Here is a 288,358-nt window from a genome sequence, read left to right on the forward strand (position 1 = left end):
TTGCATTTTCTTTGTGGCCCCAGGATCAGGGAAACACGCGTGAATTAAAACGCTGATTTGAAGTGATGGTTGATGGTACTTCTGTTTTGTTTGTTTACTTTAGTTTCTTACATTTCCTCCAGGAAGGTCAGAGCAAGAGGTCAGTGTTCTTTAAGGACGTCTCAGCAGCACGACTCCTCCTACACAGGTCATTGTTGAGGAATTTGTGTATATCTTCACACATTTCTGTATATGCCACTATATACCTTATTGTGAATATATAGTGTATATTACATTCTATCTGTACACCATTAAGAGAAGAGTGCCTATCTCATTCCACAGATACTCCCTTCTCTCTCTAAGCAGTACCAAGGTCAGGTTATAGATAAAGGACCAACCAACAGAACATTGTAGTGTCTAAGTTGAGGGACTTTCATCTCCAACTCAGATGCTCTAGACAAAGACACCAACTTCAACTCTCAACAACCTCAACTCTTTTGTGTATTCTACCATTGGAAAGACATGAGGACACAATGTGGTTTAGGAATGAATACTTAGACTTAATTATCCAAAAGGATGTGAAGGAAGGAAGGAAGGAAGTTGCTCATGTTACTGTGTTAGTGTTTGTATATTGTTTCTCCTTCTGGTTTCCTTTAAGCATCAAGTCTACATTAAACTATTCTGCATAAGACATCAGCTGCTGCCTGAGTTCTCCTTTCACCAGCTTCCAGAAAACTTCCCTAACAGTCGTCACTTCAAGCACAGCTGCTGCGCTGCCCTGCAGACATGCTGTGTACCGGGTAAACACTTTCTGTGTGGACAGAGCATTGGGGAATACTGATCCTTGTTATTTGTGATCTCCAATCAGGGTAATATACACTTGTGTCGATTGAAGCACTGATACAGAGCATTTTCAGATGATGACACAAAAACGCCAGACAGTATTTCAAATGACACCTGAGTGATTCACACAAGTACAAAGCAGTAATTTCACCTTGACCTCAGACGGCAGTGAGCTCTTCAAGCATTCAATCACAAGCACCACTACTGTGACAAATGAATATAACATGCAATCAGCCTGTGCAACATTTGTACTTTTCCCTATATGTTATTATGCTTATTAATCTCAGTGTTAAAGCCACATTCCCATGGATAAGAGGCCACAACACATGCATAATACTGCCAATTCTGCTGAACAGACGATTTTCTGAGATCCTCTTCACTTCCTGATCACCGTCAATAAACAGTCCCTTGGAAAAAAAAGGAAAGCTGGTGTCTGTGGCCGTCAAAGGACTGGAATAAACATGACCAAACATTTCAATTGGTCTTAAATGATTACCTGCCTGTTCTGCTCTTAGTCTAAAAATGGAAGCAGAGACCATATCCAGAATTTAGCGAGAATCACTGAAAAGTCGGCTTCAAGCAGTTGTCAGTCATTGTGCGTTCATGTGATTTGGGGGCATAGCTTTGACTAGAGGTCTGATGGGAGGATTTGGGATGCATCAATCAATCAATCTTTCAAAGTGAAGCCTGCTCTTGCAAACATTTCCAGGATTTTGTCTTTGGCTGGAGTCGCCTTGAAAATATCTTTTTACCAGTGACTGAACACTGGAGGACGGCGTATACTTTGTTTACATCACATGACTACTTTCCGTGTACTTCAGCTACTTCAAGCCATTTCCCTCCCAAATTAGTAATTTAGGCTACACGCCTACCATAACTCCAAAGTGCACGCTGCCACCTACTGTTGTAGTTATTTCGGTTTACTTGCAGTCCCTACTTAAACCCCATTAACTTAGCTTTACTTCACTATATTAGAATAAAATATGGCAGAGATAATGTTCAGATGTTGTGCTATGGGTTGCTTCAACTGCATGATTTCAGGGGGATATTCACTCTGAATGTGCAAATGTTTTTTCAGCAGAAATTATGTTTTTAATTCAACAGTGCCTTAAAATGTGAGCCTCACTCTGTGAAGGAACAACAAATTGGTTCATTCAGTTCACGAAAAGAAATGATCGATGAACATTGCTCTTTTTGTGCATCCATGCAACACTGCCTCTTTGAAAGCCTCTGTTCTATGGGTTTGCACAAAGCTAAGCAGCACAATGAGTATTTAGAGATGAACCCGTTGGTTGGTCCATTAGGGGACGAGGTTAAATCAAAGAAAAAAGAAGACATGAGTGTTTCTTTAATCCAGAAGCTGAGCACAGCCATTTCTTTCAAAAGTGTATTTCACGAAATGACTTCTGCAAAGCTATAGAAATGCTTCCAGTACATTATCAAAGTGAGCGCCACCCTGTAGATGAGTTTCAACCTGAGGTCACCGCCACTCATTTGACCTTTGAACTCAATTCTGCCCCATGCTATTCTCCAGAGACCTGACTGGACAGGTTGAACCATGTGTATGCTTCTCCTGTCAATGAATTACTCCACACATTCGCCGCTCCTGTATTCAAAACTGACTGCACCAGTGGATTTTAACTGAACACTACATAACTCACAGTGTCCAGCTCCCCAGAGTCTGTCAGCTGTGTCAGGAGGGATGATTTACAGGCTTTCAGCATTAGGCCACTTGTGAAATCATCAATACGGTGACACACCAACAAAATTACTTTTACTGTTAATTAATGATCTACACTTTGTGAATTTAGTGTTGGATAACTTTTGAAATGCCACTGTAACTGGAACATTTTAGAAAAATTATTTAAACAATTTGTATTGTTTAGGTTCATTGGCATAGTTTTCATGAAATGTAGCTAATTTTCATCATCTTAAAGTATTTTTGTGTCGCACTATAAAAGAAGCAACGAGATGCAATGCAACAAAAAGCATTCAAACTTCTGTGTGAAATAAACTATCTCGAGGGAGTGTTTTCCTGTGCTGTGAGGTCAGAGGAAAGAAGTGGAAGTCAGTATAATAGGCTTAACACAATTCTAACACACTGTAAATTGATTTATCAATAAAAAACATTTTTTTTATTATCTGGCAAAGTCAAAACATTTGAGTTGTTTTCAGCTTTTAAGTTATTAGGATACTCACACACAACTCACATTCAGAAATTCCTCCACAGGTGCCCCCTGGGAACAATAGCTGCTGCTGATATCCACCAACATGCCTGAAACTCTTGACTGTATGAACTTTTATCAAAGAATTGACAGACTGAATAAGTGGAATGAACTCAGTTCTGATCCGCGACAATCATTATTCTGCTGGTGAGATTGGACAAAGCAGCTAAACTCTTCACTCACATTCATATTCCCATTGATCCCCACACACACACACACACACACAACCCCCCTTTCCTCTATTGACTTTGTCTTGTGCCCTTAAAACGACTTTAATTACTCCGTATAAACAGAACATTTGGTTTTATGACGATGTAATAATTTATTGTGGGTCATATGAGGTAATAATAATAATAATAACTTTTTTATAGTGCCTTTCAAGGGACCCATGGACGCTTTACATATTTAAGGGACAAAGATTAGGAAGTGAACAGATGTTGGAGTGACTTTTTTGGGGACAGATTGCATTAAATCAGGTCATATGCAGATTTTAGTGTACTGTAGTTTTAAGAGTAGTTTTACAGGAAACCATAGATGATGTACCACAACTAAATACTTTTATAAATCAAATATTTAAACTCATTGACATACATTTGCATTATTAGGCATAAACTGAATGGTAGAAAATAGCAATTTTATCAATTTATTAATAGTTTGATCAATTTTGAACTCATTGGTGCATTGGTGGTTAATCAAGCACTTTTTTAAGGATGTGGAAGGAGTTAACATCGGGAAAAGGTGCGATCACACTGAATACAAATTGCTGATCGAGAGTGTGCATTTGGTGCAAATGAGGGTGAGATAGAAAGATAGAAGTGGGGCTAAGTGACAAAAACCTTTGAATCCTTATAAGTTGTGACATCTGTCAGATCAGTCAGTGTTTACCTACCCAGCAAGCAACTACAGCAAACATGAGTTTTTTGTAACCCCTATTTATTCGAGGTAGTTTAACTGATCAGTAAATATCTGTGACTCAGTGTGTGCTGATATAATGTCTGGATGGTGCCACATCCAAAGCCTCACAACATGTCTATCAGCAAAACCAGCCTTTGGGTGACCTCCTGAGCAACCCCCGCTCACTGGCTGCTGATCAACACCAACTCACCTTGCTTCCCTGTAACCCTCAGTTGGTGTCGCGCTTCATTCGCCAGTTGACCAAGCATGAAATGATCATTGGGTTCCAAACTGTTGGATCTGGTATTCTGCTGAGCCCCTGGGCTGGCAGGCTGCTTTTGACTAGTGGCATAAATCAGGTGAGGGGAGTGGAGTGGAAGGGGACTATTATCCAGATGCCATTTATTTTTAGACGGGGAAGGAGATGGATGGAGAAGAGATGAGATAGAGATGGGGACCTATTCATACAAAAACAGAGAGGGATTTAGTGGAAGGAAGGAGAGAGAAACTGAGATGAAAAGAAAGAAACATGTAGGAGGCTCAATGGCTGAATGACCCTTTGCACAGCTCATTGGTCAGAGAGAACAACCTTGGCAACCTTGGTGCAGCTCAGGAAAAGCTATCCATATATGTGGCCCTTCACAAGCCGCATTAGCTACCTTATCCTGCTACCCTGCTGCATTACAGGCCTGCAGTCCAAATGCATCAGCAGGCCCGGCCGCCCACATCATCCACCCGAGACAAATGCCTCGATCGATACCGTCATAGTACTGCCACGGAAATGGCTGCTCTCCATCATGAGCAAAGACAGTTTCATAACACACGTACCATACAGAGCATGACTTGAACTGCTTTTAACTGTGTAGTATTCTTGGTGTGATTGTTGTATTTTAGAATATTTCGTCTAAAAAATCAAAGATTCTTGCAGTAGATTTTAGACGTTTCTTATAATTGTAGTCAGTCAGACTGTAGTCCCTTTTCCACTGTTCAAAAAACCCAATATAGCCCACTAACACCTGGCTTTCATGTGCAATAGCAATGGATACAAGCAGCATTTACGTGATGAAAACACGACACTCGAAAGGGATCGATCACCAAAATAAAACCCCACGTCTACCTGCTAATTTCAGTGTGAAAGAGGTGCATGACTTCATTGCCTCATCCACTGTAGAGATCTGGGAAACCATTCATTCATTTGAGCAGCACAAGTTACTGATCCTCTAATTTTATAACCGCAGAAAATAGCTCCAAGGTTTATCCATTGCAGCTCTGTATGGATGTATTTGTGGCCACTTTGTATATGGCACCTTGCTTTATGCATGTCGGGCTCAATATTACCAATTTTTAAAAAGCATTATGAAAACATTAATAAGAGAATGAATCCAATAATGTATATTATTTATAGAAATGTCATTCATTCATATAAACATGTAAAAGTCCCAAAATAAAGAAACTATACAACCCTACAAGATGTAACACAATTACTAACCATCACAGACTTATTGGTTACATTAAAACTTAAATGAGTCTGTGACTGTGATGTCAATGAAGTCCGGTTCTTCACTCTAAATTTGACCTTCATATAATTAGCTTTCCTTCATGCAACACAGAGCTGTGGCATCAGTTGTTTCTTGCTTAGCCAGGCTGTCTGGCACAGCATCAGGTGCTATAACAGAGCAGGTGCAGGTGTCTCAGAGCTGTGATTGTGTTGTGGAAAAGGTATTTCCTCTCCCTGGTTGTCTCAGACATGTGCAGCTACTCTCAGAGTAGCTGCACATCTCCATGCTCGCCTGATTAAAATAGAAATGCAGTTGTATTTTTTGCCTGGTTGACGTAGTTCCTGACGTAGCTCTTCTTAATGATTTTCACAAAGAGCACTTAAACTAATCAACCAAAAGACTAATGGGCCTATTTATCAGTTAAAGAGTGAGGTAAAAACAAATCTATTGTAAAGTTCCATTATTTACTCTTAGCTAATAACAATGGCACTGTAAATCTGTTTGAATATTTTGCACATGATTTAAATATTCTTAAGTGATCACATATTAGTGCTTTTATCACAGTAATTTACTCAGAGATGTTTGGCTCCAGCAGTGGATCTGTCAGTGAGTTCCAGGAGCCAAACCAGCCAAGAGCAGCGTCCTTAATATACAGAGCACGCCCTCAGAATCAGCGACAGATCATTTGTCACTTTTTTATGCTGTGGGAATCCTGTTGTGTAGTTTGTCCTGTTGCTGAGGTATGTTTCATTCCGATTGTAATGTTTTCTTCATTTGATTTTGTCTTTTTCATTTGTCACTTTATTTTGACTGACTGGTTTGGAGTAGTGTGCAGAAGCCGAAGCAGAGATCTTGAAGGAATATGTTCAACATCAAGTTTGCAGACAAAATACAAAGAAGTGGTAGTAATTGATTAGTTCACAAATCATTTTCCTTTTTCAGACATAAAATGTGCACTTAAATTGTTATTTCTTTTTTCTTTTCTGCCTGAATAAACTTTCCATCCATTTTATTCTTGTACGTGGGCAAATTGTATGAAATGAATGTCATAAAAAAACTGTCCTTTTTTTAAAAAGTGAATTGGAAATAGGAGTTATGAAATAGTTTACAACAAGGCTCAAACCATACTAGTTTAAAAAACAGAGTCAGTAGAGAAAGAGGAGTAGATCTGTGGTAGAAAATGTTGTTGACAGGAGGAGGAATTAAAAGAGAAGAGGGAGCTTTCTGGTGAAAAGCTCAAATATGTTTGTAGAGCATGATTCCATTTGTTGCTAAGACTGTTGGACCTCTCTGTACTGTAGATACCTCAAACCCTACACACTATATTTTGATCCCAGTGACACTGTGTTCAGCGATATGTTTTGGATTGTGATTGTTATTGGACTTGAGTCAAGATGTAATATAAATAGGAACTTTCCTGCCTCGATTTTGCCACGGGCCATGCACTGCCTGTTCTGGCATGAATAAAACATGCTTCCACATCAGCCCCTGCTTCCCAAAAATATACAAAATACTGGTAAGTTGGAGGATTCTGTGGAGGTTGAAAAAGAAGCTGTAAATTGTTGCTTGGAAACCTGCTGTCCATTCACTTCACATTTTAGAAGAATGATGAACAAATTCGAAGTATTCAATAGTTGAACCTGTGTTTCTCTCCGCCAGGATAAAATATATATAAAGAACACATCTTTGATTCAGAGATGAAGCAGAATATTTGTGTGTGACCAGAGGAAAGGGTTTGCATCGTAATGTTCTGTGTCAAGGTGCAGCTCACTGTACATTTATGTTCTTTTTTTTTTTGGTGGAGCTGTTTTCTTCTTTTCTGTGCACTCATGTTTTATTCACTCCCCTCTCCGAGCAGCCAGCAGCAGGGGCTGTGAATGGGCTTCATGGCACCTGATGTGCTCAGCTCGGGGAATCTCTTTGTGTCAGACCTTTCTCGTAACATAGCATTGCACAATATTATTTTCCATTTTTGGAATTTCAGACAAATTCGATTTTTTGATTCTTCATGAGCTGAAATAATATCCAACTGGCCCTCACAATGCCTGCCAATGTACCCATGAGCCAAAAGCCTATTGATTGAGTGTAGGAAAGAAAGAGGGTCATATAGAAGCCTGAGTGCAGAGATAAGTGCATGAAGACGTCCTCACCCTTTTTCAAATTTTTGTGGTTGCAGCCTTATGCTACAATAAAATAAACTGTGTCTTCAGTAAATACCTCATAAGGGAAGTTTTTTTGGCTAATTTATCAAAAATATTGATCTAAGCATTCAGACCATTTACTCAGTACTTGAGTGAATGGTACTCAGTTGAAGCTCCTGTTTTGCAGCCATTACAGCCTCCAGCCATTATGACACATCGTGATTTTCGTGTTTTAGTCTGGACTGAGTGATTCCTCTCCACAGATCCTCCCCAGCTCGGTGACCAGGCCACTTTCAGGTCTCTTGAGATCTTTGACTCAAGTCTCTGTTGTGTCCCTCAGGGACATGCACAGTGTTGTACTTAAGCCACTCTAGCGTTGTGTTAGTTGTTTACATTTTCATGCTTCAAGGTGATCTTTTGGCCCCGTCTGATTTCCTATGCCTCTCAACCAGGTTTGCACAAAGGATATCACTGCACTTTGCTCCCTTCAGCTTCCCCTCCATCCTGACCAGTCTGCATTGTGAATTACTATAATAAAGCAAATTACTTTAACCTAATTTACATTGGGATTTTATCTTACTGCAATAATTTTGATAGTGGAGCTGCTCTGGATACATGCTTGTATAAACTGCTTATGGATGTTGAATCACATTTTCCATATAGGCGTGACATAAGAGAACTATGAGCCATGTGATGTTTTTCAGGGCCTCGCATCTATGGAAAATCTGTGCAACAGTTACTGCAACAATCCTCAGTGGGTCACAGTGTCCTCACAGGAAGCCCACAGCGTGCTTTATGCATGTCATTAAGTCTTGCATTGTGCACGTTGCTCCAGCAGATAAAGCTGCTCTTTATGTCTGCAGAGAAACATTTATGTTTATGGTGGTAGAGTCACTTAGAGAGTAACAGAGGCAGGAGGACAGTGAATGGAAGACAATGGGAGGAGATTTGACAGAGAGCATCATCTGAATGTCATCTGACTGAGCTAATATTGACCTAGCTGTGGATTTAGATGAGCTTGTGTCTCGGTTAGTCTCGTCACAGCTCTTTGGACGTCTGGGGTATGCCCTTCACCCTCCAACTACAAGTTATCTCCATCTGTCCTACACACACAGAGACAGTCATGCTATTTGCCCTTGCTATGGCCATCGTCAGTGGTGTGTGTCAGATATCTGAGCTTATTGACTCCCACTGGGTTCCCCATCGCCATCCGGCCTCTGAGTCGTGTGAGAGAAAGCAGAGAGGACAGAGTAATCAATTAGTCGTGACTCAAAGGCACTGCCCTCCTTAGAGGCTGTGTGTGTGTGTGTGTGTGTGTGTGTGTGTGTGTGTGTGTGTGTGTGTGTGTGTGTGTGTGCGTGCGTGCGTGCGTGCATGTGCGTGCATGTGCGTGTGTGTGAGAGAAATTCTTAGATTGTTCAGAGGCAGACGAAAGGCTGATTGTGTCCCATCTGCAAATGTCCAAAATGTCTCTCGAGTGGTGAGTTTTCTCGTGTTTCTTATTGTATTGAGAGTTTGCAGATTGTATCATCTGTTGGATGTTATAAATGTGGTGTGATTGATCAACTGCTCTGTTTGATTGAAATACACTTGAACAAGCTTTGAACATCATGTCTGGGAGGCATGTGACAGACTCAACTTCAAAGCTCACACTTGAAGTTGGATAAAAATTGATTTCTTACTGAACAGCCACAACAAAGCCACTTTAGCTCTGAGTGGGCAGAACGACTCTCTTAACAAGTACCAGTATCAATTCAACACAAACAACAATTGTCAATGCAGCTCTGATTATGTAGAAGAGCTCTTTCCAGGCTCAAACATTGACGTGAAGAACTGCATCAGAAACTCAACATACAAGGCTGCAAATATGCAGGGGCAATACAGGGGTTCACTGCCTGGCTGTTGAAGGAAGCCCCAAGCCAAGTCCATGTGTGGTGCTATGCCCATGTTCTAAACCTGGCTATGGCGGGAACTACAGGCGTCGTGACAGCAGCAGCATCATTGTTAACGACAGCAGGATTTATTCAGGACTCATAACAGAGAAGGAATGTTTGGGATGGTGTCAGTCAGGACCCCCAACGCTGTAGGATTTCACTGATTGGTGAAACAAGATGGTTGGGTGCTGCACTGAGGAAGATCTTTCGATCGTTCCCCGGGCCAGATGACACTCATGCATACCACAAAATCGACTTGGCCTCCAAATTACTGTTGACCCTCTCCTGCACACAAGTGGCATGTAAAAGAAGTTTCTCCACACTGAAGTTCATCAAGCATCGTCTCAGGAGCAAACTGTGGCTGGATAATTCGGAGGCCTTCTATGCTGATGGAAACGAGAAAAGAACCGAATGAACCTGGACTCCGACCGTGTGATCGACGCGGTTGCAGAGAAAAGCAAACACCTCCATCGCCTGCTAACCACATAAAGGTAGGACAGATTTTTTGCGCGTATTATTACAGATACTGTGGCTGACTGCAGCTGTGTATTCATGGTTGGTGGAGCTGTTGAAACATGCAGTCTGCAGCTGCACAGTGCTCTTCACGTAAGAAGGCACCGTAACATAATCATCAAATATTTGGGATTCACAGCACAGTTCAGGACCCTGGACAGCGCAGATGCTTCACAGCCTGAGCTGTTCACTGTCCATGGTCCTGAACTGTACCGGTCGGTGGTGCTCTGCAACAGAACACAGGTGAACTGAGCTGCTGCCGCCGCTCCTGTTGACATGTGTTTGATAGAGATTAGATATTTGCAAGCAGACTCTACTGGTTACATCTGATCCCACACCCTTTAACTGCTGTTGAACATGGTCCCTGGCTGGGGGCAGGTGGTTGTGATGTCCGTTTGCTGAGTGTTCAGCCATTGTTGCATTAATACACAAAGTTATAATACACACTCTGAGCAGAGCTACATTTTCAAGGCAGACAGTGCTATCATTCCAAGTTGCTAGTTAGCATGCAGCAGTAGCAAAACTTACAAGCAGCACCTTTAAAGACATCACTAAACCCGCTGAATCCGTTTTTTTTGTCATTATGGCAGATGCTGAGACCCTAATCCACATTTCTGTATCATCCAGACTGGATTACTGTAAAGTTTGGGGTTTTGATGCCCTTCCATGGGATGGCCGTGACTCAGGAGGTAAAGTAGGTCATTGAGCTGGTCGGTGCTTCGTCTCTTAGCTCTTCAAGTCTGTGTCCAATTGTCCTTCATGTACAAGACCTCAACTTGCCCCTGATCACCGTGTGTGAGTGAATGATTGATATAAGCTATATATGCTATATATAGAAGTGTATGAAGTGTGTGTGTGAATGGGTGAATGTGACCTGTAGTGTAAAGTGCTTTGAGTGGTACTTAAGAGTAGAAAAGCACTTTATAAATGTGGCCCTTTTACCATTTGCCGTGTTCTGAAACTGAAAATCTTAAAAAGGTTTTGATAAAGTGAATGGAGTTTCCATTCATTGGCTTCTTATCATGTCAGATCACATTGGAAGGTGTTTATAATGACGTGCAAAATCCTAAAGGTCCTAAGGTTTGCCCCTTCATATCTGTCCCATCTGCTCCGACCATGTATCCAGTGCTATGCTCTAAGGGTTGTCTCGTGTTCGCTGTAGCTGCTCCAAAGCTACGGAACAGTCTGACGACTCGTGTTCCTCTTGGATTATAAGGGTCCTTAAGATCTATCTTTCTATCCACATTATGGCCTTTTAGTTTTATTCTAGTCTTTTTCATTTATTCTTGTATTTCAGGCTGTGTCTTCTTTTATTGTACAACACCTTGGTCAATTGTTTTTAAATGTGCTATATACTTTAACTTGACACTTCACAAGAGCTCCTGTCTGATCCCAGGCCTTTTGTTATCATGCCCCCTGCCCTGGAACAATGGAACTGCTGACACCAGTTTGTCCGACTCTGTTGAGTCATCCAAACTTAAAACTCAACTCCATTTTCTTCTGTTGACTTGTATTTCTCTACAAATCCATTAAATCTAGTCAGCTACCTTCAATATAGTCCATGTTGACAATAATATTGTTATCTTGATTGTCCATACTGTTGATCTAAATTATTGCTCTATTCTATATCTTTAATATATGTTGCATGTCAATGTAAATGCTGGCAGGCTCATCCAGTTGTGTACAGCTGGGTAGGCACAACTGTAGAAGCCTTCAATTGTCATTTGACAGGTAAAACTATAAAATGTGTCTATATATTCTGGGATGTATTATAAAGGGTTAACCCTCTGGACTTAGTATTTTTTAGTTTTCAGTCATATGCTTTTCACTCGTTTTTTATCATTTGCTTATTCTCATTAATGATTCAGCACCCATGTATTGCTTTCTCTGAAAAAGGTTAAATATGTCTATATGGGAGCTCACACAATCAGCTGCAATTGGTGTAAATGTGAGAGGAAAAAGGTCTCTCCCTGCCACTAGATGAGTAAGTGATGATATGCTTTTTATTGCAATCTGATCTACCTGTGATTGAGTGGAGTCCATGTCCACCATTATGTTGGGGTTTTTCTTTTCCCATCAGCGGGTGTCCTTGAAAATGTCTCTCAGCACTGCCAGAGATGAATTGGCTCCCAAAGACAACACATTGCAGACTGATGAGGTCCTCAGTAAATTGTGGGGGAGTCACCGTTGCAGAAGAGTAAAGAGAAGTTGTGACTTGTGTAAAGATTGCGATTCCTGCTGGAATTAATACGGTAAAGTGAAGGCTCCTCCTACCTGTGCAATCAAAGACAGTTGACTCCCAGCAGTCATTGTGGCTGCTCCTGTGGACCCCCACAGGAACTTAGCCTTGCTTAGCTCAAAGAACAAATTGTGCCTTTACATTCTCCTTGGAAGGTCCAGTTGCCTGAGTTGTGAAATTGTTGTTCAGACTTCCAACAGGAATTACACTTTAAATAGCGATATTTATTTTATAAAGCTATACAGATTTATATATAGCTATGTGGTATGCAGACATAACTCGTTTTTACAAACAATGCTGGGCTTTGGGATAGTTTTGAGATGGTGGCCACATTTCCTCCTGCAGGATCTAAAGATAGGGTTGGTAATCCTGGAAAAACAGGCAGGCTACGCTTTAAATTATGCAGCTAAAACATCCCACCAGCCCTCTTGTCAAAGATACAATTTTGGAGCAAAACATTTCAGTTCAGTTCATATTGTTCAGAAGAGCTACCCACGACTTCTGTTACCAGCTCATTTGGAAGATTTTGAGATTTTGAGTAATCGTATAAAAACTAAAATAAATAGATTAGCTGACTTTCATGACATGTTTTGTTCTCATAGTGCAGCAGCCTCTGTGTGAATGAGTTTCCACGTCAGCATCATAAGTTGTTGACCTTGCAGCTGCTTGAAAATAGCTCAACAGCCACCCACTGTGAAAGCAGCAATTTTTGGATATTCCCCAGATACGGTGTCATAATCAATTACCAGAGAACACTTGTCCTGCACTGTCAAATCGCTGCTGCCACATTGACAGCCTTGACTACCAGCACCAAAAATAATTTTTATCACATCTTTGCCCCCCCACCCTCCAAATACTGCTTTTTTTGGAATGGCTCCATCCTCAGGGAGCAGACAGTGTCATTTAAACAATGTGTAATCACACTGGCCATTACTTGTCTGCGTGTGACGTCCTCAGTTTTCCCGAATCCAACATAATTGTACCTCTGTATTCCCTGAAAGTCAAGTGAATGTAATGATTGAATAACAGCAGTAAATCTAAATCCATTTTATACCTCCACATTTCTACACTCAGAGCAGTTTAACACACACAAATGATGTTATTTTAGTAACTTTTGGCTTCTTTAATGAAGTAATAAGTCATTGTGGCTTTCAAGGCAGAGTATCTGACAGTGCCATCTATCAATGCATATAGTTCAGCCATGAAATAAAATGTGTGTGTGTGTGTGTGTGAGAGAAAGAGAGAGAGAGACAGAGTCATCTCTCACATCTATAGATGCTATCTCAGACTGTGTTGTGAACAGCTGTACATTTATAGAAGAGGGTTCATTTGGTGTCAAGAAGAGTGGTCATAATAATATAGAGCATGTCAGTAAAAAGGTTTGTGAGTCACAAGGGTACGTGCTGCCGTTTCCGATCAGAAATGATCTACACATGTATCTGTTGACTGCACACTTTATATGAAGTTAACACTATAACTGGTATTATTTTTTAATAACTCTATAATTTTACTTCTAGGTCCTTAAATGTTTGCACTGTATGACTGGCTAACATTATTCCATATGAACCTTCGTGGCTGGATTAGCGTTTTCTATCCTACATGATGACTGAAGCAGGGTGATCAGCTGCTGGTCGTCGACCTTAATATCTCTTATTTTGTGTTTGTCTGCATTATCGTGTGTGTGCACATGTCATCTTATCACTGGGGTTCAGCAAGAACCAGTGCAGCTGTCGATCCTCTGAACAAATAGGACCATGTGTGTGTTTCTGTATGTGTGTGTGCACGTGCCATGTCATGATTAAATACAAACTTTGTTAACCCAAAAAATATTTTTTTAGCAATTGTGTTAATTGTAGTTGTTAATTTGAACTAAATAATTCATTTGTGTAACCATTTTATCAATATATATAACTTATTTAGTTGGCCTGACACGTGTGCATGTGTGTTGTTGCAGTTAATCCTCTGGTTATCAGTTATTAGTGACTTTCCTCTGTTGCTGATCTCTTTTCTCTCTCCTCTTCCTTTTTTTTATTTCATTTCTCTCCCTCTCTTCTCACTCCTCTTTGCCAGTTATAATAATATGAACCAATAGCTCACACTGACTCACCACCTACTCACTTGTTGTTGGACAGCACATACCTCAGAGATAAGCTTGTATCTTCTCTCGCTGTCTTTTTCTAATGAAGTACAGTGTAGGTGTTAAACAATGACACTTAGGACTGCATGTTCCGTATAAGAACTCAAGGGTGCATGGTTTTAAGTGTAGATTCACCACAAGCATGGATGGATTATTATTCTTTTAATTGTATTGATCGGTGTTAGCATGTAAGAACAATGTGTTTTTGCTGCAGTCTTAACATAATACAACAACTAGCTCTATTTGAATTGCAAACCAAAATAAAAAAAGCCAGCTAAGTGCTTAGACTAAATAAGAGAACATGACTGGAATAATAAGAAAAGGAAGATATACAGCACATAAAACAAATAACACCAACACAGTCATTCTGATTATAGTGGAGAAAAGAATAATTCAATTAAAATGCTTGAAAATGTCTTGGGCACTGCATAAAAAATCTTAATAGCTCAAAATTAGAAACACAACCAGCAACAAACATATTTGAGCTTTGACAAAGTAACTTCAGTTTAGTTATGTTTACTACAAGGATACTCGAAGAGCCCATATCTCCACTAAGGCTAATGCTCTAAGCCACAGTTTCATAACGGAGATATCTGTAACTTAATGTTTTGCATTGTCTCGCTGTGTGCAGCAGTATTTGTTCTGAGCTCGCTTGCAAAATCATGCACTCATACTATCTTCCATGAAGTTTTTACCATCCACGCAGCCAGACCTCCTAAATTCAGCTGCAGTTCTCCCACATAGGAACTTCTCTGTCACTCTTCAGTCTGTGCACCTGTCACTTGGAATCTGTTGCATGTGAGAGCAACCTTCATGCACATGCACCCCCTGCTACCGCCATAGATGGAATACATTTTGTGAGAAGGATTCTTCCAGGGCCACGTCCCATCCCTCCCCAAGATTTCATGGAAAGGGTTTTAGTAGTTTTTGCATTATCTTTCAAACTAGGAGATGAAAACAGAAGCTCTTAGGAAAATGTGTTATTCATGATATTGGATCCACATGAACTTTTACTTGACTTCCCTTCATATCAGCATCATCTATAGGGGACATTTTGTGTGGAACAAATGTTTTGAGTTTTTTTTGTGCTTTTCATCAATATGCAGTCAGAGACAGAGAAGTCGGTTTCATCCTCAGCTGTGTTGCTTCGTTATTGCTTTTGAACAGGGGAATAAAAAGTCCTCGGTTTCTGTTATTGTGCATAATTTTAATGACATTTTCATCCCAACCTCAGTACTTATCTCTGTCCCTCTGTCTATTATCACACAAACAATTACACTGACCCTCTATTCCAGCGTGGTGCTGCCCTCTGTCAGCTGCCAACTCTGTCCAAACGGAGAGACCCGTGTCTGAACAGCGCCATATTGATTCTCATCAAGCCTCTGTCTGTGCAAAGAGCTCTTAGCTCACTCAGACACAGGGAGGAAATGAGAAGAATCAACAGAAAACTTTGGCAAAAGTTGTCAGATAAAACAGAACTTTTGTGACAGCATTTTAAATTGCCCTTTAAAATAGTTTTGTTAAAGTAAAGAGATAAATGTTTCCTGCATTATAAAGGTGAATCATAAGCAATTAAAAGTCGCTTTATTACTATTTAAAAGATCCTGCAGACATAGCTAAGATAAAATATTTTAATGGCTCATTATTAGAATTGAAATAAGAAAATTCAAAGCCTCATTTCTGAATGAGTATGGAAAGTCATTTTTGCTCTATCTAGAATTTCCATCACTGCCCCCCCCCCCCTTTCTGTATTCATGCATTCCTCCGCTCCACATGGCCTACTTACCACTGCTGGTGAAGAGCCTCATTAGTGAAATTAGACATGATTAGTTCCCCATCCAGTTCTTTCATCAAAGCAGCCTCCCTTCAATTTGGACAAATTTCATTTCCACTCCGCGGAAAAGTTCCTGACAATTTCACCATCTGTGCTCGGTGCAGCTCCGGCAATCAAGGCCGCCTCCTCTGCACCGGCGGAACAGGAAAGAGGCAGTAAACAGACACTACAACTCCAACTGAGAGAGCGGGACGGAGCAGGGAAAGCAGACAAGACACTCAGTGAGGGAGATGTTAGTCCCACATCTTCGTATTTGAACATTTCTGATGAAATGATTGCTGACATACAAGTAGAATGTTATTGGTGTCAGATGTCAGGAAAACAACATGGCACAGTGGGGCAGTTTTTAAAAGTTATCAGTTGTACATACTTCTATCTATATAATTTTAACCAAATTTTCATACTATCTGCAAAATAAATTCTAATTCTAAACTAGAGGATCAAAGTGCTTTGACATAATGTATGTTGTTATATGGTGCTAAACAAATGCATTGGAGTGATTGACTCCTGTGCTTTTCTGCAGTGGTTCAGGACTGTCACACAGGATTCTTGTGCAGCGCGGTGCAATGCAACACAGCACATGCACTCATATAGGCCAGAGAGAAGATGGAGGCAGAGGGAACCAGTTGATGATCACAGCAGGCCAGGAAGAGTAGTGATGTTAATCTAACTGGTGTGAATAATAACAATAATAATAATTCATTTAATGCATATGGTTCTTTTCACTGCATGAAATGCAGCTCAAGGTTTTTTGAGATAAAACAGAACAGAAGCTTAAAAACAGAACAATTTGAACCGTGAAACCAAATCATTCCAGAAAAGAAAATGAGAATGGCGCTAGAGCTTTTTCTTATATCACATAAATTATAAATATAATATAAAGTCTCTTAAAGACAAGAAAGAGGTTTTTGCGACAGGCAGCTTCCCCTTCTATTTTAAAAGCAGATTCTTACTGCATCAGTTATCTTACTTGTTTTCTGTGAGGGGAAGTAAATAAATGAGAAATGATATCGTGGATGTAACTGTGTAGCAATTTGAATAAACATTGACTCACAACAACATTTATGTTAGACGCAGTCTGTTCTCATCAACATTGTTAATATTGTTATTTTGTTGATGTGCTCTGCTACACACAACATCTATTACACTTCTATCCATCCTGGGAGAGGAGCCCTCAAATGTCTCTCTCTCTGAGGTTTCTATACGTTAATAGGTTTTTTGGTAGTTTTTCTTCACTCTTGTTGAGGGTCAAGGACAGAGGATGAGACAAGTTGTGATCTTTAGATATGGGCTCTACAAATACAATTTGATGAATTGTTTTTTCTTCCACTCTGACCTGCACATAGCTTACTCAATATTTTTAAGCATTGCTTCTCGTGGTCAGGAAATATTTTTCAGTTGAACAAATCACCAATTGCTACCATGCAGTTTTGCTCTGTATTTTCCTTCACCTTTGTCGTTTTTATCAGCACTATGCCAGGGTGAGAAGTGTTATGTACATTACTACCTACTACTGAAAATGCATCCAGGATGATGCAGAGACTATCTCAGACCAAATTCAGAGTTCATAAGAGGAATTTCTCACCAGGCGTTGGATTCCACATGAAATTCATTGAAAGAATTTCTCAGTTTAAATAAGATTTGCAGAATTTCTCTCTCGGGGTGAAATGTAATCCTGTGCTTAAAAACTTGATTTTACCCAGAGCAACCTCAAGATTGGAACAAAAGTTAAGAGCGTAATACTGTTTTCTTCTGCATGGATTTCATTTATTTTCAACAACCCATATGTTTGAGGTGTGAATTAAAAGTTTGTTCGCTCCCCTGACCACATCACCCCTGTTCTCCAGAATCTCCACTGGCTCCCCATCCCACAGCGTAGCCAATACGAAGTCCTGCTCCTCACTCATAAAGCCCTCCATGACCAGGCCCCCTCCTACCTCACCGACCTACTCCACCACCACACTCCATCCCGTCAGCTCCACTCCACTGATGCTAACCTCCTGTCTCATCCTCTAAGGACCAAGCACCAGACCTGGTGGGACAGAGCCTTCTCCATAGCTGCCCCTCCCTCTGGAACTCTCTCCCCAAACACATCAGAGACTGCACCAATCTTACAATGTTCAAATCACAACTCACCTCTTCATTACTTTACATGAATTTCATCTAGCTGACGCTTTTATCCAAAGCAACTTACAATAAGTGCATCAACCATGAGGGTTTCAGAACTGCTTTTAATGTGTGATGCATGTTGTGTGTTCTATGTGGATTTTTATGTTCGTAAAGTGTCTCTGAGTACTTCGAAAAGCTCTCTATAAATCAATTGTATTGTTATTACTAGAATATCTCTTCTGCGGAGACATTTTGAATGGGTGCCTTGTGCTCGATCAGAGAGACACATTTTCAGCATTTAGAAAAGCTGCATTTTGATAACATGATCCAGGTTGGTGACAGAGAGAGATAGAAAAACTGCGGCAGTTTAAGAGGAAGGAGATAGACCCTGGCGGCACCCATTATGATATACCACTATTGTTGTTGTGCAAACAAAGATGGTGTTGGAAAATATGATGGAAATATACTTGTTGCATTAATTTGAAGAACATTTTCATCTGCTTATCGTTGCACACAACTCACACACAACAAAGTCTGTTCTCAGTGCACTTTGTAGCATTTCACTTTCATTGATACACCAACTTTTTCACCTCAGCCCAGCATAAATAAATAATTTCTCAATTTCTTCTGATTGGTAGCTGCACACAGCTCTGGAACACAAATCTATTTTTATTTCCATTATCGCCCTCTGATAGGATTGTTGCCACTTCAAGTGAGCACTGTTGTTGCTCTACTTTCCCCAGTATTTTATCTATGTGGTGGCTGCAGCTCCTGAAAACACAAACAAGTCTCTGCACATTGCTTCACCAAAATCTGACGTGGTAGAAGTGTATCATGTGTAAAAAAACAATATGTCAGTTGATAGTTGAAACTCCTGATCTGTCTGTATTTTCAGCCATTTATCTATAAGTATGTGTTTACAGATCTGTCTACACATTTACAGATATCTATGCTCTAAATACATATTTTCAAATCCAATTACACACACCCTTGGATTCTGAATACACATTTGAATGTTTTTCTACATTTGTGCAAATTCGATGACACACACAGGTTCTAAGTACAGACTTGAAGATTTCTTTTTTTATACATATGCAAATCTGTTTCAAGACACATGCACAGACGTTGTAAAGACAAATTTGCAGATCCCTGTACACGTTCACAAATCTGATTCTACACTGAGACGGACTGAGACACATTTGTCAATACTTTTGCCACAATAATGGTCCCATAATTATCAGTCTTTGTCAGCATAGCATAAATGTAGCATTCATATTGATTACAAAAGAATCCATGAGAAATACAAACTAGAAATGCATGCAGTTAATAGACTTTTTTTTAAATGTTTAGTAAGATTCCATCCATCAGTTTTCAGCTGCATGCTGTGTTTACTCTCTCACCAGAAGTGGAAGAATCCAAAAGCATAGGAACCCAAAGTGTTCCGTATGTGGGCTATTGCAGAGGGGTGTCTCTATTACTATGGTTGACATGCTATTTTAATAGCTGGAATAATGTGAAGCCTAGAATATTTCTTTCAAAGTTTGTACTTTGTTTGTTTTAACCACAATTTCACCTTTGCGCAACTCCGCTTTGCAACAGCAGTGAAATAATGCCTCCTGTTCCCAAGGTCAAAACTTCCATCTCCACTTGGTTCTTTTATGCATAAACTGAAAAGGTGCATACAATGGATGTAAACACTCGTAGTAACTATAGCCAGACAGCAGAATGAGACACAAGAAAGAAACTATGCCTGAATAGCAATGTATAGCCAATGTCCATTCTCTACGGAGACATGCATTGCACTTGTTGAACAAGTTAGCAAACAGAGACGAGTTTCCTATATACAAATAACCAAGGATGTGGACCCTCCAGTGTGGTAGAGAACAAACCTCCACTATATTATATTGACTTATTTTTTTTAGATTGTTTACCCGAACCACACAGCATCTCTGTGAGACATGTGTCAGCTCTGGCAGCTCATCGGATACATATCCCAGTGAGACTTTCAAACAATTAGTAGAACGTTTGTAATTTGCTTCCTATCTGGATATCTCTTTGCTCTGGTCAAACTCAACTGGCCATAACAACTTCAGTGCCAGCACAAATGTTGTGATCGTGCCTGAGGCAGAAATGATTTGGCCGGGCTGTTCATTCTTCCCCTGATACTGAGGGCAAAATATCTACCTGTCATCCAAGTTTACAGCCACAGTATCTGTCTAAGGGGTTTTGATACCGATCATCTCTGAGGTGAGCCACCCTCCGGGTCTAAATGTTTTCAATAGAGGACACAGGGCTCCCCACTGCACAGGGGTTATTGTAGTTGAAGGGGACGTGACTTATTTTGCTTATTTTTAAAGTCCTTCAAAGTACAGTTTTTACTATTCACCTACTCACACACACATTCAGACAGTGCATCTATATGCAACACTCTCTCTATGAGAAGGAACACTTTGGGGTTCAATATCTTGCCGAAGGACACTTCAACCTGCGGACTAGGGAAGACTGGGATCGAACAGCCGACCCATGCCTGGTTTGAACCTGAAACTGGTAAGATGACATCTTTCAAGATACCAACATACAGACAGACAGAGGTTTCTGGAACTACTAGATATATGCTATTGTTATATTTATGTTTTTTGTCCATCTGCACCTGCCACCACAAGTGTCATGCGACCTCTATCTTTGGTGGGACAGAGTTTTCTGTTCAGGATTCTTCGAGGAGTTTGTCTCCTCCCTCCCTCCTCGTCTCTAGTAGACCTAACCCTGACCTGAGTCCAGACCACATGGGCATTGTTTGACTTCCCTTAAACCCTGTTGTTCTTGATCCAGTCCAGTTGATTGATCCATTTCTTTAAGATGTTCTCATTTCTTTTCTTCAAGGTCCTGTTAAGGATTTACCATTTTTTGTTTTCCTCGCAGCCTCACTTGACTGTGAAGGGTGATGCAGATAATATCTAGATGCTTTTGACCATGGGTTGTTTATATTGCCTGTTCCAATTTGTCAAGCTTTTGTCTGTAGGATGGAGAAACTCTCTTTGCAATGTAACAGTCTATATAATCAAGCAGGAGAGGTTTCCTAGTTTCACAATGAGATTGGTTCAATACTTCAGATCCAGAAAGAGTGAAACTCCGGCGAGCATGGTTCTCTATGCACTTATACAAGTCGTTCTGCTTTATTCATCGAATATGAAATGTTATTCTTGTAAAATGACGGATTTACTCATGTAACAATACACCTTTATTATTTAAGTCTCAGAGATATATTTTTCTTCAACATGGCTGTAATACTCCATCGTGTCCTACAAACATACTTACCAGAGCAGTTAATTTGTACGGAGATGTACGTTATTCTTGAAAGCCTCATTGCTCCAGTCGTGACTAGATTGTTTTATGCAGGTTTTTGTTTTTTTGAATAGCAGCCTACATCACTGTACATTTTACAGTCGTTGTCTCAGAATGAAGAATGGAAGAATTCACTCCCTCTCTCTGGCACCAGAGAGAGAAACCGAGTGAAACCAAGTGTGTGGCAAACAATTTCAATTTATGAATGCAAATCACGATCCTCTCTGTGCTCTTATCTCTGCAGTGTGTCTGTCTGTGTGTCACATACACAGTATGTTAGTGTTTGTATATTTTATTCATCAAGTTGATGTTGGTCATGCTGGCACACACACGCGCATGCACGCACACAGACACACACACACACACACACACACATATGCATGAATGCACACAGACTCACACAATTCTGCGCATCAGCCTGCAGTGTGTGTGAGCTGTTTGTCATTTCTCCATCTGCAGCTAAAAAGGAGATGGAATCTGCACTGCTGATGAGTTTAATGATTTCATCCAGAACAGCCACCAGGTCAGGCCTCCAGCGCACACACACACACACACACACACACACACACACACACACACACACACACTGTGGCTTTGACAATATGATGTATTACAGCAATGGGGAAACACAAATAGGCCCAGATGCAATCGAATACCCACACATATTCTCATTCACACTCACTCAGTCACCCACTGTACACACATTCATACAGACACAACTTTCATACCACTACGGGCCCATTTCAGTGAGAACAGCAGCATAACAGCATGAGACCAAACTATTATACACTGTTACGATTGCATCATTCACTATCAGAGTGGGACTTTGTATGCACCCACACAGCAAAATTTGCATTTCCAGCAGAAATAATCACATTAAAAAAAAACACCTCTATAATCTAAATGTCACAAAGTCATTCATGCCTCACAATCTCCATCTTATTCATCAGCTCTGTGAAAACCAGCCAGCAGTTACTCTGTATAACATGCATGCAGGTGTTCAGCACAATATCAGCGCAATATAATACAAAATAATTTATATGACAAAATCTTCCGCAATTTGGCAACACCTGCTCTGAAAATACACACAACACAACCAAATACAGGAATATCATTCAAATGGTTGCAATACGTTCAATTTGATTTTTACTTTACTGCTGAAGATGGTAATTTGATTGTGTATGTATGCAGCTCTTATTACAGTATAGCTCAGATTACAAAACTAGGAGGAGGATAGTAAATCACAAAAAACGACGAAAGTGAAAATGATACCACCTTTCACTGTCTTTGATGTAAAGAGAGTAAATGCAGAGGATTAGGTAAAGCTATGGATGAATGCATAAGAATGCAGTACCTCTGGGAACTGTGCACCAACACAGTAGATGGCTGGTGATACACATTGATGGTGGTTGCCAACCGCCGATAAACTGAACAAAGAAGAAGAATGAATTCATGGGGAAATGATCATAATTGATGGTGCAGCTCTGCTGGATTTAGTCAGTTAACTTGCTTGTTGTGGTGAATTGAAAAGGGATAAGGAAGTAATGTGGACAGGGAAGCTCTGTTATTCTCCTTGCACTCATTGCAACCAATCAGCTTCCATCCTTCTGTGCTGCCTGACCTTTCACTGGGGCTGGGCGATATGACTTGGAATCAATCCCGATTATTCCAAACTTTTGCAGTACTGTTTCGGTCAACAGGAGACTCTGCTCCTCTGATGTAGTCTAATCGCTCACACGTAGAACTGCTCTTTATAAAAACCTGCTGAATTCATAATTATGTGTTCATGGATAAACAGGTGACTTCTTATGCAACAATGATGTTAGAATTCTGCACTGAGTCATAATAGTGCATGGCACGTAGCAGAAGCCTGGTTAGAGGTCATAAATGCAGGTTTCGATACATCTCCGGTTAATTGCTCAGACCCACCTTCAACCTACCTTCTCTCTATGACTAGACATGCAACAGCCTATCACCTGGACCACACTGGATGCGTGAGTGTGTGTCGCGGAACATCTTTTCTTTCATTTCGGCGTCCATGGTATCAGGTTAGAGCCGGAAGACTGAAAATGGAACTGGTGTTATAGGAGCCACATCATGTTATGGGACCTGGGTGTAAAAGGCTGATGCCCTCTGGTTACAGCAGTTTGATCTCAAGCAGTATTACTTTGCATAAGTTTTCCATAATTTGTACTAACACCATCATTTGGATCTTTAGTAGACCTTGTTGAGTGTACATCACAGAAAGCCTCCAGGTGGACAGCTTAAATTGAAGATAAAAATAATGTTTTTTTGTCAAGCACATCTTTACAATGTGCACTTTCCTTTTGTGTAGTTTCCATTCATCTCTTTATCAGGAAGCCTCTCCTTACAAGAGACTATCTATTCTTTATTAAGTGTCTTGCTCCTGACTTAGCCGTAGATTTATGACGCTGTGAGCCCAGCAAAGGTTATCCACTCTACGATCGCTCAGTCCTCCTCCTCCTCCTCTTCCTCTTCCTCCCTGCATCGGCTCCCCCATCAAATGACCTTCACCCTGACAGATTGTTTCAGCTGCATGATCAACACCAGCCACAATGACTCACCTCCACCAGAGTGACGAAGGAGGGGAAGGGGTGGTGGTTTTTTAATGACACAGGGAGAAAAAAAGAGGGGAAGGGTGAGTGTGAGAGATAAGATGATAGGGGAGACAGGTATATGGGAGGAAAGGGAAAGCTTTTTCCATTAATGCTGCTGCACTCGTCACCATCAGGGAGGACGGGGAGAAATCCTCCTAGGAAACCCCCAGTCAATTAATTAACAACTTCCTGCATGTGGAAGATGTTGGTGTGTGGAGGGAGGAGAGGAGTACCAGCAGAGGGGGAGAGGCCTCTGGGACATGACGCAAATGAAAAAAGCACTGTGAAGAGATTAGCTTAGCTCAGCATAACAGTTAGCCAGGCTGTGTCCTAAATAAATAAAGAAAAGTCTCCTAAAGCATTAAAGCCTATTCATGAACCTGAACTTTCACACCATATCTAACATGGAAACTCACATGGTAGCTGGAGATTATCTTAATCTTTACATTTATCTTTGTGTACAATTGAAAATCAGAAAAAATATGTGTTAATTCATGAGCCTTTAAGTTAAATTTGTTCCATTGTCTATTTTTGTATTTAGTTTTTTTTAGATGTAAGGAACAGACTAGCTAAAATAAGATATTACTCCTTTTAGCTTAGCTTTACCTTTAGATTTTAGCGCACTCTAAACCGTCTAGCTTACTATCACAAAGTGCATTAAATTAATTTGTTGCCAAAGACTGTTTCTGTCATTCTTTGTAATTTGTGTGCTTGTGTTTCTGGTCATTTTGGACTTAACCAGTTATTTGATGCTGGAGGAAACAGGACAAAACATAATGATTGACAGCCGAGACTGGCTGCCAATTAGCTGTGCTCGTGTATCTGCAGGCCCTAGATACCATGGCCCCTCTCCACAATTTCTCCTGCACAGACTTACGCTGACTCCAAATGATTTTACCAGAGCAAGACGGCAGCGCCTGTATCTGGGATATTTTGGCTTCATTTATGTGCAGTGGGAGGAAGTGGAGATGCATCCTCCCTCCTTATTTATGGTTTATTGCTTTTCCTCAGTGCTCCAATCTAATTGACTCTTGTATACACATCTGTCTTTTATTGTGTAATATTGAGAACAAGAAAAATATAAAATGTGACCAACCTTACTTCTTAATAAACAAATGTTCCTAAAAGAAATAACCAACCTCTGCCACATGCCCTGTCTGTGAACTCTGGCTACATTTTGAACTTTCTTCACACTCTCAACACAGTACAGCAGTGGAGGGGCCTTCATACATTTTAATGGTGGCATTCCCTGCTTGGATTATGGCTGATTTCAGTGCTTGATGCTTAGGGCTAAAGAGAAGTAATGTTTCAGGGAATAAAGTCTTTCGGAAAGGCAGCTAAAGGTGGAACTGGAGGGAGTATGGGAGAGAGAAAAGGATGAGAGGAGCAGGTGGAGGGGAGGTTACAGGTGAAAGAGTGGAGCAGGTGATGGGGTGGAGATAGGAGACTGCTGGAAGACATGGAAGGAAGGAAGAGAAATCCCTTATAGCCTGGAGGGCTGTACATTTTCAGGAATGCCATGTCAGCACGGTGGCAAATCGTTTGTGACAAGTGCCGGTGATTAACGACGTTAGGAATGACTGCTCCAGCATCAGTTAACATGGCCATATTTTTTGACGAAGACTGCTTTACTGTGCATTTTAGAGGCAATCAGAATTCCTGTGCACGGACACGGGCACATTGTATGTCCGGCCCTAACACAAGTGTTATTTATGTGCTTCTGGATGATCTGTGTTGTAGATCAAATGTGGTGGATACAAGCATGCAGTGGCAGGAACAAGACTCAAATCCCTCCAGGTGGTTATTCTGCAGAAGGCCTGTCGTGCATCAGAAATGTTTGTATCCAGCATGTGGTTTCTTGCCCGTTGTCACTCTTTTTAAAGTTAAAGTGCAAAGTATAAGTACTGTGTGTTAAGTATAACCTTTCACTATTGTTGCTTTTAGAACTTATTAGGTTTTATAGGTATAGCCCTTCTAAGTGGCCATTGTATTTTTTTTGTTTCGTTATTATATTGTTAGTATTTTATAGCTTCTCTCTGCTAACAGCTGTTGTGCAGTTCAATTCTGCATTTAACAACATTACAGCTGTTAACGTGTAGGAGATGAGCAGTTACTCGAGCAATGTGTCACAATATCCCTTGTCCAGCGGGACACGTATGTCTTCCTGTTTACACCAGCACACGCGTAACCTAGTGTGCATGAGTGGTCACATGATATGCATTTTCAGCCTCGTTGGTATGGACTGGGATTAAAACAAAGGGAGCCAAAACGCTGTGTGGACAGAGATGGTTTTTGTTTTTGAAACACTGTTTTCAGGTGTGCGTGTGTATAAGTGTGAAAGTTAGGTTCACTTGAAACCTGAATTAAACTTGCATTACTAATAGTAAATCATATGAAGATCCACATCCGGATTCTGGCAAAGTTCAGAGTGGAGGAAAAAAAGAGAAGTGCAGGGATGATTGGGACTGAGCCATCAGGGCTCTTAGGTTTTTACTCAGCGCCTAAGAAGCTTAGGGCAGCAAAATCAGGGTGATCGCTGACATCCCCTCACAATAAACATCTCTGCAGACAAGCTTTTACATAATTAATTTGTACTTCACTTTGATTGGATTTGTGTGCTTTATATGACATTATCATCATATTTATTGGTGCTGCAGCAGGCGCTATTGTTTTGCTTCAGCTGTACAATGTCTCCATACAGTAGCTTGTAGCAGAAGAAAATAAATAATAATTTCCGAACCCTAAGTGGCATTCCATTGTTTTACAGAAAGCCGAGAGGAAGTGACACCAGCATAGCTTCTGTATGCTGCAGCTTGTATTATCTCAGCTCAGCCTGTCAGAAGGCACTTGATAATGTCGCATATGAATGAAATAGCATTAAATTAAAGTTCCATATGCATAAATGTGCCCAAAACACCATGCACATTACCTTAAAAACATAAAGAGAGGAAGCCAATACAATAATTACATACATGTGTCAAATAAACACAGTATATGAGATGTTAACTTCAGTGATCCAGTATCAAGTTCTTGAATTCTACCATTCTACAATGTTTCGCTGTCCTAGTAAAATAAGAATGTGCTACTTGTTTAGAGGTATTTGAAGGAAGGTCACAGAAAGGGGGGTGAGTTTAGCGCACCCTGTACATTCTTATATACACCTAGTTTGTTTTTTCAAGTTATTGGTTTATGCCACTTCCTGTACTTGCTTGGTTCAGCCATTTTTGTAGAGAAGTAAGATAGGTTATTTTCTTTAGATTTTATTTTCATAAATAGTTGGTAGTCGGGCCTCCTTTTGTTTTATAATTTTATTTGTCTGGCACAACCCCATGATCCCCTCCACCTACACAGTTTGGGAAGCTTTTGATATCAGTTGCAGCTGAAACATGAAACATTTCACTTTCACTCTGACTTCCCAAATGTTTTTGATTGTCATGTTATTGTCCCCAACTATCCCCTGACCCAACCAGGGGGACATAAGTGAATGTTTTTTTGTCCCAGTATGACGCTGGTGACCAGTACAGGGTGTACCCCACCTCTCTCCCAATGTCAACTGGGAGTGGCCTCAACAGGAATTCAAGATTTAACAATCTTCCACTACTGTAAATTCTCCCATTTAGAAATGTAAAAATGGGTTGTGCATCTCTAATAATCATATGATATAACAGCAGCAGAGCTAAACTTGTGCAGTCGCCTGGAGGATAAAGGTTTTGAATTATTGCTGTGGCTGAACTCCCTTCACTGACTGGGGAACTGTGGGTCAGTGTTGTGTGTGGGTTTATTCCCTCTAGGCCACTTATGAGGCTTTGACAAAGCCACTGAGCCCTCATCCTCCAAAACACCTTTAACTCCCACATCAAGACGACAACAAAATCACCCTGTTATCATCTTTAAACTGCGGCAAGAGACATGACCAAACTAGAATAGCACATAGTAGAGCACATATCTCCACCAAGGCCCGACAGTCCTTCCCTTAAGCTGCATCAAATTTAGAAAACTGTTCACTAAACAGGCCTGATTTTCATCAAGATCCATGATTCCCTGGGAAAGTGGAAAAAAAAAAAACTTTCCACCCCATAATCCATATCTACACCAATATTGAATGGGTTCTTCCATGATGTAAACCACATCCTTTGTACAGATAGGTGTGTTCATTACTCATAGACTAAACTACTGTAAATGTCTTTTTCCAGGCTTCCACGCAGATTTTGCACATAAAGTCGTAATGTTATAAGAATAAAATTGTAAATTCACAAGAACAAAGTTGTAACTTTGCAAGAATAAAGTTGTAATATGATGAGAATAAAGTTGCCATTTTAGGCTGCATGTCATTTTACAGGGGGGATATCAGAAGATCAGCCTGTTGCCTGAGTCAAAATAAGGCTTAATAGTTTGGCTCACATTAGCAGAAGTATCATGACTTTGAAAAGATTGCTTAAGTAACTGAGATTATTCTGAAGAGAGAACCATTCAGACGAGAAGGACGTTGCCTCTTTTGTGGAGGAAGAAATGTTGGTAGTGGTTGACTGTATATTGTTGGTTACATCTGCAAGGTATTTATATGGCTTGTGCCCTTTTTGTTCTTGTAAAATTACAAATTTAGTCTCATAAAATTACAAAATCTTTTTCATAATATTAGGACACAATTTGTTTCTTCAACATGGCCCTGACATGGCCCAAACCCTCAATCAGCTAATTATATACTTAGCTTCTTTCTGAAATATTTCTCTGTATTTAACAGATCTATTTTGTCAAAGTTTTATTCTCCCTTATGTTTCTCAATTATTGGGGCACCCTTAGGAACCAAGAGTGTCTGTATGAACCAAGGTTGATTTAGTAAGCAACGGAGGAAGGTTAAATATCTAAAAACATCTTTGTGAGAATGCACTAGTCTCAGAGGAAGATGTCATAAGCCATTTCAAAACTCCAGAAAATCTCTTTACAATGGGGTCTGGACTTTATCTGGATTTTCTCTTTCACACACAAAGAACATAGTGGGAGATAGCATTGTCTTTTCAAGTTGAGATCTTCGCCAGCATCTTCTACATGTATGGCTCCTCCTTTTCATCCTGAGATACTTGTATTCTTTTTTTCCCTAAAGATGATGTCCTGCTGTATTCTCACACCAGCTCATTTGGACATCTTTACTTGGAGGCTGGCAGGAGAATGTCCTGTGTCTGCAGTTACTGACTAGGACACTTCCATTCTCACATGCAGCCCCTCCAGATAATATCAAAGTGCAATTCCTATGTCATATGTCCTATGTCCAACCTCCTGCATGCTCTAACCAAGCCCTGCCCCTGGCCTGAATGTTCCAGAAACATTCCCATTGTTGGGAACCCTTCTGGCTCGGGCATCTCTTGCTGCATTCTTTCATGTGTGAAAGGCAAATCAAGGATAAATCAGGGCCCAATTTTCCAAACATTTTCCATGGTCTGTGTCTGAAAAACATCCAAAGTGTACGTGTTTAGCACCTCACTAGCATCGCTTATTTTGTTGGCCTAGCTTTTCTTATTTGTAATTGGACAATGACGTGTAGATATTTGCACTTTGTTTTTGGGGGGGGACAATCTGCAAACCCCTCATCCATCGTCACTCGTCTGAATGGATCAGCCACTGAGCAGGTCCCCACTGCCAATTAAAGAGGACTGACTGACAGATGGGAGTGTGCCATATAACGGGTCGACATACTGACAGACGGAGACAATTCATGACGCGCGTGTCTGTGAGTGTCAGCACAACTGTGACAGGATGAGGTGACAGGCCCTCCTTTCAGGGACTACCAGTGCGACTGCTCGTAACCTCCAAAGAACAGATGGAGAGGACAATCGGCAATTGGGGAACATGAGATATGTATTTTATCAAGTTGAAAATCCTCTGCGCCTGTACTGTATCTGCTACCTGCATTTCCCTACCCTCATAAGGACATTGCTCAGTGCCTTCTCCTCCCCCTGCAGGCACATCGATGTGATGCGAGCGTGTCGGTGAAGCTTAGAGGCCATAAAGATGCTAACTCTGCAGAGGGTGTTCTCCATCCCCCACAAAACAGCGGTCGACTTCCATCATCTACCTCCTGTTTTTCTCTCTACTCCCTACTCTGCTGCTCTGTCTCTGTGGATTAAAAGCCCTTTTCATGTAGGTGAGTGGGGGAAAACCCCAGAAGGGTATCTCTGGCTCTCACTCTCTCCTATATGCAACTTTAAATCGGAGGTTGTTACATACTGCAAATTTATAAAACATGCTTCCTCTAGAGCAAGCACTACTGAATGTTTCCTTCATTAATTATTAACATCATGCATGTGAGTGTCCAGATTTATTTCTGTATTTCTTCAGAATGAAAACCAGGAAAAGGACATATTGTGAGTTGTGATAAACATGGTCATCTAAACACCACATTATAATCAAATCTGACTTGTGACTGCTGATGGATTTTTCTTCATTTTTGCATGACATCCACTACAAACTATATTTAGAAGCCTCGTGTTCATATTACAGTCATATGTTATAGCAGAACATTTTGAGTGTAACAGTTAAAGAGTTCCAATCACACCTGTTTTACTGCTGTGATACAAACATGGCCCAGGTAACAGTGGGCAGGAACAGACATGTCTGCAAAATCAAAGTGGGAAACGATCGCTCAAAGAATTTTCTCCTGCAGAAGATGACTCCACTGTGGGTGCACGAGTGGCTTTGTGACACTTTTTATTACGGTGATTGCACATTGTTGCAAATGTTGTAGAAGTGCTAAATTTGCCTATTTTCTAATGACTGTGTTGTTTATTAAGTCCTTAACTGGTTTGGTTATTCTCTAGTCTGTCTGTGAAGATTCTCAGTCATCCAGGTCACGATATTTTCAGAAGTTGGACATGATTGTGCTTCCACAAGCAAGTTGCCAGTTGCCTACGAACACTTACAAATTAATAAATTAATTGTTCATTAATCGTAATCGAGGTAAAAGTTTGAAATAATCCTGATTTTGATTTGAAGTCAAATCGCACAGCCATACTACAAACTAAGCTCTGTAAAAGAAACTTAAACATATCTGAATAACATTTACTGAACAACTGATGCTACTGTGTTTGTATTTTCTATTTACTTTGTTCAAAGATGTGCTTGTGCTTAGATTTGCACAGCTTGCACTCAGATATTTTGTTGTTTGGAAAGATTTTCTTCACTCCAGCTTCAGCTCTTCTGCTTGCGCTCACGCTGCTTAAGCATCAAAGATGACATAAGCAAACTTTTAGCTGCATATACATTTCTTTTATATTCACATATATAAATAATAAGTATCAATCATTTATCTTCTGTGACTAAAGGTTTTATAACAAACCAGAGTAAAATTATGGCTCCATGATTTAAAAATGAATCCCAGCACAAAAGCTTACAAAGCAGTTACCTAGAATGTCTGTGTACATTTTGTACTGGAGAAATTAAAAGGAAAACATCTTTAACTATTGAAAAATGGAAAAAAGCGTATTTGTGTAAATCAAGTGAAAAATAAATTCTGAGGATAGCCACTGAAAAAATTGCTCATTGGTCCTAAATGGGTTTTTTTGGATTGTGGACAGGAGACTATAGGTAATTACTTTCGTCTGTGAGAGCACAGCGTGATTGCCAGTTAATGACAGCCAATCTGGGTTAAGTGGGCTTACTATGAACAGTAAAGTATCATTAGGGTCTAGTCTGTGGGGACCTGTGGAGTACAAGCCAAATCAATCAGTGACATCCACTACCCAACCCGCAATTAGCGATCCCAGTAGATATTTTTTTGCTGAGTCAAATTAATAGGCAGATGGAAAAAAAACCTTCTTATTAAGATTTCTGGAGAATGACTCGCCCGAGGAGATGCTAAATTTAGCTAAAACTGGTTAAAGACGTCTTACTGAAGATGAATGGTCAATTGAGGACAAGCTACAGTGAATAAGAGCATGATTTCAGTGACAAAGGCCTGTTTCTGTTCTTGACATAGTAATGAAGTATGTGTCTATATGGATTTTAAAAAGTATTAACTGTATCAGTCAACCCATAGAGCAATATGACAGTACCTGCTATGCACACCATGCAGCGCTGCACTGGATTCAGCAGGATGAGATGTGCTGTCATGCAGGAGGAAGGGCACAGTCATCGCCTGTCACTGTTCCCAAAAGTTATTGATGGAGCAGAGACAGAAATAGAAACAAGGCTTTATGTGAAGGTATTTTTGGGATAGGAGTGACACTTTGATATTCTTTGTACCGACCGTGAGCTATTTTCAGGAAGCCAGACGTGTGTTCTTTTAATTTCCTCATAAAAAGAGATGTTTTGTCTATGAACGGTAATAAAGAAGAAATGTTCAACACAAGACAACAAAGTCTGTATAGTTGAACATAGAAATCTTAATTGGTACAATTTAGAATATAGGACTAGATGGTGAATATCCCTTGTAGGTCTTCAATTTGAAACATGGTGGATATTACAAGTAAGTGGAAGCTCTAAATTACCTGCTGGTTTTTTTTTACATATTAAATCCAAGCAAACAATGACATTTTACACTCTAATGTCTCATAATAAAGTTTGTGGATTACAGTTTGACTTTAGCCAGCACACAACTTGGACTTTTTCAGTCCTATGAGCATACATGCCATCATTTGTTTACTCCTACAGCACAGCCTGAGGCCATTTTCTGTTCTTCAACGTTTGTTATTGCAGCTATTCTACAACGGCCTGTTACTGCTACATTTATAGAGTTTTGTTTATGCAGTACAGCTTACAAGGAAAGGTACTTAAAAGGAATCCAACCCATTCTTCTTCTGTGGGAAATATAATTGTTAATTGTGACAAAAAAAATACTAATCTCCATAGTAACACACTTGTTAAATCCCCCTAACTCTTGTGAGCCCACACTCTAGAATTATTATACAGATCTCAAAATATTAAGTTTTTAATATTATGACAAATAAATTACAGAACAAAAGATCATTAGATGCCTGAACTGAAAGTGATTTTCTTCAGCTCTGAAATCTCAGGTTTTTTTTAATGTTTTTATTTTTACAGTGCAGTTGATAACCTAATTTTTGCAAGAGACCGGAGTCATGAAAAATGTATGTACACTCTGACAACATCAAGTTCCATTTCAAAAAAAGAAGCTATTATGTAACACAATTCTGCGATCAGGTTGCCACTGGTGACCCTCTCCACGGTGACCACAGATTTGGGTTTCAGAAGGGAACCACTTGGCATCCGATCTGAGGCTGAATTTAATGTGGTCATTATGTGGCCTTTAATGAAGTCCTTCCAGAGCAGAGGATTTACTGTTCTGAGAGGAGATAATAATGGCGTTTTTTCTGACTCAGGAAATCTTTAAAGCATGTGTGTTGCCGTAAAGTGTACGTACAGATGTGAGATAGCATGAGATATCATAATATATCATATATCATGGTTTGAAATTGAATGGCTGCATTTAAAGTGAGCTTCACTCAAAGGGTAAAGTATTAAATATAAAAGCAGCTTTAAAATATCCTCTGCTCCATTCCTGTCTCTCCATGGCATTGAATAGACTGTGCCAACCATGAATATCAATGTTTGGTGTTAGATAAACGACTTTTGTAAAAGGCTACTTTAACTCAACTGATAGCGTGCCACAAAAGAAGTCTGTTTATCTAAAGTCCTCAGGAACAGGGACCCTTGTGCCAGTTAAAGCATGAGGTTTTGGAACACAGAAATATTTGAAATTTCAAATAATTATGAACGATCATTTCAAAAAAGGTTAAGAGTGGTGAATCTCTGCGGCCGTCTAATGAACAGGATGCAAGTTTAGTCATTCTAATCAGCAGGTACATTGATACTGAGCCTGACAACCACAGGGAACAAGTAAGAAGGAATAACGCTGCTGCATCTTTTGCTCAGGAGGTTTGGTTGGCAGATAGGTGAATGAAGTCGAACTGATGCCAAGTTGTTATTGTGTTGCAGAGGTAGTGACGGTGCATGCCCTACTTTTTATGCTATTTCCCTGTTGTTTCTGTAATTGTTGCTGCTTGTACAGTCAGACTCTCCAGCACTTACACAGTGAGAGTCGTAGTTCACATGCAGGACTCTTTGATGGCCTCCCTTTTACACAGACTAAGGGGCTTCACTGATGATTTCTTTAGTATACAAATGGCATTTACTGTGTAACAAGCACGGGACAATCCTAATCCTGGGCTGTAATGGATTTTTCAGTGATGAGATGTTCACTAAAAAAGATTTTAGACCAGGACGATGTTTAATCCTACTCGAGAAGTGGCAAGCTGCTTCATGAGTGGACCGGAAGGCTGAATGCTCACACCTAATATTGAATACAAAAATCTTAAAGGTTTCCATTTAGTGAGTGGAATTAAGGATTCATAAAAACAAAACATATTGAACCAATAGAAGTCTCTCTACAATATGGAATGTTGGATTAATCTGAATATCGCAGTTACAATCTGAGAGTTGGGAGTTTACCTGTGATGAAACCATGGACGAAACCCCTTTTTAGAATAGTAATTAGTCAACTAACAAAAAAAAACACTTTTTATAATATAATATAATGAAAATCAATGAGGCCGTGCACCACTCAATGACATTCTATCCTTATGTTAGACTAGGAAGTTGACATCATCAGAAATGTTGGCATACATGCATTTTGCATCTTGTCAGTCATCACAGTGGACGAATAACATCTGCTGTAAGGCGGTGGTAATAAAACACAGGATTTAATTTGTTGAGGAGGGGTCTTATCAGTACAAACCATTTGAAATCCAAGTTGGTGCCTGATTTCTTCCTTTGTCCCCTGACTAACAGTTTGCTTACTGCTGCCACTGGTGGTCTGAAAGGCGTTGATCATAACTGAATTGATGAATTGTTCTTGGTACTGGCTGCTGAAGCTTTGGTACCTCTGTAACTGCACTAAGAAAGAGATATCTCAAGGTCAGAGCAAACTGCCAAAAACCTTTGTCCAGAAGACAGGCCTTCAAATAGATGTCTTTAAAATAATGTATAATAGTTTCACCATGACAATAACAAATAAAAGTCGGGGAGCTGTGTCACAAATAGCAATGGATAATTACAAGTAGGCCAGCATCCATTTATAACAATATACTTGATTAACAGAAGTGTTAATGGCAGAGGTCACAGAGTGTGAGAGGGTTTTTGTTACCTCTGGGACCTTTTCTAGCATAAACTCTTAACTTGTCAGCACCAGTAAACCTCATGGGGACCAAAGCCTGGTCCTAATGAGGCAAAACATCATGTCTGAGGTCCTGGTTAAAGTCAGGGCCAAGATTTGAACTGTGGTTTGGTTAAGGTTACGGTTGGACATGCATTGGTCGTGGTTAAAGTTACGGATAAGATGTGAATTGTGGTTAGGTTAAGGTTGGTGTTAGGCATATACTGGGAATGGCTAAGGTTAGGGATAAGGTTTTGCTCTGTGCATAAATATTGATGCAGCTGACTATCTCAATAATCTTTTCCACGATAGTGTATGGATAGTCCCTAATGAGCTGGAATGGAGAATTGTAAGGTTTTGCACAATTTGTCAGCTGAGTTATCAGTATTATGAGATTTAGAAATTAGACTTTCAAGGTGGTCGCTACACAAGTTGTATTTTCAGCTCTATTTTTCACATTTTCATCAAAACTGTATTTATCAATCTATGCAGCGTATTGCTATACATGGTAACATGTATTGTATTCTAATATTGTGACATATCAGAACGTGACCCATGTACTGTGACCCATATTGTATATGTGTATCAGTCCTTGCCAAATAAGGATGGCTGTGCACATTTGTGTTTGTGTGTGTGTGTGTGTGTGTGTCCGTCCTTTCACAGATCAGTGAGAAGCCAACATACGCGTGTGCTCCAGTCACATGTCTGGCCTGTATGAACCACTCACCAAGGTGGGTTTTCCCCATTCATGATGCCAGCACTGACTCATTCCTGCGAGTGCTTGTGGTCCAGCAGCAGCAGCCACCTGCAGAAACACTTCACAACTCTCATGTTGCCTGTTGCCTCCACTGATCCTAAAATAACCAGGCACCCCCTCCCACATACACACACACACACACACACACACACATCCCCCTCCATCCAGCATTCAGCCTCCTCTCAGACCCCCGCACACATGGTTACAGTTAAGTACATAAATCAGGCGCGTTGAGAGCTGTGGAGCCGGCAGACAGCGGAGTGTGAGCGCACATGCACATCACACCGCCACATACGGCTCGTCGCTGCGGCTGCAGCCGGTGCAGCGAGGGAAGGGGACGCGCGGCTTTCTCCGGCACATGGAGGCGAAATGGCCTGAGACCAGACACGGAGGACTCGTCTCGATCGGCCGCTGCACGATGATCTTCTGACTGTCTGCCTTGTCCTTGTGTGTGTGTGAGTGTGTGTGTGTGTGTGTGTGAGTGTGAGTGTGCGTGCGTGTGAGTGTGCGTGTGTGTCCGTCTTGCTCGCGGATTGCTGCAGTGCTGTTTTTCCAGGTGTTGAGGTGCGTGCGTGCGTGTGAGTGTGTGTGCGTGCGTGCGTGTTTGTGTGCATGGTGCTGATGTTGTAGCCTCGTGTAATTCTCTTACGAATTGGACTAAAGCCGGGGAACGGAGTCTGATGTCACATGTGCTTCATCGGAGGAAACGGGGCATCTGCAAGCTGGATTTTGTGGAGGATGCTGCGGCAAGTGATCCACAGAGGGCTCAAGGCTTCGTTCTACTGGCTGGGCTTATTCGTTAGCAGGCACCCCGTGTTCTTCCTCACCGTCCCCGCGGTCCTCACCATCATTTTCGGATCTACCGTGCTCAGCCGATTCAAGCCGGAGACGGACCTGGAGGTGCTGGTCGCCCCGACGCACAGCCTCGCCAAGATCGAGCGCAGTCTCGCCAACAGCCTGTTCCCGATCGACCAGTCGAAGCACAAGCTATACTCGGATTTGCACACCCCGGGCAGATATGGCAGGCTGATCCTGCTCGCCAAGTCCGGGGCAAACATCCTGGAGCTGGCCGACCAGGTCCTGCAGGTCCACAAGCAGGTCCTGGATTTACGCGTCAATTACAAGGGGTTCAATTACACGTTCGCGCACCTCTGCGTCCTGAGCCACAGGGACAAGCGCTGCCTGCTGGATGATATCATCACCATCTTCGAAGACATCAGGCAGGCTGTGCTGTCCAACAGCACTTTCCACAAGGTGCCCGTGAGCTACCCGAACACCACACTAAAGGTGAGGTTTTATTGGGCACTGCAGCTCCTCTTTACATGCATGACAGCCAGGCCTGTGTGTGTGTGTGTGTGTGTGGTTACCCTGCACCCACCCCCCCACCGTGTCGGTGACAGTGCAGCACCAGTCACCATGTGAATTGCAGTGCTGGCCCTTGGAGCTTAATTTTTCTGAATGAACACAGTGTTGGCTCAGGCTGTGGGGCTGTGCGCGGCTACATGCAGCAGGCAGTGAGGGAACCCTCCACACAGACAGCCGGTGTGCAGTTCTCAGCCTCCCTCCTTGGTGCAGGTGAATTGATTGGCTGCATACAGCCCCTGACTGCTGTGCTCTGCTCCTCCACACACACTCCCTCTCCTTCTCTCTCACACACACACACACATGCATAGGGATATCCTCTCTTTTTTTTGATGCAGTGTCTCCCTCTGGCTTTTTCCTGCCTGCACATGCTTTATAATGACAAGGCTACAGCAGCTGCTAGACTCAGGTATCCTGCTGGCCTGTATCTTCCTCTCTGCTGCCGTGTGGGCTCTGACTGCACACATGCACGCTTCTGACATAGCAATATGCGGCGTGCAGGTGCTCATTCAGTAGCCAAATACACAGATGCATAATGTGTAGATGTGCACTGCAGATTTTAGTCTGATGTGGTGTTAGTGAGCATGTGCGTAGCTTTGAAAGTGGAAACACACAATTTAACTCAATAAACGACTAGTGTTTCCAAGTGGTACTGCTTTCAAAAAAGACTATCGCAACATGGCGTTGGCTATCATCCCGGGTTGTTGTCCAAAACAAGACACAACCAAAAAAAAGTTGTGATTTGAACAAGACATTGGAAATTTGTAATGCCAGCTGAATGACTGGTTTGAACCCTCGATGTCTTCGCAGGCAGCAAAGTCCAAATGCTAGAGGGACACCACATTGGTGGGACAGTGGACCTCCAGTCTCTTTAATGCTTGGCTCGCTGTACGTTTAGGTGGCAGCGGGCTCCACAGTCAGTTACTTTGGTTTCCCAATGTCCGCCACCTCCATGACCTGGAGAATGCCAGTTTAAAACAAAAGCACTATCCTCCTCCTGTTTTAGTTGCCCATTAGCAGATGCACACATTTTGTGCTGTAAATCAAGTCTTCATTTTCCAGGGAAATTACGATACAAAGTATGACAACCAGACTTATCGGGAGCCATTTGAAATGCAGATTGTTCAATTCATTATGCAATCAACATTTACTTTATTATGAAGTTAAAGCAAAAAAAAAAAAAGATGGTTGATTTGAATAAATTAGATACATTTTTACATTTATATACATCCAATTTCATCATCCCCAAACCACATGCCAAGTGCAGTGTGAAGGTTCTAGGTTCAATTTGCACTATTTACATGGTGTGTGCTTTCCTTGAAGGAAGGATGAATTAAAAATGGGACACTGAGAAGCACTGACTCCACTCTACTGTACAGCTGTGACAAAATATAGTGGGATACAGACAGTCACTTGCCACTCTTCTCTTTTTTCTCGTAATGTCGGCTCAAACTGTCACAAGCACACATCCAGTGTATGACAGGCCTGGTCTCCAGCACGGCAGGTTGTAACTTCCATTGAGCCACAGCCGTACGGTCTACCCATGCAGCATCAGTGTCCGAGTGGAGCACGGAGGCCATTCATCATCCTCTTGCCTTTTTTTTCTTCTATAAAAAGTTGACATTTACGAGATACACAGTCTCATAGAGGCATTGTCGACAATCGTTTTTTATGTCTTTGCTTCTGCTGCGGGTTCTAATACACTTACATCTGCACATGTAAAATGATTGACAGAGAGTTTAATATAAAAGAAACATGTGTCTTTACTACTAAAGAACACAGCAATGACAATGAGTAACTACTCCATCACATACACATCTCATATCCCATCTCAATCATGATCATGAGAGTGTGGTCGTTTACAGTATGCAGTAATAACTCTTTTTTTAAATGACTCATTTTCACCTGTAAATATCTCACATTGTCATCTTGCCTTCAGATTTGTAAAGCATCGTTACACCTGAAAATACAACAGGGTGCATTTTTCTCACCTTCACATTATCTAATCCAGACACCACTGCTGCTGCCCCAGTGCAGCTGAGTGTCCCTCCACCTCTTATTGTCTAAATTACAAATGGAAAGCATTGCAGGGGCGAGTCATTCCCTGTGCACACTGTAATCAATGCCATTTAATAATGACGTCATTATGATGCCATTGGGAAATGGCAGTGGGACATTAGTGAGGACAGTATTCTACCATATTGTCATTAATAATTTTTAGATCTATAGAAGCTTGAGGTTGTGTCTTTAGTCCTTTAGGATGCAAAGACACCTTAAAATGCAATTTATTCATTCATTTTTAGACTTCATTGTGATTTCTTTTTTAACGTCATTTATCACATGACATCATCCATCCATCCATTATCCTTGTGGCTTATCTGTCGTCGGGGGGAGTTTAAGCCAATCTAAGCTGACATTAGTTAAGAGGCGGGGTAAAACCTGGACAGGTCAGTAGTGTATCACAGGACTTATAGAGCCAGACAAATATTCACACTCTCATTCGCACCTTTGACGTCTCATGATGGAGAATAGTTTTCTGTTTGATGTGAGATTTCGATTGTTTTGTAACCACAGTTTGTGTTGACCTTGACCTTTAGTCAACCTGCTCCTAAAGCTTGTGGAAATCTGTCCATACAGTGTTTTCAATGCTTCAACCAAATGAAGATCAGCTCCGTTGTATTTGAGACAGAAGCGTAAGAATTTCTTTTTAATATCAGTTGATATCGACTGATATCACAATGTAGATTAAGCTGGCATTTATGTTCACTTTAAATTGGATACAACTAGTATTTTACATTTTAAATCTATCAAATGACAATTTGGAAACCCTGTGTAAAAGGGGCTGTTTTATTAACATGGATTCTCCTCTTCTCAGCATTGCAGCAGCCTTATAGTGAGTTTCAGCTCTTTGTTTAACCGTCCCTTCCGTAGGTTGTTTAGGTTCACTGCCACCAGTGAAAAAGCAGTTTCAGGCTGCTGGTGCTATAAATTTGTTTTAACCCCTTAAAAACTAGCTGCACCATGTTCCCATGTTCCATATACTGGAGGCATGAATGTGTAAACTATCTGGCTGCTTGGAGAGTGCATCCTTCACCAAAACTAACGCTCTCTCACCAAGTTAAAGAAAGTGAAAAATAAAAGTGCCTGGATCCATCGGTCTATCTGGATGTGCTGCAGAAGTTATTGGGTGCTTTCTTAGGTCATACCTCACTCTGCCACAACATTTCATGGAAATCTGTGAACTATATTTTGAGTAATCCTGCTGACAAACAGATAAACATACATACAAACTCAATGAAAACTATGATATGTCAAAGCTGTGCACCAAACTAGATTATGCTTCCCCCAAATGAGCTAAAACAGATGTGTTTCTTGTGATGTTACCGATTATCGGCACATAGTTCTTCGACTGTCAAATCTTCTCATCAAAGAAACGTGTTACCCATGCTAACTTGTGCCTGCTGGATGTAAAACAATGTAGAAGTTTTCTTTGTCATTACACAAAATGTATGCACACGGGCACAGGCACATTACCAGCAGGTTCTCTGCAACATGAAGGATGTTTAATTCTCTCTTGAAGGCTGCTGTGACCTCTTTCCTCTCCAGCTCTCCTCACTCTGTATCAGGCTCGCTGCACTCTCCATGTTCCTGAATCCTCTTTCTCTCCGTCGGCCTGTCTGACAAGCTGTCTGGGCTAATTCATTTGCCTGACTTCTTATACCTCATCCTCTTTGAAGTCACAACCGGGGTTTATTTCTGTGCCTGCTTTACAGACGTAGAAGAAAGTCCTACTTTTTGCTGAGCTGAACTTCTGCTCTGTTCCCAGGAGAAAATTCTTAAAATATATTTGCTTTGTTTTGCCCTGTCTGCTGTATTTCCAGATTTGTAATCTTTTAAAGCTGTCAGGTGTCGCAAGAATAAAAATAGATTAAAGAATGATATGCAAATATACAGCAAATGGAGGTAAATGAATTAACTATAGCCAATCAGGACTTACAAATAAAACATGCAGTGGTTCAATAGTAAGCATTGTCGCCTCACAACTAGAAGGTTCCTGGTTTGAACAGGATTTTCTGAATGTTCTCACCATGTCTGTACTTTCCCCCCCAGTCCAAACACATGCAGATATTTGGAAACACACAGCAAGAAAGCTCTGGTTTCTGAGTCCTGCTTTGGCAGGAGGTTTTCTGTGTGGAGTTTATGTGTTTGTGTTAGTTTCCTCCGAGTACTCCGAGTACTCCGACTTCAGATGAGAATGTAGTTGTAGTAGTTGTTTTGTTGCCCTCATCCAAAGCAAACCATCATTTGTTACAATTTCAGCCACAGACAAAGCCATTACCTTTAAAGGGGGGGAAATAACACACTAGATTGTTTTTCTACTTTAGGGACTTTGACCTTCTGAAGTCCCTCGGCATCCTCCGATAAGAGTAACTTTACTAACATTTTAACACCTCACATCTATTGATTGCAAATGAAACATGTTATGAGTTGTTCTATTCCCTGGTGGTGAAGGTTAAGGTGTATTTCATTGTTGATAACAAAAATACACAGTATCATTTCCAATTTCCAAGTCTGCTCTACCTGATATCCTGATTTCTTCTCATATTATACTGGTCTGGTTGACTAATGCCCTCTCCACACTAATGCAGATATTTTTCAAAATTGACCTTTTCCTCAGTTTTCCTCTCGTCCACACAAATGTCATTTTAAGTAATTAAAGCAGAGATTGTTTTAAAGGTAATGGAGTGGTTTCTGTTCATCAGTGTGTACATTTTGTTAAACATTGAGATTACAGTGCACTTTGTGAATGCACACTACTCTTACTGTTGAGCATGTGTCAGACTAAATAACAATTGCGGCCGTATACAGGTTTCTCTATGTTTGGTCAGCATTTGGGTCTCATTACAAGTTAGGAGCTACATTTAGAATCGCTGCAGCACATTACCAGCATTAAAGCGTTTGCCTCGCTCAATAGTTCTTGGACCACAGCTATTTGAAGGTTCATTTTATTGCCACTTACTGGCCCAGCATGTTTGTTTAAGCATTTGTAGTTGTGTCTGTGTTGTTGTGTCTTTATCTGGACAAAGATATTTTGTTTTACAAAGGTTGTGTGGACAGAGATTTTTGTGTAGACTCCGGAGCAACAGTAATTGGACATTCCGGGACCGAACCTGTCAATCAGACAGGACTGCAATTTTGCTTCACCTCTTTATTCAATATGATTAATGTACTGATGTTGACAGATTACAGGACGAGTGTCATCAATGTCATTGTTCAAAAATCAGGTGGCAGTAGCAGTAACTTGGAGCACCCCATGTTTTTCACGATCATTTTAGAAAAAGGCAAATTCCAAAGTTCCTATTTCTGTTAGTTGAGTTATGACAACAGCTACATCAGTTTTATTCATAGGAATGACTTCCAACAAGAACAACACCCGTATCCCCTTTGCAAAGAAAAAAGATGATAAGATATTTACATGACAGGTGTCAAATAACATAACAGGTTTAAAACATATATGTAAAGCAAAGTTCCACTTTTACAATGTCATGTTAATTAAGCGATAACTTGATGTAAGAAAGCACAACAAATAATAGCATTGGCTGCACTGGACCTTCACAGTGGAGTGGTCTGGTAGTCAAAATTGATTTATTTAAAAACACAGATGTGCCATTTCTGAATTAGATTTATTCTAACACCAATAATACTGTGTCAGACAAGCACAAGATCCTGGATCCATTCATAAGAGGTCGGTGAAATAGAGTGCCGGATTAAATTAAGTTATTGAATAGTTCGGGTCATGTGCTGCATGGCAATGTCAAGCTAAGGTCAATGTTTGTTTTCTGTTTAATAAATCATAAAACTGAAGGTGAGAGCAGCAGTGGTGTGAAGCTGCAGGAAAACCGCTGATATGCAGAGCATGGTCCATGGCACTTAAAATCCTGCAGGAGAGCTGATGTGATTCGAGGGTGGGAGAGGAGACGAGGCATGAGAACCGGCTGATGAGGTTACGTATGTGTGTGTGTCAATAACTGGCTCGCCTCAGGGTGCATTTGGGAACTCTGCAATAAAAAACAATCAATAGTGTCCTCAGATGTCTCCTCAAACTAGATTAAAACCCCCAATTAAGTATTTTCATTATTAAGTGCTTTAAAAGATAGGAGGTCTGGGTGATAAGGTTGAAATCAATACTCGGATAGTTACTTGAATGAATTTTCTCAGGTTGTCATTGGGTCATAAATTTGACTTTTCTTGTACTTATATTCCTTCAGCCTCAGCTTTACTGTATGTGTTTTGCTTTTTACGTCCACCAAGGTGTTTTTAGTGCTGTTTGTTTGGCTGACACTTTGGCTGACAACATTTTGGAGCAGAAGAGATCCAGGAATTTTCTTTCACCTACTTTCACAATATCAGATAATGTGTTTATTTTTTAACATTTTTGTGAATTTCAAGCAAAAATGCAGAGGCTTTTATAAAAAAAAGAAAAAAAAATACTGCTTCCTGTATTTTGAATCCACTTGGCGAAGGTCAGGGTCAGTGACAGAAATGGTGGGCAGTTTGGAAGACAAGCTTTGTGACCAGGTCCGGACATCCTTATGATGTGTCATTGACATCGTGCAGTGACAAATCGCCTGGTCAAATAGGATCAGTGTCCATTTTGCCCGGAAGTGACCGAAGGATCGGTCTAAGTCAAAGATCATTGTGCCGAGTGCTCTACAATGTTAAGTCCAAGTTCTGTGGTGGGCTTTCAGTAACATGTGAAGTACCTAAGCAAGTACGTTAACAATAATGTCCGCGATGCAGCCGGTTGCAAAATATCTATGAGTGTTTGCAATGAAGTGCTGCTTGTTTAAATTTATGGGAACTGTCGGGTCTTGGTGGATGTATGTACTCCACTGAGAGCCATTCCAGTTCACAGATATAGGCATGCTAATGTGCTAAATTAAGATGGGGATTGTGGAAAACAAACTTACTCACAGAGGCTACACTTATGCTGTGTTTGGAATTGTCCAAACTCCTTTTTGAAAAAGTGCAATGGAACGCCTCTCAAAGTCAGAATCCCGACCTGAAAAATCTATCTACCCCGACTTCACAGAGAAGCAGTTGTCTGACGTCACACAACAATGACGGCACTGATGGAGACGCAGATACTGTAGCGCTGAGGCCCGTCTACCCTCAGTTGGACTCTTGTTTCCTCTTTTTTCGAGACTGAGTGACAGTGCATGTGTGTTATCTCCCTCTTAGGTATTGGAATGTGTTTCCAAGTTTAAAAATGTTGTAAAACAATAATGGAGAGCTCCTTAAGAAAAGGCTGTTAATATAAAACAATATCAATTTGGTAGCCCTTGTAAAAGTAAAAGTATATCAGCATTCGTGAATTGATGGGTTTCTCTAATTTTTAATTTGTCAGAAAAGCCTGGAAGCACCTCTCCCACTATACTCACATCCATCTTTTGTCAGGAAGCTCAAGAGGTGTCACATCACCCCTTTTCACATATCATTCAGCTCCTCAGAGATATCGCACTAACACACACACACACACACACACTTACACACACACACACACACACACACGCTTTTGTGTGGTGGCAAATCCCCACCTACTCCCACTCTGTCACTTTGTCGCTAACACACACACACAGCAGCACTGAGAATAATATTTTGTCTTTCCAAAGGCTCGAAGAAGAACAAGAGGAAACAACTAACCTCGAGCACTTTCAAAAGCGTAACTGAACAGACATTTTTCGGATGATTTGTAAATTGTTGCATGATTCCCCATGTTACAGCTGGTCACATGTATGTATGTGTTCCCGCCCTTTGCACATACGGATACAAACGTTTATAGATTAGTGCATTGTGGGTATTGAAATTTGATATCAGCTTTATGCAATTACATAATTGAAATGAGAGCTAAAGCTTTCTAAGTTCCCTTCGCAATTAAAAAGTGATTACAATACATACACACACTTGTACACTGTCATGAAGCAACACAATTGAAATATCACTTTATATGTTCTATAATATATCAGAGGTAGTCAGTTGGAAGGTTTTCAGACTACAACCTGGCTGTTGACCTATAGACAGGAACACTTAAGTACCTTGAAGGTAACTGATTTATCCTGCTGCCCACATCAAGCCCAAGCAGAGTACTGAATCCATTTTTTTCTGTCAATGTAGTAAATTACCTCCAGAAACTGAAGCAAACAATTACAGGATTTATCCAGAAGCATGAGATTCATATCGAGCTCCCTGCTGTGAAACAGCATTCTGTGGCTGTTTGACTGTGGCTGGATTATTATGTTCATAAGATATTATCTGCAATAAGCTGCAAATTAAAGTTGACATTGTTACAACAACAAAACATTGTCATGTAGGGGTTTGAATTCGCTGTACAATGTTGTGTGTGACTGCATGTGTGTGTGTGTTCATGATTGCATTTGCACATTCGTCATTAATCATGAAGTTGAGTTTTTGAATGTGTGTCACACTTTGGTGGTCACTATTAGTGACAATAAAGAACTAATGCTGCACATAGATTGTAGAGGAGTTAACACATCTTTCCCACTGATGACTCAAATATATTGTATATAACCCCTTGAATCAGTACCAGCCTGTAGTCTGATGTCATATTCAGTATTTATATATACAGTATATATATATATATATATATATACTGTATATATATAGGGTTGAATCTGTGCTCCGTAAATCAAACCATTTAAAAGTGAACTGCAAGAGCATATCTGCAAAATCCAGTAGCAGTATAGAATTAAAATAAAAATATATGAGTTTTGTTTTATCAGAGCTAATGTCAGATATCTCTCCATCCCCTGCAGGATGGCCGTGTGTCTTTCATCGGCCACCAGCTGGGCGGCGTGTCCTATTCACCCAACAGCCGGGACCAGCAGGTCAAGTTTGCCCGTGCAGTTCAAATCACCTACTACCTCCGCAACCACGGACCCGTGGTGCAGGATGCCATTGCAGAGCGCTGGGAGAATGAGTTTGGTGCCCTGGTCAGCCGGCTGTCCACGGCCGAGGCACCCCACGCTTCCGACAAACTCCACATCCAGTCGCTCACCTCCTTCAGCTTGTGGCGGGACTTCCACCAGACTGGCGTGCTGGCAAAGGGGGAGGTGCTGGTCAGCCTGGTGCTGGTGCTCCTGGCCGCCACCATCTCCAGCTCCATGAGGGACTGCCTGAGGGGGAAGCCGTTCCTGGGCCTCCTGGGTGTGCTGACCATCTGCATCGCCAATGTGACGGCCGCAGGGATCTTCTTTATATCAGACGGGAAGTTCAACTCCACGCTGCTGGGGATCCCGTTCTTTGCCATGGGTGAGTGGAAGCATGCAGTGTGACTGAGACAGACTCTGTCTTGTATCTGTGTGTGTGAGTGTGTGTGTGGTTAGTTAAGGGGCTTATCGGGGTTTGACACTCACAGACGGTTGATTGGGGAAGGGATTAGCAGTATTGTGTTGGGCTTTTCCTTGGAGGGGATCCAGAGCGTTCATTGTTGTTGGTATATGGCATGTGTGTTTAAGTGTGTGTCAGCAGAGGAGGTTGTGCAGCACATTCTGTACTTAAGCAGTTTTACATATTTGTACGTATACTTTGCATCAAGGACATGGTCCCTCAGTTTCAGGTTTTTCATTATTTCACTGAGCCTCAGGTGATATTATCTTCTCAACCAATGAGGAGCAACACAAAACTCACAATCCCGGAACGTCTGTTAATCAAATTATGGAAGACACAAAGATTGATTGCATTTTTCATTTGAAATTTGTAGTAGGGGGTGTCAGTGAACCATGGTATGCAGAGGTAGAATTTATTTGCAGTGGATGCTGTAAGTAAGGCAAGTTGGATCATAATAAACATAGAGCTGATGAAACATTCCCAAATCCTCAAACTTAATGGCTCTGAATAATCCCCCTGGTGTTAGAATGAGGAAAAGAGTTTTTGAGGATGACTCTGATGTAAATCAAGACTTTACAGTATGATGTAATGGACAGTATGTTCAAACCTCTCTGATAGCATCAGGGCTCTATGCACAACCTTAGAAATACAGTGGCCATGTCATGAAGTCCTCCATTCCAAACAAAGGAGATGGACATTTTTTTTTTACCCTATTTCATTAGTGGACTGTGCAGTATTTTGCAAATATTTTAATGTGCAGAAAACATGGTCCCTCAGATTGAAAATTCAAGGTCATGGGATCAAATCACTATTATTCACTTTAAGCTGGGGTGGAACACGTATTTATATTGTTATATAGCAACAGATCTGAGAGAAAACTAGACTAACCCTAACCCTGCACTTCGTCAAAGTCAGACAAAGGATGTCTCCATCCTTGAGCTAATCTTGCCACATGGCCCGTGAACGGAGACTTTAACCAATCACTGGGCAGTTCAGGGAGCGCTGCGTCCGACGTCCCCTCAAGGAAAAGCCTGTCCTGAATCATTGGCAGTAAATCCTTAAGGAAAGGTTGCTGTTTCAGCATCGGCAACAACTGCCAAAGCAACCTGCAAAAAAGATGAATGAATCATCAAAAAAGATGCCAAAATAAAGTCGGACGATAAACATAATAAGTTATATGTGGGACATCTGTCGCGTGTGAGTATGGCACCCATGCGTCTGCTAATCTGATGGAAGGGGCTCAGGTCACAATGCCTTCTTGCTAAAACATCAGTATTGAACATTCTGCGGTATGAGACTTAACAATCAACCATTTTTCCAGCGATCCCACCGACTGCAGCCTTAATAAAAACACTATATACATGCACACTGCAGTAAAGTGGAATATATCACAATTTTTCATCTCATTCTGTCCATTATTTATTGTCTCCTTCTCTTCCCCTTTCCTGTCTCTCTTTACGTCTTCAGCTTTACTAAATACACAGTATATCTTGTCTCTCCTCCCATTGCATTCCTAAGGTCACTGGATCCCCTGGGCTCAGGTATGGCTCTGCTGCGGGCCAGCAGACATAACTGAAGTTTAAGTAATGCTCAGAAGCAGGAGGCTGGATCCACTCCCTGTGACCTATAAAGGCAGTGGAGGGGAGGAAAGGAGAGGAGAGGGCGATAAAGGTGCCGTGCTGAGAGAGGATAAGAAGGAAAGTCAAGGAGAAAAGAGCAAAGAGCAAAGAAAAAAACTGCATGCGATAGATTGAAAAAGAGAGGAGGGCGTAGAGCAAGAGGCAGGGAACAGACCCAGACAGAGGTAGAGGCAGAAAGTCACATCCAGAAGGAGGAGGTGGAGAAGGGCAAGGAGATGCAGAGGACTTGATTAAGTCTGTAATTTCATGTGACAGGACCTTAGAGGCAGCAGATGTCCACCCTCCTCTTGGGAGGTCCCGACTGAGACACACCCCATCACTTTATCAACGCCACATCAGGGCAGACTCTGAGGATGGAAATGGATACAGATGCCCGATCTGTCAGTGAGGCGCCCCCTGTTGAGAGGTCATCACTGTTCAAAGCTGTCTCTGGATGTTTTAATTCAAATAGCGACTTGTAGTTTGAATTACTGATTGGATTTGAAGTTCATGAAAATTGACATTGAGCCTGGGCAGCTGTCATCATCAGTTTCTAATGTTTGTGTACCTTTTAACATCCTGGCTTTAATGTGTTTTAAAACCAGGATGATGTTATTGTGTTACTGCAGCCTTTTAGAGTCGAGGCTGTCAGGAAATTCATACGACAGAGTAATAGGACCACAATAAAAAACTGAGAGTAAGATTTGACAATTTAGTTGTAATATAACAAGAATTAAGTGGTAAATTTAGGAGAATAGTCGTAATTTATAATATAGAGGGAAAAAATCGCAATATTATGAGGATAGAGTCATAATATTACGGGAAAAGAGTTGTATATATTGTAAAGTCACAATATAAGGGGAATTAAAATCACAATCTTAGGCTTTGTGTGATGTGTGAGGGTGAACATCAGAGGATCAGCCCTTCGTTTGCTTTAAAATGAGCAATGTGGAGCACAGTTGAGTTATACTTTAGTAGAGGTCTCACAAATATCAAAACACTAATACAACTCTGCAATGTTATTTTCAGCTAATGAGCTAGCCTGCAGCTGCTGGCCACATGCTAACAAAGATCTTTGCAGAAGCTGAGGTACCCAGACACTTCTGAGCCTCAGTCTGCACAGTCCCATGATTCATTTATGGCGCTGATATACACCATAGACCTAATTATCTGATCTGAATATAGTCCCATGGCTTCTTAGTTTGTTCTTGTGCCCTTCATCTCCTCTGTGGAGACAACAGAAACACTTGGGATCACAGTGTACTGTTTAAAACCCCCTTGTATTGAATTGTTAGTACCACAGAATCTGAAATTATACTGATGGTGCAGGTTTTCCATGTCGACACAAATGGCCATTTCACAGCTTTTTGCCACAGTTTATTTTAATGCCACAGCAAAAGTGCTACAAAACAGTGCTCGTAGAATTCTTCTTTATTCTCTGACAGTCCTATGTTTCTCTCAGACTGCATTTAAGGGGAATGTAATGAATTTGTGGACTTGGGCAGTTTCAATGTCTGCTCAAAGCAGGGCAGTTACAGAATAGTTACGATACCATAACATGAGCCTGTTTTATTGTAGGATTCTCCTTTTAGTGCGTCAGGGGCTAAGTGTGAGAGATTTAGAGATTTAGCTGTATCTTCACAACCAGGAAGGTGGTATTAAGGGACTAGGTGAAGTATGTTGTCAGCGACGTGAACACCTTGGAATTTAAAGCTGGCTTTTAGACTAAGTGTTTGAAAAGACCAAGGCTCAGAGCTCCATTTTCAAGACACTTAACCCCCTCCATTATAATGCATCAGGCACTACAAGAAATAATACACATAATTTTCAATCAAGATGCCATAATAAAAATATATATCATATTGTATTTGCTACTATATTCTTCTGTATTTTACTTGACTTTACAATGGGACATACCTCCCCATACATATGACACACAAACATATGAGAGTGGATGTCAATAGACTTTCATGACAGTATATTTCAGAAGCACGGATCATAAAAATATGTATTGGTCCCTGCAGTACACTTGACACCATCACACTGAGGTAGAAAAGGTGTAGAACAACCAAAACCATCCATCCCTAAAGCTCTCCATCTATCAGGCCTGTGTGGTGAGGTGGCCAGATGAAGGCAACGTCTGAGAGACAGCTCACCGCCCAATAGGTGTGTGTGTCGGTGCTTTTAATGCTGAAAAACTCTTCTGTTTGACAGCAGGGAAGTTAAACTCAGACATAAATGGCACATGTGTGTGTTGAGACACCGCTCAGCACTGTGAGGTATAGTGTTTACAGCATCATGCTGCTGGGAAGCTTTTCTCAGAAGTCAGGACTGGAACACTGTTCAGGATTTAGAACCCTGAGAAAAAAAACAACCTGTCAAGACCCTTGGTATAATAACAGTCAGGTCTAGTACCCTGGGTAACATTTAAAATGTTCTAATACCAATATGATACCAGAGTCTCCGTGGTGGATACTAGATTTTTGGATATTAGTATACCTAATTTTGCTAAAACAAATCAGAAAATAAGATTCACAAGGTGCTTTACGGTGCCTAAGTCCAGTAAAGTGCGTAGAGAGACAGAATCACATGAATGCCTGTTTAAACAGGTATGTTCTTACCTGGAGTTTGAATGAGTTCACCGATTCAGTAAAAGATGTACGTACAGCAATGGTACCATTGCTGCTATTGTCTCAAAAGCCCAGTCACAACAAGGGTGGAGTACATCTGTCAGATATGTAGGGGCCTGATGGTGAACTGAATTCCATTCAGTGTAATGGGACCATCTGTTTGACCTAGTAAGAAGTCTGGCTGTGGCATTTTGGATTGCTCAGATGACTGAGGTCTGATTTGCTTAATGAGGAGAAAAGAGCACAGCGGTAGTTAATACAGAAGAAATTAAATTGTGAAATAGCAACTTTGAATCGGTATGTGAACGTATAGGTCTCCATTTCCTAATAAGTATATATAATATTCCTAAGACAGAAGAAGCACGATTTAGATAGCTGCATTATGTGTGTGTATAGTATAACCCCTAAATTATGTAGACTAGAGCGGGAGGCTGAGGAAAGAAAGGGACGACGTAATCTAGGGCAACAACAGGAACTATCATCTTATCTGTGTTTAGTTGTAAAGAGTTTGCGGTGGTCTAACCTTTGAGAGCTGAAGCTTAGACAACCTAAATGTCCCTCTAGGCATGATTGAGAATTTTAGTTGGATGTCATTTGGTCTTAAGATTTGGTCTTATGATCTCACTCAAGGGCAGCACATACAGTGACCCCGGAACTGAACCGTGTGGGACACCACATGGCAGTGGAGAGGATCCAGACACAAAGTCTCCATGAGAAACATTGAAGCTTACCCCAGTAAGATGAAACCCGGTCTAAATAAGTTACAATTTAAATCGAGAATTATCTGATAGAGAAAACGACGACAGATGCATTGTAATTCACTTCAGTCACTTCAATGTCAAACAACAAACAAAATGATCTTTGCACATTTGTGTCACACTTTGATGGTATCCAAATATTCAAGAGAGAAATTTCCTCCCTCCAAACTTGATTTGGCTTGTCAAATGTAAAGCTGCATCATGGTTTCCCTTTATCTCTCACATCCTAGTAGAACTAATTCATTATTCCCTCTGAACGATCCAGCTGATGTCATCTTTGGCCTTTGAATCATGTAGCGGAAGAAAACCCGGCACTGGGCAGGTACCGCCACGTGTCGGCGAACCTTTGTTTAATATGGAGCAGCTTCCTCTCCTGCCTTTCTCCCCTGCGTCTATCTGCCGTGTCATCTTTCGAGCTGGCCAATTACTGCTGAGCTGAGCTTGTCACTTTGTTCTCTCTCTGGATATGTGACGGCTGTTAGAAGTGCGAAAACAGGCAGGCAGAGGAAAGAAAGCAGAGGAGGACTCATGAAACATACATGCTGTGTCTCCACAGAGGAAGTGATGCCTCTGCCAGTCAGTGACAGGTCGAATCAGCTCAGGTATCTTGACCTTCCCAATCTGTATTTTATTTACTCAACGCAACATGAAGCTACAGTACATCCTACAGGGACATGATGGAACTCTGTAGTGCAGAGGTGTAATCCTTTTTTTTTCACCTCAGCCATATTTGACTCGCACTGAGAACATAAATTCGCTTGAATGGCTGCCTTGCACGAAGTGTGTGCAGGTGTTTCTATTTTATTTTTTGGCAGAAAGTCAAATAACAAATGCCTTTGCTCACAGCAGCATCAAGGTTATGTGCTATGGACGCAAAGTGATATCACCATCCAAGATAGTGGTGATGTGAAATACATAAGAACTCGTAAGAGGGTAAATTGGCATTTCTGTGCTGCTGCTTTTGTTATATATTTTCCAACACAAACACCAAGAGTGATATTTCTTCAATAAGCTGCTATTGGCCTCAGCTTTATTCACATTATATGTTATTATATGGTGTTACATGTGCAAAAATAAGAAAAAAATCACACACATTTTGCTGTGAAACCTTGCTTGTCAGATATTTGGTGGTAGGTAAATGATGTTATTAAGTTAAAAAGCACCATCGGGTGAAAAGCAATAATCATTAAACTTTCTCAGTGTATTCAGCAGCTGAATTGAGCTGTGATACATTTTGGATATTAGTTTTTTTATCTCCCCAGTTCCCAGGACTGTTTTTGCTTGAGGCTCTCCATCAAATTTTTAGCAAATATCATCTGATTACTGATGATTTATGACACTTCTTGTCTCTTTTATTAAAGCAGACAATATTTCCATGCTATTTCTATAAATAATACTTTTATGTTCCAATATGTCAGTCAGTCTGGAAAATGGATTGGTATATTTATCCAAATGGAAGTTAACGTGAAAAATATGTAGCTCTTTGTTGGCTTAATTATCATATTCAAGTCAGATCTCTGGTGGAGGTTTGTGTGGTTAATAGAGGAAGCAAACTCTCTGCCGCCTCAGTCTGAACCTGTGATGCTCCCGTCAGTGAGTGACTCTTTCTGAACATCGATATTTTTTACACACTGACGTTTTTTTAAATCTGTGTGGTGCAGAATAGATGGTGACACTCAACGTTTCATGCACAGTGACCATCACTGCCGACGGCGGAAAAGCCTTCCGGGAATTCCTGCCAGTTTCACAAAGCAGCATTTGGAGAGTGATGATCGATCCAGGGATGTTATTGCCGTGAGTGGCTCTGGGAGGATGGAGGTATGACAGCTTCAGGGTCGTTATTTAGGGCATCAGGGAGGAATAATAAACCAGGAACATTAATTAATATAGCTCCATAATGACATATGGTACCAAATGGTAAAAAATACAATGATAAAGAGAAAGTGATCAGAATATCCTTGAACATGAAGACAGATTTTATGATGGGCCCAACAATTATTTCAGATTTTATTCCTAGTGTGATGTCATAATTATATAATCAGTGTTCACTATCCTGAGTCCACTCTTTAATTGAAGACTGAAATGGGAACTAGGCTACAATGAAACTGCTTTTACCATTTACAGTCTGTTCTTAATTTACTGCTCCTCTCTGTGTCTCTATATCATTCACGCTGAGCACTGCCAACCAAATCGAGCCAAACCGAGCACCCCGCCATCTCCTCAGGCTCCCAAACAAGTTTACTAAGCTTTCTGAGTTCACACGTGTTCGATGACGCTGTTTGTGTGTGTGAGTGCATGTGTGGGTGTGTGTGTGTTGTGCTTGTGCGAGTGCGAGAGAGACAAGGAGGGGAAGAGAACGAGCAGGACGGGCTGATGAAAGAGAGAAGTGAGCAGTGGAGTTGGTGTGTGTGTGTGCGTGTGTGTGTGTGTGTGTGTGTGTCCATTCCCCTCAAGTTATGACACTATCATACAGAAGCTACAAAATGTGGTTATGGGAATCAACTGCTTTTATTAATAATGAAAAACGTGATTACTGTCAACAGTTCTATCTTTGGTCAAATAAATAATTATACCTGTATTGCTCAGCATTCTTTTTACATTTACAATTGGAATAAAATGTGCTCTGATCCTTTTGAGTCTCGTATGAAACACATGATAGCGTTGCTGTTATGCAGGACCTTTTGGAGCTCACTTTGATAGCACTATATTCCCCAACTTCTGTACCTTAGATGTCTTCAGACAAAGTGCAGTGTGTGCTGCTCAGGCTCTGGCTCCAGCAGCAGCTACACAACCACGCAGAGCAACACATGATAATCTGTTTACAGCCTCATTTGTCAACCTGTTTGCATCACAGGCAAGTCATTTGTATTCCCCACCGCCACATTACTGCCACCAACCTTGATGTAGTTGACTGAACCATGGTGTTTCAGTGTGTGCTTGTCTGAAGGTTTACTCCCATACTTCATACCTCATACCTAATGATAATGGGGAGAGGACTCATAATCAGTTGTTTTGGGATGTGTGAGATTTACAATAACTATAAAAGACTGTGTTAGTCCAGTGTTTTCTGTGTGTGTGAGATTCAGGTCTTACTCATGTGGTCGGGACCTACATCTGTTTACACACTCACATTATGGGGACTTGTCTTCCTTATGGGGACACAAATTAAGTCCCCATAAGTTAACGTAAATTTTAAGATGAAGACAGGTTTAAAGGTTAGGTTTAGAGTTAGGCAATATGGTTAACGTTAGAGTGAGTCTCCAGGAAATCAATGTAAGTAAATGTAACGTCCTCAGAAGTCATGGAGACATGACTGTGTGTGTGAGTGGCAGAGAGAGAGTAGATTTTTACAGTACATGTGTCATATGTGGCTCCTCCTTAGTATTGATCTTCACATTACTGTCAGAGTTCCCCGGTCAAGAAACAGCTGACCTACACACACGTATGGTAAAACCGATAAAAAATTACTTGAGTACATGCCTGGATGCAGCATTGAGCTAATGCTGCTCATGCTAATGCATTTACTTTTAAACCGCAGCATAAATTATTAAAGTTTAATTATTTTGAATGTATTGATTTACCAGTATGCAGTATAAATGTGACAGAAATCGAATCAACACCACAAGTATCCGATGAGATGCCTCCAAGTGTGACATATGAAATTGACTTTAATCAGGCGGCTGTATAATTATTCTCTAATGTGTGACGGGGAAGTAATGGACACAATGGATCTGACACCACTGTGGCCGATTGGTCTCAGATCTGCATCACAGGGGACCAGCACTCTCATGTTTTTAAAGAGAAATGATTATACACAGTGATTGACAGACCAATAAAGGGGATGTAGCTGTCACACATAAAGATAGAACCTAGAATATTTGTCCATTCATATTTATGACAATGCTCATAAGGTGTTAGATATTTGACCCAAATTTTAACTATGGATGGAATTATTATGTAAATCTCCAAAAGGTGATATACTGGTGAATAGAGATCATCAGCTTGCTTACAGAAGTAAAAATCCCATTCAATTTCTGAACGCTTGCGAGTGTAGTCTTACCACAATTAAAGAGATTACAAAACGATGTTATATGATTTGGTAGAAGCCACAAGTCTGTATGATGTTTCATTCATTACCCACAATCCGCAGGTGTAATTCCGATGTCTCTGACTGGTTACGTGTGCTGTTGCCATAGAAATATTTACCACAACTGCAAAAATAAGGTCAGCTACGATCGGATTGTTCAGCGTTACATTATGTTAATCACAGAGCAAAATGAGGAGAACAGTCCAAAGGTTGAAAATCACCACAACAAGGTTAAATTTAGGAAGCACACTGGAAGTCGTGAAAGAGATCATTCGTGACGGTTTATCCGATGAGTCGCTCCTTCACTCTTAAAATAATTATGCACATAGTCTTTTAGCTTTTTTCAAATATTTAGTTTTAGCTCTGAATCAAATGATTAATGACACAATTCATCTCGTAGCTGGTTGACGTGGTTACAGTCTAAAGACCTTTTTCAGGATTTTCTGAGCCGCTATAAAAGTAGTCAGTCACTGTTGTGCTGTATTGTTTAGAATTATAATTTTTTTGTTTTACACTTTCCATGAGTTTAATAATCAATATATATTTTTGATTGTGTAAAAATATATTTAGAACAAGCCACACTTCCCCCCACATGTCACCGTCTCATTAGATTTGGCATTTGTGTCAGTGTGTGAATATTGACAAGGGAGAATATGAGCGTCACTGTTACTGATGAGAGTCAGTGAGCAGGTGTGGTGGAGGCTAATCCATTTTTAATGGAACAGTCAGCAGGAGGTGCCGGGTTTTGAGAAGACCCCTCTAAACAGCACTAAATACACATCAATGAGTCGTGAGGTCTTGAATTTTCAATGGGCCGACAGAACTTTAGTAAACACTGCTTCATCCCCAGTGGCTATATGTGGGTCTGTTGTGGTATTTTAGTTTCGCTGCGTGTCACTAAATTGCTAGTGTAGTGGTGTCACATCAAAGGTGAGATTGTGACAGCGATGTTTTTCTCTTATGTTGTTTCAGAGTGGTGTAGATGGCTGCAGGTTTTTCCTGCGACAGGAAAATTTAGAATCAGAGAGCTGTTTGATTTTTGGGGTGGCTGTGTGTAATGACAAATGTTCCCTGTGCTCTGTGTGGTGTGACATCTGCCCATTGACAGTAACACTCAGAAAATGAATAGCCTTCAGTGAATTCATCTTCAGTTTAAAAGTCAGAATTCAGTCCAAACCCCAAATATCACAACTGCAACAAAATGTTACACAACAAAAAGAGATGCTTATTTTACCTTATATTGATTTAACTCTCAGGAAACACGGGAATCTGATTCTATACAATAATAATAATAATAACCTTCATTTATATGGTGCTGTTCAAACCCAGTTACAAGGTGCTTCACAAAATAAAATATAATTGCAAAGTTAGCTAATATTAGAAAGGCCAAATCATACTGCAATAAAACAAAATAGATAAGAGAACAACCATGAAACATTAAAATAAAAATATTTAAAAAACTATATATAAATGCCATTCTACACAGATGAACCGCTTTTTGAATTGAGTCACTGATTCTGCTGATGTGATGTTGAGGGGGCGTTTGTTCCATTGTGTTGGAGCTTAAACCATAACAACATGACCCCCTTTGATAAAGCCTGGATCGTGAGACTTTTAACAGCATTTGATTTTCTGTTCTCAGGGGTGTTGGAGCAGAGTCCGGGGATACAAAGCAAAGTAAAAACTGAGTATAAACAGATCAATGAACAGATCAATGTCTGATCAAATGAAAGACTTGGGATTTTTGACATTGCTACGTTTAAGATTAGCTGTGAGCTTGAAAAAGTCCACATAACTGGCATCAGTAGTTATATAGTAATAGAATATAGGAATCATAAATGTAACCAACTAATTTTTTCATTTTCTTCCATCGCTTTCCATACATACACCGGATTTTGCACATTTCTCAAGCTTTTTTGTCATATGCTAAAAAAATGTGTGTTCCAGTCAGGTGTTAAATGCTACTTCTATTTCTATTTTAACACTATTTATTTTAGCTATTTTAAGCGTAATATGATATGAAATGATATGATACACAGATGCAGGGAGGTAATTCACCTATAAACAACAATAACTCATGCAGCTAAGTCGGCACATCACATCTCAACAACAGAGAAGCAAAAACCAGGAATCCGTGAACACGAGGACACACACAGCACATGTTCAAAACATAAAGACAGTTTACTGCAGAGCAACAGCAGCAACATACTGTGGAGGTTTTCCTGCAGAGCGAGAGGACTTAAAAATGCATACGGTGAATTTGCTGTTTCACACCTGGAGGTGCTTCCAGAGAATCTGTTTCAAAGCTTGCCAGCCTCCTGCTCAAAATGCAGGATAATGATGCCACTGAACTGCAGGGGAAATGTGAGTGTAAGTGTGCATTGTAGCATCTCCGGCTGAATGATGGTGTGACTCTTTTACTGATGGTTCCCAACGCTTTCTGACCAACTCCAAACATGCCGTGAACAGTGTGAACACACCGTAAGAGCTAGGAGGAAAACAGACAAATGTTACTTCCCTTAATATCCTCATAAAGAACTGCAGCTTTTAGATTTTCCTTTACAAAGCTTAACATGAATTATTAAATCCCTATCACTATGATATAGCTATTTATCTTAACAACATAACAAACTCTTGATAGAGAGCTGCATGTAGGAGAATTATATGAAATTATGTTTCCCCTTATAAACCACATCATATTTTCATACACATGATGAAAAATGATTAGTGTGAATAATACACAGTCTCATCATAAGGATGCTTTGGCCCATATATTGTAAAATTATACACAAGCATGTGGAAATGAGCGACCATTTATAACCACGTGTAACATAGCCAAGGCTAATTGCACATTTACAAGCTGGCATTACGGCGAGTAAAGCTCCCACACAGCAATGTTGTGAGCTGACACACACGCACACTGCAGTTGTCCTTAAACTTGCAAACTGCAAAAGTAGGATTTTGATTTACTCTTTATTAACCACAATAAGGAACAAAATATCTACAAACCTTGTGCTTTTATCAGCCAGGTGCTAAACAAACAAAGAGTATGATTTCTCATTCAATGGCGAGGCACGTCTTCCAGTTTATCAAGTGTATTTCTATTTACAGACATTACCTTTTTAAAATAAAAGTGTATTGTTCCTCCCGTAGTCAATGGCACTTCAAAATAACAGAAGATCTGTTGAGACAAAATCAACACAGACTTTTGAAGATATTTATAAAATGCGTTCGCATGAAAACCAACATAATTTTTAGGTCATTTTCATGCATTAAAAATTATTAAAAGCAGAGGAACCTGTATAAAATGTTTTGCTTGTGATACATATTTCAATTGTACAGGGTTTATTAGGTCGCTCTCTCTGTTGTGACAAGATTCTATTTGATACCAAATAATTTAAATCCACAAATGTCATTTAAATGTCCAGTGTGTAAGATTTAGGTGAAAGGGAACTATTGGCAGAAATTTAATGTAGAATAATCCTCATGATGTTTTCACTAGTTCGTTTCATCTAAATTGTATGAATTGTATTTTTCTTTACCCCAGAAAAGGTCCTTTATATTTAAATACTTTATATTTACATCGAGGGGACCCTCTCTGCGGAGGCTGCCATGTTTTTTACATTAGTCCAGACTGAACAAACTAAACACCTTTTGAGTTTTATGACAATTAAAGGCTACCACAGGTTCTTTTTCATTTTTGCAAGGAGAGGGTGAGGTGAGGGGTGTTCAGCTGCAACATGAAACTTCTACACTAGATATCACAAAATTCTATACACTGTACCTTTAAGTGAAATGACGAGTGGAAATTTCATCTCAAAGGCTCAAAACAGTTTGTCTTCATGTAGGAGCCCATTGGTCAAAGTAAGAAACGTAGGTAATTTGAAGCGATGGAGGAATGAATCCCTGATTCTTTGCCTGAGAGTAAGTTTGTTAATCTCACCCTGCAGTCTGGGTGACGATACTGTTCTTCAGTACTCATCACTTCTCTCCGTAATCCCCTGCAGCAGGGTTAAACTCACCTCCACTAAAATCTGTGTATGAGCTAACAGCTGCAGCTGCACAGCAACTACAGGTAGCACTGCAGAAATATGCTTTTGAAATGAAGAGTTAGATTGAAGAAATGTTCTATATGGTTGTTATAAAAAAAGAGTGTTATCATCCAAGTATTGACCAGGACGTGAAGATTGTTTTTGGGCTTCCCCTGTGTTCGTCTTCACTTTCATTCCCCCTCATCTCTTTTTATCGAATTTGTGCGATGAGATGTGCTCCTTGCAATATTGGCTCCTTTGTCATCACCACTTGTGTGATGAGCCAGAATGGTTAACCGTCATCCTGATTGGAGGATTCCACAGTGGGTGGGAGTGGTTGACCTGACATCTTGCCTCATGATGGATGTAATTCAGGGGTCCACATAAGTTTAAGAGCAGCATTTTAGTTTAATGACTCAGTGGCTTTTTGGTGTGGGCCAGGAGAGGAGGGGAGGACATGTGCAGCCCAGAGCTTTTATTTTAGAAAATAGTCTGCAGGACAGCCAGTGACAAACTGCCCTTATAAAATCCATTCAGGCCTGTACCTGCATCTTGCAGGTGCTTGAGCTACAGAGCCTCTTGCCTCTTCATCTTTCTGTTCTGAGCTACAGCTTCTCCCTGTCTTTACCCATCCCTGTGTCCTGACACGCTGCTGCTGCAGTGGCTGGCAGACAGCACAGGCTACCCCCCATTAAACAGGAGGGGATCAGGTGATTCAGTAGCTGAAGCTTGGTGTGGTGCTTTGCAGCTGCGCTCTTGATACACAAGTTCAACAATGTTGTAGGTAAAGATTGGCAAAGTTATCACCAGCTATACTTGGATTCATGGTTTGAGAATTGCCAGTATAGAACCAGTATGTCCAGCATTTCAGAAATACTGAGGTCTTAACTTTAAGTGTCTGCTGAGGCTCAAATTAAGCATATGGAGCCTGATGGAGATAAAAACACACACAATGTCATTTGACTGATATGCTTAGTGAAATAAAACAAGACTGCAGTACTTCATTGACCTGGGCATCACATTTCAGCTCAGAATAAAAAGAGATAACACCTAGATTGTATCCTTTCATTTACCCAGAGCACCCAGGCATTAGACTGTATTTATGTTAACAGTGCAGGTACCAGGGGAAGGAGTAATTACAGGGATTTTTGGTTTAGAGTCATTCAAGTGGACCTTCAGCACTTCAGCGATGTAAGACACAGCAGAGTACTGAACCACTCACTAAACCCCACCCCTGTCTCTCTTGAGCCTGTCCAATCAAACACAGTATAATGTCCACAAATGTAACATCAGCAGATTTACCATTTAAAATTTATAGTAGTTTTTGAATGTCAAACATGTCAGTAGATTTTTTTAGATGATTTTTTTTTCTCGGATGTAGCTTGTTAATAATAAAACGTTGGTTTTGATCAGTTGACAATCGGTTGTATATCATTTTCATCACAATGGCAGTGGAGAGGCGCAGCATGCAGATAGAGGATAACAAGTAAACGAAGATGATACTTGAGGGACGCCACTAAAAAGAACAGCATTAGAGAAGGTTTTCAACTGAAGTCACAAGAACAACTGAATTCAAGTAATAAGAGGTTTAACTTACTAACATTATAAATTATGTCTAAAAACAAGCAAGAAAAAACCTGCAGGCATCACCTTGTTGTCCTAAACAGCAGAAAACAGCTTGAAAAGTTGAAAAAGATTCATATCTTTTTTTCAGGTTGACACTACAGTAGCCAGCTGTTATTGTCCCCCAATTCTCCATTCATTGCACATAGCTGTTCACAGATATTGACTTGCTTCACTGCAGCTTTTAAAACCTGCAGTGTCAGAGGAAAGCAAGGGAGGTGAAAGGAGTCAGACTTGTTCATTTGTTATCTGTATGCATGTGTTTGTGTGTGGGTGAAGAAGACGAGAGCTACAGCAAATGAGAGTCTGGTCTCCCCTGCAGACTCATTGTTGCGGCTATAAAGTTCTAAGATGGTAGTCATGCTCTGTGTGTGCGAGACACTGGTTTAGTGTTATCACAGCAATAATGGAGACTGGTGGGAATGCAGCAGTCTCTCGCTCAGCCTCAGTTGCTGTGTTACAGGCGTCTGTCAAACTTGGGCTGTTCAGTTTTGCATCTATCAGCATTCAGACATTGAGAGAACTCTCGGTTTCGTCCAAAGATGATTAGCATTGAGCTTCAGTCATGCTCCCAGCCATGTGCGGCTCTCCCTCCCACCGTTTGACTTACCCATTAAGGCTCCTGCAGTGTTCAGGCTCTCCTTCTTCCTCTGTCCTCTGGATAGGGTTTCACCAGCAGTTTGTAAAGCAATCTCTTAGTTTGAATGTATCCTACAGTTTTAGTGACAAGAGTGAGCAGGAAACAGTGTCAGTGTTAGTGCCCGATTTTGATTTAGCTTCAGTATTTTGGACAGAAACTGAAACATGAGAGAGAAAGAAAACATCAGATAATATTGCAGCGGTATTTCACTATATAATTCAACGATTATTTGGATGATAAATGAATCTGTCAATTATTTATTTGATTATTAATCGGATAGAAAAACAAAAGCCAACTTATGCAATGCTGCTTTTGTGTGTATTACAGACATCTGCTACTTTATTATGATGATATTCCAGATTCAGATATCTACTAGTTATAATTCAAGTTCATGATACATTCTGACAACCTCAAACTTAATTTAAGGTATCTTAAAGCTGAGCCACAGTGTGTGCCGTGTAAATAACAGACCTGACTAATCAATGACTAAATTAGTTGCCACCTATTTTTAGAATCAATTAATTATTGCAGCCCTAATTTCTATCAGCTTCCTTCTGATAACCAAGTGACAGCCACAACCATGTTTTATCCCCTGTACATTAACGTACCTTTTTTTATCAATGTTTTCATTCTACTTGCACGTTTTGTCCCAGACGTTTGTGCTGCTGCTTCCTGTCTAATTCTAATTAATTAAAAACTATTAATCTAAGGTGAAAATACTTAAAATGCTTGAAGACATACACTGAACTGCAGATATCCTCCAGATATTCCCTGGAGTGGCTGTATGTGTGAATGTCAATGTCCAACTGAGACACTGCAAGTTGCAGTTACCAGCAGTGTAACAGGTCAATCTGCCATATCAGCATCTGAACAAGAGATATTCTGAGCTCTTGCTTTTGGTTAGTTCACCCTACAGTTAAATGGTGTAAATATTAAATAACACATAACCACAAAATACATTTTATGGTGAGGCCTGTGTGAAGTAAGTGATGCATAAATCTCCACTTGAACTAAAGACCTGCACATAAGTTTGGACTCAGTTGTAGGCTGAACAAGTAGATTCATTAAAATATTTGTTCTAGGATTCTAAATATGAGGAGTCACTGCTTTCCGTTTTAAATGAATGGAAATGTGTGTGTTTTTGTTCGGGAAAATAGGTTGAATACCATATTTGAAGATGGAAATTGTATCTGTTAATCATGAAAATGCTCAGGTCGTCCCAGTGGACTACCGGTTGGGACACATGCTATGGGCTGTGGCATCACACACACACACACACACACACCTATACAAATACACACATGTCAGAATCCTTCTTCAGAGATAAGAACCAGGGACACTTAACCAGATGGGCTCATTGCTATTATCCACCTCCACCTGCCAGCAATCAATCACTCTAATGAATCTGCAAGCTTTTCCAATCATGTCTGGAAAATAACATGCTGTTTGGTAACTAGTGAAGGGAAACACACGCGTACGCCCCTGATGTAACGCTGGTGTGAATTCCCTCTCACTCCACACCCTCTAAACCAACTGACACTAACTAATTGACTTGCAGAACAGCTTAATAAAACTAAAAGCAGAAAGAGCCATCTAGCCGACTCATTACATTGGCCTAATCCTTTATAGGTAATTAACTTTTTTCCCCTTTCTGTCAAACAAAGGGAAATTTATAATACCGTCAATCCCCTCTTACTTCCCTGTCCACCTACAGTGCTCTAACTGAAAGGAATATTTTAAAGCTGATGTCCACAGAGAAACAACCGCCCAATCCATCTTTCACTCTTACTGAAATATTTACGTAGCTGAGGAACATTAAATGAATTGTAGTGTTCAGAAATGTATAAGACAATCTCCCCCACCCCCACCCTCCACCTCAAATGTATGTTACTCATTCTTGTCACACAAAAAATTGTTAAGCAGCCTTGCCAGTGCTCTGGAATCAGAGGATTTCCTTACATGTTTGCTGGGACTGCTGACACTGTGATACCAGCTGGTTCACTAAAAACACCCTCAAATATATAAAAATCATATGTGACATGTATTAAAGTTGGAACTGTGAAGAGCCACTGGTTCTAGAAGTACTTTGCCCCACTGCAAATCCTTTTCTCCTCTCCCTTCATGACGTTCACCCTCCCTGGCAGTGAAACAATCTGTTTAAAATTTTCATGCAAAACCCATGAGCCCTGGCTGCAGTGGATGTGCAGAGGAAGTCTGACAGAGGCATGAATCAAGAGTGTATTAAAAATATAATGAGTTGTTGCAGTTTGGGCCAAAACACAACACCATAGGGGCCAAAGACAGCAACACCTCTGCAGAACTCATCCCAGAATCGATCATTTATTCAGTTTAATTCATCAAGTTTTTCTCACTGGTACTGGCACATGTAACAGAATTTTTAAGCTAGTAATATTCAATGCTCGACTTCAAAGGAGGAAAAACACAGCTGCACTGGCCTCTGTGAGTTGAAAGTTACTTGCCTGTTGAACCGCACCAGGCTTCACAGCTTCATGTTCTGACCACATCCACCTGGGACGCAAAGCTGCTCTCACCAAATTACTGCTGCACGGGGTTCATCGTCACTGGTTGATGTGAGCTGGATAATTACGCTTGAGCTTCTCAGGCATAAAGTTTGGAAGATGTCGGCACAGTGGGGTTCATACTTTCTTTTGGGGTTTCCGCTGCACGCTGGAGGCAGGATGTAACATTTATATTCCACTGCAGAGATCAAGTGCCTTGTCTTTGTAAACTGACATCTTGTTTGGTGTCTAATATGTGTGTTGCACCCCTGTTGTTTATTTACGCTGATATATTTGTATTATTTTAGTTTTTCTCTGTTTTGTTTCCGACGTTTGCCAGAAACGTCATCAACACACCCATTGCTTTGAGTCCTCAGGAGAATCGCTTAATGAACCCACTCATTATCTAGACCTTTTTACCAGGGAGCTGGCAGGAGAAACTCCAGAAAAAGTCCACCGCAACTGACTCAGACATTTGTGTTCTCAAGTTCAGCCCCTCTGAATAATTGCAAGATATCATGTTCAGCATTCAGTGCATGTCTGACAGCACCTTTGGTTTAATTAGTCTTAAAGGTCAGTAGTTGGGTGATTTATACTGAAATTCCCCATAACAGTCAGAGTTTACTTCTCCACTTCTACCATTACCAGATGCATTTCTTACACGAATGTTTTAAGCGATCTAATTGCTATTATTTATTTTGTATTTATTTTATGAACTCAACTATTTCAAAAGTAACCAGGGGAGTTTCATGTCCTCCTTTGAAATGCATTAATTGTCTGTTGTCTTAAACTGTCTCTGCAGAAAATGAACAGGACTTCTCGAAACTAGGGTGTCTGAAATAATTCTTTATAATCTTGACACACAAATCCTTACTGGTTCAATTTCTATGAGAAAACATACATTTAAGGCCACAGATAATCACAACATCAGCAATGTGTCTGTGTCTGATTCATTATGCAGTGACATCGGCAATTTTCTCTTCATGAAAACTATCCCATCATACAAACATTCAATATTTCCAGACTGGGCCTTTTTTTTTTACGTACTAAATGTTAACACATCTCTCTCTCTTGTTCTCTTCCAGGCCATGGAACCAAAGGAGTGTTCGAGCTGCTAGCAGGCTGGAGGAGAACGAGGGAAAACCTCCCCTTCAAGGAGCGTGTGGCGGATGCTTTTGCTGATGTGATGGTGTGCTACACCATGACCAGCTCACTCTACATCATCACCTTTGGCATGGGAGCTAGCCCTTTTACCAACATCGAGTCTGTGAAAATTTTCTGTCAGAGCATGTGCGTAGCCATACTGGTCAACTACTTCTACGTCTTCTCGTTCTATGGCTCCTGCCTGGTGTTTGCTGGCCAGCTGGAGCAGAACCGCTACCACAGTGTTTTCTGTTGTAAAATCCCCTCAGTGGAGTATCTGGACCGCCAGCCCACATGGTTCAAAACTATGATGAGTGACGGCCATGACCTGTCCACGCACCACGACAGCGTACCCTACCAGAATCACTTCATCCAGCACTTCCTGCGAGAGCACTACACAGAGTGGATAACCAATACTTATGTGAAACCCTTTGTGGTCATTCTCTATCTCATCTACGCATCTTTCTCATTCATGGGATGTTTACAAATTAGTGATGGATCAAATATTGTCAACCTGCTGGCAAGTAACTCTCCGAGTGTCTCGTATGCTCTAACTCAGCAGAAATACTTTAGCAACTACAGCCCTGTGATCGGGTTTTATATTTACGAGCCCATCGAGTACTGGAACTCCACGGTGCAGGAGCACCTGAAGACTCTTAGTCACGGCTTTAACAAGATCTCCTGGATGGACAACTTTTTCCACTACCTGCGGGTGGTGAATGTGAGTGCGTCAACTAAGAGCGACTTCATCACCATCCTTAAAGGCTCCTTCCTGCGCAGCCCGGAATACCAGCACTTCACTGAGGACATCATATTCTCAAAGAACCGTGAGACTGACGAGTACGATATAATCGCCTCACGGATGTACCTGGTGGCGCGGACAACTGAGAAGAAGCGTGAGGAGGTGGTGGAGCTTCTGGAAAAGCTCCGTCCATTGATGCTTATCAACAGCATCAAGTTCATTGCCTTCAATCCCACGTTTGTGTTCATGGACCGTTACAGCTCTTCTGTCATCTCCCCCATCCTGACCTCAGGCTTCAGTGTGCTCACCATCCTCATCCTCACTTTCTTCCTGGTCATCAACCCCTTAGGGAACTTCTGGCTCATCCTCACAGTTACGTCTGTGGAACTGGGCGTCTTGGGTTTGATGACCCTTTGGAACGTCGGCATGGACAGCATCTCAATCCTGTGCCTTATTTATACCCTCAACTTCGCCATGGATCACTGTGCACCACACCTGTACACTTTTGTGCTGGCCACCGAGCACACTAGGACGCAGTGTATCAAGTTGGCACTGGAGGAGCACGGGGCTGCCATCCTGCAGAACACATCCTGCTTCGTGATCGGGATCATGCCCCTGGTGTTTGTGCCTTCCAATCTGACCTACACACTGTTCAAGTGCTCCCTCCTCACTGCAGGCTGCACTGTGCTGCACTGCTTCGTCATCCTGCCGGTCTTCCTGACCTTCTTCCCACCATCGAAAAAGAGACACAAGAAAAAGAAACGGGCCAAGCGGAAAGAGCGGGAGAGGGAGAGAGAGCGGGAAAGGGAGAGGGAAAGAGAAAGGGAGGAGATAGAGTGCATTGAAGTCAGGGAGAATCCTGATCATGTGACAAACGTCTGAGTAGTTTGTTATTTTAGCAGTGCATATCAGTGGGTCAGTTATTGGTTAAGGAGAGGTGTTCTCCAACTGTGAGGTGCCTCTACAGGTGCAGGGGAGCTTGATATGTCCCCTGAGGAGTGGACACCCGTCACTCCCAACCAATAGCAGCTAAGCTGGCCAGGGTAGAGCGCAGCCCCACTGGTCGGTCATTCAGTCCTTCAGTCTGGACAGTGCAACATGCTCATGGTTCTAAAGCTCTTTCCCAACTATTTGGTATAAAACACGAGTTAGTTGCCAGAACCTATGCTTGCTAAGTCTGTAGGTACATTCTAAACATACAGTGTGGTAGTCTATTATAGCAATAGCAATTCTAAGTTCATCTCCTGCAGCCCTTATCTCAAAGACAGTGAGTGAGGAGCAAAGCAGTCTGTAAAAGGAAAAGTTGGTGTAAAGTGCTTAGGGTGAAAATACACAAGTGCACATATTGAAAGTGGGCAGACGACGACTGTGATCGCACCTCACTCCTCACACCTCGGTAACAGCAAAAAGAAACAAAAGAAAATTCTGTGGAAAGAGAGAAACTGTGGACCTGGAAGCACACTGCATGCTTTTCTGTAACATGAAAACAAGCTGAACCAGGCAGATGGCATACACTGTGTCCATTGTGAAGAATTTATCTTTCACATTGCATCAAGTGAATAGTACTGTCAAGGTAATGAGGCAAATATGTCTGCTTTATTCCAGCAGTCATCTAAGGTATCAGACAATGGCAAAATATACCGCAGTGGGCTGCAGTATATGAGGTGAAAGTGATGTGTAACTATTTGGCAGCAGTATTTGAAAAGGCAGTAAACCTGAGGAGTTATATAAGAGTACTTGGGTAAATCCTAAACTGCTTCTGCAGATGACTAAAACCAAAAGTGAAGAGTGTCTTCAAGACTGGAAATACATCCCAGCAGATTGATTACAATGGAACATTTTTGTGAGGGTATGAATGTGTTTGTGATCCACTTACAAAAGCTCACTGGCATGGTACTGGTAATTGGAAGGTCCAAATGTGATTCATTACTAGCAGTGGTGCCAAATGGTGTACAGAAACTTTTGTCCGACTGATTTCTATAAAAAACAAACAAAGAAACAACGAAAAAGATGAGCTTTGTCCCGGCTAATTTAAATGATTGCTATTCAGTGTTGTTTGGGTTTGTGAAGCAGATTACGAAACAGGCTTTTAATTAAGCAGTGAGGCACTTTTTGTAAAGAACTCTGTCTTTGAATAGCGAGACAAATCAAAAGGAAAGAGCTGATGTGAAACTAGTAGGAAAATTCAATTCAAAAATCACAATAACATTTTAATAATACAAATTACTAAAAGTCCAGCCCTGCAACATAACCTTTCCTTAACATTTGCTTTTTTTAATTTAATATTTGATTTTCAGCCCTCAATAAGTAATAAATTATATTTTTACGCAGTCGATGGATCAAAGTGTGAAATGTAAGGTGTTGATCATCACCTGGCACTTCAGTTCCCCTCAAGCTGTGCAGACCTTTTTAGCATCTTTCAGCTCATTGTTTTTGGTTGTACAACCCACGACATGACTGTTTTGGTTCACTTCAACCACTTTCATCCACCTGGTTTGCAGCAGCGGGCAGTATTAGCCCGTGAAAAAGCTTTATCAATTTATCAACTCTACAAAATACCCTGCTTATTATACAGTCTTGGAATTCTAAACTGGCTGCTGATTCTCTGTGGGGTAAACAGTATAATCTGTGTCTGTCAAAGTCCGATAGGAATCTGTGATGCAGTCAAAAACCAAACACACTCAAGGTCAGCAGGCCCAGCTGATAGCGGCCTGAGACTGACCTCTGGCAGGCAGATCTTAGCTGGTGGCATGTGATAGAGAGGCCTCCTGTGAGCAGATGAGGCTGATTGCCAACCTGTCAATAATGTCTTAGGACACTGACTGTTCTTACAGGGCTGTCATTGAGGGGACACTGCTGTCTTTTCTCTGGGCTGCTACCAAGAAAGAGAACGTCTCTCAGCTAATCAGGCAGCTGGAAGGAGGATAGAATATTCATGCTGTACCACATGTCAGTGAGGGGTATCTGCTGTTTAACAACGACCTAATGCATTCATATAGCAAATAACTAGATATAAAAATGACTGATAAACCTTCTTATTTGGAAAGAAATCAGTAAAATAATGAGAAATAAAGGTTAAAAGAATAATTTCCTGTTATTGCGAAGTAAGACAGTAAAGTGTTGAATTGTCAAGAACTTTATCTTTCATCAGACGATGCCCTACTTAGTATTAAGGCGTTTATGGCAAGCTACTTCCTGAAGCAGCTGCAGTGAGCGTCACGTTATGTAAAAGCCATGTCATGTATGTATAGCAAAAAGGCATGAAATCTTTGAAAAATGGGAAAGAAATGCAGATCTTAAATAATTTACCTCCCGAAAATAGACTGTTTGCATGGCACTGTATTGTATGTATGTATGCATGTATTTAATTTTTCTGTACGAAGTCTGCATTTTTATTTTTTTTTCAGTTTTGGCTCCGCTGTGGTGACTTAAGTTTGTCGTCTCGATGGATATTCTGTAACACCATGTGCTGCAAAAGAACAAAATGAGTCATATCTGTTCCAAAACAAAAGCCAGAGGATATTTCATCTGTAAAATATCTGTAAATTATTCTTTTCTATATTTTCTAAAAAATATATATATACTATAGAAAGATTTTTAATGACAGAATTTTCTTAAAAAAATAAAAAGGGAAAAAAGTTGAACACAGTAGGCCAGTAACAAACAGTGGAATGTTACCAGTATAGATCTTATTCCTTGCAAACTACAGTGTCAGTGTTTGTTGATGATTCACATTTTTATGTGGGAAGCTGTTGCCACCATTTTATTGTTTGTTTGTGTGTCTTGACTCCTTTATAACCTCTACTTGGCCCTCACATTTAAGGATATTACTCAGTACTCAACAGCCCTTTTGTAAACAACACAACGGCCCATCAGGCTTTGTAATGATAATTTTTAACGAAAAAAAAAAACACATTAGAAATTTACATATAGACAGAATGTCCAGTTTATATCCTGAATTAAATTCATTACACTTTGCTGTATGGCAGATCAAGCTTAGCAACTAAGATATCAATATTAAGCATCACGTCAGGAGCATCATTCCGATATGGGCGTCTTCCTCCTCATCGCTGGCTACAAAGCTATTGCCTAGCAACACTTGCCACTTTTCAGCTACTTTAAAATTAGCATAATTTCCAATACTCGCCTGTCTGATTAGGCTGCTGTGTATTTGATATCATAAGAAATGAAAAGAAGTGACTAGAAGTGATTCTTCTACAGCAACGTAGTAGAAGAACCAACAGGTTATTGAAAGAGCATGTAATACTAATAATACATACTATGTATTATTTTTTACCAATGGAAATGAAAACTCGGGTTTAAGGATGAGCATGCCATTATTCAATATTTTATTATTATTGTCAACAAATCCCCTGAAAAGACCAAAACCAACAGTTTGTCTGTTTCTCAATATCTTCGACTTCCCCAGCCAAAGCCTACTGGTTCTCATATTCTTGTTTCATTTATGATTTAAATCCCATTTATCATTAAAAAGGCTAAAATAATAAACAGTTGAGTACTGTAATTATTTAACAAACTGGAGACATGTGACGAATGAATGTTGATATACCTTTGGTGTTTTGCCAGCAGGATGGTATAAATATACATGGCATTTATTCAGACAGTGCCATGGCAACTGAAAATGTGGATTGTGGTTGGTTTAAAAGTGTGAACACATTTGTTTCTAAATGATGCACCAGGATGAACCTGTCCGTGAAGAAAGCAACATTTGAGCCTCAGCAAAAAAAAGTCTTAGAACTCAGATTGTTTGTGTAACCAACGACAAATAGTTTTCGATATGAACCATACACAGACCTCAAGTATGGAAAAGGAGAATTTTATGCAAATAGAAGGACTTTGTTACTGTGATCATCAGAGCACATGACTGAGCCATAACAAATTTGTGTCTAGAAACTTTGCACATTCACAGAAAAAATGTATAAATTATTGGGGGTAAAGAAGATTTTGGGGGGGGGGTTTCCCTAACTTTATTTAAAATCAGATTTGACTGGTGACCATTGCTGTTGAGGCGTTTTCCCTATTCTTTTAGATAAAGACCCTGTCCTCTTAGCCTGGGGTGTTTTCAAGGCAGCTGCTAAGAGGCCAGAGTTTCTACCTTTTGTTCATGTTGTGTGTAAAACTAGGTTTTTATGTTCACGTTGAACTATGTTCTCCTTGTTTCTTTCTCGCTCCCCATCCTTGACATAATAGACAAGACTTTTTTTTGTCCTCTGACCTCTGTTATCTTATGGGGCAACTGCAACAGGACAGTGTCTTTTGCACAAATAAAAGACTAAAATTGTTATTCTGGGTCTTGGAAAATACCACACAACTGATAACTTTTGTTTTACTATAAGTAGCATATTGAGTTGCCATGGTGTAAGTATACTTTATGAAATTTATGTGTGCATTCATGATTGTAACGATGGGCCGTGCCACATGATGGAATGTTCAACTTGTCAGGTATTATCACTTAAATAAAGTTCCTATGCTGTATGCCGATGGTAATGAAGAGATGTAGTCCAGTGCAACAGAGTGACACATTGATGTGTTTGAATAGGTTTAGGACAACAGTGGAGATCTGTGGCACAGAGGAATAAGATTTGTATTTGCAGTGGTCAATGGACTGATGGCTTTGGTCTTGGGATTTGTAGACAATAACACCATTGACAGCTTCATTCTTAACATCTGGACTACTGTATAATTACTTTTGATGAGGCTCCAGACGCAGTAGCCAGCATGCATTCTGCAGAGTACATATTGCTTTACTCACATTTATACATCGTCTACTACATTACTATGTAAAAATTAACTTTCATCCATAAATACAGCATTTCTTTCTTCAAAGTTAGATAAAGGTGACTGTGTCAAATCTATTGAAGTAATGCACATTTTCTACAGCTTTAAAAATCCTTATATCCTGCTGGGTTATGCAGCTTTCTGTTCTTTATGGTCACATCTCATCACATGAGTGATACTGTAACATTACACTAGATATGTCCACGTGATAAATAGGCTTTGAATGGGGTGTTAAATGAGGTTACCTTAAAATGCTGTTTATTGAGTAAAATGCATGATAATCAAAAAGGAGACGCAGAATTAAAATAGTAATATAAATAAATATGAATGAAAAAGTGCTGGTATTTCAAAAGTTTCAGTCGGCACATAGGTGAGTGTACTATATGTCTCATGGAGTGCTTTCCATGCACTAGGACATTTTCAGTTTCTACAACCAACAGCACAAAGTTTCCACGAAACAGGGCAATAAAATTATGCAATCACCGCTTGTGGAATAATTGACTGTACATGGTAAATTTGTTTCAACCACAGCCTCAGAGAACAAATTAATGTTTTAGTGTAAATCTTCTATCTTGTGTGTCAAGCCACAGAAGTAAGCTCATGTACCCTCATTCATCAAGCCTGTTATTTGATGGCATCTAGGTCAGCATTTTTCATGACCTTTACAACAGTGCAGAGGGCAACAAGCTCAATAGGGAAAGGGTTATTCTGGTAACCTTAGTCCATCTATCTATCCATCTGTCTAATGATTTCCTTATGTCATTAATTCAAAAATACTAACATATATAGCGATGCCTTGAATTGTTAAAATGCTGTTTCTGTGCTACACTTTCACCATCCTCACCGTCTTTCTATGCCTGATGGGAATTTTCTGACCCAAATATCTGGAACATGGATAGCAGACCCAACTGACAGTACAATTAGTTGTTCGTTTGTGAATATGCATTTGGAGGATTCTAATAAGTTTGTCTTAGCCTTGTATACTATGTCTTCAAGGAGATTCCACCTAATTAAAGAAAGTACATGTGCATTGTGGTTTCTTTGGATGGTCCACTCAGTTTTATCAGATTAGTCAGCTCAGGCAAATTGCGAATGAATGCATTTGTAGGTCAAGATCCCTGACAAACATGAAATAATGTTTGTCAAGATCCATGACTATGGGATGTATTGTTTCTGCAGGTTTTCTACTACTAGACTCATTTACTATTAGTTCTGTGTAAATCAAGTATTTTCAAACTAATAACATGACTGAATGATGGTTGTCCCTCCCTGTTTGAGTCGGAGTATACGGACAAAGAGCTCAAAAATAAAGACCAAACAAGTGGTGGTGATAGCCAGACCCACAACAATGACCCAGATATAACAATTTAAGCATTTTATTGGTGAAAATATAACTTTTAGATGACTAATCACGGACTGTCACAGGCATATAACCAGGAGGATTGCCTTACATATGATTTCCAATATTTCATTACATATGTTTGTCACATTGCAACTAAGATGAAAGTGTAACTTATAGTACCTGGTGCAGGAGAGATAGCTATGAAGAGATGACACTGTTGATTGTCTGCATGATGTACGTGAGAGGATGTGTACTTTGTGTACTCTGAGTACTTTGAATTTGAGGGTAAGAAATCTCTCGTCTAGCTGTTCATCTTGTAAGAATCATATGAAGTTGTTCTTCTGCTCTGAAACTGAGAGAAGATCATTTATGTTTGTCTCCAGAAATTGTGGTTTACACACACAATACTCATAATAATAATAATAATAATACACAATACTATGTAAAAATTCCTGCTCTGCTTTATGTCGTCTGGTATTTTTGGTAGCCTTCGGAGGAGGCTGCAGAGCTTGAACTCTGTTTTGGTAATCTATGCCTCTTACAAAACATCCGGAAGATGTAACCTCATTTGACTGACTGTGACAGAGTGAGTGGGGGAAAATAGAGTGAGGCAGGGATGAGGGAAACGTAAGAAGGAGGAAGAGAGATAGAAGAAGGATTCCAGCAAGAGAGGCGGTAAGCCCTCGTTTGAATTTGAAGATTTCAGCAGCAGGAATGATGGGAAGTTTTCAGGGGGGAAGGGAGTTGTCACATGAATGCAGGCTGGCTGTGAGAAATGTTCACGTTAAGTGCTTTACTGATGCAATGAGTCTTATTGGCTCAGTTTGCTTACCTCACATGTAGAAAGTTGGTTTGTTGTGACTATGCAGATTTGGAGAAAAGTGAGATTTTACCTAAATTATCAAGAGAATTACCTCAGTATTATGTCAGACTTATTTAATTACATATTTCAATTGGGCTACTCCAGCATGTTAGTATCACACTGCCATAAAGTTGGTGGACATGAGACGACCAGGTAAAATAAAAGGTCAAGGTTAAGAGACAAACCTCTGTCCCCTCTTCACATTCAATCTGTATGAGCAAGGGGGCAATTACGAATTAAAACATTCACATCCAGTAGTGTTGGCTTCACATGAAGCTCAACTTTATTATTCCACACAAGATATTTCTGTTTATGTTTATTTCAAGTTAGATAATTATTTTTCATAATTCCTTTAATGTTCATTTTTGTGTAGGTATATGACAATGAAATAGCCTTTTACATGAAAAAATACACCCACGGCAAATAGAAAAAGACATGACATTATAAATTCTTGTACGAGAAAATAATATAACAGTGCTCAACATATACATATACAAATCATACATGTTAGTAACATTTCAGCAAGTAAATGCAATATAATTAAGTATAACAAGGTAAGTGTCTCACAGACAACCTGCATGAGGCGTTTAGGGTCCTGCACGGGTCCTGGGACAGATCCTGCTTTCCTTTGAAATATGTCACGCTCCAAAAACACTTGGTCCGTACCGACACAGGATCTCTGCTCAAATTTAAGTTTCCAAATAACTACAGGGTTTTGTTTTTTTTGTTTTTAATGTTGCCTCTGTGATTTACTACATAATTACAGTTTAGCAGCACTCCCCATGATAAGTTCACTGAACTCAGTGTGCTGGAGTGCCCTTTGAAAGCTCAATAAATGAGTTCACAGTGTGTTTTTCTTTCAGGCTGTAGAGAAGGTGGGGACACTGATATGTGATATACTGATACTGTGTGTGTGTGTGTGAGCTCCATATTGCATGACAATGGAAGTTTTACTGTACACAGCAGCATCATAGTGTTTTTCTTTTACTTCCTGACAGACACTGGCAGCATTAGCTCCTGCTGTCGTGTTGAGCTCTGTTGCAGCATTATTGCGCCAAGCTGCCTTGGCCGGGGATATTTTTGGCTCCCACCTTGTCTTAATCCCGTCGTGATTCTCCGATGGATTATTCATGCTTCCTCTCCTCCCCTCTCCCCACCTCCTCCCTTTCTCGCCATCTTTCTTATTCCTCATTTTACACCACCAGATCCCCCCCGACCACCTTCCTTCCACCACCAGTCTTCCCCTTGATATGGAGGTATCTTTATTACTGTGCCTGCGTGGTACAAGGCTTTAAGTGTCTGTTGCCATGCTGGGGATCACGCCTATAATTTATTCATTTATATAATGTATCTGCTGTTCTCCACATACCCTCCAAATATATAAATAAATAAATACTAAATCAATAATCCTGTTAACACCGCAGCCGAGCTTTTAATGTATCCCTCTACTCTCTCCCCTTCATTTAAATTGCTTTTGCTCATAACCCGTTGACGTAGTCTGAATCCCCTGCTGAGTTCTGCTGTGATAATTACTGCCTGAGAATTCTCTGCTTTGCTCTTGTTTTCCCTCTCTGCTAAGAACATAAAGACTTTCCACGATGAATACAGTTGATGATATAGTTTATGAGTATATATTTCAGTGGAGGTGAATACGAGAGAGAGCGGAGAGTGAGAGTTGCTAACAAATGATGAAATGATGTTAGAAAGATGATGGCCGTGCGCTGGGTGGGAAAAATGTTCAGGCACATTTGGTCCTCTGGGTAACTCCAGTTCTAATTCTATAACTTATCTTATCTTTATAAATTAAAATAAAGGATATTGCAACTTCCTGACCTTGACATGCACCAGGTCCAATTAAAAGTTGACATTAGGTCAACACTATGCCAGCTAAATCTGAAAATACATCATTTACTTTCCATTTTGTCCACACTCAAGTTTCACTCACTATACAAGAATAACTGAGATGTATTTTAATTATTTTAACAATGTTTTTCTCCATGTTGCTTGTGTTGCTACATTGATTCTGGGCACTGCTTAAACATGGATGACCTGCACTTAGTATTGTGCCTAAATGCATCTTGTGTAGAAACAAAAAACTGAAGCAGCTCCTTAGACCTTCAATTCAAATGAATCATCCTCTGGCAAAGTAAACAAATACCACTACTACTATCCACTAAATACTGCTCAAGATTGGATGAGTGTAGCTTTCAAAACAGTTGGCATATTGTGTACATTAACACTATGAGAATGTTGGTTGCGTGTGAAGTTGCTTCACTGAATTAAAGAGATGAGAGGTGCCATGCTTCTCTTCTTGGTATATAAATGATCTGCAATTCTGTCCACGATTGTTTGAAGTTAATCATCAAGTAAAAATGCCAAACTTTTTCCAGTCCAGTCCTGTTGTTGGTAAAGATTTAATGCTTCTCCTTTCTTTTGCAATATTACATTTTAACGATGACTTGTATAACAGGAAGACTGTGTCCCAAACCCCACTATGTCACACACCTACAACTCTTCAGCTATTTATAAGAAGAACCACTGGGTATTCTCTGTATGGAAATCAGTGGCATAGAGACAAAAGGCTCATTTATATGCCCAACAGACGGAGCCTAGTGTCCATACTCATTTGTAAATGTCTTCTCAAGGCATAAGGGTCCGGACTAAACAGACAACACGGCAGTACCACCAGAAATCATGGGGGAGAGTGGAGCCAATAGTTAAAGAGACGACCATAGGACACAAGGAAGACATTTCCTGTTGTTCATTCACCTTGTACAGTGACAAAGAGCTGTTTCTGCCTATAAGAGACACATGATCATAGCCTCTTTCACTGTTTTATTAATTATCCACTACCTCTCAGTGGATGATTGATTGATTCGCAGTTTTATTCATGGGTTAGCGGACAATAAGACACTAGAATCCATCGGACAACATGTTAAAGTGAAAAAGCACTTATTTTTAACATGGTCCCAAGATGTCAAGACAACAAGTGTAAAAACATTTTTTTACAAGAACTAATCTAAAAACAAAATCATCATGAAACCCTCATAGGCACCATTAAATCCTAGAAGAAGAAACAGTAAATACAATGTAATGCATAGTACAGATGTCTTGGTAAACAGCCATGTCAACATAAAGGATGTATGAAAGTACGTGGGCAGTGATAGTTCGATTTTTTTAAATGGATATATCTCTAATCGTACGTTCAGGGATAATAAATGAGCCTTAAGTCAGTGGTGTACTGGATATTGGACATACCGGGACAGATCCCGACCCTGTCTGTCTCTTTATGGACCATATCTGGGTGCCTGCTGTTCTGAGTGCTTGTGTGTGTTCTGGTACTGGGATCACTTTACATAGTGTACATATGTAATTAAGCTTTGCTGACCTGACCGGAGTACCCACTATTACTGCTACTCATTTCATAACATTTCTAATACTTGACAGAGTTATTCATTAAGGAAATATCAGTTGTTTAATTAATCATGAAAATAGTAGGTGCAGCCCCAAAAAAGTGTTTGTCACTATCACGTTTTTAAAGTAAATTATTGGCACAAAAACGTTAGTAGAAAAACAAGTTATGAGAGACATTTAATGTCCTTCTAGGCCGTGTTAAATAAGATATGGTGATATTTATCAATACACAGATTCCTATCTGAATTAATCAAAAGTATTCAAATGCTGTCAAGAAATGTAAGTGTGGATGTAACCTCCAATGCAGCTGCATGAATCTGTTACAACACAGACACGGAACATGCACTGGCTCTTTTGTAGTTTCTGATACACTGAAACAAACACACATTATCCAACAGAATTATATATAAAAGCAAATTCATCATCTCAGCTTGTGGAATATAAACACAAACCTTTATGGCAGCAGCACATGAACAGTCTTTCATAGTTAGAGTGCTCTCTCTCAGAGTAGTGATGAAAGATGGATGATAGAAAACAGAAACAGCAAAGGAAAAAAAAAGCAGAAGGAACAGAATGAAATCACCAGGGTAAAATATAATCCTGAATCCTTTTTTGGAAAAGCTTTTCACAGTGAGGGCTTGAGCAGCCGACCGCATCATCTGCCCAATTTTTCCAATTGTGGCTCTGACTGGCAAAACAAAATGCTCTGAATGTACATGCGGAAGAATTTTGCACAGAGTTTGATCCCAGGCTTGTGTACTGTACATTACTCTGTTGCTGCCAGAAGCTGATGAGAGCAGCCAGAACTAGAACCACAGTGAGTTGATGGTTTATGGGTATGTCTCAGTTTCAGTTTATTAGGAGATATTTGCTTTTGAATGCTCTGAATATTTAAAATTTCGTCTTTTTTCTACTGCCTGCTGTGTTGAAACTATACATTATATGCATATGGTCAATCATTTTATACTTGACAGAAAAAAAACTTGGTTTTCATTAAAAGAGCTTTTGTCTATGTATTTCTTATGACTGATGTTGTTTTGTTGTCTATCTCAGGACTTTGCACATCAGCAGCGATGCGAATAAACAGCACAATAAAGTCAATAATTTAGAAGGGAACTGAGTTTGATACGATTTGTTGACTGTATTACAAGGAAAACAGAGATTGAATCAGCACCAACGATTCAGCCTATTACTTTAATCTCAACATCACAAGGAAATAAAGTTTGTCGTCTCAGGATAAATGAAGACTGGCAACAACTGCTCTCGACGTCCTTATTCAAAAAATGTAATTTGTCTGAGTGTTGTGTGGCAAATGAACCGACAGCTGCTGTGGTGCTGCTCCTTGACTAATGGAATACAACGGTGGTATTACTGGTCAGTGTAGAGGTTTGAGACTGTGAGCGTTGGACAGTGCTAACATGCAAAGGTAAGCAAAGCTTCACACCATGAATCAGAGTTAGAGGCATTCACAGTATCAGCCTGGGTAAAAAACATGCTAATGTGGTAACATATAATGATGTACAGTGTACACTTTGTGTCTATGAATACAGAGGCCTGCTTTCCCTTTGTCCGACTCCCGAGGTATTTCCGAGTCCTGAGTTTTTTTGTCCTGGTTAAAAAGTGTTTTACCCTATAACTCTGGTTAAGCTTCATGAAGCACGTTTTTGCCAGGACAAGCAAAAAACGAAAATTGAAGTTAATACTTCAATTAAAATGATGATTATAAATCAAAATCTGAGTGAAACCTCAATTATCAGTAACTTGTCTGATTTGTCCCATTGAAACTGGTTGAACACTTTCATAATCTGTTAACCTTGAAACTGGGAGTATTTAGATCATTTGTCTGAGTGACAGTACTTTTACATCACAATGTAAATATAATCAAACACAACTTCTGCATTCAAAATGTTTTTTAGGTTAAATAGCATTAAACATTAATGATCCAAAGTAAAGAGGCAGAGGATAAAGAGGTTCTCCTCCTGAGGATTATTATTGATGATTATTATATTTTACAGTAACATTGTCCCCTACAGAAACAAGTAGTGGGTGTACATGGGTGCGGATACTACAGCAATTGGAAGTAGGGGAGTATGAGTGAGGAACAAGTAGAGAATAAGTACTAGATAAGTGGAGCTATGAGAATACAGTAGTGTTGCTCTATATGCCTGTGGTATCTCTCTGACCTGAGGTCTCCTGAAAACACAGCAGCTAATGATTTTCTCCTTGAGAGGAAAAGAGGAAATTCATTTCTCTGGACCCTGTAGGTGCTGTAGGAATTTCAGAGAAAGAGCAATTGCACCACCTAGAGCACAAATTCGTTTTCAGCCCGGGAGCCTCGTGCTTCAGACCAGCTGCAAATTTCACAATTGCTGCGTGTGTGTGTTATTTAAATGTGTTGGATAATTCTGGGAAGTATACTTCTATCAATCTCTCCCTCTCTCTCTCTTTCTGTGTATATATACACACACTGTATATACAGTATATATATATATATATATATATATTTTTTTTTAAATATTAATATACTTATACAAGCAGGTGTCATTTGACCCCTTGTTCAGAGAGAGCAAAGTTTGACTGCTGCAGCATCGTTGGTATAAAACATAATTTGAAATAGGTCACCACCAAGACCATTGCATTAGTAATATATATATATATATATATATATATATACATATATATTTGTGTGCATGTAAAAGTAACAACTTAATTTTACTCTAGTAGAAAACTTTATGCGGTACTTTTACTTTGTCTATTTGTCTATCTGTGTATTTATTCATTTCTGCTTCAGTAAAATAAAATACTTCCACATGTCAAACTGATCATATCGATCCTCTGCAGTCGTGACGGCTGGTCTATGTTGTTCATACATGTTACCACTAGAGGGCAGTGCACTCTATGATAAAAGAAAACTGTCGCCACACATGTTTTATAAGGTTGTTTTGTGATCATGTCTAAAATGTTGTGTCTCTGTGGGATTAAAACTATGACTGATGTCTATGTCGTTCTGTGTTGACACCTTTTCTGTCTTATTACACTTTTACATTTTACATTACACGCTTTGTCATTTCTTTTGACATGTTTCATTCTAAGAGATTTGTATATAAAAAACAACCCTTCTTTATTTGACATTAACTGTTGAGCTGATTGTTGTTTGCGTGTCTCGGATCATTTGTTTCATTGTATTTGTCTAATTTAAATATATGAACTGGAATACCTCTTTTGATTTTTACCCTGTCTCTCTCCAGTCTGTGTTGGACGTAGAGGATTCATATTTCCTTCAGAGCTAATAGTCCTCAGAGCTCTGATTTGAACCAGTAGTACCAGTCACTGTGAACGTCAGTCAGGGGAGTGTTGGATTTGATCGTGAAGAGCCACAGCGGGGGGGACGTGGTTGATGAGAAAAAGGTGTTCAGTGTGTCCTTCAGAATCTCTCAGAAGCTTGTACAACAAGAGGCTGTGTTTGACTAGATTTGTTTAAGACACATACATCACTACAGTACAACAGTAAAATAAATAAAGTTCCCTCAAGTTTTTACTGAATCCACACACAGCCCTTACCTACAAGGTACATGGTTTTAATTAAATAATTTAATTAAATGCAATCACCAACAGCCACACTGTAAAGCTGTAGTAGAATTCTGGCTCCTGTGCAAAGTCTAATAAAAGCTGTCAAATAGAGTGTGGTGCGAGCTGTACTAAAGGGTGCATGACAGAGGGGGGTTGGGGTGGGGTAAAAAAGGGGGTCAACCAATCTTTTATTTAACCCTGTGAGAAAGCACGTTATGTCAGAGGAAGCTGAACTGCTGGAGGTGTTGGTTGAACATTTGACATTTTGGTTTCAGACCACAGTCATGCGGTGCAGCGGATCCCATTTTTAAATATATTGCTGTGAAAGTACTCTAACACAGTAACATGTTTAGTCAGTTCATTTTTAGTGCAGATGAAGTCCTGCTTTCAAACGCCTCCTTAGGTTTAAGCACACAAGTAAAGCAGACTGTTAATATTTGTCAATGTTTCATAGGATTTTGCTGTTTTGATGTGAAGCGCAGTGTGTAACATGTTTGTATGAAAAGAGCATTTTCAGTTTAATGTGACTCGGTGGCATCGATTTTTCTTTTTGGTCTTATTAACACGATACAGTTTGACAGAGAATTAGGACCATGATGAAGAAAATACAAGAATAAAGTCATAATTTTACAAGAATAAAGTCATAATTTGAGGCTGCACATCATTGCAGGGGAATATAAGAAGATCTTGGTAATTAGGAATGTGGAGCATTTCGTTACATTATACTTTATTTTTTCACAAATAACCTTTTAACTTTTTTCTCATCAGCACATCATTATCACAAGGACTTTGCGTAAGAAACTGTCTGTTCTGAAGAAAGAACCACCGATTTGGATGAAATTGCCTCTTCTGTGCATGTTTGCTAGTGGTCGACTGATTGTTGGTTATAGATCTGTGTGATATTTGAAGAGGTTTCATAGTTTCACAATGAGATTGGTTTCGTAGTAAGTGGAATAGAAGAGATTTGCATTGCTGCTTATTTCCTCACAATATTAAAAGGTTATTCTCAATATATCAAAAAAAACAAACATATAATTTGATAATATATGTATTTTAAATGTAAAATCATTATTATCTATGTTATAAGTAACAAGTAACTTAAGTGGTTAAAATAATGTAAAATTAACTGAAATACTATATTTTCTCATAACTTGTGTCACTTACAATGATACAAGCAAATTGTTGAATAGAATAAGATTAAAATGAAAATGTTATATGAACACAATAGATCAATTTAATTCAAAATGTAATTCATTCATGTTTTCAATGTTTGAAGTGGGTCAACTTGTTCAGTGCACTCCTCCCTCCGATCTGAATAACTACAGAGGATCATCTGATCATGAACAGCACTGGGATACACAGTGTGTGAGTTGGTCTGAATCCGAGATGCTCATGTTTTTTACGGCCCTGTTCAGACTTTCAGTGTTCATTCATCATATCAAGTGACTGTAATCCTTGTAATCCCATAATTCAATTCTGCTTGTATATAGATGATTGTCAGATGATTCGACGCTGCAGCCGGACACGTCTTACTCACAATCTGCTGTGAAGGAAAATTCACATGCTGCTTGGTTCATTTCAGGCAACACGAGGAAACCGTGAGACTCCCCACTGACCTTCAACACTGGCTCATTCTGGTGTGTTGTTTTTTTTCTTGTTTAATAAAGGCTTAAATTCTCTGCTCAGGGTTACAGAGGGACACTCTAAAGCTTGACCTATTTCCTGTAACACAATCTTCATTTTCCAAAGAGCTTGTTAGTTATTTGCGTCACGAGGGCTGATTGCAATGAGATAATTCAATTTAAATAGCCTGTCATTCTTTACACGAGTCTCCAGGTGCTACTTAAAAGTCCAGTGTGTAAGAATTAAGGATCTATTGGCAGAAAAAAAATAATTTAAAATAATCTTAGTGATGTTTTCTCTAGTGGGTTTCATCTAAACTTTACAAATTCTTTCTTTACCCTAGATATACTTAATTACTTTATATCCACACCAGGAGGGGGTCCTCTCTAATCAGGCCGCCATGTTTTTTACATTAGTCCAAACTGGACAAACTTAACATTTTTAAGTTTTATGACAAGTGAAGCTAACACAGGTTCTCTTTCATGATTCGGAGAGGGAGGGTGAGACGAGGGATATTCAGCTGCAACGTTCAACTCCACCACTAGATGTCACTAAATTCTACACAGTGAAACTTTAATCAAGTCCAGGCGATTCTTGTACTCACAGTTTGTAAGCAAATTCATAATAAAAGCAGATTGTTGTTTTGTTGTATGTGAATTCTTCTTTTTTGCTCTGTCTAATGGCGGGTGGCAACCAACGTCTAGGTGCATGACCCCCATATGGTCTCAAATTCTCAAATTGTGAATTCTCTCATTGTGAGCATTTAGTGGCATCTAGAGGTGAAGTTGCATGTTGCAGCTGTATACCCCTCATCTCACCCTCCCCTTCCCAACATGAAATAGAACCTGTGGCAAACTTCAGTTATCATGAAAACGCCATTCTCTCCTCCCGTTCTTTCCCGGAGTGGGCCGAGTAATCCCACAGTGATCTACAAATGAAGGAGGAGATCTTGGCTGGCATAGCAGAGCACTGATTACAGAGAGAAGGCTCCTGGTTTGGCCCTGGGTCTTTCTGTGTGGAGTTTGCATGCTCTCCCCATGTTTGCTTGGTTTTCTTCGGGTGCTCTGGTTTCCCACAAACCAAAGACATGCAGATTGTGGTTGATTTGACTGGACACCCTAAAGTGGACATAGAATCTTTGATTCTAGTTTAAAATTTAAAGAAAAAAACCCACCCCCTTCTCATCCTCTATCTAAGACCTCTATCATTACTGTTTGTTGCAGACATAAACTACTTTCAGACCTGAAACGACCTCCAGATATCCTGCAGAGGTTCTGTGGACTTTCTCTGTCTGTCCTCCTTCTATAAAGTCCACCTGCAAGTCCTGGACATTTGGTTCACATGTACACTGGAGTTCAGTGCAAGTCTGAAAGCATCTTATGTTGGCCCTGTGATACACTGGTGACCTGCACGGTGTACCCGACTCTCGTCCAATGTCAACTTAGGGTTGCAGGGGGAGCTGGAGCTAATCCCAGAGAGGATGAGTGGTATGGATAACAGATGGATGGATCAAATGTTCACAAGTAGCCTGGATTAGAATTGTGGGGTGTGGGCGGTCATACAGAGATATTGCAAGTGAAAACAAATACAAATCGTTTATACTGTGGCAGAAAATGTGTGTTGGAAACTGAGGAAATAGATTTTCACTAGACATCAGATATCACCCTAAATACGGATGCTGCTAAATGAATATGTTTGGATTGAAAAGTTAGGATTATTTGACGATTAAAGTTGATCAATCAAAGGGATGAAAGCAGTGATGCAGGGTGGAGAAAAACACATTTCAATCACACATGTGCACATTTTTGTTTATTTGAACCTTCATTGAAGAACATGACAAAACCTGTATATGTTTTGAACACTAAACAGGTGATAAAATACTACAGTCAGTGTGCAACATGTGGTACTTACAAGTAGTGATACACATCTCAATTTTCGCACAGTCTCATTGATGCATGTGATGTTTTTGCACAAACATGTTTTTTTTCTGCACAAGAATTAAAAAAAGACAAATCCAGGTGGAAAAGAACATTATTTTTGGATACAAAGACACATTAGGATACTGCATGACAAAGGGAAATATAGATTATTGCACCAGTGTATCTTATGAAGACAAAAAGATTTAAGATTTCCCATACACATACATATTCTGTATCTTTCCTTCTCCACATCATTATTCCAAACATTGGCGATACAGAACTAATTCTTCTTCCACAAAAGATTGTTGTACATATTGGCATTTCTCATGTTGTATTCAATGGATTCATCCAAAAGCAAATATTAAAACTAAAGGGTTAATCATAACCAGGCTGTCTGCGATAATCATAGAGAGTTTGCTCTGAGTTCAGCTTTCTAACTGGAAACTCCAAAAAGGTCATTTTTCATATTCACATGGATCTGAGAATCATCACACAAACACTCGATTTAAGGAGAACACTGAGGCTCACTGTGAGTTGATTCTGTTGGAGCAAAAATATTTGGTTTTCACCAAATCATGTGTCACAATATTAAACTGTAGGAGGATTTGTCTCGGTTTAGTCACATGAAAAAAAAAACTCCACTTATCAGCTTTATAATTCTGTGCTCACATCCTTTCCCAGGCAGTTTCACATAAATCCCCAACTACTGTGACCACCCGGTGACTTCAGCAACCTCCTGATGACGTCAAGGCAAGAAGAAGAGGTTAAATTAGGAGTCTATCAAATACAGAGCAGCAGATTCAGCTGCACATTTGAAATAGGTGCAAACAGTTTATTGTTGTTTTAATGTCAGTGTATTAACGGATTATAGTTAACTGAAGTCTTGACTAATAGACAAATAGTTTGAATCGATGCGAAATGATGTTAGTAAATTAAGTTCTTTTTTATATATATATATAAATATTTATTTATTTCAAAACCTAAGTTACAAAGTGCTTTGGAAGAGAGGATAAAAGCTTGAAATAAAATAATAAAGGAAAGATTAAAACAGGAGACAGAGCACGGCAAAAACACAAAAAGTGTAGTCAATAAGAGCAACAGACTGTTCAGAGCCTGGGACCCAGGACAACAGGATCCAGACCCCTCTCGTTTTAGCATTGAGGGAAGGTGGAACTAGCAGGTCTCACTCAGGTGACCAGCGGTATTTCTTCATTGTACAGTGTAATTCATAGATAGGTTAGTGAGATCAAGGTGCATTTTTTAAAAGGGTTGACCGGAGGCAAATTTAAAGGACCATAGCCTGACAAGAGCTAGAAAGTTCAAACAATTTACAACATTAATTAGATGAGAAAACAAAGATGGAAAACAAAAGTAGTTTCATTTTAAATCATGAAGACAAATTTTAGAACAAAAGCAACCCCTATACATTCCTCAACTAACTAGAACCGGACCAAAAACTAACAGCCAAGACCTGAGATTCATTTGATGCCAAACAAGGACATCTTTGTAGTCTCCACCACATCTCACTTCAGGATTTCTAATATTGTTTCTATGAAAAATTAAGGCTTTAATCTCTGCTTATGATAATTACACCAAACTTTTTCCTATGAACTGAGAGCAAACTCGTCCCAGCCTCTAGTTCTTTGTGCATAAACATCAGATACATCAGTCCAGATTCACAGTAAACAGGACAGTGTACTTTCCTGGAAAACTATACATCAGTTTGTTGACATTGGCCTCGTACAGACCTGACTGAAATGACACCAATAATACAGGAAATCCATGTGATCAATCTGCACATACATAATCACCGCCAAAATATTCAGATGTAAGCAGCAAGTCAAGCGGGTGTGAGCAATAGAGAGGGTTTGGAACAACAAAGCAATACAGAGCTGGTGCAGGATGGCTGGTGCAGCACTGTTATACAGGGGGACAAAGGACAGAGATTACTAGGAGACACGCAAACGACTTTGACTTACAAAGACAATTCCCTGTGGCCACAACACAAAAACATCTTTACAGTGTAATGTAAGTACTTTCTGTGCACATTATTCAGAAATATAATCATTCTTTTCAAAAATATATTAGACTGTACAAGTGTTAATACTTTGGGGAAAAACGTGTTCAGAGGTGCTGAATTTTGATCTCGACAGGTTTGATTTTTCCCTTAATCATACAGACACTGTGGATAACCGATCAATCTGTAGTTCTATTGTTATTCTATCATCAAGATTGTCCATCTAATGATGCACACACTTGTGCATCATGTGCATTGCCCTGAGATTGACTGTCGTTTGTGTCGTGAACCAAATGTGCCTGATTTTTGAGAAGCTTGGGTCGTTCGGCAACAATCAGCAAAGACAGTATTGGTTATGTCGCTGTTTGAAATTTTATATATTATGGAATTTTTTCAAAATAATTATTGACATTAACGGTTCAAGATTCTCTGAAACCACTTTTGTTCCACTCAGACAAATCTGTATATATATACAAACCAACAAACCACTCACAGAAGACTCGCTTGCAAAAGCAGGTTTTGCATATTTTATAAAATTGCTTTAGAAATGTCCAGACGGACAATGGAAAGGAATGGATGTCACGCGTGAGAGTGCTTCATAAAGCTACGCAATCAAGCCAAAGCTCAGCTGCTGATGTGATTCTTAAATCACTGTGGGTAATCAGACACACAGGAAGGGGCGGTGTCAACAGTGGAGTTGGGCAGCAGGAGGATAAACAATCACATTTAAAGGCACCATTTAAAGGAACCATGTACACATTTGATTCACATGTGACAAATTATTGTTGTTCACAAAAGACTATTGATTACTTTGGTAGTATTCCTAAGGTGGTACAGAAGAGGAGGAGACATTTATAACCAGAGGTGGCTCGTACAACGACTTTGTTACTGTACTTAAGTGGATTTTTCAGGTATCTGTACTTTACTTGAGTATTTATTTTCCTTGACGACTTGTTTGTACGCTGCGTAAAAGACATAACACAGAGTGGAATTCAGTGGACCTCACTAAACCATCCAATCTATGGTAGTGACAGGCGATGCGTACAAGTCGAAGGGACTTAATCAAGGCCAGCACATTCCCCATTCATGTATTCCCTGTAAAAATGGATCCAGGTGCTCATGCAGGACCTCAGTTCAGTTCAGTCTTCAAAACTCTGTGTCTAGAGATTTTTTCCCTCTGTACCAGCTCTGTGCAGGTGGTAAACAAAAGTGGAAAACTATTCGATTTTCTTTGCCTTTATAGTTGTGCTGAGTTATCAAAAACACATTGTGTATCATTGACGTTAAAAATTCATTTTACTATTACTTACATACTTTTCAGATTCTGTACTTTCTTACTTTTACTTGAGTAAAGGAGAAGTATCTGTACTTCTACTTAAGAAAACAATGTGAGTACTTTTGCCACCTCTGTTTATAACAATACAAATTACACAACGCAAGTGATGGGACGATACAGTGTGTGAATCTGGTGAATAAATTTAGACTTGAATAAGTGGCACTGAAGAGTTGCTGGAAAATCCACAGTGCGGAGTCTTACTGGGGTTGCAGTCATAATAGAAGCCAGTCAGGTGTTTAAGACAGTAGGACATGTCCAAACACTTAGAGCTCTGCAGGCGCTGAAGTCTGAGTGCGGACTCAGACAGAGGAAAAACAAAAGAGGATCGATGAGGCGTGTTTACAAAAAGCCAAGCAAGGTATACGACTTTCAGCAGCAAGTAGAGCATCACCTCTTTAGTAAAATCCATATTTATGAGGAAATGCAAGAGCCTGCAAGTGATGTTACTGAAGTGTGGTTGGGTTTGAAATAGAATAACCTGTGAATTCGCTGTTAGAATTACCAAGAAAAGCAAGAATCTGAAATACAATTTGCAATCAGACATGATTTGGAATAGATACTGCAAACATTTCAATGTTTTCAGGGGAAGCGCTGCACTTTGCTGATTTGACTGATTACTTTGACATTGTCTAACACTGTATTTTGAGGCAGGACCAAATACAAAAACAGTCATTTTTATGTTTTCTGCCGATTTCATCAAAACAAATCTGTTGCTGTGCTGTCACATACCCCTAAAGTACGCAGATACATGACTGTGGAAGTAGGTGCAGTTTTTCATTTTGCAAATTCCGGAATAATCTGTCCCTATAATAAGCCTGATTCATACGTTCTTGGCCATATTTGTTTATGTTCCAAAGTAAAGCTGGGTGATGTTAATGTAATCTTTTTGTGTGGAATTAACACAATATCTATACATTCACATTTTATTTCATTCATATTCAATATTTCATAATATTGATGCAAAAATCCTTGTTCAATAACTCATTTGATTGATTGTGTTTTACCAACTAACAAAGCAAAACCTTCTGAGCAGAACGGCCAAAAGTTATGTTGAGACTGAACAATTCTGCACATAAGGATTTACATCTGATGCATAAGTCAAGTCTAATGTAGGTTCAATGTATGTTACTGCCACTGGATGCTTGAATTTCCTTCAGGATCAATAAAGTTTCTATCTATCTATATTCAGTATCCTCTAGGTTGCTCTGGGTGTTAGCTGGTTGCTGAGGTCTGGGTGGTGGATGGGAGGACAGGATGTCTGCTTTCCAGAGTTTCAGACATAGTTAGCTTCATTCCAGATAACTCAACTGTTGAACTTTCTGAGTGAGTCTTTGTTTCAGTAGAGAAACAACCCCAAAACCAGTTCATTGCACTGAAAACATTCAAATTAGTACTGCATGGGGCAGGGACTTCAGGGATTCATTTGCATGAGACAGAAATGCAAGATGCAAGTCTATGAAGTCTTTAGGAGACACTCACGTCAATGTCAAGACCTGCAATTCAATGGTCACGTAATGGATGATGTCAGTAGGTCAAGTTTTGCTGGCTAAATTAATTAACTTGTTTGCTTGAACTGCAGGAGATGGTGGCGCTTACACAACACCCCATTTGTTTTCTGACATTATCAAATTAAATTTCAAATGAGTTCATCCATTTGCCAGCAGAAGATTGGGACTGTGCAGTCATATAAGTTAGGTATCGGTAACCTCTCCATCACTCCCTTGTGTTGCTGCTGTTCTCCCTTTCCTTGTTTCTTGTGTGTTCCTGGTCTGTGTCTGTGTCTGTGTGGGCGTGTGTATACTGGGTCCGACCTTCCATATTGGCATAATAGTGGATTTAAAACGAGGCTATTGGAAATAAAATCAACATTTTTCTCAGACACATTGTAAAATTCCAAATTAAAACTATATGACACTTAAATTATGACAAATCAATTTACCATTCAATGAAAAATGTAATTCAGTGTGGCCTTTGAGATTTCTGAACTTGGAGCTTACAGGAGATTGTGAGATCCAAGCTTATGAATTTGAGGGGGGTGCTCTTATGGATTCTTCTCTGAAACACGACCCCTTTTGAAGGCAGCATTAAGCAGTCCACCTGGATTTGTCCCAGTAGTCCTGATAAACTATCCGACTATGGCTACACCCCATTCGATATACTGTTCGCTGTATGTGAAACTGCTCTTACTGCATATTGAATGGTTGGCACTAAAGTGCACTTATTGCAAGTGTTAACCCTCGACTTGTTTACGTTACTAGTGAATGCTCATCTAAAGAATAAACAAGAAGGGGCACTTGCAGAGCGAATACCTCCACCAAGGTTGAAATTGTCACTTTATCATTTATTGTATAAGAAAATAGCGTTTTAGAACCACCTGTTTATGTGGATCCACAACATTTAATAGATTCTACCTTGGGTGATGCTCCACCTGCCACAAAATTTCAAGGAAATCCCGCTGACAGACAGACAGACAGGAAAACTACAATGAAAACTTAACTTCCTCCGTAAAGGTAAAAAGCTATACCATGTTAATGCAATGTCAAAGTCTTATTCACACTGATTCTAATCGCTAATCGTCTCCTTGTGCAGATTAACAGCTGATGAGATTTAGTGTATTTTGACATACACTTGATGAGCACTTTATTAAGACCACTATATGTACCAAGGGGTCCAAATATGATTTATGTGCCAATAAATCATTTCTCACACCATCCGCAGCAGCAGCTGTGAAGAGATATTCCTGATGTGGTCTTCTTCTGTTGTCCTCTGGTCTTCCTTCCTTCCACACGTTTGCTCCAAGAAGTTTTTTTGCTCACCACAGTTGGAAGGAGCTTGGTTATCTTTCCTTTCAGCTCCAGTCATTCTCCTCATTGACAATATGTTTCCATCAGCAGATCTGCTGCTCACTGGATTTTTTTTTCTGAGTAAACTCAAGAAACAGAAAAGCTCAGGAGATCAGCAGATGCAGAAATACTCATACCAGCTTGAAATCACATTTTCCTCCACATTCCGATGTTAGATATGGACATTAGCTGATGATCCTGACCTGAATCGTTGCTCTTTGATTGGACAATTGCACAGGCAAGCAGGTGTTCCTACTAAAGTGCTCATGAGTATATATCCACTGTATGCAAGGTGTAAGTGTACAAAAGACAACAGCCTGTACAAACAGTAAAAATACCAATGTATGCCTGATGGTTGCACTCAAACCCAATTTGATATGGCTCACATCAAGTTGATTTGTGTTTTCTTTCAATTTTAATTTGTGGTTCCATTTAAGAAACATATATGTAAGATTACAATTTTAAACCATATATCTATATATATCTATATATATAGATATATATACTCTCTTTGCAAGGTTTGGATTCACAAAAATTCCATGACTGATTGGAAAGTTCTTAATTTCAAAAACCTGAGTCAAGCCGTATTCTGAGAACAACACTGTAGTCAGTCGGCCAGTAGCACTTCTTTTTCTTTTTTCAAAGTATAACTGACAGTGTATCTGAAAAAAAAAAAAACAGAGTCAAAGAGTTCACACCACATGTCACTTATATGTTGTTGTGACTGAAAATGACAACACAGCTCCACACATGAAGGAGAACCTTGTGGGAAAGATGTGTTTCCAAGTAGGAGTAGGTAGGGAACTGTGGTAAGCATATGTAAATCCAGCTTCAGCGTAAAAACAAGCAGCAAGACTGAGGGTGAACAGTTGATGACGTCATAGCAGAGGTCAGGCAGCACGTGACTGGGTAAGTGCAGGAAACAAGGCAAACTGTCCAACGTAGATGAGGTAAGGAGGTCACACAGTCTAAAGCGTCTGTCTCACATCTCAATGTGAGCTTCTTTGGCTGGTGCTGTGTTCTTTAACGAGCCAGAGATGGTGCAGAACCTGCAGGGAACATGAAAACAGCAGGAATTAAAGGGACACGTTTTATGGAGTTAGTTGTAGAGTTGGGATTCAGCCTGTGGACGCCTCACTAGAGCAGCAACAGTAGAGCCCAGCATTGTCCACATTCATCCTACACATACTGCTGTATCTGCAGTTTGTTTACTTCAAGCCACGACTACCTTTCATTTCATCTTTCAGCTGCAACAAAGGCTCTGCATGTTATTTGGTTTATAAAGAATTAAACCACAACGGGGTCAATAACTATTATACTACAAAAAAGTTAAAATTTAGTTTAGACCCAGGGGATTCGCGATTTAATTTAGTCATAGTACATTTTTCATGGATGCTTCTGACAGCTGCAGTTCATCCTAACAGGAAATATAATTCTATTCACACATTTTTTCACATCATCATTCTTCACAGGGTCATTTTCAGTGCTAGACATGTCATAATGAGTGTCTCAGCATGTATGTCTCAACAGGAAGCAAAGTGTTTACATTGAGAAAGCAGCTCAACATACAGTGACAAACTATGACTGCCGCCAAGCATTCCTCTTAAACAATCAAATGTCAAAGGTTGACAGAAGTAACCTTAAATGAATGTTAACAGAATTAAGACCTACAGACACTAATTTAAGAAATCAGCCCAGCTGAACAGTAACAACAACAGATAACATGAGCCTTAGCTCGACTACGTTATCACACAGATTATAAAGTATTACTAATGTTACAATCCTTGTTCTGATCACCAACTCAGACTTATGTGAAGAACAAGTAGCTATGCCTGGCTTCTCTTTGATTCTCCATGTAATGCTACAAAATTAACATAAAGTATCAGATGTTTGCTAACAATATGGAGAACTGCAGGTAACAAAACTGGTTTCTTTATTGTACGACGTATGAAATCCTGGCTGTCTAAATTAGTTTAGGACTATTATTGGTTCACTGTACTTTCCAGATGGAAATACTCAGCCATGAAGTTGGCTGCTTAATTTGCTAAAGATGTCTATTATTCATATAAAAACCATATGGACACACAAATAATAGATAGATAGATCGATAGATGGAGAGATAGATCGATAGATGGATGGATGGATGGATGGATGGATGGATGGATAGATATGTTAAACAGTTGATTTTCATTAGATGGAATCTTCATTCTTATCTTTAGGGAGCATTTGTGGCCATACACGATAGCTACACTGCTGTGAATAAACCAGTGAAGAAGAATTTACATAACTCCAGTGCTCTGCTTGTCAATGAGCTTCGGCAATGAATAATCATCAATAAAGATGAAAAATGACAATCCTCTTTACCTTGACTTTCTAAAATGCCTGCGTTTCTTCAGGGCCATACAGCAGGAAGATTTTGCGCAGGAGTTTTTCAGGTCCGCAACCTGGTAGATGATGGGGTTGTACATGGCGGAGGACTTGGCCAGCAAAGTGGGAATGACGGACACAGGGATGGGCACTGAGTCCGGGTCACCAAACGCAGACACCACGGACACGATTGCATAAGGAATCCAGGCTATCAAGAAGCCTGCACAGATCAGCATTGCCACCTGGGAGAGGATACAAAGCAGTATTCATGTCACAAAGTTGACTTAACATGATTCCTGTACAAGCAGTACTTTCTTCCACTTCCTCGCCTAGATGACATGCTTTATTTGTCTTCTTTTTTTCCACTCACCCCACCCCCAGCCTCTTACCCACCTTTGTAAGTTTCATCTCAAGGTTGTGACTGTTTTTGATGCGGGCGTCAAAGTGCGAGATCTCCTTTGCTGAAGACTTGACCTTGAAGATGATCATGACGTAGGAGAAGACAATAATGACAGTGGGGAGGATGAGGCAGAAGAACAGGATGGTGATGACGAAGCTCTGGCCGGACACAGAGGCCTGTGCAAGCCACCAGTCCAGCGTGCAGGACGTCCCGAAGGGCTCAGGGGCGTAGTTTCCCCAGCCGACCAGTGGCATGGTGGCCCAAAATGAGGCATACGCCCACACAAATGCCAGGCACAGGAAGGTATGGTGGCGTTTGAGCCATGTGCCTGAGAGTGAAAGAAAACAGAGAACGGATGATGGGCTTAAACAGAAATGTAACCTTAATTCTCTCACTCCTAATAAAGTGCTCAGTGACCATATATGCAAGTCCATATATTTATTTAAATTTAAAAGCCAACCCATACAAACGTGGAAAATTTTTGAGAAATACATGTCTTCATGGAACATGTTTGAGACCCTTGTAAAGGAGATCCCGACTGACGTACCGTAGCTGAGATGGCAGATTTTGAGATACCGGTCCAGGCTGACCACGGTCATCGTGATGAGGCTGCCACAACCAAAGAAGAAGCCCGCCCAGCCGTAGAACTGACAGCCCTCCCAGCCGAACAACCAGCGGTGGGAGAAACTAGACACAATGAAAAAGGGCTTTCCCGTCACTGCAGGGACAAAGAAGGAGAAAGAGGGAGATGAGGAGGGAGGGCGTAAATGACAATGGGGGTGAAATAGAAATAGGAGGGAGGAAGAGAATGAGTGGCAAGATGAGGAGGAAGAAGGAGAGAGAATGGAAGAGATGGGTTAAATAGTAGAGCGGGGTTGCAGAAAAGAGAGGAAATGGTACACAAGAAGACAGGGGTTCAAATTAACATTGGTGTGACAAGAACCACATACACACTTACACACATGAATTATTAGTTAGTAACTACATTAAATCAACTTTTACTCATCCATCAGCAATAATTATTGATTATGAAATAGAGACAAACACCTAAAGTCTTCTCCTCTACCTCTCACCATCTGCATTGCCTCAATGTCTCCACCATGTATTACACAGATTATCAGTGTTTTGTAATGTTTAGGCCTTTGGTAAAAAAGTTGGTGTTACGTCTAAATGATGTTTGTTATTGTGACATCCATCTATTGTCAGTTACAAGGGTCATTTAGTCCAAATACAGAATGGTGAAAAATAAATGAAACAAGATTTTAAATGAAGAAAATCAGATTTTCAGACTTTCCCGTCTACGGCAAATTCTAAAGTTCACTGACAAAACACGTATTGTATAATGCTGGAGGAATCTGAATGCTGATCCAATCAGACTTTCAAACATATCAAAATTGAACAACAGTCATTCTAATTCTGCTCACATGTGCAGCAGACAGATGTCATAAGTTAATGCATTAATAGGTGAAGCATTAATAATTATCAAATGAGATGCTTCTTGTGATTCAGCGACACACTTCTATTTAATACGGAAATAAAAAGTAAATTCTGTTCTTCATTTTGGATTGGATAAAATCTCTATTTTTTTACTTGAGTAAGCATTAGTTTACATGGTCACACAAAATTATAAAAAAAAACTTTTCAGTACCATTTGCCTGTTTCATATGTGATATATACTCTGCATCAAAACCTATATCTGCATCTACAATAATAGACAAGAAAAAAACTTGGTCAGTATATTGTGGTGCTGATTACAAAAGCCTCTTTCTCTTATTTTAGACTGAAAAGATAAATAGCATAAATGCATGTGACAGCTCTTGTGACAACAGCCGACTGGAGCACCTCTAATGAGAAAGGCGGTCGTAACCTCCTACAGCACAGAACAGAGTAACAGCAGAGAGAGGAAAGACTGTTGATAGGAAAGCAAAGCTGCAGTTGCTGTTGTGGTCTGCTGTTCTCTCCTTAAAATAGGACTCTGCGCCTTGACTCGCATGTTTACGAGACCAATTCCCAACACGTCAATTGATTCTGTTGCCTTCATTTGGCTGATTTGTTTCAATGAAACATTTTTTTAACAAAACATTTGTTGTCTAACGTGAGTACAAATACCGAAACTTTGTTTTCCATGTGTTTCTGAAAAAACGGGACTCAGTTTCAGCTCTAAATCAGTAGAACTTACATTACATACTGATAATGAATCAAATTTGTGAAATTTATTTTGCAATCAACACAAATAACTGGCTCTAACAGTCTCAATTCTTGTGGTAAAGTTTCTGTTTTCATGCAATATGCCCCAAAGGTGGAAATACCCCCCAAGAACAACAAGGCTTAATGAGCTCACCACAAGGCCCCTGTGGGCTGTCATTCTGGAGCGCAAGAGAGGCCAAGAGCCATGTGGCATGCCAAGCCTGAGCAGCACAAAAGAGATAAACATCAAAACCTCTGGAGGCAAGATTGCATGAGACATGATGAGCCAAATGGTTTCTTGGAATCATTGAAAACCCAGTGGGGCATGTACCAGTGATTGCTCACATGTTGGGAGGTTTAATCAAGTTTACACATTCTGAGTCACAATAACGGCACAGAAACTTTCAGCCCTGGAGATCAAGTAACTGTTTTGTTTGGCCTGAGGCTCATCCAGCTTGGTAACAGTGACCATCGCTGTCATTAGTCTCCAAACTCCCGTTGAAGACATAAATGGAGAATATGAGTTGATGTTTGGATCAACTTTATTTGGTAGTGGTGAACTTTAATCAGCTGCAGCTTTTGTAAACTACGCTACTAAAAAACAAACTAAAGATGTGGATAGATATCAGAGAAAGGAAAACTTTAAACATTCCTCTTTACTTCAGCCTTTAACTCCATCTTTTTTATTTCATTTGATCTATTTTTCTTTCAAATTTCCTTTTCTTTTAAACATGATTTGTATTAATATTGTATGTAAAGCACTTTGAGCTGCTTGTATGAAAGGTGCAATACAAATCAAGCTCATTATTATATTACTGGTGGTTTTGTGTGATGCTTCGTGAGCAACAACAACAGCATGTGGTTGCAGTAACAGGCATACAAAGGCTACAATAAGGTGCATGTAGGTGACTGAGCAACCTTATATGATTTTCTCTATCCCCTGACTTACCTGTTATGTCAATCCCACTTGTATTTAGTATATATTATACATAATATATTATATATTAACAAACATCCAAATAAATTATGAAGAATACGCAAATGAACCAGCAGATTTATAATTTTAAGGTTAAGAACTATTTCATATGTCTAAGGAGACTTGAAGCACTAACAGCAATGTACTGAAAGAGGCATGGAATGTGCAATACACCCACACACGTACAGCTTTATATTGACTGCAGTCCAGGTAAAGAAATGCTGAGGACTGTCACATAACTGTTGCCTTGACCTTGACACACAGTCAGTGCTGTGAAAAGCTATTCCCCTCTTCATCAAACTCATTTTAATATTGGACAAAGATAACCCAAGTAAATGATGATTGAATTTAGTAAAGGTAAAAATCTCTCCAACCACTGAGAGAGCTATTATCTGAAAACGGAGAAAACTAATAAAAAACACACAACCCACCGTTGATCAAAAAGAACAAAAAGGCTTGTCTCGCATTTGCCCAAAACATCTTCACTGCTCCCAAGATTTCTGGGATGACATTTTGTGGACTGATCTGAGTCATGACTGTGAGCGTCTCGTCTCATGTTGGACCGAGCACAAAATGATGACGAGTCATTTTTCATGATGTTTAATTGAGTCTCATAAACTCTGGAATCAAACAGACACTGGGTTACTTCATGTATTGATCAGGTCCTGATAACTAGTGATGAGAGTTTATTAGTTAAAGTGAGAGCAGCTCAGAGAGGAGGAGGAAACAGAATTAACTAGTGATGAGAGTTTATTAGTTAAAGTGAGAGCAGCTCAGAGAGGAGGAGGAAACAGAATTAACTAGTGATGAGTGTTTATTAGTTAAAGTGAGAGCAGGTCAGAGAGGAGGAGGAAACAGAATTAACTAGTGATGAGTGTTTATTAGTTAAAGTGAGAGTAGGTCAGAGAGGAGGAGGAAACAGAATTAACTAGTGATGAGTGTTTATTAGTTAAAGTGAGAGTAGGTCAGAGAGGAGGAGGAAACAGAATTAACTAGTGATGAGTGTTTATTAGTTAAAGTGAGAGCAGCTCAGAGAGGAGGAGGAAACAGAAACTCCAGCTCGATACAAACCAACTGCAGCTTCAGCTCTGATCATGAAGCAGCTGTGACCAGAGAGAAACTGTGTTTCACTGTTTCCACTGTTCTTCAACTAAGTCTCTGATCTGCTGCTTCATGAACGAGCTCTGATCTCACTGTGTGTCGCTCTGACTGAGTGAGTGGGTGAGGGAGGCAGTGGCCTGTGTGTGTGTGTGTGTGCTGTCTGGGAGCACACACAACTAGCATAGGGACACAGAAATACAGAAATAGATAAATGTGGAAATAAATTTAAGACATTTATTTATTTATTTCCTTATTTATTGATGCATTTATTTATTTATGTATTTATTTATTTATACATGTATTTATTTACACTTATGTCATTTTTGGTCCTCCATATTCAGGACCTTGATGAATTGCCATCATTCATGGAACCCTGAGTTCTACTCTGCAGCATCTCCTACCTCTTAACATTCCTGCAGGAGAATGCTCGTCTATCCGATCGTGACCCTAAGCTCAAGTGCATTTGAGTCATGCAGCAGGTCTATGATCAGAATCACACACGCATGTACTCTAAAGAAATGGAGCAGCCTCCAAATTCTTCATTCCAAGCGCATTGCTGTGGCAGGACCTAACACGGGCAGTTCATGCTCGAAAACCATTCAATAGCCAAATGAACACAATCCTGCAAAGAATAGTGGGCCAAAACTCCTCCAAAGTAAAAGACTTGTTACCAACAAATCGAAAACGTTCAATTGCAGCCATCCAGGCTGGAAGAACTAGTTACTAGGTTTTGGGGGGCAATTGCTTTCCGTGATTTGGGAACTCTGTCAGAAGCTGCTAGATCTAAGAGGTCATAATGGTCGATACAGAGAGCAAAGGAATAATCAGCTTCTCACTGGAGGAGGGGATGGCCTTTTGCAATCTCACTTTAAATATTTTTGCCTGGTGGTGGCAAATGGAGAATTGTCACTTTCAATCCAATAGTAAGATTATTATTAATCCTCTTGGAGCCATCAGTATTCATAGTGGGTTTCATTAAAATGAACCCGATATTTTCGAAGATTCATCTTGTAATGGACAAAAGTGGAAGTGATGACCAGGTGGTATTGTTTACTGTGGTGGTCACGACGTGAGACCTATAAATGTCCACACTGGATTTTATTGTCAGTGGATGTCAAAAAGGATTTGCTCCGAACCACAGTGACAGAAAAACAATCAACCAGCTGATTGACGTCATCAGTGTTACGTCCTGCAGAGCAGACTAATGTCAATAATGGAGAATATTCATGATGATAATGTGTTTGGGCTCTTTTGATCTGGAGAGTGTCTGGTCTGGATTGCTCTGTGCGCGTAAGAGCAGGACAAGGTTATTCTCAGCTATCTTACTTTTATTGAATCTGATTTGAATTGGCAACATGATTTGAAACATTTTAATCCACTTTTAGACAGCTTATGATGCGACTTTAGTTAAGTACATTATCATCTTCATGATGATCAGAGAGAGCACTTTGTTTCCTGTTGAACAATAATAAAAGGCTTTACGAGAGAACAGGTCAACCAGAGGAGGATGAGTGAGGATTATAACACTGAGGATAACAAGTATTATGCAAGGTAAAAAAGAAAATACTACCAGTTTCAATGACGCAGTTTCTATTAAAGGTTCAGTGTGTAGAAATTTGTGATATCTAGTGTTGAAGTTGCATGTTGCAGCGTAACACCCCTCACCTCACCCTCTCCTTCCAAACATGAAAAAGAACCTGTGGTAGACTTCAGTTGTAATAAAAACTCAAAAGGTGTTTAGTTTGTTCAGTCTGGACTAATGTAAAAAAACATGGCGGCCTCCGTAGAGAGGGTCCCCTCCATGTAAATATAAATATTTAAATATAAAGGACCTTTTCTGGGGTAAAGAAAAATACAATTCATACAGTTTAGATGAAACGAACTAGTGAAAACATCATGAGGATTATTCTACATTAAATTTCTGCCAATAGTTCCCTTTCACCTAAATCTTACACACTGGAGCTTTAAATGAAACATATTTTTGTAAATATCTAAAATTACAAAATTATATTTTCCATAGTTTTACAAAATGTGTGGCTTTATTTTGTAACTCAGTCTTCACAGTACATTCAGCTCTAACTAGCACTTAATACTATTTGTCTGTGTCCCCCAAGCAACATGAACTAGTAACAACAATTCTATTGTTACAAAGGGCACTTTGCAATTCGTTCCATTTTAAAGTGCACGGTATATATCGTGTCAAGATTAGTGTGTACATATGGAATAGTTACATTTATGTATGTATTTATGTAAGATATAAATGAGAGGAGATGGATTAGCAAACCAAACCAATTTAGATAATGGAGAATGATTATTGAAGGGAAGAAATTGTTGGGCGAGTTAGATTTTATAATGTACAAGTGTAGACCTCATTTAAATACCACAATTGAATATTTTTAAACTATTGACAGAATGAGGAAGATTGTAACGCAGAAGACATATATAGCTGATGAAAATGTTTTTTAAAACAGCACAGCATGATTCACACTTTAGCACATGCGTATGCTATTATTCAACTGGTGAATGGTCCATTTTAGAATAAAACTCTTCACTCATTCAGCGAACACCGATGTCATCATTCACATCACAAGGCATGAGAAGAGAGCGTGCTTGTTCAATAACATTCATTGTGAGCCAGGTCTACTGCTTAAGTAGTTGCAGGAGAAGCACATGGTCTGGTAGCCTATGACTGTGTTTGCACAGAGCGGGGCATACACAGGTCAGCGTCCCACACTGTGGTTCACCAACACCAGAGTACACACAGACCAGATGTTTACATGATCTTGAAAGATCTCCGCTCTCTGTCCCACATCATATTGGAAAAAGAGGAAAAGAACAGACTGACCAATTGTCTCATTACTTGGGTTATCATTACTGGGTCCTACACAGGCAGCATCGCACAGCATCACAAGTGCACTGAAACTAAATTGAATTTCTGTATTTTATCTCATTTGATCTGCCCTCTGCTGAGTTGGACACTTCTATACTGACATGTACTCATTTGCTAAGAGTACATTGAAATCCGCGATTACTGGCTGATTTGTTGTGATGCTGTGATTCTGTGTAATGGCCTTAGAGCAACAACCGATGAATAAGGAATGATCGGCTTTATACAAGCTAGTGTCATGCTGACTTACATATGTTCAAACAATATGTTTGCTGTTTCTCAAAAGTGCACAGTATGATTACTGAAGTGAATGGATCCTTCTTTCTTTGCTTATTAAACTGACTTTGCTTTATTACTGTTTACATGTGTGGTTTATGTATAAGTGTGAATGTTTTACTTAACTTGCATTCTATTTTTCATGCATTGCATGTCAGCTATTTCAGGATTCTGTTAAGCAATGGATACAATTTTCAGAGCCAAGTTTACTTTAGCTCAATAAACAGCAACAAAACAAATGTTTGCTGCGACATTAAGAATTTATTAGATTAGATTAAACATTATTCAACAGTTTTCACTGGGTGAAGAGCATTCACCATGAATTTCCTTTTTAGTAGCTGTAGGAAAATTGTGTTTATCCATAATGTGACAGTATCCAGTGATGACCAAGGACAATCTCAAAATCTAAATGTCAAAGCTTTCTTGAGGGTAGATGTGTGAACTTACAAACAAGTCAGGTCAGAAACACATCAGTTTGCAAACGTTATTGAGGGAGAAAGAAAATGCGGAATTATAATGGATGCCAGGCCAGTGAATCACAGCCAGCAAGTCTTTGAAAAACACGAGGACGACATTTTGAGATGCAGTGCTAAACTATGAATACTATGAATAAGTGAAATAGAAAAAAACTATATTTATATATACATTTTTACAGTAAAAACACAGAAGTAAAGAAGATATGAATTTATTTCTCAACAGTATTGACAAACCACAATTTAGTAGAGACCAAATCAACATAGCTGATTACTAAGTAACACAAGAGGAACTTTCCCACTGCCCTCAAGACATCCCACTAACACCAAATGATTTAACTTCTCAAAAGACTCAACCAGACTTTTAGGTTCCTGCCACATCTCTCAACATAAATATAAAAAGCCCATAGAATAGGAAAAAAGTTACTGCATTCATAATCCATCAAGCTCAGACTGGTTTAATCAAAGAACACGTCTACATTTACATTCCAAGCTAAATCTAAATTTAAAGGGAGCTAAGGGGAGATATGATGAATGGATGCATGATTTGTCTCTCTCTGTCATGTCTCCTGTGTGTTTGGTCTTCTTTTAAATAAGAGAGTTTTTGATTACAAGTATGGATTGTGTTTTGCTTACGGTTGGATTCATGTTTTAAGTTTTGCTCCCTGTGTCCCTCTCCTGTGTCCCACTCTGTTCCTTTCTGTCCCTCTCCTGTGTCCCACTCTGTTCCTTTCTGTCCCTCTCCTGTGTCCCATTCTGTTTCACCCTGTGCCTCACCCTGTGCCTCACCCTGTGCGTCCCTCTGTGTGCTCATCTGTTTCTTGTTTTATTTTGTAGTCTCTGCTTCTTGTGAGGTTTCCCCCTGGACTTCCTGCCCTCGTCACGCTCACCTGTTTGTCCTGTGTCCTTGTCAGTGTGTATTTAAGTCTTTGTGCTCTCTTGGTCTTTGTCAGTTCGTTGTTGTGAGATGCCGTTCCATGTCCCTGCGTCGTTTCACCACCCGTTGTTGTTTCCAGTAAGTCTCTAGTGTTTCCTTGTGTCTCCCCTGTTTTTGAGCATTTTTGGGTTGCCGTTATTTTGGATTTTGTTTGTTTGCCTACCTTATTCATTGAAGGACACTTTTTGCTGAAAACCTTTTGTCCTGCCGTTTGGGTCCACCTGCTCCCTTACCCTCTCCCCACAGAAAGCTACACTCTCAATGGTTAATCACTTGTAAATCATTGACAGCCATCGTTCCCCTCAACAGTAACAACAGGATGAAAAAACTTCCAGCACGTTCAAGGGATATGATCATACAGAATATGCAACAAGCTGTTGTACCATGACTTAATATCTCATCAGTTCCACCTTTGAATGATGTGTGAGACTGACACAGCAAAATGAACGAGAACAATAAAGACATAAAAATAACCAATGACCATAAATGTGATGAATCCGTGTTTTTGTTTTTCATTTCTGCAGAGTTCTTTTAGCTAGGTGGTGACAAAAAATCATTTTTCAGGTGTTTTTTGCAGTTACCAAAAAGCTTAGCTATAAAAATACATTTATAAAAACACTCCTAATCTGATTTTTTTCATCATACAATCTAAATCACATTGTACAAATGTGCCATTTATATTTGACAATGAAATAATGCTGTGTTGTGCTTATAGCTTGTATTACAGTACCTGAAATGCCAAAGTCGAAAATGGCGAGATTAACAGTCATGAGCTCAGGAGGCTTTAACTTGGTCTTGCGTTTGATGGTCATATAAATGACGTAGCCATTCCCTGTTGCCGACAATATTCCTGCAAGAGAGAAAGAAGTTTAAAGAAATCCCATTTACACTTCTGAGACATCGTATGCAATTGCCTCTATTGTTTTGCATTATGGAGACGAACAGACAGAGATGATCTCGATTTATTAATAGGACAAGCAACAATGTTTTTGTCTTTCAAAATCTGCCTGTGGGAGTGTTGCTTAGTGCAAGTTGGTGCTCGTGTCAATGTCAGAACCTCTGAGACTGTTGGCAAATGTGTTTTAAAAATGTATCTCTTGTAACCTTAAAAACAGACTAGTACATTAAACTGTACGAAAATATGGTGTAGCTACACCATCTGGCCACCCCTAACCCTTTCCTTGAACACTTCAAACCTAAAATGTTAATATTAATAACCACCCATGATAATTATTAATAATAGTATATCTATTAATAATCAAACCTACTTCTACAAGTGCTACAGAGCTTTGTAGGTGTTTGTGTATTTCTCTCCCATCTGACTTACAAACTTCTGGATATCATCTCGGCTTCAGGGATACATGTCTCTCCAGCAGAGCAAACAATCAGGGAAGCTTAATTATCACAGTAATTGCTACAAATAAATAAAAAAACACATGTCGTTCTAACTTACTTTCTATACTTCTGTCTGTCTCCTTCCACACAACAATTCAACATGAACATGAGCTTGTTTTTCTACAGCCACAACACGCACTCTCTCGATAGGACAATTAGCTTGGTGCGACACAAGTATTCATTTAATGAGTAAATTGTGGCTCAGGTCTGCTCCAAAGATCTCAATGACAATGGCAATTGGCTCAAAGGCCTAAAGCTCGCAATTTGTAGCCATGGAAATCTTCCCCATCACTGTACCTCTCAGTGTATCTTGTTTTCCCACATGAATGCAGCATTAAGGCTGAGAGTAAATTAACACATGAAAGATAAGTAACCAGTGTTTCCTCTAGCGTTGAATCTATTAGGGGCTTATATCCGAGAATTTGTCTTGTGATTGTGCTTATCATTGTTTGTGTGTGTGTCAATATGTCTACACAAGTGTGACTCAAATGTACTATTTAAGTCAGTGTGAAATTTAATCCATTGAACGGTAAACTTTTATTCTAGGTCTATTCTTTGCAAACAATCCCGCAATGCATTGCGTCACCTTTCACAGACAATAAACATAGCTGTGCACAACTACACCCTGCCTACGATTTCAAGGATTAATTTCAGACACAGCCCAGTAACTGTGTTTAAAAGGCCACATGAGTCTTCCTCCGTTGACTGTTGTTTGTGCATCTAAGACGACCAGACGGGGACTGAGGCGCTGAGGACTAGTTGAGCGTGACTGACAGCTTACATGAAATCACATATTTAAAAGAGAGCCAGCGGAAAACAATGAAAAACGATGTGGAAAACATGGTGGAGATGTGGTGCTCATCTTTTCTTATGTACTAATTTGAGGAATGATTCATACTCCTATTAGTTTTGCCCTTTGGCTGATTTACTTTTTATTGCTCTTAAATTCAGCCACAACATGAAAACATTTAATGTTATTTTTCCTAGAAATCCTTTTCCACTGTTTTTTAAAGAGATGGTGTGATTAAAAACAGCAGGCAGAGACGGGACGGAACATATTAATTCTGCTTGTGATCTTACGTGGCAAACAAACGTGCACTACCTTCACTTGTAGTGAGATGTTTAACTGGACTATAAATAAGCCTTGTTCCACTTTTCAATATGAGAGAAATTACATCTTAATCGTTGAAATTATCCCTGAGCAGTTGTCGTAGCTGAAGACATGTACAGGAGGTGAACCTGGTTGAACTTCCAATAAGGACTGAGTGTCTGTACACTCGAAGGAACACTGCAGCCAAAATGAATAGTTGTCTGTCGTGGGGATTGGGGTGAGAGGTGTCTGAAATAACTCCACAATGTTACAATTGGAAGAATTTTCGATTATTGTCAGAAGGCAGTGGTGTTTGATCTTTATCAAATGCAAATAAACCTCGATAATCAGCCGCTTTTCTTGCTTTGTCGACAGAACCACCATGAATGAAACATGACAAGTAAAAGCTTAAGGGTAATCCATTCACGTCAGGCAGTAACATATTCATGCCATGAAAAGGGGATTGAAATAAGAAAAAAGGTCCTGACATTTCCAGCACACAAGAGACTATAGGTTATAATGAGGGAGAGAAACGAGGGGGGGGGGGGGGGGGGGGATTTCCACCGATCTCGACCCCATTGTGCATCCACACTGTTGTAATGATGCACAGCAGCCACCATCTAAAGGCCTGAGATAGCCGCTTCACAGATTCTCATGTGTGCAAACTGTTACATTTACTGAGGCTGAACAATGAGAGCAGAAAGCAGCATCGTGACAAGACTAACATTTCAATTCATTTTGATCCGCCGTGTCTTTCAGTACACTGACTACATAATTCTAATGTGGACTGACACAGTGAATCTGACAGGGTTTTCCCCATCATTAAACACTAAAGTGAAAAATTGTACTTAAACCGACCAACTTTACATTGTTTAACATGTGTAACACGTCATGATTATGCAACCATGTGAGAGAGTGCATGTTTTAGTCTTTACCCTTAAAGGAATAAATCAACTCTCTGTGTGTAATTTACAAATACACAGAGTTTTCTGCTTTAGCTTATCCTTTCTTTTTAGTTCTTTACTGCTGCTTTGACACACACTCAAAAACAACATAGCAACAATGGCACACAGGGTTAAAGGTTCAGTGTGCAGAATTTAGTGGTGAAGTTGCATGATGCAGCTGACTATCCCTCACCTCACCCTCGACTTCCAATTTGAAAGAGAACCTGTGGCAGCCTTCATTTACTATAAAAACTCAAAAAGGTGTTTAGTTTATCCAGTCTGGATGTAAATATAAAGTATTAAAAGCCAATAGATCCCTTTCACCTAAATATTACACACTGAACCTTTAACAATCAGCTATTACTGATTCTGAGCTTGTCGTTGACTTTAAGTTTAAATATGGCATTTTTTCTAAATAATGGAACACATTAGCTAAATCCATTTTATAAAGGGAATGCACTGCAAAGCTTAGTAGATTAAATCAAGGTTAGCAATTAGCTGTCCAGGAGCTAAAAGGAAAGTGGATATTCGGCTTGTGATGGACTGGAAGAGTGAAAAGGAAATTCTATGTGAATAATGCTATGGCATAGCAAAAAGGCTTTAAAGCTTACACATTAGCCACATCCAAAAAGGGACTGCTCTAAAAAGCTTACATGTTGTCTACTATAGTAGAATTCAGAGCGCTTAATAATTGCACCTTTAAAGGAGGAAAATGGAGTTACCACCTCATGGTTACGTGCCTCTTCTAACCAGTAAAGTTATTGTTTCCATACGTCTGTCAAGACATATATAACAAATGTAGTGAAGACTTTCGAGGCATTTATTGAGTGACAAATGGAGCCTTCACTTAGAGACTATTTTTACACAATAGTACAGAGGTCTGATAGAACACTGTGTCACATGGTGGGACAGCTATAACCTGAAGCTCAATATCTGCAAAACCATTGAGCTAGTGATGGACTACCAGAGGAACAATAGGCTCCCTGTCCTGTATATCAGCCTGGGAGAGGAACTAAAGAGTGTGGAATCCTATAGGCCCAATCAATAAAAAGCACATTGAGGCATATTTTTGATTTGTGATTTAAGTAATTAAATGTATTCAATTTGTTAAGCTTGGTTCTTTTTGTTCTGCTGTATGTCTAGTTTATTACTGTGCAAGTTCATGGACATAAGCAAACATAAGTCAAATTCCTTGTATATTTTCACATATTAGGCCATACAAGTTAATACTGACGGAACACAGACGTATAGCTATGACAGAAAACAATAGTTCATATATTGATTTTGCTGCTACATTACAAACAACTCCAACCTGGCAGCACAAGAATGGTACAGTCACTTTCAAGATGGATGATAAGTGTTAAAATGTTACATTTAGTAAGAATCTCCCCTCATGTTCCTGAGGTCTGGCATTGAATGATGGACAGAGAAGTGTCTGCAGTGCTGTGTGATATACTGAAGTTGAGCTTTGACCTTTTGGATGTAAAATTACATCACTTCATTATTTTTATCTCATTAGATATTTGTTTTAAGTTTATCACAATCTGCTTATGAGTTATGCCCCAAAAAGTTTTTGGAGCTCACAGCAGGCCCAGAGCGGCCCTGAGTCACAGTGAACTCTGACCCTTGAACTAAAGGGTACAAGTGTTTCATTGTCTAAGAGAACGTTTCTGCCAAATCTGAGGAAACTCCCTCAAGTGATTCATGAGATATCGCGTCCATAAACATGGGACAGGCGTACACGCGGACAACATAATGCCTCCAGCCATGGCTTTGGCCGACACAGGTTCATAAAAATCTAATTTCCTTCCAGCATACTGGTAATGTTTTGAAAGTCAATGAAGAATGTGTTAAATGTCCCACTCTGTGGAATGTAAACACTGATAGTGGAGAGGCAATAGATGGCCTTACCTGACGCTATGAAGGAATTTAGGAGTTTTTTCTTTTAAAACATTGACTTACAGACAGTCCTGCTATACTGAGGGACCGTGTGCCTCATATAGAGCAAGTTTCCACAAGTAAACTCCTGATGATCGCGTGTACACAAAAACAACATTCCAAATTGTGCTCGCTCCAAATAAGCTTTTTTGACAGTTTGCTATATGTCAGTCATGTTATAGCAGCTGATGAACACTAAAGGGATCTATTGGCAGAAATTGAGTTTTCATGTTTTCATTAGTGTGTTTCATCTAGGGGTATTCAGCTGCAGCATGCAGCTTCACCACTAGATTTCACTAAATTCTAAACTGAACCTTTAAGTCTTGAGGACATTTAAATGAGCTTGATCATGCATGAGACCAGAACAAGATTACAGATGGGCTGTGGCTCAGGAGGTAAAGCAGGTCGTCTGCTGATCGGAAGATTGGTGGTTGGATACCTTGCTTGTCCCGTTCAAATGCCAAAGTGTCCTTGGGCAAGACAAATGAACTCCAAACTGCCCCTGACGGCTGTGCTGGCAGTGAATGAATTAGATGCATGACTGAAAGACAAAGAGCTAGATACAGAAGCACTTTGTGAATGAGGGAATGTCAACTGTATTCTGAAATGCTTTGAGTTGTCAAAGAGACTATCAAAGCACTATATAAATGCATTTACCATTTATCTCTCCTATTGATCTATGCAATCTATTGATGCAGGTACATTTTTATCTGGGAGCTTACAAAAATAAGCACAGTGAGTACGAGAATCTGTTCACTGAGCAGCTCAATCTGTTCTCACAGATTTCTAAGTAAAATAAACTGTGGCCTTGGGTTAACAACAATTAACCTTTCAGTCATAAACTTGCTGTCCTGTCAGCTGTTTCCCATTCGGCCTGTTTGATCTACACAAATGTCTTTTTCTCTTCTAAATAAACCTGATCCATTCCAATTATTTATGGGGACAGTTGAAGTAAAAGGGCAAATTTAATGAATGAATAACACAATGAGTGTATTGTACATCTTCTCAGTTCCATGCACTTATATGATGCACTGTATCAGGAAAAAAATAGCAGGGAGAAGCTGTCAGCCAAGACAGGTCAGTAGGAGTATTTTCACATGGGGCCATGAGGAAATAGAATCATAAAAATGGAAAAAAACGCACAGGGAATTTGAAAAGATAGAAAATGACTTGACATGCTGTCTGCCTGCATATCAAGTGGCGCTCCTCCGACTTATCTGCAGATAGCGTGTTTTGTATAGAGGCTAAAGCCTGACGCACTAATGGAGTAGTGATCAGCTGATCCTTTGCAGCCATCAATCATGTACGCCTCCTGATCTATATATATAGATCAGATATAATCCACTTTCATTCACTTCACTATTGTTGCTGCTGCTTAGAGCTGCTTGCTTAGAGCTGCTGCAGCCACCATCTGGACATCTGGAGATGTGCTAAGCTGTGATGTGATGAGAAACCAATCCTTTACAGCCTTGCACCTTTTTTGCAAAGGGGAAAATGCAGATTATTTTTAGAAACATCAATGATGATCAAGCTAATGATCAAACGAACGTGGGCTTTCATCCACTATAGTTCTGTGACTTTTGGAAGTTGAGAGCATTGAGATTAACAGCTGGAGGGACTCATTCTCCAGTCAGGTGCCTCCAATTCCCGGCAGAAGAAGAGATGATGGCAATAGAACAATAAAAAGAGGTCAAGACCATGCAGAAGATGTGATGTGATGCAAAATTGAGAAGTGAAAACATACATTGAGGTGGATTAGTGAAAGCAGATTAACACAATCATGTCATCCTGCATTATTCATTAAGTTGCAACAGAGAAAATCAAATAATTATTGCCATACGCTTTGTTATATTTCAGAAAATAGCAGAACCGACTGTTCGTTTGTCGCACAACAATCTTTATTTTCTCTATTTTCTCACAAAAGCTGAAATACAAAAGGGTGACTTTATAGAACCTACTGTTTGAAGCACAGGTTATAATGTGCTTCCACACACTTGGGGGAAGGATGTGTTATGGATTAGGGAAAAGCCCACTCTAAAGTTTGGAGCTGATCCGTATCAGGGGGCGGATCTGTGAATTTTCTTTAATGTGGGGAGATCTGGCATTTTGCAACATTTTCATTGATTTGTATATATATATATAAATAATAATTCATGAATCTTAATGATGAAAATCAGACAAGTTTAGTGGACAGATATTAAGAGTGGGAGCAATTTTGGTGCGTAGCCAAATAGAGTTCCAACTCTGGTGAATTCAAATGTAGTTTCAGCAGGGGACTGTTGGGCCTTGGCCAAGCTATGTTCTCAACTGAGTGCTATTTTAGTTTGCTATTTCATCAAAACTCTTGCCTTGGAAAAATCTCCCCTCACACTCTTTCCTACTGAAGGAGAAGGTCATTTCTTGAAAAACATTGTATTGGGAAAAAGACGGGGTCTTCTTATCTTTTAATACCTGTCCTTGTCTGCTTCACCCTCATGTGTCTCGTCTGTGTCCAATCATTTCTACCTCCCTTGTTTAGAATCTGTTCCCCCAAGTCTTGTATATCTGTCAGCTGTCTGTTTAGTTTATACCGGTAAGGCTTCCTATTCATGTTCTGCTGTTAATTCTGTAATAAGTGACGGCTGATGTGATCAATGTGATTATCACCGCACTGACAAAGAAACGAGGGGCATGGAAAGTAGAGGTGATACCAGTGGAGCTGAACTGAAAGCTGAAAGTGCTTAATCCTGTGATTGCTTGCGTTAAATACATTTACATTCAACCGCCAGTGTGTACTGTGTGTGTCAACAGAGCTCCATTCAGCCCACTGACAGATAAAAGCCTTCCTGTGAGTGTTTGCATAGGTTCTGTCTTTCCACAGACCAACGCGCAGATTAGAATGTTCTTGTCAGGCCTTTGATTTAATGAAGCCTCTTCAGGATTATCTTGTTCCTTACAGGCATTTCATGTGAGAGGCAGCGTGTGTTGTTACATCCTGTTTTTGTTTTGGACTTCCTTCATCCCTCCTTTTCCTTAGTTTGATCATCTGATTGACAGGCACCTCGTGGGCTGAGGTTATATTCTGTATATAGGCCCTTTGTTCAGCTGTCTGTCTCTACTCTGCTGCAGTGACACTGTGGTGTCTGGTTACCAAGCAATTATTCAATGGTTTATTTCAATAAACATTCATGGAGTAATAGTCTTTCTTGGTCTTATGTCCATTATTTTTCTCAGTGTCTGAGCCAGCCGTAGCGAAGGATTCATCTACAGAGCAAATTGTATCATACTTTTATAATGATAAAATGGGACTGCAGGTTCTTTAATACAATAAAACAATTACAACTGATACTGAGATAAGCTGGAGAAGATAGTTCTCATGTAGCTGCTCAACCTGAGGGTAATTTATATTTCAGTTAAGAAACCATAAGTGTATCAAATGTTTTACCCCTACGATAAAAGTGTAAAAAGTCATATAGATCATGTTACAAATGGTCTGGAAAGCTCACCCTGTCTTATCTTAATGTTGGCCAGCCATCCATGTGACAGACTGTAATGCAATGCTATTACATTTTAAAGAAGCATGACGCGTTTTGCATTCCTCTCCCACTCTTCAAATAAAAGAGACAGTAGCAAATGGTATAATGTAGATTAATCTGGGTTGTAGGAACCACTAACCCACACACTAGCACTGAGAAATATGTAAAGCATGTATATGAGAGAACCAAAGGAACATGGTGCATGTGGGATATGCATCCAACCAAAAGGCTGTATAGGAAATACTCTTTTAAAATACAGTTTTATGTCTTTGGCCAAAACCACAGTAACTTTTCTGTGTCACCAGCTGCTTAAACAGTTCAAAACCTTGAAAAGGAAAAGTTTTGGAGGGAAAAATGTATAAAATCCACAAGGGAGGCTAGAGACTGTCCAGTGTGACACTGTCGACCCAAAGATCTCACACGAGCTGGGAAAAATCTGCCTGGCAGGAATCCAGTTTTTCTACTTCAGCTTCTCTCTTCTCATTGAATGATGTGTGACTAACAAGAGATCTTTGATTGCGAGTTTATAGATTTCTGATCATTAATTAAACAGTAATGACAACAGGGATTACATTCCAACACTCATATCCATACTTTGGTTATCAAATAAATGGTAAGCTAATTTTCTTTAAAATAAAAACACATCAAAGTCTGATATGGCTAATCTGGTAAATTAAACACCAAACATAACACAAATATAAGTAGTCAATTTGAATGCATCTATTCTAATAGTATCAATGAATGGCTGCAACCTGTAACCACCATTTTTGCATTATGTACATATAGGTCCAGTGGTCCCACAGGTATGTGATGTATTCAAATTGATTGGATAACACCTCTGAGGCCTGTGCAATTATCCCTCCATTATATTAAGGTCAGGTACCAAGAGACACCTGTAAAGTCTCCAGAAGGATTTTAATACCAGGAAAAGTCAGTAATTTGATTATTGATTTTATTTATTTACACATCTTTTCATTGTATTTTTTCTTAAGAATCATTTGAAGGCAGGACTTATACTGGTGTAATATATGTACATTGTGCTATCGATGTACTTGTTTATATTGAATGTCTGTGGACTTATTTCACAAGTGATTTGAGCTGTACATCTTCCAGTACCCTGCCACCGAACATGTTAGTTCACTGAAATGAGTGGCTTCCATGGCCATCAATTAGCTGCACATATACCACTGTGTCTGCGAGAGTATTTTACAACAGCCAACTGTCATTTCTCTATACTGGGTTCAGCTTCTACCTGTTTACATCAGTGTCAGACAGGTTCAGGCTTCACCAGTTTCTTTTTGGTGTGACCATGTATTTAATATTCAGATTTCAGACGCAAGAAGATCTGTGTGTGCAAACAACTGCACTGCTAAAGACAAAACACCGTGCACAGCAATGTGTGGACCAATCATCCGATATCACATATCAGCACTTAGTCCATGCCAAAGACCCCTATTATCCCTATTATTTTTTCTTTAACTTCCCGAAAACATTGACATAAAGCCTGATTGCAGCAATGAAGAGAATATGTAATTATCATTGATGCAGAAATAAAGAGCATTTTTCCCAATAAGACACTGACCTATGATGCAGATGTAAAAAGCTGCAATGATATCCGCCTCTCTGGAGAGCTTCGAAGCGAAAGGGTCACCACGCAGCAGATGATGGGAGGCGTATGAGGGCCACGTCTCGTTCTCCATCACTGCCATCGGTGGGGAGTGTCCTGTGAAATGGAGCAAAGGTCTCAAACAGTTCCTCAAAAATTGAAAACAATTCACACACTCATACAAGTCTCAAATAAACAGGACACATAATAAATCCATCTTTTCATGCAATGCGTGGAATGCAAAATTATTCATCCATTTGTGCCATATTTCATGAGCCAGTACCCAGCGACACATTTCACAAACCTGCATGCTCTACATCATAAAGTCCGCCCCCCCCCCCCCCACCAACCCAAGCCAGCAATCAGGAACAGATGTCACAGGTGTCAACAGGAGATTGCCTTACGCCACTCAATCAAGAGAAGGGACAGCGACAGCACATTTTGCAGCTTTCCTGACTGATAAGATGATGAAGTGTAAGAATATGTTCTCAGGTCAGAGTGTGACTCAGTTGTGCAGGTTCAAGAAAACAGACGAAACGCAGACTGTTTGTAGTAACCTGCTGTGACACATCAAAATGTGTTGGTCCAATCATGGGCAGAGCATGTGTTGGCACAGTGAGCTGGGTCTTTACATTAAAACTGCAGTAGACAATACAGTAAAGAGCTGCTGCCATTAACTCTGTCTCTCCACTTTGATACTAAAGGAAACACTATGTTACTTTCTCTGAGTTGCAGTGGCTGCAGCTGCAAGTGGTAATTATTCTGTTGGACTTTGAGTCTGAGCAGTTGCAAAAAAAAGCTCGGATTGCACAGTGCCACGCACTGAACTATAACAAGGCAAAACAGAAGATATTCAACTGAAGATCAATCAATGAATCAATCAAATGTTGTATAGCCCATACTCACAAATCACAATGTGTCTCATACGGCTTTAACAAGGTGTGACATCCTCCACACTTAACCCTCAACCAGAGTGAGGAAAAACTGTATCGTTACAGCACGTTAAGATACACGATAAAAGACAAACGCTGTTTTATAAGTAGTTTTAACTTATCTACAGTTTGACAATTCCATCTGTTTAAGCCGCTGATTATCAGCTTGCAATTTCAGCAGAAGATGGTATCGCTCAGCCCAGTTATATAGTGCAACAACAAATATCCAGAATGGAAATGAAAGAGTAACAATCAGTCCTATTACAAGTTGATGTAACTAAGTGATTTGAAATAGCTGCATAATGTTGCTTTAATAGTAAACTCAACTCACAAGCAAATCTGCATATAGTCAGATAGGTATGTTGGACTTTCAGCCTTGTTCAGCTAAATAAATAAAAAGATGATATCCTTTACTTACTTAATACGTTACTCTGTTGAATCACTGGATGTTACTCTCCAGACTTTTGGGAGAACATTTTTAAATTACAAATTTAAAGACCTGAAACACTGTTTTTATGAGAATAACAATTTAATCTGTAACAGAGTTCACTTTTATTTTTCAATTTATTTAAAATTATTCCTTCCTATACCACTTCTCCTCTTGAGGATCATGGGGGGAGCTGAGGCGAATCATTTGAAATGAATCATGTCAAATTATTGTTTCATTTAACTATCTTAAACAATTTATAAATGTGCTTAGATGTTTTAAAACAGATTTCTGCAGAGTACTGATGATTCTCTGAAGGTTTGATGCTAGGAGTTGCACTTCAAATTAGTCATGTGACCATGTAATATTAACTGATGCAGATCTTTAAAAAGGAGTCGTGTTGGGAATCATCCATCAGGGCAGCCTGTATTGATGTTTATGTCAGCCAGAGATTAGCTTTAGGAAAATACTGGGCCCTGATTGTTTTATTGATCAATATAGGTCACAAGCCTGAGGCCACTAATAACATATGTGGATTATTTCAATAAGGAGACCCATGAATAATGGTAAAAACAGTAAATCAAGAGTGTGAAAAGAAAACCATCACATTTTCGTTAGACCATCACATTTTCTATAAACTCTGGTGGATGCAAGTGCAGGATCGAGCTGCTTTGTTCCTTACTAATGATTCTGTGTAAGGAAGCCCCCTCCCCAGGTCAGCACTGAACAGTTAAAACAAATAACTGCAGCAGATGAGGAAGAAACACATGAAAAGCAGCTGACTGACACTTTTAAAGGTACAAATGCTTTGGATTAAAAAAACAAAGTACTGTTTAGCATATTACCCAGTACAGTATTATCTCTATATACTACATGTTATACAATGAAAAATTGCTGAAATTCCAGGTGCATTGTAGAGACAATGTTACATGATAGTAGAGGAATCAGCAGAGAGGGTGTAGTGAAGCAATGAGGGCTGTTTAAACTGCTCTCTGATGGAAAGTGTGTGGTGTAAAGAATGCGTGGGTGGGTTTGGGGCCCTCAAGCTGATTGTGCAGCTCAATTGAAGCTAATGGTTTGATTGAATTAATCAATTCTGAGGCATTTACACACACGGCTGTGGCTTTTTATTCATCATTTTAAACCATGATGGCCCGTACAGCCCACTTGTGATTGGATCTCATTTGCAATTCTCTTTGATACCAGAACTCGTTTTTTGAAGCCAGTTGTGATATTTGATTTAGAGATTCAAAGAATCAGGCAATGATGCAGCGCTTCTGCTTCTGAATACTTACACCCTGTTCACACCGAGCATTACATCTTTCCTGGGTGGTTAAAAATTAGTCAGCATGGCATACATGTCTAAACACACCCAAATGTGTTTTCAAAGTGTTCTGAGATCTGATCACAAAAACCAGATCTGGAGGTGGTCTGGGATGTGGCCACATCTGTTTGCTATGGGAATGCAACTGACATATGAAGGACCGTCTACTCAGCTGACGTCCCTAACGCACATGTCCCTATGTGGATTTCTTTTTGGCCATAATATCAACACTGATCACCACATAATGACCACATTTTCTTAAAGGTACAGTGTGTAGAATTTAATGATATCGAGTGTTGAAGTTGCATGTTGCAGCTGAACACCCCTCACCTCACCCTCTCCTTCCAAACATGAAAAAGAACCTGTGGTAGCTTCAGTTGTCATAAAAACTCAAAAGGTGTTTAGTTTACGATATAGATGAAACGAACTACTTAAACCATAATGAGAATTATTCCACATTACATTTCTGCCAATAGATCCCTTTCACCTAAATCTTACACACTGGACCTTTAGCATTGGTGTTAACACATTCAGGATGCATTGTATTCCATTTTTTGTATTGCGACCGAAATTGATACTGAGCGAAACATTTTACGGTTGAACAATCTCCTCGTGTGATTGGAATCTCCGGTGGACAAACTATAAAGTAGATATAGTATTTCCCAAACATTTCTGTGCTTTACTTAGCCCACGTGTATATTGATATTATCAGCTGTAAGATAATAGCATAACAAATATTTGCCTGGATGATTTACTGGCTCTGCCTCAGCAGCTGTGTTGCTGGACAGAAAATTATAATATACATGTGGTGAATGTCAGAGTGGTTGCGGTTATAGAGAAGTCTTGGTCATGGTTTAAAAAAAGACAAAGCTAATAATTGGTCCGTGTCCATAGAGACGCTTCCGATGAGCTGGACGCACACGAAAGCAAAGGCACTGACATCGGTGCCAAGGACCACACAATTTACACCGGAGGGTGTGTGTGACACATGCTTCAAAATGAATGAGGAGGATGCACAGGTAACAGGATAGGCTGTATGGTAGAAATATGCTCTAAAATTGAATTCCATGTATCCTCCCAAATTACAATATGCCGCCCACGGGACGCTTTGCTCTGGGTAGCACTACCTGAAGTGTGTTTTGGTCTTTGCTCAAATAACACATTGTTTGCTCTAAATCTTCTGTTTCTTTTGGACCCCCACATTACTGAAACAGCTGTTGAAACAGAATTGGCTCTGATTGGTGGCTATAGCTCCAAAGTGTTTGAAAACTAGGTGAGTGAAGCATGTTTGCACCTCTATTACTTTTGGGTCGTAAATCTGATTCTCATTCTGACTTTTTGGTTGGAACTTTTCTCAGAGTTAAAACAAATATATATTGAAAGTAAAAGTTACCTCTGTATTTTGGGTTTATTATTTTGGAGCTTGTGCACAACACATTTGTTTACCCCAAAATGTTTTTAGCTACACTGCCTTAAAATTGGGGGCTAAACAGAACAAAGAACAATGTATGTGAGTTTTTCATAAACGTTCAAAAACAATGTGTGCTTTTCTACATTGATCACAATATTGAATCTGAACTTTAAATTAGTCTTGGCCCCAACAATGAATTCAGTATCTAGGTTTGTCCCCTGAGAAATATTCAAATCAAGTGATGGAATGCACAGCTTGCATCCATGGCAACAGAGGAACTCATCAAAGTCACATCCATGTAATGAGCTATTTTTGTAAACATACCACGATTGGTCAGCCAGGTTACTGGGGGTGCTGTTCTGATTAGGACCTGCTCAACCAGCCATGCAACACATTTGTCACCACCCACTTCAATGCTCCCTGCTTAGAAACAGTTTGCTCCATCAGCCTGACAATAACAAAACCTATTCAGAGCATGAAAAAACAAAGTACAAAAAATACAAAATACACAGCTTCTACAGACTTTTATATTAGTGCCTGGTTAGCCACCATGCCATCCTCCAATGACAAACGTTACCATAGCACCTGTAAATTATAGACAGCAATACTACAGACGAATTATTTTCTAGGGGATCTAAACATATATTGCCCATATTCACAGCTTGTCCTTATTGTGAATGGAGTATTTAATCAATTGTAAATGTTAATTAATTTATTTCTACCTTCTATGATTAGTCCAGGGATGAAACTGAACCTTGACTGAAGGAGAAGTAAATCATTGTGATGATGTATTCCGAGGAGTAGCATGACTGTTGCCTGTTGAGATTCCTTTTTGTTTTATTCCACAATCATGCACACACAGCACTACATGCAGCATGGGGGGAAATTTGACCTCTGCATTTAACCCATCCTTGTGCACACAGCACACACAGAACACAATACACACAGTGTGGCAGTGAGAAGCCATGAAGGTGCCCGGGCAGCAGATGTTGGGAGTAGGGTGCCTCGCTCAGTCTTCCTGTAGTCCAGCAGATCAAGGTCCGGTCCATCCTACAGTCCAGGTATTTTTGGGCCACCCGACGGTCCTGGTATGTTTTTCAGTCCATGGACTTTAACCAGTGACCTTCAGTCTTATGTGCAAACCACTAGTCCACCGCATTTATCAGACATAATATATAAATGTATTTCACGCTCACTTTTATCAGGCGCAGACCACAGCCCTGGAATCGACTGGCACGTCAGACGCAGACAGATCCAGGGATGCACTGCCCAGCTTAGTGACCGAGACAACATTACAGTTATCTGGAGAGGAGCGGACACGTTTACCTGACTACTCTTCCCACAGCTCAGCCTCATGGTGTTTTCTCTTTCTTTCTTCGACAGTTCAGCTTCATACTCCCTTCAACGATGTAAACATCGATAACCTTGCCCAATTTGCAGGACCTTCAAACCCTACGTAATGGACATTAAGATCCACAGAGCTCTGGTTACAACATCTGACTTAACACAGTCGGGAGAAGTGTTGCGTAAGCATGCTCCTGTTTTTCTGCAACAGCAAAATGCAGTGCTCATGAAGGAGGTACAAGCAAATACTGCTTTAATCAAATAAACTCACTCTAATCAAGGTTTTATATTAAAAAGGGATAACATGACTACTTGTGTGCTAAAGAGGTCACTAATACATTGATTTTGTGACATTGTGAGAATCATAGAGTCTTATCCTGCACTCTGTAGTCCCCCCCCCCAGTCTGGCAGAGCTTTACAGTTAATATAAGTTAGAGCTAATAGAACACACTTGCTCACTTTATGTTCAAGCAAGTGTTATTATATGTTATAAATCCAGCCAACAAAGTATTTAAAAAAGCTGACAGAGTTAACAGGAGAATGTATCTTGGACTAAAACGACTTCAAATAAATGCTAATGTTGCTCTCTGTCTGCTGCGTGTCGACTTAAAAGCTGATAAGATGTCAGTGTTGTGACCAGAAATCAATTATTACAGAGTCATGTTTGTGGGCAGCTAACAAGTGAAAAGCCAATAATTAGTCTTTTAGCTCTTAATTTGGTGTTTAACTGCTAAAAATCCATCCATGTTCACCAGGTAATTACTTAATCTGTCTTTGGTGATGGTATGGTTTTAGCAGAATGAGGCTAAGAGAGCTCGATAGAGGAGAGGGGAAGTGAAGATTTGGATGAGTTCTTTATTGATTCGAACAGTGTCATCAGTGATCTGACATTCTTTGTCTAAAATTGATGGCTGTATGAATACATATAATTATGAATTATGTTTTATTCTATCTCACACGATCTATTCTTTATCCAGAAGGCCCATTAGAAAATCTCTTTCTATCACGATGGATAAGAGTTATTTAATCTAAGCTTTGAGCATAAATGACAGGACCATTATAAATGGAGGGAACTAAAATTAATGATGTAGATTTTAAAAACTTTGTTGAAGCTTCCAATTCGTTCAAAACCTACTTCAACAAAGTTTCCAACAGGATCTACTTTCTGCCTCGCCATTTAATACATATCAGCCAGTGACCTTAGGCGCCACACAATGAGTCCTCATTGTCATGGAGAAGCTTTGCAGGCTGTTGTCTGTTTAGCACAAACCTTAAGCGTATGATTTGTGATATTCGCTGCTCAGGGTGAGGTGTCAAAGCAACATTTGTAAATCACAGTACAGGAGGTTATTGTGTGACACTGAAATACAACACAATTCTTTGCCACCGGGCCCATAGCTGCTTATTGGTTATTAGTCATGGTTATGTCAGTGTGTTCCCCCTGTATAACTGAGCATTGCATAACAGCTTATGTATGGCATTTCTTTCCTGTCTTAACTCAAGAGCATGGTCTTTAATTTTGAGAGCATCATTCATTTCACGCTCAGTTATTGATATGCTTTCCCCCAAACCCTGCCCTCTATCTCACATTGCCCCTGTTATGCCCCTGGGCTCATTTCCTCTGCTCCTGCTCAAAAGTGTTGGTGCTCACTCAGATACGATTGCTGCCTAAATGTTCTAAGCTCTAGTGTGAGTCATCTGTGTGCTCACAGACTTCTGCTCCAGCTCTTGGAATTTTTTGAAAAGACCCTGTCGACAGTTACATCCTTAATTGTCCTTGATCATCCAAGCCAAGGCATATACAAGGTTTTTACTTGTATATCTATCTATATATAGATATAGATATAAGTGTTTTGCAATATTTCAATGTTTTTCCCTTGCTTCCAGGCCAAAATTGTTGAGAATAAAAATTACCTGCAAATGGATGGGCTTCATTTATCCATTACAACAGCAGGTCTTGAAAAATATATATAATGCAATGATTGCTGCAGGGAGAGCGCTGTTAGTGCCAGTAGGTAATTATCCATCTGTCTCTCTTTTTTCAGGAAAGGCCGTGAAAGGAACAATTTCTTTTTGATACAACACTACATTACAGAGCATCAAAAAGAAGGAGTTCTTCGCTCCACAGGCGTCAAAAATGTTGTGTTTACAATAAAAGCTATTTCTACTGACTGTGGACCAATTGTTACCAGCTACTGATTTCCACTCCGCAATCCTTGTTATGTCTTCCTCACCAGCATTCTGAGGGACAATGCCATCAACCTTCAAGTTATCCTTCTCAGGGACTCAGCCTATGTGGCTGTCAGTGTCATGATGTGCCTCCAGTCAGAGTCAGACTCCTGATTGATATCCAGAGATCTTCTATGTTGTCCTCCTGATTGTCTCTGAGGAGGTCTTGCCTTCATCCCTGCTGTTGCAAACGCCCTCCAAAATGGTTCTGCCTGCCTTTGCCCCATCCATCGTCCCGTGCAGAAAGGTTAGGTTTAAGTCTCCTTCTCTGAGATCTCCTGCTCTGTCTCTGCCCTGCCCTCAGGTCATCTATCAAAGGTCTTCTTCTCCAGCCCTGTTCTGACCCCTGGCCACTTGCCCGAGTTCTTCATCTCACCCCCTGCCCAGTCCTCTTTTTGTCCCTCTGTGATCCTCTGATCATTTCCTCTGCTCCCTGTCAACCGGGGACATTTGCATTTAGATGCACTTTGTTTTCACCAGCAGAAATAGCTTCTCAACTCTTTACAATGACCTGGTTGTCCTCTTAGTGGTCATACAATGTGATCTATGTCACAAGTATCAAGGAACACAATGTACTCATGCAAAACCTAATAAATATTTGTGACTTTCTGAAGCAAACACAATAGACATTCACAGTACTGGTATAAAAAGTGAATCATTGGATTTAACTAAACTTTTTCATCTGCAGGAACCCCAAACAAGTACTTCAGGTAGCTTGTGATCAGACATGCACAACTTCCAGTGGGAACTGTGGACCATTCTACAGTGCTGCTTCTGCTCAAACATATTTCCAGCATGTCTGGAATGAACAGCTCTCTTGAAGTCATTCCACAAAGGGATGAAATTGAATTTATTTTAATATGTGGTGCCCTTTTTTTATCCCATATATATTATCACATGTTCCAAACCATTGCTTCAAAAAAACACAAAGAGAGCTGTAAGTGAAAATCCTGATTGGTTCAGCAAGAGTAACAAAGGGAATGGACTCGACAGACAGATAATTATTCAGATATACTGTATCTATGTGGAAATGAGATCAATTATCATGGTTGATAACATCTCAATGTGGTGTGGGGTAATTCTTGACCTGAAATGGTGGCTTGGACCAGACGCAGGGCCAACGTCTAACAGTTAGGAGCAGGAATGCATGCATTCACACACACACACACACACACACACACACACACACACACACACACACACACACACACACACACACACACACATACACAGAGAGAGAGAGAAGGAGAGAGCACTGCCTACAACACTCCATCAAACATCTAAAGCAGAGCTGTGTTTCTGGTTCCTGCATACACAGACAGGTCCAAGAATACAAAGTGTTCATACATCAAAAAGAATACTACATATACATGATATATTTAGTGTTATATGTTGGGAATGTCTGGATTGTCTGTGGAGAACTGCAACGAACGAAGCAGCACTTAAATCAGGGCAAATAGATGAATAATCATAGTTAAACAGAAATGAACAGAAATAAGCAGACAAAGGAAGAGATATGAATATATAACATCTAGGAGCTCCCTCCGTTGTCGTTTTGTTTGTCTTTCACTTCGTAGTAAAAGATGATTCTATAACTGCACACGAAGAAATCTTTCATCCGTGTTACACAAATCTGCAACACCAGAGTTAAAGCTTAAGGATTAAAATGCATATTTGATCTCTCCTCACACTCTCTGTTTGATTATTGTGGCGAGACAGCAAACGTGATTGAGAAAAATGCTGATAAAAAAAAACAGTGATAAGATGTGGTGATAAAAAAAAACAAGAAAGGTGAAGCTAATGGACAGATTCTGCGAGAAGTGTGATTAAAATCAACAGAAGAGTCTCATGACACCTCAGCTCGAGGCTTATTTGTGTGAGAAAAAAGGAAAATAGGGTAACTAGTAACAAATAATGACGTGGTTTTATATGTCGATAAAGTAGAGTAGAGTAGTAGAGATATAATTATCTTCTCTACACCCATTTTTACCAGCGTCTGTAAAGTATTTATACTCAACTGTATGTAACTCTTGCCAAAGCTTTTGGGGGTCTTGGGCAAAGTTTTACCAAATTCATAACTTTTTAACTTTAGCTTATATCTGTCTGTACGGTGGAATGTGATGGAATGTTTATATCAAGACATTAAACACAGTTGAAGACAATCTGCTACAGTGCTGTTTCCCCGATCTCAACAGTCCTGGTTCACAATGCTACTGCTGTCCCAGGGCCGTAGCTAAATGTGAGGATATTGAGGTTATACTGTTGATATATTTTTTTAAGAACTGGATCCTTTTATCTGGAAGAGGTTTATATGCAATTAAATGTGTATGTAATGTTATAGCACTTTTTAGTTTGGCTTTTTGAAGCAAAATGTACTTACTTGGTTCTTATTGTTCTGGGTTTGTTCCCTCATGGTTGATGCACTTATTGTAAGTTGCTTTGGATAAAAGCGTCAGCTAAATGAAATGTAATGTAAACTTAATATTTCTGTAATGGGATGAATTTTCTCAGTCAGAGGTAAGAGTGGCAGTGTGGAGAGGGCTTTAAAACCAATCAAATGGTTTAGATCTTCAGCTCAGTGATTACAATTTAATGACAATAATATTTAACAGTTAAATGAATTTATAAAATGAAGTATCCAAACATTGTAGGACCTTTTACAAAAGGTTTTCACAGGGTGGTTAGCCTTAAATGATCTGAGGTTATCTAACTTTGGCTTCTTCAAAGCAGATCAGTCAGTTGTTGTAAAACAGTCAGTCAGTCCATTGCTTGAAAGCCCTCCATTAGTGTTAAATGACTCCGATGATACTTTGGGACGAGAGAAACTGTGCTGTGGTTGGAATCACCGAGCAGCCTCTCACTACTGCATGAAATGTCCTTGGAATAACACAGATGGCTTGGTCAAGGGTTTTATCACTATTGGTAGCTGTAGAAATGTCTTCTTTATACCTTGACAATGTTTTCTTCAAGCTGACATGGTTGAAATCTCCAAACACAAAAGCTATAGACTCCGGGTGAGAGTTCTCAACAATCTCCATGATGAGGTCAGAGAGCTCAATCATAGCCCGGGCTTGAGGAAAGATCTATGTAGCGATCCGGATGAAAGCCAATCCCCTAGGTTCATAAAATGCATGTCTGCATCTGATGGGTCTCACGTTCAGGAGAGCATGACTGTGACAATTCTAAATGTCGGTTTTACCAGTAGAGTAGTTTATCCCGGCATTCAGCCAGGTCCTCGTCAAGCACATAGTGAAACAGTAAGGGTATTCTTTCCTTAAAGCAATTAAGAGGCCAGCTCATCCAGTTTATTGACTAAAAAAATTTAAGTTGGAGCAGTGTGCAGTTTCTACGCGGTCACTGCCTCACCAGGAGACTGACTCTTGTCCCCTGGGTGGCTGTGGCTGAGGGGTCGTCCTCCAACCAGAAGGTTGGCGGTTCAGTCTTCTCCATCTGCATGCTGAAGTGTCCTTGAGCAAGATACTGAACCCCTAAATGTCCCCTCATAGATGATGTTGAATCCACTAGCTGTAAGTTGCATTGGATAATAGCATCAGCCAAATGTAATATAATGTCCCCCTGTTCCTGGGCCTCAGTGGCAGCACGTGAAGGATCGCTGCAGCTGCAACACAGACTTTTGTAGCTTTGATTTAAAGTCCAGCATTCTCATATGAATCTGAAGAAGGTCCAAGAGGTCCTATTTTATCAAGCAGGCTTTCCACACTCAACACATGCAGAGTGTGCAACACCATGTTGCCATAGTACAGCATCATCTTGAAATTGATTATTATTAACACTGAAGTCCTTAAGAAGGAATTAGACTGATGAAACTCCATTGAGAAATTAAGCATTTAAATTATTATCATGAGCAACCGTATTAGCTCTGCAACCGCCAGCTTTGACCCCCAGTCACCACAACGTGCCAAATAAAATTGACTGCCATCCATTTCTCCATTTTATTTACCGCATATGCAAATAATACTGAGGTTCAATATGTACATACGCTCTTCACTCTGATAAAATAATCAGTGTTCACATTCCACAGCGTTAAGCAATCATTTTAGAGTTTTCGTTTTCCATATATATTGCTGCCGTGGAATCAACATATCTCTACTCACAAACATTTTCCTCATTCTCTATTTATAATTCCTTGACAATTTCTCTATGCCAGAGCAGTGAATAGCTTAATGACTGTAAACACAGGGTGCGTTCAAATAGTCCATTTTACTTAGGAACCTAAGATGAGTGAAGGGTCCCTGAAGTATTTCAGCAGCCAACATTATGAGAGCTGTTCAAATTCTGTTCAAAGATGTCATCCCATTATCCATAGCAGCAGTGATATTTAAAGCAACACAACCACGTCGTGAGGTCCAGCTCCTCTGCAGCTGGACCTCACGACCCCGGCTTCATCCCCTGATCGCTATGCAGTGCAGACTCTGGGTCCAAATCTGCAACATTGCAGCGCTCATATCCGGGATATTTTAGCTTCAATATTGGAGAGTGGAAGGAAGTGGAGCTGCATCCTCCATCTTTAAACACAGTGTGTGGTTCTGATGCATGTATTTCCCATTTGATTTTTCTTATATCCAAACTGTGATGATATGTAACATTTCATAATCCAGGGAAAGTGTGTTCAATCCAACTCCTTCAGTTTTAAGCACATTTACAAGGAAAATTAACTATTCAAACTGAAGTGACTGTGATTGTGGTGCAGTATCTGATCCCTTAAATGATTATTTGTCAGAACTTTCCAAAAACAAACCAACTTCTCCCTCACATGACTGCAGACAGTGAAAATAAAACAACCTCAACTCATGGCTTGCTTTGCTCACCAAGTTCAGCAGTGCAAGCGGCTGACACACCTCTCACACTCATTTGAAATGGACAAACCACATCTTTTTAGCTTCTTTGCATCTTTCCTAATGCAAAATTCAAGGATTCCCACTTGCTCTCCTTCTAAATAAGAAATGACAGGTCAAAATGAGACACCGTGTCGCACTCTATCTTGTCAGGAAATCCTCCTCAGGAGGTTAAATGCTGTCACAGGGAGCTCCAGAGGCATAATGGTGAATTTTAGTGCCATCACACTGTCATGGTAATTAGCTGGAGAACTGGAAAACATTATGTGTTCTTTCTGTTTTCCACTACTTCCTACTAACACTCCTCTACATTTGATGAAAATATTACACTTTTTACTTCACTACATTTATAGAACATCTGGGATTTTTCAAACAAAACATGATCATCTGCTAAATGGCCTTAGAATCAAATCCTTTTACTTTGCAATTGAGCAATTAAAAAAGTTTATTTAAGAAAATTATTTGAAATGAAATCTGGTTGAAGAAACGGTTACTTTTGCTGCACTCCATTTTTCTACTTCCCCCTCCATGATTACATTATACATCTATAAAATCAATTAGCGTTAAGGTCATTGGTACTTTAGTAAATACCATTATCAATATATATTAAAGTATGTCCGTCAGAATCAATTTCAAACCTGCAGGCTAAACAGTATATTGTCAGCCTGGGCCTTTTTAAACAGAAAAGTGCAAGTCATAAATCATCTATTGGACTGAGGAGGTGAGACGAGGACTGAGGTGTGCTAAGGTAATTCATTAACTTAATATATTATAATTTGCTTAGTAATATCTCATGAAAGAATTCAAATGTAGTCGAAATACTGTAGCAGGATTAAGGTTGTTCCAAATACCAGATTTGGGGGTTTGAAGCTTTAATGAGAATTACCAGCAAATGCTTTAAATCTACATTTTTTTCATGCACACTGCCTTTTATTGCCTGGTGTTCAACTGTAACGTCTTTTTTATTAGATTAACCTGGGATAAACTATACTGAGATAAACTATACAGGGACAAAAAGATAGTTTATATTGCCTTAAAATGTGTTTTTTTAAATGTTTTATGAGTCTGCTGCAGAAAATGGCAAATGACTTGTGTTCTAACTCACAGAGACCACAGATGCAAGTGAAACCACTGGAGGCTGTGGCTGAGGGGTAGAGCGGTCGTCCTCCAACCAGAAGGTCAGCAGTTTAATCCCCAGTCTTCCCCATCTGCCTGCTGAAGTGTCCTTGGGCAAGATGCTGAATCCCAAATTGCTCCTCATAGAACAAGAAGTGCAGCTCATAGATGCACTGTATGAATGTGTGTGTGAATGGGTGAATTGCAAACTGTAGTGTAAAGAGCTTTGAGTTGTCATCAAGACCAGAAAAGCTTTTTATAAATAGAAACCATTTACCTCCCCAAATAAATCAAAATGATTTCTGGAGGCTTGAGCTATCAATTTATAAAAGAGAGTTTAAGAGGGAGTCAGACTTGGCTTGTTGAGCGTCACTCAGGATAACATACTGTACTCCGACATTTAGTGTATACAAAACACAGCCCATAAAAGATACAAGCTCGACAGAGAAATTGGAACTGTGGTAATTTCTGCATTTTTGATTTGTCTATCAAAACCTTTTAAAAAGGTACATAATGGGTTAGACTTGAAATAATTATCAAAACAAGAGGAGGAGAAAGTGCACATTTAAAGGGAAATTGTCTTTGTTTTGATGTGAAGTTGTATTAATTAAAATGATCAGTTTTACACAAAAAGCAGTGGGACCACAAGCAGGAAAGCAAACACTGAAAAAATCAGACACACGCACGCATGCAAATATTGTTAGAATCGCACCTTATACCTGTGCAATCAGATATGAATGAATATTATTTTTCTGGAGAATATGCGAAAGCAAAGTTGCTGCAGCATTTATTCAACCCAATATACCTTGTTTTGATGGTTTGAGGGTTTTTTTTTTTTTGTCTAATATATCTTTTAGAATAAAACAGCATTAAATTCAAAAGTCATTTAAAGGAAATCACACGCAGTTGTTTGACTTGAAGTGATTTCATTTGCCAAAAAAAAAAAAAAAAAAGCAGTAAAGAAATAGATAATGAAGCCACAACATCCAGCTCCAGTTCAAGGGGATCGCTTGAAACAAATACAGGAAATAAGCGCATGAGAATAAAGTTGTGAAGCTTCACTCACCCTCTGATCAGCGGACATCAGTCATGGTGAACACAGTTTAATTCCCACAGAGAAAACAGCTCCAGGGTCAGAAGGAGACGAAACAAACGATGTGACTCGGTGGGTCAGAATATTCCAGCGGTGCCTCCGCTCCAGCTGTGCGCCGCTGTGGACGCAGTGGACTCTCCGGGCTCCGGGCCTCTCTCCTCCCTGACAGCCGCATCCAGCCTCTGGTCGCCGCTCCGGTCATCACTCCGTTATATACGAGCGATGGGCGGATCGATCCGTTTCTCCTCTGGGATCGATCCTCGCATTGAAAAGGGTCAGTATCTGAAGTCAGTCATTCGGAGTGAATGTGCGGTTCGTCACCCGCAGAGACCAACAGCAGAAAGTAACCACGCCATGAAAGTAACCACGCCGAATTAAACCCAGTTTGATTGGATCTATTTCTTCTTCCGCAGGTCGCAGCTCACATGGAAGCGTCAGTAAACAACGGTCTCAGCCCCCCTCATTCATAAATCTGTCGTTTCATTCAAATTGATTCATTGATTCTCATTGATTGAAGAAACATGGCAAATAAATAAAATGATAAGGTCAAGAAGTAACTAATGAAATAGATCACTTCACATACAATCACTGATTTGTTTCTTCATTTTTTAATTATCTTTCAAAGCTCAGGACCTTGAAATGGCTGCTTCATGGTCAAATAATCACATTTGAGGACATACTTTACAATATCTACTTATCTGCACAAATGCAGCAGCCAGTGATTTTCACTGAAACAAACAGCAGTTCTCAAACAGGCCCTGATGGTCTCTGGACAGTTTCCTGAAGGGCTTGTACGTAAGGACACAAAATGTCAAAGTCGGTTATTAGGGACGTGTTCTTGACCTTTTCGTCCCAGCCCTCCTGGGGAAATGTCCGCAAAAAAAGTGAGCCCGCGTGAGAATACAGCTGGATATTGTTTGGAGAATTCACCATGAGCGAGTTGATGATGTTTCTAACAGATGCAAAACTACATAACACAAGGATGCAAAAAGAATATAGATACCTCATGATGAAGACGATGTGCCTTACATGAAGGACAACGACATTTGAGAGCTTTCAGGGATAAGTGCTGATGCCAGTGTCAACAAAAATAGAATTTCTGCAGGCGGCTTTATGTGTCATGCCTGCCTTCTGCGCCATCCTCACTTGAACGTCTCTTTACTAGGTTCGACTCTCATATTGAAAAGGTCAATATTTGAAGTCAGTCATTTTGGGGTAAATGTGTTGTTTTATTACCGACAGGGCCACAGCAGAAAGCAACGCATTTGAGTTGAATTGAGTTGAGTTGTCTCTCTCATCATGTCACATCAATTTATGAAATATTTCTCATTTGAGTAAGCTTTTTTCTAAGCCCACGATGGTGAAATGGTTTCTGTATATTTTATTGAGATGTCTGCGTATTTTATATATATGCAGAAGAAAAGTAAAAGCAAAAGCAAAATTGGTGCCACATGGATTTTTTATTAACGGAGTCTCGCATGTTTTGACTGACATCTTTACACAGTGTTTCAAAATATAGATATTGCGTTTTCAAAGCTGCTTAAACCTGCACTGAACTCGAGACAAGAGCAGCTGCATGAGAAAAGGCAAATGTCCAAATTAGCTGCTGCAGATAACACTTTGCCCACAGGAAAATACAACAGGATACCGATGCCATGAGCGAGTGGGTGCGTTGATTATGTTTTAACACACAATGTTAAACAGCCCATAACAAATCAGGATTAAAAAATTAAGTGACACACACAAGATACAGACGATGATGTCAACTTGGGAAGACGATGAGATTCAAGAGCTTTTGGAGACACTGGTGTCAACGTGTCTGATCGGACAATCTCCTGCTCGCTTCTTCATTCGTCAAAGAATTTTCTGAAAGTCATGCCAGAATGTTTTATTTATTCTGTTGCAGGGATGTAAAGAGCTTGACACCATCTTTGCAGATATCCTCTTCTTGAATCTCAAATATGCAGACATCACACCCTACAGCATATTATTAATATTCTCATTCCAGAGGGAGCGATGCACCAGTTTACGTCACCACTTTGGCGGTAATCTCATGAGGAAGAAGGTGCCATCAGGAGTGTGACAACTTGCTCTATCGGTAATAATGCTTTGCAGTGATGTACAAGAAAAGCAGACGAAGAGAGTCTTGATGAGAAAAAGGTTGGGGAGACGTCGTCAATACAGTCTGTTCTTCAGCGAGAGCTGGAGGTGATATTTTACACCATCTCTCACACTGCAGGATGATCTGGGCGGAACATCCACACCAACCAAGGTTCCAGACAGGATTTCTCTAAGATTCTTGAGAGGATTCGATCGTAGTGGAAAGCGCCACCAACCTTTTGAAAAACCCAAGCAAGAGTCAAGTCAAACAGTCGAGTGAGTCTGTGGATGAAGAGTCACAAAAACAGACAAGAACTGAAAACAAATCCCAAACTCAGGCATTACAAGAGGCTTCTGCCTGCGACCCCACATATGAGTAACAAGTGTATGATTACATTAACCCTCACTGGTCCTATTCAGACCAGGCATCAACATCGATCTCAGGTAATCTGATTACAAATGGACAGCTTGATGTACATGTGTCAACACACGACACACCGAGGACTCATTTAAGACCCAACCACTCAGATTTAGCAGCGTAAGCACAAATGTAACCATGCAACTTAAGGACAGCCTACTCAGCTGATGCCCTCTGACCTGCTACAGTCTCAGAATTGATCTTTTTTTCCACTGCAGAATATTAGGGTTTCATTGAGTTAAGAAAAATAGTAGTATTTCGTAGTAGGAGGTTATAATATTACGTGAATAAAGTTGTCATTGATAAGAAACCCATAATATTACAAGAATAAAGTTTTATTCTCGTTATATTACTGCTTTATTCTTGAGATCGCTCCACCACAATATCAACACAGTTTCCCCAGTGTTGACTTTCTCCTTTATTTAAGAGATTGGTGAAATCTTATTTCCTTATACAGCTGCAGATAGCTAATTTATATTTGCTGTACCCCTACTGTCCACTCTCTCACTTTCTTTCTCTCAATCTCTGTTGCTCTCTCTCTTCATCTCTCTCTCTCTCACACACACACACACACACACACACACACAACCCAAACCCTGGCATAATGTATTCCCTTACTTTAACCCTAACTTAAACCTTGTTCTAACCCTAAAATTAAGTATTCATCTTTAAACAGTCCATTAAAAAAAGTAAGGAATAGTCCAAATATCCTCACTCTGTAAGGTCTATGTTTAAAATGGTCCTCACAAAGGGATAAGTACACACGCAGAAGTTTGGGAAAGATTAAGTGGTTAAATCCCGTGTCCATACAGAACAACAATACATAACCAATGTACAGCACATACATAGAAATCAGCCTCTGGCAGAGTCAAACATTTAATGGTGGATTTAAATTGAATGTTGTTTTCAGCCGTCGCTGAACTTTCCTCTGACTCCTTCTTTGCCTGTTTCCTTTCAACACCACTCTCCCTCTGCCTCCATGTTTCTTTTGGGGTCCACGAAAAAATGTGCTCCACACTTTATCTGCCCTCCTGCATTTCTTTCCCACATTCTCGGACAGAGAGCAAGCCATTGATCATTTTCCCCCAAGCCTAAGGGGTTGTAAATATTTGGGTTTCCTTTGCTTTTGCTATTTGTACTGATGTTCTCTGGTGTAGTGCCTCTCAATGCAGTTTTAGATTTTACAGTTTGAACTCCCAGTTAAATAACTTTCAATTATCTAAGGGACACACTTGTTACTGGTTAATCTAATTGTTGCTATATGCAAACTGCTTGACTGCTATGGGCAATAATGGCTGACTGTTCAGAACTATAATTATAATTAGGAGATAATTATTTTCAAGGACAGGTCGGGATGCGTTTAGGGGACATCTGCTTCTGGACTGGCTCTGGTTCCTCCTCCGAGGTGGACTGCTTCACTCAGAACATGTGAAATGTGGTTCTAACTCTATTTGCAAGCTGTTTGACTTTCCCACTCAGCCCTGGTAGAACTCAGAGCACGATACGCAATGATTGGTAATGGAAGAAGGACTTTAAAGGGATAGTTCACAGAAAAATGAAAATTCACTAATTATCTTCTTACCACTGTGGAGATGGAGGGGTGGGTTTTCTCTGTTGTTCTATTACGTTTGAAAAAGTGGTCACCAAACTTCAATTGTATTGGATTTGGCTGCAGCACTGTTTACCCCTGAGACTCCAAAAGTGTTTTGTGGACTCAAACACTTTTCACCCACCCCTCCATCGGCATAGTGGTGAGTGGATAATGGACTGATTAAAGGGATGGCGGACTGACACACTCTCTGGGTCTTCACTCCACAAGTCCATCCAGAAGTAAACACATAAGACCCCGGGACGTAGAACATGATTCTACTTCCAGGCAATATTCTGGTGAATTAGCATCCCCTACTTTTAGTTTCTTAGTAATAAGAAACCTTTAGTCGTTATTACATACACGTTACAAAATATTTTTTTCCATTGTTTAGTTCCAAACAGTATACCTCTCTCTCATGGCATGAGTCCCTTTTCCTTCTAAAGGTGCGAGTAACTGGGAGCAGCTGACAGAAGTGTTTTACCCCATGAGTTCACAGGAGATGTGGTGCATCATGGTTGGAAGCTTTTGGCTCCATGCACCACCACTATCCCTTCTGCACACTTTACTTACTCCAGCCCGCTTTAACACCTTTAATGGATCCTTTCGGAGGTTCAGTCTTAGGTCAGCTCCCCGTCTGTGCATTTTTTTTTTTTACAGATCTGTGAACTGTGAGGGAGAGCACCTCTTCATTTGGAACATAGATCACATGCCAGATGAAGGCCTCATTCGAACTCCAGCCATCCTTGTGATTGAAATCTCAGAAAAAAAGGTGTTGGCAGTTGAAGTTGAGACATATTCACAGAACATCCTCTGACAAAAGCTGAATAAAGATTATAGGAGTTTTAAAATCATGATGGAGTTCCAATTTGGGCGGAACCACATTAGGTTTTTTTTTTTTTTGTACTGACTACTGCTAGTGGTGCTGTATGCACGGGCATATGGGATATGGGCACTAAAATAATCTAGTGTCGTAACAGTGCAGATAAATGGCTTGCATTTATATAGAGCCTTTCTAGTCTTGACCACTTAAAGAGCTTTACACTACATTTTGCCATTCACCTTATAACACACACACACAGTCACACAGCGCATCTTTTTGCTGCACTTTTAGTTCTATGAAGGGCAGTTCAGGGTTCAGCATCTTGCCCAAGATGCAGATGGGGAAGACTGGGGATTGAACTGCCAACCTTCTTGGTTGGAGGACGACCGCTCTACCCCTCAGCCACAGCCATAGTCCTGTACATTGTATAATGAACCCAAAGTAAAAGAGGCTGATAGTGACTGAAAACAGTTGTGTCACACTTCTCTCGGAGTTGGAATGAAATCCAGTCCATCATATGTCCTAGTGCATCACAAACACACATCTGTGCAGCCATACCCCTCCTCCACTCCTACTGTATTTATTTTTTTTCTCTCTACATCAGTTAGTCACATCAGCAAACTGTACCTGTCTAATCAACACCGTGGCTCCAACAGCAGCTCAGACTGGAACCACCTGTGTACCTTCATGTTGCACTTCACCACTTTGTCAAAAGAAACAGGGTTTAAATTAGAGGGTTTGCATGAATCCATATGGCCTGCAGCTGGCAGTGACTATAGATGGGGAAAAGTGTGCACACATATCTCACACATTCTATATGTGATGCTATACTTGTTTTAATCATGCGTTGGGAAGCTGCATGCTGAAATCCAAAGATGTAGAGCATCAATAAGATTCATTCACAATAAGATTCTCTGTGGGCAATGGGGCGCCATTACGGCTCAGGTGACACTACATATCTACCTGGAGGATTGTGACGTCAGCTAGGTGACATGAAAACACTCTGAGCTCCAGCCTGTTCGGTTACCGAGCTGCAGCAGGTTTACTGTCCATATACTGTGTTTAATACTAGGTCACTTTTGAATTTTATTAAATATTTTACGAGTGGCAGAGGTAATACCTCACTTCCTGCTGCACCCAGCTGCTCCACCTCTCACCTGAAAAATGCAGAGGATCTGATGCTGTGGTGAACGCCTCTGTGCAGAGAACCTCCTGCTGTGTTGTGCATCTGTGAAAAGAAGATTCTGGGTAAACTCCGTAACCAATTCTCCAGATTTTATCCGGTCATGTCAGAAAAACGATTTTAGTTTGAAGGTTCAGTCTTTCTCTGTATTTACTGACCTTTTTACTGAGTTATATGTAATACTTTAATCATTTAATGAGTGTTGAAGTGATGGTAAACATGGACACAAAAACACTTTCATCCACACAAAGGTCTTGTGGGTAATCCCTGAGTGAATAGAAATGTCCTGTAATAAGGAAATTCCGGTTGCGTAATTTTCAAGCTTTAGGTACACCACTTCTCAGAGTGAAGACAAAAGCAGCTTATGATCATGTGATGAGGTGAAGGCCGATGCACTCACATGATGAACCGGATACCCTGCTGGCTTTAAAGAAATCACCCTGACTGTTCCAGCGGCCCATAAGATGGAAATTAAATATCATCCATTCAAATATGGTGCCACGAATTAAGGGAACAGATATGGCTTGCATCATAATAAGCGTTACATATTCAGTGAGTATGTCATCAGGGTATGTGCCCGCTCCATCCCTGTTATTGACAGCATGCAGCTGAGCTCTATCTATCTGGGTACTTACCCACGGCTAAGGAAGCCAGATACAAGCAACACTGCTGTCGCTGATCATTTGATCTACACAGCTACATCACCTCTGTTCTACTTCTTCACAACTTCATCGAGAGAAAGTGGACCCCCTCATGTTAATGATGGCACAAAGTGACGTTCCCGATGAGCTGTCGAAGTAAAGCCCAGTTTAATCCCTGTTTTTTGATTTTGCAAATATTTTTTATTTATTATTTTCCATTTAGAATGCAGATTCTGATAATCTGATTAAAATAAAATGGAGTGAACACACATTTGCTGCATTGCTTTCAATCCAAATTAGAAACTGTCTCAATCCATGATAATCTTGTTGATTGCATTCACATGCTAACCATGACATGACCCCACTATTTGCTTACTAACATGTGACACATGGTGCTTCATGCTTCATAGCATGACGACACGAGGGCATCATTCAGCTGAATGTTCATTGTCAGCTCCAGGCCCATGCGTCCACTCTCAGATTTTGCGCTTGACTGAAAACATCAAAGGAGATCAGTCTTTTGTTTCTTGCCACTGATCTCGCAGCTGCACAGTAGGTTTCAGGTTCCCAGCAGGTATTGGCCGTCGTCTCACACACTAATTTCTTATCTTCCCGGGGAGCGGCAGCTTTATACATGGGGAAGTGCTTCTGAATTATCTGCAGCATCCGAGCTCAGATTCTTTTTCTCACCGTTCCCGTCTGAAACATTTCACATAGATTATATGCATGGCATTGTAGGCAAAACAAGCTGGCTATATGACACAGTATTGCACAGAGAACTCGGTGTTCGAAATTACACAAGTTATGTTTAAAACAAACCTATTAACTCTTTGACAGGACCTCTTTGCGCCAAAGATAGCACGGTGCATGTATTATACATTATTTGCACTTTAGGTGTGAAAAAATAAGACCAAACAACATGATACTGTCAGAGCAGATGCTGAGTACAAATGTGTGTGTTCGGGTGTGACAAAGAGAGAACAAAATATTTTTTATGCTGAATCAGCGGAAAGCCACATAATGTTTCTCTTATGATGCTGTCTTACACAAGGAGTGGGAGTAAATACCGTCCACACCGTTTCGAAAACATGCAGCAACTGTTAGCTGCTATAAATGTTGAGTGTAATCGATTATGGTTGCCATAATTAGTTTTTCACATTTTTTTAATGCAAAAGTGTGGAGTTTATTTTAAATCAAAGTAATCTCAGATCTAAGATCACATCCCTGCAGTGAAGGGTGAAAATACTGGCAATCTTTCTTACTTCACACAGAATGCATGCACATGATCTGTGAATTTTTGACAGGGGATGTTACACCCAGGCCTCCAAAGGAGCTAAGATTTGTTAAGGGGTTTTGGTGTATAGAACATTCCAAAAACATTGGGGGAAAAAGCAGATGTAAAATGTTCACCAGTTTATTTGTCAGGAAGTCATGTGCTCTCACATGGTTTCACCAGAGAAGGACTTCATTCCACATGCACAGCTATAAATTGTACTACTTTTAAAATGAATGAAGGATCAAATGACTACATATTGTACACACAAGATTCCCTGGACAGCGATACTGCAAACATAACTTCAAATGAATGATAATGTTCTTTATTGATATGAATAATTATTATTCCCATTGTGCAAAAATGAAACCAAAATATCACAGATGTGGGTGCTGTCGTTTTGCACATGGGTGCTATCATTTGGAGCCAGTATCTGTGCAGGAGTGATTGTGGCATGGAGCCGCAATCACACGATTCAGAAAATACACGCATTCAACCATGGCTGTGGCTGAGGGGTAGAGTGGCTGTCTTCCAACCAGCAGGTCTACAGTTCAATTCCCTGTCTTCCCCATCTGCATGCCAAAGAGTCAAGATGTATCCAAAGTGTCAAGATGAAAACTGTACTGTAAAGCACTTTGAGTGAGCATCGTGGGTTCCTCTGCAGCAAGTGTCAGTTGTTAGGCTACATCGTATAATTTCTTTTTTCATCCAAATGTTGGATCCTAATGTAAAATCCCACCTAAATGTCTGTTTTCATTCATACTCATCACACATGACTGTGTTAATCACTGCAAGTTGTTTAACTCATCAAGAAACCAGTGAAAATGAATTCCATATAATATGTTTTACCATTGACGTTATGCATGACCGTATTGTATTAATGCTGATTTTATCCCCTGAAGGTGCTACATCATGTGGGATCTAGTATAAATATTTATAGAACAGTGTGGGGCATAGATGAGTATAGAGCCGGCAGTTCCATCACATATCCCTTGTTCCCACATAGATACACTGTATGAATGTGTGTGTGTGTGTGTGTGTGTGTGTGTGTGTGTGTGTGTGTGTGTGTGTGTATGAATTAATGAATATAAAACTTTGCTGTGAAGCACTCTGAGTGGTCATCAGGACTAAAAAAGTGTTATATAAATACAGACCATTTACCATTGAACAATAATCAAACAATGCATTTTAATTTTGCTTTTTTATTTAAGCGAATGTCTGAACTCAAGGACAAAGTCATTCAAGTGGATCTCAGATGGATTATCTGTTCACTCCATGTTTCTGTCTGTGCGGTGATCGCCCGAGGGATAGCTCAATCAGATCATGAATACTGTCACTTATTCTGGGAAGTACTGTGATGATCCAAGAGACTCCATCTATAGAAATCTTTAAGGGTGCTAATGGGGGAAGATATGTTGAAGTGTCCTGGCTCCCAGCAAAACAAGTTTGTTATGCAAGTCCAAACACCACAGTGCCATTTAATAGCTGTGGGCAGTAGTGTTTTACAGTGATCTGAAAACTCTTCTATAACATAAGCCTATTCACATAACTGTAAGCAAGACATCAAAATGAGCTTCACTTTATCAAATAAAGTAAAATATGTTGTGGTTTATAGGGCTGTTTAGCTTAATCAAATTTTCTGTTTATTCCCTTTTTCTTTTTCTTATTAATATATAATAATCCCTACCTACTTGGAGATGATATGTGGACTGTTATATAGTGTTTTGCTAATCTCATCAACCACTCAGAGTAGTATACCTTCAACCATTCACTCACACATTAATACAGCCCTACTATATACTGGAATTCCTCTACCATGCACTGCCAGCACTGCCATCGGGGATCATCTAACCCCCTGGTTAGTGGATGACCTGCTCTGCCCCCAGATCCACATATTATTGTAATTCACTTTACTGATAAAGAAAAGTTTAATAAAGCTTCAATATTGAATTGTGACATTTTTGCCTCCCTTCCAGGCATACAATTGAACAAGTTGAACAATGTCCCGGCAGTGAAGGCTGTCCCTCCACGAGATGATTTTAAGCTTGATTTTAATATCGAGGGTTGGATTTTTATTCGGTGGGGTGGCTTGCCTTGCCTTGGGCAAGATACTGAACCCTGAATTTCCCCTAAAAGGCTAGAGAGTACAGACCATTTACCATTCTTAACTTTGTAACTCACAGCACCCAGATTGTAAGGGTAAATGGCTGCTTGTCTGAGATGTCGTCATCTACAGGGTCTCCTCAGGGGTGTCCCTTTCACGTCTCCTTTATATTCTTTATACTGACGACTGTCGTAGCCGGCAGGATAACAGACACATTTTATAATTTGCAGATGACTCGGCCAGTGTGAGTGATGGTAGTCCTGTTGTTGATATTTGTTCTCTGGTGTGATAATGTATTTCTGAAACTCAGTGTGGCAAAGACAACAAATATTGTCATCGACCCTCCGCTCCTCAGAGGCAGGTGGTAGAAACATACTAGAACCTTGAAAGTGTGATAGACGACAGGTTAAAGGTTCAGTGTGTAGTATTTAGTGACATCTAGTGGTGGAGGGTTACATGTTGCAGCTGAATACCCCTCAAGCAAGAGAGAACCTGTGGTGAACTTCAGTTGTCACAAAAACTCAAAAGGTGTTTAGATTGTCCAGTTTGGGCTACTGTAAAAAACATGACTGCCTCTGTAGAGAGGACCCCCTCCCAATGTAAATATAAAGGGCTTGGTCTAAGGGTAAATACATCAACAGTTCATACAATTTAGATGATTAAATCCTAGTGAAAACATCAGTAGGATTTTTTTATATTCAATTTCTGCCAATAGATCCCTTTCACCTAAATCTTACACACTGAACCTTTACATTTCAATGCCAATGCAGGGGAGCATTGTAAAAAAAAAAAAAGGCCATCAACCTTTTTCTACTTTTACAAACAGGCAAAGTTTAATGTAGATATAAGTCTCACTCTGTATCTCATAATCCTATATCGTCTATTTCAACTATCTCTGCAATCTGTTGAGTTTAAATTCCAAAAAAGCCTTTTCAAAAATATATATATATATTTTCAGTCAGTTCTCACCTCTGAGCTCCAGTTTCTACCTTCTGGCTCCTGGTTTAGATTCCAGCCTGCATGAAGCAACAGACACTCATTCATTCCCACTGCCATTTCTTCTCTGAACTCTGAGGGGGCAGATGGCAGAGATGGCATTCTTGTTGTTTTAAAAAGAAAAAATTTTCATATCTTATTTAGTTTTTATTATTGTAGTTTTTATTGAATTTATTCAACAATATTGTATTTATCCAACAATGCTAAGGTCAACTTGGGGACACTATTCTGTGACATTCTGAGTCTACCTAGGTTAAGGTAAACAGTAGTCACACACAATCATACACAATCGCTCCATACACATCATTACAGTAGAAAATACAGAAAAAGAGCACTAAGAAGTCCTGTTAGTCCTTTGTTAAAGTATTGAAATATATATATATATATTTATATGGCCATGCAGCGGGTGCATAATAGCATCATCCTCTCCCAGATGAGGCTGGTAGGCGAACTGTAGAGGGTCCAGCAATGATTTCACCTGTGATCTGAGGTGGGCCAGGATACAGGTACAGGTTAGGGCCTTGCTTTATGAAACCACTCCAGCTGTCTCCTCATCTGGCCAGTTGTCACAGACAGGTGGGGGAGGTGGAAGGTGTTAACACTTTCAGTGGAGGAGCAGCACTTTGAAGGTGGGGGGAACAATGCTCTCACTACTGTCTGCATGGCTCATTGAAACAAAGAGGGTGGAAAATAGCAGTAAAACTAGGAAAACTGTTTTAAAACAACACGTAGCCATTGTCACTAAGCCCCAGGTCTTGTTGACCATACTAAGGTTGCCAAACCAACAGATCATCGCATGAGTTAAAATCGACTGAATAAATATGAATCAAATATTATTCCCCTCCCCTTTTATCTATTCTGTGTCTGTGTTTCAATTCAGGGGCTGCATCCTTCAAAGGCTGGATTTGAATGAGACGGTCCAAATTCAAAGGCTGCTACATTCTGATTAGTGGATGTCCACGCTGTACCTCTTGAACCACAGACACATTTAGTTTTCCTGTCTGTTGACATGCACATGTCTGGAAATGACAATGAAGCTGCACTTAAACATAAGCACTTAATTATCGAATAAGATGTAGAGTCCACAGCTATGCCAGTAGCTCAGTGCGGTAAGTACAGAAGTGCGTTGAGCTAATTGAATGCAGCAATGACAATGGTAGCATGTTGATGTTAAACTTCAGTTTGTGTGTCTCACACTGGAAATGCAAAAAAGGCCTTCCACAGATGAACAGGGGGCGTTAACCTATTCAAATATGAATGTCATGACATAAAGATGTCCGAGACATAGGTGATGTTTACCATATGTGCCATCTTAGTTTAGTGTGTTAACATTTTATCATTTGCTAATTATAGCACAAAATGCAGCAGAGGCGGATTGTAGTGTCATTTTTTTCAACATCTATTCGGTCACAAGGCGGAATAAACAAATGGACATGAGGACAGTTTTATGCCAAACCCGTCCACTAGGTTTTGAGGCTTCTCACAGAACAAATGAATACTTGTCAGAGAATCGCAATTGGAATTGTTAGAATCTTGGGGAATCGTTCATGTCTGTATAATAGCTTTGACATTTTTCAGTTTAGACCAAAGCAGGACTATTGTGACTTGTTGTAAAGTTATAAACACAAAAGGAAAAAGAAGATTGTTCCACCTTTATGCCAGCAGCAGATGTAGACAAACAGCTGGCTCTGTTTAAAAGGGAGATGTGGCTTCCTGGGATAAAACCTGACAATCACAAACACTCGCGGTAATATGTTTGGTTTGGTTCAGTGCAATCAGGCAGAGGCACAAAGGGTTTTCTTCAGAGCAATATGACAGTTTCTTTGTACAAAGGTCAGCGGGAAACTCAATTGCACTGAGGTGCTGTGGGGGAATACACCGCTGAGGTTTGTGTCAAGGTTGTGAGTTTGACTGTGATTAGAGGAAAAAGGTGCCTGTCAAGGACAAGCAAATGTGAAATGGCAGCTCAGGTGGGGGGATGACTCTGGCTGGAGGAGGTATTGTATTTGTTCAAATCAGCAAAACCCCTTCCAGCATCACATAATGACTTTGCCTAACCTTGAAAAATCTAAGTGGTTCTGGAAAACCAGCAGGAGAGGCAATCGTTTTGACCTTTACAAAAATAAAACTGTCTACTCTGCCGTAACGAGTTTTTGTTACTCAAAATTCAGTGATGCAAATACAAACGCAAATCACATTTGAAGGAGTTTGGTCCTTGGTTACTCCAGACTTCAGCAGACCAATGCAGCTGTCCCCCGATTCATGGACACACAAAAAACCACATCAGCCAATCAGCATTTCCTGCTCCAGCTCAGGGACAAAAATAAATGGTTGTATTGTAAACTATGTGTGCACCATTAAGACATAAACATAGCTCACAAGTAACTGTTCCTCAGTGACTAATTCGTTTTTTAATCTTTTTTGTAAACTCTTTCTTTACTCTTTTTTGAAAGAAGAAACTGTACATTATTCCTCATTTACAAATATAGGGTAGAAATATGATAAAAGTTCAGTTGCCCATGGCGACCTCGTAGTTGTATTTTTATTCCCATACAATGTTTAGGTTTAAAGACTGTTTAGTTTGAATGAGGAGCCGCTGTTCCTGATTTGTGAAATAACACAGCGCAAGAACATTTAGTTTGCACACAGTGCTTGAGGCTTGGTAAATGACATTTGTGTTTACATCCAAATATACTTAGTGAAAAGAATACACACAACGCACAACACACACACCATCGTCCTCTCCACGTGTTTGGGGAAAACCAGTGGCTGCAGAACACAGGAGAGTAAACTGGCTCTGTCAGGGCTTCTGGTTGACACTTGCCCCGTCCCCATCACCCCCATGAAGTCACTTGATATTACTCACATGACGTCCATGCTAACCTGTAGTAGAAGTCCTCCTGACTAGATTTTGTTTAGAACAGGAAATAAACAGACTGAAGTTTAGGTGTCCCACATTACCCAATGTCCCAGATGACCTGAATTTACCCAGTTTACATAGTTATACTGATGCTTACACCTCTGCAGAAAAGGGTTGCCTTCATACACAGTAGATACTGAGATTATTCGCATAGACCCTGTAGCTGAAGAGATCTTCTATTCACGATCTATACCTGTTTTCTTTTGGCCGTTGTGAGGGGTGGTTGGAGCCAATCTGACAACAAGCATCACCAGAGAGAAACACCCATTCACACTCACACCTACGCCCACTTTATTATCATATAATAATAATAACTTTGTGTGTATAACATGGGCTTCACAAAAATCAAAGGATAAGGTATTCAATTCATTAAGATCAAGCCCCTAAACTTTATAGAGAAACCCAACAGTTCCCAACACTTTCGCAAGTGTGGAGAGAAAAAACTCCCTTATCAACTGGAGGGCCACCTGCTTCATGGGGTTGGGGTGAGCGGAGAAGAATGGGGAAGAGAGGAGAGGTGGGGAGACCAAGAACAGTTGTGTAACCATCGCATTTAAGCTGGCAGACTGGTTGTTATAATGAAAATAATAATAATCTCCAGTTGTACCTTAGCGTCATCAGGTGTTCCAGAAAACACTTGTTTTTTATAATACAAAATATGTTGGAGGTTAAGATTACTGCTTATATTATTCTCAGAGTCTAACTGTGGGACTTTATATAATGATACTGAAGACAAATTAAAGTCTCTCACTGACCTTTCACAGCCATTATAATAATAGGCTCCCTCCATACAAGTCACATTACCTGGTGTGCATCCATCATGGAATTTCATTCAGTCTGAGTCTGCTGCTGTCTCTGTGACAGTGTAATTATCCCATGTTAAATTGCTGTGAATGGAATAATTGTATTGTTAAGAGCTTTGAGTGGTCACCAAGACAAAAAAAGCTAAATATAAATATAGACCATTAGCCATTTAAAGGTTCAGTGTGTAGAATCTAGTGTTGAAGTTGCATGTTGCAGCTGAACACCCCTCACCTCACCCTCTCCTTCCAAACATGAAAAAGAAACTGTGGTGAACTTCAGTTTTCATAAAAACTCAAAAGGTGTTTAGTTTGTCCAGTTTGGACGACAGTAAAAAACATGGCAGCCTCCGTAGAGAGGACCAGCTATCGATGTAAATATAAAGTATTTAAATATAAAGGGCTCATTAAGAGTAAAGAAAACAACAATTGGTTCAATTTAGATGAAACACAGTTGTGAAAACATCACCAGGATTAATTTCTGCCAATTTGTTAAATTATTTATTCAAGTATTGCTGTACGTTATATTAAAGAGTAGCTTTAATTTAAACAAATGCAATAAAACAAACCAAACAAACTATATTTGTCTTTAACTGACTTCTCTGCATGAGTCTCTCCCATATCAGCACCTGCGTTTCACAGTTACTTTGTGTAAAATAAACGTTTACACAGGAATCCTGACTTTACTGTTCTCACCACTTCGACTGATAAAACCCAAATCCTCCTGCAGCAGAGAAAACAAGGTACGTATAGATTTTACAGTCCATTTTAGTATGAACTCAAATTCCTTCATGTTATCCCTTTATCCAGTGACAGAGAAGGCAAAGTCCTAACATCACAACTTTAACCACTTCAACCTGGACAATTTTCCTCTTGCGTGTGCACATATATAGCGCTGGTAACCCTCCGGATAAAGCACTTCTCACTTTCAAGTGAGCGTCCTGCGTCCTCCTGAGTGAGATGGGATCTGGCGTATGGTTTGATCTGTGCAGAAGTGCAGGCTGCCGCTGCTCTAGCACGCTAACAAACTGTAAATGAGAAAAGGTCAGGCAGAAGTGAATCCCTGCGCTGACTTTACCAGATAAATGAGAGCTCTCAGGTGGCAGTGTCAGCCTGAACAGGATACGTGAAGCACAATGTTGCTGCCTTGTGCTGCTCCTTTAGGCAATGTTGTCAGGAGGTGCAACAGGAACCAGCACTTGTTTGTGCTGCTACAGGCCGTGACTGCTGCGGGAACTCCCATGATGCACTGAGCACTTCGTATTCTCTCTCTCTGCCTTGTATGTATTTATATCACACTGCTTCATGTCATTAACTTTGTGTTTTTTATCTCCCGCAGTCTGTTGTTTCCGTCTCTCTCTCTCTGGGGCCAGAGCTGCAGGATCCAGATGTGACTCTACTCAAAAATGATTATTATTTATAATATCCTTTAACACCTTTAAGTACCATTGCTATAATTGGAATTGCAATACTTCCTTTTTTTTCTTGGTGAGTCATCTCTCCGGAGTTGGGTTGATCTATTGGAGGTTTCTCCCTGTTGATGTTTTAGTTTCTTTTCCCACTGGACTGTTTTTCAAATGTAAAAAACAAGAAGCCTTCTGTGTGGTAAATTTGTTTTGAAGCTGCTCTCAGCTCAGCTCAGCCCCGGGTGGCAAAATGTGGACAAAACCAAAAGAAGCTGAGTCAAGCAATCAAACGATACTGATAAGAGGGTAATAACAAAGTGAGAGCGAGTTAACAGAATGGAAGCGGGAGAAAGGAGATATGATGTTAATTTGAGGCCTGTGGTCTTTTGTTTGACTTTGATTATATCCCATTTTTAAAAATGAAAACAGAAAACAACAAAACAAAGATGACCTGACGTCCACAGGATCCAGTATTTTCTCATTTACGACCTCTAGAGACGCAGAAAGAGATGATGTACTGAGCCATTTCGGTTTTCTGGAAAATTCAGTTTCATATTTTCATTGGTCCTGCAAAACGTTGGTGACCTGTATTAACAGAGACGAATGAAAGAGGTACAGAAAATGAACAGCTGAACTGGGCAGGTGCATGGCCAACTATCCCAAAACTGAATATAAAGATGGACTACAAGACAGTTAAAAGTGAAGCCAACAACATGGACCAACGTAGTGCTCATGTTACTGTTATGTTCGGTTTTAATTGGTTATTTAATTCTCGATACTGCGGCTCCACTATCACTGCTTCACTGACTCTGGCATCAAAAGCTCAAAATGTAACTGAATCAACAATTCTTTGCCTTCACTTATGGACAGAGGGAGGAAGAGGAGTGCAGTCAGATTTTGGATGAGATCAATATCTTGGAGCAGGATCATAATGAGAGTGTGATGAGCAAAATCAAACGGACAAAGATAAATGTATTTATATAATCACTTCCTCTTGTTCGAACAGACCAGGTGCATGTATGCACACAACCAGCGGGTTAGACAGACAGAAGTCAGATACGATAATAGATGGAACACGTCATCCATGCGTAATTTAAAAACTGTGAGGCGCTGCACTTCCTCAGAAACTCATTCTCTCCTCTGGTCGATTTTCCACTCGATATTTCCAAGAACGCATTTTTAGGAATCCAAGCATGAACAAGCCTCAAGGCTGTTGTGAGGCTGTGAAAACTTTGTAGAATGATGCACACACAAAAAAAAAGAAGGAAAAGACAGTCTGAGTCAGTAAATAAAGACGATATTTATTCTTTTTTTTGGAAAGATTCTCAGCTCATGCAAGGATACAGCTCTTGTAAACAAAATCACTTGAAAATATGTTATAAATGTGCACAGATTTCTTTTCTTGGTGTCAAACTCTGGAATGTACAATATGTGGAAGTTAAGCTGCATTACAGATATTACACAAAAAGCTGTCACCCAAACCCCCCTGGGTGCCTCGTTCCCCCACATTGTAATTATTTCATTGCCCGGCCATGATGCTGGAGAGTTTTGTTTGTTTTACATCAGGCATCCTCTCACTGCGGGGGTGCTGTATCATTAAGGGCAGAAAGACAACTTGGTCAATGCGCTCTGCAGTCCAGCACTTCATGGACACTGTTACTTTTGTGGGCAGAAACACACATATACACACACACACACACACACAGGACACATTAAACCAAAGCCTGAGGATGATTTAAAAGTAAAGTAACGCTTCTTTAAGACCTCTGCGATGTATCTGTGAGAATACAAAATAAAAAAAGCACTAAGGATAAAGAGTATGAGTATTGGCGATGACAGAACATTAAACTTGGAACAGGAAGCTGCTGTCAATATTTTGACCAGTGTTCAGAGCTATCACATCCCTCCAATCCACGCTGAGGCCAGAGGAGACAACTCAAAAAGCATGTCCACACCAAGGGATAAGCTGGTTATCGTCAGCACAGAGCCGCACACTAAGAGCTCAGGGCTACAGGTCTGATGTTACTGAGGGCAGCTCGCACCCTACACCGTGTTAGTTCCACCCGCACCGCGCTGCACACTTCTGCAACCCTGAACCACCGTGCTAGCAGCGGTTAGGAGTCCAGATATCTCAGAATTAAAAGAGCAACTAGCGTCCTGAAGACAACAGTTCTGTCCTGAAAGAGAAAACAAAGTATACAGCAAGAAACCAGCCACGTTTTATTTTCTGTTTAAGAGCTGCGACTGCCGGCGAGTCCACCGTGCAAACAGCTCAACATACACCAAATATATGATTCGTAACAGCAGGACCAAATACATGACTTACAAATGCATTCACTTTTAACTGTATAAGAACCTCAGGGCATAGGTTGGTCCCAACTGTATATATATCATGTTTTATATATATATATTTAAAAATGTATTGCTGTTGCTAGACATCATTTTGCTGGAATGATGTAGAAGTGTGCTCCAGGGTGATTGAGTGCACTGTGACATCACTGTGCAGTGTGGCTGAATATCTGTATCAAACCTCGTGGGAATGCATCCCACAAAATGGATGACAAATTAAAGGAAAAACCTGAAGAACGAGTGGAGAGATAGAGGATGATAACACATCCATACTGCTGCATTTGTTTAAAAATGGGATCCACAATCTGTCCACATGTTCGGTTTAATCCCTGTCCATTCTAACACGCCTGAAAACGCATATCACGTGACAACTCACGTACACTGGGTATGCAGGAAGTTAGTAGGAAGCATTTGCATGTTAGTTGAAGAAAAAAATGGTAAAAAGTAAAATCATGGCTTTGCAGAATTTAATCTGCACAACTATTCGCAAAGACAACAGGATCAGTAAGGCCTTTGTAATTGATGATCCAGGTTGTGTTCTACAGTGGTAGCCGAGGCTAATGCCATTCTGCTGGAATGGGGTCATGTGATAGGAGTTTGACAAATTAGGGAAAAGAGCCAATCAGCAAGTGATTGTGAGTGTCAACGTCATCGTTTCCAAACATTTTCCAACTTCTCAGTTTCAGCAGCTCTGACACTCTGGAGTAGTGTGGACACCAGGTGTAACTTGAGCAGAGTGGATGTGTGGTAGTATGGATGGGACACCTATGGACATTTTGGTTTGGTTTCCGTTACAAAGCGCTCTCCAGACAGTTACAGACGGAGAATCAATGGACTGAAGCTATTCTGGTGGCCCAACCCTTCACTAAGACACATTATCTTGGTTTCTCCTTTAATTTGTCAACCTTCTGCATATTTTTCCATCGAAGCAGTGACCTGTCCAATCAACAGACGGACAAACTCATAGTGATGGCCGATGCTATAGCTGTGATGCTAGTGTTGCTAAAAAAGACATTTGGCAGACACACAGATTGCGTCGTTGTGATTGTTTTAAAAGTCTGCCGAGATCATTTTTAAATTATTTGATACAATCACATTTTAAAAAACGACAGTGGAGCTCTAATAAACATTTCTTCTCTAATAGAGTTAAGAGAGTGTGAGTTTTTTTTTTTTAAATGTTATTTCTACACTTCCAGTTGAACTTGTGTACAGGCATGTTCAATGATTACAGGACATCTGATGAGTGCTGTGCAGGCTAATACAAAACACAGAGAGACGAGGCTCCTCTCAGATCATTTCACTGCGAGTCAAAGGAGAAAGGGAGGATAAACGCCAGATTAAAAACACAGAGGCGGCCTTTTTCAAAAACTGGCCATGTGTGAATGATAGAACTCCTTCGTGATTGTGTGTGTGTGTGTGTGTGTGTGTATCTGCATCACCTGCAGACTGTGTGGCTGAAGCTCTGAGAACATGAAACGAATGCAACCCTCATAAAGATAGAAGAGACCAGCCTAGAAGAGGTCCTCTATATAGCATTTGACTAGACACGTCAGTAGACTTAAAAAATATAGATATACAATATCATCATGCTGCAGACATTCCAGACACCATCGTGGAAAATGTAAGCTCCCATTATAAACACTTAATAGAATTTACTTTTTTTTATCAGGCACAGTAGTGTTACCCTGGATAGGAATGCTAGAAAACATATAAAAGACAAAGAGAATCGAACACAGCGCTGTCTCTGAAGCACAGCAGCCGTGGAGGCTACTGCTGTCAGGCGCTGCACGAGAAAGAAAAAAAAAAAATCATTTATCGTGAGGATGCGAGGTTGTTAACTGAAATTAATTATTTTCTCACATTTTATAATCAAAAAATTTGTGCATCATAAAAAAAAATGAAGAGAAAGAAAATTAGGCGAGGAAAACAAACGCCCCCTGCTTTATACAAAGTCAGTAGTACTGAGAGTGAAGCTCCTCCCTGAGGAGTTCGAGGAACATCGGAGTAAAAGGGAGAGAAAATGTGACCAGAAGAAAATAAAAAAAGTCCAGCGCATGTAGTTTGCAGTAAGGCCTCAGTTTTCATGTGTTGGCAAAAGAAAAAAAAGAAAAGAAAAAGAGAAACATATACATCTGGAACATAATTACATCTAGCTTGAAAAAAAAAATGATATGTGCAAAATGTAAATCTTACAAATATGGGGCGAGTTTATTATTGTAGATCACTGAAAAGAGATTGTGCTCCAGGTGGCCGATCTGATTCTCCACCCTCTCTCCGTCCGTCCCTCACCGCCTTCCTGCTCTCTGGTTGGTCGACAGGCCAGCAGCTGGCCTTGATGCACGCTGGTGATTGCGGCGCGAGCTTCACGTCGAGTGGACGGTTCGCTTGAGTTTTTCTATCTCCATCTGTGGGTACACAAACGCACAACACAGACTGTCAGAAAGCAGATTCGCAAATTAAATCTGCACTGTGCTGTATCTGTCAGAGCAGGTTGAGCTCATGATTTAGAGACACCGTCCAAAGCTGTGAAACACACAGGTGGAGGTGCTCCCGCTGCGGACGGGATTTGTTTAGTGGTGAGGATTAAGAGGAGGAAATTATAACGAAGCTACATCCTGGAGGAAAACCTGAGCTGAGCAGCAAAGTATCTTCAAACAGAACTGAAACAATATTCAGAAGGCTGAGGACAAGACTTTCAAAAGTCACTAACGGACCCTAATGTGTTTATTATTACCACCCTGTAGAGTGGTTATGTCTTTAGTCCCGTTTTTAAATTCATATTGAAATGAAGCCATCATTTTCTCTGGAACATCATAACTGCCAGAATCATCCGACTGATGAGCAGTGAGGACAAATTAACACTTCACCGGGTTTGCTGGCCAAAAAAAAAACTTTTACAAGATTGCTCTGACACCAATTTGACACCAGAATAAGTGGGTATACACAGGGTTTATTTTTGACGCAGGTAAACCTGCTGCAAAAAGGCAATTTATTTCTCTCCCATTGCCAGCAGACGTGTTTGGTTTCTTCTTTTCCCTTGGTGCACCATGTTCAATGTAACCAACGCACTGAAAACTGAGGTGCTGTATTGTCAAATTAGTACGTTCACCCGGGGGTCACTTTTCCATCACTGCATATCGAAGCCAGAGCAGATTAAAAAGTAATCTGACATGGAAGTGAATGCTGATTGTATCAATTCCCATTGTCGATATGTCAGGGTGTAAATTCTTTTTTTTTGACCAGTGCAAAAAGAGCTACAGAGACAAAGCTGTAACCTCATTCTGAAAGAGAACTAATGAAGACAGATGTTGCTGCTGAGGATCAAGGTTTCAGAGTCGTAGCTGATATGGAAAATTACGAAAACAAACACTGATGGACACCACAACATAAGCCCAGTTTTTCTCTCTTGGCTTGGAATGTGACTAGAATCTCTCTCAGTTGAGCTTGTATGACCAAGTTGTTTTGGCCAGAACCAGCTTCGGGTATCATCATTATCACCACTACCATCTGACATCAGATGCCAAAAACAATACGTTGCAGGCATCACATTACAGAGGTTATTTAAATAATCATATTCAATATGGAAGGATGTTATAAAAACTGAAGCAGCAACTTGTTAGGCAAAAGGTTCCACACCCATACTATATAAATGATGATAGATACTGACTCGGGAAGTTGTCGGAAAAAAAATAACTCTATTGAAGGACACACCCTGCTATATAACCCTCATATTGATTACACTATCTGAAGTCACACGTGCAAGCTGTAGGAGTTGAGTTCCATTAAATGCTATAACTACCCCCCCCTCTTCTATGTGCCTTAACAAAAGACTGGAGCTGAATGTGTCTTTGCACGTTGCATCACACATTCTGTGCTTCACCCAGCAACAGACCAGGAGCAGAGTACCAAAGTAAGCGATATGGTAATTTCCCTATATCTTTTTTGTTTTTTTTACTGGTTTGTAATCTCTTACTATACACTGAACACACGAAGGTAGAAGTTAATCGTAAGAGGTTTAAACAAATCTATGATCTTTATGTTTGTGTGTGGAGCACTCCACAGGCGTTCTGTCCTCCTGTGATGGAATTCATATCGCTGCCATGCTGCTGTCTCACCGGAGCTGGCTTATACTGGCTGGTTGGTTCATCTCAGTGGAGATAAAACACCCCATCTTTCCTAAAATGCATTTTACAAATAATATTAATATATTATCTATTAATATATTTTGAATGAACTAACTAAATTATACCACCTTAAAGGTACAGTGTGTAGAATTTAGTGATATCTAGTGTTGAAATTGTATTTTGCAGCTGAACACCCCTCACCTCACCCTCTCCTTCCAAGGGGGGGGGGGGGGGGGGGGGGGGGGGGGGGGGGGGGGGTGCTATGGTGCAGCTCCAATACAATTGAACTATCCCTTCAAATGTTACTAGGCATGGTCGACAACAGAGTATCGAAGCAGGCAACAGAAACAAGTCGCACCCCCTGATGATGTAATTGTAACTGTTGGTTCATTTATGAAAGAACAAAAGCTAATAGTTTCTTATTGGTAGATATATAACGAACTCAACAGAGTTTGTTATATATCTGTTGTGTTATGGAATGTATGAAAAAAACATGAAGGAGTTGGGGTATTGGATATGGAAAAAACGTGCTTTGTGTAGTGTATTGAGTATCTCAGTCCAAACCAAGAAACACGTGGCCTGAGGTTCCCAAAGCAGTGGACGAGCATAATGTGCTTCCAGCAAATTCATTTCCTTAAACAAGGCGATGGCAGAGTTAAATTTGCACTCAGGGACAGAGGAAACAGTATCCTCCTGTATTTTATTAAAATGTTATAGCTGTGCTCACAAGGTGAAGCTTTCTTCAATGACCTTTATGGCATTTTTGTTTGTGCATCATTTCTCGTGATCACCCAAATTGTTAAAGGAAATTATGAAATATATATATATATAATATATATATATAAGTGGAGGATATATTCCTGTGTGGCGGTTTTAAATAAATATACACACATCTGATTTCCTACAGCACGTCTTGCAAACTACATTTGTTTAGACAGACCATAAACTGGCCATCACAGCCTCTTACTGCTGTTGGGCGGCCATTAAAAGTCAATACTGTATGTACCTGTTGGTGCATGCGTTGCAGTATATGTGCGCATGCATGTCCATGTGCTTGTTTGGGTCCTTGTGTGTGCAAAACAGCATCGATATTTGGCTAAACTAATGAGAGTAATGCATGTAGACAGCCCAGTGTGCATTCCTATTGAGATCAATGTTACCTGCAGGTTCACACGCTTTATCCTCTCCTCCTCCAGCTCTCGTCGCAGCTCCCCTATCTCTTTCCTGGAAATAAAGACACACGTACAGACTCATTAGTATGCACTGCTGCAGCATATATGAAAGGCTCAAATGTTTGTGTTGCAACTATTGTCTGTTCTTTGAAGATGGAGAAAAAAAGAAGGTACATTTTACATCTGTGGGAAAATGTTTCCTAGAACATGAAACAAACCTTTAATGCTAAAACACTGCGAGCTAAATGTCCTTCAACAAAACCAAATGGCAATTGTCAGCATGAAAAAGCAGCTCAGCATGAAACCTTGTATCACTGTAAAACGGTCACAATGATTCATGCTCAGATCTTTATATAGTATATTCTGATATATAATTACAGAATAGTATAAAGTAACTAGCGTCACTATGATGTGAGTAATGGAGGAAATATGGCTCAGAAGAAACTGCTTTAGGCAATACAAATACATAGAATTTAAAAGTAGCACTAGGGTGACTGTTGATGAGTTTCGCATTAATGTGAACAGAAACTCCTAAAAATAATTAATGTCACACCTTAAACAGACGCTAAAATTTGTCCCACCATTCTCAAACAATCTGTCAAGTATAAATGGATCAACGGGGGCTGGGGACTGAAATCTGGTGCCTGTTCCTACACAGCTGAATTTTGGTGCAGTTAGCATTACACCTAAGCTGAAAGCTACCACAAACGCGAGTCGACATGGCAACAAAACGCCTACAGCTAAACATTCAAGCGTGTGGCTGTTGTTCCGTTGAAAAGATTTGAACACCAGGACGTGCAGGACATTTTTGAAAATGAACTGAGTAAAGGGAGAACACCGCAGACTTAGTCAGGCAGATACATTTGGAAGGATTCACCGTTTGACAATTTGTGTACTTCAAATAGCGTGTGAACCGAAATTAGTCATTTGTCTCTTAACATGAATGGGAACTATGACACACTGAACTGTGAAGTTTAAGCAATTAAGCAATCAATTTGCTTGGGTGGTGTGAATTTTTATCGTTCTGGCACCATTTAGGCCCCATGAAATATTGATTCAGCACCAGTATTGGAAAAACTCCAAACGATACACAACCCAACATATGTCCACAAGCTCAGATCCTTTCACCAACACATTCACTTCTCTATTTCCTCTTCACTGCAACATATTCAAACTCTGTTCTCATGCACATCGCGTCTCATTACATTTGCTGGGTTTTGAGCAGCTCCACGGACATCAGCAGCTCCTTCATCTGGCTCCTCAGCTCGTCCAGCTGAGAGCTCGGCTCCTCAGGCTCATGCCGGCCTCGGCTGCTATGAGAGATGCTGTTGGAGCTCGGTGGTGCCACTGCGGGGCTCGGCTTGGCATCGGTGCTCGGCTTGACCTCGATGCTGGCCGTGGTGGGCTTTTGAAGAGATGTTGACTGGGATATGGTGTTTGTGGAAGGCTGTGTAGATAAAAAAAAAAAAGAGACAGAAGTAGACAGCTATAGATGTGGAGGTGTATTGTGCTGACACGCTCTAAACTCTTGAGAATCTAAAAAATGATCCAGAGGTGCTGCATGTGAGAACACAAATGTCTCACATTCTACTGGGTTTCTCCTGTTAGCCCTAAATACTAATGCCTGATTGAGCAATGTAAGAAGACAGCAGGAGATCGTCCAGAGGACTTACTCTGGAAACAAAAAATCTGAGGATAACAAATACACATAAAAGACCCCGACAGACATGTCAACCAGGAAAGATGATGAAATTTGAGAGCATCTGAAAATGTGAATATACGTCACGTCCTGCCTCATGTCTGAAAACAGCTTCGGTGGGGATGAAGACAAATTATTTCGAAGCACATGCTGTTCTTTTGTTTACAAATCTGGTGACATTTTGTGCAGGGGCCTGTCATCCTTGAAGATATCACTTCCCTCAGGACAAATGCTCACGGTAGAATGAAGGAGCCAGAATAGTGACAATTGATTTGCAGCGACCTTTTCTGCTCAGGGGAAAATTTCACAACAGCATCACAGAGCCACTGGAGCCTTTCAGTTTGGCTTTGGTACTCTGGTCTTACCTGTGCCTGTAGTTTTTGAGTTACTGAACTCTTAAACGTGTATTTATCTTTGTAATGAAGCGTTAGTGCACTGATATTTCTGCTAAATCGCTCTCTACTAACAGGCCTGTTGATATCCTACACGATGATGCTGATGTTCTAGAAATAAATAAATAGTATTTTTAAAGAAACAACTCAACAGCTTTTATGGAGTTTTAAGCTGCTTTCAGACATGCAATAAACTCCGGATAATCCTCTGACATTCTCCGGAGGGGCTGTATATGGGAACGCAAATGTCTTTCTCTATTTTTTCAGCCAGCCCCCAAGTAAAAATGTCCGAATGAGCCACAGCAGAAGATCGTCCACAGGATTCACCGCAAGCGAATGTGATCACTGCAGCAGAATTAAATGGATACACCATGCACCACCTCTCATCTGAACGCTCTGTCTGAGTGGAGAATCTCCTGCTGCACTGTTCATGCATGAAGGTCTGGTTTGGTATTCAAAAACAGCTTTACTTAGTCGTTGTTTTAGTGGATTTTTGTCAGTACCTGTCTGTATCTTGTTGTTAACTACCCTATTTTGCCTTTGGGACCAATACAGTTGGATTGAATTGGATTTTTGATTGTTGTTTGTTAGCCACAGCAGGCATTCATGTAGGAACATAAAAAGGGGTTAAATGGCTTCGCCGCAGAATATTTTTCTTTTTATCTCGATCACTTCAGTTCCAAAATCCAGTGGTTGCAGCGACTCCTGCCCAGGGGGCTCACATACTTTCTCTCTTCCTTCACCTTCACTGATGAAAATGTTATGAGGGTCAGAATCCCATTGTCAAAAGATACAAGGGCAAAGGGGAAATAGTCCATTGCCTGTAAATTCACCTCTGGTAGTCTGAGCTGTAGGGAAATGAGAGCTCCAAACCAGGCTTTACTTTGACTGCTCTGTCTGCCTCTGTGTGTGTGTGTGTGTGTGTTTGTGTGTGTGTCTTGTTAACAGTAGGGCGGTCAAGATGCTGGGTACCCCCAACTGAACAGTCAGGTCTAATTAGTCTCGGTAAACCATGACCAATCCAGACTATAGATAGCATCTGAGGCAATTAATGAAGTGCTGAACTGGAAGACTGAACTACAGGTGGTTGTTTCCATCGACCTCACCCCATGCTGTCCTCCATCACAAACACATAAACATATACCCACACTGCAGACAGCTCCTTTCACGTGCATATTAACTGGCTTGTGTTTGTGTGTGAGAGGGTCTGCGGGTATTAAACCTTTTATATTTTTCATCTTTTTGATATAACTTTAGTATCTGTTTACATTACACAGGGGAATTAATAGGCTGAAATCCCACAATTCACTCAATAACATATAAATACATATATTTAAACAGTATGCACTTTGGTTTTACACTTCCTCTGATTCTCTGATTTTGAGCTGATATCAACATTCTCCACTTCCACAAAATCCTCTAAATCCACCTCCATACAATCATTCACCTTTTCTCTACAGATTCTTAATGAAACTCCAATGCAATGCTTGATTTCCCACTTATCTTTGACTTGAGGCTAATTAGATTTTTTCCAGCCTTAAGTTTTATTTTGATTCCTTTTGTTCTTTTTCATCTATCTATCTTTATAAAAGGATTGTAAAGAAGAGATTTATCGAAAGAGTTTAAAATCTGCTAAAGATCAACATGTAAATCACTATTTCCTTTCTACCAAGGCTGCCACAGTTAATCTTGGTCAACAAGGAATTTAAAGGCTGCAACCTTTCTTTACTCAGGGGGCTCACATACTCTGCTGTGAACGTTTTACTAAATCAATTTATTTGATGACCAACTACAGATTTTTAGACACATCGTTGCAGCTCTTCAGAGGCGACTCCTTAAGTGGTAATGGGGGTAATGAGGGAGGCGGTGGTTGTGCTTCATCACATGTCAGACGGAAGCCTTTGCATGTAGACTCTGTTCAGGCTTTGTATTAACAACTGAGGTATTAGATAACAAGTCAACAGCTTGAATGCGTATCCTGTGGCCACTTGAGATCAGATCTCAAGGAAGGAACTTACTAAAAGTTACTCTTTTATTCTTGATTATTATTTAGTCATGATAATATGGGGTTCTAACCTGTGTACTTTAAAAAGTATTGCTGGATATTGTAATAATATTATTTTGTGTACAATGGATGTTAGAATGTTGTAATCAAGAGTTTCCCCTCTCTCTATAACAAATGGACACCAGTGTGCAATGTTTCAAGCATCAACCAACAGTTTTAACATTTTAACCTGGGAAATAAATGTTGATACATCTTGGACATTTAAAAAAATGAGTTACCTTTCTGGTGTCTGCTAGCTTTGGTTTGGCTGCATCCTCTTCATCCACCTTGAAGGATTTTTCCACATTCACTTCCTTGTTGGGCTGCAAGAGAATTTTAGAGAAGTTGACATAAATATTTTCAGCTTCCTGACAAAAAACCTGCTGATAATAGACTGCCAACATTCAGAGAAGAGCCTATCCTCAGTGACAGCTTATCTTCTATTTGTTTGGACCAGTGCAGTTGACTGACACTTCAACACAAGTCGCTGCACTGAAAGGGGATTTGAAAAGATGAAGTTAGGTGATAAGACATCTGTGTGTCAACAGGGAGTTTACCACGTCACAGATGGTCAGGCAGTGGTTGTCAAAGTGGGAATTGTGGATCGGTGCTCGAACAAAATGTGTTGCCAGTGACAAAGAAACCATGGGAATAGCAGCTGATGCCTCAAACAACCTTGTGTGAGATTAAAAATAATCCTGAATGATTTTTAATCTATTAGGATTGACTTTCAACATACGCAGGCAGCAGCAGCTATAAAAAAAACAAAACTCACAGACTTAATAAAGATTACAGGTTGATTAGCTTAAACGGTTGATATGATGTGTGTAAAGCAACAGAGCAAGACTCTCCTGAAATACAGGGAACCACACTGACTCCTGCTAAACTACAAAAATCTCACAATGTAGAGTGAAGTTACAGAATGAGGTTTCCTTTCCTTCAGACAGCAGCTTTCTGAGGGCACATTAATCGGACTAAAGCCAAATGTTTAATTCTACGTTATTGAGTCAACATCAATAAGTTACAGAGGATAAAATGTGCTAAGATGTTTGCCTTTTATTTTGACTCTAGTTCAGTGTCTAACAACATAAGCATTTTGCCAACTGGCACTGGATCTGGAATGTTACCATAATTGAATATACACGTGTGGACGTACAGCATCTGACAACCCACCTACAATTTGTGACACGCTATCTAGTCTCTCAATATCAGGATGTTTACATGCCCACTAATATTCCACTGAATTTGATGTTAGGTTTGGATATTCTGAATTTTGCATTTTTCCCAGAAAGATGTGGGATGTGTTGGTATTTTTGGAGCATTCCTTGGATGTGTATTAGGTTTTTTATCACAAAGAAAAGTCTACATTTCTGGATGGGAAATGCACAACATTTAAAAAATATTATAAAAGACGTAGATTTCAATTGGATTTTGGATATGTGCAAATCTGGCAAATCTGGTGTTTACAGTCAAATAAAAAAGCAGGAGGAAAAACTGGGATTAAAGTTATTACATTTTTGTTCCTAACATCACAAAAAGTATAACTTACATAACTATAACTTTTATACTGACTTGTGATGACACCCCACAATCCTCATAGGATAAGTGTTATAGTTAATGAATGGATAGATGTAGATATCAGGCTTCCAATAGGCCGGGCATAGTAATAACTGATGTAAGATATCACGAGGATACGACAGACCAAGAGCTCAGGATATAAAATTAATAGACTGCAGATATCGACATGTCTGGAGATTTCTCTTATCATTTTGAGCCACAGTGTGTGTTTGTGTGTGAGTAATGCTCACCGACTGTCCTCCACCGAACTGGGCAGGCAGCCTCCTGCCAGGCATCTTTGGTCTGCTCGCAGTGGGGTGAGAGAGCTTCCCTGAGGTAGACGACAGGTCATCAAAACTCATCAGATCTGCTGAGGACAGATGAGACAGAGATGCAGACAGAAGAGGAAGAACATGAACAAGACAACATTCGGGACATTTCTGCCATGACTGAAGGAAGCATCCACAACTTAATTGACATTTGTGACATTACATTCACTTTGACTGAAATGTAATTGCTCGTGCGATGGTTTAAGATCAAGCAGTGTAGAAGAAAATTCAGTATTCTCATATGCTGAAGTGAAATGTTCACCAAGCAGACAAAAGCTGCAGTTAACATACTTTTGATTAGGAAAATATTGTAGAGAAACACAAATCAGTTATTATGATAAAGATAATTACTACAATGGGATAATTATTTCCTGATTGTTTTTTTCCCCTCTGTAGAATAAAGAGGGGTTAACGAGGTAACTGATCTCAGTCCTTATTTGGCCGTGTGCTGAACAAATAACTCATTTACATTCTTTGCTCCTGTTGTACCCCTAAGCTCCAATTAAATTATTTTTCTTTGGCCTGAATGGGAGTGGTGTTGTGCATTCTTATGCCTTTGTCATGCTTTGCTCTATAGTAAAATTTGAATACATACAGCAATGTGTCAGCATTTACTAATAAACAAGTGGGTGCGTCTTATTAGTTTTTTTCTGATGTTGTACTGAAGATGTCTTACAGAAAAAAATTCAACAGAGATAGCAGAGTTGGAGCTTCTTTAATTCCTTTGTAAATGAAAACAGAATATTTTTTTTAAATCTGGACAGCACATTCTTCTTAAAATACAAAATGTAGGAATAAATGCCTGGGTCTTTTTGCAGTATAGGGAAATTAAGGGCCATTGTAAGAGAATTGAGGACAGGGGTGGTGACCGTTCATACTCCTTCTCCTTCTGTCGCTAAGTAACAAGGATTATGGTGTATGCCCAGAACGGAAAAGTGGACAGAATTGGATGTATTTTTCCACAAGAAATGCACAAAAGTTGACTTATGGTCGAAGCCAGTGGGCATATAGTTTGCAAGGGCATGCTCATGATGATAAGAAAGAAGGATCTTGAGCATCGTTACAGCTGGAAACATTTAGATTAACTGGATGAGTTCCAATCATATGCTTTTGATTAAGTTAACTCTTCAGTGGAGTTCACTGGTGTCCAAGCATGGACAGCTTACACAAGACAGATCAAACCAACAAACAAATAATAAAAATAAATAGTAACAGAAAATACCCATGGAAGAGGAAACAAATAAAGGTGAGGTTCCTCTGAGCAAACTGTTTTGGCTAAAACCAGCTGCAAGTACCCTCATTATCATCACTACCATCTGACATCAGACACCTCATCAAAAAGCAGCAATGCACTTTAGACATCAATGTGATAGATGTTCAATAATTAGTATGGCCCTAAAAATAAAAAAATTCCCTTAATAGGGAAAAAGTTCTCCAACCCTGATTTGGTGTATAAATGAAGCTGCTTGTGTGTTGTGACTTAAAGTAAACACAGATGTTGTTTATGAGAGTGCGTCACTCTCACAGTGAAAAACTGCTATGTAACAGCACTTTGCACCTACCCAGTGTTAAACTGCCACTGTCAGAGAGCAGTGCCTGTGATTGCATTTTGTGTGATTGGATTTTCATGTTCCATGGCCATGTGTCTCAGACTGACTTTTAGCAGTGCTTTACCACCAACACAACAAATCCTTCACAAACACTCTTGTAAAATCCCTTCAGGTCGGCTCTATTCAAACTATATGCTTTATTTTCTCCTTCTGCCTTCAGTTCAATTTAAAGAGATTGGTACACAGAAAAATTTAAATGCAGCCATCATCTACTCATAACTATGTTGATGGATGGCTGTGTGAAATGTTCGAGTCCACAAAACACTTCTGGAGTCTCAGGGATAAACTATGTTGCAGCAGAAGTCATTGAATATGAATGTCAGGACTTGCGGACACTTGGATGAAACCAAACGAGCAGTTTGGAGGCTTGTTTTGTTTTTCTGTTGTTTTATTACGTCTGAAGTGTAGGTCACCATCAACTTCAATTGTCCTGGATTCTGCTGCGACGCTGTTTACCCCTGAGAATCCAGCGTTCTGTGGACTCAAACACTTCACCCAACCAATGATCAAGACTCCTGCTATAAATCTGGCAAAACAAACTTTTAACTGTACATACCCATATCCGAGGACTTGTCCCCCCAGTCTCCAGACAGTGTTTTCGGTTTGGTGGGCAATAATGGCTCAAAGTCAGACCTTGGTCTTATGGAAGGCACCTCTCCATTGTGCCTGCAAAAAAGGAAATAAATTGGAAGAAAAATGTACAAGAAACCAGATGAAATGAGTGAACTCTAAGTAATCTGTGTCCTACAAAGGCATTGGTAATTACTATGTAGTATGTATAATAGACCCTGTCCTTTGTGTAAAACGCTATTTCCTAAGATTGCTGCCATGTAAAAGTCTTTATGTGAAATTATCTATACCAGAGCTGTATGGACTGAAAAGCTCTGGATGTTTGTAGATAAAGATGTCGGCAGTGTTCAGATTGATGAAGAAAAACTTAAAGAGGTAGAAGACACAGGGATAATAAGACTTACTTGAGGTTTGGTGAGGGAGTGAGAGGCTTGTCGGGCCTCTTTGGTGGGAGGCTTCCCTGTCGGCCTTTCCCTGGAGGAGGGATCGGCTTCTTGGGCGGGACCACAGGCGCTGCAGGCTTGGATGGTTTGTGATCTGGCGTCGGTTTGTCAACTAAAACAGAGAAAGAAGATTTGAGTGGAGAGCTGTAGAAGGGAAAACAAACAAAATAAAACACAAGAAGTATAGGAAGAAAGAGTGAAATTTAGAGCCTAGTCTGAACATTTTAAATTAAAATATTGCTTAATTAGTCAACACGAGTCATTTCGCCATGAAAACATTTAAACTGACAAAGCTGAGTTTCGCCTTTCACCTGGAATCATGGTTACTACTACAAACAGTTATCGAGAGTGACTGAAATCAATAATTTAACGTCTGGGTCACAAAAAATCAATTTCTTCCCAGTTTATATGGTGATATTTTGTTCTATCTGCAGTTGTTCTTGATGAGGACCACAATAATTTACATCTCAGAGATCTAAAAATGATGAAATGCTGCAACACAGCAGTAGGAATATATGAGATGACTGTTAAAACGTTATGGCTGCGAAAAAAGAAAACACTGAACCTCTTCAATCTGCCTGTCAACCAGTTTACCCACAGCCTGATCTTTGTGTCAATGGATAAGACGAATTCTAACATGGTTAACTGAGAAACACAAAAGTTTCATGACATTCTTTTTGCATGACTGAGGTTTAAGAGTTAGGGGATTGGTTACATGAAGTATGAAGCTATGGTTTAAACATCCTGTTAAGCTTCTGTGCCGGTGAGGGAAAAAAAAAAGAAAAAAAAAAGTGTCAGACACAAACATCACATCCGTGCAGAGTGCTGAGGAGATTGTGACCTTCCTCAAATCAATACATGAAATGTCACATTTTCTTCTATAATTATCTTTTTTCAAATCAGAATTCTGCCAGACGTCACACAAGAGGAACAAGGTGCCAAATTGCACCTTGTTCCTTTTGTGATCTTACTCTTTGTGAATGTCTTTGACCTACTGCTGTGAAAACAATTTCCCAACTGGGATCAATAAAGTTCATCCGTCTATCTGTCTATCTGTCTATCTATCTATCTATCTATCTATCTATCTTAAGTAGCAGTGAAGTTAATTACATTTTGGGCTTCAAAACACGTAAAGGTACAGTGTGTAGAAATTTGGGATATCTAGTGTTGAAGTTGCATGTTGCAGCTGAACACCCCTCACCTCACCCTCCCCTTCCAAACATAAATAAGAACCTGTGGTAGCTTCAGTTGTCATAAAAACTCAAAGGTGTTTAGTTTGTTCAGTCTGGACTAATGTAAAAAACATGGTGGCCTCCGTAGAGAGGACCCCCTCGATGTAAATATAAAGTATTTAAATATAAAGGGCCTTTTCTGGGCTAAAGAAAACTACAATTCATACAATTTAGATGAAACAAATTAGTGAAAACATCATGAGGATTATTCTACATTAAATATCTGCCAATAGATCCCTTTCACACTGGACCTTTAAGAGAATGGAGACTGAATCACTGAAATCAGACGCTATCACCCATTTATTTTCTCCAGCTTCATCCTGCCAATCACATGTTCCACCCACTAACCAAAACAACAAGAAAAACTAGCTGGCTCCACTATTCAGACCTTGTTTTTAACGGTAGACTGTGAATTTTCCAAATAAGCAGCTTCAGTTTTATAAAAGGCCAAAGTGAAGAGAAAAACAGTTTTTAGACTGCACAGGTGTAGTGGTGGTGTAGTGGTGGTGTGGTCTCTCGGTGGTGTGGTCTCTCTGGGCTGCCCCCCCCAGCTCCCTCTCTCTCAGTTGTTACAGAAAGCAGTTGATTGTTGCTCTTGTATGCATCAGTCTATTCGTTAATTATTGTTTGCCTTAAAAATAATTTAGAAAAGACAGCAGGCTGTTTAAATAACTCAATTTAAAAATATGATTTGGTTCTTTTCAATACTTAGCATGGATTTATTTATCTAGCCTCATTAGAGTGTTTTATTTAAATATGACAACACAATATATTTGGAAGATACAAATATAGGGTTAGGGTAAGGTTAATATAGAAAATAAATGGAAAAAGGCATATCTGTGAGCAATTTAAAAATGCATCTAATTAAAATTGTTGTATAATGATTGAATAATATAATAATCCGCAGATGCCGTAATTAGCTGTTCTTCCAGAGCACAGCTGTAGTGTGAAGTTTTCATGTTACCCCTATTTATGTGTGGGTCCCTTCACGTTAAACTTAAGTTAGTCCTGTTAGGAATCTAAGAAAAGATCTAACATCCTTGAAGACGCCCTGAAAGACAGAGGAAGAAGAGAGGAGGCTGAAACTGGCGAGAGAGTGCAAAAAAAAAGCGAAAGAACAAAAAACGGAGCTGTACAACAAAGTTAGAAAGAAGAGACACAGAGGCGTCTAGAGTAGAGGAGCAGGCTAACCGATGGTAACAACACTAATCACCTAAGTGAAGACGTGAGGAGGAAACAGAGAGTGAGTGGGCACATGCAGCTGCACATGTATCTGCACTTTCAGATCCAAAGACACCAGCTTTTTAAATACCTTTATTTATTGATGGGTACCTTATTCTGCCTTAAGCCTCTAGTTGACAAGAATAACATTTTATTTCTATACAAAATATAAACTTACCTATTTCACTGTCTGATTCAAATCATTTATCACCTGAGCATGTGATTTTCTCATTTATCAACCTGCTTTTTGAAAATAGTTTCATTTCACACACCAAAAACAGTCCAGCAAAAAAAAAAAATCTAATGGAAATTGCAGAAAATGTGAATCAATATTTTCAAATTCTATTTTGAGATTGCCATACTTTTTTATTTCCGACACAGGAACAGAAAACTGACACTTTATCAACGCAATGAACCCATTCGCTGCTTTTTTTTTCCAGTTATATATATTCAATAAAGGAAGTTGTTTGTTCAACTCTCAGGGTGAACATTTGTCAATTCAGACAGTGATGTGATGCATGTGCTCTAAATGCTGCATGTATTTTGAATGTGGAAGGGAGGCTTGGCATGCACTCGTTTCATTCGAGGGGATAAACTGTCACTGACATATCGCATGAGCTCCAAGTTAAAAAAGGACATAAGAAAAATAATCAAGAATTACATGCTTCAATGGCATTGGGCTTTAATAGCTGCTGGGCTGAACTACATATTAGCAGAAAGCGAGGAAGGGAAGATGTTGTTCTGCTGTGATGATGGGTGCACCCAGGGAAATCAAGAACATGTCTGCAGATTAAACTGAATTCAAATGACATTTCCTCTTCAGATGATGTAACATGATGACTTACATTTATACAGTAATGTGACTAAATAACTAAGGAGCCTCAGTCTACTTGTTTTGTGCTGCTTTTGTCCTCGTTGACAAGTCATTTTCACATAATGTACTGTAGGGATACTACATGTTTAAACACCATGAGGAGCAGTTTACATTCGCAAAATCAACATCGAAAAATTATATTTTAATGTAAAGGTGCAAAAGATGTGACACCGATGCAGCAGCTTAGTCAAGTTCTTGCGGAACCGATACACCCACGCCCCCACACACACATAATTCACTTATTGACATAATGCGTTCTCTAGGCATTTCTTAACCTCATCCATTACAACTAAGTACAACTAACAACCAAACTGACACTTACCTAAACCTATTTTTAACCTGAAGATTGAAGACTTGAGGACCAGCCAAAATGTCCTCACCCTATAGCTTTATAACTCCAACTGGTCCTCACAAAGATAGGAGTACAAAAGACAAAAACACACAAACCCCAGTGAGATAGAAACTGCATTGACAGTATATCCGTCTTTTTCAAACCAGCAACGTCATAACCGTGCTCGCCTCAACATGTGATGAGATTAGATAAGACGAACTGACTGACCTCAGGTAGGAATGCAATCATAGAACAAATCAACCTCTAAACAGGTACACACCTTGTTCTAATAAATAATAAAGTAAAAAAATCCATAAAGCACGTTTGACTCTAAAAGAAGAAAACTAGGACTAATTCCCACAAAAAAAGGACCTAAACAAAAATGGTTAAATAGCAAAAACATGCAAGTACATCTGAAATTACTAAAACGTGCTAAATTAATGGTCAAATATGCAACATGGAGGCTGAAGTTAGGCTGATTAAAAAACAGGAAACAACAAGTAAATGCTGGTTTGGTGAATCATCTCCAGATGACAAGGACGAGTCCTTTGTCAGCGGCGGTTTTCTTTCCCTGATAGTTTTCCAACTGAAAGGTGACTTTACCTTTACTCCACTAGCTGCAGCCTGCTGTGGTGCAGTATTGTTGACATTCACCTTCCTCAGTGGTGCTGAACAATTTGCCTTAAGTTTTAATGCTGCATGAGTGCTGGGTATAAAAAAAATAATTTGTATTCTGCATTTTAAAGCCACATTGGGGCTAACTGCCCTGAATCCACAGTGATGATATTCTCAAGAAAGCAGTGCTGGAGTTACACATTGCACAATGGCCGTGGAGTTAACGGCTAAGATTGCAAATGCTACAGTGTCCTGAGTAAAACACAACTGTATACTGTGTTAATGTGACTGTGGGCTCTTCTCACTGTGAGAAGATCTGAAAAGGGAGCAGCGGTTGCCACCTGAGATAATGTCCAAATCTTAGTGAACCGTAGAGAGCAAATGTATGAATAAATATGGTGAAAGCAGGAGAAGAAGGAGAAGAAACGAGGCTAAAGACGGAAACAAATTTGGCCCAGGTTGAGTGTTGAGTGCAAGGACCAACAGAGCATTTGAAATCTCCCAAAAAATGTGAGTAACGTGTGAAAGAAAGCAAAACTGTGAAAGTAAGGAAATAAGAGAATGAGATGAGACAGGGAGGGAGAAAAATGAAATGATCGTACCTCTGTCCTCAGTCCTGATGGGATGAGGTTTCTTGTCGGCACTGGGAACCTCGGGTTTGAGAGCTGAGAAACGAAACATGGTCCACAGAAAGTCACTTATCTGTCTGAACCGAAGGGTCAAAGACTCAACAGACGAGAAGGAACACACACTTTCACAGGAACAATAACACACACCAAAAAAAAAAAAAAAAAACCACACAGCGCCCTCCACCAGTTTTTGCGGAACAAACTATTACATAGATAGATTCATTCTATATTTCTAACTGGCACAAAAGAACCCACTGTGCCGTGCAAGTGCACCTATGCTATATTTGTGGTTTGGCTTATGAGATGTGTTGAAGAATCTCAACACAGACAGGAAGTCGTGCACTGTCACTGTCTCAGAAACAGACTACAAAACAATGCAGAGGGAGAAGGATACAAATGCAAATGATGTGTTACTTCCTGTGCAGCCAGGAAAACAATGATGCAAGTGTGCATTCTGCAAACTGTAGTGTCAAGCACTTTTACACAAGCATAGAACCACCATGAAGAAATGAGGGCAGTGATGCCTTGAATTGTTTGATAAGATGAGAAATGTTTTAGGATTTTTTAGTTACAACATGTTTTTTTGGAGCAGCTGTATTTGGAGTTGGAGCTCATTAATATTGAAGAACAAATGCTTATATTACAAATGTTGAAGCGCAGGCGACAGAGAAGACGTTTGCGGAGGTGGTCTGTACGACGAGGAAGAAAGACCGGAAAAAGCAACTGCCGGAACTTACATTCTGAGCGGACCAATCACAGCGCTTGCGGTCCGCGTCAACGCGACGCGTAGTTAGGATTTTTTTTGGAGGTGCGCGTCAGGCTACGGGGTAGGGGTCCGCGTCGACGCAGAAGCATAAACTATGTTTGAGTACCAGGAATTCTGCTGGTAAACCACACATTTGAACTTAGTGTAATTACATGTACACTAAGTAATGTGATTATTGAGCATTTTCAACAGTAATCTAATTTCTGACGTGATGCAAACAACAAACACTGTTTCCTTTATAAGGTTGAGACAGGGGGCTCCAACCTTCTTTGCTCTGTGAACTAATTTTACATTGACACTGTTCTTTGCTGAATGAGCAGGATAATTGTTTGCTACTTCAAACCTTTAGGAGTTTTGTGCTCTTGCTTAATTCTCCCATCTTTGTCTCAGTGCTAAGCTGTTTTTACACATTCACTGCACCCCTGAACCTAGCTAGACATTCCCCAGATGAGTTGTATGTATGAACCATAGACTGTATATAAAGATGTCTCAACATCCTCCCACTGTCAATCTTCACATTTCAGCCTGTTCTCATATCTAATAACTAATTAACACCAAACTTGCAAGAAACATGAGCACTGAACATTTCTGAGAAAGATTAATATGACATGTAGTTTGACTTTTTAGTTTTGTCTGTGTCCCATACACTAAGATGAAGAAGTTCAGATTTATGATTTGGCTTCACATCGTTCATTTTTCTTTCAAGTCTTTCAAGATGTTAAATACAATTTCCCCTGCTACTCCACAGTAAAAGTAGTAAAAGTTAGTGGGATATAAATTTGAACTGATGTGCAGTCATTGACATTTCCATCATTTCTCCTGCACGCCCCAACCAGGCACAGCAGCTGTTAAAGCAGAACATTTGAGATGAAACAGACGATCTCTGGTGGTGTGAACAGGGAACTCTCTGCTCCCAGGTTTTCCCAGGTTCATATAGGTAAACAGATTTAGTCATAATCTAAATTATACACAGCAGTCTTGCTCTGTTCAACAGGTAGTCTCTTTTGCGTTGTTTGATAACTGATCACACAGCATCATAAGTGAACATGGTGATATTTGTGGAGAAAACGTTGATCCCAGAACCAACTCCTAAAATCAGCCTTGTTGGAATTTCTTTTAAATAAGAAAATGACCATGCAACATCTGTGCTTTGGCTAAAATGTCAACAATAACATGCACTAGAGTCAGAGGCCCGATCAATGTACCTCTGCATATCACACTAAATATAAAAGTGTGCTTTGTTGGAGGGCAAGAACGCTCCACTGCAAGAGCCATCGAGCAGCAGCCTTCCCTCACGCTCACCACTGAGTTGATAAGATTTAATGAGCTGAAGGGTGTTAGCTGCTTCTTACCTATGTTTTTTGATGGGGGAGGTGGCTTCTTTGGTTTCTGAGAGGAAGAGAAAAAGAAAGTAGGTCAGTCTGACATCTAAGTCGATGGCTCAATAATGTGCACTAACAACTACTATCACATCAAAGAAACCGTATAACCTGAAGGAAGGAATGGACGACAAATTAGGTTTGGTCTAAAAAAACGAAAATCTAATCATATCAGAGATTAAAGCCCTGAAACTTTTGTGGCATGAGAAAAACAAATTCTGTAGTTTTTTTTTATATAGAGCTGAACAAGAATCAAGCATTTTTATATAAATCTAAAACTCATTAATTTCGGACCTTATAATATTGACTTTAACCATTCTTTCATGTCTGTGTACCAAAAAAATAGAATTTTAATAAATACTAATGCTAATTTGTCATGCATTTCTTTCAATTTGTTTAAAAAATAAAGTTTACTGTGTTGCAATACAATGACTACTGGCAACAATGAAATATCCTGTCACAGGATAACTAAAGCACAAATCAATACTATTTATATTAGAAGGAGGAGAGTGGCCGAATATTCAAGGGTTGTGTTTGATAATCAAGTAAGCACAGAGGATCCTGTGGCGAAACTAGTCACGCAACAAGATAACTTGCTTCACGTCGGGTCTGAATGCGGCGAAGCTAGTTTTAGATCTGTTGCATTTAATCCTGCAGTTAAAGTACTTTTCCTCTGTAGTTTGTGGCTTTTTGACATTTACTGACTTTAATTTTCGGACGATTTTCATTTATATCAAGGCTGTGTGAAATTAAGTTATATCTATCCTCGCTAGAAGGCACCAGAAATACAAGTTGTTTAAACTTATGACTAATATTTCACACTGGTTAATAGTTGTATCTAAGATGATACACAGCCACAGGTCAAGAGCTACAGCTGCATCCCCGGCAGACAGCAGTGCTCTACTCTGCATATTAACACCCACATGTTGTACAACAGCAGTGTGAGTGGAGAGTGGGACAGATCTGCTCCCTCTCCCAAAACCTAAACAACCTTGTAGCCTTGTGATGTAGAAAATCTAATTAAAATTTAATAGCTGACTACTCTAAATTGAAATTTCAGTTTAATCAACAGGGGAATTATTTGTGAGGAACATCCTTAACAATATCATAGTAATCTCTGCACAGCAAATAGAGCCCCAGAGCCTGCAGGGTATATAATCAGCGTTGATGGGTTGACTGCTGACAGCCATTAAATAAGCAACTCATTTACATTCCAATCATATTATATAAGCCCAGTGGGTCCGGCTCGACGCACAGTCACATTCACAGGATGCGAGTTCTCCTGTCATTGTACTGTGAGTGATTATCTGCTTCAAATGTTGTCACCTGAGTCGGTATCAGTTTGGACTGACGACTACATGTTTGAAAATATAAAATCCAGGGGTGAGAAAGAACTAATAAACTGCACTGTCTGCAGTCATATTGCATTGTGGGTAATATAGGCACAAGATTTTGAAAAGCAAGACAAATGCATGGTGATAACAACAAGTTCCCAGAGGGGATTTAAAGAATCAGGGCGACAGATCTCTGTACTGCTATGAATCTCGACTTACCTTCTACATTAAGACAACTTGTAGAGCTATGTATATAACAGTGTTAAACTTAGTAAGTGTTCATTTGGTAAAAAAAAAACGATGATGAGAAATATTCACTTGTTGACCTGTGATCATGAAGAATACAAATCTTTTTATCCCTAATCAGAAATGAACAATTGCATGACTGATGGAAGTTATCCACTAAATTAACTACTGTCAGTTGTAATTCGTTCTTACTCAACAACGTGCATTCATTTACAGACAATTGTTTGACCTGCTGCACGACCTCTGAAGAAGCATCTTGCATTCAGTAACGTTCTGTCTCTCTGTTCTCGTTATCTCATGAGGGTTTGCTAGCTTCATTATTCAGAATTACCTCTCACATACACAAATGACACCAAAAATCATTCACATGTTATGTTGTAAATCAGTTGTGTATATGAGGGCATTTCACCTGTATGTGAGAGTGAAAAGTGAAATGTTTTTATGTATTTAACTGAGAGTCTAGAATCATGTACAATTAGAGTTAAAGGTTCAGTGTGTAGAATTTAGTGACATCTACAGGTGAAGTTTCATATTGCAGCTGAATACTCCTCATCTCACCCTCCCCTTCCAAACATGAAGGATAACCTGTGGTGAACTTCAGTTGTTATGAAAACTCAAAAGGTTTTAGTTTGTCCAGTTTGGACGACAGTAAAAAAACATGGCTGCCTCCACAAAAAACAAAAAACCAAATCACTAAAATTGGACTGAAGCGAATCAATTTTTGTCGAAAAGAAATCAAGTTTAAACAAAATCAGTTAAAGTGTGTGATCAGGTTTTTGCTTCACTGCAGCAAAACAACAATTATCCTCCTGGTCTTGTTTCATCAGGGGCAACGCTCGCTTACCTCATCTGGCTCCTGCTTAGGGGATGCTTTCAATGACCCCCTGGACGTGGGAGACTGAAACATGAACACAGGGACATATAAAATATAATGATGCATAATGAGTGAAATACATCTCATTACTTTCTTTGGTGAGACCTCAACGTGCTTTAATGTCCCTCACATGAACACGAGGAACAGTGAGGAACAGATACACTTCCACAGTCAGCTCAAACACTGTCAACACAACCTGAAGATCCTCTCCAAAAGCTGCTTCACTGATTATTAAAGATTCCCCAGGAATAAGCTCTTTACCCTAAAAGGCATCTGGCTAATTATTAAGAGGCCTTATTACCGACATGGAAAATCCTTCGTAGGAAATCAATAGAGATTTCTGCATTTGTTATGTGGGGAAGTTAAGCTGTGCTTACAGCTCCATAATAATGATTACATCATGTAAGGTTCAATATGCCAGATGTCAGTTGAAATAAAGCGTTTTAATCATTCTCTCTGCTCACTCTGATCAACTGGCAGGAAAGCCACCACAACACACTGTATTTTATAAAAGTATATAAATAAATATAAATAAATAAGTAATACTTCTACATAAAACTGCATTTGATTCAAATTCACAACCAGTTCATTCTGTAAATGGTCTGTATTTATATAGTGTTGATCCAGTCTGAACACATTCATACGGTGCGTCTATGGGCAGCCCTTTTTTCTTTGAGGGGTTCTGAGTACAGTATCTTGCTCAAGGGTGAGACAATGCAGATGGGGAAGACTGGGATCAAACTGCCGACTTTCTAGTTAGAGGACGGCCGCTCTACCCCCTCAGCCCTTTCGGGAATGATTAGATGAAAACAAATTGAAAGACCTGTGTTATTTATGTTGTTCTGTTGCGTAATTACATTAGCCAAAATGTTTCCAGCAATTTTTACATCTAGATAAAGCTGTCACTTTAATCCAAGTCAAACTTCATTTGATCAATGGTGTCATATCTGCTTTGTGCGTGCGTGTGGCTGTGTGCCTGTAGAAGTCAAAGTTGATAATTTATACAGTTTTCACAATGTAATCTTAGATCTTTGTGGTTTTGGTGGTAAATAATTTAACTGAATGAAAGACTTGGAATGTCGGGATCTCAAGTTATTAAAAAAACAAGTTGAGTACAGTTAAGTTACAGCTCAGTTTGCAGCCCTTACCAGACACCCTGTGTCTGCTCAAGAGTGCCAGAGAAACACTGACACTGTTTTCTTTTCACTGTTTGTTTTGCTGAGAGGACGAGCTTTATGAATAATCCCACTACTACTAAGATGCTCCTGAAATCCTCACTGGTTACTCCCATGATACCATAATACTTCATGATTCAGCAGCAGAAAACGACATACATTTCAAACAATGCATCGGTTCTGAAAATAGCTGCATAAGAGTCCACTGAATTCCTTCTGTGATTCTGATCTCACCTCTTTCTCTGTTTCAGAAACCATGACCACAAAGTTGTCAGGAAAGACGCCGTCTTTACCACCGATCTCCCCTCGCCACCAGCCAGGCTCTCCTGTGTCCTGTTAGAGGACCGACAGAAAAAAGAGTGACATCGCTTCAGCAATCAGCTTGTGATTGTATCTATTTATATTTTAATGAAGAAATGTATTTTGTTCTTCTTTAGATCATTTTTACATGTTTTATTAAATAGTTGCCAATAGGTATTTGTTTCTGTATTTTTTTTGTAAAGCTTAGTAAACTGGCACACAGTGCATCAGAGAAAAGTAAGTGGACCAGAATATTTTTGATCGCACAAAGTTTGAAACCCCTAACAAGAAGCAGCTACAGAAGGTAAAAAAAACCCACCTTATAATCTAAAAGCCGATCTTCTGTAGAAGATAGGTGATTTAAAATGTCTCCATTAGTATCAATAGCGGCTCTGGGCAGTAGAGTACAGTACAAACCTGATCCTAACAAGCATTTCAGGTGATTCTAGAAGCATTTCTGCACAGCCTCCACTAGATGGCGGTAGGTTTCCCAAATAAAATGTATGAATTGTGGTTATACATTTTTTTGGAAACCCTGAGTCATCACTCGTCAAGTACATGTCAGAGGGTGCTGAAGTGAGACCAGCCGAGACGCTCAGATCTGTGTTTCAGCTTGTTGACTTGTAATTGTTCACTCCTTAATAACATGTCAGACACTAGAGCAGAGACTGACAGTCGACCTCTGGATTAAATCAGTCAACAGTAAGGGGGCTTCAAAAGGTTGGAGGTGTAACAGAATGATCCAAGCTAAACACAAGGTGCAAATGTATCATATAAAGAAACTAAAAAGACAAAATAATAAAGAAGGAAAGAAGTAAAAAGAAAAAAAGGTTTCTCTCACAGTCACAAATATTCAACTTCTCCTCAAACATAAAATGCCATTAACTCTGAATGTGGTGCAGCACTAGTTAAACTGCATCTTCTTTCCGCTTCAAGATGTTTGTTTTCTCTTGTATGAACCAAGTAAGGATCTTCTGTAAATCACAAAGGGAGCTATAAGTCTGTTTTATTGATTTTCAAACTACCTGAAACGTTCCTTTTAAGGAATAGCCATGACTCAAGCATCATCCCATTTACAGAGCTAATATCATTATCAGTATAATATACCTACTTGCTTGTACAGTCTGTATCAGTTTCAACTACAAACTAAAAGACACAGAAACAAATAAATATTTCTTGTGTCTGTCAGGAGAGGGTGGGGCAGGGCCTGTAGGGGTTGGTAGGGAAGTGTTATTTGAAATCAGATTTTCTCTATTTCTTTGAAAGCAGTTGTGCACAAAAATGTGCTGATATTTTGACATCTTCCATAAATAAGTTTTTTAGTGGGTGGATAGATCTGTTGCAGATGCACTCGGCCGATAGTGTGGACTCACATTTATTCCAAAAGGCAAGACATCCTGCTGTACTTCTGAAAATAAAGCATGCCATCTTCATTTATTAATTTCCTGCCAATCTCTACCTGGACAAATCCTCTTTGAAATCCCAGATTGTCTGATCACATCTCTAAAGCAAAGACTTATCTACAGGCCGTGCATGGACTGGTCAATGCCAACTGTGTCTTTGAGCCAAATTTACATTATTTTCTGCAGTGGTGAACAAGCACGTAGTCGACGTAAGAGTAAACCTCAGTGATTCCTTCATCTTCTCTGGTTCACGTGTTTGCTGGTGACCCTGAGGAAGGCCATTCTCCACACTGACCTTATGTATGGCACCCGCCCGAGTCAGTCCAGCTGTTCCCATTTCTCATTTCATTTCACAGTTTTAATGCACTGAAGGGCTGGAGAGCTTTACCTTGCTCAGGATGTGGATGAGATCTCCCTCTTTCAGGCTCAGCTCGTCCTCGTTGCTGGCCTCAAAGGCAAATGTGACCTTGCAGTACTCCTTAGCTGAGGAAACCAAAATAGTGGGATCTATTAGGGTGGATCTGCAGATTTAAGGGGGTTACATGCAAAAGCAAATAGATATGCCAACATATACTCAAGCCAAAGATCTTGGTTTATCATGGTATATATGAAAGTCAGCCTATTTCTTAGGAATGTGAAGATCATGTCTGGCAAACATAAACACAACAGCATTTCCAGGTTAGTTCTTGTTACATAATTGCCTTTGATGAAGGGCTTTTATATTTTGACAGATATATTCCCCTCTTATGTCTACACCTAACACTGGAGCTGGAACAAATGGTAGATCTAAATACAACTAACAAAAGCTCACAAACCATAAACAGGAAAAACTGTGTATCTGTCACAGCGACGGTCTGCTGACATTAAAACCACAGTTCACAAATCAAATTGTCCTTTACTGTCTTTTACCTTTGCTTTTGCCGTCTCCGTCTGCTCTCTGCAAGTCTGTCATGTTGGGAAGGGCGGGCTTTGCAGCAGATGGTAATGATGGGACTGGCTAAAATGAAGCAAACCATACACATGGAAATGATTCATTGGGCATGGGTGTGAAATATGGCTTCATGTGGAGGAGTCCTGTGTGTGAGGCAGCTCGCGTTGGAGCTGAATGAGTTGAAACTTCTGATCATGAGTGTTATTAAGGATAAATCTTTATTGATGATGCTGTTAATTGAAAGAGTAATTACTGAAACGAAAGGCAAAGCAGTGAAACACGGAGAGGTGCACCTTTCCTGCGAGAAAAGTTACAACTTGTAAGCTGTCACTTACAAGTTGAGTACCATGGTGAGGTGACAAGAAGGATGTTGCATGACCTCGATTCTTTCTACTGCACAGAGAGCGCTAGGTGGATTATGATGTGGGCGGGTCAAAGTCAAATAGAGAGATCTGTGAAAAGCAGAGTGTGGGAGCATGCAAAGTGGAAGTATGTAAGGAGCGGAGGAGAGTGAAGGAGGAGAGTGAAGGAAGTCGTGTTAGGGGGTAAACCAGAGAGTGAGGGCTGTTGGGAAGAGAGAGGGGAAAAACAAGCGGAGCATTTCAGAGCAGAGCCATCTAATACAGCAGTGAGTCTGTGTTATTGTTTGCTGCATGTCACTATGTCGTGTCAGATCACTACTGACCTCTGTTATCACATGTGTACATGTCAACAGAGCAGGACAAAGGGTGAAAAGTAGAAACTCAAGATTCAGAATTAAGAGTCAGTGATTAAGTTTACATGGGCAGCAATATTTCTGAGACAAGACATTATTTCAATTGTGATATTCACATGAGCTGCTAATAGAATATGACATTCATTATCCCTGTTTACAGGATACATAGAAAATAGTCTTAATACGACTCATGTCAAGATTATGTCCTACTTCTTGTTTAGACATTATACTTTGTCCACTATATTGTGATTAAGACGTATACATGTCTACATTATGCGTCTAGGATCAGCATACTCTTATAGCATGACCTTATTCAGGTTAATCAGAAAACGCTGTTTACATGCAGTATCTATTCAGGCTATGGCTTAGTTGGGTTCGTATCAGAATATTGGTGTCGATGTAAACATGTCTAGTTCACACTGGACAAAAACGAGACCTGAGAGAAGCAAGATTTAGTCTTAAATACTATGTCAGGGGAGGTTGTATCCCCTCTGCATTTTGTCATGTTGGTATATGTGCTGATGGCAGGGAAAAGGACAAACAACTGTATTCACAACAAACAGAACCTTCACAGCAATCTGGGTTTGTTCCTTCAGTGTTAACAACAGAGCTTTCAGCTAAATGTGTCAGGTCAACTCAGGAAACAATACATAGGTATATAGATGTAGTAACGCAATGACATTCAGATTTAACAGAATGACTGAAACTTACAGAACAAGAGTTTTTATAAAAGTGATGATAAGAATATGCTTTTAAAATGCATACTTCTATGAGTGTGTGTGTGTTCATAAAGCTACATAGAGTTTAACACACTCAGGTCTGCAAGCAAAACGTGTGTGTTTCAAATCAGTACTTTGAATGCAACAGGTATTCATTTCATTAAAGTTCATAAAGTTATGGCACATGTTCTTTCTGCTTTTTGTTTGATTATGACTTTGAAATTTGTTCTGTGTGACCTGTAAATTCCACCTACACAAGTCTCAGACCTGGATACAAGCATTATAAAAACACTATGCAACTTTTTTTGGCATTAAAATAGCAGCTTTGAAATGGTGCAATGACTTGGAATAGGGAGAACTGAGCCACTTCCCTTTCCACTCGCTCTGAATGTCTGTTCCTGCTCTGTAACTTTGATGAGTGGGTACAATCTCCTAAGAGAAGTTTGGAGCTGACTCATGGTCGCAGCTTAATTTACCACGATCAGACCCAGCAAGTTCAAGAGTAATGTTGATTAGAAGTCATTGATTCAATATGAAGTATTCTGAACAGTTTGTTGTGTTTGTTATAGCTGCAGCTCTTCTGGTTAAGTAAACCGAGGATCATGATTAATGTGGCTGCAGAGGGCGCTGTTGCTCAGTAACGATTACATAGTGATGCTTTAATGTCGTGTGCTGCTTTGCTGCCTGTGTTGTGGTGCTAAACAGAGAGCTCCTGCAGAGTAACACAATCTATCTTCTCTCTCTCTCTCGCTCTGACCCACGCACTCACTCACACACACACACAAAAAGTGTGATCACACATGTAAACTCCGACTGGGTAAAGACAACAGAATGTGTAAACGTAGACAATATATAGAGAGCCAAAGGAAATGGTGGGGGCGTGCTCAGTTTGGCTAGATTCGGTTGGCAGTGTGCGGCGTGAATAATAAAGACACTTCTTTACGGTCCAACAAAAGACCCAAATGAACACTGTAAGTGAACATAGTGGAGCTGTGCATGGCTCCCAGGGTGGTGCTGTGGCCGGGCTGTCCGCACTGATCAGAAATGAGCTTCGCTTGATCAGGTTCTGCCTCTCGTTTGATTTTAGACAGTGATCAGTCTGGAATCAGGTGCTGAGGTTAATTCCATTACCACCTTGCAATAGTTCCTTGAAATATATATTATACAAGGCCAAACCATCATTTTTAGCTGTGCCAATTTCTTCGATTTTATAGGAGGAAACCCTTCTAGACCTTTAGTAAATAAGGACAACTGTTTGTGTAGAGTGCTGCTAACACTCAGTAGATATCTATTATTATTATTATTGTGAAGATTCCACTTATAAACTGCCAAAAGCTGTTATAACGTCTGGGTAAGTCCATACCAAACACTGTTATTATAAAATATAATGTCACATATATATACAGATATATTACAAAGTTTTTCCATGTTCACATCATGTTTGGTGTAGATTCTGAGTTAGCATCACACTTACTCTGTCCTTCTTTTCCTCTTTTTCAGGGCTGGGCAGACGGACCCTAAGTTTGAGCGAACCTTCCCGGAAAATATCTCCGAAGCCGATACCTCGGATTTTCTTGGGCTGAGCAATAACTCCGTTCCCTGAGGCGGCTTGAGGCAATGTGGGGGCGGCAGGGCTTTCCATACCACTTCCATCTGGGGAGCAGAGACGGCACAGTGCGACAGAGGGTGAGTAAATCCACCTGTGTCACATTTTATTGTTTTTCCTTCCTACTGCAATAAAGTGATAAAGTAGAGGATTTGTTCCGGAGAATACACTTGTATCCCCTTTTTGTACACCAGGGGGTGCTAGTATTAGTGTACTATCAAAGATTTACAGCATCAAATCCTGAAAGACAAAAATACTAAAAACTCAGCACTTTCCATGAATGCCTATAGTTTACTACAACTCTTATGGAAAACATTTCATTACACTTTTTAGGTGGCTTGGAGAGCACCACCACTTGTAGGAGAGGATCAATCAGTGCAGGTAAGAGCTGTTAGCTGATTGGTCCTCTGCTTTAAAAGGCAGCAGTGGAGCTGCCTCAGGAGGGACGACGGAGGACTGAGAGACACTAAGGGCTGAGACGCACATGAGCGGAGCCCACAGAAACAGACTGAGCACAAGTTAATAGAGATGAGGAAAAGCAAGACCCTTGTCTCTGACTGTGTTGGAGAGACCCGTGGCATGGTCAACTGCCACACTGGTGCCCAACGTGGTGCTCAACACAGCCAGAGACAAGGGTATTGCTTTTCGTCATCTTTACACACGTGAGCAAACATAAAAGACCAGCACGTTCTGCTGGCGACTAGCTTTGCAGCTCAGTCTGTTTCTGTGGGCTCCACTCATGTGTGTCTCAGTCCTCCGTCATCCCTCCAGAGGAAGCTCCACTGCTGCATTTTAGAGCTGACGACCAATCAGCTAACAGCTCTGATCGATCCTCTCGTACAGGCGGAGGTGCTCTCCCAGCCCTCCACAGTACAGAAGTAGCTTCTAGTCATAGATCTAGCAGGCAGACAATTTAGCAGATTCAAGTCAACTTTCCTGTTGAGGCCTGTTTCAACTGGGACGCAACCCGTCCCAACTGCTCCAATTCTGGATTTAATAATGCTTTACCGACAACAGGGAAAACTATGAAATATTTCAACCATAGAATATCTGATAAAAAATTATAAATATATAAACATAGGTAATTAAGCAGTTTGTTAACCTTCCACTAAAAACAAATATCTAAATTTGCTAGACTCGTTCTACATTGTTACTTATAATCTAACACATTTCAAAAGATGCTTCACACAGATGAAAACCACATTTGAAACTGACTAGAATTAAATAACAAGAAATACTGTCTCTTTGCACCAGCCCTGAACTTTGTTTGCCATCGTGTCAAAGCAAACATTGAAAAATTCCAGTATTCCTTCTCTAGTGTTTTGCCAACCGAGCTGCACCCTTCTTATTAATGAAGTCTGGCTTGTTTTCTGTCTGTGTCTTTACCAGTCTCATCTGCTGCCGTGTCGACTGACTCCACGTCCTCTCCTAAAGCGTCCAGCTCTTTGACAAAGTTGGAGGGGAACAGTCCTGACTTGCCGTTTACGTTACCGTTCCACCAGCCCTCTTCAACCTACAGAAATGGAGCAATAATATTACGTCAACAACAGTTATGTAATTTCTTCATCCCCAGCAACTTAATATGTGGTGATTCTTAGCTCCTGTGTTTATCTGTTTAACAATCAGACTCATTTAAATTCCACTATGCTCCCAATGCATGTTATTATGCACATATCCCACAATATTACTCTGTAAAACCTCTTCATTATCAACCTATTAGCATTAAATAAAAAAGCATGGTGATCAATGTTTTAGAAAATCTGTCTTCAACATTTAATCATATTGAAACATATTAGCACTTTTGACTTTCCACCTACACCCAAAGTGCTCTCTGCTGCTCAAACCTCTCACATGTTCTGACTTGCCGCAACCACAAATAACCTGTTAGGGTATCTTCAGTGGTTAGAAGCATAACATACAGTATGTGCAGTATTACAGTGAAGCTGGTTTAACCTGAACACTGAAAGGTCAGCAAATGAAAAAGCCGAAGCCAGCACAGATGTCACAGGAAAATGAATTCCAATTTACTTTTCAAAAGGAAACCATTAGATTAGACAGGGCACTTAATATACCCTGGTTAGGTTTCTTAGACAATAATGAACTTAAAAAGTCAGCAACGGTGATAAAGTACCTCTTCAATGATGTCTATGACGTCTCCAGTCTTCAGCTCCAGCTCGTCTTCATTCTGCGGCTGATAGTCAAACAGCGCCTTGCACTGTCTCTTCTTAGGCTCTGTGAAAACAAATGAGGCCCGAGAAATACCGGTGAGTCAACCAACCTGCTGTGTGGTCTCACACATTCACTCGTCTGTGTTCTTGTTTTCATCACACAGGGAGAGAGCTCGGCTGTTGTGTATGTGCATGTCAGTGGCCTCCCTCAGTATGTCAAAGGGGTGGGAACTAGGACAGGTGACATGCAAGCAAGGTACAAATCAAAAGGAGTGGGAGGGAGGACGGTTCCGCAGGGTGATCCTTTAGCAGGCAGCAGACACACCCTGCTGAGCAAACAGAGCTACCGATTATAGAAGCAAAAAAATACTATAAAGCAAATGCTATCAGACTGCTACCAGTTAGTCGCATTCTATGTGAAATACCAGGAGAGAGCGAGAATGTGTGCATGTGTGTCTGTCTATGTGTGTCTGTCTCTGTGTGTGTGTGTGTGTGTGTGTGTGTGTGTGTGTGTGTGTGTGTGTGTGTGTGTGTGTGTTCCCAGACTCCCACAATGACCAGCGTCACCAATGACTCCTTCTTCCACACTCCTGCTGACCTGCACTCACTTATAAACAATAATTTCAAACGTTGGACTGAATACTCTTAATAATTAAAAGTTTGTTGCACTTTGAAAGGGTGGACTTGCAGTATTATGCTATTGAAACCTTGTGAATGGGAATCAAATTGATTTGGGAAATCTGTGGCAATACCCAGCCCTAATCAGAATGTACTTAAAGTAACAAAAGTAAAAGTGCAGAATAGCAATAGGATTATAGGCACAGAAGAGGATTAAACCTGATGTCAGATGTGGACACAGTGGAGGACCTGATTAAAATAAGTCTTGAGGGAATTAGCGTGGAGGAGGTTGATGCCAAGGATGTGAGCACCAGTGCTTCTAGTGGTAAAACGTAGTCTGGAGTATGAAAACAATTTTTAAGAGTGTGCTGTGCTGCATCAGCCTGATTTTAGACAGTTAGATTACATGACTATTATATTTAATGTACAGGAGGCCATTTGCAGAGAGGAGACAGTACAGAGGGACAGCTGGTGCTTCAGGAGCCATCTGCCAGATGTTCAAAATGCAAATGTACAGGCATCAGAGCATAGACTGTAATACATCATAGCTTTTTTTCATTATATTGTAGTACTTAATTTTAAAAAAAAGTAAAAAGGTACAAATAGATTCTACTACAGAAATATGTTTTTCTAAAATAAAATAAAAACAGACGTCCTTCAGGGTGCTTCCTTCTGGCTGTACAACCATGACCGTCACAGTCAGAGTGAACGCAACATGCATGTGTCAGCGGTGACAGGACTCAGGGTGACTTCAAAAAAACTAGATGCTTTGTCAACAAACATTCTTTTTTGTTGTTGTTAAGGACAAGCCAGTGTATGTTTTGTGCATAAGATCACTGCTGAGTTTAATTAAGGGGAAAGGAAACATTCAACAGAATATTGTGACTGGGTGGTTATTCATATATCTGCAGCTAAATGATTAGCTGAATGCTAAATGAAAAAGTTATGCGCACCGGTGCATCCAATTTAAAAAGTTAGTTTGGAGCCCTGCTAAAGGGGAGAAGACGAAAATAAAAACTGCATTCATGAAGGAATCTTCAAACAAGACTGGACACGGTGGAGACCTGCACACAGAGTACATGTATATGTTTGCATGAGAGAATACATGAGCTCCCACGCAGCTGACACGGGGAAAGAAATACTACCTGGGGAGCAGTCTTTATCATGCCAAACGCAATATAAACAGAAAAAAGTGTACAATTTTTAAATACTTGTGTTTTCTTCATGTTCCAGTCAATAACAGTTAATTTAGTCTAATGTGCCCAGTTGTGGTAAGAAGTAGGAATGTCACACAAGTTGATGCTAAAATTCCGAAAACATGAAGGTGCTTGTATTTCCACGGGTCCATGTGATGTTGTGAGCACTGGAGACGTGATTCTTCAGTGTACAGTCTGAAGAGGGCAGTATAGTAAAGCTAAGTTCTGTAGTATAAATTGAAAAATGCAAGAGAAAGACAGCCGACACATTAACAACTACATAAGCACTCAGAAGAGTGCATGGTGTGTTCCAAAAAATGTTGCTCATGAACTAACTGAGTGAAAATGTGACCCTGAAACATTTCAACGGCCGCTATAAGAGTTATCAACTTAGCATAAGAAACACAGGAACATCCTTTATGAAAGGAAGGAGAAAACGCCATCCCACAATTCTTTGCGGCAGCAACATTAAAAGCAAAACAGTAGTTGTACCTAATTATCACAACGCATTTTGAACTAAATGAGAAAGCACCACTTACAAATCTAATGAGGCTCAAAGTGTGAGATTCAGTTTTTATCTTGATATTAACTGTTGCTGTTGCTTGCAAACAGCTGCCATCTGTAGCTGCTAAGCTCCACACACAATGTTCAAAAAGGCTAACATCTTGCTTAGCTAATAACGCTAGCCACCATTGCCATTCAGTAAAGAAAATATACACACAACCTGAATATAACCTTGACTTTTTACGCGAATATTTTCACAATATTGATCTGTCACCATGTAAGTCCATTTTAAATAATAAACTCTTTACGAAGGTGCGTGCGTGTGTGAGTGAAAACAACTTTGGCATCAAGCACCCTTGAATTTGAAGCATACTGGTTCCAAACACAACAAAAACAACTTAATCCAAACACAGAGATACAGCATCGTACTCTTTGACGCTGCTGGTGGCTGAGGCTGGAAGCCACCAGTGGGAATGCCGATAGTGCTCATCCTCTGGACCAGGTTGGCCACGTTCCCGGCGCTCTTCTCTCTCCTCAGAGGCTGAGAGGCCTCCTCTTTAGGCTCATTCTTTGTTTCCTTGGCCTCTTTAGATTCCTTCTTCAACTCCTAAATAAAAGACATACATATAAGTTCAATTTAGAAGGGAGCATTTTCTTTTTCACTTTGTCTTAGTTTTCAGTAAAATTCAAAGATCACACAAACAAGTTCACATTTCTGGTTTCCACTCTTCCATCTCTAATATACACATATAATTCTACATCTGCTCATACTTGTATACTATTTTTGCCAACACCTAAAAGTTCACTTCTTTATTTTTTTCAGCATTTATGTTGGTAGTTTAATTTATGCCCTGACCACTGACTGTAAACATGCTTTTGTAACCTGAAGCTATAATCCCAAATCCACAGATTCAGAATGTGTGGGTAAAAATACTGTGTCAGTAGATCATAACTGGAAAACTGCAAAATATAATCCCCAAAATTCCCTGTTTCATAGGACTGCAGTCACTAAACGCAGTGTGATGATCCAGATCCTTCTGGATGTGGCCTAAGAAACTGTTTTGCCACATTCACAAAAAACACAATGAATCTTAATTCTACATGAAAGAGCTTTTCCACCGACATGGAGGCAAACACCTGAGATACTAATGGTGTTTGTTGTCAGACGTTGGTTAGATGAAATGGGGAAATGTGAGACAAGGTAAATTATTTTCACATTACATGGGGAATTGAAATGTGTGGGGCAATTAGCGTTCTGATGAGCTACAGAGACACTAGTGTCCGCCTCAGTGCAGCATTGTTCTAACTACAGCCCACTCATGTTAAATCTAGCTGTCGCTAACGATCCTAATCATGTCACAGTCAGGCGGTGAACCAGCTGCTGCATTCTTGTAGCCTGGGAAACTCCCTGACAACAGAACGAAGTCCACATCACACCTTCACTAACTCCTGTCAGAATATAAAATGACATGTAACTGGCATGTACATTATATACAAAATGTAATATACGTTCATGCTGGGGTGTCAACATGAACATGCAACCATCCATGTATACTCTAATCCTTTGCAAGGTCAAAGAAAAATGAGAGAGTCTCCTATAGATTACCTGGACTGAAGCCGGGCGCCACTGTTTTATAATGATCTGGAAAAAGTTTTTGCACTTCCTATAATAACACAAATGATCTCTGTTGTAAGTGTTTGTGGGGTTGCTTCATTCTAGAGCTGTGTGCCAAGCCACAAAACCATTAAAAACACACCATCGAAAGACCGAGCTATGTCATAGTTGGACTGGCCATCGAGGGGATCATGAGAAACTCCTGCCAAGTTGGTGGCAGAGTAGGCTTTGAAAAGACATTTTCGTCCATCACAGGTGGAACTTGAAGTAAAACCTGTTTTATAATAATATAGCATAAAACATTAAAATACTAGAAGGCCACTCTGATAGCGCATACTCCAAGACTAATGCCCCATCTTGCCATGTGAAAGAAGGTGAAAAGAAACCTGCATCTGCCTGTATATCAAATCAACTCCAACATGTATCGGGTTCTTTCTTGTTTCATGCCTCACAGTATGTAATGGAAATTGGTCCAGTAGTTTTTTAATAATCCAGCTGATAGACAGAGAGATGCTGTGTGAGAGGTATAATTACACATAATGGACCGATCACCAGGCTAGACAGACATACAAAGGCAGACTGCAACACTAACACTTGAGCACAGACAGGTAACTTAGTCCAATTAAATAATCAATGTGTTTTTGGAAGCCTTCTTTAGTCTCCAGTCATGCCTCCTCTGAATGTTTATATCTGAAATCTAGCAGTCAACAAACAGGTTATACAACTATCAAAATAATACGTCAGGCTCAAAGTGTCCTCTCTAATATCACAGTCACTTGTATCAAGTAAATCCAAATAGACTGTACAATCCTCCTTTCACTTTTGGGGACAATAATAGCTTGAAGTTCCTTCCACTAACACCAGGGGACTCAAACTGTGTTTAGGCAGGGTACTAGCATATTAAAAACTGTATGGTCTTCAAACCACTCGCACTAAACCCAGGAGCAAAGTAGGATCTTTATAGGTATGCTTAAATATTATGGAATCAATAAACTATCAACTTGTGACCATCAGCCTATCCTACACTCCTAAGCACGCTCCTGTTTATCACTCAGTATAGACTGAAGTCTAAAGGTAACCAAGCATTTATTGTGACGAGTTAGAAGCCCCAGAAAGAGGCCCACCAAGTGGGTCTATCATTTGTAAATCACAAAATCAGTTATTAAATAAAGAGATGGTGTGTGTGTGTGTGTGTGTGTGTGTAAAAAATAAAGTGAAAGGGCCTCGAGAAAGTGTGATCACACATCAACATACACTCGATACAAACACATCTACTAACTGTTTTCCTCTCCAAAATGTTACACATCCAGAGTGTTCATACGAAAAGTGGAGCCTGTTGATGATGGATTCTTGAGGCTGTTGACGATTTAAGGAGTAGGACCTAAAGATAACAATATACCGTTACTTCAGTCTACCTGTGCTGCGGACAGTGATGTAAACAGTGGAGTTGGAGCGCGCTCTGCTGGACAAACTATTTCTATATTGTGTTGATTATGTATTTTAACAGTTTCTATACACCCTACACCCCACCTCATATACCACCCTGATATATCTGGGAAAGTTTAACAATGGCCAACGAAATCTAAATCTAAGACTGATAAATCGGTCAAGCTCGAGTGGACACTTGCACACCCAAAAAATACACAGACACACACAAAGATGCACACAAGCAGACCTGAAAACATTTTCAGCTCATCAACACATACTCCAAATTCTCCAAAACCCTCAAAGATGACTTATATAATGAATCAAATACCTGCAGAAATTTCTATCGATGATCTTTCACTGATGACAATAATTTAAATGTATTACTCCATCAATAAAATGATCTTAGGTCTCTTAATCCTGAAAGTTAAAGTCCTCACCATGTTTCATGTCCCCTGATCTTCTCAGCTACCAAAAAAAATGCAGTAGGAAGAATAAATACAACATCTCAGATGACTGCAGGGTTGTCGGGAACAAAGTTCAACAACCAGCAGGCTCCTTAGAGGATTAACTATCCAAGCTCAGTGACTGGGCCAGGCTACTTAGCAGATTACCTATCTCACTACGAAGGATTATAGGAAGGGGAAAACAGTAGAGATGAGAGAGGGAGAAGGAAAGGAGACTGTGCTGAAGTGACTCATTTCACAGTACATTAGAAGTGCAAACACCGTGTACAGAAAGGGAAGTAGAACAGTAGAACACTCAGGTGCCTCTAGAGCTAGATCAAGTCCTAACAACAGATGACTCAGTTCGCCTCTTCACAGATCCTGTGAGTCTACTGGATCTGTCTGAGAGACAGGTTGACAACTTGCTACACTCAATACAATAAAAGCTGGAAGTGTAAACATGTTATGGATCCCTCTAAAACCAAACACGGACAGACTCACAAACAGCTGAAAGTCTTTACTTTCCATGGAGGACAAGCATCTTGGCTGTCAGAGTGGAAGGTTAGGTGCTAAAGTAAATGTAAGTGTGTGCATCATCATACTGTTGATGACAATATTTTGATAATGAGTTATTTCTTTAGAAGCCATGATGAAGTATTTGTACAATTTTAAAACCTAGTTTTCTTTAACAAGCACTGACAGTGGATTCATTATTCATTACAAGCATCAAACTGCACAAGCCCATGCTTTTAGCTCTCTGTTATCAGTAGTTACAAGGCCAAGGGGGAAACACAGCACAGATGAAGAGCTGCCTACAACAATAAGATAACTACAGGGGCACTCAGAGAGAGCATACCTCTGCCAATGGTCCCCTTATGAAACCACATTTAAATTCATTAGATACAGAATTTTATATGGATCTGCACCAAATTGCACACACTCAGCCTGCTAAACATGACACTTTTTCCATCAAGATCAATGAATTATTCTCTGAAAAATTAACAAAATGTGGAAAAATGTGTCGAAAAACATTAAATAATAATTCCTGATTTAAATCTACACAAAAAATCCACCAAGTTCATGGTAAAAAGGGTATTTTGAGCACAACCTAACATTACATATAGCGTCAGGATTTCTGTATTCACATTATTAATCAAAAAAAAACATTTCCAGAAAATGTACCAAGGGAATATCTTAACTTGCAGACCAGCTCTGAGAAAGTTAACCCTTTTACAACTATGGTCGAATATGATCCATATGGCACAACAGAGGAGCGATTCTCACCTTCACAAAGTTGTCAGGGAAGAGCCCCCTTTTCCCGTTGAGGTCCCCCTCCATCCAGCCGTCCTCATCTATGTACCGCACGTTCTTGATGATGTCACCTATTCGCAGGGTCAGCTCGTCATCGTGGAGCGCTTCATACTCGTACTCCACAGCAACCTCTGCTCAGGACAAGGGTGAAGGAGGAAACCGCCAGAGAAAAAGAAAAGAAAGAGGATGGAACCGGGAAGGCAGAATGGTGCAGAGAAAGCCAGACAAGGAGAGAAACAAGAAAGGGTAAGGAGAAGGGAGAGGAAGACAGAGGAAGGCCATGGGGGGGAGAGATAAGATGAGGAAGTTCAGGAAAAGAAAGGGGAGATAAGAAAAACAATAACAGAGAATTTAACAAAACATAATATTTACATGGTGATAAAGAATATGTTAAATTGATATCTGAAACCACCTTAATATAGAAACAGTAATGTGATAAAACATCAAACATTTTCCTCCTTTATCTGTTAATGTGCTTTTATATTTCTGGCACTTAAAATGACGATGGGATCTTATGCTATATTCAAAAGTGTATAAGGTCTTTCAGTTTGAGAGCAGGACAAGTTATTTCACATTCAGCTTTTGCCATTCTCTTAGTAAAACCCTGCACTTGCACTCAAACATACCCAGCCTGTGCATAGAATTGCTCTGCTTGTCGGTGGCTTCATGGAGCATGAGTCCAGCAGATCGCTGGTCAACACGGAGAGGCAAAAACAAGGATGTCAAGTTTATTACTTTATGGGAACACTGTTGCTATAGGGAATATAAAAACAAAATAAATGCTGCCCTGTTTCTTTTCCCCCTGTGTTTTATGGGAAAAGCACAAACAGCAAAAGTGAAACAAGGGTGGGACAATTTTGTTCGTCAACACTGCACCTGGTATTTTATTTGTCAAGGAATTGTGAAAGAGAAGAAAAAAAAAATCCAAGAGCAGACGTTTCATGTGCGCAACGAAGCAGCGTCGAAGAAAAGAGCTGAAGCTGGAAGAAGGAACACAGCACCAGCAGGGTCAATTTGAGTATGAGCGCAAGGTTTTCAGACAGAGCATTTCAAACTCTGAACATGAATCCAATAACTTCTGGCAATAAGTCCTGCTTAAAACGTTAAGACCACACTTGTGATAAAGATAGGAAAGTGTTTGGCCCTGGCAACACATGTCTGATTACAATAAGACAAAGAGCAGTAGTAATAACAGAATAATAACTTTATTTGTGTAGCACTTATCTAAACAAGGTTACAAAGTGCTTCACACAGAAGTCCATGGCATAATGAAGAATGGATTATGATAAAGGTATTGTGTTTAATTCAATTTAAGAGCCAAATCATAACATAATAAGGTAAAGACCTTAGGTTTATAGACAAACCCAACAGTTTGAGTGAGAGAAGGAGATAAACAGGCTGCTTCAAGTGCAGCAGGTTAAACAGCCTCTAAAAATAAGCGGGCTGCAGAGGACAAACTGGTATTGAGGTATTTTATTCATCGGCGTGACCATTTAACACAGAGTGACTCTGCTGGCATGGCTGGCTGCACACCAAGCACAGCCATAACACAAAAAAAAAGATGCAGGTAACAATGCAACACACACACATGCACTTCACTCAGAGTCATTCAGCACTTCACTAGACTGCTCAGGCAGTACAAGACTAACTGCTGTATGACGTGGCTCAGTTTTGACTGCTGGAACATGTGTTTGTGTATTCATCTGTCCAAGCCTCTGACTTCATCAACCTTGGCCTAAAGACAGCAGCCTGAGCCAACGTCCAATGAGCTTTCACCTACACATTACACCGTCAACGCATAAGATCGAGGAGAGGACAAGAGCAATGCAGTTCAAGGGCAGACAGAAAGATAGCGCCTGCTTGGCCGCCAGCTCCACTCATACTGCTGACTATTCATAATTAATTAGCTAAAGTTTTGAGATAAATCCATCTATTATCTTTACCGCTTTTCGTTTAAAGGTCCAGTGTGTAAGATTTAGGTGAAAGGAAACTACTGACAGAAATCTAACGTAGAATAATTCTCATGATGTTTTCACTAGTTCATTTAATCTAAATTGTATGAATTATAGTTTTCTTTACCCCAGAAAAGGCCCTTTATATTTAAATACTTTATATTTTCATTGAGGGGACCCTCTCTACGGAGGCCGCCATGTTTTTTACATAAGTCCAGACTGGACAAACTAAACACCTTTTGAGTTTTTGACAATTAAAGGCTAACACAGGTTCTTTTTCATGTTTGGAAGGAGAGGGTGAAGTGAGGGGTGTTCAGCTGCAACATTCAATATCACCACTAGATATCACAAAATTCTACACACTGTACCTTTAAGGGTCGCAGGGGGAGATGACAGCAAACATTGGGCGAGACGGGGGATACACCCTAAACAGGTCACCAGCGTATCACAGGACTGACCTAGAAATGCTTCCTGAGGCTAACCACATCTTGAGGTGCTATAAAAGACAGCACAAGACCAACCATACAGCATGTTGACATGTTGTCATTTCTGAATAGGGTTGGTGATTGTGCATTGAACATGCATCAGCACTGGAGTGACTACATTAGACAGATGTAGTGCTGAGGTCTGTCTGCCTGCTGAGGATGGTTAAATCCTCATGGATGTTGGCCACTTAAGTTGTTTAATAGCAAAGGGGTTCACCCTCCCACAGTTCTGCTGGTTTACACTGCAAATACTTGCATGTGGTGACATCATAGCGGGCTCTATTAAACTGTGATACGTGGGTTTTCTGACATTTAACAGATTAGTTGATTAGACAATCACCAGAAAGTTGGAGCCTCACTCTCAACAGAGTGCAGTAAGACAACCTGAAAAAGTAACACTTTTACTACTTTATCTACTGTAATCAATGTTATTTTAGTCATTGAACAGACAACTCCAAAATATTAACATGTTCCTCTACTTAAGGGCTGTAAACAAAAATATCTCTTCAGTTTCAGTATCTGCTGGGGTTTTTTCATTTAATCCATTAATTTTAACAAAGAGTTTTAAGTTTACAATGATATAAAAAGAGACAAAAAAAACTACAGGGAATGTTTGGTAGCTATTTTGCTTGAAAATTAGTAAAAACTATGAATAAATGATCAAAACAGCTGACAATTCTATTCTGTTAACTGACCAATGGCTTATTGTTTCAGCTTTATTCATTCCCAGAGTATTTTGAAAGAGCTTGCTGTATTCCACAATGTTTGGCACTTGAGTCCTTACAATATTGTAAGAGCTCCCTCCTCATGGATGATCTCAGAGCAGTTTGAAGGAACACATAATAACTTGCCAACCAGTCATTGGCAGTCGGCTGAACAGGTCTTTTTATTTTGCAGCTGCAAAACTGAAACTGCAGCAGATTCTAATAGTGAGTTATGATCACAGGGAGTCCAACATGGTCATAAGAACCATCCTGTATATAAATGGTGCTGGACAGGATAATTAAATTCTTAAGCTCTGGTTTAATGGAGACCAGGGAGACATTATGGATCAGGTAGTGAAAACTATTTACAGCCAGGAGGGTGAGCAGCACTCCTCTTCTTTTACTCATTATGTTATGAGTCCAGCTGCTGTCCAGTGGTTCTTAATAACCCTGAACTCCCTCTGCACCAATTTCTGGCCCATCAGCACTCACATCAACCACTGATAAGACTATAGATGTAATCAGCTCTGAGCACTGCAGTCTAACCAACAATCCAGAAAAATAACAGACATGCCAAGCAACACAGAAAATAAACAACTGAGGAGAGGCCCAAGACAGTAATTTGGGCCTATCTGCCCATATAACCACAGGAAGAGATACGGTCTGCTCACCCGTTAACAAAACAAGAGGCAGCACTGACAAGCAGAGTCAAACTCAGCTGAGCTAAGGCAGTACACAGGGCCGTGCTCATCTTCCAGATGATTGGACGTGAAGCAGAGGGACTTTTGTGCAACCACACAGATTACAGTGTCTCAGCGACGATACGAACACGCCCCGCCTGAGGACCACAGGCCAGCCAAATCACTACCAATTAAATCACTTCCACAAACACTGATCTACACTTTCGTCCACACTATAGTCTAGATTTTCCCACTCAACTCAATCTTTAAAATACCAGATGATAATGTGTTCCTTAAATTATTGTTATTATGGTCTTGAGGAGAGGGGAAACCAACACATAACAGGAAACTGCTCTCGGTAATTTTCTTCATATTTGTTATTTTAAACTGTTTTGTAAAGTGTTTATGTGAAGTGTTAAAAAAATGATTTTAATTTATACAGCTCAAGGGTAAATACAGTATACACATTGTTTTTAGTAAAACTCAACAGGATTCTTTTTCATTTGAAATTTAGGTCTAACCTACACAAGCACTTAATTTCTAAAAAAAAACTATTTTGATAATTTGATGCTGCCACCAACATTGTTTGACTTCTACAGAAACCCCCCACAGATGGAGGAAGTGATATTTCTGAAATGTGTTTATGCCTCATCATCTGTAACAGTAGAATCAGAAAACATCAGCAGGGCTGTGCGGTACAACCATTTGTCATGAGATGATACAAAAACATCCTTCATTTCTTATTATTCTCTCATTATCATTTATTTCTTTGTGTCACAAATAACTATTGACAACAATGTGTTTCATCATTTGGACAATACTCAACAGAAAATCAATCTACTCATAAAAATCGATTCATCTTTTTGTCTTTTCTCTCTTTCAAGCTTGTTACATGTACATACTTTATGCGTAAATGTTTTCTGTCCCCTGTGATAGAGAACCAAATGTGTTTGGTTTTGACCAGTTGGTCTGACAAAACAAGACATCTGATCATTTCTCTCTGTTTACTTTCATGTTATAGACAAATTACTGAATAACTGGCGCAATAACAAAATAAGCACATAACAGATTAAAAAGAAGTTTGCAGCAGCCTCATTGCAGTGCTGTTGCAGGGGTATATGTGTATATTGAGGCATCCATAATAATGTTCTGTTCCTGAAACCTCTGAAGGACTGACTTGACTTTGTTGTATTAGAGTATTTGGTTTCTCCAATCAGGGGGTCAGAATACGTGGTGATTATGGATGTGATTGTGTGAGGGTAAGAAAAGATGATCTCCTTTTACTTCTGTAGAAGTCAAGGCTTTTTATCACAACTAAGGCCTCTGGTCCTGAATGAGTGCAGTCAGTGATAGGTGTTGGCCTGTGAAATATTGGCAGGACAAAGTCCTCTTGGTTTGTTCCTTAAAGGAAATGCCTTTCTAAATGCATTAAAACAGCCAACACAGTCAGCATACAGGTGGTTTGTGTGTGTGCACATGAGTGTGTAGTGGGAGCATACTTCCTGGCAGCGGTTTGCTGCAGTCAGGCGGCAGCAGGGGATTTCTGGCCTAAATAGTTCTATTGACTTGTGAAGTGAACCAAAGGGCAAAAAAAAAAGAAATTCTTGAGAAATTTAAGTGAGATGACGACGACAACAACAATAGAGTAAGCTGAACTACAACTATCCATGATCACACCACATATGAGCCTTCAATCAGGAATGAACCTCTGGTTTTGGCCGAGGTTGGAGGATTACTTTGTTCATCCAGTCCTGGCATCTGTCCCAGGAAAAGCTATGATATTTATACTGGCTTATTATTAAGATTTCCAACCAAAGACGGTATATACTGCCAGTTATTTTGAATACCCATAAAGCTTACACTCACAGCAAGTTGGTAAGAGGCTAAAAGAATGCTAAAGCCACCAGTGTTCAGTGCCTGAGCAGGAAGATTGCATGCATGTCTCCCCTGGCTAGCTTTGTGTTAACAGAGCATGGTGGATATGGGTCAGCAGGTCTGCTACTCATTCAACTGTGTCATGTCAGACTATACAGCAGAACAAAATGATGCTTGTATCCTGTTACTGGTATCAAACATATCAGGGAACTCAAAAGGAATCAGTCACATGAAATTAATTACATAACAACTTTGGTTCCAGTCCAGTGTGAACACGTTATTGAAGGATATAAACAGCTTTTACAAACTGCATCACAGGGCCCAGCAGCAGCAGCCAGAGCCACTCTGTGGGAGATGTTGTGTCATCCTGGCATAAATGCAGAAATGGGTCAAAAGGCTAAGAGCTATAGCCAAAAGCGCATCCGCTAAATGGTGGGCTGTCAAGCAGAGGAGAGTAGTGCAACAGCCAGAAGACTGTCCAAGAAAGACATGAATATACATAACCAAGACATGGAGGGGGGGCCAAGTTTCCTGCGCTGTCTCCCCTGGAGGCTTCTGGCAACAGTGTCAGGAGTTATAATCTCCACTCCTAAGATTTTGCATAATTTTCTTAATGTCATTGAATATGTCTCTGGATTAATCATGTAAAATGATTAGCATAATACCGCATGCATGAGGTATCTGACACTACTAAAATAGTTACATACAAAACCCTTCCACCGAGTTCTGTGGAAATCCATTCAGTTATTTTGTGTAATCTTACAAACAAATACACAAACCGACTAACGAATGGAAAGGGCTGAAAACATAACCTCCTTCGCACAGACCAACATGAATTCATGACAGTTGATGTCAGGACTTGACTTAATATAATTTGCATGGCTTGTGCCTGCGCTGCCACTTGAAATGTTGAGCTTCTGCTTTCGTTGTGAACCAGTCCTGGTTTCACAACTGAAATTTGATGCATATTAAGATCCAACTGTTTAAAAAAAGCAAAAAAGGATCTCAAATAAGTGGTGAAACATCAAATCCAGTTCCCTGTGACTTGCTGCTGCTAGACAAAGAAAATCGACATTATGCATACACAGACACATAATCGAGACATGCGTAATAACCCTCTCCAGAAACTCTCTGCTTGATATTTTGTATGAGATATGAACTGAGATATGTGGCAAAAAACATTTCCATTGACGAGGCTTAACACTGTTCTGCTGAATGATAGAGAGATAACGAACTGAGTCTGGCTCCAACAATACAGAGAGAATGTCTGTAGAAAATGTACCGCATCTTTACACTAACACAAACCACACTTCCTTCCCGATTATTTAAAAGAGATACCTGATGTGTGAGTGATTGTGACAGAGAGATGTAGCAAAAGGGGAAATAAACACACTCACTCACTCACAAACCCACTCACACCCACACACACACATCCCCACGGACACTTTTCTTTTTAACAGTGTGGCATGACACCTAGACTCTGGGTAATGGTAGCAGAGGATTCCTGTCATATTTGCTGCAGTGGAGACACATGGGCAAGTGAGGGGAAGAGTGGGATGATCAAAAGCTAAAGGCGTCATTCCACAGCACTTTGGGCAGAAACATGCTCACTGCGATCCTGTACGCACCGCTTCCTCTGCAGATGTACACTCTGTCCACAACTTACTGCCAAGTCGTGATAGCATTCCAACAGAAACATTTAGTCCTAAACGCTTGTATCTCAACTGAAATCTTTAAATATCAAGAACATGCCAACACCATGTCATTTTCCTACATCATACAGCGGTAAGATACTCTATTGACCTGAATTCAAATGACTATAAAGGATCACGGTGTAGGATTTAACTTTATCCGGGTAAGGTTGCAGATTGCCACCAACTGAATACCCCTCCCTTCACCTTCCACTTCAGAACTTGCAGGAGAGGATAAGGTGGCCTTGAAATATCATAAAAATGCAAAAAGGTGATCTAGCAAGTGTTTGATTTCTCCATTCTGGGCTACAGTAGAAATGTCTTTTTAAAGTGGAAACCTGAAGTGGTCCCAGACCCTTTACTTTCAAAATTATAGAGAAATGGGTGGAATCAACCAACTTAATGAATGTAAGTTGAGTGAGTAGAGTTGACTCATCTCATCAAATGAAGCTTTAAAAAGAGGGGAAAAAAAGCATTTAGGCAATCTTTAGCATGAATAGTCAGATTTATAGTTTGAACAAAACAGACATTCAGTCAACTTGCTTTGTGTGGTTACATGAAAAGTTGATTCTTTTCATAATAAAGAGTAAATGCTCACCATGTTGAAGGTCAGAATTGAATTCAGTTCCTACAATAAGTCACTAGCCTCAGGCGTTAAACTGACTGTACTGGCTGACCTGCAACAGCAGCTGCAGCTCTGAGTTATGTCGGTCTATCTAACACATATCATGAGAACTGTTCATCTTGTCAGCATCACACTTGGTGTGTTCAATATAAATTAGCTTTGTATAAACAGCCGACCACCCTGTGTCACAGCAACAACGACTGATTGAACAGTTCTGGGTTCTGTGAACTGGGTCGAGCATCACAGAACTTTGAATCAACAGGTGAACAGCTCTTCAGGGTTCTGCAGACTGAGACACACACAGGGTCCTTACGTTCCATGTCTCAATGACTGCAGGTCACATTGACAGATTCAGAAAGAAAGCTGCAATCTGCATTACCACAGGCCGAGAAAACAACCCATCCAAACAGGCAGGTTTGGAACCGACACTTCCCTCTGAGAAAATATAAGAAAGCCTGTCCATGTGACGCTTCAAAGTTACATTTACTGAATTTGTTTTCAGTTAACACAGTTAGCTTCGCATTTACTCTTCAAAACAAATTACTTAACTTCCTAGAAACAACATATGTTCCTTTAACTCATATATTTAAGGCAGCAGGGGAATTTACATTCCTAAGTGTAACAAACCTTACAGTTTATCACTGTCTGCATGCTTTGTTGTGGTTGTCTGAGCGAGCTATTGCCTCTCCAGCATACCTCCATCATGCCTGGTCTTGCTTCAAGAGTGTGGCTCTTATCAGATACAATTGATCTTTCTCCCCTCAGAGTCAATACACTACACTTACTTACTAAATACTGCTATGAGCAGTAATGGCGCTGACAATGTCAGTCTCTCTGCAGATAGTTCATTGTTTTTGTCAGTTATTTATTTCTGTATTATCTTTGCTATCAAGTTTAGAGACCCCTCAAAGTAAAGTGATCACACTTCCTGTCTGTGTCAGCAAAGAACTTCCATGGTTATTGATTTCCTCTCCACACACACTGCTTCCAGGTAAAGAGTTTGCACAATATGGCTCTTATATAAGCCAGTGACAGACAGGAGGATGTTACAGGGGAGGGAGGGAGGGCGAGAGAGGAAGGAAGGAAGAGAAAGGAGGGGGGGGTACCCAAGGCCACGCAGGCGAGCTGACTGCCAGGCAGACTGTCTAAATCAGTGTGCTCTCTGTGCTTCTCTCAGTCACAATCAGAGCAGAGGAAACCCATAACTGCATTCCTTCACACTGCTCAGAGAGGTGGCTGATACGAAGGGCATAGTGCTGTGGGGAGAAATGAAGTCAGTCGGGAAGAGAGAAGTCAGTCGGGAAGAGAGATGTTGCTGCTCTAAAGCCTGAATTCTCCTGCTCACCTTTATTCAGTGTGAAGATAATAGCCAAGCTTGTGTGCTTACCAACGCCCTGACAAACATTACACATACCTGGAAGCTACATTCACACAACTAGACAATCAGTGTTATTATAATAAGTTATTAAACCTGCCTTGATTAATAAATAATAAAACCAAGAGCTTTATGTGGAAACAGAAACAGCTGTGACTATCCTTTTATACATTATAGAAGCACACTTAGCACCACTGACTGAAAACACTAACCAACAGGCAGTCCATGTGCATAAACAAAGGCAGACAAATAAAGTGTCAACTACTTTGATTCATTGTTTAAATCACAATAAAGCACAAATAGGCAGATTCATTGATAACAGAGCCTGACCAATACTAGAATTGTGATGCTGTGACTGCTTTGTAGTTTTGCGTCTGTCGCGTGTTAGGAACGCCCACTCACGTGCAGTGAATCCTCTGGGGAATCTCCTGCTGTGTTCTCACATGGGCTATTTCAGATATTATTTGGCAAGACAAACCCTGGAGAAAGGCCACAGCAACTAGGTTTGCACAATTAGACAAATATATTGTTAATTGGCGATTGGCCCATCATCAGTTGTTTTGTGTTTGCGGGGGCAATTGTTTGGGCAATTGTTTGGGCAATTCGTCATTTTATTTTACTGATATAATGGTCGGTCTCCTCAATAATTCATTCTATGAATGCACTCACCAACTGGCACTTATTATAGTGAATTATATATATTCATTTATTCATCCTGACGCTGCTCGCTCACTTTTCCTTCTCTCTCAGGCACATGCTTGACACGCCTCCTCAGCTGACGTTAATGACCTGCAAAAATGTTGATTTATTTGATAACATAAAAACAGAATAAGCTGGCCCTCTCTCACACTCCTAAAAACAAATGTAACCAGTGCAATGAAGAGATCCGATCGCAAGTGAAGACAGCTCCACCATAATTGCATTCGCTGATACTGGCATGCTCCCCTGCGTATCTGTGGTTGTTGGGCCGATGGTGGCCAATTGTTATGCTATGAGAGTTTTAGCATATTGCCCGACCCAAACAGAAACTGACTCACACATTTGCACCCACACATATAGTCCCTCTGGATAATTTTCAGTTCCGTGCATGTCTGAAAGCAGCTGTGGAGGCACCGTCACTGCACAACATCAAACGTCTGTAGGCCTACTGCAGTTTCTTCTGACTCATCGGCCAACATATCTGCAATAAGATAATGTCTGACAATACATAAATCTATTCTTATACTTCTATACTGTCAATAATCACTAGTTGCAGCCCAAGCATGTTTGCCACTTGCACTAAAGCAGTGGAGAGAAGAATGACACTAAGCTCTGCCTCTTGTTCTCTTTCAATCACCATCCAGGGAAAAGTCAAGAGCATCTCTTTGTTTAAATGAGCTTTAAAATAATCTTTTTAAATGATCTTATAGGTTGGCAATGATAATTACACCAGAGTTCCTGCAGCACTAAAAAAAGATTTGTACAGGCCAGTAACTATGATCTCCCGTTTATTAACTGTTCCGTTTTAAAAAGACTTCTGCTCTGTAAATATGCACCTAATTACATGAAATGCAATAACAGATATCTCTTTAAATGTTGTTTTTAGTTAATGAACATTTGATCACCAGAACCAGGCTACTTCAGCAGACCTTCATCTGTGAGGTGGGAAATCAACATGTACCACATTCTAGTAAATATTGATTGAGGCCAGTGAAGTTAATGTTCAATCGGACATCATAGCACAAGGTTGCCCTTTGTTTCTGTGATTTTGTGGAACGCTACAGTGAAGTTAGCATGGGTGTCATGGTGGCACAAGAAGTTGTTGATGTCCCCACTTCAAACTTCCTCTCTTTTTCTTCTGTATTCTCACTTTTTCTTTTTAATACCCACAAACAAAATAAAGGCACAGAGGCAGGGACCACGCCAGGCACCACAACGCCAGTTTGTAGATTATACTTTATCAACCTGCAGCAGGCTGCATGTAAGTCTACACTGAGCTGAGGGGAAAGCAAACAGAATGCGAGGGGCTCTCACACACAGCCTGGACGTGTTCAAACACAGCTGGGGTAACCTCAACACTGAGCTACGTGAGGAGACACATACCAAAGACAACACAACACACGTTACACACTTGTATGAACCTGGTGTTCGACAAATGGACTCTGGTGAAGAAGCCCGACTTTTGTGCATAGAGAGTGATTGTCATTTTAATGAGCTCTAATCAGTTTTCCTCCAGGGTTGGTATTTTAAGAACACCTCAGCTTGTTGTCAGATAATCCTCTGCGCTGCTTTGTTGGTGCAATTTAATATTAACAGCACTGGTATATTGGTATTCCAGACCAAGTTCAAGCACCAGTTTGAAAAGAGAACAGTTTTATTTGCAGCAGCTCCTCTTCCCACTGTCTGCAGCTTTACACCTCCGAGGGCCGAGCGCAGCTGTCAAAACCAGTTTTGCAACATAGCAAGTTTCTTGAACAAGTCGTACAACACCCGACCACACAACCCACAGACTGCACATCGAGCGAGAAACAGTGGGCAAGATGTCATCATACAGTAACAGGAGGTCTGCGCTTGCTATATCTATCCACAGATCAAAGTGCTTCCTCTTCATGATCACAACCAGCATGACAGCAAACCTCCTACACCCCCCCCCCCCCCCCCCCCCCGCTGACTCATGTTAGGTTATCAACCGTCAGGTTTGACACTGACATGAACTGAATCTGTGATGCTGCCATTCCATCACTTGGACAATCAGATTAATGGTGGGTCACAGGTCAGGATCAGACGTGTGGTTCACCCTGGTCCAGTGTTAAGTGAGGGCAAGCAAGGCATGTCTGGGTGTGGGAACTTGCAGTGAATCGTCAGAGTCATGGAAAGAATGTAAGTCATGACACGATGAGCTTAACAACAATATCTGTATCTGACATGAGCATCACAAAAGGGGGGGGGTGGGAGTGGATCCAAACCACCAGGAGAAGTTCAGGTCAGGAGTTTCCTGTCCTGTGGAGTTATTTCAGTAAAAAGAACCAACAGGCAGCTGCGAGATGACCGTGTTCAGCTCCAGGCTCCTCCGGGTCTCTGAGTGTTTCTGCAGAGGCCGTGTTGACATCAGCTCTGCGGTGGCTCGTGTTCACATTAGCTAGAAACGCAGCCAGATCCAGGGATGGAGGCGGCGTTATCCAGTTAACCAGGCGGCTAGCTCGCTAGGCTACACGGCTAGCCTGCTGCTAACTTCAACACCTTGCTGTCAGAAAGCGCCGAGCACGGTTCCGAGGCGCGGACCCTCGGTTTTACCGCCTCGCACGGCTCCGTCTGGTTTGTTTGAGTTGAGCAGGAAACACAGGGGGGGAGGCAGGCGGAGGATAGAGACAACACAAGCGCCACATCATGGAAAACTTACCCATTCCTGCCCTTCGCACCGCCTCGCAATCAGACGCTGGGAATATCGTGTCCAGCCGCTCCGCTGCTAGCAAGCGACTAGCCAGGTAGCTGCGTCCAAACGCCCGCAAGGTGAGTTTGTATCGATTCGCTGGAGATAACGACGTCAAACGAGCCGTGGATCCATTCGTCCTTGTCCCAGCAGCAGCAGCAGCAGCAGCTCCGCCCGCCTCCTGACTTCTCTCTCAGGGCTGCCTCAAGATTACTGTGCAGGAAGTTGAGCAGGAGTCTCCACCTTTCTTGGACCCGGGCTCCTCCGCCGCCTGCTGCCGCCTCACAAACGCCGGAGACACGCAGGAAACTTCGCGATGCTTCAGGCCGGACAGTCCCGCGAGAGGAATGTTGATCCCCCTGTTTGATTATTGGCCCAGTCAGCAGGTACAGTGTGTGTGTGTGTGTGTGTGTGTGTGTGTGTGTGTGTGTGTGTGTGTGTGTGTGTGTGTGTGTGTGTGATGCACTCACTCCAGCTGCCCCCAACTTTACTGACACTTACTGATTCTTTTTTTCATTGGTTATTAACCTTTGGAGTTGTATTGAAATTGAATCAGCTCCACATAATAACCGATAACACACGTTTGTTATTATTTGTGCACTTTATATGTTATTATAACAGTTGAATCTGTGCACAGAATGGGACAATGTGCTTTTCAAATACAAGGAGAATGCAAAAGCCAATCAATAAACCAATCAATCTTTGTTTGTAAAGCCCATATTCACAAATCACAATTTGTGTCATATGGCTTAAAGGTACAGTGTGAAGAATTTAGTGATATCTAGTGGTGAAGTTGCATGTTGCAGCTGAACACCCCTCACCTCACCCTCTCCTTCCAAACATGAAAAAGAACCTGTGGTAGCTTCAGTTGTCATAAAAACTCAAAAGGTGTTTAGTTTGTCCAGTCTGGGCTACTGCAAAACCATGGCAGCCTCCATAGAGAGGGTCCCCTTGATGTAAATATAAAGTATTTAAATATAAAGGACCCATTTTAGGGTAAAGAAAACAACAATTTATACAATTTTGATGAAACACTCACACATTATTTCATATTCAATTTGTGCCAATAGATCCCTTTCATCTAAATCGTACACACTGGAACTTGAAACACTTTTTCTAATCTTTTCTAAACACATAAGGAACTGTTTGAATGAACTAAATAAAGGATGACATTCAAAATCTTTACAACATTTCTGTGAGTTGTTTTTGTATCAACTCAAATGAATGCAATATTATATTATATTAGATCGTATTTTTTATCAGTGGGACTATTGGACTCATTCACCCGCTCTTCTCTCTTGGTCTTTCTCTCTCTTTTGTCTTCAATCTTTCTAAAATTAAATCTTGCTTGAGGCACTGAGTTTTGGAAATGTCTAAAATGGTATGGCACATAAAGAACAATAGGCTCAAGATGCCGTGAGAAATAGTCGTACCACACCCCAAACATCGTGAGTGTGGGGAAGGAAATGAACATATACACACGTATGAACAATAATGATTTAAAGAAAAAAACAGATACTATCACACATTTTAATTTCAATCAAATACAAATAACTAAATTACCTTCAAACAATATGTGTCATAAAGTTATAATGACATCTTTATGAACTCATTATTAAGACTGCAACATGTTAAAACGTGCCCCAGTGTTTATTTAATTCAATAGTTTCTGGTTTCATGTGAGAGAACTTTAAGTTTTAAAACCCTGAAAACAAAAACTGTACTCTAAATCCTTCATGCCATTCAAAGCCGAGCCACAGGTCAACGAGTCTGTCCGCAGTGGGCACAGTGCCTGCTGTCGATTGCACCACAGAATGAATTGACAAAAAAAAAGGAAGTAGTTGAGGCCAATTTTATTTTGACAAGCGTCATTTAAGTAACAATGTCAACAAAGAAATGTGAACACAAATTCTATGCAAACAGTTTGACCGCATATGAACACACAAACACACACACACACACAGAGGGAGAGAAGGAGCTTGTTTGAATGTATGAATGACACAGTGGGAAAAAAGGCCATCCAAGTGCATTATGGGAACCACAGCTGTTGCCATTTGCTCTCATTGAGCCAAACATCTGGGAAATTCTGCTTTTGTCGTCTGTATACATTCACGCTCTTATTCCTCAGGCTCTGACATGAATAAACACTCACATTTAATCAATAATATATTTCCAAACACTGGAGATAACAGAAACATATAACAGAAATAGCTGCTGAGCTCACCAATAGACAGACTGGATAGAGTTATGGCCCACAACATGTCTCAGACGTTTCCTGAAGTGAGCTCTGGAATAAAGTGGAGGACAGCAGTCAGTTGAACAAACAGGAAAAACATGAAAATCAATGTTTTGGAAGAAACCAGAAAGACATTTTTATTATTTTTAATATATTTTATTAATTCCACGATTCTGTGTAGTTTGATGCTATTGCAATTGTAAAGGAAATAGAAACATGCTCTTTTAAATACCCACATATACTTTTTAAAAGGAATTATTCTGTTAGTGTAAACTTAATTCATGGACAGCATCCTCTTAAATCCACATTTACATATTTTTGATTATTCATTTGTTAGTGTACATTTTATTCTTGGGTAATTGCTCATTTTGTTTTGTTTTTTTCTAATAGGTTTCCCAAAAACATGTGTGTAAGTAGTGTGCGGTCTGCAAATTATACATCTCCAATTCAATAATTGACTGCATATTGCTCAGCATATATAAAGAGATATTAATGCAAACAATCCATTGATAATTACTGATTTTGCATTAAGCTTCTTCAGTTCTTCCAGAAGTGTTTATTTTCTTTATATTTGGATCCAGATACTCAGTTCTTTCCTGTCTGTGTCTCTACAACAAAGCTGCTCAGTGTCAGACACCTTTTCACAGATAAACATGCGATTGTCAGTCACTGGAAACAAAACTGATGTATAGTCTCATGCATGTATGTTGCATCAGAAACTTTCTGACTGGACGTTCCTCATTGATCAGTTGCATCATCAGCTGTATGATAAAGGCTCAGTCACTGAAAACCCACAACCTGTTGCTCAATACAACTTGTGTAGTGCAGAGCCACCTAGTGGGTAACATCTGAAACTGCAGTCATTTTTCTCATCTGCATTTTTATACATCAGTTCATACATCAGAACTTAACAAATAAAACTGTTCCCTAGCTCACACCGATAGGTTGAGCTTTAATGTTATTTGAAACCTGCAGTCTATTTTAAATTGTAGGAATTAATGAAAAAGAAAAAAACATAGTCAGTTAGATCAGTCATTTCAACCATGCTATTAAAGATGAATCCATGTCAGCGGGTGTAAAGCATGTGACAAAACACAACATCCAGCATTACTAATGTATATACAAACACTTCATGGACGGTCTATAAGACAGGACAGGTTCTGGTCCTATAATAACTCGTTATCATGTATTTGCCAACAACTACAACACTGGGTCCTTAAATTAAATGGAGGCAGGTACATAACCAGATGGTGAATGAGTATAATTGTATACATTTAATCATTTAAATGTGCATGTGCTTATTGTGTGAGGTCCAAGCACTTACACACTTTATACTTTTTACATACAAATAATCCAATATAAAGTACAAGTACAAACGTATACGTGTGTGTGTGTGTGTGTGTGTACACGCATGTGTGGGTTAGTGATATGTTTATGAGCAGCAAAAACTGGCAACTAGTGATTGTAATATTTGTGAAGTAAAGTTCACTTTCGCAGTACTGGCAGTAATCAAGTTTGTCCAGCAGAGGTCAGGCTAGCCCTAGTATATGATTAGCAATTTGAAACAAATGACTTTTCTCTCACAGTTGTAATGATAATAATAATACTACTTATTATTGTAGCAATCATAAAAATAAATAAATAAATAATAACAATAATTGAATGCATCATAATGAAGCCATGTTACTGTTGTTTTTGCAAACATTTGATTCATCGTGCTCATTAGTATTACCAGTAATAGAAATAACCAAATATAACATTATGGTGTCACAGTTAGCATGAGCAGCTAGCTTCTGCTTTCTACCTCGTTCCAATTGTTGGTTTGTTGGTTGCCCAAGATAGAGTCCATTAAATTAACATTCCGAGGGCAGTTTTTACATTTTAAGAAATAATGAATGGAAACAAATCCGATTTATTTGGAGTGGCTGACTGGTGCAGATCCAAATTAAAAACTGAGCCTAAATGTGGTTTAACTCTGGGACTGTTGGCTGAATTCCATTCTGCTGCTTCGGTGTCAGGGTCCTGCTGTTGTGCACACGGGCTCACTAATACACTGACATGACTTAGAAATAGAAAAGAGCCATTGTAAAGGTAACTGCTGCTTGTTAGCCGTCCCTTCAAAAACATTTTCATACAAAATCTTGGTGTCCCTAACTTCTGACATGCACAAACCTGAAAAGGTCGCCCTTTACATTAGGAAGCACAAGTTGTTCTTGGGGCAGCCCTGTGACATACATCTTTACAAGTACGTTGCCACGGTTAATATTTCAAACAACATTGGGTTACCTTCTCAACCCCTGTAAATCAAGTCTTTTTCCCAGGCCCCTGCTTGAAAATTGCATGCCCAAAATTAGTAAATCTCTCTAACTCTATGTAATCTATATGATTAATCTTGGTATTTATACAAAGGAAACACGTGTGATTTCTGCAGACCTAGTTTGTTCAACACACTGTGGTGCAGCTGATAAATTCTGGAGTCCATCCCTGGTGGATGTGAAGTGTCTCCTCTTTAGGCCTCCTGTTGGACATTTGGTTTGGAGTTTCTGTTACCAGGAGACTCCACGTGGCAGCTGCTGCTGAAGCCTCAAAATTACAAGCATCACTCCATCTGATGAATTGTGGGTTGTCTGAGGAGGGGGGTCTTCGAAACGACTTGGTTCACACACCAACCTCTATAGGGAACCTTCTTTATAGACACCCCTGAAAGGCGGTGGCATCTGTAACAACAGCAGAAGTAGACAAGATACACAAATGAAAGTGGGTGATGGATATCTTAAATATATTTGGATTATTAAATAGTTTTAATATGTCTTCATGCTGGCGACACCCAGTGATTGGACGCTTTATGTTTACAGGTTGTTGGTATGTCCATCCATGTCAATCTTGTGAACACAATATCCCAAGAAAGCTTCAGGGAAACATCTTCAAATTCTGCACAAACCTTCAAATAAACTCAGGGATGAATTGGGTAGATGTTGGTGGACAAAGGTCAAAGTTCAAGGTTGCTGTGACCCTATAAAACATGTTTGCTTTGCGAATGCAACATCTCAGGAACGCCATGAGAAATGTCTTCAGTACAAACGTTAAGTCGGACTAAAAGATGAAGTGATTATTTGTTGGGGGTCAAAGAACAAGGTCACGATGAGCTCAGGTTGTTGTGAATATATCAAGAACACCCATAGAGAATTTCATTACATCTGGCAGAAACTTTCCTTTAGACTTTAGCTGATTTAGATATGGGTGGTCCAGGTTGCTGTGGCCTAACAAAGATAAAAATGTGGCCTCCTAAACATGTGACTGTGAAGTCATCCAGGTCATGGTATCTTCAGAAGTCGTACAAATGTATGTAAGTAACTGGACTTGCCTTTGTTGCTCCTTCAGTTCTGTACTGATTCGATTTTGGCCGTCGAAGGTCAAAGGTCATGGTGACCCCACAAAACTGTAGAAGCCTGTAGAATATTTCCTTTGGGGAAATTTCCACAAATCTTTACTAGTCGTCACTTGGACTCAAACGTGAACCGATTCTGATTTCAGTGGTCAAAGGTCGAAGTGTCAATATGTCAGGAACACATGGAGGCTCTGAAACTGCATTTGTTACCAGAGGCATACAACCACAGGGTAATACTTCTGGAGATACAGCGTGAATGAGACAAGTTATCATACATTGTATCACTCTTTCCTTATCTCTATTATCTAGCCTTTCTTTTACCAGTGTCTTGATGAAAACTATGAAAATAATAGACCCCACTGCTTATAACCCAGACTTATCCTTTAAAAGCAAGAGCAACAGCAGTGATTAAAATGTCTGCCCAGTTGCATGTTTGTGTGAATGGTGTGCTGCTGTTTGTGGTATGTTGACGCTGGCTTAGAGGATTTGAGCTTTGTGTTTGTGTGTTTGTGTCCGATTAAAGAGGGAATCGTAAAAACACACCAGGAGTGTGCGTCAACACGCTCATGCGTGGAAGCATACGCTCTTCCTTTGCTCACTTTTTCATGTTTGCACACACACAGACTAATCCTCTTCCCCTGTTTTTACACGAGCTCTTTAGAAAGCGACTGCAGCGAGTGTAACTGCAGGATGTGCGTGCATAGCCCTGGAGCGACACAGGACGCTTCACCCACCGAACGTCAGCTCAGCTCTGCAGCATCATCGTGCTCCTCTGACGGCCTGGACATGTGCAGAGTATCTTTAGCATCCTGCGCCCTGGTGACGCTCTCCCTTCACCTTCCCCTCACCTTCCTAGGTCACACCTCTCTACACCGAAGCCACCTCATTCTTAGCTTTTCATGGATTGTCACTTATTCAACCGACTGAGTCACTGACCCACTTATGCTCTTCCCCCACTAGCAAAAGCAACGCAGCATGTTTCATCCCTTTATCTCTTCCCCCTCTCCCTCCCTTTCTCTATATCCACGCCACGTGCAGGGCAGATGGTGCTCTGCTCCTTCTTCTGCTGCTGCTATTTGCAGTAATGGCTGAGGTGGCGATCAGGCCAGCTTGTGCGTACACAGACTGTTTACCAACGCCCCGCCTGATGGGCCGGATCGCCGCTCGCGTTGTGTCTGGGTATCTCGACACCTGGTCGGTAACCAGACAGTTGACAGCTTGACTGCTCAGAACAGATGACTGAGTTTCTGGCTCCAGCTTCCATGTTTGCTCCACTGACACATATGGGACAGTGACTCACACATTTGGTGCCAATGAAAAAACAGTCCAGCAGAAACTTGAGTTGACAGGCACAGGTGGTTGTTATTGTGTCATGGATCATCACTTAAAACTGTAAACACCACAGATGCTGTTTGGTTTTATCTTTTCCATTCTTTTCTGTTTGGTTACTTGTACACAACAAAACTATACCTTGTTTGGTTTGGGAAAAATGATCATTGTTGAAATAGTAAAAAAGAAGATTAAAATCATAAAAAAGAGAAATTAAAATGTTCTGCTACTTATTATTTTTCATGAAATATGTTATTTTTTGCACATTTTACTCATTCTTTGGTTTGTTAAAAAAGAGCAACTTGGTTAGGTTTAGGCAACAATACATTTTAAATAATGGATGCAATGGATTTAACCAAATAGACAACTGCACAATGTATCCCATTGCAATCTGTTGCATTAGTTGGACATGTTGTCTTGGAACATGACTGCAAACCACAGCTCCTTGTTTCCCTTGTTTTTTAGCAATCTGAGCAAACGAAGTTAGTATTAGTCCCATTTAAACCTTTTAATGGATAGACCTACTGAGACAGTGAATTAAGAGAGCATTAGAGGAGCTGACGGGATGTTATCTGACTTCTGCTAGTGGTTGGACACTCCACTCAAACTGTGGAAGACCTTCAAACGTAAACCACTGTCTTATCTGCCTATGCTTTAAAACCAAAACAAAATGGACAGAGACAAGCTGTTCCTCCATTTAATGCTAAGTTGACTAAACTGGCTAACTAAATGTCATGTTGAAAGCACATATACTCAATATTCTATCATATTCTCATCTAGAAAGAGAATTAAGGGCATTTCCCAAAATTCTTAAACTAGTGCTTTATGGGAAAGAGTGTCATCAAAAAGAAACTGATTTTGGTTGTTAGTCAAACACAAGACAGAATAGACTTTAATCTCTGATGTTAAAAAGCCAACAACCCCCTCCAACCTCTTTTAAACCACCTTAACATTGTCATGCTTGTTATGCTTTTCCTGCTCACCCAGAAACAAGCCCCCAGGCACATATTCCATTTTTAGAGTTAACTAATCTGTTTATTGATTTTCAGATTCAGTGTTTTGGTTCAGTCGTACTCTCATCAACCCCGTTTTCTGCGTACCACATCACATGGCAGACGGACTACATTAGAAACTATAGTGGTGAAGATAGTGAAGCATTCAGAGATAAAAATACAGACATTTCTGTCAGCAGTGACTCAATGGTTCTCTGTTATTGTGGTACTGCTTGTTGTGCTGCCCTCAAGTGGTCAAATATATCAACTAATGCAGTTTTACAGCATGTGTAAAATTGCCATCATAGCATTTCTGCCCCCTTTTAGTTGGAGTTTGGAAATTCAGGTTCTAATGACTAGTGGTTCAAAATTGGCCAGTTTGCCAGTTCAAGTCGAATCAAAAATCCTGATGTCTTTTTCACATTCAATAGCATTGAAATGTCAACAGTAGCACATGAGATTACAGTAGTTCAAAGGGCAGTTCAGTGCATCTGTGTTTTTATCCCTCCCAGGGAGGTTGGCAGGCTGTTTGTGAAGCTATAATTTAGAGCAAGGGATCAAAAAGGCTGATTCAGACTGTACGTTGAGCTCCATTACTGAGAACAGCAAAGTGCATTGAGAATGCTGTGATGCTGACACTTGTGTGACACGGGTTAAAATCGGAGAATTACACAAATGAAAGCTGAATCTGATTTATTTTGAGGATGACTTGCTTGCATCAAACATAATCATCAATGCAAATGGCTCAGATAGAGAAAGAAACTCTAACAAGCATAAATACAGTTTGATTTCCGTTTACACAAGGTGAGATGACACACAGAGCATGAAAACTGTAAGTGTGCAGGGGAGAAAAATAAATCTGAGGCTTGTTCATGACATCTTACCCTACATCTTTTAACCCTCATGTTCTACTTGGAGAGAACCCTGGAGAACACAGGCCGTCTTAAGTCCTGGGTCATCCTTAATGTTCTTGAGACATTCCTGAAGTTGAACTAAGTGATGGGATTCATCAGAATTCACAGATATGTAACAATGGAAGTGTACATGGTGCATCTGATGATGTTGCCTATAAGGGAACATATTTAAGGTGAAGAGTATAAGGACACAACCTTGTGGAACTCCATGACTAACTTGCATGGAGGAGTACTTGTTTATCTATCTGTCTGTCTGTCTATCTGTCTGTCTGCATATGGAAATATACAACTCTCTAGTCTTGATGACCACTCAAAGTGCTTTACAGTACAGTACTTTACAGTTTGCCATTCACCCATTCACACACACATTCATACAGTGCATCTATTAGCAGCACTTTTTTCTATGAGGAGCCATTCAGGGTTCAACATCTTACCCAAGGACACCTCGGCATGCCGATGGGGAAGACTGGGATCGAACCACCGACCTTCATTGGAGGATGACCGCTGTACCGCTCATCCACACCTGCCATATCTATCCATCCATCCAAATATCTATTGATCTATCTATCCACATATCTATCCATCCATCCATCCTTCTGCCTATCCGTCTATTTATACACCCGCATATCTATCTAACCATCCATCCACATATCTATCTATCTGTCTATCCACATATCTATCTATCTATCTGCATATCCATCTATCTGTCTATCCATCTATCTATCCGCATATCTATCCTTCCATCCTTCCATCCATCCATATAGGCCTATGCATTCATCTAAAAATCCTGATAATAAGAAGAATTACACTAAACCCTTTTGTCTTTGTTATTTGGACAAAAATAAAACACAAGTGGCAAACCCTGAAATGTCTCTCTCTCTCTATATATATGTATATGTATATATATATATATATATGTATATATATGTATACATGCAACCAGGGTCCTACACACGTGCGTCGCTCTTCCTGGCGCCGCCATTGGCTGCGTCACTTCACCAGCTCCCCCACCCCCCCCCCCCCCACCCCCCCATTCTGCCCTACGTCACCGCGGCGGTGAGCTCCGCAGAGCCGCACACAGACAGAGGGAGGAAGCCGCGCTGCGCCGAGAGAAGCCCGCACAGATCAGCACAGGACCGGGGAGAGGCGGTGGCCCCACAGTGGCCCTCATCCGTCAGCGCTATGGCACACACCGCGGCGCTCCGCGTCAACCAGGCCCTCATGAGGGACTACCTGAGGCCGAAACCCGCGCACCTGGAGCCGCAGACCGGTGTGAGACACTGCGGTAGAGCCTGACGCTGCATCAGCTGCTCTCCTCCAGCGAGAGGAGGAGGAGGTGGAGGAAGGAGGAGGAAGGAGGAGGATGAGAAACATCTAGTGATGAGAAAGTGTTTCTCCAGCAGACAACAAGCAAGGTCCGCAGCATCCTCGTCTCTTCCAGCAGGACCATGTCTGCCATGTGTGTGTCGGTGGTGGTGAGTAGCTCGCATCACATTTCATTCACCCGGCTCTTCGTCTTTATTCTCATCCAGCAGGTTTTCCCTCTTTTAAAGGGCCAGTGCCTGTTTTTCTCGTCCTCCCCCGTCCCAGACTGAAGTTTTAATCAACTATCTTAAAAAAATGTTTCCAAGTCCGAGTGTAGAATAAACCCCAGACAGGCAGATTCATTTATTCTCCTCTCGATTTAACATCTCATTGGGATAATTCATTCCTCTGTGGGTGAGCAGCACAAAAGAGTCTCCAGTGGAAGGATGGAGAAAGAGATGCACTCAGCAGCCTATTGTTTACCCTGTGAACAACTGGGAATGTCAGTCAATGCAGATTCTTATCTGGACACTGTATCACAACAAACACAGGGTTTGATTTCACAAGTGAACAAGCAAGTGGAAGAACATAATTAAGATGCATTTAGTTTAGTTGGATAAATGAGAAATCAAATCCTGAGGCACATGTTTCTTTTTGTTAATGGAAAAGACAGATTTCCGTATTATTATGTCAGATGTTTATGCATTGTTTTATTTTTCTATATTATTTTATCATCATTAAGTGTGGATGATGGATGGAGGTTTTCATGCCAGTGTAGTCACTATGCTCTGTGCTGACATGCAGATCATAGAGGTGTCAGTAGCTGCTGGAGATCAAGGTCTCACCATCCTCGGTGAGTCAGATGGACTCAGGCACAAAGCCTGTCCCTTTGTCTCCTCACAAAGCAGGAAGAGCTATAGTCGAGTGTGACTTAAGTAAACAGAGGGGGAAGTCTGCCTGTTGACGCCCAATCAGGATGCTCAGTGTCGTGCGTCAAATTCACTTGAAGGACCTTTTAGTGGAGTTTTAATGGTTTGCTTTGTTTTTGGCATTAAGACAAAATAATGGAATGAAAAAGTGGATGTCTTCAAAATGGATTTGAATTTGTTGTCAAACTGTCGCTGCATCAACAAAACATTTCCTCAGGGTGATTACTGTGCAGAGAGCTTTGGCATGTGCAGATTCATTTCACTTTAATTTATAACAAGGTTGTTGTGTTTACGACACACATACGTTGTTAGTGCAACTCTGAATGCAAATATATGTTGTGTGAACACATCTGCCTTTGTAAACACCCAATAGAGTATATAGTCAAATGGTATGCATCTGTTTTTGGACAATATGAGCGTCCTAAATCGTGCTTCCAGACCCAAACCGTAGGAGTCCCAAAAGAACACAGGTTTACAGATCAGGTTCTGGTCATGTGTTTGTGTAAAACTTTGAGCTTTGACAGTTTTATTTTAATGTATGTACAGTTTTTGCTTTAAAAATTTTGAATACAACAAAACTTGCTTTAATGTGAGATACACTCACTTTACAAATACACGTCCTCCTGGTGCTCCCTGCCTCAGTCATTAACCTCTACACAAATAACCATCGCTGCCTATTGTTATTGATAAATTCAGCGCGACTGAATCCAAACAGTCTCTCTCTGTGAGCTGAAATGAGGAAGAGACAAAGACATACAGCAACAGGTGCCACTGTGCTGCCAGGCATGTGGGTGGACATGTGTGTGTATTTGTGTAGGGGGGTGGGGAAAAGTGCAAATAAGAGTGCATGTGTGTATTTTGTGAGGTCTGCAAGTCTATGCATGTCTGTGTGTGTGTTTATAGTAAGCCCTAGTTTAATTGGATAGTAATTACGGTTTACCGTCTTCTGCAACACACACACACAAACATCCCACCCACAACCAAATGTTTGTATACACACACCCCTTTATGTAACACATGTGTTTCAACACACACACACACACAGAGCCATCTCATACTCCTGTTAGGCATCAGTCCACTTCCTGCTCCGTGGTTAAGTTTGTTGCTAAGCATTGATCACATGTCTTGTCACAGGATGAGTTCAGTTTGTGTTGCCATGTCGGTCATAAGTCCTTCAGACAGACAGCTGTGTCTGGTTGTTGACAGGTTATATGTGGTGGCATGCAGCCTGTCTTGCCACGTGCATGTTAACCACTTATTTTAGGATGTTGCTAAGAAATGTAAAAACAATCTAAAGTGCTTCTGCTAGTTATAGCAAGTTTCATTTGCCCTTTGTGTGGCAATCACTGCTGATCGCTCCGGGCCTAAACTTTAGTGCTGAGCACAGAATAATTTATCAAACTAATTACTTTTGTATAAACCGTAATCATATAATCAAATTTATAAAATATAGCAGCAGGTTAACAGCAGCAAATACTTTGTAAACAACTCCAATAAAACGGTTCAGATATCTTCTTGTATAAGAGAAAAGAAAAAAGCAGCCATCTCTTTGTTAGTGGAAGGGCTTTTATGGGAAATGTGGTTTAATTTCACAGAACAACAACAGCACTAATAGAACCCAAGCTGCAATCACTCTGGCTGGGTGTTAAAGCACAATACAAAACCACTATAAAGGGACATTCCAGCTCTTTAATATTGCACTTAATCCAAATCAAAGATATTCTGAGGGTTAAGTCTGGATTCTACATTTCCCATAATGCAACTCCAGGTTTCTCAGCCTGCCACGTTCAGTTACAGTGGTTGCTGCTCATTCACCCACCTCAGCTCTAACCAGGCTTTGGTCAAAATATTTTCAACACTTGAAAAAGTGTGAGTGATGTCAAATATATTTTTGTACGATCTAAACAAAATGCTCACAGACAAAAACAAGGAGGTTCAGGCATTGCTGTTTGTGGCCTATAAGTTCTATCGGTGCTGTGTCTCTGGACCGACCTGCTCGCTGCTGCTGGAGGTAGAATTACAGGCTATTTTGCCCAGAGTCACAGAGTTGACTGGGGTGAGGTGTTTGTTTCATTGAATGTGTGTGTGTGTGTGTTGTGGGTGGGTGTGCTCAGCAACAAGAACCTGCCCTGCAGTGGTGCAGTGGTGCCACTCTGTTGCCTGTGTGTAAACAAGAGCTGTCTGACCACCCAAGGACTCCACCATCAGATCTTTTCCTTTACCCTGTGATCTGCTTCTTTACTCCGTCACAGTGATCAACATACACACACACACACACACACACACACACTGAAAGATGAAATCCACTAAATGAAATCCTCATCATTCATAGATGTATCGTTATTGATTTTGTAAATTACTCAGAAATTCAAGGTTCAGTTGGTACCACTAACAACATAGGGGTTGTATAATGATCCATTAGCAATGTGTAAATTAGTTACTTAACAGCATCTATAGCTGCATCCATTCAACAGGATGCACATTGATCAATATAAAGTAGAAGTAGCAAATAAGGCACATTTGTCTATTTAAAGAATGATTAAAATTAGAGCAGCAGAGGGCAAGACATCTTCCTTTTTCGCAGTTTTGTAATGTTTTAAAATATATTACTATGTGCCATTTCATTTTCTACAATGCAACATAATATTGTGTCTCCGCCCAAGTGGATGCAGGCGTGTACGCAACCCACTGGTGCTACGGAGTTCGATAGTTTTGTAGCAGAGACCACAAAGGTTCAGCACAAGTTAACATCTGTTAGCATCTCTGTGAACAATAACAGGTATGGTGCGATTAAACAAGTACACGTCAAGCAAATTACTTTCAAGGCCCACTTTAGATAAACACTGCCTGTATTGCAAGGACATTATAGCTGCAAACGATGTTAATACATAATATATAATACAAATTAGCAGTTCAGTTCTCTCTCATGAAGATTGTATCATCACAAATGTACATATATATAAATATATATATATATATATATTTATATTGGATTGAGACTAATAAGAAAAGATCACCCACAAGCTCTCAGAGGAGAACAACCTTTCGGGCTCAGTTGTTTGGGGGTTTGATTTATGATGACAATTCTGTCTGAGCTGGCTAGCTTGACCTGCTGAGAAAACATAGATGGTTCTGTAAGAATTCAATTTTTGATGTATGGACACACAACAGACAGCTACTAAGTAGAAAACAATAGAATACCTGAATTCACCTCACATTCAAGAAAGTACACAGACAAAACAGTATCACAGGGGTGCTACAGTGGTACATTTATTCAAAGACAGATTTTTTTGTCCCTCAAGCAACATATATGTCCTGAGATGTCCATGTGTTTCAAACTCTGGACCCCTAGTTTGCTGTCTCCAAACCCAATCTTAATCTAGAAGGCATCATACAAACACTGATCTGCATTTGTAAAAAAACACAACACACCTAGTACCATGTGTCTGCTAGGGGGGCGGTTGTTCTCATCCCTGTTGCTGCACCAATGTCTCCTAGTCACCGGTTCAGGCTGCACAGTGGCTGGTAGAACTCGGTTTTATGGGCAGTGCGGCAAGATTCAGAGACAATGCTGGCATAATAAAGAGGAAAGCTGGCAGCACTTACACCGAAATGGACTCATGCATTGCTGATCTGAAATGGCTCTGCGGTGGCTCCAGACAGTGTCTGTTATCCAAAGGCAAATAGGAAATGCAGTGACACAGTGAGGATTGTGTATTTGTGTTTGCTTGCATTGCCACTGAAAGACACACACTCTGACCAGCTGTGAGCGTCTGTTTTCTTTCCATTATCTTACCGCACTGCTTCCCTGACATGCCGAATAGCAGCCGTTGCAGTAATTATCTTCATTGGCTTAAAACCTTAGCTGCAGACAGAGACAGGTCATCAGAGGTCAGCCTGTGCCCGGACTAGCTTCATCACAAGCTCAGATGAAGATTGGTGAAGGTGCGTTCGCTCTTTCGGTTGTTTTTCTTCTATGAGCTATAGCACATGTAAGCTTGGTGTATACAGTTCTTAATTTGTGGAAAATATTACCAGACTGACATTAAACATAACAACATATACTGTTGGACAAATGAACAGTTAAGGCAGCATGTGACTTCAGTATCTCAGTGCAAAAGAAATCATTGATCAATAATGTAATATCCACGCATCTGTTTAGGATTTTCTTGGTCCACCTGGTCAATATGTGACTTTAAACTCCAATTTCATGGAGACTATTGGTTAAATGAGGAGCTTGTGATACTTAAACTTTAAGATAACTTTAGCTTAATGTTTAACCAACATTATGACTTGTGTTCATCTTGTTTTGTTAACAATTTCTCATTAGAGTAACTTAACACCCTTTACTAGCTTTACCATGTGCTAATTGACATATGACTAAGTCACTTCATGGTAAAAACTATATGGCTAAGACGTATATTTAACTAGTTATACGGCTAAAATAAAATCTAAAAATTATCATTCACTATGCTTTAACTAATATGATATTGTAGCCTATTGTAAGGCAACTCAACATTTTAGTTGAGTCACTCAAAAAAGTGTATTAAGCATGTTATTAATTTTTTTTCATCATCATTACCATTTCATCTGTATGTAGAACAATCATTTGAACATTCATACCATTCTTTGGTGTTTAGTTTGCATTGTTCAGAAGGTGGACGCTGGTCTGACTTGTTTGGTAACTGATTCCCACTAGAGTAAATGTTTTGCTAATATATTGGCAAACATGGTCCTGTCACAGACAGGTGCATGTGTCCAGCTTGAGACTGAGGGATCATTTTGTTAAACCAATAGCATTCATTATGAAGCTCATTTTTTGTTGACTGTTAGCAGCTGCGTGATATATTTTCATGAGCCTGTTTCTCGAGAAAAAACTAAACCCGTGCCATGGGTAAAGGTATGAAATGTTTCTTTTTTAATACAGCATAACTTCCCTTCCTGATCCTCACATTAAATAGTGCGGTGAAGTTCAGGGCATAAAAATTTACAAACAAGCAGAGAGAGCCACAGGGGCACCATCCATTGTCCTATAACAAGCAGAATGTTCCCATTTAGTGCTGTGGGCACCTCCCACCAACGTTTTCACTTTGAACCTTGATGTGAATGAATGCATTGATAGTGACTGATTATGAACAGCACGTGGAGAACATGGTCTGATGTTTATGGATGAGGTTCTGAGAATGAACACAAAGAGACAAATTGGTGGTGTGGTGAAAGGACAATGGAGTGCAAGAAGAATGGGCAGCTTTATCTTTATTAGAGTTTGTCTTCCTTTGACTCTAATTATGAGTTTTGTATGTCATGCTTATTTCATTCAAACCAGGAATTACAAATCATTTTGATACATCAGAACAAAGCAAACAGGATTTGTGACATGGATCTGACCCTGAGAGTTTTGTGTTTTGTTCGGTAGAAGAATTACACCACAATTCCACATATCAGATTTCACTGATACTTCTTCTGTAGTCAAGACTCAAGCCGCCCTCTGTGTAAGACTGGCAAACATGGAGCTAAATGCTTTCCTGTGACTTGGCTGAGAGACAAAGCAGAATACCTGCTCGACCCTAGAGTGCACAGGACATTGGCACTTTTGGGGACAAGCTAGTGAGGCAATAGAAAGACCAGACTGTCTGCGTAGACCGGGTCCTCCGCAGGATGCAGCCCCTGAATTGAGACACAGCTATGGTGTGTATCTCAATTCAGGGGCTGCATTTTAAGATCAATTGCATCACAGCGTCAGGACTAGACTGTCCCATTCCGAAGGCTGACCAAAACCAAGGGTCATAAAACTACTCATGTCCAACTGCAACTGTCTTGCTAGGTGACAGCAACAAGGCTGGGACAAGATGGTGACGCAGATAATGGAAATTCTCTATAGACTAGACCATGTTATTTCGATTCAGCCTTTGCAGCCTATACAAAGAAGACCACGGCCAATGAAACTCGACCTGCAGCCTCATGGCCAGAGAAAACTGCTCCTACAAAACGTTCTGTGCTGTCCATAGTTCCACTTCATTTCAACAATCTTGAAATCCAGAATTTGAGAATTCCAGGAGATTGGTGAATAATACATCTAATGTTATATAAAATTTTGCAATAGGCTGTTTCAAATGTTGCATTATGATCCTAAAAATATTTGCAATATTGTTTTGATTTGATCTTATTGCCAAACCACTGCATACAGTGTATTTGTGATCTAGCCATTAAAACCACAATATTACAGTTACATTTACCTTCACACATTGCAGTGGACAAACTCATTTTTAATATCTAAAGTAATTGTGAAGCAGGAGGAATAAAGAATTAGAAACTTGCCATTATAATGAGTCCTGGCGTGACTCACAAAGTCCGTGTGTGTGTGAGTGAAGTTATGCATGTGTGGCCTATTCCCCTAAACCCAGTGAGATGTTGGCTTCCCAGCAGAGGTGAGCGGGGAGGTTATAGAAAGCCAACATATGTTCAATTCTTAGTTGTGGTTGTAGTGATTGCATACTGTTGGGCATTTAACCTTTATGGACAGGGTGAGTCAGGCGATTGAGTAAATTAAATTATATTGGGTTAAGTGGGGCTCTGAAGGAGGAAATTCTCCCATAAATCACATCAAAGCAGCTTCATACTAAACGACCGCATGGGGAGTGTTGAAAATGTGACCTACCGGAAACATTGTAACATGACACACTCGCATTTGTCTGCCCGGCTGTGAATTTGGTGACTCCACATTTGCCTCGGTGTGTAAGGCTTGCTGACTCACTGTTGGTCAGGAAACCCTTTTAGATTAGATGATGTCATGCTTTAGTTTTGTGTGTGTGTTAATTTGTGACTAGCTGTGTATAAACTCAACCTCAAACATTACTATGGGTAAATAGGGAGAACATGGGCCTCAGTGAGGTTGCGCTCTTGGTCCCTCTGGCTGTGGTGGTGTCCAGGCAAGAGAAAGATACAGTATCTTTAGTCTTCTATGAAACGAAGTTGGTGCCACAGTGAACAATGTTGAAAAAACTAGTTCATTGAACATTGCTAGTGACCCCTGCTCTAAGAAATCAGGCAGTATTCCTTGCTTCAGCCGCTTCTTGTGACCTCCAGTAAGAAGTGTTTGTGCCCAGTTTATCTTTAAGTTCTTACTATTTCTAATGTTTCCTTCTCTTCTCCTCTCAGCTCTTATATACAGTGGTGATTGACATCTCAGCGAGGGCTGTGACCACAACAAGCCCAGCTGACCAGCTCGTGCTCTCTCCCCGCCACTACCAGCATACCGACCCCAGCTCAGGCACCCAGCTGGTCTGCGACAAGTGCCCGGCAGGCACCTATGTGTCCTTACACTGCTCCCCCACAGCTGTGAGGGAGTGCAGCCCGTGTCCTGAAGGCGCCTTCACGCGGGGCGAAAATGGAGTCCAGCAATGCCATCGCTGCCGCGCTCCGTGCCCCAAAGGCTTTGTTGAGAAAGCAAGCTGCACGGCCATCCAGGACCGTACCTGCACTTGTCCACCCAACAGCTTCTTGTCAGTGGAAAGTGGCGCAGAGTGTAAGCCCCACTCACTTTGCCCTTCGGGGACAAGGGTGAAAAAACGAGGTAGCGCAACAGAGGATGTGGTCTGTAAACCATGCACCAAGGGGACTTTTTCAGATATGCGTTCGAGTTTGGTGAAGTGCCGAACCCACACAGACTGCCAAGCCCAGGGGCTGGTGCTGCTCACCCCAGGGACCAGAGAGACAGATAATGTTTGTGCCCCCTCCACTTCAGCCCTATCCTCCTCTTCGTCTTCATCGACAATCACCTCACGTGGGCCTTCACAGGATGTGCCTGAACGCCAAACTTCATCATTTTCTCCATCATCCTCACTGAATGGACCTGCACATGAAGGTGAGAACAAGTAGATTAGTCTTCTTTATATCCCATATAGTTAATGTCAGTTTATAATTATTTTCATATAGTTATTCGTGTCATATGTATTTTTAGATAAATTTTCAGACAGGGGCTTTGGAATACGATTCCGAAATGTAATGAATTGAGCTAACCTCATTATGAATGTACTTTGTTCATTCATTTCAACACTATCAGCTCCATAGGTCAACATTTTGGGGTAGGATTATTCTCCGTCTTGTGTATGTGAGAATATGGCAAGTGATTAGCCTAGCTTAGCATAAAGAGTTGTAGCATTGGGAAAGTGCTAGCTCGGCTTAGTTTTTGGCTCAAAACTAATTAAAGTGCACTGATTTGTACATTGCATCTTATTTATTTAATCTGCACTAAAAGTTGTGATATTTATTATTTTTTGTAATATAGACATTTAGAGCATATTGTATCCATCTTCTTCCAATCTTCAATTTAAATTAGGCTAATTGGCTCCATGCACCAGTGTCATACTTTATTTAGAATATGGATAAAAGATTTGAACATAAATGTAGCAGCAAGCAACTATTTTTAATAAAAATGATACTGAAGTACTGACGTCTTGAGCAGAGAATGAAGTCTCACGTATGTGTGTTGTAATCCAAGCTTCTGTGTTCTTTGATGTGGTAGCTGGTCAAGCTGCTCATGCATGTTAGTGCACGGCGGTTCCTCAATAAAAAGACCTCTGAAAAATGTCCTTTTCATTCTAGACAATGTCTTCAATGTGAACAGGTCAGATCATTTTATTCCCTGGTCAAACAACAGTGCAGTAGTCTCAATTATTGGTCCGATCAGCCGCTAAGTATAATGGGACCCAGGCGGAAGCTCTAATTGTGAAGCTATGATGTCTTGAAGAGCACAGAAACACCACCACTGTGCTAGGGTTTTTTTGTACACTGGGTACAATCGGTTGTGTGAAGTTTCTGTTGTATCATTATTACAAAGTTTCCTGGGATTATACACAAAGTGAAGGGCGTTTGTTGGCAGGGAAACAAAGTGGTAGCAGCTCCTTATCTCAGGAATGCTACTACTTGCGGTTCGGAGGAGTTATGGGTATTTCTTTCTTCCTTTGTGAGCCTTCTTTTCCACCACCCCCACCCTCCTTCCTTCAGTTTAGATCGGAGAAAGTGACAAATACCTCCCTCTCCCCTTTGTCTTCTTGTTGTCTGCCCTCCTCCCTCCTTCGTCATCTCTTACCGTTTTTACGTCATTCTTGTCTGAGTCAGTCATGCCGGTCATTACTCAGAATCAACCATCCATGTACCCCTCCTCCCATCACTGACACCTATAATACTGTCACTGCTGTTTGTGCTGGCAGGGGATCGATGGCTTCCCGGCCAGTCAATTTGACCTCGTCTGTGCTGTAAGAGGGAAAGTGGGGGTGGGCAACTGTTACATACTGTACTCATGGCTGTTATTTTTCACCTGTTTAACTAGCGGAGAATGGGGACGACCACCATGTGAAGGGAGGAAGAGGATCAGGGAATAAATTGTACTGTGTGCAAATTATATTATGGCAGCATGTAGATTATTATTCAGTGATTCTTACTGAAATGCTGATGCTGAAATAAAAATATTACCACCCTACTGTCAGTAACTTACCAAACAAGCTGACGTAATATTAAAGTATCTAAGCTTTATTGGAATTAGTAACGGTAATGTAGTAACTCTAGTAACTGTAATCCCTTATAATCCTTGTTACTAAGAAAAATAATCACATTAATGTAACATTTTAGTAAACGAATCTTTTTGGTGACTGCCAAACACTGGCCATATAGCACCCTGCTCCATGTTCTATGTCCCTGCGAATTGGAAAAGTGAAATTTTCACTTTCAAAGTTTCACGACTCACACCCTATCTCAGTTTGACCTTCATTCAAGATATTTAGATAAAGGCAATTACAGACTTTAATTTGGGGATTAGACTAGTTTGTGCACCTGCCTGCTGATAAAAGGATTACACGGATTAACACACATCCAGGAGAAAATCCGAAAAACATTCAGCAGATCATTTATGACCTAATGTCATTATACTACACCAGTACAAGCACTAAGCCACATCTATAATCAATAGAGATGAATTTCGCTGCTTATATCGACTGCTCATTACATGTCTGCTAAAGTTTATGTCAAACCTCAGTGTTCTTTTCCTAAAGATTTATTTGTCTGTAAATCGTTAACCAAGCTCCCTCTCACCTCTATGTTTTTGCTTTTTTAATTAGTCCTTCACTTGATGCCTGAGTCTGATTGTAATGGCCCTTGCTTAACCTGAATTCAGGAATGCACTGTGGGGTGAGCAACTTGCTGGGGTAGAACATGGCAGGAGAAGGAAAAGCAGATAATTGTCTGTCTTTTTTAAAAATGCTGGAAGACTTACCTCCTTCAAAATCAAAACATTTTTAGCGACAAAAATGTGCATTAGAAATGTTTCCATTTCCGAACCCCCCGAAACCTTATGGCACTTGTGTTCGGAGGAATCTAAGCAACACATATATTCTCAATGGCTCCCTCTTGATCTGCTAAGGGTTGGATGAAAAACATGAAAATCAATTATCTTAATGTAGCCCAAGCAGAGAGCTCCAAGTGCAGGTGTGAATGCACCCAAGATGCATTAAGGACACATCCGATCCCTCAGACCTCATTCTGAGGTGGTCTGGGCTGCATAGGGCATTCCTTTAGCAGTCTCAGAATTCATTCATAACCACATTTAAGGGAAAATCTATCTATCTATGTTAAGAAAAGGCTGATGTTATTGAACTCCAGAATTGGACTGACTCTACTTTGGAAAATAAACTGCCCACCCAAGGAACCAGTTGATTTAGAGCACAAGATGAGGTTATTACTTCTTCCGTTTGTGGGCCAGATTATAGTGTTAGTATCCCCTCCCCTGATGCCTCCTGTTTTCATTATATGGGTTAAGCTAATCTCTTGAGTGAGTGAAGTGTATTCCCTCTCTGTGTGTCTCTCATCTCTTACCTATATACTTATTTCTTTGTGGTCTTTCATACCTCCTCATCTTGTTTGTTCTATCTTTGTCTCCATCAATTTCTCTGTCTCTTTTATCACAGGCATCTACAGCCTGTCAGCACCTATGCCACTGAGGGAAAGCCCGGGATGGAAAAACCTCCGTACAGAGGGGCTTGGTCGCCCCGGCAATCCCATCCCACCAAACAGTGATCCCTCAAGGACTCTACCGCCCCCAGCTCAAAAGCAACCAATGAATAGTGAGCAACCGAGGGGGCAACCCAATTCTGACCCTGTGCCAGGGCCTAACAAGCAGGCAATGGACGGTCTGGAGGTTGCAGAGGTAGTCCCAGTTGGGACAGGTATCAGCAAGGTTGCGGATCAAGGGAGTGGAGGTGGCGGAGGTGTCTCCAGCTACTACAGACCCACTCGTAGGGGGTCCCCAAGGCCAAGTACTCAAAATCACTTTGACATCAATGAACACCTGCCCTGGATGATCGTGCTGCTCCTGCTGCTGGTTTTGGTTGTAATTGTGGTGTGTAGCGTGAAGCGGAGCTCTCGGGTGCTGAAGAAGGGCCCAGTGCAGGATCCCAGTAGCATCATGGAGAAGGCGATTCAGAAGAAACCATCTCAGCCTCCAATGCAGGTCAAAGAGAAGTGGATCTACTATTCCAACGGACAGGGTGAGTCTGCTTTCTCTTTGACTTCTCAAACAATGGTTCTTATAAAGGAGTGTGGGCCTTTTGGTGACAAATTGAATGAACTAGCCAACATAGAAAGTCACTAAGGTGTTGGTCCATCATAAGCTACCAGAACAACTTAAATGTTCCATGTCCTATGTTTTCCAAAGTTGTGGAACTCTTCTGTGCTCTGATGATTATGGTGGAGAATAGGGCTGCACGATATATATCGACAATGTATCATCATTGCAATATTAATGTGTACGATATCTGTATCACAAAAGATGGTTTAAACTGCATTCCCACTCTGAATATTTGGCCAATCAGATGGAGCCATGCTGCCCTAGTTGATAAATTAAATATATTCAGATCATTAATGGGTTTTTCCATCAATAAATCATTGTCGGAAGAAGACAATAGAGAGAGAACTGCGAGGCATCTCCGTCAAATCTCGCTCCGCCTCCTCCGACTAAATTCTATGTGAAAACTTCTAGTGAAAATGTTTGTCCCAGCTGTGGAGCTGATCATGGTCTATGTCTGTAGCCAGGGACTGTTTATTTATTTATTTAAGTCATATCGTCATCACCATATTCAACAACGTTATCACATAACATATGGTTTGCTTATGCATTACATCTGCTTTTTCTTAGTGTGTACAGTGTATGTCTGAATTATCTGTTTATTTTTGTACATAGGTCAAAAAAGATCCAGATCTCTGTACTGCATGTTGAAAAAAAGGAGCTAACATAACTAAACACTGTGATGTGCCCTCAGAGAGAGTATCATATCACAGCCTTTCCAGTGTTTTTCTAATCTCAGGACTCATCTCATGTCCTGCATCTGCTACATGGGAGGTTGTGGACTCTTAGTTGCACACCGTGTCTCATTCTGGTGTACTGACAGGCATTAGTCCTGCTCCTGAGGAGTGTAGAACCGTCTGCTGATCTGATCACAGTAGTGCGGGTATCTGATCCAATCAATTCTGCCCCACAGAACATGCTTTGGATTGCAGTGGTTACACAATCAAGGTCATGACCCTGTCGTAGTACCACCCTGCTGTCCAGCCCTAACACACACTTGGGTTACTATACCGCTCTCAGTTCTCCAATTTCATCTCAGTGTCTCTTTCCTATCCTCTTCTCTTGTTTACCTCCAAGTCCTCAGGCTCCTCTTTTGTCATCCTTCTACCTACTGTCTTATTGTGTACTCATTTGTTTGTCCTGCTCTTTTGTCCCCTTTTTCTTTCATGAACTTTACCTTCCTTTCAACACGTCCTGTCTTCCTTCTAATCTCATTCATAAGCCTCATCATTTTTTACTTTGAATTTCTTTGGCTTGATCGTATCTCTGTCTCTCTTTTAAAGTCCATCTCATTTTTGTCTTTTTTGTTGTGTTTTGGCCTTTGTTTCATTTTTTGCGTCACTATCTGCCCTCCTTTTTCTTTCTCCATTTCCCCTCTTCACTTATCTTCTTACTCTCTCACTCCATTATCACAGGCACCCCCTGCAACTTCTCTGTCATGTTTGTTGACACTGTGGCTATCAATGAGTAGTGAACATTTTGCCCCTCAGCTGAGCTCTCGATTTCACAGTGAAACAGAGAAAGAAACTCAGGGGACACCTCCTGCCTGACTCTCCACTTTGAAACTGTGTTTCTGTGTGTAAGTGTGTATGTGTATGTTTTTGTGTGAGAGAGTGTAAGTGTGTATGTGCTATGATAAGCTGAGCCACCCGCCACCCTCTCCCTCTCCCTCCGTGACTGACCACAGAGAACTGGAATAATCTGGTTTTAGCTGCACTGGGGTTGTTGCTCGGCTGGCAAAGCACATTAGTGGGTCAATCGGACAATAAAAAGAGCTATAAAGAGAAGGAAATAAAGAGAGATATAGTGGAGGAGTTGTATGTGGTAGACTAGATACCTAAAGGATAAAGTTAGGTTGCAGTTCCTCTCAGCTTTATGAATAATTTCAGCATCTCTCTGCTCATTGTTTTGGATTCAAGTCTCAAAACTGATTCACTCTCAAAGCTGAAATACTGACTGTACGCTATCCACTCCTCACTAAGGTTGGACGACTGGATGAAAAATCTTGTCTATTGTTGATTGTTTTATGGCTGATTTTCTGGGTGATTTTCTATTTTATTTTGCTAATACAATGGTCTGAGTCCTCAGAAATTCATTCTAATGTATAACTTATAAACCTAAGAACTGGCATTTATTATTATTAATATAATATATATATACACATTCACAAACACACTGACACACGCATTAACACATATGTACACAGTGTCATTGGATGCATCTGTATTGCTGGTTAAAAGACAAGATGATTTGGCCTTTATGAACACATTTGTGATGCATTTTAATACCACACATTTAATGCTGTCCACTTGTGGTCAGATCTCTCAGGACGGTTGTTAATACTAAGTCTGAACAGGGCCTAAGAGTTGTGCTATATTATGTGTATTTTTGTTGTAGCTGAATGGCACAAAAAAAAGAATCAAATATTCTTCCATGTGCATGCCCATGTTCTCAATCTACAGTTGTTGGCCTGATGGTGGCAGACTGGAAAATTTTAGCATTTCACCCAACCCTAATCCGCACCATACAGGAGGCAGCCAAAGTTAGCATCTAACTGGTTAATAGGTGGATCATTTAGAAGCAAAGCAAGGCATCAGGGGAGACCAAAGTTGAGTTAAAAGCACAGCTTCAGTTGAATGCTAATAGTGAACTGAGTCTGCTGGTTATGTAAATAAGCAACTGCTGGCTTGTTTGTCATAACAACTTTATGAGGTTATAACAATTTTACAAGCATGTCCGTGTTGTGCTGAGAGCTTGTTCTGCTGCCTTCAAGTGGTCAAAAAAAAGAGAAATTCAATTAATGGTGCTTTAATGTTGTTCTGTTGTAATTAAAGTGGATCTCAAATCAACTTCAATTTCCCGACAATGGCTATAACTTAAAACAATGCAAATAGCTAAAGTCATTACATAATTAATGGGAGAAACATTGAGCTGCCTGTTCCCCGCAAATTTGATTTCACAGGACGTCTGGATTGTCTTGCAACAGTGCCTCTTACTCCTGATCCTCAAAATCGGGAGGACTGCTGGCTTTTAAACTAGACACAACACAATGCTCCACTTGTCTGATACAATAACAATTTACATGAGTGCTTAAGTGATTAAAACTGTATGGTCAAGGTTTCTGAAACATGTTGGTAGGAGACAGACACTCATCTACGGTAACAGATGATTGATTGAAACTGATTCTGATTTGTTTTAATTGATAAAATACTACTAAAGAATTTATATAATGATGCTCGTTTTGTCATCTTTGCTGCCACCCTCACAAATGACTTCCTTTTTTACGACTGCTGCCACTACATATTACCACTACTAAATATTTGTGAAAACATAACTAGAGGAAACTAAATGTGTGTGTCTCTGTGTGTGTAACAGTGTTTTGATTGGATGAATAATTCTGTGCCCATGTGTATGCATTTATGTGGATGTACGTATGCACATGCAACCCAAACAGCTATTTTACACTGCGTTTTAATCCCTGGAAAATAAAACAAAACAGCTTCTTAATCCTTCCAAGGTGCACGGCTGGCTCCCCATGAAGGTTGTAATGCCCCTTTACTAGCGGCAGTAAATGAAAAAAAGAAAGGGAAATGTCAAAGCGCAGATCAAACACATACAGTACTTAGCATTTGCAAAACCCGCCAGGAAGTCGTGAAAACTACTACTCCTTTACAGCAGGACCGAATGGGGCATTCCAGGGCCACAGGCCAGATTTTTATTGCACAGGATCTGAAAGACATTTGTTTATCTGTAACGAGGGTGCTGCAGTCAAATTTAAATGAAAGGGAATCACAACAAGGTTGTATAAGGGTTAGCTTGAGGCTATAATAAGGTGACCTTGCTGTTGTACCCACCTTTGCCCTAAAAGTTTGCACTCAGCACAAACAAGATCTGCATCTGTTTATTCATTTGTACGACTATGTACGAGACCACAAATACCTCAAGGCAGAGATTGTCCTAAAGTGTGCGCCCTTATGTCCCAATTATGCATTTCATCAAGACCACAAAGACACACAAAACACATGTGCTTCTGAAGCATACTGGAGCCATGATAGACCATGCTAAATATTTCTGCCTGTAAACCACACTGGATAAACAAAAGGCTAAGTAAGGATTCAGACCAAATGATGCAGGAAATCCATTTAAGTAAAAGATCTATGAGCTTGGAGCTCATAGATCAATGGTACCCAGGAGGTACCATTTTCTAAAGCTTATCAGATATTTTAAAAAATACACAAAAAGTGAGTAATTAATGCTGTAATACTGTCATAGTCACTTTCAGAATTTTACAACCCTAAGAAGTTTTCAAAATATCAAATGATTTATCTTTTAATCTCAGATTTCACCACCTTTTTGATTTTAAGGATGCAAATCAGCAACAACCTACCCAGTCTTTGGTCCCCAGACTGTATATTAAGATGCAAGACATGAAAGCTCCCCAAAAGTGAAGCCATTCACGATTGCACGATCATAAACCACACCTCCTACGTGTTAGTGAATGGGACATGGACCAAACTAAAAAGACTAAGTTCATAGCAAATGAAGTTCTCTCAAAAAATGGTGGCTACTTAATATAATGTTTTTTGAGTCCAATGACTTGCGTCAAATACTGAATCACATATTCCGAGTGAAAGACAGAAAGAGTCGCAAACTCAGGGGACACCTCTTCCCAACTTTCACCTCCAAAACTGTGTTTGTAAGTTTGTGTGAGAGTGTGAGCATGTGTGTGTTTGTGTGAGAGTGTAAGTGTGTATGTGCTATGATAAGCTGAGCCACCTGCCACCCTCTCAGTGACTGACCACAGAACTGGAATAATCAACACACTTATGACGATGACAAGCAAATGTAGATGACCAACAACATCGAATATTGGCACACCTGAGGAAATGTAATGAAAAACACAGGCAGTCTAGTTAAATCAATCCAAATCCTTGTGCTACACTTAGGAAAATGTTCAGCAGTAATGTAAAGTGTGTGCAGCTTGCAGTTAATGGTCTTAAACATGGAAAAACACAATTAGATTCCTTTGAGAGTACATCAGATAGAGGTAGGTTGCGATTCCTGTGGTCACAGCCATATTAGTTACAACGTATATATTTCCAAAGTAAGATGTAGATTGCAGAGGAAAACATGAAGGAAAACAACATTCTACCTGCCCACCATCGTCTCTCGTTAAACATCCAATGCCAAGTTCCACATCCAAGCCCAGCAGGGAGCGTGTTAGAATATACTGCGCTGTGCAGTACCAGGGTGGGCCGGGATAGCCTGCTCTCGCTTCAGCCTGGGATTGATTGTGAAGAGCAGAGCTTGGGGGGCGTTGTTGCTGGTTGTAGGTATAAAGCGCCCGTTGTGATCCCGCACACATTTCACCAATTTAACATTGTGTTTTCCCAAATTAGAGCAAACTTGAGAGTACTACGTGATGTGTTTAACAGAATGGAATTTGTAAAGATGCTGACGCACATGGCACCCTGCTTCACATCATGCTACACACAATAACAGGGTTCAGAGGGGAGACCACTTGTTGGATCTAGAGGGCATGTTTCCCCTCATTTAACCTTTTGATTTAAACAAAACCTTATTATTCTTATAAATATGAAGCAAGAGTGTGTTTAAGAAATGGGGCCTGTATGACCATGATTAATTAGTCGTTTTCCTGAAACCCACATTGGATAAATAAAGGCTAAAAAGGTCACAGCCATTAATTTATCTATCTCTTAAACCATACCGATTTCCAAAGCTTTACATTTCAACACTGAGAAAAACATGAAAGATCAAATTCACATTCGACAGTCTTCTATGAGGGTTAAGGTTGTGGAATTATCATGAGTTCAAAAGACAACATAGACTATTGACAACCAGAGACTATATTAAAGACTACTGTCTCCAGCTCCGGGACCCAAAATCTGCAGTATTGATGGGGGAGTGGAGCATGGTAATAATAAGCTGCTGCACATTGTCTTTGTCGAGAGGAAAGTCTCCATAATGAGGGTAGGATTGGACATTACAGTTCAGTGTTACTTTCCAACGCCACAAATATAAACAAAACCGGTCTCAATATGAGCTGTTGTAGTTGCAAAGATGACACCGACATCAATTTGTGCCTTCCAGGCAACTGTGATAGTTCATATTTTGACATGTCCGTGTTCTATAAATTCTGGCATCTGTTCACTTTATAAACACAAAGAAACGCACGAGATGCAACTACTTCCCATGCAAACACATCTGCAGGCTGACATACTGAATCATCACGAGACTTATATAGGTCATTTAAATGTGGCCAGCTACCAGTGGCAGTGAGGCATGCGGAGCAGGGGGATTTCTCTCAGTGTGTTATGGCCAGTGAGGTGGATGAGAGTCGACAGGCTCTCAGGCCAGAAGGCTGGCACGCGAGGTCCTAGGTCCCTCGAGGATTCACTTAAGTTTATAACTGTTGAGTAAGAGCAGGGGCACATTGGGCAGTAAGGTCAAACATAGCTGGTTCTCACTTCTGCAAAGACTCAAGTTAGTATTAGTGCTGTGGATTTGGTTTAAGGTTGGGTTTATGTTTAGGATTAATGTATAAGTTAGTTTAGGTTTAAGACGAGAGTCAAGGTTAAACTAACAAGCTTTAGGTTGGGGCGAAGGTTAGGGTCAGGATTATGTGAGGGTTTTGAGCTGAATATTGAGTGAGTGGGGGGGTTGCAAGGATGTTGAATATGCAGCACAGGATGTTCGTGTAAGCATGTTTGCAGGCTTCATATCCATATTTAAACTTGGCTCTTGGCATTTCTGTGTGTGTGTGTGTGTGTCTTTCATGAGTAAAGTCATGAATGTCTACCACTGGCTTTCATCCAGTTAATCTCTCTCGTCCAGTCTCTCTGAATCATCCTGGATTTATGCACTTAGCATGTTTGCTGCCGTAGACGTTAATCAGGGCTCAGCTTTATCAAAAGTAGGAGGAATTAAGTTTGTGTTGCTGCTCTGGAAGTCTAACAGTCACACATTACAAGAAAGTAATATACAGTTAAATGAGTCATTCAGATCACCCTCCCACATCTGAGAAGTGGAACTCAGAGGTATGATGACGTCATTTGTTGACTATTTTTCTGTGAATGTTTCCCATTAACTAAATCTGAGCTAACATTTACTCTAATCCCAGCCAGTTACCTCTACTACATCTGCCATAATTTACCCAAGCCTTAATCTCAAATGTGGAGTGCGCCACTACAGAGAGAGACATTATTCAAAGTGTGAGCAGACTCAAGTGGCTTATGTCAAAGGTCTCAGAATCCACAGTGCAGTGCAGTTGTAAAGCTCACAATAAGCACATTACTTTTGTCCCAATTCAGGGGCCGCCTCCTTCAGAGGACGTGAACTGAAACTAAAATGAGATAGACTGGTCTACCAAGGATTTCATATTTATGTGACCATGCAGCTTATCAATAAATTTAATCAATCGAATGTTATTTGTATAGCTCGCATTCACAAATCACAAAACATTTGTCCCATAGAGCTTAACAAGGTAGAAACAGGGAAAAAAACTCACCTCAGAGAAACTTAGAAGCGTCATAGAGAGCCACTTGTGAGGGGTCCCTCTCCCAGGATGGACAGAAGAACGACAGATGTGTAACTAAACAAACTAAATATTGTAACAAAATTACAATATTTGAAACATTGATTAGAGGAAACAGTTTTTAACATAACGAAAAAGGTGTGGCAAGTATTTATACTTAAGAAAATGTCTGATAGAAATAAAGTGAGCAGTAATGACAATTAAAATGGAGGATTTATTGAGTAGGCATATTGTAAATCAAGCAGCCTTGTTTTAATCATAGTCCACGATCATGTCCTACTCTTATATTACATTGTGAGCTACAGATATCTAGCTCATTAGCTTTGTCACAAGCATGCAACAAATCTTGGGATAAGTTTCAAAAAGAAACCATTTGTTTGATCCTTCGTCGCTCAGGGGTAAAAAAAACACATTTGGCAGGAGCCCACGAAATGGGACAGTCAGTACCACGCCAAGGCCACAGAACGATGTGTCCCCTGAATTTAGACATAGCTATTAAATCTCAGCAGTGTAAAACAGTGTCAAAATGACAAATTGCCTCATAGAGACTTGTTACCTAGCTGTTTCTAAAACATGTTTTGGGTCCTTCTCAAGCAACAAGCACTTACTATAGTGCAGTATAGATACACCTAGATCATCTTATCAGAGGATCAGAAATTGAGTTAATTAGGTTAAAAGATGCATCTAAACCTAATTTTAAATGTACTTCATGAGCCAAATTCCTAAACATCTTTCTATTGATACTCCCCCTCGCACATGCCTCAGCACTACATGTTTGACGTCGACCAACAGATGAGTCAGCTTTTATGTTTCCAGCAGAGTCACCGTCGAGTCACATAACAGTCAGAGCGGAAGTGGAGCAGAGAGAAAAGAGAAGAGACAGCAGAATGTTTGAGAGGGAGAGCTGCTATGAATAATCAATATATATATACATATACATATATATATGGTTATGGACAAATTGACAAGAGGTACAACGCATGTGTCACAAGAGAGATAGTGAGTAAATTGAAATGCATGTCACAAAGCCCTTTCAATAACCGTAACATAAAAGGATCTAAGGCCAGAGACTCACTCATGAATGTAATTGTTCACCTACTTGCCTATGTACACTGTACATCACGTGTTGATGATATATGATAGAGAGTGGCTGAGTTATCACAGACTGCCTGTAGTGGGGGTCAGTAAAGACATGGGCCTTGCTCTTTCAAACAAAATGTGTAATTTTACAGGAAATTTTATTTAGGGTGGTATAAAAAGCAACAGAGGATCGGAAAGGGAAAAAAAGACAAACCTTTGAGTGTTAAACATTCATCAGTGTAATGAGTATATAACTACCAAGGATTTTGAAGAAGTGAATTTAGAGTGAAATGCGATCTATCCCATGATTCCTCAGTTACACTCCCACACCCGAGTCGACAGGTCCAACATGCTTAGTAAGAATTCGTCAAGTGTTTGTTTTCACCGCTCCCCATAAATTCTTAGACCTCTTGCACTGCTTGCACATGTCAACACTTGTTAGTCCATGTGACTTGGCCTTGCCTTCCTTGAAAGTTGGTGGTGTGAACTTACACAGATGAAACATGAAACAGACAAAATGACGAAGATGAATGTGGACACACCACAGCAGGTGTGCGTCTACATACTTAAATACGAGATTGCTCCAGATGACCCAGGGAGGTCCAAGACATGCTGCCTCTTGCATCCCCCTGTGTGTGTGTGTGTATTTGTGTATGACGCTGGAAGTTTGCTGAGGTGTTGCTTATGATGTGGATCTGTTACACTGCATGGATCACCCAAGCTTGCAGAGTGCGACTGGTGTCATGACTCAGTCTGACCTGATGATTAAAGCTCTAGACTATACGTTACATGACTGAAAGGGTCCTGTGGTTTCTGTCATCTGTCAAAATGTGACCTGATGGTGACCCTAGGTCAAACATTAAGGGATTCTCAAAGTTGTTGCATTTCATCTTGAGGGTGGACGTGAATGTGTGTACCACATAAAATGACTATCCACCAACAGCTGCTGTGACATTTGATGGTTTGGAGCTGGAGGAGAAGTCAGCAGGATACATCCTCTGGGTCCTTTGAACACATGTACAATATTTCACGGCTATCAAAGTGGATCTGTTTGCCCTGAACCAATTTTGTGGACATGATTGACTTTTAGTCCGTAGTATGGGTTAAGCTCCATATTACCTTAATGTAACTCATGTGGAGTCAGACACCAGCAATGTTGTCAGACTTGAGAAAGCTTCAACACATCCACCGAAGACACATAACATTAACTTTACCAACGTGGTTACAGTCCAATGTCACATAGTGTTGTTCCAACCACAAATATTCACATACTCATTTGAATATTTCTTAATACCAGATTAGGTCGAGATATGCAGTTTTCCACCAATAAATCAGATAAATAACAGAACAAACACATTGTTTTTGTGCAGACTGTGAATTGTTTGCCTACTCTCCTGCTTTGTTAATCATCTTGCTGCCACTCAGTTTATCTTGCATCCCCTTGGAGCTAATGTCCTAGATGATGTTCTGCGATATGTACATGAGAGGAGAGAGGAGAGAACCCAATAATATCCACAGGGTAAATTGGAAGTAAGAGAAAAAAAGGAGTAATACAAGACAGACCTACAAACTGTATGTAACCACACGTCATTCCTGAAACACAGTCATACACATGTATGAAGATGGCCAGGGTAAATGACAGGAAGAGAACAATGGTGTATTGTATGGAGCTCACTTAAGGCAGCTTGTTTGCTGTGGCATCCTGTTAGTCAACACAGTACACAGCTGCTGGCCTACATCCTTCAATTAGGGAGACATCACAAGAGTCTCATTTAGTTTTTTAATGACTTTTCAGTGGTTGAAGAATGATGACAAGCACTCTTGCTTTACCTTTAAACTTGGATCCTCTAATCTCTCTCTCTCTCTCTCTGCTCAGGGGTGGATATCCTGAAGCTGGTGGCGGCCCACGTGGGTACCCATTGGATCGACATCTATCAGTCGCTGGCTAACGCCACGGAGCGCGAGGTGGCGGCCTTCTCCAATGGCTACTCGTCGGATCACGAGCGGGCCTATGCAGCGCTGCAGCACTGGACCATCAGGGACAGCGACGCCAACTTGGCCAAGCTGATCAATGCCCTGCACCGACAGCGCCGCATCGATGTAGTTGAGAAAATCCGCTGTGTCATGGAGGACAACCCACAGGTAGGCTGGTTTGATTATGGGTGTTTGGACATTCTGATGAACAAATTAACAGGTTTATTCAGAAGTGCGTCAGGTAGTGTTGCAGTTGAGTACCTAACCTCGAATCCTCCAAAGAAGAGTCTGCATTACCTAAGTCTGAAGAGCTCAGGTAGTGCGTCATCCTATCAAAATCGCCATGCACAGAAACCTTGCACACTGAGTCCAATGCATTTTATTCTATTCGTTCTAAAAAAAAAAACGAGGGAGATAAAATGGAGTGGAGAAATGATTTTGGGCTCCTCTCACTTCTTGAAAGAAGGATAGGAAAACAAAAAAAATGCAATCCATCCAATCCTGAGAATTCATCAGGAATAAAGATAATTTCGAATAATGCAGAAAATCGAACCTGCACCGAAAACTTAAATGATGGACAAACGTTTTGGAGTTGATGTGTCATTGTGATTAGCACAATATGAGGTTTGAAAAATATATGACAATTTTGGAGGTAAAACACAGACTTGGTGTGCAAAGATCTTGATGTCAAATCCATGACACACAGCGCACAATTCAGAGCATCTGTTAACACATCATTAACTGTCACTGATATTATACACAGTAAAAACTACTTGTAGGCTGGTGAATACACATGCCTACCTATGCACGACATAAAATAATGATATAATATTTTTATAGTCATTATCGTATGTGAAAATATTGAGGCCTATTACAAAATACTATCAAAAAAGTTCTTGTCTCCAACGTCCGAGTCCAAATGCAGTCAGATTTGGAGTCCATCAGTTCTCCAGTCCAAGTGGAGTCATGAGTCCTGGACTCGAGTTCTAGGACACTGGTTTCAAGGAAAACAAGCGTGACCTTTCCTGTCCCCACATCTTTTCAATCTGCAGCTCCATCAACATCACTGGCCCCGGCTTCAGTACACCGTGTTCCCTGCATCTCTCCCTCTGAAATCTAATCTGTGAGGAAAGTTTTCTGGTGTGTCCCACTGAAGTCAGTCCCTGTGGTTCAGCTGCATTCCTTGCATTAAAGCAACAGCTGCCTTCAGGAGAATGATTTGTTGTTCATACAGTAATTACAGTCACTGCTGCAGACTCTGTCCTCTAAAGACTTTTGATAAATGTTTTTTGGGATAAGTGAGTTAGTGAAGGAGGAAGTTTCTGTCCTTTTGAAGTCATAGTCAATTTTCATTAAATTTTCAGGATTTGGGAGCTGTTTTGACGAATGTTTTGGAGTAGTTAACCTTTTTCACGTTTCAGGACATCATGCACACTTGTTGCTGTAATTCTGTCCTACTGGTCGAAATTGGAATAACTTTTTGAATCATGGAACAAACTCTAGATGTAGGCATGCAGCGGAGGGAGGTCTGGAACCAGTAGACATAAGTAGATATGTGGGAACTTTTGGGTTTCTCTAAAAACTTATGGTCTTGACCTTATTATGTTGTGATTTGGCTCTGAAATTGGATTGAACACAATACCTTTTGTCACAATCCATTCTTCATTACGCAATTGACTTTCGTGTGAAACGCTTTGTAACCTCGTTTAGATAAGTGCTACACAAACAAAGTTATATATAGATGTCACTTAGCCCGTGCCGTCAATGTCAATTTGCACAAATCCCAGAAGTCATGAGTACAAGTGCAGAGACAAATGAAGTGGAGTCTTTGGTGCGATAGATCCAGGCACACACACTCCCTCGTACACAAGTGGTGTGTCCATTGCAAGGTAGCTTTAGAGCTAACATCTGCTCAGTCAGTGCATTGGCTGTATGTGGGACAGAACACAAACTGTTTCGCAAGTGAAATGTGCTTTTTTATATGAAAGTGACTTCATTGTGTTAGTGGAGAGTCAAATGATTTAAGGAGGGAATTGTATTACTCTTTGGAGAGAGAGAAGACACAAATATGGGTTCAGCATGGCACACCATTAACTCATGTGTTCAGTATTTCATGGACACTCAAAACTTACAGCGCCTCTGCCCTCTGTCTTTGCTCTTCTATAAATTGCCCCCACAGGGGCCGAGCTCAGCCTCCATAACACGTGCTGACATTAAAGCAGTCTGGTTCATGTGTGCAGCCGGACGCCTGTAATTTAGTGAACGCCTCACATGACTAATCTCACTCATTGGCCACTCATGCCCTGCCTGGTATCAGTCTCGTACTGCAAATTCCTAACAACAAGCCCAAAGAGAAAACCACAAACACTGGGGACACACTGGATCCGTCATCACCATCCACTTTTCTTTCTTTTTTCCCCTTCTAATTTCTTATAGATTCGTATCGAGTGAGTGCTCTTGACCACCCTCTTCAAGGTCAGTGCTGTCAATCCAGCTAGTCTCCCGCTTTTTCTATTTGTCTCTGCACTTTCATTCTCATCCCGAATTGCTCAGGAGATCAGCGCTGCAGGCAGAGGCTTGTGTTGGCCTCATGTGTGACTGTGTCATCAGGTTTATTGCACAGTATGAAGTGACTGTGGGTGACTTGAGGGCCAAGAGCGTTTCCATATTTCACTAGAAAATCCAGACATGAGGAATGAAGTTCTGGGTTTAGCGGTGTCGTCCTCAAGACTGATTCACCTAACTTGCTCAAAGCTCATTATGAAAAGAAATTGGTACCCTTGTTCGGGCTAGCCCCCCCCCCGTATTCAAGTTCAGCTTGGGATCTTAGCCATCCGCTCTGAACGCAACAGGTCTCTTTACTCTCAGGGGAGAACATACCGGCTGGATTTGCTGGATGGATTGTGCTCAGAGGCAACATACTTTTTTAATAATAATAAGGTTTATAAATAAAGCACCTTAAAAAACTGTTACAAAGTGCTTTGTAAGTTAAAACGATAGGAAAAAAACATTTTGAATCACACAGCATTAGAGTACAAACACAAAAAATGTTACAGATGAGAAAAGAGTAAAATATGTAAAATACAACATTAAAAAGTGAATGAAATAGACAGCATGATCAGAACCAGGAGAAAGCACACCTATAAAAGTATTTAAAGCTACTTTCAAACTTGCACAAATGTCCGAGTGAGACTCTCTACAGTTTCTGCAGACTTTCTCCGCCTGGCCTCCGAGTAAAATGTCCTTAAAAACCCAGGAGAAGTCGATGTGTGAACACAGCAGGGGATCCACCAACGAGTTGAGGGTTTGATGAAGAGGTGTCATACACATGGCAGACACTGAAGAATGTGTCAAGAGAGTTTGTGGTGATAAGAGCCGACACCAGTGTCTGTCATGTGATCTCCGCAGCGAGGTTAATATGTCACCCTCTGTCTGCTCCACCCGTCTGCTCCTCCTCTCGCCTGTATAATGCGGAGGATTTGATGCTGTTGTGAACACATCTGTGCAGAAAGCCTCCCACTGTGTTGTGCATGTGCAAAAGGCAAACTCTGAGTAAACTCTGTAGCCAATGGATTGGCGAACAGGGCCTTCGCTGAGATTACACATACAATGTCAAAAGATCTGAAATGTACTCTGAATCAGGGAACACTACAGACTTAAGTAGGGATTTGAAAATAATTAGACTACAACACATTTAAGTGCTTGCTTTTCAGAGGACGGACCTAATATCCAAGTTGGTGTTGTATTTATTTGATAGTTACAGTGATGCAGAGACAGGAAATGGGGAGAGTGAGTGTGACAGGAATGACATGCAGTAAATGGCCCAGCTGTCCTGGTGTGAGGCCAAACTATTCCAACATGGGGTCATACAAGTTAATTTGTAATGTTATACCTCTGGAGCTGTTGTTTCTGAAAATGAGCACTGCCTTGACTCAAATTTGGTGGCTCACAGGGTTATTATGGGTAATGTAGTGTCAGTTAAGGTTAAACAAAAAGACATGTATGGAAATATAATTAAAGTTGGATCGGAATGGGGACAGCTGATCACAACTATAGTGAAAGACCAAAACAAAGTTGCTGTGACAGACCTACAACATATTGGTCATTAAAAAGGTCGGGGTCACTGACTCATTTCACAGCACGTCAGTGTAACTGAAATATGTCGATGCGTCTGTTACATAACGCACTATATGTCATTGAGCATTGAAGAAAAAAAATCAGTGTCGCTGCTGGAACAACTGAGCGTCAGCTGTCTGATGGATGTTTCTAATTTTACAGCTGCTGATGAGTCGGAAACAGACAGAAAGGTGACGGACGTGATGCCCCTTACGTTCACTCTCATTTCTCCTCATCCTCACTGAGCTGAAGGATCCTTTGAGGAAATGAGTTTGCTGGGCAGACCTTGACTGGGTGTAATCACCTCACAGCATCTGTGTGGAGATTAGAGCACCTTCATGAAGAATATGAACAACACCTTATGATGGAAGAATGTCTCATCCCTCTAGTTAACTGAGGACACATCCATACTACTACGTTTTCCTTTTGAAATGCATCAACCCTCATGCGGATACGTCTGGCCCTCGTTTTAGTTTCTAAAACTCCGTGTCTGGGCAATAATAACTAACTGTTGACATGTGTTAGAGACAAACTATTATTCAAGCAATTCCTGTTAACACCAGCATATGCATGTCCAATGTACGTGAGTGGTCGCCTCACATTTAGGTGTGTTAGTGTGGATGAGGATTATTTGTTTCAACCAAAAACACAGTTGTATAGATGCAGCCTTGACACTTTATCTATTTATTTTTCAACTTTTATCATCAATAAATCTTCCAAATTATTGACAGGGCACTAAAAACTCTCATCGTCCATCTAAAATTACATAACTCATAAGATGCTAGCTAATTCACCAGAGACACTGCTGCAGGCTCAGGGCATCAGTATGTACAATGTATGAGTGATTAAAGAGCAGCCATGTTGTTTCATTTTGATAAGCCCCCTGTGTATGGTTAATAGATGCCTCATGTCAAAGACTGCAGCAGATGGAGCTGCCTTCCTGAGGGAAGACTGACAAACACAACAAGGGGGAAATGGTGATTTTCTTTTTTTACTATTCTATTTTTACTCTTTATCAACACAAAGCAGAGTGCAGAACAGGATGTCTGCAGGGTTGTCTGAAAGTCAGAGAGCGGTTCGACACTGCAGAAAGCACTTGTCTTACACTGACATTAAACAGCAGTGTCCTGGATAATGTGAGTCCAGTAGCAGAGCTGAGGTCTGTTCACATGCACATTCATAGTGTATGAATTGTCAGGGGCAATTTGGGGTTCCGTGTCTTGCCCAAGGACACTTCGGCACACAGAATGGGGGTGACTGGGATAGAACTGCCAACCATTTGCTTAGTGGACAACCCGCTCTACCCAGGTGATTGCTTATAGTCATACACAGGAGATCTCAACAAGGTCTTTGTTAATATAAAGTTTTCTTTTTAACACTGATGCCTCTGTAGCTTTTTAAACAATAATTCCCAGCCAGTATTTCTTGATGCCAAATTATTTCCTGCAGATAAAGTTAAGGGGCTATTATAAAGTTGTTATATATATATATATATTTATCACTTAATTTTAAATACTAAGTACATTACAGTGAGGATAAGATGTGTGCAGTTAAAGTGCATTTTCTTTTAGACCTTTTTAACCTTGGATGATAATTCTGAGGCTTTTTTTTAATCTCCTGGGTTCCAATTTGAAATCTTGGCAGACAAAGTACAAGGGGAAAATTACAGTAATCCTTTAATGATGGACACCTATTGAAAGATGACGTCGTCTGCCACGTAAGAATAAGCTCAAGAAATAAGCTTGTTCTAATTTGTGTTTTACAACTGAAATGGAATCTGGTTTTTAATGACACACACACACAAACAAACACACACACATCTTTCGTCTGCCCTCCTCATTGGTCCTCTTCCCACTTCTTTGCTTTTCCACGTCTTCTCTACAAAGTGATTCCACAAAGACATACAGCACACAGTAGTCACCCCCCCCCCCCCCTTCCTGCCACAATGATGCACAATCAAATGCAATTTCTGCCCTGATTGGGTGTTAATGACTCAGGTCCCATTAGACGCTTTTTAGTCGCTTCCACAACGAGCCCCATAAGATGGTAAAATGGAAACCACATCCATTACTTTCTGTGTGGGTGGGGGGGGGGGTCAGAAATTTCCCAGAGACTGTGCCGATTCTATTAAAGGTAATTCAGAGAGATTATGTGCATGTGTGAGTGTTTTTGACATTAGGTATGCTTTAATGCTGTCTGGGAGCAGACTTATCCATTGGAGATCTTCTTTACTGGTGAGGGCTGAATGCACCATGACATCATAGAGTCTCTAACAGTGGGTCCGGGCTGAGTTTCTATCCTAGCTGCAACTTAGTTAATAGCTCGTCTGTGTGGGGAGTCATTACAGCCAAGTGAGATTCTTTGCTGTAACATTTCTGATCTAACTAATCAAAGTTTTACCCTTCTGTGGTTCTGTCCCCTGTGCCCTTCACACTGCAGCAGTCTGCCTGCTCTGCCAGTGAGCCTGTGTGTGTGTGTGTGTGGGTGTGTGTGTGTGTGTCCTACAGACCCTGTGCTGTGCTGACAGGAGTAGTCAGCAACTCAGCCTGATCCTTCTCTCTCTCTCTCTCTCTTTCACACACACACACAACACACACATTGCTCCTGCGGCTCCATCCTCAGCAGTCCAGGCTGCCGGCATAAAGTAATCAGAGTCCGTGTGGCCTCAGACAAAGTGGCAGACGAATACGCAGAGTGCTCTATCTGGGTGGGCGGTGAAGTGACAGGGCTTTCACATGGCACTGGGCCGGTAATGTTTGTCACATCCTGTATATCATGCAGCTAGAGGCTACTGCTCCACCCCAACTAATGGCACCAACTACGACATAACACAAATCAAAGGTTATTAAGATGCAAAATAGATGGAGTTAATTTAAGCTACTGGATTTCCAAACTAGAACTAGAAGTTGATCTATGAAAAGGAATTTCTTTTAGACACATGTAATCACCAAGTTTAAATTCCATCTTTGACCACAATGATGGCAAAATAAAACAACAACTCAAACTTTAGATCACATATACTAAGGTATAACCATAACCTGACATACATGGTCAGACTAAGTGAAAACATTTCCTGGTTGTGTCTTGGCCTATAACCCACCTTCACATCAAGTTTCAAGAAAATGTATTCATTAATTTTGGCGTAATCCTGCTAACACACAATACAACATTAACTTCTCGGTGGAGGGGAGGGTAAGAAATCTTTTTTTAACCTGAAATAGTTGGTAAAGTTGAAACAATGCTGATATTTCAGGCTGTAATGATTGTGGCTGATGATGAGTGGCTGTGGCTCAGGGGCTAAAGCGGGTTGTCCACTAACCAGAAGGACTCAGAAATGTTCAAGACTGGGGAAAGTGAGTCTCACTCTCCCTTCCTCTGTGCTCTTCAGCATTACACTGAGGACTTTACTGCATAGAGTGGCATTCAACTACTCTGTGTTTGTATTCATCAGTCACTCCTCCTTGTTGCTCTCTTCTGGATGTGAACGATCGTTTTCACAGGGTAATTAAATGAAAGCAGTGTTCATTGTATAGAACAGGTTTTTTTTTTTCTCCATGGTGTTTGGAGACAGGCCCTATATCACAGTGTGTGGTCCAGCTATAGGAAGAATCTGAAACAAGATGTTACTGAGGGAATCAAGTTTAATTCAACTTTAATGCGACAAGTTAAAGAGAGAAGTGAGCATCATTTAAAATTCTGACAGCTGAAAATGCGTAGCTGAATAAAATAAAATATAAATTCAGACTTTGGAAGCCATTTATACTCAAATAGCAGAATCATAAACAAATAGGTAAATAAGAAAATAAAAAATAATTTTTGGAGAAATGGTTGAAAACCTGTGTAGGTTAGAACAGAACAGGTTCAGACCTCTGCCTCGAATGTTTAATATTAGATATTTTGTTTTCCAGTGTGTCTTACATATCCACTGACTTCCTGTCCCCTGAGGCGGCTAAATTTGTCGCCCCCCTGGGTCTGTGTTTTTATTTTTCTGCTCACTAAAAACAAAATTGTTCCAGTTGCATCTGCTGCTCTGTGACAGTCAACAGTGTCTGTCACGGTGTACACATGTGTCTGTGCACGCATGTATGCATTCCTTTGTGAGCGAGACAGAGCGTGTTTGTTCTGTCAGAATCACGCTGCAGCCCGGTGACCCAGACATTATGGAACAGAGAGAGAAAACACGAGAGACAGAGAACAGCGCCGGTGTTTCTGTGTCGTGTCCTGTCGGAGCTCATTCACCAGACCCGATACTGAACTGAACAGGAAACCAAAAACAATTTTCCCTCAACCTTTTTTTTTTCTTTTCATTTCCAGTGTGTGTGATGAATGAAATAACCTCTACAGTGCTGTGACCTATAGGCCCGAGTGGGTTCAGGCGAAGAAAAACAAGACGCGGTCTCATGATCTCATCCCCAAACCAGTCGCTACTGGTTCAAACCACAGGTTCATTACCACACCAAAGGGGGAGAGAGAGGGGGCGAGGAGGAGAGAAAGGAGTTTGCAACTATAGAGAAAGAGAGACAGGAGAAGATGGGGAGAAATAGAGAAAATGTAATGTGGAAATGTGGAAAACAGAGAAGGAGCCAAATGTGGAAGAAAAGTAAGAGATGGTGGGAGAGGTGAAGTTGAAGGGAAAGAGCAAACAAGAAAATAAGATAATTTTAAGAAAAATGATACCAAGTAAAAAAATACAGGCATCTTTCTCAGGCACAATCAAGGAGGAAGAGGAGAGGAAGAAAGATAAAAGAGTGACAAAGAGTAAGAGAGGGAGGACAAGAGAGGTAAGGTGAAGAGTGGAGAGGATGAGGCTACAGTCACACCATTTTGTTTTTTGCTTGAAAAAGCCTCAACTCCCTGCCGGGGATACGCCTGTCGTCCACTCTACTCCGGTTACTACTGCTGGGCCCGTTTTAGTTTGAGAACTCTGGGGCAGCGATTTAGTCTGGACGTGCAACCGCTTGTTGATTGGGTGTTTTCAGTCACGACGTGGCCTTCGCTGATTAGTCAGGCTCCTATCACATGACCCCCTGTCGGAGCAAAACAACCGACATTAGCCTCGGCTACCAGTGCAGAACGTATTAACGCAACATGGAGGATCAATTACAAGTGTTGCTGACCCGGTTGTCTTTGCTGACAGTCGTTCCGTGATACACATTTTCAGGCATGTTGAGATGGACGGGGATTATAACTCATACTGAAACTCTTGTATGGGCAGAGTTCGTTTTAGTTTGAAAACTGAGAAACAACAGACATGTGTGAGGATGTGGTGGTTAATCATACGTTCATGTTTCTCCCCTTCTCCACCTCTCTTCCCTGTCCACTCCTCCCAAATCTCTGTCTCCGCCCTACAGTTTGACATCAACCAGCTGATGACCTCGGTGAATGTAAGCCAAAGCCTCAGCCCCATCCACAAGGCGCTGGATTCTCCCAGCAGCGTTGGAGGCGGCAGCAACCGCAGCGGCGGCAGCAGCAGCAGCAGCAGTGGTAGCGTGGGTGTGGAGCAGTCGCCGGTGGACCGCACCAAAGGCTTCTTCCCCGACGAATCGGAGCCGCTGCTGCGCTGTGACTCCACCTCCAGCAAAGACTCCGCCCTCAGCAGAAACGGCTCCTTTATTACCAAAGGTGAGAGACCGTTCAAACAGGAGTGGCTCATTGCTTCACTGATGCACCCAACCTTTATAAGTACACATTGGCTTCAACGGAAACACTGCTCATTTATTTTGAATGGGGTGACATCATGCGTTGCCGAACACAGGCTCTGGCCAATCAAATCATATTTAAACAAACACTCAGTCGCAGGCACGAGCCAATCAAGTCATGTTAATGCCTGTGCCTGGTATTTGTTCATCTAGCTGTGCATTTTACTTCCCGTGTACTGGGAATAAAAACAGATGGCGAATGGAGCGGTGCCAATAACCATTTTTCGAGGCTTTACCCACATTTAAATAATAATAATTGGTGTAAGATAGGTATTGGCTTCATGTTTTGGATTACCTCCATGAACCAACAGTGCACACTGTGGGAGCTGCACTCTGAAAAAGGATAGCATCTGAACAATTTGGACCACAGTCATTAATGGAGAGGTATATGGTGTTCACCATTCTGTTGCTGCTGCTAACAACCCACAACCAAGGCCATTGTTGGTTAGCTGAAAACCCAGTGTAGTTAAAGGGGGAAAAAAATCTCTGATTCATGAAAACACGAATCCATAATCCTGTGAATAATTCAACACTCAGAAGCAGCATATTGACACTGAGAGAGTCACTATGCTATTAATAGCATAGTATGACATGGCAGTAATGATATGATCCTGATAAATCCTAACAGTGTACTGTCACATGTGAAATGTGTGTTTGCATTTTATATAACTGATACAATATTTGTTTTGAGATATAAAATGTTTTATGTCAGAGCAACATTTAGTTTTTGACCTTATATGTTGGAGCCCGAAATTGAAGTAGAAATACTTGCATAAGTATTCCCTTCATCTTGCATCAATAACAATCTGTGTTGTTATACCTGAGGCAATTAAGATGAGATACGATTAAGATAAGATGATGACAAAGGAAAAAATGTGTCTTGTTTTTGTCACGCGATGCCAGAGTTTTCCCATGAACAGAGATATTATCATGGCAGAGTTTCAGTGGACAAACCCACTGTGTTGATAGAACAGTCTTCTCTGCTGCATCCCAAGTTTTCACTCCATTTCTTTTCTGGGGCAACTATTTTGGCCGACAACTTTCAGTGTAACAACCTGTGGAGCTCATTTAAATAAGTTTTAAAATCCCCCCGAGCATCGTTTAAGGATAACTCTTTATCACCCACTTGATTCTCCTGCTTGTGCAGATACTGATTTTATGAGCTGATTCACATTCTTAACACCCATGACTAATCATAGTGACGCTCACTGTGACTTCATGAGAATGATGTGACAGCTACCTTCAGTTCAAACATGGATGTGTTGGTGCCCATCGCCCTCATGTGGTCTCTCTGGGTATTGCTCTGAAAACTCAAATTATTTGATAGATTTGCTCACATCAGATGTTTTATCAGCAAAAATTAATTTTAATAGAAAAAAGTTTGGAGATCAGTGGGCTTTTTTTCTTCTTTTTTTTTATACATTCCTGTATTCCTGATATAGAATGCATTCTACAGTTTTTACCTGATTGTAAAAATATGTTGTAATTTAAAATCATAGTTCAATAGTTGGCTGCAATATGTAACCTCACCACTAGATGCAACTAAATCCTACACACTGAACCTCTGTTGTTAATAGGAAGACATTGATTATAGCAGCTTTAATAACAGCTATTTCTCTTCCACGTCTCCCCTCCAGAGAAGAAAGACACCGTGCTCCGGCAGGTGCGTCTGGACCCATGTGACCTTCAGCCCATCTTTGACGACATGCTGCACATCCTGAACCCAGAAGAGCTGCATGTGATCGAGGAGATCCCGGACTCCGAGGACAAGCTGGATCGCCTTTTTGAGATTGCGGGAGTCAAGAGTCAGGAGGCCAGCCAGACGCTGCTGGACTCGGTCTACAGCCACCTCCCCGACCTGTTATAGTGGAGGAAGGGAAGAAGGTAGCACACAGATGGGAGTCAGTGCAGGATTAATGTCCATGTAGGGGGATGAGTCAGATGTTGTGGTGTTCAGATGAAGCTTGGGTTGATATTTGATCTGACAGAGGCGGCCGTGTCATTCTATCACATGATGGTATCGGGGCAGTGTAGAGAAGGTGGCGACTTCCTTTAATGACTCTTTCAACCATTAACTGGAACTTTACTCCTACTTACCTTCCAGTGTCCCTCCTCTGTTGTCTTGTGTGCACACAATATTATTCCTCCAAAACACCTCCACTGTGATACAGGGTCAATAATCGAGGTGTGTTGTTTTGGACACTTTTCTTAAGAATGTCCAGCCTTGTTTAAGGTGGTATTACATGAGTATTCTGACCTTATCTGCATTTTAAGAGCCTCTGAATTAAGGAAAAGTTGGGTTTAAAAGGAGTTCAACATGTGTTGACTCCATGGATAAAACTCTTAAAAAGCACTTTCTGAATCTTAATTGGCCAATGCCTTCATATTTAAAGTTTAACATCACTGTTTTTGTTGGTTGTGCCAATTATTCATTCAGGCGTCTCATGCTTTCAACACAGATTTGAATAATATGACAGTCATAACCACAATAAGTGACGGAATAATCTCACACAGACAATAGTAAATAAGCTACAACTCGAAATGACACTGGTATTACTCTTTGATTTCAAAGGGTATTTGAGGTTCTCATAATACACATTCACAGTTATTTTTTCGAGGTTTGAACTGACCCAAAAATCATGTGCCTGAACTTGTTGCTGTCCCTCACCTCATCCCTCCAGCTCTGCCTGTACCTGGAACAGATCCTCTGTGGGGGTTTTAGGCTGCATCCATGCCACTGCATTTCCCTTTGAAAACGCACAAACTCTGATATGCCTGGCATCCTCACTTACTACGCTAAAACTGAGGAATATGGAAATGCTGCTGGTCCAGTTTTGGTTTGAACATTTGGAGGCAAATGAAGTATCGCATGACCGTCTTTTAGAATAAAACCAGCGACATTAGCCTCGGCTACCAGTGTAGAGTGCAACATGGATAATCGGTAAAAGTTCCACCTCATCAGTCCATGAAAAGAAATCCCTTCTCTTACTTTTCGCCATTGTTCCTTATTGTTTATAGCCTAGCTCTTTCTGCCACTAACAACCAAATGCTTCCTGGTTGCACTGGTATGCACATGCCCAGTGAACAAGAGTCGTCACATCATACACCCATTTTCAGGTGTGTCAGTGTGGACGCGGATTAAAACTGAAACAGCCAGAATGCTTGTGTGGACACAAATCGTTTTAGTTTGAAACGACTCTGCTTTACCAACAGGTAGCAGCGTTAAAGATCAAAGAGCTGACCTATCTATCAAAAACATCATATGACACAAATAACGGATTCATTCAGTATTACAATACTGGAGTGATATTTACATTATTTGATATTGTGATATATGGCTTTGCCCTGAACTGTGCTTTTGGGGGGAAAAAAAGACAACAAAACTTGCCTGTTTCTATGGAAACCACAGCCTCCTAGACGTGTCGCTCTGTCACAATCATAGACGAGTATTCAGTGAATACAGATGGTTGAGTGATTAAAGGAAAAACCAACATGAAGTGTCTTAGTAAGGTGTTTGTCTCTGGACTCTACTGGAGGGATTGATCACCATTCCTCTGAATCAAATTCCGTCATTGATGATGGTGGTGGGAGCGCAGTCTAACAGAGGTGGTTGCCTGTGATCTGGTTTCTCCACTTATTCTCCAGGTTTTCCCCTTAATTCTTCAGCCGTCTGTTCTTCTACCAGTACGCACATTCACACCTGTGCTCGCCATCCCTGTTCACCTCAACAAATGTAGCGCTGATGAAGTGTTCTTGATCCATTTCGCAGCTTCACGTCAGCGTGGTTTTGGATGCGTGTGTCTGAGTGTCACAGTGCTATAGCAAGTTGTAATGTAATGATGATGCACTAACTGTATTTTTCTATTGGAGACATGTATTTTCTGTGTCCTCCATTTTCTCTTTCTTTAGTTCTGAAATGCTGTTAACTAACTTTTCTGTTGTAACCTTTTTTTTTACATTTACTTTGATTCATTATGTTATTGTAACATCTCTTTGTTTTTGGCTCGTACATCATGTTTTCATGTTTTCACGGGCATTCAGATGTTTTCCCCCTGCTTGGCATTGTGAGACGACCTGGCTGGGATGCAATGCATACTCCATACTCTACTTGAAGTCTACTCGTGGTACTTGATTTAAACGACGAGGAAGTGACGCATCCTTCACTTCGGTCCATGTTCGGCATTCTTAAAGTAACGGGAAACTGAAAAGCTCCACCAAAAAGAAAAATAACTCATCAAGGTTTTTACAGGCGCCACGACGAGAGCAGCGAATTGATACGACTGCTTTCACTAAGCCAGTAGCGATCAAAGCTACCGTGGTGCTCGAAGTGAATTCTCACCGGATTAGCCTGACGCAGGGGGAGTCAACCTCACGACTATTTCAAGTATTCCAGACTGAATGCGGAAGAGTGAAGGCTGTGCTGCTGTGGACGATGATGACGGTGGCGATGAAGATGAGGATGTGTGAGCTTGCTCTCTCCACTGTGCTGTGGTGCTGTGTGAGCTTATTGTTTTCTAAGGAGGTCTGAGAGGATGAGGGTGATACGAGAGATGAAGTGGATGATTGCATTCAAATTTCACGTGTATAACCAGTATGTTTACTACTATGTAACCTCTTAAAATCAAACTATTAAAACTCAGAAAAACATTTGTTATAACGCTTTGTGCTCTTGTCACTTTTTCAGATTTTTATATATGATAAAATCTTTTTTTTTTAAATCTTGAATGCACAAGATAATAAGGTGTTTGCACAAGATAATTACCTTGTTGGAAGTTAGTTCACGTATGTGCAGCAAATTACTTCTGCCAGTGACATTTGCACATCTCCATCCAAGAGCAACAAAATAATCATTAAAGGTCCAGTGTGTAAGATTTAGGTGAAAGGGAACAATTGGCAGAAATTGAATGTAGAATAATCCTCATGATGTTTTCACTAGTTCATTTCATCTAAATTGTATAAATTGTAGTTTTCTTTACCCCAGAAAAGGCCCTTTATATTTAAATATTTTATATTTACATCAAGGGGACCCTCTCTACGGAGGCCGCCATGTTTTTTAAAGTAGTCCAGACTGGACAAACCTTTTGAGTTTTTATGAAAACCGAAGCTACCACAGGTTATTTTTCATGTTTGGAAGGAGAGGGTGAGGTGAGGGGTGTTCAGCTGCAAAATACAATTTCAACACTAGATATCACAAAATTCTACACACTGTACCTTTAAGACTCACATTCACACCTACACTAATTTAATCTGCATGTGTTTGGACTGTGGGAGGTAGTCAGAGTCTCTATCCCATGCACGGAATGCCCCAACGCTGGAATTAGAGCCAGGAACCATTATGACAGTGGAGCTATGTTACAACAAAATGATCTAGAAACTTTTTAATCATTGGTTAAAACTGAAACTGCTTAAAGAGAGGAGGGGGCTGGTTGACTGTCTGAAGGGCCGCTAGGTATTTTAAAAGCTTGTCAAGTTCTGTGTCAGCCCTCATTAGGCTCAAAGCAAACAAACAGGAACATCTTCATACCAAACCTGTAGCGTGTACCAGAATTCAAAATGTGGTGTGGAAGGCTGTACTTTTTTCACAGCTAAAGATACTTAACACCTAAAGAAAGTCTGCCTGAATGAAATATCACATAAACACATATAAGAGCCGAAATTCCCGGCCTGTTATAATGGATCTGCACACAGCTAATACCAGGCAATGACAATTACCATAATAATGCATGCGAGGAATATGGCGAAACAATGCGCAAATCTCTAACATTAAAAACAATGCATTTTTTCCGACACACATTACGCACAACATTTGTGTTAGACATGTTGAAAAGGCACAGACTGCTGCAGAGTCAGGATCCTGTCACTGGAGCACGGAGCAGTGGAATCCAACCAGCGTCAGCACTATATTTGAAACTGTGCACTATTCTGATGAGTCAAAATCTGTGTGTATGTGTTGTTTCACAAAGCAGAACTATCGCCCGCAGTGACTCACTTTTTCTCTCCTGTGCTAGTTGGAAATTACTCACCCTCTTACAATGGGCAGCAGAGGAGTTTGTCACGGCTCCAGTTACACTGACGGCAGACGCTCTTGAATACAATGTGTGAGGGGTGGTGGTGGCTGTGTCGAGGCCAAGGACCTACCAAAGGAAGCACAAGTCACAAAGTTGCTAATTTCCTTTCTTTACTCCCTCATGTGCACATTTTACTTCATACTTAACGCTCAATGTATTATTTCTGACAGATTCCAGTTTATATTGAGATTGATTTTGAACCTTCCATATTGTGGTTGCATTAGCATAACCAACTGGCTCCTGTGCCAACCAAAACAAATTCCAGTGATAAGGCACTTGGGAAATTTTTATTTCACATTTGTTTGTTGATCTAGTTAAATCAACAATGCGACTGCGATGCATGATTTTTCTTTTTCCCCACATTAAGACGCTATAAATAACTCTTACTCATAGCTATCAAATCTACTTTGAAGCACTTTCCAGTCAACATAAATGTTAATTATGATGATGACAGTTAATTACAGATTACAGTTAATTCAGCACAATCACATGCTGACTCATTTAAAAGCCACGATGTTGTTGAATGCACTGGATCTCAGCCATAGGACTGTAAGGTGAAAATATTCTCCCTTTATCTCATGCACATTAGATTTGATTCATCTCACTTATATGAAATGGAACGTACTTCTCTTGATGGTCTGCTTGCTTTCTTTACTGTGTGCAGTGTATTTAGCTTGCTAATGTACTAAGGTGTATTTTTCATGAATCTGTACTTAACTTAAATCGATTTATTTACATTTAAAAGTAACCAATAACAAGAGTGGTAGACTCCAGCAACATCAGTGATGAACATAAACTTAAAATGATTTCAATATGATCTTTAATATGAAAAAGTGTTTTCAGTAGTATCATCTGCAGCAGTCTTTGTGTGTTTTTCATTTATCAAACCAAATATGCCACCACCCTGACAAACGCTGTATTGACCTATTCTGGTTTTAAACTTGTGGTTAGAAATTACACTGCTGACTGAAAGCGAGCCAAAAAATGCATTTCAGTGGAAGTGAGTTCTTGCGGTAAGTGCTGAGGAACCTGCAGAGCAAGTCCTCCAGCTGTTTACTGTATGATATGTGTCATTGCCATTGTGCATGCCTTCACTGCAGCTATGGAACCAGTTGCTGGGATTGAGCAAACACAGCGGGGGACAAGGTCGGTGTTTGCCTGAGGGCACGCGGCAGGTTAAGACCTTAACATAAAAAAATCAACAAAATCATCTAACGGAATCATTTAACAAAAAAATCATCTAACAAAATCATTTCTCTTGCAGTTTTCACAACACTTTGAAGACACGTCACTATTCTGGCAGGTGGTGTGATACTTGTATCTGAAACATCACATTCAAAATCAAAGTATCTCAGATTGAAGTGATTCAAAGGGAGACAAGATAACTGGACTGTCCGTCACTCAGAAAATGGTAACTGAGGAAAAATGGTTTCTAGTTTCATATTTTTCGCTTCTCTCACTTCAAGAAAAGAAAAATCACTGTCACATGCTGCATATGGTTTTAGTTGAAGTTCCACTTTTGATAAATGAGACCTGTTGTTTTCAGTGAACTGCATCATCTGTAAAAAGGTTATCACTTTAGAGGAAACATGTCTCTTGGTAGCAATTTCAAAATGGTCTTATTCCTGAAGATAAATAGTCACAGGAGTTTGGGCGACCCATCCACTGCAACCTCATCACTTCACAGACTCAGAAAAACACTCCACTCATAGTTACTTAGCAAAAGACCATCAGGAGTTTCTCAAACCTGGCGGTGCCCTGCAGAGTTTGTCATCAAACAAACGGCCGACAGCCACATCAAGGGATGGATACCGACAAGCAGGTCTGAGTCAACACTTTCTCCAAATGAATCCAAAGTATCAGGGCTTTTCTCTCTGCCATCCCACTTCTGTGTACACCAGTGTCCCAGAGACTACATTAATACGACACCATATTGTTTTCCAAGTGAGATTTTAATAACAAACATGAAGTTCCTGCCTGGATTTATGTGTACTGCACAGACTAAGTTCTTTTCTCACAATTGGTAACAATGGTGCAGTGCCTGTTCTAAACATGTTTGTTTGTAATGTTCTGTTCTCTTGTCCTGTCTTAAAGCTCTGGAGCTACTTCAGAATTATTCCTTGTCATAGTCTGAAGACTGGCGGAAGACATTTTCAACTCAGTCCACAGACCTATTGCACGCTGCCCAGCCCCCACTGAATACAAGCGCTGATTGCCCGTTGATTCAAAATGTGTTAATATTGAATGTATCGCTCGTCACAGTCGCATCAAATGCAATACTTCCTGTCCTCAGGCCGTTAACAACACACATGCCAAGTGTGAAGGCTAAAGATAAATGGTACTCCACCTTCAGCCAGAAAGACATTTTTGGAATTAGTAGGCAGATGCAGTTGCTAACAATGAGTTCATGTTTGCAAACCTCTTTGCAGGGTCATCACAGCAGCCCTCAGATTCATAGCTGATGAGTAGCTCACCCGCTGCATATCGTCTGTCATAGTTGATGGTCGAGCACACAAACTCCACCAAACAGCATCAAGTTGATCCACAAGTGTTTGTCCTCAGAACTTGTCGGGTGTAGCTGCACATTTTCAGCTGTAATGCTTGAGCATGACATTTTTCATCACATTTAAAGTTTGTGCCTAAAAACTACACTCAGTGGCTTGTTTTCACTTTATCAGAAAAGCACAACTTGTCTTTTTCCTGACAGTCGCTCCGATGCTTGTCAGACACTTAATATCTTTGTGTCAGTCTCTTTTTACCATGACTGTGACCTTTTTGACATCCACCCAATATGGAACAAAGGCTGTAGGTTCCCCGCCCCTGTTTCAGTGCCTCACTAGTGTTAATGATTTTGTCCTGAATGCTTGAATGCCAATTTCACAAGTTAAGTAGAAACTGTGTGTAACCTGCTGCTTAATATTTGGAAAGAATAAAGAAGCACGCTGCTTTATTTCCACTGAATAGTCACTTTTTGTGATTTCTTAGCAATATCTAAACAATTCCTAAATACCCCTTAATACATAAATAATAACGGTGAATCTTTTTATTTAGGTCTACAGCTCTGCATACAGAGTGTATCTGCTACACCTACAGCGGATTTATCTGGATTTAAATTTAGTTTCCACTGTCTTGAACACTGGGTCACTGTCTCCCTGTTTTGTTGTGTTATCATCTTACATTTTAATCTGTTTACAAGTTATTTTGTTTGTCGCTTTCCAACAACACTGTCACACTGTAACCTGTTAGTGAAAACCTAAATACAAGAATCTTTGATCCTGTATTTATCTGTCTAACAGTTTTCTTGTAAGATTATCTATGGTTCACACTCATATACAAATACAAAGGCTGAAAAAGCTGACATAATTCGACAAGGAAACTCCAGGAATGATTAAACCTGTTGAGCCACTGCAGCACAATCTGTCCCTTACCATATTTCAGGAAGTTTTTTCACACAGCCCATAGTTCCACTCGTTCAACATACGGGTTGGGCAGCCTCTACAATCTCCTGCAGAGAGTGAAGCTATTTACTTCAACACATTAGGGACAAGAAGTAAAGCGGAAAGTGAGAGGAAAACGTAATCTATGGTAAGAGATTTACACATTTACATGTTTGTTTGGTGTATTTCAGCAATTGTTTTACTGGGAGAGTACGTTTTTTAGAGGTTGACCTATTTTCTGAGTTTTCTCAGCATGGTTTTTAAATGTTTTGTATGAGTGCGTGAGATAATAGAGGCAACACTGAACAGAATCTCTTACTAATAGTCAGTTTGGTTGCTGGACTGATCTTGGTTTACTTAAACGGATGTGTGTCTCCTGTGGAATTATTATACAGGGTAAATGTTCATTGACTTTGGGGACTGAGAAATACAGGACTGATCAAAGAAGACTATTCCTTGACATTAACATGGATACATAAATAAATATAATAATTTATTTATCAATAAGAATCATCTTGTACTATATTTCTGAAAGTTGGGATCTAATGCACTTACTTTATTATTTTTCATCTGGCAGCGCAGTTTTGCTTAGTTATTATTTTATTATAAAATTCAATTTGTGCAAGAGTATAATGAAGTCAACCAATTAGCTCACTGACATTTAAATCTGTTAATATTGACACCATTTCTACAGATATTATCTTATTGTTATTTATATTATTATTACAGGGCATTTTGCGGAAGCTTTTATCCAAAGTAACTTACAATTAGTGAATTCAACATCTATGAATCAAGTCAAAATAATATCTTTAGTGTTTAGTATAAAGAATTTTTATTTATGTACGTACATTTATATATATCATTAATAATAACAACGTAACATAATGTCAAAATAACGTACATACATTTACACAGTTAAACATGCTCCTTCTCAAAAATACAAAACAATCCATTTTCGTGGTCTCTTTTCTGGACTGTATTGGAGATGTTTCTCTGATTTCTTTTCCTCAACTATTTTAATTCAAGAGAGTAGGCTCAAAGGCAAGCAAGGAGACTGTTGTACAGCAATCATACAAAACAACTGACAGTCTGTAAGACAGGTAATGATTTCAGACACAGCATGTATAGTTATGACTCATCACAACTCTAAATTTCCCTGATCATTAAACTGTACATGCACTGCTGTAGGGATTAACTGGGATAACAAATCAGCCCTGGCAGAAAAAAGTAAGAATAATGAAAGTGTTGCTTATAAGTACAGTAGCCTATATATGCCAATTAGTAGGGAAGCAACACCCATAAAGCAAAATAAAGCTAATAATATGTATTTATTTATTTACGTCTTCATTTATTTCCAGAAATATACTGGAGATATCACCATGCCAGCCATTTTTCATGTGGTTAGAAAAACTAATGCACTTAGAACCACACTTACTAAAATAAATCCAATATTATAGAAACGTTACAACATCATTTTCATATCCTATCATGTATTTTTGTATGAAAGGTCTCATTTTTATTCTGTGACTTATATACACATCTGACATTTGTAACAAACCAAACAGCTTGAAAATCCGTTGAGAATGAATTGAGTTATGAACATTTTAATCGTGGACAGACCTCCTGCCTTGCAAGAAGGCACATCGGCCCATCCGGTATGCCAGTTGGAGTAGCACTATAAACTCTCTTAAATAGCTAAATGAATTGGAAGGTTACTGTGACAAAAATTGGCTAATGCTAATCGAACCAATTTTAGTTTATGAATTATCTAACACTGAGTGATAGGAGACATTAAATCACACATTCCTACACTGTCTGTGACACAATAAAGCCCTAAATTCCTCTGTTGCTATAGAAACGATCCACTCTTTCATGGTTGAGTGATGACGTTCAGAACGTCTTTAAGACAGTATGTCTGGACCCCAACAGACAGATATTCCTGTTCTCCAGACAAATCAGGGCATTAAGAAAAGTAATTATTGTGCTTGTGTGACAGTCGTTCCTTTGTTGAGTTGTGCACCTGTTCCCTCACACGAAGACTTGTAATGACGTGTCACCGGTGTCTGTGGTCAGCGGAATCACACATGATGTCTTTGTACCTCGCTGAAGTACCTCATTGTGGGCCGTAATTTAAGAACTCAAGCACAGAAATTGTATGTGCCACTAGAAACACACACACGACACAAGTAGATGTACTCACTTTAGAATACGTGTTAAGTATCTTGGTGCATTTGTCCGTTTGTGACCATGTGTCTTTAACATGATAAATCTTAATCTGATGAGCAGCCGAGCAGCGCTGGATTTTTATGACTCACACTATCAGCACTATGGGAGCTTTTCTGTTTAATTCAGCTAAAGTTATCTTGAAGAGGACGAGCTGTTAAAGGTGTGTACACTGCAACGCAATGTGTTTATTAGCGCTAACTTTAAAAAGGCCTCTGATGTCAATGCTATACTCAGCTTTCAGATCTTTAGCATCACACAAATGGTCAAGGTCAAATTTTGGTAACACTTTATATTAGGGATATCCAAGCACTTGATTGTAATTCATGTACAACAACTTCCTTACTTACCATCAATAAGCAGAAATAAGGAGGTTTTTAAGGGAAAACTGTTAATCAATGGAGTAGTTGCAGAATAAGGTCATTAAGAATAAAAACATTAATAAGTGCTTTATAATGACTAATAAATAGCCAATATGCCTCTAACATCCATGCTAATAAGCAACTAGTTAATGGTTGATATCTGTTCCCTCATAGAAAGTGTTTTTTCTCTTGAGGAAGTATTTGAGGTAAATTGTCAACATTGTAACTCTGACACTTTCCAACTCAGAGTTGGACACATTACGTACTTTTGGTTGTTGTGAACACCACAAAAACGGAGAAACTTTCGATGCAATATTCTGGGGTATGTGTTCTAATGTGTTCTAGCACTTTTTTAATACTTGCTGAGCCATGGCCATGCATACATAAGCCACCCTGCATGTAACCCACACTGCACAGAGGTGTGGGGTCTAGCATGTGCCAGCCTCCTGTCTCTTACTGGTCAATTTGTCATGAGGATGCATTAGCAGGCTCCCAGCAGCAGCTAGTGTGGTTAACCTAAACACTCTGTATGTCAATTAAATGTGATGCTGTTACATGTGCAACAAATCAACACAGTTGGGATAATTCCCAGTCTAAATCATGTGACACAACAAACTCGAACTTGCACGATTCCACTTACAGGAGCAACACTAGAAACAAACCAAATTTTAGTTAATGAAATAAAGTGTCCGTCTATGTATTGTGTTTCCATGTGTTTCAAAGTCCATGGTTTCAATTTGGCCCCAAACATGCCCACACAAAGTCAAATAACATTGTCTAAAGGCATAAATATACCCCACCCTTTCTTTGTTCAGTGGATCATTAATAGAGTTGTGACCATGTGAAAGTTCCCTGCAGAGAGTAGCTCTGTAACAATGAACTGTAAAACAATGAAGGCTGGATGGAAACACTGTGTAACCTCTTGATTTTCTCTTCTTCTCTACCTTTCTTGAAGGAATGGCAATATCTAAGAATGGTTTGGCCGTCTTTGCCCTGCTCGTGACACTTTTTGTTTTTGAAACATGGGACTTCTCTGAATTTCCATGTCTGGTTTCACCGGTAGGTCCAGGGTGTTTACGCAACTCACAGAAAATATGGGAATTGTGCTGTGATGGACACAGAGCTGTAATATAATGCTGATGTCTTTCTTTTTTTTTTTTTACTTCAGGAACTTGACAAGGAAGAACAACTCCTACCTCACACCAGACAGAGAAGAAATGGTGAGTCCAATGAACTGGTGGTGTGTTGTCTGAGATTCAGATGAGAATATTTATCCCACTATTATATCAGCCTGTTAAATTTGATGCTGCTAAGATTATCTCGGCCAAGACATGTTGTTGTCACTTTGAGATTCCTCTGCAAACCAGCAGCGTTTACAGGAGGGGAATGCGTCAAGTCCAGAAAAACACAAACCTGCAAAACCTCACATTTTTGTTTTCTTCACGTTGTTGATTGAAAAGTACTCTTCTCATTTATTCTTTAAATACACCCGCAGGAGGCAATTTTGGCCACCCGACCCTTCATACGTGATTAAACACAAATGCTACATACAAAGTCACTCACTGGGTTGTTCGTTGTGTTCTTGGAAAAGCGTCTGTGAATTGTAACCGCACCTCTGCTCCTGTAGCTGTCAGTGTGTTTCAGACATGCACTGAAATCCGAGTTATCTTCTAAAATTATCCAGAGGGGCTCAATCTGAGAATGCAAATGTCTGAGTCATTGCAGGCCATGTGAGAATACAGCAGTATCTCCTAATGTGTGGTTCATGTGTGAAAGGCGAAGTCTGGACCCAATTGTGTGAACATTCTTTGGAGCTCATATCTGAAAATGTCTGTTCATTCATATGAGATGATTTAAATGTTAAAAATATTGCACAGCCATTTTAATGTATTATTTCTTCAGAAAAACAAACAAACCTAATGATTAGTAAATTTCTACTCCATGGCCATACCTGTATGTTATAATTTATGTATTTTTTACCACTCACACAACTTTTTTTTTGTAGCCTTTGTTTGAACAAAGCCAGTGTTTCCCTCTGATTCCAGGCTTTATACTAAATGTCTTAGCAGTATCATTCTTCTCGTTCAACTCTCCTCTTTCTTCTCCAACTTCAACCCTTGCAGTTCTAACAGACCAGTGGAAATACATCATTGATGTGGAAGTGAATGCCTCTGATGCAGAAACCTTTGAGCTGATTCGCTCGTCCTTAAATGCTACTGGTCTTCCCATACAACTCGATAACCAAACAGTGATCTCGGACATAAGTATCACAACCGGTGAGTGGTAATCACGAACATATCCACAACAAACGTAAAGTGAAGATTAACAGACTCTGATCAGAAAATCTTAATTCTCCTCTGACAGTGTGTTCGTCAACTGGCTCCGGCTTCCAGTGCAGATGTGAGGAACAGTTTGCTTGGCCGTACAGCACCTGTGTCACATACGGCGCCTGTGAACGCACATGGAGCAACATCTGTAACTGCATCAATGCCATTCCGCCTGGCAACCAGTCATGTCAGCCGATATCAGGTAATCACATTCTGATTTCTTTGTTAAATCCAGTAACAATGAGTTCAGCATCATATTCACATTGCTTATATAATTATGGCCTTCCCTAGACAGTAACTCGACACTTCTTCTGGAGACACTGTGGTTTTTAAGCTCCTGGTTTCAGTTTCCTAGCCTGTAGCTGTTGTGTTTTTTTGGAATACGTTTGCAAATGTCATGTGTCGTAACGTTGACACCGTGAAGCTGCGAAAAAAATCCAGTTATTCCAGGTTTAAAGACTATGTAGACCAAAACACAGACTCACAACACATCAGCAAACACAACACCAAAAACTATATTAAGTATATTATGCTATATATGTTACATTTCGAATAAATAATAAAGCTGAAATTATTACTGGTTAAATTTGTAAATAATTTAGGCTGCCACACTGCAGATATGAGTATGACTACAGATTTACCAATTGTTAATTTCATATTTCCTGTTGTTGTTTGAGTTAGGCTATACTGGAGAAAACTCTGGTTGCGTATGGTACCACCTCCAATCCAACACCCAGGCACAAAATGTGTGAAATTCAGTTTGACTGATAGATCCTTACCAAAAAGGACCAATTTGAATTTAGCCTTCAGCTCCACTTCAAGATAATATTCGCAGCAATGTTTCTACAAAGGAAAACTTCTATATGTTGTGTTTCTTCTACAGCGCTGCTGACGCAGGTGGAGTACGAAGTGGAGGTGGAGCTGAACGTGACAGATGTTGCGACAGTGGACTACCTCAGGAGCCAATTGAACAACAACAGCTTCTTCACCCTGGGTCCCGCTGTGAATGTCACAAACATCGACATCACCACAGGTAAGAACGGAGATCCCACTGGTCTGAACACCCTGGGAGCCTGTTTCATCAAATCACGGCACAGACTGCAAGTGTTCCATAAAATCAATCTCCTGTGTATATTCAGATGTGTGATGTTATGGGGTTCTGTTGGTTGGGGAATTTCGACAGACTTGTCGCACAAACAATGTAAAGAGCAGACAATTCACATGTGCACAGAAGCAGCATGAATGTGAGAGCTGAAGCTGGAAATCTACAAAATCTGAAAGTAGATTCAATTAAGCCGCTGTCACTCATGCACTGAATTCCAGAGATTCTGCATGTTTTCGGCCGAGAAGGTGCATGTGTGCCTGAGGGAGAGCCTCCACATTATCTGCAGACACTCTCTGCATGGCCTCCTAATATAAAGTCTGCAGTAAGTCAGGAGAATCTGATGTTAGAACACAGCAGGGGACCCCCCGCTGGATGTACAGACAGCGAATGGGAGGGTTGATGATATGTGAAAAATTTAAATCTAATAAAAATATCTGCTGGTGTCATGCACGTAGAAGACACCGACGAAGATGTCAAGAGAGTTTGCGGTGATAGGAGCCGACACATGTGTCTGTGTGTTGTCAAGAGACACATGTGATCTCTGCAGTGGAATTATTACGTCACTTCCTGCCCCTGCCTGAATATTGCGGAGGATTTGATGCTGTTGTGAATGTGTCTGTGCGGAGAACCTCCCGTTTTCATTGTGCATGTGTGAAAAGCAAACTGCGTGTAAAGTCTGGACCCAATTCTTCCGACTTTATCCACAGGTCATGTCGGAAAACGGCTTCAGTCCTGCTCAGGAAAATCCATGTGGGATTTTTCATATTAAAATGTGATATTACAGTTTTGTAAAATAATGTCTCTGTCCAGTCATTTCCATTCAATCAATGATCTATGACATATTCATTTGTTTATTGTGTAATGCTTCACTTATTAACTTTAGATATCTTGAGGAAATGAAACCTTTTAAAACCTGCCCTCAGCTCTGCCAACCTTTATAACCAGGAAACTGGTCAACATTGTCTTTGAAAGTATTTTTGTCTCTCAGGCCAGTTCTCTTTTGTTTTTCTGTTCTGAGCTGTAGAGACATGACAGTGAGACATGTCGTGAAAGAGGATACGCTCTTGATGTAGATATAAAGGACATTCTAAGGTCATAGAAACACAATGATTCATCATTTCAGAAACTAAATCCTGAATAGCTGTGTGGTGGAAATTTATCTCGAGATGTGAAATAAAGAGTTTCTCAGACCGGAGTTGTCTTTAGGTCATTTAATAGAAAGCTCTGCAAAGGGTTTCACACTCAGCATGAATGCTCTGAGTGGAACAACCCCGAATAGGGAAAGAAAAAGGTTTTATACAGTCAGGTAAACAGGAAACATAAGAGACAACTGTTTCTGAGTAATAGCATGAAAACTGAAGCCACCTGTAGTCTGGTTAACACAGGAAGCGTCTGCTCTGCACAGATCAGGGTCAACAAGAGGATCATCATGAAAGAAGGACATGAACTCTGAGGTTACATCTGCCAAGTGCAAAGCATCAGTCAGGGCATTTGATAGTTAAGGGTAAAAAAGTAAAAGGTGTCTGTCTAGTTTCGAACCGTCCCTCTGCACGTACACTAGACAGTTATGCGAGCACAATTTTGTTTCTATTTTATATGAGTTATTGTTGAACACAGCACAGGAGCATTGATGAGACATAGGAAAGAGTTCAAGCAAAGTTCATATGCAAGTTTTCCATTACAGCTGCCAATAGCAATGGCCGTATACAGCCCATGAACCAACTTGATCCCACCAGTGGTCTGAAAAATACAATGAAGCAACTAATGACACTTCATTTCTTCTGGGGGAAAAAAAGAAGACACTAACATGTCCTCCAGTCCTTGTGTGCCTGTTAGGTCACACTAAGGGTGAAGGAAACAAGCATTGTGGCGACTATAGAGCTAAATGTTCCATAAGAAATAAACACAAGCCAGTGTTCCCAGTTTAGGGTGGTGCAGTGATGAGAAAAGATGACCTTGCGGCTTATTACAGCTGGAAACATGCAGCTAAACTGGAATCACTTAAAAGGAAAGGTTTTTTTGATAATAAAGTTAACACTTAATAAGGGAAAACAGGCACAACAAACACTGTTTGTATGTGGGATCAAGAGAACCTTTGATATGAGGCAGTTAATCCTGTCTTTGCAAGCCAAGCATGAGAATATGTGGGTTTGTGCGACATGGTTGTTTTGGCTAAAAACAGCCGCAGTATCACAATCTTTACCATCTGGCATCAGGCACCCAGCCAAAGAGAAGCGGTTTGGTTGATGCGGTAAGTCAGTTGGTAATGCTTAATTGTAACTCAACTTTTAAAGATGCAAGATCACAAAGTGTTTAACATTAATACAAAATACACTTTTACAAAACAATATATGTGTTCGGTTAATTTACTGTGGCCCACAAAGGAGGTTCTGAAACAGTTTTAGGGCGTTAAAAGGAAAAAGGTTTGCGGCCCCGATCCTACTGGTGTAAACCCTTGTGTGTATGTAGCTGTTTTCACTCATGAACAATGCAGCAGGAGATTCTCTGCTCAGACAGTTTAACAACACGACAGAAATCTGCAAAGCGTTCAGGTGAAGTGTGGCGTAGCACGCAGAAGCAGGATGTAACGAATGAATTCCGCCGCAGAGATGGCGTGTCTTTGTGTACAGCACATCAACGTTGATGACCGTTATCGACACATCCACTCACTCACAGTGAATCCTCCAGATATTTGTTCTCGCATACAGCCCCATCGGAAAATGTCCGGACATTATTTGGAGTTCAGAGCATACCTGAAAGCAGTCACTTAGTAGATAACTGGGCCCATAAAAGAGCTCAACCAACTGTCCAAACTTAATGAAATGTTTGGACAGTTGGTTGACCCATTTAAACAAGCCCCACCCACTGTTTCCTCTTTTGATCAAACCAGGAAAAGGAGCTGACGGCACACATGAAACCCAAATCACTTGATCAACTTCCAACTCAACACAGAATTTACCTGACAGGTGGAGTTCATGTTGAAAACTCTATATAAATGATAAGATAAAAGAAACACCAACTCTCCAGCTTTATGTCCATCAAATGTAAAAGATCACTGTCGGCAGTAACTGACTGAAGTTTCATAATACAGAGGTAATGCTGCTACAACAATGTGTAGGTGGCTCTTTACTTAAGATGCAGGTTAAGATGTAGCGACAGTCTTTCCATACAGTCAGGTAGCTTTGTCCGCTCTAAAGCTCAGACTCCTCCAGAAGATCCACAGATAGATCTGAGGGGTTGTGAGAGGATCAACCATCGACAAAAGAAGGAAAAACAATCTTTTGATCCACAAATCTGTTTTTATTTTTCATGAACTTTTACTAATCTTTGTGTTTTTTGTAAAGTAGGGGAAATTATCTTTGAGGGAAGCTAAATGGTGTGGAACTACTGAAATGTGAAGCACGTTACAGAAAAATCTGTAAATCAACTATATCTGTCAAATGAAGGCAGTGAAGTAAAAATTTCAATATTTTACTTTGAAAAATAGTACAAGAATGACCTAGCATTCCTTCAAAAACCAAACATCTTTCCTGTTCAGACCTGGTATAACATCTGTTCACACGTTTATTTGTTTATGCTCTGTGCTCCAGCACACAAGATTTCCAAAATGGTCCAGACATTGCAGCCTAATGAGGCTGCAAACCCTATTTAAGAGTCTTTAAAGCCTGAATGTCAATATTTGAACCTCTTTCAATGAAAAGCCACCAAAGCTAAAGTAACTATGCCACCGAATACAAAATATGTCCCTATCAGCACTGTGTCAACAGAAAAGGTCCTGATGGGTTTCACAGATAAGGGAAGGTAAAAACCCGTAGCACAACTTCAACAAGGGAAAAAGTCCTACAGTTACAGGCCTGCTCAGTGACTGAAGAGAACAAAATCCGGACGTGTACTTATTTGTTTTATTCATAATACTCAACCAAATCCACATTTTATAATTAAAACGAATGTGGGTTGCAAAAATATCTGACTTTAATATGTTTTCTCTTTTGCTTTTGTGTGTTTAGTGTGTTACCCTAATGGCAGCAACTTCCAGTGCAGATGTGAGGACCAGTACGTCTGGTCGTCTACGGACTGTGCTACATATGGAGCCTGTGATGAGATCACAAATGACACGTGCAGCTGTATCAACAGTATTCCATCCAATGGGCGGTACTGCCAGCCAAAGACAGGTGAAACTGACTTTAAATGCTTATTTTGTGCTTATTAATGTGCACTTTTACATTTTAACATCATCTCGATGTTTTCATTCTGTATCAAGCACTCTTGCCATATTTTGTTTTTGTTTCCTGGCTTGCTGCAGTTGTCCAGCTGTATGAATACATAGTTGAAGTGGAAATCCATGCCAGTGACAGTGCACTGATCGAACAATTAAACAGCACTTTGGAAAACATCAGTTTTCCCATTAGACTCAGCAGCACGGTCAACATCACCCAAATTGACACAATATTCACTGGTAAGAACATATTTCTAGTCCCTGTAGTTTGCTTGTGGTTATCAGAAAAATACACAATGACATTTGCCAATGCGTATCCTTTACTTTATAGAGCCGTGTGAATAAAGATCAAGTTTTCTTCAGGAAGAGTCAGCCCAGATGTTAGCACCCGATGTAAATGTGGAAAGAAAACATTAACATTTGTTAAATTGTTTTTTGTTCTTTCAACAGTGACCCCAGTTACATATGAATACCAGGTTCTCATTGAGGTGATCACGACAGATGCAGATGAACTAAGGAACACCCTGAGAAATCTAACCTACCCGCTCCAAATCAGCAGGCAAACAAACATCTGGGATGTTAATATAACTACAGGTAAGAGCTAATGCTTTAGCCATCAGAATGTAGAATGTAGAATTTAGAGAGAAAACGACTAAAAATATGTGCTCAAAGTTTGCAGCCAACATGGGGGCGGTTTCCAGTGCCGATGTGAAGATGACTACCTTTGGCCTTGTGACACGTGTTCCACTTATGGAAAATGTGATGGAGACACAAACAACACATGCAGTTGCATCAAATCTATTCCCACAGATGGACAATACTGTCAGTCAAGACACAATCAAAGTGAGGAATATGGTCACACACTAATGTACGTCATGATTTGAACGGCACTTTTCTTCACCAACTCTTTCTTTCTGTCTACAGACCTCACACTCTGTCCCCTGACAACGACAGGTAAGGTAGAGTAGATGCTACTCAATGAAATCAGATAATTTGAAGAATCATGTCTACTTATGACACATATGATGAGAGCTTACATGTTTTTTCTTTGACCACGGTGAAGCTAACTTTCCCATATTGTTCTTATATTTTCTGCAGCTCCTCCTGTTGAATACCTAATTACTTTTGAGTTGAACATCTCAGATGTTGGACTAATAGATCCACTAAGAACCATTCTGAGCAACCTCAGTTACCCCATCAGCATCAACCACATGCAAATCTCTGAAGTCAACATTTCCACAGGTATAGGAATAACAACTGCACTCACACTCAGTTTCAGTTGTTTTAAAAAAAACTTATATAAAAAATAAATACATTTTTTATGTATTTGTATAGCACTTAAAACAAGGTAACAAATTGCTTCGCAAATATCCATGTCAAAAGATGAATGAACTAAAAAAAAGGTTATTCAGTTTGACTTAAAAGGACCAAATCATGAGATCAAGTTCATAAATCTTTGTTCTTTAAAAAGTCTGATCTATGTTTGTCTATATTTGTTTTTCCAGTTTGCTCTCCGAGCAGCGGTGGTTACCAGTGCAGATGTGAGGATCAGTATCGTTGGTCATGTGACCAGTGTGTCATGTATGGATCCTGTGACAACATCACCTCCGACACATGTGGATGCATCAGTGCCATTCCTCCAGATGGACAGTATTGTCAGCCTGTTGACCAATACAGTAAGCAGCTCTATTAAATAGTTTTAGAAGAACAATGATCACATACAATGTTATTGTGACTGTAACTGTTTTTATTACTTATATTTGTTAAACTATTTCAATGTTTACAGTGACATTTACAATATCTTAGTCTTTTCTTAATCATGACCAGATGAAAACAGATGCTTCAGGCTACATTTGAACTTATCCAGTTGTTACTTTTCTTTCTCCTCAGACTTTACAAGTTGTCCAGTTCCGACCACTCCATCACCAACAAGTAAGAGTGAGGAGGCAACACAAATCAGAAACATAAGATGAAAACCACAGATCAGAAGTGATTCACGTTTCCTTTTTCTGTCTCTGCAGCTTCTCCAGTTGTCTATGAATATATTATTACCATTGAGCTGAACACCACAGATGTTTCAGTGATAGACCGACTGAGAAACATCAGCTACCCACTCAGCATCAGCAACAACATACAAGTCTCTGGCATGAACATCTCCACAGGTAACAATTACACTTTGTAACTGGAATAGTGCGTACACATTATTCCACTTGAAGGTGAATTTATTAAAGTGAATACACCTTGAATTAATTGTTGTGCTTCTAATACAGCTACAGCTCAGAATAACAGCTATTGTCATTGGCTGCAATCATTTTTAGCACAAAGCATTTCTGGGTTTACTGTGTAAGATCTGGTGATATCTGGTGGTTAAGTTGCATATTGCATGTTGCAGCTGAATATCCCTCTTCTCACTGTCCCCTTCCAAACATGAAGGAGAACCTGTGTTAGCTTCAGTTGTCATAAAAACATAAAAGTTGTTTAGTTTGTTCAGTTTGGACGACTGTCAAAACATGGCGGCCTCTATAGAGAGGACCCGCTCCTGATGTTAATATAAAGTATTAAATATAAAGGACCATTCTCAGGTAAAGAATAAACAGTTGGTTTAATTTAGATGAAACACACTAGTGAAAACATCTCTAGGATTATTTAATCAATCAATTTCTGCCGTTAGATCCATTTTTGTCCCTCTATGTTTTGAAATGTGTTTGATTAATTTTTATATATTTCTCTGTGTCCAGTTTGCTCTCCGAGCAGCGGTGGTTACCAGTGCAGATGTGAGGATCAGTATCGTTGGTCATGTGACCAGTGTGTCATGTATGGATCCTGTGACAACATCACCTCCGACACATGTGGATGCATCAGTGCCATTCCTCCTGATGGACAGTATTGTCAGCCTGTTGACCAATACAGTAAGCAGCTCTATTCAATAGTTTTAGAAGAACAATGATCACATACAATGTTATTGTGACTGTAACTGTTTTTATTACTTATATTTGTTAAACTATTTTAATGTTTACAGTGACATTTAGAATATCTTAGTCTTTTCTTAATCATGACCAGATGAAAACAGATGCTTCAGGCTACATTTGAACTTATCCAGTTGTTACTTTTCTTTCTCCTCAGACTTTACAAGTTGTCCAGTTCCGACCACTCCATCACCAACAAGTAAGACTGAGGAGGCAACACAAATCAGAGACATAAGATGAAAACCACAGATCAGAAGTGATTCACGTTTCCTTTTTCTGTCTCTGCAGCTTCTCCAGTTGTCTATGAATATATTATTACCATTGAGCTGAACACCACAGATGTGTCAGTGATAGACCGACTGAGAAACATCAGCTACCCACTCAGCATCAGCAACAACATACAAGTCTCTGGCATGAACATCTCCACAGGTAACAATTACACTTTGTAACTGGAATAGTGCGTACACATTATTCCACTTGAAGGTGAATTTATAAAAGTGAATACACTTTGAATTCATAGTTGTGCTTCTAATACAGCTACAGCTCAGAATAACAGCTATTGTCATTGGCTGCAATCATTTTTAGCACAAAGCATTTCTGGGTTTACTGTGTAAGATCTGGTGATATCTGGTGGTTAAGTTGCATATTGCATATTGCAGCTGAATATCCCTCTTCTCACTGTCCCCTTCCAAACATGAAGGAGAACCTGTGTTAGCTTCAGTTGTCATAAAAACATAAAAGTTGTTTAGTTTGTTTAGTTTGTTCAGTTTGGACGACTGTCAAAACATGGCGGCCTCTATAGAGAGGACCCGCTCCTGATGTTAATATAAAGTATTTAAATATAAAGGACCATTCTCAGGTAAAGAATAAACAGTTGGTTTAATTTAGATGAAACACACTAGTGAAAACATCTCTAGGATTATTTAATCAATCAATTTCTGCCGTTAGATCCATTTTTGTCCCTCTATGTTTTGAAATGTGTTTGATTAATTTTTATATATTTCTCTGTGTCCAGTTTGCTCTCCGAGCAGCGGTGGTTACCAGTGCAGATGTGAGGATCAGTATCGTTGGTCATGTGACCAGTGTGTCATGTATGGGTCCTGTGACAACATCACCTCCGACACATGTGGATGCATCAGTGCCATTCCTCCTGATGGACAGTATTGTCAGCCTGTTGACCAATACAGTAAGCAGCTCTATTAAATAGTTTTAGAAGAACAATGATCAAATACAATGTTGTTGTGACTGTAACTGTTTTTATTACTTATATTTGTTAAACTATTTAAATGTTTACAGTGACATTTAGAATATCTTAGTCTTTTCTTAATCATGTCCAGATGAAAACAGATGCTTCAGGCTACATTTGAACTTATTCAGTTGTTACTTTTCTTTCTCCTCAGACTTTACAAGTTGTCCAGTTCCGACCACTCCATCACCAACAAGTAAGACTGAGGAGGCAACACAAATCAGAAAGATAAGATGAAAACCACAGATCAGAAGTGATTCATGTTTCCTTTTTCTGTCTCTGCAGCTTCTCCAGTTGTCTATGAATATATTATTACCATTGAGCTGAACACCACAGATGTTTCAGTGATAGACCGACTGAGAAACATCAGCTACCCACTCAGCATCAGCAACAACATACAAGTCTCTGGCATGAACATCTCCACAGGTAACAATTACACTTTGTAACTGGAATAGTGCGTACACTTTATTCCACTTGAAGGTGAATTTATAAAAGTTAATACACCTTGAATTCATCGTTGTGCTTCTAATACAGCTACAGCTCAGAATAAAAGAACTCTATTGATTTTCTAAAGTTTAATTTTCATCCTTTTTTCAAACTCAGAATTGTCCATGTAATTAGATTCCATGAGGTTATGAGCACATTTACAGCTATTGTCATTGGCTGCAATCAGTTTTAGCACATAGCGTTTCTGGGTTCACTGTGTAAGATTTGGGGACATCTGGTGGTTAAGTTGCATGTTGCAGCTGAATACCCCTCTTCTCACTGTCCCCTACCAAACATGAAGGAGAACCTGTGTTAGCTTCAGTTGTCATAAAAACATAAAAGGTGTTTAGTTTGTTCAGTTTGGACGACTGTCAAAAACATGGCGGCCTCTATAGAGAGGACCCGCTCCTGATGTTAATATAAAGTATTTAAATATAAAGGACCATTCTCGGGTAAAGAAAACAACAGTTGGTTTAATTTAGATGAAACACACTAGTGAAAACATCTCTAGGATTATTTAATCAATCAGTTTCTGCCGTTAGATCCATTTTTGTCCCTCTATGTTTTGAAATGTGTTTGATTAATTTTTATATATTTCTCTGTGTCCAGTTTGCTCTCCGAGCAGCGGTGGTTACCAGTGCAGATGTGAGGATCAGTATCGTTGGTCATGTGACCAGTGTGTCATGTATGGGTCCTGTGACAACATCACCTCCGACACATGTGGATGCATCAGTGCCATTCCTCCTGATGGACAGTATTGTCAGCCTGTTGACCAATACAGTAAGCAGCTCTATTAAATAGTTTTAGAAGAACAATGATCACATACAATGTTATTGTGACTGTAACTGTTTTTATTACTTATATTTGTTAAACTATTTCAATGTTTACAGTGACATTTACAATATCTTAGTCTTTTCTTAATCATGACCAGATGAAAACAGATGCTTCAGGCTACATTTGAACTTATCCAGTTGTTACTTTTCTTTCTCCTCAGACTTTACAAGTTGTCCAGTTCCGACCACTCCATCACCAACAAGTAAGAGTGAGGAGGCAACACAAATCAGAGACATAAGATGAAAACCACAGATCAGAAGTGATTCACGTTTTCTTGTTCTGTCTCTGCAGCTTCTCCAGTTGTCTATGAATATATTATTACCATTGAGCTGAACACCACAGATGTTTCAGTGATAGACCGACTGAGAAACATCAGCTACCCACTCAGCATCAGCAACAACATACAAGTCTCTGGCATGAACATCTCCACAGGTAACAATTACACTTTGTAACTGGAATAGTGCGTACACATTATTCCACTTGAAGGTGAATTTATTAAAGTGAATACACTTTGAATTCATCGTTGTGCTTCTAATACAGCTACAGCTCAGAATAACAGCTATTGTCATTGGCTGCAATCATTTTTAGCACATAGAATTTCTGGGTTTACTGAGTAAGATCTGGTGACATCTGTTGGTTAAGTTGCATATTGCATGTTGCAGCTGAATACCCCTCTTCTCACCGTCCCCTTCCAAACATGAAGGAGAACCTGTGTTAGCTTCAGTTGTCATAAAAACATAAAAGTTGTTTAGTTTGTTCAGTTTGAACGACTGTCAAAAACATGGCGGCCTCTATAGAGAGGACCCGCTCCTGATGTTAATATAAAGTATTTAAATATAAAGGACCATTCTCGGGTAAAGAAAACAACAATTGGTTTAATTTAGATGAAACACACTAGTGAAAACATCTCTAGGATTATTTAATCAATCAGTTTCTGCCATTAGATCCATTTTTGTCCCTTTATGTTTTGAAATGTGTTTGATTCATTTTTATATATTTCTCTGTGTCCAGTTTGCTCTCCGAGCAGCGGTGGTTACCAGTGCAGATGTGAGGATCAGTATCGTTGGTCATGTGACCAGTGTGTCATGTATGGATCCTGTGACAACATCACCTCTGACACATGTGGATGCATCAGTGCCATTCCTCCTGATGGACAGTATTGTCAGCCTGTTGACCAATACAGTAAGCAGCTCTATTCAATAGTTTTAGAAGAACAATGATCACATACAATGTTGTTGTGACTGTAACTGTTTTTATTACTTATATTTGTTAAACTATTTCAATGTTTACAGTGACATTTAGAATATCTTAGTCTTTTCTTAATCATGACCAGATGAAAACAGATGCTTCAGGCTACATTTGAACTTATCCAGTTGTTACTTTTCTTTCTCCTCAGACTTTACAAGTTGTCCAGTTCCGACCACTCCATCACCAACAAGTAAGAGTGAGGAGGCAACACAAATCAGAGACATAAGATGAAAACCACAGATCAGAAGTGATCACGTTTCCTTTTTCTGTCTCTGCAGCTTCTCCGGTTGTCTATGAATATATTATTACCATTGAGCTGAACACCACAGATGTTTCAGTGATAGACCGACTGAGAAACATCAGCTACCCACTCAGCATCAGCAACAACATACAAGTCTCTGGCATGAACATCTCCACAGGTAACAATTACACTTTGTAACTGGAATAGTGCGTACACATTATTCCACTTGAAGGTGAATTTATTAAAGTGAATACACCTTGAATTCATCGTTGTGCTTCTAACACAGCTACAGCTCAGAATAAAAGAACTCTATTGATTTTCTAAAGTTTAATTTTCATCCTTTTTTCAAACTCAGAATTGTCCATGTAATTAGATCCATGAGGTTATGAGCACATTTACAGCTATTGTCATTGGCTGCAATCAGTTTTAGCACATAGCGTTTCTGGGTTCACTGTGTAAGATTTGGGGACATCTGGTGGTTAAGTTGCATGTTGCAGCTGAATACCCCTCTTCTCACCGTCCCCTTCCAAACATGAAGGAGAACCTGTGATAGCTTCAGTTGTCATAAAAACATAAAAGGTGTTTAGTTTGTTCAGTTTGGACGACTGTCAAAAACATGGCGGCCTCTATAGAGAGGACCCGCTCCTGATGTTAATATAAAGTATTTAAATATAAAGGACCATTCTCGGGTAAAGAAAACAACAGTTTGTTTAATTTAGATGAAACACACTAGTGAAAACATCTCTAGGATTATTTAATCAATCAGTTTCTGCCATTAGATCCATTTTTGTCCCTCTATGTTTTGAAATGTGTTTGATTAATTTTTATATATTTCTCTGTGTCCAGTTTGCTCTCCGAGCAGCGGTGGTTACCAGTGCAGATGTGAGGATCAGTATCGTTGGTCATGTGACCAGTGTGTCATGTATGGATCCTGTGACAACATCACCTCCGACACATGTGGATGCATCAGTGCCATTCCTCCTGATGGACAGTATTGTCAGCCTGTTGACCAATACAGTAAGCAGCTCTATTCAATAGTTTTAGAAGAACAATGATCACATACAATGTTATTGTGACTGTAACTGTTTTTATTACTTATATTTGTTAAACTATTTCAATGTTTACAGTGACATTTAGAATATCTTAGTCTTTTCTTAATCATGACCAGATGAAAACAGATGCTTCAGGCTACATTTGAACTTATCCAGTTGTTACTTTTCTTTCTCCTCAGACTTTACAAGTTGTCCAGTTCCGACCACTCCATCACCAACAAGTAAGAGTGAGGAGGCAACACAAATCAGAGACATAAGATGAAAACCACAGATCAGAAGTGATTCACGTTTCCTTTTTCTGTCTCTGCAGCTTCTCCAGTTGTCTATGAATATATTATTACCATTGAGCTGAACACCACAGATGTTTCAGTGATAGACCGACTGAGAAACATCAGCTATCCACTCAGCATCAGCAACAACATACAAGTCTCTGGCATGAACATCTCCACAGGTAACAATTACACTTTGTAACTGGAATAGTGCGTACACATTATTCCACTTGAAGGTGAATTTATAAAAGTGAATACACCTTGAATTCATAGTTGTGCTTCTAATACAGCTACAGCTCAGAATAACAGCTATTGTCATTGGCTGCAATCATTTTTAGCACAAAGCATTTCTGGGTTTACTGTGTAAGATCTGGTGACATCTGGTGGTTAAGTTGCATATTGCATGTTGCGGCTGAATATCCCTCTTCTCACTGTCCCCTTCCAAACATGAAGGAGAACCTGTGTTAGCTTCAGTTGTCATAAAAACATAAAAGTTGTTTAGTTTGTTTAGTTTGTTCAGTTTGGACGACTGTCAAAAACATGGCGGCCTCTATAGAGAGGACCCGCTCCTGATGTTAATATAAAGTATTTAAATATAAAGGACCATTCTCGGGTAAAGAAAACAACAGTTGGTTTAATTTAGATGAAACACACTAGTGAAAACATCTCTAGGATTATTTAATCAATCAGTTTCTGCCATTAGATCCATTTTTGTCCCTCTATGTTTTGAAATGTGTTTGATTAATTTTTATATATTTCTCTGTGTCCAGTTTGCTCTCCGAGCAGCGGTGGTTACCAGTGCAGATGTGAGGATCAGTATCGTTGGTCATGTGACCAGTGTGTCATGTATGGGTCCTGTGACAACATCACCTCCGACACATGTGGATGCATCAGTGCCATTCCTCCTGATGGACAGTATTGTCAGCCTGTTGACCAATACAGTAAGCAGCTCTATTAAATAGTTTTAGAAGAACAATGATCAAATACAACGTTATTGTGACTGTAACTGTTTTTATTACTTATATTTGTTAAACTATTTCAATGTTTACAGTGACATTTAGAATATCTTAGTCTTTTCTTAATCATGACCAGATGAAAACAGATGCTTCAGGCTACATTTGAACTTATCCAGTTGTTACTTTTCTTTCTCCTCAGACTTTACAAGTTGTCCAGTTCCGACCACTCCATCACCAACAAGTAAGACTGAGGAGGCAACACAAATCAGAGACATAAGATGAAAACCAAAGACCAGAAGTGGTTCATGTTTCATGTTTCTGTCTCTGCAGCTTCTCCAGTTGTCTATGAATATATTATTACCATTGAGCTGAACACCACAGATGTGTCAGTGATAGACCGACTGAGAAACATCAGCTACCCACTCAGCATCAGCAACAACATACAAGTCTCTGGCATGAACATCTCCACAGGTAGCAATTACACTTTGTAACTGGAATAGTGCGTACACATTATTCCACTTGAAGGTGAATTTATAAAAGTGAATACACCTTGAATTCATCGTTGTGCTTCTAATACAGCTACAGCTCAGAATAAAAGTACTTAATTGATTTTCTAAAGTTTAATTGTCATCCTTTTTTCAATCTCAGAATCGTCCATGTACTTAGATTCCATGAGGTTATTAGCACATTTACAGCTATTGTCATTGGCTGCAATCAGCTTCAGCACATAGCGTTTCTGGGTTCACTGTGTGAGATTTGGTGACATCTGGTGGTTAAGTTGCATATTGCAGCTGAATACCCCTCTTCTCACCGTCCCCTTCCAAACATGAAGGAGAACCTGTGATAACTTCATTTGTCATAAAAACATAAAAGGTGTTCAGTTTGGACGACTGTCAAAAACATGGCGGCCTCTATAGAGAGGACCCGCTCCTGATGTTAATATAAAGTATTAAATATAAAGGACCATTCTCGGGTAAAGAAAACAACAGTTGGTTTAATTTAGATGAAACACACTAGTGAAAACATCTCTAGGATTATTTAATCAATCAGTTTCTGCCATTAGATCCATTTTTGTCCCTCTATGTTTTGAAATGTGTTTGATTAATTTTTATATATTTCTCTGTGTCCAGTTTGCTCTCCGAGCAGCGGTGGTTACCAGTGCAGATGTGAGGATCAGTATCGTTGGTCATGTGACCAGTGTGTCATGTATGGATCCTGTGACAACATCACCTCCGACACATGTGGATGCATCAGTGCCATTCCTCCTGATGGACAGTATTGTCAGCCTGTTGACCAATACAGTAAGCAGCTCTATTAAATAGTTTTAGAAGAACAATGATCACATACAATGTTATTGTGACTGTAACTGTTTTTATTACTTATATTTGTTAAACTATTTTAATGTTTACAGTGACATTTACAATATCTTAGTCTTTTCTTAATCATGACCAGATGAAAACAGATGCTTCAGGCTACATTTGAACTTATTCAGTTGTTACTTTTCTTTCTCCTCAGACTTTACAAGTTGTCCAGTTCCGACCACTCCATCACCAACAAGTAAGACTGAGGAGGCAACACAAATCAGAGACATAAGATGAAAACCACAGATCAGAAGTGATTCATGTTTCATGTTTCTGTCTCTGCAGCTTCTCCAGTTGTCTATGAATATATTATTACCATTGAGCTGAACACCACAGATGTGTCAGTGATAGACCGACTGAGAAACATCAGCTACCCACTCAGCATCAGCAACAACATACAAGTCTCTGGCATGAACATCTCCACAGGTAACAATTACACTTTGTAACTGGAATAGTGCGTACACATTATTCCACTTGAAGGTGAATTTATAAAAGTGAATACACTTTGAATTAATTGCTGTGCTTCTAATACAGCTACAGCTCAGAATAAAAGAACTCTATTGATTTTCTAAAGTTTAATTTTCATCCTTTTTTCAAACTCAGAATTGTCCATGTAATTAGATCCATGAGGTTATGAGCACATTTACAGCTATTGTCATTGGCTGCAATCAGTTTTACCACATAGCGTTTCTGGGTTCACTGTGTAAGATCTGGTGACATCTGGTGGTTAAGTTGCATGTTGCAGCTGAATACCCCTCTTCTCACCGTCCCCTACCAAACATGAAGGAGAACCTGTGTTAGCTTCAGTTGTCATAAAAACATAAAAGGTGTTTAGTTTGTTCAGTTTGGACGACTGTCAAAAACATGGCGGCCTCTATAGAGAGGACCCGCTCCTGATGTTAATATAAAGTATTTAAATATAAAGGACCATTCTCAGGTAAAGAAAACAACAGTTGGTTTAATTTAGATGAAACACACTAGTGAAAACATCTCTAGGATTATTTAATCAATCAGTTTCTGCCGTTAGATCCATTTTTGTCCCTCTATGTTTTGAAATGTGTTTGATTAATTTTTATATATTTCTCTGTGTCCAGTTTGCTCTCCGAGCAGCGGTGGTTACCAGTGCAGATGTGAGGATCAGTATCGTTGGTCATGTGACCAGTGTGTCATGTATGGATCCTGTGACAACCTCACCTCCGACACATGTGGATGCATCAGTGCCATTCCTCCTGATGGACAGTATTGTCAGCCTGTTGACCAATACAGTAAGCAGCTCTATTAAATAGTTTTAGAAGAACAATGATCACATACAATGTTATTGTGACTGTAACTGTTTTTATTACTTATATTTGTTAAACTATTTCAATGTTTACAGTGACATTTAGAATATCTTAGTCTTTTCGTAATCATGACCAGATGAAAACAGATGCTTCAGGCTACATTTGAACTTATCCAGTTGTTACTTTTCTTTCTCCTCAGACTTTACAAGTTGTCCAGTTCCGACCACTCCATCACCAACAAGTAAGAGTGAGGAGGCAACACAAATCAGAGACATAAGATGAAAACCACAGATCAGAAGTGATTCATGTTTCATGTTTCTGTCTCTGCAGCTTCTCCAGTTGTCTATGAATATATTATTACCATTGAGCTGAACACCACAGATGTTTCAGTGATAGACCGACTGAGAAACATCAGCTACCCACTCAGCATCAGCAACAACATACAAGTCTCTGGCATGAACATCTCCACAGGTAACAATTACACTTTGTAACTGGAATAGTGCGTACACTTTATTCCACTTGAAGGTGAATTTATAAAAGTGAATACACTTTGAATTCATAGTTGTGCTTCTAATACAGCTACAGCTCAGAATAACAGCTATTGTCATTGGCTGCAATCATTTTTAGCACAAAGCATTTCTGGGTTTACTGTGTAAGATCTGGTGACATCTGGTGGTTAAGTTGCATATTGCATGTTGCAGCTGAATATCCCTCTTCTCACTGTCCCCTTCCAAACATGAAGGAGAACCTGTGTTAGCTTCAGTTGTCATAAAAACATAAAAGTTGTTTAGTTTGTTCAGTTTGTTCAGTTTGGACGACTGTCAAAACATGGCGGCCTCTATAGAGAGGACCCGCTCCTGATGTTAATATAAAGTATTTAAATATAAAGGACCATTCTCGGGTAAAGAATAAACAGTTGGTTTAATTTAGATGAAACACACTAGTGAAAACATCTCTAGGATTATTTAATCAATCAGTTTCTGCCATTAGATCCATTTTTGTCCCTCTATGTTTTGAAATGTGTTTGATTAATTTTTATATATTTCTCTGTGTCCAGTTTGCTCTCCGAGCAGCGGTGGTTACCAGTGCAGATTTGAGGATCAGTATCGTTGGTCATGTGACCAGTGTGTCATGTATGGATCCTGTGACAACCTCACCTCCGACACATGTGGATGCATCAGTGCCATTCCTCCTGATGTACAGTATTGTCAGCCTGTTGACCAATACAGTAAGCAGCTCTATTAAATAGTTTTAGAAGAACAATGATCAAATACAACGTTATTGTGACTGTAACTGTTTTTATTACTTATATTTGTTAAACTATTTCAATGTTTATAGTGACATTTAGAATATCTTAGTCTTTTCTTAATCATGACCAGATGAAAACAGATGCTTCAGGCTACATTTGAACTTATCCAGTTGTTACTTTTCTTTCTCCTCAGACTTTACAAGTTGTCCAGTTCCGACCACTCCATCACCAACAAGTAAGACTGAGGAGGCAACACAAATCAGAAACATAAGATGAAAACCACAGATCAGAAGTGATTCATGTTTCCTTTTTCTGTCTCTGCAGCTTCTCCAGTTGTCTATGAATATATTATTACCATTGAGCTGAACACCACAGATGTTTCAGTGATAGACCGACTGAGAAACATCAGCTACCCACTCAGCATCAGCAACAACATACAAGTCTCTGGCATGAACATCTCCACAGGTAACAATTACACTTTGTAACTGGAATAGTGCGTACACTTTATTCCACTTGAAGGTGAATTTATTAAAGTGAATACACCTTGAATTCATCATTATGCTTCTAATACAGCTACAGCTCAGAATAACAGCTATTGTCATTGGCTGCAATCATTTTTAGCACATAGCGTTTCTGGGTTTACTGAGTAAGATCTGGTGACATCTGGTGGTTAAGTTGCATATTGCATGTTGCAGCTGAATACCCCTCTTCTCACCGTCCCCTTCCAAACATGAAGGAGAACCTGTGTTAACTTCAGTTGTCATAAAAACACAAAAGTTGTTTAGTTTGTTCAGTTTGGACGACTGTCAAAAACATGGCGGCCTCTATAGAGAGGACCCGCTCCTGATGTTAATATAAAGTATTTAAATATAAAGGACCATTCTCGGGTAAAGAAAACAACAGTTGGTTTAATTTAGATGAAACACACTAGTGAAAACATCTCTAGGATTATTTAATCAATCAGTTTCTGCCGTTAGATCCATTTTTGTCCCTCTATGTTTTGAAATGTGTTTGATTAATTTTTATATATTTCTCTGTGTCCAGTTTGCTCTCCGAGCAGCGGTGGTTACCAGTGCAGATGTGAGGATCAGTATCGTTGGTCATGTGACCAGTGTGTCATGTATGGATCCTGTGACAACCTCACCTCCGACACATGTGGATGCATCAGTGCCATTCCTCCTGATGGACAGTATTGTCAGCCTGTTGACCAATACAGTAAGCAGCTCTATTAAATAGTTTTAGAAGAACAATGATCAAATACAATGTTATTGTGACTGTAACTGTTTTTATTACTTATATTTGTTAAACTATTTCAATGTTTACAGTGACATTTAGAATATCTTAGTCTTTTCTTAATCATGACCAGATGAAAACAGATGCTTCAGGCTACATTTGAACTTATCCAGTTGTTACTTTTCTTTCTCCTCAGACTTTACAAGTTGTCCAGTTCCGACCACTCCATCACCAACAAGTAAGAGTGAGGAGGCAACACAAATCAGAAAGATAAGATGAAAACCACAGATCAGAAGTGATTCATGTTTCCTTTTTCTGTCTCTGCAGCTTCTCCAGTTGTCTATGAATATATTATTACCATTGAGCTGAACACCACAGATGTTTCAGTGATAGACCGACTGAGAAACATCAGCTACCCACTCAGCATCAGCAACAACATACAAGTCTCTGGCATGAACATCTCCACAGGTAACAATTACACTTTGTAACTGGAATAGTGCGTACACATTATTCCACTTGAAGGTGAATTTTTAAAAGTGAATACACTTTGAATTCATAGTTGTGCTTCTAACACAGCTACAGCTCAGAATAAAAGAACTCTATTGATTTTCTAAAGTTTAATTTTCATCCTTTTTTCAATCTCAGAATTGTCCATGTACTTAGATTCCATGAGGTTATGAGCACATTTACAGCTATTGTCATTGGCTGCAATCAGTTTTAGCACATAGCGTTTCTGGGTTCACTGTGTGAGATTTGGTGACATCTGGTGGTTAAGTTGCATGTTGCAGCTGAATACCCCTCTTCTCACCGTCCCCTTCCAAACATGAAGGAGAACCTGTGTTAGCTTCAGTTGTCATAAAAACACAAAAGTTGTTTAGTTTGTTCAGTTTGGACGACTGTCAAAAACATGGCGGCCTCTATAGAGAGGACCCGCTCCTGATGTAAATATAAAGTATTTAAATATAAAGGACCATTCTCGGGTAAAGAAAACAACAGTTGGTTTAATTTAGATGAAACACACTAGTGAAAACATCTCTAGGATTTTTAATTAATCAGTTTCTGCCATTAGATCCATTTTTGTCCCTCTATGTTTTGAAATGTGTTTGATTAATTTTTATATATTTCTCTGTGTCCAGTTTGCTCTCCGAGCAGCGGTGGTTACCAGTGCAGATGTGAGGATCAGTATCGTTGGTCATGTGACCAGTGTGTCATGTATGGATCCTGTGACAACATCACCTCCGACACATGTGGATGCATCAGTGCCATTCCTCCTGATGGACAGTATTGTCAGCCTGTTGACCAATACAGTAAGCAGCTCTATTAAATAGTTTTAGAAGAACAATGATCACATACAATGTTATTGTGACTGTAACTGTTTTTATTACTTATATTTGTTAAACTATTTCAATGTTTACAGTGACATTTACAATATCTTAGTCTTTTCTTAATCATGACCAGATGAAAACAGATGCTTCAGGCTACATTTGAACTTATCCAGTTGTTACTTTTCTTTCTCCTCAGACTTTACAAGTTGTCCAGTTCCGACCACTCCATCACCAACAAGTAAGAGTGAGGAGGCAACACGAATCAGAGACATAAGATGAAAACCACAGATCAGAAGTGATTCACGTTTCCTTTTTCTGTCTCTGCAGCTTCTCCAGTTGTCTATGAATATATTATTACCATTGAGCTGAACACCACAGATGTTTCAGTGATAGACCGACTGAGAAACATCAGCTACCCACTCAGCATTAGCAACAACATACAAGTCTCTGGCATGAACATCTCCACAGGTAACAATTACACTTTGTAACTGGAATAGTGCGTACACTTTATTCCACTTGAAGGTGAATTTATTAAAGTGAATACACTTTGAATTAATTGCTGTGCTTCTAATACAGCTACAGCTCAGAATAACAGCTATTGTCATTGGCTGCAATCAGTTTTAGCACATAGCGTTTCTGGGTTCACTGTGTGAGATTTGGGGACATCTGGTGGTTAAGTTGCATGTTGCAGCTGAATACACCTCTTCTCACCGTCCCCTTCCAAACATGAAGGAGAACCTGTGTTAGCTTCAGTTGTCATAAAAACACAAAAGTTGTTTAGTTTGTTCAGTTTGGACGACTGTCAAAAACATGGCGGCCTCTATAGAGAGGACCCGCTCCTGATGTTAATATAAAGTATTAAATATAAAGGACCATTCTCAGGTAAAGAAAACAACAGTTGGTTTAATTTAGATGAAACACACTAGTGAAAACATCTCTAGGATTATTTAATCAATCAGTTTCTGCCATTAGATCCATTTTTGGCCCTCTATGTTTTGAAATGTGTTTGATTAATTTTTATATATTTCTCTGTGTCCAGTTTGCTCTCCGAGCAGCGGTGGTTACCAGTGCAGATGTGAGGATCAGTATCGTTGGTCATGTGACCAGTGTGTCATGTATGGGTCCTGTGACAACATCACCTCCGACACATGTGGATGCATCAGTGCCATTCCTCCTGATGGACAGTATTGTCAGCCACTGACAGGTAGGGGCTGGAAGTCTCTTTTAAAGCTGTTCTTGACTCATTTACCTGATATCTGAATTTAATGTTTTCTATTTTCACACAGATGTCTTGATTTGTCCATCAACAACTCCTCCAATTGGTATGGAAGACTAAATCTTATTTCAGACGTGTATTTATGCAATAAGTTTTTTTCATACTACACCAAGCTGTGACAGAGTATTTTTAATGTTTCTTGTTGTGATGTCCTTTTTCATTTTTCTTCATTTCCTTGTTTTAGTAAAAACCACAACTCTTGCAAAATATAAAGTTTTTAAATATAAAGGGCCTGTTCTTGGGTAAAGAAAACAACAATTCGTACAATTCTAATGCAACACACTAGTGAAGACATCATGAGGATTATTTTATATTCAGTTTGTGCCAACAGATCCCTTTCACCTAAATCTTACACACTGAACAAATGTTCTTTTCTGGTTCTACAGTTGTTACTACGACAGATGTGAACACTACAACAGTAACAACAGCTGTAACAAGTAAGTGTCCTGCTATGTTATAACAAGGAGGTCAGTGTTTGACTTAATGTTGTATGGCTCAGGGGGTAGAGTGGGTAGTCCACTAACCAGATGGTTGGCTGTTCAATCCCTGGATCAGTATGGATTCGAATGTGTCCTTGAGCAAGACACTGAACCCCAAATTGCCCCAGTTTGTGAATGAGTAGTGATTGAAAAAAATGTAACATATAGTAGCACTGTATTTATGCACGTGTGAATGAATGAGGTTTTGGAATAGTCCATAAGATTAGAAAAGCCCTATTACAGTCCATTGATCCTCTACTGCAACCTACTGAATCTTTACAGTTGATAATCTGAGCAACTATTTCCATGTTTGATTATGCATTGACATGTTTGTAAAATGATCTTTGCAGATTCCACACCTACTGCTACAACACACCTGAACACCACCACAGCTGCAACACCAACTGTAACAAGTCAGTGCTTTTAAATAGTCTCACAACACTTTTCTTAATATTTGTCTGTAATTTATCCTCATTTTTCAGATTTTACTGTCACCGAAAACTACAATAAAACTGTAGTTAGTGGTGTTTTTCAGATATAAGGGAAAACACTGATTGAAATCATAAAGTATTTTATAAGGATTTGTCTTTACTTGACATTGGTCTGTTCCCTGTACACTGAAATATAGTTAATTGTATGTTTTCCCCCAGATTCAACATCTGCTACAACATATTTTAACACATCAACAACAGTTGTAACAAGTAAGTATTCAACAACTAACTGTTAGAAAAAGGTTTAACCCAGTATTAGTAGAGTGTTCCTAATAAAGTGAAGCTTGATGAATGTATGGAAGAACAATAATGATTACAGTGGTCTCTATTGTAACATTCTGATTAGTGTTCAATTTTTAGTTGTGTTGGATTTCAACTATAACTTAACTTGGCTGAAACTAATAAATAATCTGAGCGTGAATCATTGACATGTTTGTAAAATGATCTTTGCAGATTCCACACCTACTGCTACAACACACCTGAACACCACCACAGCTGCAACACCAACTGTAACAAGTCAGTGCTTTTAAATAATTGTGCAAATGTCCTGAATGTTTGTCTGTAGTGTATCCTCATATATCACATTTTACTTTTACCAACACTAAAAACTTTTGTTAGTGGTGGGTTTTCAAATATAAGAGATATCACTGATTGAAACCATTCAGTCATTTATAAGGATTTTTCTGCACATGACACTTGTCTTTACCATTTCCAGTATGATATACTGAAGTGAGCTTTTGTTTCCAGATTCAACATCTGCTACAACAGATTTTAACACCACAACAATAACAAGTAAATATTCAACCACTAATTGGTATTACTAAAAAAGACTGAACGCAGTATTAGTGTGGTGTTCCTAATGAAGTGACGCTTGGTGAATGTATGGATGACCAACAATGGTTACAGTGGTCTCTATTATTGCATAATGATAATGGGCAGGTGTGGCTTCAGAGAGCAGTCATCCTCTAACCAGATGGTCGGTAGTTCAATCCCAGCCTTCCACATTCTGTATGCTAAAGTGTCCTTGTGCAAAATACTGAACCCCAAACTGCCCCTTCTAATAGAGAAAGTGCTGCACATAGATGCACTGTATGAATGTGTGTGTGTGAATGGCAAAATCTGTACTGTACAGCACTGAGTGGTCATCAAGACCAGAAAAGCTCGATATAGATACAGATCATATACATTACAGTTAGTGTTTAATGTATTGCTCTGTGATAGAGCAGTAAGAAATGAGTAGAACTTCATTATGAGTAAGATGGGCTTGAGGGGTTTTGATTTAGCGGCTACATTGACATGTTTGTAAAATGATCTTTGCAGATTCCACACCTACTGCTACAACACACCTGAACACCACCACAGCTGCAACACCAACTGTAACAAGTCAGTGCTTTTAAATAGTCTCACAACACTTTTCTTAATATTTGTCTGTAATTTATCCTCATTTTTCAGATTTTACTGTCACCGAAAACTACAATAAAACTGTAGTTAGTGGTGTTTTTCAGATATAAGGGAAAACACTGATTGAAATCATAAAGTATTTTATAGGGATTTGTTTTAACTTGACATTGGTCTGTTCCCTGTACACTGAAATATAGTTAATTGTATGTTTTCCCCCAGATTCAACATCTGCTACAACATATTTTAACACATCAACAACAGTTGTAACAAGTAAGTATTCAACAACTAACTGTTAGAAAAAGGTTTAACCCAGTATTAGTAGAGTGTTCCTAATAAAGTGAAGCTTGATGAATGTATGGAAGAACAATAATGATTACAGTGGTCTCTATTGTAACATTCTGATTAGTGTTCAATTTTTAGATGTGTTTGATTTACGGCTATAATTTAACTTGGCTGAAACTAATAAATAATCTGAGCATGAATCATTGACATGTTTGTAAAATGATCTTTGCAGATTCCACACCTACTGCTACAACACACCTGAACACCACCACAGCTGCAACACCAACTGTAACAAGTCAGTGCTTTTAAATAGTCTCACAACACTTTTCTTAATATTTGTCTGTAATTTATCCTCATTTTTCAGATTTTACTGTCACCGAAAACTACAATAAAACTGTAGTTAGTGGTGTTTTTCAGATATAAGGGAAAACACTGATTGAAATCATAAAGTATTTTATAGGGATTTGTTTTAACTTGACATTGGTCTGTACCCTGTACACTGAAATATCCTTAATTGTATGTTTTCCCCCAGATTCAACATCTGCTACAACATATTTTAACACATCAACAACAGTTGTAACAAGTAAGTATTCAACAACTAACTGTTAGAAAAAGGTTTAACCCAGTATTAGTAGAGTGTTCCTAATAAAGTGAAGCTTGATGAATGTATGGAAGAACAATAATGATTACAGTGGTCTCTATTGTAACATTCTGATTAGTGTTCAATTTTTAGTTGCGTTGGATTTCAACTATAACTTAACTTGGCTGAAACTAATAAATAATCTGAGCGTGAATCATTGACATGTTTGTAAAATGATCTTTGCAGATTCCACACCTACTGCTACAACACACCTGAACACCACCACAGCTGCAACACCAACTGTAACAAGTCAGTGCTTTTAAATAATTGTGCAAATGTCCTGAATGTTTGTCTGTAGTGTATCCTCATATATCACATTTTACTTTTACCAACACTAAAAACTTTTGTTAGTGGTGGGTTTTCAAATATAAGAGATATCACTGATTGAAACCATTCAGTCATTTATAAGGATTTTTCTGCACATGACACTTGTCTTTACCATTTCCAGTATGATATACTGAAGTGAGCTTTTGTTTCCAGATTCAACATCTGCTACAACAGATTTTAACACCACAACAATAACAAGTAAATATTCAACAACTAATTGGTATTACTAAAATAGACTGAACGCAGTATTAGTGTGGTGTTCCTAATGAAGTGACGCTTGGTGAATGTATGGATGACCAACAATGGTTACAGTGGTCTCTATTATTGCATAATGATAATGGGCAGGTGTGGCTTCAGAGAGCAGTCATCCTCTAACCAGATGGTCGGTAGTTCAATCCCAGCCTTCCACATTCTGTATGCTAAAGTATCCTTGTGCAAAATACTGAACCCCAAACTGCCCCTTCTAATAGAGAAAGTGCTGCACATAGATGCACTGTATGAATGTGTGTGTGTGAATGGCAAAATCTGTACTGTAAAGCACTGAGTGGTCATCAAGACCAGAAAAGCTCGATATAGATACAGATCATATACATTACAGTTAGTGTTTAATGTATTGCTCTGTGATAGAGCAGTAAGAAATGAGTAGAACTTCATTATGAGTAAGATGGGCTTGAGGGGTTTTGATTTAGCAGCTACATTGACATGTTTGTAAAATGATCTTTGCAGATTCCACACCTACTGCTACAACACACCTGAACACCACCACAGCTGCAACACCAACTGTAACAAGTCAGTGCTTTTAAATAGTCTCACAACACTTTTCTTAATATTTGTCTGTCATTTATCCTCATTTTTCAGATTTTACTGTCACCGAAAACTACAATAAAGCTGTAGTTAGTGGTGTTTTTCAGATATAAGGGAAAACACTGATTGAAATCATAAAGTATTTTATAGGGATTTGTCTTTACTTGACATTGGTCTGTTCCCTGTGCACTGAAATATCCTTAATTGTATGTTTTCCCCCAGATTCAACATCTGCTACAACATATTTTAACACATCAACAACAGTTGTAACAAGTAAGTATTCAACAACTAACTGTTAGAAAAAGGTTTAACCCAGTATTATTAGAGTGTTCCTAATAAAGTGAAGCTTGATGAATGTATGGAAGAACAATAATGATTACAGTGGTCTCTATTGTAACATTCTGAATAGTGTTCAATTTTTAGATGTGTTTGATTTACGGCTATAATTTAACTTGGCTGAAACTAATAAATAATCTGAGCATGAATCATTGACATGTTTGTAAAATGATCTTTGCAGATTCCACACCTACTGCTACAACACATCTGAACACCACCACAGCTGCAACACCAACTGTAACAAGTCAGTGCTTTTAAATAGTCTCACAACACTTTTCTTAATATTTGTCTGTAATTTATCCTCATTTTTCAGATTTTACTGTCACCGAAAACTACAATAAAGCTGTAGTTAGTGGTGTTTTTCAGATATAAGGGAAAACACTGATTGAAATCATAAAGTATTTTATGGGGATTTATCTTAAAGGTTCAGTATGTAGAATTTAGTGATATCTAGTGGTGAAGTTGCATGTTGCAGCTGAATATCCCTACATTTTACACACTGCACCTTTAAAGCTCCAGTGTGTAAGATTTAGGTGAAAGGGATCTATTGGCAGAAATTTAATGTAGAATAATCCTCATGATGTTTTCACTAGTTCATTTCATCTAAATTGTATGAATTGTAGTTTTCTTTACCCCAGAAAAGGTCCTTTATATTTAAATACTTTATATTTACATGGAGGGGGTCCTCTCTACGGAGGCCGCCATGTTTTTTAACATTAGTCCAGACTGAACAAACTAAACACCTTTTGAGTTTTTGACAATTAAAGGCTGCCACAGGTTCTTTTTCATGTTTGGAAGGAGAGGGTGAGGTGAGGGGTGTTCAGCTGCAACATGCAACTTCAACACTAGATATCACTACATTCTACACACTGAACCTTTAACTTGACATTGGTCTGTTCCCTGTACACTGAAATATAGTTAATTGTATGTTTTCCCCCAGATTCAACATCTGCTACAACATATTTTAACACATCAACAATAACATCAACAACAGTTGTAACAAGTAAGTATTCAACAACTAACTGTTAGAAAAAGGTTTAACCCAGTATTAGTAGAGTGTTCCTAATAAAGTGAAGCTTGATGAATGTATGGAAGAACAATAATGATTACAGTGGTCTCTATTGTAACATTCTGATTAGTGTTCAATTTTTAGTTGCGTTGGATTTCAACTATAACTTAACTTGGCTGAAACTAATAAATAATCTGAGCGTGAATCATTGACATGTTTGTAAAATGATCTTTGCAGATTCCACACCTACTGCTACAACACACCTGAACACCACCACAGCTGCAACACCAACTGTAACAAGTCAGTGCTTTTAAATAATTGTGCAAATGTCCTGAATGTTTGTCTGTAGTGTATCCTCATATATCACATTTTACTTTTACCAACAATAAAAACTTTTGTTAGTGGTGGGTTTTCAAATATAAGAGATATCACTGATTGAAACCATTCAGTCATTTATAAGGATTTTTCTGCACATGACACTTGTCTTTACCATTTCCAGTATGATATACTGAAGTGAGCTTTTGTTTCCAGATTCAACATCTGCTACAACAGATTTTAACACCACAACAATAACAAGTAAATATTCAACCACTAATTGGTATTACTAAAAAAGACTGAACGCAGTATTAGTGTGGTGTTCCTAATGAAGTGACGCTTGGTGAATGTATGGATGACCAACAATGGTTACAGTGGTCTCTATTATTGCATAATGATAATGGGCAGGTGTGGCTTCAGAGAGCAGTCATCCTCTAACCAGATGGTCGGTAGTTCAATCCCAGCCTTCCACATTCTGTATGCTAAAGTGTCCGTGTGCAAAATACTGAACCCCAAACTGCCCCTTCTAATAGAGAAAGTGCTGCACATAGATGCACTGTATGAATGTGTGTGTGAATGGCAAAATCTGTACTGTAAAGCACTGAGTGGTCATCAAGACCAGAAAAGCTCGATATAGATACAGATCATATACATTACAGTTAGTGTTTAATGTATTGCTCTGTGATAGAGCAGTAAGAAATGAGTAGAACTTCATTATGAGTAAGATGGGCTTGAGGGGTTTTGATTTAGCAGCTACATTGACATGTTTGTAAAATGATCTTTGCAGATTCCACACCTACTGCTACAACACACCTGAACACCACCACAGCTGCAACACCAACTGTAACAAGTCAGTGCTTTTAAATAGTCTCACAACACTTTTCTTAATATTTGTCTGTAATTTATCCTCATTTTTCAGATTTTACTGTCACCGAAAACTACAATAAAGCTGTAGTTAGTGGTGTTTTTCAGATATAAGGGAAAACACTGATTGAAATCATAAAGTATTTTATAGGGATTTGTTTTAACTTGACATTGGTCTGTTCCCTGTACACTGAAATATCCTTAATTGTATGTTTTCCCCCAGATTCAACATCTGCTACAACATATTTTAACACATCAACAACAGTTGTAACAAGTAAGTATTCAACAACTAACTGTTAGAAAAAGGTTTAACCCAGTATTAGTAGAGTGTTCCTAATAAAGTGAAGCTTGATGAATGTATGGAAGAACAATAATGATTACAGTGGTCTCTATTGTAACATTCTGATTAGTGTTCAATTTTTAGTTGTGTTTGATTTACGGCTATAATTTAACTTGGCTGAAACTAATAAATAATCTGAGCATGAATCATTGACATGTTTGTATAATGATCTTTGCAGATTCCACACCTACTGCTACAACACACCTGAACACCACCACAGCTGCAACACCAACTGTAACAAGTCAGTGCTTTTAAATAGTCTCACAACACTTTTCTTAATATTTGTCTGTAATTTATCCTCATTTTTCAGATTTTACTGTCACCGAAAACTACAATAAAGCTGTAGTTAGTGGTGTTTTTCAGATATAAGGGAAAACACTGATTGAAATCATAAAGTATTTTATGGGGATTTATCTTAAAGGTTCAGTATGTAGAATTTAGTGATATCTAGTGGTGAAGTTGCATGTTGCAGCTGAATACCCCTACATTTTACACACTGCACCTTTAAAGCTCCAGTGTGTAAGATTTAGGTGAAAGGGATCTATTGGCAGAAATTTAATGTAGAATAATCCTCATGATGTTTTCACTGGTTCATTTCATCTAAATTGTATGAATTGTAGTTTTCTTTACCCCAGAAAAGGTCCTTTATATTTAAATACTTTATATTTACATGGAGGGGGTCCTCTCTACGGAGGCCGCCATGTTTTTTTACATTAGTCCAGACTGAACAAACTAAACACCTTTTGAGTTTTTGACAATAAAAGGCTACCACAGGTTCTTTTTCATGTTTGGAAGGAGAGGGTGAGGTGAGGGGTGTTCAGCTGCAACATGCAACTTCACCACTAGATATCACTACATTCTACACACTGTACCTTTAACTTGACATTGGTCTGTACCCTGTACACTGAAATATAGTTAATTGTATGTTTTCCCCCAGATTCAACATCTGCTACAACATATTTTAACACATCAACAACAGTTGTAACAAGTAAGTATTCAACAACTAACTGTTAGAAAAAGGTTTAACCCAGTATTAGTAGAGTGTTCCTAATAAAGTGAAGCTTGATGAATGTATGGAAGAACAATAATGATTACAGTGGTCTCTATTGTAACATTCTGATTAGTGTTCAATTTTTAGTTGCGTTGGATTTCAACTATAATTTAACTTGGCTGAAGCTAATAAATAATCTGAGCGTGAGTCATTGACATGTTTGTAAAATGATCTTTGCAGATTCCACACCTACTGCTACAACACACCTGAACACCACCACAGCTGCAACACCAACTGTAACAAGTCAGTGCTTTTAAATAATTGTGCAAATGTCCTGAATGTTTGTCTGTAGTGTATCCTCATATATCACATTTTACTTTTACCAACAATAAAAACTTTTGTTAGTGGTGGGTTTTCAAATATAAGAGATATCACTGATTGAAACCATTCAGTCATTTATAAGGATTTTTCTGCACATGACACCTGTCTTTACCATTTCCAGTATGATATACTGAAGTGAGCTTTTGTTTCCAGATTCAACATCTGCTACAACAGATTTTAACACCACAACAATAACAAGTAAATATTCAACCACTAATTGGTATTACTAAAAAAGACTGAACGCAGTATTAGTGTGGTGTTCCTAATGAAGTGACGCTTGGTGAATGTATGGATGACCAACAATGGTTACAGTGGTCTCTATTATTGCATAATGATAATGAGCAGGTGTGGCTTCAGAGAGCAGTCATCCTCTAACCAGATGGTCGGTAGTTCAATCCCAGCCTTCCACATTCTGTATGCTAAAGTGTCCTTGTGCAAAATACTGAACCCCAAACTGCCCCTTCTAATAGAGAAAGTGCTGCACATAGATGCACT

General features: G+C 40.0%; 5 protein-coding genes and 1 long non-coding RNA gene across 7 annotated transcripts; 4 read left to right on the forward strand and 2 right to left on the reverse strand.

Annotated features, from left to right (window-relative positions):
- The first annotated feature begins 35,856 nt into the window (after window positions 1-35,856).
- On the forward strand, window positions 35,857-80,593 carry ptchd4 (patched domain containing 4). The gene is made up of 3 exons (XM_020091543.2): window positions 35,857-37,515; window positions 46,425-46,920; window positions 65,991-80,593. Exons 1-3 carry the CDS (start codon window positions 36,916-36,918, stop codon window positions 67,670-67,672), a joined length of 2,778 nt encoding a protein of 925 aa, XP_019947102.1. The 5' UTR covers window positions 35,857-36,915; the 3' UTR covers window positions 67,673-80,593.
- A 4,601-nt stretch (window positions 80,594-85,194) lies between these two features.
- opn5 (opsin 5) lies at window positions 85,195-128,725 on the reverse strand. The gene is made up of 7 exons (XM_020091680.2): window positions 128,313-128,725; window positions 113,584-113,724; window positions 103,850-103,969; window positions 94,830-95,000; window positions 94,276-94,610; window positions 93,880-94,124; window positions 85,195-92,564 (listed from the first exon to the last, which is right to left on the reverse strand). Exons 2-7 carry the CDS (start codon window positions 113,708-113,710, stop codon window positions 92,498-92,500), a joined length of 1,065 nt encoding a protein of 354 aa, XP_019947239.2. The 5' UTR covers window positions 113,711-113,724; window positions 128,313-128,725; the 3' UTR covers window positions 85,195-92,497.
- A 17,147-nt stretch (window positions 128,726-145,872) lies between these two features.
- cd2ap (CD2-associated protein) lies at window positions 145,873-199,414 on the reverse strand. Of its 2 annotated transcripts, none has more exons than XM_020091754.2 (19): window positions 199,280-199,414; window positions 186,487-186,644; window positions 182,146-182,323; window positions 179,362-179,462; window positions 178,617-178,743; window positions 177,099-177,277; window positions 174,169-174,256; window positions 173,648-173,742; window positions 171,791-171,889; window positions 170,352-170,405; window positions 167,901-167,937; window positions 165,756-165,818; window positions 160,842-160,992; window positions 160,424-160,533; window positions 158,180-158,295; window positions 156,611-156,694; window positions 153,442-153,683; window positions 152,225-152,288; window positions 145,873-149,345 (listed from the first exon to the last, which is right to left on the reverse strand). In XM_020091754.2, exons 1-19 carry the CDS (start codon window positions 199,281-199,283, stop codon window positions 149,304-149,306), a joined length of 1,992 nt encoding a protein of 663 aa, XP_019947313.2. In that variant the 5' UTR covers window positions 199,284-199,414; the 3' UTR covers window positions 145,873-149,303. The 2 variants fall into 2 exon arrangements, with proteins under 2 accessions (XP_019947313.2, XP_019947312.2); XM_020091753.2 differs by having other exon boundaries at window positions 158,180-158,298.
- A 138-nt stretch (window positions 199,415-199,552) lies between these two features.
- Window positions 199,553-206,495, forward strand: LOC138405671 (uncharacterized). Its single transcript, XR_011239469.1, has 2 exons — window positions 199,553-199,695; window positions 205,595-206,495. It is a non-coding gene; the product is annotated as an uncharacterized lncRNA (long non-coding RNA).
- Window positions 206,496-209,194: 2,699 nt separating this feature from the next.
- tnfrsf21 (tumor necrosis factor receptor superfamily, member 21) lies at window positions 209,195-247,100 on the forward strand. The gene is made up of 6 exons (XM_020091751.2): window positions 209,195-209,643; window positions 217,561-218,266; window positions 221,364-221,942; window positions 232,531-232,796; window positions 242,096-242,366; window positions 244,081-247,100. The coding sequence occupies exons 1-6, from the start codon at window positions 209,617-209,619 to the stop codon at window positions 244,308-244,310; spliced, it is 2,079 nt and encodes a 692-aa protein (XP_019947310.2). The 5' UTR covers window positions 209,195-209,616; the 3' UTR covers window positions 244,311-247,100.
- A 4,849-nt stretch (window positions 247,101-251,949) lies between these two features.
- On the forward strand, window positions 251,950-283,681 carry LOC138405579 (mucin-2-like). The gene is made up of 55 exons (XM_069515083.1): window positions 251,950-252,096; window positions 255,489-255,592; window positions 255,702-255,753; window positions 256,657-256,809; window positions 256,898-257,062; window positions 257,744-257,893; window positions 261,973-262,137; window positions 262,269-262,421; window positions 262,632-262,775; window positions 262,854-263,024; window positions 263,106-263,135; window positions 263,280-263,423; window positions 263,687-263,857; window positions 264,072-264,113; window positions 264,203-264,343; window positions 264,920-265,090; window positions 265,305-265,346; window positions 265,436-265,576; window positions 266,163-266,333; window positions 266,548-266,589; window positions 266,679-266,819; window positions 267,489-267,659; window positions 267,874-267,915; window positions 268,005-268,145; window positions 268,725-268,895; window positions 269,110-269,151; window positions 269,240-269,380; window positions 270,049-270,219; window positions 270,434-270,475; window positions 270,565-270,705; window positions 271,294-271,464; window positions 271,679-271,720; window positions 271,810-271,950; window positions 272,610-272,780; window positions 272,995-273,036; window positions 273,126-273,266; window positions 273,935-274,105; window positions 274,320-274,361; window positions 274,451-274,591; window positions 275,178-275,348; window positions 275,563-275,604; window positions 275,694-275,834; window positions 276,414-276,584; window positions 276,799-276,840; window positions 276,930-277,070; window positions 277,739-277,909; window positions 278,124-278,165; window positions 278,255-278,395; window positions 278,967-279,131; window positions 279,214-279,249; window positions 279,590-279,640; window positions 280,033-280,095; window positions 280,333-280,383; window positions 280,627-280,689; window positions 280,921-283,681. Exons 2-55 carry the CDS (start codon window positions 255,491-255,493, stop codon window positions 280,995-280,997), a joined length of 6,183 nt encoding a protein of 2,060 aa, XP_069371184.1. The 5' UTR covers window positions 251,950-252,096; window positions 255,489-255,490; the 3' UTR covers window positions 280,998-283,681.
- Window positions 283,682-288,358: the final 4,677 nt, after the last annotated feature.

Source organism: Paralichthys olivaceus, chromosome 19 (assembly GCF_024713975.1).
Source record: "Paralichthys olivaceus isolate ysfri-2021 chromosome 19, ASM2471397v2, whole genome shotgun sequence".
NCBI classification, from domain to species: Eukaryota; Metazoa; Chordata; class Actinopteri; order Pleuronectiformes; family Paralichthyidae; genus Paralichthys; species Paralichthys olivaceus.

Excerpts from the sequence above, each read along its gene's own strand:
- tnfrsf21 (XM_020091751.2), top strand. The coding sequence starts at position 209,617 with ATGTCTGCCATGTGTGTGTCGGTGGTG. Across the intron at positions 209,644-217,560 it reads CCATGTGTGTGTCGGTGGTG|CTCTTATATACAGTGGTGAT; the intron begins GTGAGTAGCTCG and ends TTCTCCTCTCAG. Across the intron at positions 218,267-221,363 it reads GAATGGACCTGCACATGAAG|GCATCTACAGCCTGTCAGCA; the intron begins GTGAGAACAAGT and ends CTTTTATCACAG.
- LOC138405579 (XM_069515083.1), top strand. The coding sequence starts at position 255,491 with ATGGCAATATCTAAGAATGGTTTGGCCGTCTTTGCCCTGCTCGTGACA. Across the intron at positions 262,422-262,631 it reads AATTGACACAATATTCACTG|TGACCCCAGTTACATATGAA; the intron begins GTAAGAACATAT and ends TTCTTTCAACAG. Across the intron at positions 275,349-275,562 it reads TCAGCCTGTTGACCAATACA|ACTTTACAAGTTGTCCAGTT; the intron begins GTAAGCAGCTCT and ends CTTTCTCCTCAG.
- cd2ap (XM_020091753.2), bottom strand. Across the intron at positions 160,993-165,755 it reads CATCAGGACTGAGGACAGAG|TTGACAAACCGACGCCAGAT; the intron begins GTACGATCATTT and ends TCTCTGTTTTAG. Across the intron at positions 156,695-158,179 it reads AGTTCGGTGGAGGACAGTCG|CCCAACAAGGAAGTGAATGT; the intron begins GTGAGCATTACT and ends ATTCTCTTGCAG.
- opn5 (XM_020091680.2), bottom strand. The coding sequence starts at position 113,710 with ATGGCAGTGATGGAGAACGAGACGTGGCCCTCATACGCCTCCCATCAT. Across the intron at positions 103,970-113,583 it reads TTTTTACATCTGCATCATAG|GAATATTGTCGGCAACAGGG; the intron begins GTCAGTGTCTTA and ends TCTCTCTTGCAG. Across the intron at positions 95,001-103,849 it reads TTTCGACTTTGGCATTTCAG|TGACGGGAAAGCCCTTTTTC; the intron begins GTACTGTAATAC and ends TTGTCCCTGCAG.
- ptchd4 (XM_020091543.2), top strand. The coding sequence starts at position 36,916 with ATGTGCTTCATCGGAGGAAACGGGGCATCTGCAAGCTGGATTTTGTGG. Across the intron at positions 37,516-46,424 it reads ACCCGAACACCACACTAAAG|GATGGCCGTGTGTCTTTCAT; the intron begins GTGAGGTTTTAT and ends CATCCCCTGCAG. Across the intron at positions 46,921-65,990 it reads GATCCCGTTCTTTGCCATGG|GCCATGGAACCAAAGGAGTG; the intron begins GTGAGTGGAAGC and ends GTTCTCTTCCAG.